The sequence below is a fragment of the Centruroides vittatus genome, unplaced genomic scaffold, assembly GCF_030686945.1.
Source record: "Centruroides vittatus isolate TY-2023 unplaced genomic scaffold, ASM3068694v2 contig_1683, whole genome shotgun sequence".
Taxonomy (NCBI): domain Eukaryota; kingdom Metazoa; phylum Arthropoda; class Arachnida; order Scorpiones; family Buthidae; genus Centruroides; species Centruroides vittatus.
In genome coordinates, this window is record NW_027121024.1 from 310,063 (window position 1) to 598,420 (window position 288,358).

Genomic DNA, 288,358 nt, shown 5'->3' on the forward strand with positions numbered 1-288,358 from the left:
TTTAAAATTCAAAAAAATAATTTAACTTTAAAATAAATTGAAAGAAGTGTGTATATTAAATAAATAAATAAACAAATAAAACATAGAAAACAAAGCTAAGTAGAAAGAAATGATTTAAGGGTTTTTAAATGCCATTCTTTTTTCTATTATATATTTCCACGCTGTTGGAAGCGCATTAGCATCCATAGCATTTAGGCAACGGTTTTTCATTTTACTTTTATAAATTTCCACCTTTTCCATCTCCAACGCAATGGATGGAGAGTGCACCGTTTAAATGACTTTAGCCTCTTCCCATTTTACAATCGTTCCTTCAGTCTGTGCTATAATTGATAATATTGTGTTGTTGTGTCGTTTGTCAACGTTGTATCAAATGCTCTTTTTCTTATAAAAATCGAGAATGATCTATAAAAGAGCACCTAATATCTGTAGCTTGCTACGGAACGATAAAGACAGCGTAAAAAAGGAAGGTAAAGCTGGGGTATATAAAATTCCATTTGAAAATCAACAGTTAGGAATCGAAAAAGATTATGTGGGTGTGACTAGAAGAAACCTGGCGGTACGTCTGCGAGAACATACATACAATTTTGACAAAGGACACAACACTATTAGCAATTATGGCACAGACTGAAGGAGCGATTGTAAAATGGGAAGAGGCTAAAGTCATTTAAACGGTGCACTCTCCATCCATTGCGTTGGAGATGGAAAAGGTGGAAATTTATAAAAGTAAAATGAAAAACCGTTGCCTAAATGCTATGGATGCTAATGCGCTTCCAACAGCGTGGAAATATATAATAGAAAAAAGAATGGCACTTAAAAACCCTTAAATCATTTCTTTCTACTTAGCTTTGTTTTCTATGTTTTATTTGTTTATTTATTTATTTAATATACACACTTCTTTCAATTTATTTTAAAGTTAAATTATTTTTTTGAATTTTAAATATGTAAAATATTCGAAAACGGTACGTTCCATTTTGGAACATTTATAATATTAAACCTGACGATGGCCTATATTAGATAGAGTGAAAACATTTGTATAAAAGAATTTTAAGCTCAGCAAAATTAGCTGTGGTGAAACTGAAGTGAATTGTTTGCTGAGAAAGAGCTGGATAGATGTGAAGTTATCAGTTTTAGTATTTCCTCTCCTTCTGTAAGACATCTTTTTCGATCAGCCACATATTCTAAAATGTCACAAAGTGTAATCATCGTGACTTAAACAACTACGAAATCAACTAGGATTAATGTCGGATACAAATGCGAATAAAACGTTTTGACTACAGAGAGAAAAGTTATTAAAAAGACAACACACAAGTAACTCTCGTACGTTGTCAAGCACGCTATACCCTTTGTGGCAGCCATTTTGGTCGACTCATACGCCACCTATATTTACTGGCACAAGCGAATTGAAGTACAGTACAATACGTTCGTAAAATTATTGTAAAAATTTTTAAACAAAATGTTTCAAAATTGTTTTTTGAATTTTGTTTTTAAACATTTTAAATAATATTTTCAGTTTTAATTAATTTATAGTAATATTTTAATAATTAATAAAGCAGATTTTATTGACAGTAATTAACTTTTTTTTATAACTGCACAAACTTCATTTTAATTGAAAGTTCGTCTAGAGTCAAACTTTGCCACCATGCAGCACTGCCAGCAAGTCAGGCCTAGAGCCCTATATAAACAGAGTATGGCCACTCTAACGTATGGACGCCATTTTGAGGCCAAAGTTGCAGTGTCACAGTACTGCTTAGCATTTAAATGAGCAATGTTAGTTAAAAACAGAAATTAGATTCAGAAAGAAGTTATATTAAGTTAAACATTTTTAGAAATAATTTTTAATTATGTTCGAAATAATTGTAGTTTATAAGTGATGGACAAAATATATAACAATAACAGGGCAAGAAGCAAAAAAGTGAAAATATTAGAAAATTATATTTAGTGGATCACATTTATTCACAGCACTATTGCAATATAAATAATCTGATAAATATGTATTTAAATTTAAAAATATAATAACTAAAGACAAAAATTATTTTAAAAAATCAATAAAGTTTATTTTTCAACAAGAAAAACTCAAGTAACATAGTGTAACATAGTAACAAATAGTGATTCTCTGCATTTTTTCGCAAGGAATGCAGATAATTACTAAATATCAATCGTTTATTAATAAAAAGGGTAATTTCCCTGTTACAGGGGGTGTTCTGTAGTCGTCTTTACAATGTCCGTAAAGAGGGAAGAGGCAAGCCTTGTTCAATTAACATTTCATAGCCTGATCTTCCACAAGCAAATTTTAACTGCAGAGCCTTTCTTATTGTATTATTTTGCCATTTTATTTTCCGTGTTGACTCGTTTCCAAGGGCTGTTATTTGATCAGGATTGAAAATGAATTTTATGTTTGTACTCTGTGTGTTGACTCTAGACTTTAATTTTCTTATCTCTTCATAGAGATCCTTATTCTTTTCTGCACTCTTTTAACTCTGTGTAATGCATTATGCAATTGAGATTACAATTTATTAATTTGTTTTGATTTTGGTGACAGTTGCTGGCTAACAAGATTACCGGAGTCTTGAAATACTGGACCAGATGTCTCATTGTCTTCATCTTCATTCGTGCTTTTACATTCTTCAGCATTTTCTTCAAAAAGAATCAAAGTATGCAATAAAAAAATAGAATATTTAATAAGAATATTTTAAATTTATATTATAAATATACCTGTACTAGGCTGCATAGATGTCATAGGAGATAATTTGTATCATAACTGAGGTCCAAGGTTGGATCTATACGCTCACAATTGTTTCTATGCTCTGTTTTTGATTCAGAGCATCTCTTAGGTGCAGGTCTGTGAGAAAAAAGTGTAGGACGGCATCAAGCTTCAGCAATCTTCTTCCATCCTTCCGTGATTCTCACACTGATCTTTCTCAAAATGAACCTATGAGAGTTAATTGTAAACATTCACATCACTAAACCAATATACTTATAAAGGTTAAAATGTATTAACAGACTTAATACTCTTTAGCTTTAGTTTATTAATGTGCAATGTACAATTAAATAGGTAGGCAAAGCAGAAGTCCTTTCTCATAAAAATTCTGACAACGTATGCATGTTTTCCAGGAATCCATAATTTCTTATTTTCATCCAGCCTGTTTACTTTAATCGCCAATGCTTTTTTTCCTAGCTTTATCACTTGGAAATCGATGCAGTTTGAATTTAGGAGCTCTATTTTGAGTAATTAATGGCTGATCAACCCGGCATGATCTATTTTTATGTGGTAGCTTTAAGAGTGATATAGATGTATCGATAGATCTAAAGGCTAAAATAATAATTTCTAACGTCAGTATAGCAAAGTAAGAACTAACTTGATGTTTAGAATCTATTTTAGATTGGAACTACCTGGTATATAAAGTTTCGAATCCTGTTATTTATCGTAATAAATAGCTGATTGAAACTCACTTGTCATAAGCGGATCTGAAGCTGGCCTCATAATGGCGTCCACAAACCACGTGATTGGCAGTGGCCAATCATATTTTGACCTCCCAGTTGACCATACTCTGTTTATAGAGGGCTCTAGTCAGGCCTAGAGAGCCTATAATGAGAGAGTGGTCATACAGATAAGCGCCGCCATGTTTTTTCCAAACCGTTTATTTAACCTCAGTCACATATTTAATTAAGAAAATAGAAAATGCAACTTTAAACTTTTTGCCAGAATATTTACACAACTCATTACTGATTTTATTATTTTCTATTGTGCACATTATAAATTAACTGTCTAGAAATACATGAAATACATTTCCTGCATAAATGCTTTATTGATATTTTTGTAGTGTTTCAATTCATATTAAATTTTAAAAGTTATATAAATCGATAAGTAATATTTTGTATCCTAAACTAAACTATGTTAATTTTTTTTTAATTTGTGAATTTATTTAAATCTCCATTTCAAAGATACTAATGAATAACAATAAACTAGAGAAAACATTGTGCAAATTAATTTTTTTCACATCGCAATGAAGTGTATCCAATGTTTTGATTTGGTAGAATAGGGCATGCAACAAAATGACGATTTGCAAAAGCGCGGGGAATTCCGGGAGGACATTCTCTGGAAAATTGTTTTTTATTTATGTATTAGACACGTTTGCAGTTTGCAACATTACTGCTTCTTAGCATTTCCTGGTATGTGGCAACAACAGTGGGTAGTTTATTAATTAAATTTAAGCTAAAATATTTAAGCCACTTTCTATTCGATCAAATTCTCTGTGGAAATTAGACTGTTATGTTTCAATTAAATCAAAAATGAGTTCTCTGTAGAGATATTTTGGCGTCTTTAAAATATGCCAACGGAGGTTTCTTGTACTACAATTATTGCTTGATTACCGAGCGAGCGATAGAAGAGAACATGGCATTTGATCGGGTACGGATGCATATTATAATACAGTTCTAACTTTATACAGAAAATTTCTCTTTGCATCTACAAGATGCACATTATATAAAAGATAACAGATGAAAATTTCTAATTGACTAATTAATTGATATTCACAGTTCAATCGCTAGTAATAGCAGAAAATATGGTTTTAGTTCGAGATCTTATACTGAGGTTTTGTAAGGATTGGTTTCATTGAAAGCTGAAAAACACTCGTCTGTTGATAGAATCTTAGGTGCAACCACCGCTCTGAGAACGAAACAAAGTTTGTGTATTACATTGGAAAAAATGTAAATCAGAAAACACAAATTTTATCAAATCACTTTGAAAAACCGCCTGACAACGTTTCTAATTTTGTTCAGGCTGTCTGTACATATTGTAACCATTAATTGTAACTGCCACAAGTTTTTCTTCTGTTGCAGAAACTATAAATATAGTTATTAAAATTTACAATAATTATTCATGATAAAAGGATACTTTCAAAGAGACTTTGATTTAACAAAGCGTCTACTAGTATATACATATATTTAATTTCAGTTTAGCATCTATGTATTTCGCCTTCTTTGTATTTTGATTATTCGGTGTTAGTATGTAGCACGGCTGTACAGAGTCTCAGATACAGAACTACAGGGATAGAACATAGGAACAGAACAAGAAACAAGAAAACGTACCAAATATATATATTTATCAAATTACAATATATTTTTAATTTTTTTATTATGTGTTTTTGAAAAGCAGACTGTCGCAACTGCTAATGAAAAAAGTTCTGTGCACTTGACATAAATATGCTTTAATAAGAACATAAACAATCATTTAATTAACACATATGTATCTATTGAGGCGTGGTGACTAATATCTGCGAAAATAAAATATGTATATTATTTGAATAAGTAGTAAAATATATTTGCATATCTTAATAATTCTTGTATAAATGATAATATTTAGGCATTCATTTGAAATATAACTTCACTAAATTTCACAACGTTCATTACTTGTTATATTCCAATGTTTTTAACAAACCCTTTGCATGCATCGATTCCGTTCTTGATGCTCGTTAGGGTGGAAAAATACGAATACATTGATTGAAGAATCTGAAAAATAAGTAACAACTCCATTCGGAATTTAATAAAGATATTGCAATAATATTTTTAAAAATTCTTCAACTATTTAATTAACTAACGAAAGAATCTAAAAACATAACCTCGGGTATGCTTCTTGATACAACAACTATCCTCGCAACACTTACGACAGAATTTCTTTATTTATGTTATGAATTTCGTCTTTTTTATGTTAAAGAAATTCTGTCGTCGACAGAATTTCTTTAACATAAAAAACAACTCCCAGTTCCGAAGAATTTTTTTTCTGTTTAGATAGATTTCCGCTTTCTTCGGGTGCCGTTGTTGACACGTTTTACTGTATATCACATTTTTACTTTATTGTTAGTTTTACACTGAACGATCATTCCATTAGGAACATCTGCTTAATAACGGGTTGGTCCATCTTTCTGGAAGATGACAGCTTGCATGGACTCTACCAGTTTTGAACACATCTCGAGTAGTTTTGTGAGTTGGTTGACTGGAAGGTATGGTGTGTGACCACCTCACCATACCTTCCAGTATATCCCAAACATGTTTAATAGGGTTTCATTCTGGTGAGTTTAGGAATCAAGGCTGTTTGTGGAATGCATTGTTATGTTTTTCCAACTTCCAGAGTGAGCTTCGTCCGGTGACATAGTGTGTTATCGTGTTGAAATATGGCATCATTCTCAGATAACATAACCCTGGAGATAAGGGTAAGAATGATCACGTGAAAGGTTTTGTATCTTTTACCATTCAAGGATTGTTGGATAACCAATGACCCTAGGCCTTGCCAAGAGAATGCTCCATAGATTGTCACCGCCACCACCAGCTTGTGTATTTCCCAACTGTGTAACCAGGGAATGCGGTTTCATGCTGTTTATATCATATTCGAACCTTGCCATCAGGGTGATTCAGCATGAAATGGGATTAGTCACTTTAAATACAACATTCTTCCACATGTTCAAGGTCCAATGATGCCTTTCTGTCGCCCATGCGAAGCGTTGTTTGCAATGACGCGTAGTCAACAAGAACACTCGTAGAGGTCGACTGTATTGAACCCCAGTCGATGTAAGGCACATCATATGGTCATTGTCAAAACACGTCTGTTTTGTGCATTGTTGTACTGCAGGTAAGCGGTTCCACTCTGGTACGTCTTTCTTCGGATATCAGTCCTAATATACGATGTTACCCCTGGGATCAATTACACGTGGCCAGTTGCTGTGTAATCTGGTGGATGTTTTGTACATACCCAACTATTCATGATACATCCTAAATACGGTGTTACCAGAACAACAAACGAATGCAGCTGTTACGGAAAGAGTGACACCCCCTGTGGACCCCAATGATCTCTCCACACTCAAAGTCGTCAAGTCACCCGTTTGCCTATGACTGGCAAGTTTGTCTTCTACTATAAAAATGACGGATCATAGAACACAATTGCAGAGAATCATGACAGTAATTACAGGACATCCCTCTATGGTGCTGACATGGATGCAAGTTCACCAAATTGAAACCACAGAATATGTGTGAAAATACTATCTTTCTGTTTAGTTTTCATTTAGTTTCTACAACTGTTAAACTCACTTAATACGTGTATAAAGTATAAAGAAATTTGATTACTTTGCAAATGGAATATTTTCGAAACTCTAATCTTGCTTGAAATATTTTGGGCATGTATAAAATTCGATACATTTAATAGTAGTTTGAATGGAAATAGATAAGAACAAAAAATTGAATATACTTTGTTGAATTACTGTCTTGGGCAACGTCGTTGTTACAATGGTTGAAAAAAAAAGAACATTACAATATATACCAAGAAGTATTATTGCATATTTCATGAACATCACTTCTTCTTCGAATAGTCCAACATAGAAACTTATAGTGAAAACATTAATTGTGATATAAGCTAATCCAGTTAATATGGCAATTGATTATATTGTCCACATCCAGAACGATGTCGCAGATTTAAGCATGTTTTCTTATTACACTATCAATGCTTACATGTTGATCATCTTCGATGACTTCAGCTACACGTTTCCATAAAAGTAATAACTCACTTTGCACAGCATAGCCAATGTCTATGTATAATAACAAAAAGAAACAGAGCGTAATAATGATATTGAAAACAATTGTTAAAAGCAGGTAACCATATAGAGCAATTTTACTTAACTTGTCATGCAAATATACAAGTCTCTCATTGCAGGTATCTATGTAATTCACGCATTGTTCAACAACACGATTAAAATAATAAGTAAAATTTTCGCTTTAAATTACATGTTGTAAAAATGCAAAAATAGAAAATGACAGAATCATTAGACACTAAGGAATGGAATCTTTGCCAAATAGTTTGTTGATTCCTCCTGTATATCGATTTACTTCTTCTTCTGGTAGAACTATGAATAATAAAATACTAACAACATTAAGTAATAGGTATGCGCTTACAAAAAAAAAAAAAAAAAAAAAACTGTAGAAAGTGAACCAGCAAGTTTTTCTTTTCGGAATTATTAAAAGAATGATGAACACCAAATAGCAAAAGAATGAGTCTGTTCTGTTTGATTCTGCATAAAAGGCAACATATTCGAGAATGATTTTCGGGAATATGCTTTCGGGCTTATCATTTCTGTATTTAATTTACAAATATCTGAAATTGGTTCAAAGATAAATTGTTAGAATAAAGATATTTTTTTCCTATATTTAAAAGTTAACTTAAAATGCAATAAGACATATTAAATAAACTTACTTTCAAAAAGTATTAATTTATTTGAAACGTTTTACCGTTAAAAGAACACGAAATTTTGATTATTTTAATACGACTTATTTAATAAACAACACGACGTCTAATGATTCAGTAACAATTACAGATTCAATATATCGAATGCAATAGAATGCATTGTGGTAGACACAAAATACTTAAAATGTATTAGAACAAATTATATATTTTAAGATCTTACATTCCAGAATGTGATTCAAGGAAAGTTTAGCTTAAAATTTCATTAAAAAATTTCAATTATCATATTTCAAGTACCGGTAGTTCTATTTCTGTTGTAATTATATTGACATTTGTGTTATATATTTGTTGGTAGTTAAATATTGCATATTAAATCTTTACAAGTATTCGTTTCGGTATTCTTTATTGTCTCGATTGTAAATGAATACTTGAAAAATCTCTCTATAAATGTTCGCGTAACATTCATTGTTCAGATGTTTCTGTTATTGGTAAATTGTAGAAATTGAATGAGTCGATACACAAAGTATAAAATGATAACTAATAAATAAATATATACGCAAATAATTTGGAAAATGTAGAGATTAAAGGCTATTTATTCCTATAGAACATAGTTGGGCATTCCCAATAATGTATGGCACGCCTAGCAAGCGTGGCATGCCAAGCAATTTTTAATGGCATGCAGAATACCGGCGGGAGAGGAAAACGACAAAATGAACGAAGCAAAATCAAAATTAATTATTGTGTTTACTTAATGTGAATTACACTTAATATGCATATACTTATGTGTATAATTGCGTATTACTTTTAATGCAATTTTTTATTCATTAAAAAGTAATATATTAAGTTTTAACGAAGATTAAAATGTCGTAATATGTTATTACATAATTTTTCAGCGTGAAAAGAATACTTTTCTTGGCACTACAGTATGTGTAAACATATATACATCACAAATTAACATGATATCTATTGTTCCGTTTGTTCAAGATTAATAATTAATATTATATGTGAAGGAGTTGCTTCCGTTCTTAATAACTGTATAGCAGCAATCGTTAGGAAAGAACATAACTTTGCATTGGTTGCAAGAACAAAGTGAAAACAATAGTTTACATTGTTTCCACTTTGTTCTTGCAACCAATGCAAAGTTATGTTCTTTCCTAACGATTGCTGCTATACAGTTATTAAGAACGGAAGCAACTCCTTCACATATAATATTAATTATTAATCTTGAACAAACGGAACAATAGATATCATGTTAATTTGTGATGTATATATGTTTACACATACTGTAGTGCCAAGAAAAGTATTCTTTTCACGCTGAAAAATTATGTAATAACATATTACGACATTTTAATCTTCGTTAAAACTTAATATATTACTTTTTAATGAATAAAAAATTGCATTAAAAGTAATACGCAATTATACACATAAGTATATGCATATATCGAGTAGTTCGAGCTTTTACATTGTAGTTTTGTAAGGGTTTGAATTCATTGAAAGCTGAAAATCACTCGAACTGCTAGCAGATGATTAGGTGCAACCACTGTTCGGTAAAGTAAGATGAGTTTGTAATTTATACTGGAAAACATTTTATTCCAGAAAACTCACATTTTTCCACATTATTAAAAAAAAAAAAAAACATAGCAAACCTCTACTAACGTTGCTAATTAAGTTGAAGATGTATGCTACATATCGTATACCCATTGACGGTGTTTCTTGGTCTCAGAAACTCTGGATAAAGTTTCTAAGATCTATATTAATTGCTCAAGAGGTCATAATATTTTCAGCGAAAATTCTCTTAAGCAACGCATGGATTAGTATATACACATTTAATTTCAGAAAACATTTATTTAATTTTCCTTTTTTTATATTAATTTATTTAGTGTTAGTATGTAGAATGGCTGCTGCAGAGTTTCAGTACAATAAACCTATGACAATTAAATAACCTTTCACTTCGCCGCCAGAAATGGACGGAACCATTGGAGGATTCTTGTGTCGACTTGACTTTACATAAATATGGTAAAAAAGTTGTAAATGCTTTCACTGTCTGTTTATTAAACAGTGAGCATACAGTGAAAGCATTTACACCTTGTTTTTTAACCAGTTTTTATTGGTTATAAGTTATGTTTTTAAAAATAATAAACCCTAATTGAATATTATAAAAATTCTTGCATACAAGCTAATATTTATATTTTCATTTAAAGTTTAATTTCACAAATTTTAATACCTATTACATTGTCATCTGTTTAAACAATCCTTTGCAAGCATCTATTCCCTTCTTGATACTCATTAAACTTGAAAAATACGAATACATCGATTGAAGAATCTAGAAAAGATTAACAAATTACTTTGAAATATAATACAAATATTGAAATAACGTTTAGAAATTCTTAAACCAATAAGTGACAGAAAATAGAAAAGTAACCTTGGGTATGCTTTTTCTCGATACAACAAATACTCCAGCGATACTTATGCCTATTTGTAATTTTCTTAGTCTCTTTCTGTATGAAATAATCTGAAAAATATATCTAAATTGTTGTAAATTAAGAATGTTATATCGACCAAAGTTTCAGAAAAGTTGACATATTTACAAATATTTAAAACTAAATGACACGAACAACAACGACCATAGGATCATATCTTAGAGATGTAAAATTTACAGGATTTTTATAACTACCAACCGTCTAATTTACTAACATAATGTTCATTTAACAGGCTTCTTTGTAGTCTTACCTATTTCCTAGAAAGTTAATAACAATCCCCTCTAGAAAGCAAATGGAAAGGTGGACTTTCGAAATTTCAGCATTGCTTGTGAGTACAATGCTGGAGTATAAAATCTGCTATATAAAAGTAAAATAAATTATTTCATTACACTTTAATGAGTTGACTATTAAATAAATTTCCTTTTACAAACCGCCTTTACGGCGTAAAAGTGTTATAAGAAAATGTTCAGAAAAGAAAAAATAAAGTAAATTTCAGTAGAGACAGTTATCTTTTTGGTTTCTTCCTATGGACGTCGTTGTACACGTGTCTAAGAAAATTTCAAGATACATTGGCAAAGGTACAATAAACCTACTTTAAATTGTTGTTTTATATTTGTTTCCTCGAAAGAAAGTCTTTCCAGGAGTGGGCCGAACTGACAAATCTAAAATAAATTAATTTTGATTATTACAGTTTAATTAAACTCTTGTAATAAATTACATTTCTCGTTTTTAAAATTACTTTAGTTGCATGCATGTATGCGTGTTAAATATGCCGTATGAAATGTATAAATAACAGTAATTGTAACATAAGTTTATTCTTATAATTTAATCTATTTAAACGAAAAAGTATCTGATATTAGAAAATATGGTAACTTTAATAAGATATACTAGCATATCATTGTACTGCAATTTTTCAAAATCCGGATGGATGAACGTATGCAAAATAAATCGGCAATGAGTTGTTTAACTTTTCCGGCGACATTTAAAATTTTGGTGGCGCCATCTGTTATCATATTTTATTAAAAACATTTTATATTTTATATTTATATTACTACTATAGTATGCCAAAAAAAAAGTTTAATTTCGAGGGTAGGGATGGGTCTTATATAAAAAAAATTGTTAATGCTAATAATGAGAAAAATCGTCGTTAAGTCAGACCCTACTCGAGATACACACGACCCCTTTTATCCCCACCCCTCGACCTTTAAGTACCAAAATTTAATAGCATAATCCTTCTAATACACAAACCTCCCAGCAAATTTTCAGAAAATTTCGACAAAAAGTACAGGAGTAGAGGAGAATTCAATTATAAAGTACGATCAAATTTTTCGTATATAACTTCCATAAGTCTGTTTTTTCTTGTTTATGAAGAAGACGTGGGCATTATTGGGCGGTAATTTGAAAAAATTCTAGATCTATAAATTCCCATTGTCTTCTGTTTGTCTGTCTGTGTGTCTGTTCTCAATCTCGAGAACGGAGTTAGATAGATGAACGCCGAGACATCATATGGAAATATTACAAACACGAGGACCGAATTAACTATAAACAAACTTCCGATGCAAACAGGAAGTCACGTAAATTCAATTCAAATATTCCCCCCGAAAAAAGTTAGATAGATGACCGGCACGACTCTATTGCTAACAGGAAAAATATGATGTATAGGAGAAGGACACTACTAATTTGAGATGGAGAGCATATATTTTAAATTAAATAAATTAAAAATATAATTAATAAAAATCTCAGCCCGGCATTGTGACGATGTCACAATAAATATTTGTTCGTTCTTTAAAACAATTTATTATAGTGATTTATTAGAAGACAATTAATTTAATAAAATTACTTTGAAATTATCATCATACTGAATATTTTCTAATTTATTGATATATTATATGATATTGTCTTTAAAACTATTAAATGAAAATAATAAATTGCATATACTTACTGTCTTGGGCAACTTCGTAGTTAAAATGGTTGCAAAAAAGAATAGGATATTACCATACATACCAACAAGCATCATTCCATATTTAACAATAAAAAATTTTTTTTCGAATATTCCTACGTATAAAGTTATTGTAGTAACTACTAATTGTAACATATAATAACATCCCACATGAGACTTGATCATATTATCTAGATCCAGTATTATGTCACATATTTCGGCATGCTTTCTTATTGCAGAATTGATGTTTACACGTCTCCTATTTTCCGTGGCTTCTGCTACGTCTTCCAATAAAAGTGATAACTCAGTTTGCACAGCATAACCAATGTCTATGTACAATAATAAAATTGTCACAAAACATCCAACGCCTAATGTGAGGTCCCACTGAGATAGAAACATCTGAAAACTTATAATTGACACATTATTTTCATTTATAATGAAGGATAACCATGACGAGAGAGCGACATTGTAAAGAAATGCTACAAGCAAGTAACTACATAAAACATATTTACTTATCTTGTTTTGCAAATGTGCGGGTCGTTCATTGAAGATATCGATGCGGTTGTGGCAATGTTTAACAACACGACTGAAAAAATAAGTAAAACCTTCGTTTTGAATTACAAGAAATTGGAAAAATGCAAACACAGTAAAAGACAGGATCATTAAACAGTAAAGTACGAAATTTTTGCCGAAAAGATTGTTGATTCCTCCAGTATATCGATTTGCTTTTTCATCTGGTAGAACCACGTATAAAACAATATTAACAGCACTGAGAAATAAATGGTTTCCTACAAAGAGACGGTACAGAATGAACCAGAAAGGTTCCTTTTCGGAATTACTAAAAGAATGATGAACACCAAATAGCAAGAGCATGGTTCTGTTCTGTTCGATTCTGCATAAGAGGCAGAAACACGATGAAGAATGATTTTCTGGATGACGTATCATTTCTGAATCTGAATCAGTGAATATGTGACAAAAAAGACATTTTTCTTCTTCGAAAGCATTGGGGAAAAATTGAATTCAGACAAAATATTTCAAATTCTTCCAAACTCCAGACCGGAAACCACGTGAATTCAATTCAAATATTTTCCCATGAGTGGAGTTACATAGATGACCCGCATAACTCTGTTGTCGTCAGGAAAGTATAATATACAGGTGCACGACATTAATTAAATAAATTTAAAATATGTTTAAAAATTGCACCGGCGTCGCAATAAATTATTGCTGGTTGTTTTTCCATTCCTGAAATTGATACAAGAAAGGAATAAAGATGTGCATAATGATTAATACTAAGAAATTAAAATTCGTTATTATAAGCCAAGACTTGTTTATATCATTATATGGGTTTTAATATTTTTATATAATTTACATATTTTTGAAATTCTTTGTATTGACTAAATCACTGACTACACACTAATTCTTCACTCAATTGTTCCGTTCTATTAAGCTACATTTAATAGACCTTTTAATGTTAAAGTTCATAAAGTTTTATAAAATACTGTAATTTTATGGAGCAAAGATATATTTGATATTTTAGGAACCTTTGTGATAACGATGATAACTTTATGTAAATGTTTCTTGTTACATCTCGGTGATATCAAGTGGCATCTGATAAAATTCGATTGTTCAGTTAAATATAATTTGTGGTATCACTTCCGAAACATTTCTATTAAAACAGAATTAATTAAACCAATCCATTGTAAATTCAACGCACACCTCACACTTTAGTCAGTCTGTTTATTCTTGTTCTGTAATATAGAAATGTCGGCGCGTCATTTTATTTTCATAATGATTAAGATAATACAGTTGGAATTTGTTCATTTCTTCCACTTGGCAGATCTCCCGTGTCTTCCGTTGTCATATTCTATCAAACCAAACCAAAGGAAACCTCCGAGTTGAAGGTAGTTGCTTTTATTACTTCGGCCATTTGAGCATTGAAAACCTGTAAGCAATGGCGGATTGGTCTATCGGGAGTCAGAAAATTACTAAAGGTTCCGGTAGAACTGATTGACTCCTTACCTTCATGATTATAGGCTGGTCTATATATTTTTCATACTGTTTACAAGCCCCATTCACCTATGCCAGTGAGTCCAACGATAGACTTTTGATAATCATTATAAGTTTGACCAAATTTACAATGGAAACTGTCAAGTTACGCATAAGGCTCGACAAATTCTAGTAAAGCTACTCATGAAAATTTTTGTGCCAGTCTGAGTTTTCAGACTAGTCCATTCACTGACTATCTCCTAATGTTATATCAATCTTCTACGTATTAGAATTTATGTAAAATCCCGTAAAATTCTATAAAAGTTACTCTTTACCAACTCCGTACGTGTTCTTTATGTATTTTACTTGCATTTGAATGCATATGTTTATGTATTATGTTATTATTATCTCTGTTTGTTTTAAAGTATGTGGTTCTTATTATTGTGGATATTGGAGCTATCATCCCTTGTGTTCTTTGGAATTACCATGTAATAATAAGAAATAAACAAATTTACCCATAACTTGGTAAAATTTCGTTATGTAACAGAGATTAAAAACTTTCAGAATAATTATAATTACTTACAAACAAATAATAATTTAAAAATATATAGAATTTCTTATTATATAACCGTAAAATAAGGAATCAAAAAAACTTTTAATGTAAAAATTACTCAATTAAGACTAAATATTCATCTTCATCATTGTTATAATATAATGATGAAGATGAAGATAATATATTATTATTGTTTGTATCGTTATATGTAAGTTTTGAATGAAAAGTAAGTTCATTTGGAGAAAAAAACGTTTATTAGACCATATTGAAAAAAAACCAGCAACGAGTTAATCAATTTTCCCGGCAACGTTTGATGACATCATCTGTTATTGTATTTTATTTTTAAAATGTTTATATTTTTAACTATTATAAAATGACAAAGAGCTTAATTTTGAGGGTAGGAATAAATTTTATTTTAAAAAAATGCAAATGCAAATAACGAGTAAAATTGTTATTAAGTCCGACCCTACTGAACGTACACACGACCCCCTTTATCTTTCTACCCCTCGACCTTTAATCACCAAAACTTAACAGCTTTAATTCCCCTAATGAACAAAAATTACCTAATAAACAGAAATTTTCGACAAAAAGCATAGGAGTTGTTGAGCTTCAAAGAGAGTGAACAAAATCGTGCTACCCACACACACTAATATCCATTATACAAAGTATACAGAAAAAAAACCCAATGTTTTACATTTCTCGATGTTACAAGGTGTTCTGAGTCCAAAAATGCAAAAAATCCGATTGCCATGCTGTCCTTCTGTTATATATAACAGCTGGGAAAGTAATGTAAATTAAAGAAGAAAACGAGTAAAAGAAGGAAACACCTCAAATCACCTTATATTGCTATTATAGAAGTTTTCTGTTTTCTTTCTTTATTTTGAAGTTAAAATACAATAATAAATATTAAAATAAATTTACCTTTAAGAAGATTAAATTCGTGTAACAAGGTTGACCAACAGAAGAACACAACATTTCGATTATTTTAATATCACTTATTTAATACTCAACATAACGCTTCTAAAGCGATTGAGTGATCAATATATCGACGGAAATAGAATGTATTGTGGTAGACACACAAAATACTTGAAATACATTAGAACAATATTATATATTTAAAGATCTTACATTCCAAAATCTGATTCAACAAACCTTGACGTAAAATTTAGAATTTTTAAGACAAATTCTAAGTATTCTCTTATAAGTATTTTTATTCCAGTTGTAATTCGCTTCATGCTATTTATATTATTTGAAAATTTTCTATCTTTATATTGCCGCCTACAAGTAGATTAGGCACGAACCGCTTAGTTATTTACGGATTCGCGCTGGTCACGTGTAGTTTTCCGAGATTTATTCACTGTCCGTTACCTAAGTAGTGGCCACTTTCTCATAGAAAGTCCTCCCAGAAGGCACTCATCTTAGGGACATGACCATGTAATACATTGTCTCAGTCCATCAACTACTCTTCATATTCATAACTGTATTATATTTTAGGCAAATAATAATTAATATCGAATAGAACTAATAAGAATGTCAATTTTCGTTGAGTAGCATTACAAAAATTTGAAAAAAAATACCTTTTAATCTCTAATAATTTAGAAAATGTGGATTAAACGTTATTTATTCTTATAGAAAAGGAATAGAAATCTACGGCACGCGTACCAATCGTGGCATTCCAACCAATTTTTAATAGCACGCAGCAGGCCTACTCCGTAGGAGAACGAAACTGAACAAAGCAAAATAACATTTCAGAATTATGTTTATTTAATGACAATTACGTTTAATTATTCTACATTAGAATATTTGATTAAATGTGAAGATTAACGAAGATTTTGTTCAATTATTTTTGTTGTAACTTAAAACAGACTTTAAAGCTTTCATCCTTGCGGTAGAAAATTGAGTAAATTAGATAGAGTTAAATAACCTAAATAAATAGGATTTAACAATTTGGAGGGCTTATCACACCAAGGCCGACAGAAAGAAGGACCAGATCTTTTACAAAAAAGTTAGTCTTTAATAATCACATTCGAATTTAGGTAAGGATGAATTTCGGGTATAAGGACACCTCATCAGCTTACAAACACATGGCACCAACATAATAATTATAACACTAATAGTTAGCCAATACAAAAGGATATCTAATATATACAGTGCACTGTATTTACAATTTTTAATGTAGCCCATATACTACAGAACTAAACTATCGAGCATAAACTTTTAATACAATGACAATGTGATATATCATATTATTTGGGACCAGTAAATGTCTTATTTTCTCCCACATTTTCTTAATTCTGGTAGACGGTTTCACTATTAATAATAAATATTGTTAAGTATATTAAAAACCAAAAGGGAGGGAAACTAACAATGTACTTACTATTATTAAAATAATTGGTTTCCAGACATTAAACAAGTACAAATACACAGTCTTATGGATCAGGTGATCAGTCTTGTGGATCAGGGATACAGAAACAAAACACATGGGCGATAAGATACAAAAATATGCCACACTGGGGAACTTAAACGAAAAAGTAGATCCTATTTAAACATTAGAAATGTAAAGAAAACTGCATATAGCCAGCTTGTCATACAATCACTAACAACTAGTGATCAGTGGGTTGAATTACTCGACCGCTGGTGAGCTACTTCTATATGAAATTTCAATTCATTTCGTTTTACAGTTGTCAATAATTTTTATCTATTTAAATAAATTTGACTCTAGTTCGATTCTTGAATTTCATTAATGAGGAAAAACACGATTACATCGATTGAAGAATCTAAAAGAAGTAATAATTTAAAACTTACCTTAAAACGTGGTGTGATCATATGCCTAAATATACAGTAGCTTCTGCCTACAACGTTAAAAAGTAGTAGGAGATTGTTGCGCACAAGTTGTTGATACTTAAGTCTAATTATTAATAAAACAAACTTCTTCTCAGAAAATTTTTCTCTTAATGCAATTGCAGATAAATACTAAAACAGGCAAAGAGGAAAAATTTTCAGCAGAAACAGTGAACCTTCTGGCTTCTCTCTATGCGCTTCCTGAAACACAAATGTAAGAAAATTTCAAAATTCACTTGTAATGACAGAATAAACTTACTTTCAATTGTTGATTTCTATTTCTTTGGTCGAAAGTAAATATATATTTCCAGAAGAAAACCGAATTGGCAGATCTAAAGTTAATAAATGTCGTTTATCACTGCTTGATTAAAGTTTTATAAAAACATTTAATTCATTTAATATCTTAACCTCTCAATCGTTTAGCAAAGTTTATTTCACTTGCATTCACACGCATATTAATTATTCCATATCCCATTAGGATTTTTTAGAAACTTTCTTTATAATTATCATAACAGATAAGTGAGACCGTACAAGAATTACAAGTACAGTCTTTGAGCCACTATTGACTAGTCCTTCGTTGTATACAATGATGTATTTTTGGCAATTTCTTTTGTGTTTACATACATCTACAGTAGTTCATAGACCTCTGACATTGAAGAAATCACTTTAAAAAGTTCAACAAATATTTTTAAATAGTAGTTTATTGACGTTACTTGCGAGCAGACTAAGAAAAACTTCTCATACCATTAAAAGAAATGAAAAATGTCCACATTGACAATTACTCGACCCTCCCCGTCGTGTCACTGAGAATGTTCCTCCTGTCCTGCACAAATATATACTTTTTACAATTGTTCTCTGTCTCTTAAACTGTAAACCTAACTAATGGGCTGCCCATACGTACATGAGAACTTTCATTAATATCTGTGTAACATATAATGAATTTCAAATCATTCACCAATAAAAATTTCTCTACAACAGTCTTAAAACTTTAATATGTTTTTATGAATACTGTATATTTACTCGAATGTATTGTTGTTAGTTTCAATACTATTACGTCATAATAATAAATATCAAATATACTTACCAGCATAGGCAATGTCGTTGTGAAAATGGTTGCAAAAAACAGATTACAATATATGAGAATATGCATAATTCCATATTTCACAAACCTCACTTAGAATATTCCAACACAAAAGTTATTGTAGTTAGTGTCAATGGTAATACATAAAATATTTGATTATGCTGTCTAGATCCGGAACAATACAGCAGATTTCGGGATGCTTTCTTATTGCATCATCAATGTCTACACGTATATTATCTCGATGGCTTCTGCTATGTCTTCCCATAAAAGTGATTTCTCGCTCTGCATGATGCAGCATAAACAGTGTATTAATATCGCATGCTTATGCGATATAAAAACACTGCTTTAGCATCTACTGTACTGTTTTAGATGCGGTTTTTGGGGAAAATGGAACATATTTTTAGACCAATCTAAAAATTCCTTAATTAGCCTCAGCAGGTATAAAAACACTGCTTATGCTGTATTATGCATGCTTATGTTTGTAGATTGTATTTGCTAAGGATTGACGAGCTGTCAATCCTTAGCAAATACAATCTACAAACATACGATGTTAATTATGCCGTATAATGAAAAAATTTCAAAATGTTCATCAAAAGTTTCTATTATATTATATTATATATATATATATACCATAGATATATAAAGGCCAATAATTGATTTGCATTTTATGTCATAAATTTAATTTGTTGCCAGTTCCACATTAAACATACCGGTAAACAGTGAATGCGGGATTGCAAATAAAACTAAAATAAGTGCCATATATTTTTGTTTTCCCCATCTATTTTATATTTCTAAAATAGTACTTCGCTATTTTTTTTCTTATTTTTTATTCAGATAATTCTCCTTGCACCTTTTAAACACTCGAAATATTCGTTCCGTGAAATGCCTGAATTAGAATATTGCCTGTATTATAGGGCTTATTACAAATAATAAAATGCAAATAGAAAACTTTAAATAAATGCTGTAGTTAATAGAAATATGTAAAATTTGATTTCATTTAACTTCGTATAGCCCTATATTTTTTATATTGACATTTGTTTAAATAATCCTTCGCATGCCTCAATTCCAGTCTTTATACTTATTACACTGGAGAAATACGACTCCATCGATTGTAGAATCTAGAAAAGAATAAATCGAAATTTAATTAAAACATCGTGGAAGCATTTACAACATCTTGATGTATTTAGTAAGTGAAAAATTTATAAATAACCTTGGGTATGCTCTTCCTCGATACAACAAATATCCCTCCAACACTTATACCCATTTGTAATTTCCCTAGTCTCTTTTTGTATGAAATAATCTGAAAAAATATATCGAAGCATTAATAAATTAAGTATTGTATTCAGATCAACGTTTTAGTAAAGTTGGAATATTAACAAATAGATTAATGAACAAATATGTCTAACCCCAGGATGTCGTTGTGTCAATAACGTAACATGCACAAAATTTAAATGAATGACCAAACAAACTAATTTACTCAGCTCATAATTTTTAAACTGGTCGAGATTTACTTACACTATCTTTTCCTAACTTTAGAACAGTAATCTTATAATAGCGAGGTTGCGGCCGACGTTTTCATCGCGAAAACGTGAACGTCAGACGTTCAGCGCCGCCATCCTGTAAGCCTGGGAGTTTGACAATAGGGTTTGAACGTCAGTGGAAACATGCTCGACGATTCCATCCCCATTTTCAAACTTCTAGGTTTGCAGGATGGCGGCGCTGAACGTCCGACGTTCACGTTTTTGCGATGAAAATGTCGGCCGCAACCTCGCTATTATAATCGAAATGGGTTCATAATAATAATAATCGTGGAATCCAAATGGTTAGGAGTTGATAGTTGAAATTTGGTACACAGAGTACGCTATGAAAATGCAAACTAAAAATGGATTTTTCGAAATTCCCCCCACGGGGGAGAGGGAGAGAATTAAAGATTACCATGAAAAACTCGGCTTCTACTGTACTATTTTAGATGCGGTTTTTGTGGAAAATGGAACATTCTTTAATTAGCCTCGGCAGAGGAGACCTAATTCTTTCACCCGGTAAAAGCGGTTAAGGTCGGGTATATAACTATAAAGAATACCTTACGTAAGGGTTTGTCATACCGAATGACCAATCTAGCATATTTTAAAAATGCTTTATTGGTCTATTGTATGCAATTTAAAGAATTTTTAAAATGTATTGGATTGGGCACTTGTTGTGATAAACTCTTGCGTAAGCTAATCTTTGTAATTATAAATTAAATACTATAATACACTATAATAGTAGGGTGAGATGTAGGCCCTACTGTACAAAATAATCTAATACCCCGTTCGCACACAATCCACGACTCACTTCGATCTCGATTTACCTACAATCTGGATTGTGATTGTCGCCAGTCGAACGTCGTGCCGTTCGCACAGGTAACTCGCTTGAGAATAACCCGGCTATTGTAAGCGATGATAAAACTGGCATAACTACTCGGTAAGTCACAAACACCAACACACAAAATGGAAGTTTTGATTACAAATAAATACTTTTTCTTGCCATATATCTAATAATAGACAGATGTCATCGTCTCTCCAAACATCTTTTTTATTTCTTTGCCGATAGCCCCACACGTGTTCTGTAGTCATCTCGTATTTTCTCACGCGCGTGGGATTGTGGGATCTCTCTTATGACTAGATCTAGTTTCAAGAACTCTCTCGAGTCAATCGCGATTGAACCTCGTTTCAGTCGAGATTGAAACGGTCGAGGGTGTTCGCACCAAGGCATAGTCGCCGACCTTGGTCACAATCTAGATTGAAATGCTCGGTGCGAACGGAGTATAATAGTCTTAATTTTTGCTGTTATTTTTTGCCCAAGCAACGCCGGGCGTATCTGCTTGTTTTCAAATAACTTAGCATAGCTTCTACAAACAGCATGAAAGTAATTAAGTTTAATGCTCTTTGCAGTTAGACTTGAGGCGTTTTACGGGCGTCTTCCAAGATGGATTTAAGCAAATATCATATAAAAAGGCACTCTTAAGAACTTCATAAACTTACTTTCAATTGTTGAAATATTTTTTTCTCGTAGAAAGACAGTTTCTCCAGTAAAGGACCGAATCGGAAAATCTACAATCAATTAATTTCATTTATCATTGTTTAATTAAACTTTATAAATTATTATTAAATTCATTTATTGTTAATAACAATCAATTGTTTAGTAATAAATAGTTCAATAAAACACATATTCGAATTAACTACTCTCTAATTTATTTTTTATTTTCTTTATTGTTCTTCTTTTCTGTTTTTTAGTTTAATTTTTCCTAGATTTTCTTTAAATTATGTCAATAAGAAACATGCACGTATACCTTCATTTACACATGCAAAACATTAGCTATGAAAATTTCTTGAAATGTATAATCTTACTTAAAAACTTTTAAAAATACAGGAAATCCTTGTTAATTCGAACTTGAATAATTCAAAGCCTGTTAGATCGTAACTGTACTTTTATTCCGGTTGGAGATAAGAGATTTACACGTTAACTCATTCGTTTGGATAGAAGCGTTTCCATACTGTAATACTGATAGAACAATAGACCAACAACAACTATAATCTGGTCAACATGGCTTTGCTTTAATAGTAAAACATTTTCGTGGTGTCATCTTACATACGGACTACTCTTTCTTTCTCTTATCTCGTAAAATTCGGCTGAGTTTGGGATTGCAAGAGTGGGCTACATGTAGCAGATTGGCAGATTCGTAGGCAGATTCGTAGGGTATATTATGGCCACTTTAAAAATAATTTGGGCTACATTTCGAGAGACTATGCTTTACTTTTTATAAAACATATCTGTCAACTCGTAATGCTTTCATCGCACACGTGTTGTTTATCCGCAGTTTATTTATATCATTATTAATTATCAACTAACGAATATATGATAATCTCGGTTAATTCGAAACTCGATAATTCCAAGTCGCGATTATTTCGTTCGTTGAATTTCGAACTAATGAGCTAACTTTCCTGTATATTCATTACGAGGTATTCTTTTTTATACTACTTTCAATTATAATAGGAATGAAAATTTCAATATACTTACTGTCTTTGGCAACGTCGTTGTTAAAACAGTTGCAAAAAAGAAAAGAACATTACTATATATACCAAGAACCGTCATTCCGCATTTTACAAACTTTACGTCTTTTTCGAATATTCCAACATAAAAAGTCGATATAGTTAGCATTATTTGTGATACGTAATAAAATCCAATATGAGAATTGATCTTGTCGTCTAGATCTAGAACAATGTTGCAGATTCGAGCATGCTTTGTAATTACAGTATTAATGCCTACACGAATTTTATCTTCTATGGCTTCTGCCACGTCTTCCCATAAACTTAATAATTTACTCTGCACCGTATAACCTAAGTCTAGGTACAGTACATATAAATTATGAAAACCCTCTTTTAGTCACGTGGCTTCTGTGAGGCATTTTTTTCAAAATCGATATTTCATTAAATTTTCAAATGTCTGAAAAAATTTAAAGTTTTCCTAACTTCTTCAGATGAGGAAAATGAGGTACTTATAGTTTGCAATGCACGAATGGTTATAAACGAAAAGAAATATGCTAGCATTGTACAGATGCCTTGTAACTAACAGAGTAGAAAATATCTGAGGAAAGCAAAAGAGTGGCATCACACATAATAAACATTTCGACAAAATATCAATTTAAAAGAAATGTATGTTAATTACTTTTTTTACCTCTATGTCCTTATTCTTATAAATTTCTGGTATATACAGTACTGTCTACTTGGGCCTTGCTTATTAATTGGAGTTATTATACTGGTGTAGTTTCGGATTAGCAAATAGAGGAGAACATTCAAATGTCAGAACAAAATATCAGATGAAAATAAAGATATTTTGTTTTGACTTTCGACTAAGTTTTCCTCTATTTGCTAATCCGAAAATACACCATTATAATAAGTCCTATTAATAAGCAAGGTCCAAGTAGACAGTATATACCAGAAATTTATAAGAATAAGAACATAGAGGTAGAAAGAATTAATATTTAATTTTAAATAATCTACAGCCGAAATTCTGGTGAAGTGGAAGATGCAAACAGCAGGAAAAACATTAGAAGAAATTGAAATATTGAAGGCTTAAATATAGTATTTAAGAACGTGTAAAAACGAAGGCATAAGATTACTACCAACGCTGAGTTTGCCTGTGAGTATAAGCAAAACTTTACAGAAACACGATATCATTTAAATAAATAACTTTATTATAAAGTCTTCAAAATTTAGCAAATGTAGAAATTTAAAATAATTTTTTTTCTATATAAAAGGGTGGTAATGAACAGCACGCGTAGCATGTCAAGCAATTTTAATGATTCCGACCTGCAATTCGGGAAATCCCCTTTCTCAGCTTGAGTGTCAGTCAATGGCGTATGGTGACATGCGCACTAAGCGTACTATAATAGTCTTTTTATGAATAAATTTGAAGTTTGTTCCATAATCTGTATAATTTTACAATGATCCTATATTCCCGGCGCAAGCTCCTCGCTTATCGACAAATTCGCTTAACAACGTAGTCGTCGGAACGGAACTCGGTCGTAAAGTGAGGAGTACCTGTATTTTTACGGATATTATTAAATAATGTTCTATATTTACTAATTTATTTTTTCAAATATAAGTAAAATCTCGGAAAACAGCCGTAATTCGAATACTTTAATAATCTTTATTTTCTTTTTAGAGGTAGACATAAACATGAACATTCGTTTAAACTAAACATACTTGTAAACATCACGCAACAATTTATTACACTTCGTTATAAACAACTCCACCTGTTTAATTTAATAAATTTAATGAAAAAATATTTTTAATGTCAACTTTACGTTGTCGAATAGAAAAGTTGTTGAATTTACATGTTTACATTGATAGTTCCAATCAAAGCTCTTTTATTTCAAATATATTTAATAATTACTACACTGAACACATTGGATTTTTGTATAAATAACAGTAAATTTCTTTAAGAATATATTTACTACCGATACACTCGATCATTAATTCGATTCATTCTCACAGTGGTTATGGTGCTTTGCGTGATGGAAAGTGGCATCAACAATAATTGTACCAGAATTAGGAATGTACTAGATTCGTTTTTAAAAATTATTATTTACGAATTTCTTCAAATAAATACGAAAATCGTTGATTCTATAGCAACATGTTCGTTTGTCTGTTCCTAGATTTCTGGCATTTGGAACAAGAATGCGACCTGAATTGTTCTGAACTGTGAAGATGAACACCTGCATTATAAATGGTTTCCTGTTGATAATTGTTACATTGACCTTAGCAAAACAAAGTAAGTTTGTGAATATATTAAATAATATAAAAGTATTTATAAGAAATTGTTTATAGGTTAGCCCCTAATGTGTTTACATGCATTTAATTGAAACAAAGATTTTTAGAGATATTTTCGGATAAAAAATGACTCAAAATACGGACTACAAGTGGCATACTGAAAAATGCACTGAATAATGGTAGTAAGTTAGTAACGGGCTCGCGCCTGAATAACCATCTGATCACGTGAAGTTTTCTGGTTTTATTCATGTTTGACACTTAAATAGCAATTATTTTTTATACATGTCTTTTCTGGAAGCACTCTTTATCCTTAAGCTTTTGTCTTGCATTGTCTTATCTGATACAGCATGCAAACCTAGTAATAATGTTTTATATTAAGCTATTTTCCATATACCGACATTTGATTATTTGGCATACCGTATTTTACGGACTATAAGACGCACCTTAATTTTTAAGCAATTTAAAAAAAAAAAAATACCTATAAGACGCTACGGACTATAAGACGCACCTGAATTTTGGAAGTAATTTTTCGAAGAAAAAAGTGCGTCTTATAGTCCGTAAAATACGGTATGTAATAACTTTGTACATTCTTTTAAAAATGTTAGTCAAATGAAGCACATTTAATTGAATTGAAACTATGACAAATTTTTATACTTTCGAATACACGTTAATGTCAGTAATAGTGTTTCTCATTTCCCGGACTTTTGCTTGTCCCGGGATTCCGGGATAAAAGTGAACTGTTTCCCGGTATCCCGGAATAGAATTAATTACTTTTAAGCTGTACAAAATTTCTTGAAATCAAATGATACAATTATTTTTTATTTTTTAAAGTAATTTAATACGTTCTGCAATCTACAAAATCATATTAATAATGCTGTGAAAGATATACATTAAAAATTACCTTTGAATTAAGTAGAAATTTTCACAAATAGAAAAAGTTTATTAAAGTTTGCTGAAAACTGCATACAACAACAACAAAAATGCCTTTCAATTGAGTTGAAAATTTAAAGAATAAAATGAACTTAGATCAAACTTCTAAGTTAGAAGGTAATTTTCAATATTTAAATAAAACATAATACAAAATATTATTGTAAATTTTTATAAAATTTTAAAAAGCAAAGATAGTCAATACTCCGATCACTCGATACGGTTCTTATTTAACTAATGAAAAGCCTGCTATCAAGAATGCCCTTTCCAATTCAATTCATATGGGTGGAATCGTCTTTAATGCATTTAAGAGATGTGTTTTTTCACCTGTAGCCTGGAAGATTTCTAGTTCGTTTTCGAGATTGTAGTACTTCTTTTGCTCTCTAGTATTATTGATTTGTCTACCTCGGCTGCTTTAATAGAAACAGCAAGCTTGTAGCCCAGTAATTCGGCAGTTCGTTCGTCTTTAATAATCAGGTTTATGAAGAAAAACTTCATACTTGCAGACTTCGTACTCGTTTGTACCCTTGCCCAATTTGCACAACCTGGCGTTACGCAGTTATCGAAGCTACTGGACATGGTTAAAAATTAAGACACATAAGCACAATTATTCCGGATAGGTTCTGACAAGTAAAGAATTTTCAGAGTCCTGCCACAAATAAGCTACGCATTGATTATTGATCATTTGTGACATGCCATAACGAGCAAAAATTTAAAAAACTAATAAGTAGATCTGAAATTAATAAATATAAATTTATTCTGACAGTTTATGAGTTAATTAAACTTTCTATTTGCAAAATTTCCTCAACTTTAACACAAAATACAAATGAAAAAAAAAAAAAAAAAGTGAATTTTTAAGAAATTTGTGGGATTTCACGAAATAAGAAAAATTTCCTGGGTTAAAAAAGCAACCGGGATTCCGTTTGAGAAACCCTAATCAGTAACGTTCGTTTATTATTAAGTTCCTGATTTATTAACCATGTTTAATAAAAATAATAATGTTAATTGACTAACTTTAATATTATGAATGCTGTAAGTTATAAATTCCATGAATTATGGATTTTAATTGTCTACGCAAATTAAACAATATTGATTTGAAACATGTGCACCAGTGTTTAATTATAACTAAAAGTTTTTCCTGAATTATAATTATGTTTTTGCCAAAATTAATACTGTTTACAATACTGGGTTAAAGTTTACCTAGGGAACCCAAACAGCCGCACTTCCAGAATCTCGATAGCATTTGCGATTACAATGCGAATTTTTAATTTTCATGGGCTCCAGGACGCATGTTCTAATCTAACCTAACCTAACCTATTCTAATAAATTACCAAATTATTGGTAATTTATTATGGAATAGATTTGGTTAGGTTAGGTTAGAAGATGTTCCCTGATTCCAGCAAACAGAAGAAACGAATAATTTGGTAATTTATTAGAATAGGTTAGGTTAGGTTAGAACGTGCGTCCTCGGGTCCACAAAAATTAAAAAATTCGCATTTCTAATTGCAAATGCTATCGAGATTCCAGAAGTGCGGCCGTTGGGGTTCCCTAGGTAAACTTTAACCCAATACTGTAAGTTCTTGTAATGTCAGAAACAAAGAAAACTTTTCGAGTTAACGAAATTTCTATCACGGAAACTTTTGTTTTATGTAGATCCTAAATATCACAATGTAAAGAGTACAATTAAGTGCCAAGATTTAAACACTAAGTGCCCAGTGTAAACTTTTGCTAAGAAGGAAGCCATGAATCGATGACACACTTATGTAAATGTCGAAACTTTCTTATACTGCATGCAAATAAATGATATAGTCTCATAAAGCTCCATAAAGATCTGAGAGTTTTCTGGTATCTCTATATGTAAATTGCACAGAATATCTCAGTTTACATATAGAAATATGTTTTCTAGAGAATTTCTTTTTTATTCATGTTCCTCGCTTGATGCTTGCCATTGGCAATGCTCAAGCCATTTATTGTTTCATTACTTTGCCAATGACGTCTTCAGAAAAGTGTTTGTAAACACTTGTCATTTTAAAAACGACTGGGAGCTCATGGCAACTACGCCATCGAATAGCTTACTATTGATTACCTGTAATCTCACCAAGCTGTATAAAGTTAGTAGCAGAATCAAGGTAAAGCCTACTGCAATGTATTCTTCTATAATCCGTGTGTTGGAATAGAAAGTGATGTGATCGGGACACAGCAGAGAGAATGCATTGCATCTTCAAACTGACTAATAAACGTGAGTAAACAAATGAGAAGCATACAGCAGCGTGTGCTTCCGATTTGTTACCGGTTTTGAACTTCTACTGTATAAATAAATACGAAATTTTATATAGTTTTTTTTCAAATCAAATTTTATACTCGTTTCTCAATAATTTTTCAGATACGACGCGTGAGAATAATGTGTGGAGAATTCCTTTCAATGTTGCATCGGTAATTATTTTTTATGTCTTAATCTTTCTATTTTTATTATAAATTGACGTTTTGTAATATTTCAAATTTGTGTTTCGAGACGATGAAAGGTATAGAACACAATTTAATTTTAAATAATGTTACTAAATAATTAATTACAGGAAACCTTCGTTAATTCGAAATTCAGAAGCCGGCGAAATATTCACGACTTCGAATTATCGAATTTCGAATTATCCGAGATTTACACGTTTCTGTCTAATATGCAAAATGCCACGTACCTGATTTATTTATTAAGCAAATGTTAATTTCGCTAGTTAATAATTAAAAATAATAATATAAATCAACTGCAGGTAAACAGCGCGTGTCCGGTGAGAACCTCACAGGTCGACAGATAGGTTTTATAGTAAGTAAGCAGAATTCCTCTAAATGTAGCCAAAATTATTTTTAAAGTGGCCCAAAAAGTAATAAGTTGACCAAAAATAGTAGCCTAGAACAGGGATGGCGAACCTATGGCACGCGTGCCCAAAGTGGCACGTAACAGAAATCATCTGGCGCGTAACGTATCATATGATTTCTATCTTTTTCAATCATCCTTTCTGTTTATTACCTGATCATCTTTTTTTCAATCAGATTTTTTACATTTATTCGAACTAAAGCGTATTCGTTTAATTTCTTTAAATGTCATTATTCGAAGTCTAAGATATTGGCACGCATTAACATCTTAAAAGCTAAGTACGCTTACAATATGGCACGCGGACTCAAAAAGGTTCGCCATCCCTGGCCTAGAACCCCTACAAATATCTCAATCTCCTACTTGTAGCCTAATCTTGCAATCCCGAAAACCAGCCGTATTTTATGAAATAAGAAAAATCCAGCAACGAGTCGCTTAACTTTCCCGGCAGTATTTGGTAGCGCCATCTGTTATCATATTTTATTTAAAAAGTTTTTATATTTTAAACTATTATAAAATGTCAAAAAGCCGAATTTCAGGGTAGGGATGGGTTTTACAAAAAAAAAAAAAAAAAAAAAAAAAATTGTAAATGCTAATAACGAATAGCATTGTTATTAAGTCAGACCCTGCCTACCTGTGACTAAATTTCTTGTTACAGACATTAAAATTTAAAAATTTTTGATATAATATTTCATAAAGAACTTTAGTGCTTTGTGATTTCTACTTTCAGAAGTTGAAAGAACCTTTTCCGTGCCATAAAGGATATACTGAATATCTTCAAAATATTAAACTTATAGAGCTGATTGAGAATGCGATGAAAATTAGGTAAAATTTATTCATATAATTTAATTTAATTTATATTTTATGATAAACTAAATTTTAAATTCAAAACTTTCCTCTCTTTCAATTCATTATAAATTAATCTTTATTCTTATGTAAGTAATACCTGTGGAACAATTATTTCCTTTTTTATAAATGAAACATTAATTCATTTTAAAATAAATAAAATAACTTAAAATAATTTAATTTAAGATTATTATTTTAAAACGAGTAAAGTCCAGTTACTCTTCATTTTTGATAAGGCATAAGAAAACAAAAATTCAAAGTAGAAATACTTGTTGAACAGCTTTATGAACTAAGTACAGCTGCACTTATTAATTTGTTCATACAAGAATTTAATAATTTCAAACTACATGTGTACTAAGTACTCCAACAAAGTTAAAATGCAAAGTTGCACCAATAACAACTAATTTATTATCATAGCTATATGGTACAGTGTATTATTTGATGACAGCAAATAAGAGGAGGAGGTGCATTTTAAAATGTAACCTCCTTTTATTTGCAGTAATTGATGTCAGAATGGTTACAATTCATTATTTATTTTTATATCAATTTTTACTTTTACTCGTTTTATTTATTTTAATTGTCAGGTTGTCACTTACAACATATATATTTCTCTTGATAAATTATTATTTTACACATATAGTTTAATATTAAACTGTCTTAATCCGTAGTGTAATTTATAATTCATTTTGCTAGATCTGTAAAAGACAAGACTGATCAAGAGCAAATATGCCCAAAATGCATATAAGGAGGTCTTAAACTTAGAAGAATTTGATGCAAGTCATTAAAAGTTTTTTTTTTATTTATTCATTAATGTGCATCTAACACAATTTTAGGGACAGAAGTCTATTATTATTCATATGTGAATGTGCAGACACAGTTCTTAGTAATTATGTCATGAAATCTTTCCGAGATTTTTTCAACTGTCTTCGTTCGCTTAAATTTAAATGTAAAACATAAACGATAAGAAATAATGAAGAATTGTTTACAACTATTACTGGAAAACGTTGATATTAATTGGGAAGTAATTTTAAAATTGCAGACTTATACGTTTCCACTGGTTCAAAAAGATAATAATAAGCTTGATTTTATGCCGTTTAAAAGGGGTATTTATTATCAGTGGCTATCACCAAAAACTTCCGTTTGACATAGGTACTGTAACAGTTCTTATGATGCAAACAAGCTACTACTTATATGTATAAAATACAAGATGTGATTATAATCCTAATTTAATGACGCTTAATTTTTTTACATAAAAATGTATTTAAAACATGCATCTTATATAGGCGAATTGATGAGGGCTACAAGGACTTAACCCTCCCCTTTAACACAAAACAGATAATTAAAAATCAGTTGTTCGAATTTGAAAACTATGATTTTAAAAATATTTATGATAGCAATTATGATTTATCGCACCGTCTTGCTCTGTTAATAAAAGATAGTTAATAGGTACAGTATATATAGTTAGTCAAATATTTTGAATTTGTTATTTAGCCCTCTTGAGGTTTGCTGCGCTTGTCACTGTACACTTAAAAATCCAACAGTAAAAAACTCTGTCATATTCTATAATAAACAGCTGGGCCTTTTTTTGTGTAAGCTAAAGGTTAGCATTTTCTCAAATTCCAATAACATTTCAAATTCTAGAATTATGAAATACAGCTGTTTAAAATTATTTATCTTGAATAATGTTTTCAAACTGGATTTTATCAAGATATTATGGTTCATTCGGAGACTTCTCAATGAGCGCATAATTCGTTTGCTTGTCTTTAGGTAATTAAGTTTGGCCTGATAATTATACTCTTTATAAGTGTTCTACATTTTACGTTACGTAAAGCTGTACGCCGATAAAGCAGCCAATCACACGACAGTTGAAGATCATTATTATTTGACAAAATCGCTGTACACGTATTATGCTCTCGCAAGAAGTATGCAGAAAACATTATTGCTTTCAATAATAAACCGTTTATGGAAGAAATAACAAAATAATTGCTGTATTTTTAAAAGCACAAAGGTACTATATTGAAGAAGAATAGATAAGTGAGAATACGAGCTGAATTTGGATTAAATGGTTTTCGTTCTTTTTTTTTTGTGAAACATTTGATATTTCACTATTTACTAATATATTTCAATTTTTATTAGGAATACAATCATAAGTAAGTAAAGTTAACGCGATAAGTTCCAAATACTAGGAATGAATTTAAAAAAACTATATAAATAATAAGTATATAGGAGAAGGTTATATTATGGAGCCCCATTTACATTATAGTGGATTGTAAACAGGGTATCATAACAACGCCTACATTTTTGTGCGAAAAGTACTGATAACTATTAAATTGCTTTAATAATAAAAAAAAATATGACTTCCATCAACAATATATATTCACCAGCTCTTTTTCGATATTCTCAGGAAGAATTGGCTTTCTAACTAGTGTCCTTTTTACAAATTGCTCCGGACGAATGTCTTCTTGCAAAAGGAGAGTTCGCAAAGTAGTTTTTTGGCACCTCATAAAATTTTGCAGTTTTCTTCAGCTCCATTTTCTTGTCCCTTATCATACTCACTGCCTCTGCCATTTTCTCCTGTCTCCATGTTTGTCTCTTTGGATTTTTCTTTGGCTTGTTCAGATAGGCTCTAAGCGTCTGAAAATTTAAAAAAAAAATTAATTCGAAAAAATACATGATTTATATTTTAGAAGCAATTAAATTCACTTACCATTCAAAAGTTTGGAATTGCGAAAAACACAAACGTCTTGTTTCATTGAGCGCAACTGCATAACTGAAGTGGGAGGCGTCCTCCCTTGCTATGGATGTCTGCCTAGTGCAGTTCAGCCACAATTTGCTAGGCTTCGCATCTATTATCAGTCTGAAATGGAGGGGTTTCATAATACCACCTTCTCCTCTACTGTTTTAAATGCTCAAATATCATTCATTCGAATAGGAGGAATCAATGAAATCAACATATGATTAAAACTTATTTTATTGACTTATTGCTATTTCATAGCGTAATGGCCTCGTAGGCCATGCTGCGCTAAAAAATTAATTTGATCATGGTATGGATACATGTGTCACATCCACACTTTTTAATAGAAACTTCCTTTGTATTTAAGTTTAAAACTGCAATAATTCAAAATGATACAACTTCACTTATTCATACTGAAATTCCGTCAGAACCGACTGGCAGTCAAACCTACAGTTTTGTCTTTTATGCATAACTTTTCTCTTTGTCTGTGAATAGTACGCTGAACAGATGAAACTCTGCGTGTTCCTGTTTTAAAAGGTATCACATCAATGCGTGGGTTTGAATGGAAGGAACAAAACCATTCGAAAAGTTAACAAGTAAATCTCTATTCATAAAAAGTCACCATAAAAAATTTAGGATGATTTTCTAACTTCATTCCATCAGGTCGAACTGTTAAAGGACCCTCATACTCTCTTCTTCTACCACACGTAAACACTCCCCTATCTATTTCTTCATACCCTTGAATATCAAAAATTTTGACCATCGTCAGTCCAATCATCTTGACGACCGTGTTCATCCAATCACCTGAATAATTTTGGGTTATTCAGGTGATGCGTTTTCTCACTGGAGTGTCTCCTCTGTCGGGTCATCGTTGTTGATGGCAAAGTAACTACGTCCAGCGCGACACCTTTCTCACTGACTAACTCATTGACAAGTGCAGCCTTACGTGTGCAAGAATTGTCATCCATAAAAATAAAATCTTTACTACACTATACACATGGTGCTTCAGATATCACTTGGGATTGCAAAATCTTCTTGTAATAAATGGCACTCCTTACAAACATGGAGTTCAGTACGGCCTATAAACATAATTTTGCTCCAGACTATGAAAACTTGACTTTTTTCCATGATGTTTAAGATGCTGTATCAGGTTCCTTCTCTCTCCAGTTTCTGATTCAACAAGAGAGATTTTGTACAGTATATCTGGATTCCTATCTATAGATTAGACAATTATGCTTGGTTTTTTTTGTACATGGGTATAATATTCTTCTATTAATTATTTTATGTGATATCAACTGTATCTTACTACATATTAATCTTTTGTTATACTGTACTACCTTTCTACATTTTATCAATTGCCCTTTAGGTGTAAATTCCCAAGACGAATGAAAAAGCTAGTGGTCACTAATTCTAAAGGACTCTTCGCGATTGAAAATGTACAACTTCATCATCAGGTATTCTCATTTTTATGAAAGTGATTTTGCATGTATGATCATTTCTAAACGAATATGTATAGAAAACTTTAAATTAAATTGTATATATTTTATAATAAACCTTTTCCACCCATTTCATGGATATAAGAAATGTCTAAAGAATAAAATTAAAATTCAGAAAATACTCTGAAAATAGGCTGAAGAAGGTTTCACTGTTCTGGCTAAAACAAGGCTGCTAAAGTGAAATTGGCTATTCTATACATATACAGGCTCTATTTAACATATTAATGTTACTTTAGCAGTTTTTACTGCAATTTTTTGTGGTTAATGAGTGAATTTTGTTCTGTTTTATTGGGCTATTTTTGAAACTAGCCATATCTTCAACCAGAATAAAACCGTAGCAATGGAGGGATTCGAAAAGCTTTCGCTTTCATCACATAAAAATAGGGTACTATTACTTATTTTTACAAAATCTATCTAATACTAATTACGACTTTTTCAGCTTGCTCAGATATTTATTTTTGGTTAGAAGACTGGTGAAAAATATGAATAAATTAATTTACTATAGATATTTTTTATAAAAATGGTTGGTTCTAATATAAGAGATGGTATTCTAATGTGGCATCAACAAGGTATTCCTTGTTGATGCCACATTAGAATACCATGACTACATGCCACATGTCTAAAAGTTGGTAACAAAGTGTGACATGCGGTTGATAGGTAGTTTAAAAATCTAGTAACAAGAGCTGCATAACTTTCCTGGCTTTTATGAGTTTTTATTTAAAAATACTATTATATTAAATCTTCCGAACAGCTATATGTAATTTGCTATAAATTTCAAGGACTTATCACATCACGGTTTTCAATTGGAGAGCTCACTGAGAGATTAAACCAATATGAGATTAAACCAATATGAGATTAAACCAATCTTGGAGAGATTAAACCAATATGTACACTTAAAATTTATAGCAAATTACATATAGATGTTCAGAAAATTTAATATGATATTAAACAAATAGCAAATAGTTATAAACTTTCATATTTTTAAGTAAAAGATAGAATTGTGTGTGGCGCCATCTGTTATCAGATTTTGTTATAAAATATTTTTATATTTTTAATTACTATAAAATAGCAAAAAGCTTAATTTTGAGGGTAGGGGCAAGTTTCATAAAAGAGTGTAAATGTTAATAACGAATAAAATCTCTATTAAGTCTTACCTCTCTTGAGATACATGATTCTCTCTATCTCCCCACTCTCTGGATCTTTCACTATCAAAATTTAATAGCATCAATGCCCTTCATATACAAGCCACCATGCTAAATTTCGTTTATCATTATATTATTACCATTATTTTACTATTTAAAAAAAAATTCGCACGCTAACTTAAATGTATCTTAAAAATTCGGCGAAAATTATCCATCTGGTGGAGGGATGATAGAAGATAGATTATTGTAGGAAGAAAACAAATAGGTCTGCACAAAAATATGTCAAGATATGTTGATTGAAACACGGAGAGTTACTGATCGACAGGAGGAAGAAAGATAAACATATGTAACAACAATATTTTCTCTTTTATAAAGATAAATACAAGGTGTTTCAAAAGTTTCCATGCATACAAAGGTGAAATGTAACTGCATTCACAAAACATTAAAATGTCGGAATTAAGATTTGTGTCAGTGAATTGACGGAGTAAGGCAACGGAACACATGGGTGATCTGCCAATGGGGTAACTTCTAGTAGACTTCTATGTAGAAACTAGATTCTGTTTAGACACATGAAGAAAACCTAGAACACTGAATGGTGGCCAGCCCATTGGTCAGGCACGAACCAACGACCAGTGTTTAATTCTTTCATTTATTCCACCACTGGTGAGCTTGATTTGTATGAAGACTTTTGGGATATCTTGTATTACTTTTCATTTACCCTAAATGACGTGATATTTTATATGTAATGTAATTCTGTGCAATTTTGCAGAAAAAAACTAATACCAGTAAATTTTACATTCTACTAAATAACAGATGGCGGATATTAGTTTCTCAAGTACAGCGATTTCGTACCAAAGTTTTCAGTATTCGGACGTTTCTCCTATTTATACGTTTGACACGATAATTTTTGTAATACATCCAACATATAAACTATCATGGTTCTCAATACTCACTCCATTTTCTATACAGGTACGTAATAATTATTTTATTGTGATTATACGTATTTTATGTTTCCTGATAAATTTAATGATCTGTAATACAAATTTAATAAAGATCTGGTTGGCAATGTTGATTACCACCATTGTGTTTGGATTCATCTTGACTAAATTATTAAAAGATACTCATGGAAATTCATGGAATCTGAAGAAATCTTATTGGTTTCTTTTCACTACACTAACTGCTCAAGGTAAATTTGAATTATTTTCATCGGTGATTCTTAACTGCTGTGTCGCAGCTCCATGGTGTGCCACAAACTTGCCGTAGGAGTAACAAAATTTCGGAAAATTAGTTAAATTTACCTCAGTTTTATGCCACTTTTTCCTATTATTTGTGTATTTTTTGTATAGAAACTTGTATTGTTACGTTTCGTTTATAGATATCAGGGTATTATTGACGCATTGCAGTGCCATCAAAACTTGCACACACACAGGTTGAAAATCACTGATGCGGATAAATTTGATTTAGTTTGATTACATTTTTGAACTTTTATCATTACAGGTGTTAATATGAAGTATGTAAATCGTTCGGCATCTAGATTAGCATTTGGAATTTGGTTATTGTGCACTGTTATTTTATTATGGGGATATGGTGGAATTTTGAAATCTTTTATGACTTCAAAAGCAAGAGAATCGGTTCCAACCACTTTCGGAGAATTGTTATCAGCCGTTGAAAACGAAGAATATCGTTGTCTTTCAATACTGGATATCTCAGCCGTTGATAATTTGATGGTTAGTAGAAAATTCATATTAATACGTGAAACGAATTTTACAATTTTATGCGATATTTATACTGTAATAGTTAATTCAGAACTTACAAATTCTTTTTATAATTTTAAGGCACAATAAATAAGTGTTAATTTAACATAAACATTGTGTGCGGTAATGTACATTTCATTACATATACGGATTAAAACTTTCTCCATGTAGAAAATAAATTGTAGCAATAATTAATAGACTAAGGCAATATAAGACAATGGGCGATCTGCTAAGTGAAAGTGCCTTTCAGAAGGACTTTCCCAGGAGTGAACTTGCAGCTATTTAGGTATTAGAGATCTGAAAAAAATCAGAAAAACGCCACATGGTCTGACCGATTATGACGCACGAATTCAGTGTTTAGTAGTTTTATGCACTTGGCCTTTGGTAGGCCTGTAGTCTGTAAACTAAATAGGACAGCAAATGAAGGAATATATTACCACTTACTTCTGTTTTCAATAATATTTCCATTTCTGAAAATAGGTAATGTGTGTAATATTTATAGTAATATTTATGCGGCAAGATAAATTGTGTGGTTACTAATAATCTCATTATACACTTATGTATGAAACAAGTATGTAAATGTTGCTTGGGTATATTTATGAGGTATGATAGACATGAGTAATCTGCAGAAGGAAATGTTTCTGGAAGGTCATTATATGAGAAACTAGCTCCTATATAATTCTTAGACATACATGCGCAAAACACCCAAAAAACTCGATACAGTCAAAATGTTTGTGAAGTGCAAATCCATTGTTTTAAGTGGTTTGTTTTATGTTTATAAGCTATTTATAAAGTACTTAAACCTTCCGAGACACAAAAACATAGGCACACTTACTTTAAATGTTTTATTTCGGATCCTTCTTGGCCCGAGCGATCTCTGCTCTTACACATGCGTCATGGACATCTGCTCTCGCGCGTCCCTGTCCATGTGCTGTTGCCAGATCCCTCTGCAACATCTATGACCAATTACTAACTGTTCACCAATTTTAAGATAAGTAAATGGTTGCAGTTGTGGTCTGGTTGTACGTCTGGACCACCAATCTGTCTTAAATCATTATCCCAGTATCTTATGAAAAGACTAGCAGAGATTCACTGTGTTGAGAATTTTCACTGTATCTACTGTTTAAAAATCATCAGTCTTCAGGAATGTCTGTGCTGCAGTTGTACAGTACAGTACATTACACAGCTAGCAAAGTAAAACGATTGTATTATCAAGCTATGAAAAGCGGAAGTTCTTTTGCGAATTTCCTGCCATATAGGCCTTTGTAACCTGGTTTTCAGAGGACGTTGGGAACAGTAGGTAATGATGACAAACATGCACAGGTTCTAGACGCGCCATAAAATGATCAGGATAATACAGACTCGTCTGGTCATGTAATTAGCACAAATAACTACAATGACGTTTTTCACTACCATTCAGTGCAGAAGTAATTATTGCTACAGAACACTGTTTCCTCCCGTTCCTGCTGTCAGATAACTAGCAGAGACAAATTTGCTTGCGCGGAAACTCATACGCGCTACGTCATGAGCACTACAACATTGCCAACACTCGGCAGTATGGCATTGCAGCAGTCTCGTGTCAGAAAAGCATGGATCGTTAACGACTGATTGCTTATCACATGATAAGTTGGTACCCCCTTACAGAAATACATTTGGGAAATTTTGTGGCATTATGGGCAATCTTTTGTAGTAGGGCTCCAATCAGCCATTTTGCAGCAGGATATTGCTAAATAAATTCATCGTCACGTTGCCACATTTACTTGGTCTATATGGTTTTATATTTGATGCCCATCGAGCATTTGGAAAATCAGATGAGATAATAAAATCGGCTATTTACAAGTTTGGAAGATTGATATAGCAACTGCAATGTCAAGAGACAAATGTGACTAGGATCGATAAAATGCATCCATGAGGAACGGTATTGTAGCATGTATGCAGATAAAAAATTCACAAAATATTAAATGTTCCTTTAAATTGTATAGTTGTCTGACAAGAAATTTTGGTTTGCATGATAATGTGACTACTTACAGCCGTTATAATTACGATATCAGTGATAAAGTTTCACTCGATTCCAACGCTTCTTTGGGGTCAAATTTTTTGGTCAACCAATTGATATTTTCAATCAAAAACTTATAACTTCAATTAATTCATATAGTCAAACATTGGTCATTAATAATGACCAATGATTCACTATATTGCATTCATTATAAGGTATTTAAAGATTTTCATACAGTAACCACCGTTTATTAAAATATTTATTGTATTACAGTTATGATTAATAATTGCCCCTGCCAACAGTTAACTAAATTAATAATGCCAATCCATATTGGCAAATAGCCCATGTATTACGTTGCCTCTCGGGAAAACTTTTTAACGGAAACTGGCCTCTGTTTATGTCTTAGACCAGTGTTTTTCAACCGGGGTGTCGCAAAGTTTAGGACCTTAAATAAATTTCCAAGAAAATGCCTAAAGTGTAGTTCAAGATAATTTGCCAGTATTTTGACAAAATTCAATGGACTTAAATTTTGATTTTGAACACGTAGAAACATTATTTTTGCATTAAAATGCTACTTCAAACTGTCAATTTTTAAAATTTTTTTATCCCGGAGAGGGAGTCCCCTCCCCTCCCCAGCGTTGCGCATAATATTCGTTTTCACAAAAAATTCATTTGCCCCCACCACCGTTAGCCCCCCTTACTCAGATTCTAGATCCGCCGGCCGCCGGTCAAGGGTGCCACGATTTTTATTTTTCAATCAGGGGTGTCACTCAATGAAAAAGGTTGAAAAATAGTCTTAGACATTCGATTAAAGCCTGATAAACTCCCTGTGATAAGCCCATTTGTGAGGGACGAATCCAGAATCAACTACCAGTGTTCAGTGGTTTTATCCACTCGGCCACTGTGGGGCCATTTTCCTTCAGTGCCAAAGATATATAATTTTCATAGGATGTTTGTTATATTTTAAAATATTCAACATTACTCAACATTTTACAATTGATATAATTTAAAACTATTTTTACAGTTTTCTGACTTAGAATACGTTAAACGTTTGTACTCTGGTAAGTACAAAGCGTACTGGGAAACGAATATAAATGTTCTTACACCATTGTTTGGAAATTACAAGAAGAAGTTAGCAGTGATTACTTATTCATTTAATGAAAAATACTTTAAGAAGTACTTTCCTTCTAAGTATCTGATTTCCAAAGAAAGTGTACACCCAAATTACTACGCTTTTTTCATGAGAAGAGGTTTCACACATAAAAGAAAACTGAACAGAGTGTATGTAAATGTTTCAAAATCAATTTCTCAATATTTGATTTTATTTTATGAAATATATGAATCCATAACATTAAGATTTCATTATTATATTATTATAGTAATTAAATATTTACAGATTACGGGCATTATACGAAAGTGGTATCATTGGAAAAGTGCTTGGAAGAGAATTGGTGGAAGAAGGTCTTGCTCCTGTGGAAAACGTACAACCGTTGTCTTTGGAGGACTTTTTTGGGGCATTTCTTTTGCTTGTTATCGGATATGTTTTATCATTTTCTTGTTTTATTATTGAATATTTCTTGAAATTATTTTCCAAATTGGTAAATAGTTTCAAATTTCGTAATTACTAAACTCTGATCTGATTTTTATTTACTATAACATTCGTTCTAAATTGTTTTCTGTTCACGTTTGTACAGGAATATATAACTGGATATTTACTCAGTGCAACAATGATGGTACTGGGTAAATATCCAGTTATATATTATTTCGCGCAGTGGCACCATTGTGACAAACAGATCCAAAAATTTTAGTGCCATCATTGTTAATAACAGTGGTGGCATTAAAGTTTTTATATCTATTCATGGCCAACTCTATGCAAACCCCTTTCTGTTAGTACAATTTCCATTACAATTTTGTTAAAATTCAAATTTTTCTTTAAAATCTGTTAATGGAACCTAGATTATTTACTAGTAAGGATGAAGAGTGATGAATTAGCACGTGAATGCTTATTGGTTCTCTTATAACACCAACACTTGATCCTTGATTATTTATGAATATGAGCGTATATGAGACTGACTTCAATTGGATTGTTTGAAAGATTATTAACTATTACCGCTGAAGTTTTACCTCTGAACTTACAGATCAGTGATTGTAATCGCCTTTGTTTTCATAAAATGTTAATTACGTCACACATCCTATTTTCCTGTTCTTTTTAACTCTTTCAACCTTTTAGGCATTAAAGTCTTTTACGAATTCAATGGAATAGCAAAATGGTGAGGAATGGACTAGTATATCTAGACTAACCACCCTCAAAATTCCTGGGGTTTTTGAACCCATCTGTTTCACCCATTTGAATTTAGGATATTATTAGATGAGGTTTTTTTTTAACTCTTTCCGCCCTGTGGGCACCTACAGGGCCTCTTTTAGTAGGCCCATTATGGGTTCGGCCATGCCCACAATGGGGCGACCGGGTGGGGAGGGACGGGGCCCGACATATCCAAACGGACCACCCCCCGAAAAATTCCTAGGGATTATTCGACCCGTTCGGATTCGATCCCGGGCCCCCAGAGCGGTAGGATGCCACCTTCACCGCTCGACCATCCGGCCTATTAGACGAGGGTTGTCGCTGCTTCTCATCCTATCAATACCATTTTGTAACTTTTTAAAATTTAATTGCATATATTAATTATATAGTTCAATATTTTATATTTTAATCTTCTGTTTATCAAATAATATACAGGTATACCTCACCTTACGTCGGAAATTGGTTCCAGGAGAGGCGACTTAAGTCGAATTTACTTGTCTCCGAATTCACTTGTCTAGTCTAAACTACAAATAACCATTTCCAGTTCTGTATTTTATTTATAAATGCATTTTTAATAATACAATAAGACCCGCTTAACGCTGCCCCGCTTAACGCTGTTTGTGTATTACGCGGTAGTATGGGAATTCCCCGAGATCGCACGCAGCGTTGGATTCCCCGAACGCATGTTTGCTGCGTCACAGTTGATTTATGATCGGTCATCAACTTTATTGTGTTTAAAGATATAAACATATTATTTTATTTTATTGTGATAAATACGGCATTTTTTAGTTTTTACAATGGGTAACTGCAAAGAAAAAGAAAGTAAAGCGACAAGAAAAAACATTTCGCTGGAAACTGAAATGCGGGTGCTCAGACGATTAGATAAGGTGAACGGCAATCTGATATCGGAACTGCATTAAATTTGTCAACTTCAACAATACGGACAATTTTAAAAAATAAAGAAAAAACGGGGGGGTCGTATCATCAGCAACTACAACCACAACGACTTCGGCAACAAAAATTACCCGTATCAGAAGCAATGTGTTTGAAGAAATGGAAAAACGACTTTCCATCTGAATTGACGATGAAGTTGAACGCAATATGCCATTAAGTCAAGCAATTATAATAGAAAAAGCGAGAAAAATTTTTAACCATATTCAGAATGAAAAAGGCGACACGAGTAAAAATTTCGTAGCTAGTTGTGGGTGGTTTAATCGATTTAAAAACAGAAACAATCTTCATAACATACAGGTTACTGGAGAAGCGGCAAGTGGAGATACAAAAGCAGCTGCAGCATTTCCAGCAACATTAAGAGCAATCATTGAACTAGGGAAATGTCCTCTTGAACTTGTTTTCAATGTTGATGAAACGGGCTTTTTCTAGAAGAGAATGCCAAAACGTACATTTTTACCCGTGAAGAAAAGCGAGCATCAGGATTTAAAGCTACAAAAGATCGTTTAACACTTCTACTGGGTAGTAACGCTAATGAAGACTTTAAATTAAAACCATTGCTTGTTTATCATTCCAAAACCCCAAGAGTAATGAGGAGAATTTCAAAATCATCTTTACCAGTAATTTGGGAGTCCAGTAAAAGATCTTGGATCACTATGAAAATTTTCCAGAATTGGTTTACCGAACATTTTTGCCCGTCTGTTAAACGCTACTGCGAATTTAAAAAACTAGAACCGAAATCTCTACTTTTGATCGATAATGCTCCAAGCCATCCAACGCATTTGTCTGACTTGACAACCTGCATTCCAGTAGAAGTGGTTTTCCTGCGGCCACATACAACTTCGTTAATTCAACCAATGGATCAAGGCGTAATATCAAATTTTGGTCAACCAAATTTTAAAGCTTATTATCTGCAGCGGACATTCCTACAACTGATTAATAAAACAGATGGAGCAGATAAACAATCCATTAGAGATTTTTGGAAAAACTATAATATCATGGATGCTGTAGACAACATCAATCTTTCCTGGAATGAGGTGACCGAGAAATGTTTAAAAAGAGTATGGAGGATGGCCGGAGCTAAGCAAGGATGTTGACACAAGAAAATCCATTGTTGATGTCGACGAAATTCTTAAGCTAGCTAATGTAACAGGGTTGGATAATATAAATGCGCAGGATATTGAAGAATTATTGCAAGTTACAACTGGAGAAAGTTTTTCCAACGACGATCTTAAAGGATTAGTAGAACAACAGGTGCATGAAGATGACGAAATTAGCGTTTCTGAAGATGAGGAACAAAAGGAACTTTCACCGGATTTTCTAAAAAAAAGTTTAGCCACTATAACGGAAATTATGGATCAGTTTATACAAAATGATTTTAATTTTGATAGAAGTTCAAAGGCGAGACGAAGTGTCATAGATGCGATATCCTGCTATTGACAACTGCTTGCTGAACGCAACAGGAAAATGCAAACGACGTTAGATGACTTCTTCACAAAGAAACAAAAGATGTCAAATGAGGAAGAACCTTCCTCATCACAAACATAACTTCTTTATTCGAACTTCTTTTTATTTTCATGAATGTTTTATAAATAAATATCGATATTAGCAGTAAATAAGTCTATAATTAGTGTAATAAAAAAAGTATTTAACAATAAATGTTACAAAATAAAACAAAAAAAAAAAAACTGATAAATTTTCCTATTCTCTGTTCTGTTTCACGTATCCCCCTTATTTACATATTAAGATGACCCCGTTTAACTCTGTTTCGTTTAGCGCTCTGTCATCTAGGAACGCATTCCCCGCGTTAAGCGGGGTCTTACTGTATATGGTTAATAAGAATCTATTTTAAGCTTACCAACAAATAAATTTTAGTTTTTAATACAGTACAGGAAAAAAGTAATCTAAATTTACGAATACATGTACAGTACATGCTTACAATTTGGCGATGTTTACAGTAAATACCGGACTCTATTTGTGAATGTGGTTTGCTCTAAGACATTATAAAATAAAATAATTTTGTGAGGTTAAATAACAAATACAGTTATTAAAATTATTTTGTGATAGTGGAAAAAAAACTAATTTATGTTAAATTTACCAATATTTACATTAAATTTGTTTTTTTACATCGCGGACGTAGATGGCTGTGGATCGTCAGCATCAACAGCTGATTCTGATATTTCGATTCTGATTCTGAGTATTTTAATATGATTTTATATACTTTTATTCTTATTTATTGTACAGTAACATGATTTTTTGTGCTTTTAACGCTTTTCTACTGATGTTACGACTTCATTATTTGTGACGGACAGACGTAAAGTCGAATAAAATGACTTAAACTTGATTTTTATTTTTCCATATACTTTTTTGACAAACGAGGTATAATCGAGAACGACTTAACTCGAAACGACGTAACCCGAGGTATACCTGTATTTTTATGAGTTTGTCGTGATAAACTTTAATAAATAAAGCTTAAAGTTATAAAAGCTTAATATAGAATTTTATACATTGCACGGCACTTAGTTGAAGTATTTTAATAGATTTTTGAAGCATTACAATTGCTAAATAATGTAATAAATTAAAGACTGTCTAGAATTGAATGTTAATTCCTGGAATGTGAATGAGTGTATCATTATCGATAATCGAAATATTGATTTTTTACTTGAGTTTTCATGTAGGCTATAATGAACAATGCACAATGAGAAAGTTTTGAAAAATTAAGAAACAATCAATATTTTAGAAAATTTTTTCCTTTTTTCACAGTAAGTTCGCTATGAAATTAACACAGAATAGAATTTTTTCTCTGCTTCTTTACTACACTTCTACATTCATTATGCTGAATAAACAATTATTATCTCTTTCTTACGTGTCAGAATCTTCTATTTTTTCTAATTTCTCAAAGAACAGAACACTACCTAAAAATTTATACGTGACAAACACAATCAGTTCATTAATGCTTTATTACTGTAGACTAAGATGATAAATATACACATGTACATGCTAATATGATGTTATATGTAATAAATAAAATTTGCATTGATTGTTCGAAGGGAAAATGAGTTAGTTTCTAAGTAGATGAAAGTTGTTACCTCTTGAAAATGTTAATCGTTTATCATCAAAGATTTTCACACCAGGCAAAACACTAGTTCAAATCGAGTAGGTCTGTTCAGATTCAAATTTTCTATTGACAAATTCAGGAATATTAAAAACGGTCTGCTTGCCTGTTATAAAAAATGGCAAAAATCACGTACATTACAATCATTCCAATAAAAAGCAATTTTTATGAAAGGAGAACTATGAATGTAGATAGCCTTCTACGATCCTCCAAAGGCCTTCTGTTGTGCATATTTTTATTATATATGTGTAGCGTAAAATACAAAACGTAACTCGTAGTCACCATTTTATTGTACAGTGTTCGAAAAGACTGAAACGTACGCTAAGTTTTCTTTGTTACTTGTACTCTTATTTACAAAATGATTCCAAGTGTTCATTCTGATGCCTCTATATAATGTCATATATTACAATCTTTCGACCAATGGTACAAATATATATGGTGTTATAAATTCTAATATCCAAAAAAAAAAAAAAAAAAAATGATACAGCTGCATAGAAAATGAGCAGAGTTTCATGATGTTCACGTGGATATTGTAAAAGAAAGTAGAATAAAATAAACAAAACAAGTAGAGTGTGAATTCCATTGGGTCCAGGTGTTTATATGTCTCAGTCATTATGAAAAATATTTTTATTACAATCTTAAGGATTTGGACTGCAGTTGAATGAATTCATACAATAATAATGGTGTATGGTCCTCATAATATACCTAAAATTTTTAGAAATAAAGCATTGTAAGAACTTTTAATAATTATTATCAGAAAAAACAATATGTCAAATTAATTACATTTCAATTTAAAATTTGGAGAATTACGACTTAGTTATACTTTTCAGTTTCGTCAGGGTCGAAAAAACTGAATGCAAAGTACTTGCCATCTAGAATAAGGAAAACATTCTTTTAAACAAAAATAAAATTTAAAAATAGTTAATACTATATACAGTGTAGGGCCATTAAGCCGCAGTGATTGGGGTCCAAACTGCTTAACCGCGGCTTAGGTAGTGCGCGGCCTAAAAATTTTTAAAGCAAATATGATGTGCACGCTATAGATTCAGAAACTGATGTGATTTACGTTGAGTTTGTGACTCATATTTATACAATTTCAAGTTTTATCAAATTATCGAATTAAAAATAATACAATGTACTTTAAATACGAGTCGATTTTTTGTGGATTTACCGTGGATTAACTTTATAGCGTTGTAAGGTGTGAATCGGTTACAATGGCAGCCTCCATAACGCTGCAACTCAGCGTGGATCAAACAGATTAATACTGTATTTGAATTTCATTGTAAGTTATTTTATTGTTTATTGATAAATAAAAGGCTAATCTTCTATAAATACCTCTTTCAAGTTATAAGCCAGCATTTAAATATTTAATCTGCGATAATGCATACCACGACAATCACGGACATTAGAAATGCCAAAATGACAGCTGTCAACACCTGTCTCGAGTGTTTGAGAGGCTCATGTCCAGGTCCGTACGATCCATAGTGTCAAAAAATTGGGATTTAAGCTTTTTGCGCGGCTTAAGCAAATTCGCGGATCACTGGCCCGCGGCATAATGGCCCTACACTGTGTATAGTATAATAAACAAGAAAGAAAAAAATATATACGTGTTGACAACTTCATAAATAAGGGATTGATGGATTTATAGAATGAGGCACCGAAAAACATGGACAATCTACCAAGGAGGTGTGCCATCTGGAAGACTTTCTACGGAAAATTGGCTTCTATTTACGTGTTTAAAATGTAAATAAAATACCGCAAAGCCTACGTACGCCCTGACAAGCCCGTTGATGAAGCACGAATCTGCTCTAACTGCCAGTGTTCAGTGGTATTACTAATTAGGCCACTCATAAGATAAAGGAAACTATTATCAAGAAAAACTATGAAATTCTCAATACCTGTTTTAGACACGGGCAAACACAGTTTATTTCTATGGCCCTGTAATTTAATGGGCATGTTTGTCTTGTGATTTTTTCTTTAAGTAACATTTTTAAAGAATGTAAATTGTGCTCTGCTACGGCAATTACTTTCTAATATATTGCATTTTGTGGAAAAAAATGCAGTCTGAAATTACTACTTAATATTGAACTTATAGTATTGGGTTCCGATTGAGTTAAGGTGTCAATGTACCACTCGAGATATGAACCTTACCAAGAAATTTCCCCAAGAGTAACAGGTTTCACATATCCTGAAATTATTCAGGATATATCAGTCCCCACCCTTCATCTCTTGGTTCCGTCCCCCATTGCGGACCTATTCGAACACATGGTGAATAAAGGAAAGCCCTCGTAGCACTCCCAGAACAGAAAGTGTCAAAAATACAATAAACACTGAAACCCAGCCCGTAGTTTTTTAAGATAGTTTCTGAAAATTTTTCTTAGCTTCATTTTGATATTTTTAATGCTAAAATGTTTATTAATTATCTTCAAAAGGCATAAAACTTAACAGATATTTTAATTAAAAATAAATATAACGTAAATCATTTACTGTACTGTTATGTATCAATAAATAAACATTTCTCATTTTGTTTTGAAAAAGTCAATACCTTTAATAGAATTTTTTTGTTGACTGGAAAAACTCCGAAAATTACAAGAGCCAACGATTGTTTTCCAAATCTTTTCATAAAATTTAGAATCTGCAAGAAATTTAAATTCATTAACACATTTTAAGATTTGGTTACTAAGACTTCAGTTCTTACCTTCAGCTTTTCTTCAAACTCTAAATTACGTAGAGCAAATTGTCGGATGTCTTGAAATGTATTTTCCATCTGTAAAATAATTACAATTAAAGAAACTGAATAAGTTTATTGGATTAATTTCCAATGCCCATGACAAAAAGGCAATAATTGCCATTTCCGAAATTAACAATAAAGTAAAAAACCCTATTAAAAGCAGACAACATATTAAAAAGAATATCTACACTGCATAAGACTGTATTACATAAAATAAGTACGCTGTATTAGGAGATTCTTACCGTAAATGCAAATGTGCATAGCAAACATCCTGCAAATATGAAGAAGAAAGTCACGAGGATAACCAATCCATATAACGCAATTTTGATGAATTCCTGAACGGTAACGAAGAGCAACAAGTAATATGCAAGACTCGTGCCAGAAATGATTCCGAAATACATAATCGAAAATGGATAATTGAAATTGAAGTTTATGTCATAGATACAAAGCCAAAGTTCTTCATAATTCATCATAAATTCATTTAATTTCGTCTTCAAGTTGGCGTCATTTCTTCTTACTGAAGAAAGTTCTTGTTGAATGTATTCGAATTCTTTTTTAAATACGAATAACAACAATCCTAATGCTGAGAAACCGAATAAAATACCTCCAAAGAACAAATGGAGCAGGAACCCGATTTCAACACTACAAAAGAGAGCTTCTCCCCGAAACTTTTGTGTTTTCTGTAGTTCGGGATACAAGAAAATCAAGTTAATGATTTCAAAAACGATTGAACAAATAGAAACCATAACAGAAATGAAAATGGAGGTATTTTGGATCAATCGATTTCGTTCAAATTCGAATTTCTGTCGAAAATATTCGCTTCTGACATTTCTGACAAGATTGAACTTTGACATTTTCATGTAACTGAAGACAGAAGCATAAGCCAAGAACATGGTTGCAGCTGCAATTTTATATGGTCTTGCATTTACCTTTAATATATTATACCATCCGTGACAAATTGCAAAATGATCTATGTTTGGAATTGCTTGCCATACCTTCATAAGGGTATGAGCCCAAATAAAGAATTCTACAAAATTTATGTATTTCTCTGTGAATTTAGCATATTTTAAAATAAAACCATTACTGTTTCTGCAATTACAAATTATATATGGCTGAAAACCGTAAATAAGAGTGATTGTCCATATTGGTCTCATGAAGCAACTCAAGCAAGTTTGGCTGTTTTGGTACTGCATGTTTAATCCATTTACAAAAGATGTAATAGCAGAGTTGTAATTTAATGTGGCTATAGTTATAAAACGTCTTGTTATAGTAGTCGCGTGAATAATTTCAAGCTCGCAAATAAGAGATTCTTACGAGTTACGCGTGTTTGAGTTAATTGCTATTGATGGTTGAAAATATTCTAAAACTTTCAATTAATGCATATTTTACGGAATTTAATTATAAATTCCTACTTAGTATTATATAGTAAACACTATCATTTGTGTTTGAACTTGCTATTTCTTCTAAACTATTTTAAAATGACTTATTATCATTTTTTGCCATTAATGTTTCAGAGAACACTATTTGTATACATATAAAATACGTACGGGAGATTCTTGAATATTTCATTAACATTCTCGTGTTAATAAATGCTTATGCTTATGCTTTTTCTTATAGAAAAGATTCTGTAATCAATAACATCTTTTCATAATTATTTCCTGTATTGGGAAGCAGAAGGTAGTTGGATTTTTCTGTTACTGGGTCAAAGACCCCATTAAAATTAAACTGGTATTCAACTCTGTGTATATACTGTCTAGTTGGACCTAGTTTAATCAGAATCTATACCAGTATAATAAGCCCTATTAATAAACAAGATCCAAGTACACAATATATACACAGAACAGAGGCGGATCTAGGTTTCTCGGGGCCTAGGGCTTATTGAACTCTAATGGGGCTCCATTTTTACCGAACCTAACCTGTCCTAACCTATTAACTATTTTTTACTATACGATAAGTGTTCATTGTTAAAGAAAAAGTATTAAAAATTTCTGATAATAATTCAACTTTTGTGGGCCCTTGACACTGGGGAGCCCAGGGCTTAAGCTCTATTAGTCCCAATGTAGATTCGCTCCAGACACAGAAATGTAAAACAGTAAAGACATAGAAGTCAAACGAATTGGTACTAAACTATTGACAAGCCAGTACCCGAAGAGTAGCGGCCGGATGGCCGAGCGGTCAAGGTTAGCAGCCTACCGCCCTGGGGGACCCGGGATCGAATCCGAACGGGTCGAGAAATCCCCAGGAATTTTTCGGGGGGTGGTCCGTCCGGATATGTCGGTCCCCGTCCCTCACCACCCGGCCGCCCCATTGTGGGCCTGGCCGAACCCATAATGGGCTTGCTATAAGAGGCCCTCTTAGTGCCCACTGGGCGGAAAGAGTTACAAAAAAAAAAAAAAAGTACCCGAAGAGTGGGCCCAATCAAAACCACTCATTTTCTCAATGAGGAACTCTTTGAGAAGTTGCTAAAGAGAAAATAGTAGAAAGGAAACCAAAGTTTGGAGTGTTCAAAATCATAGTCTCAGTCCGATTATCAGTGAACTAATAGCCTTCTGTGAACCTTCTATATTTCGGATGAAGTTACGCATTTTCACTTGAAGTTCCCGTGACTGATAGATATATCAATGGCGCCCAAACTTTTTGCTTGGTGGACCAAATTGAACATAAGTCGTATGCAGGCGTGCTACAAATATATTTTGCTTATTCCATATAATTGAAAACTAAGCTTATTTCTGGCATCGAATATGTTTGTGGGCCTGATATGTTCCGAGGACCGTTATTTGGGCACCAGTGGACTACATCATTAGTTATTCATTGTTTCATAAGTGGCATTGTGCATTCACTGTTATTAACTTATAATTACGTGATTATTGTTCATCTGGCAAAACGGATAATTTGCCAAATACCTTTGGTATTTGATAAGTTTGGCTGTAAGACCAAAGGTAAAGAAAAATCGATGATGTACCTGTATGCATCATTCCAGGGTTAACATAATTGCAGTGACCTCAGTTAACGCTTTCTATTAGATATTTTAGCAGTCCGAATGCAATCAAATTTAGTATAGTGAAATTTCGGGACATGCAGAAGACATTTTCGCAAAAACAATTAGTATCAAATCACAACACTGGCAATTTTGGTGCTGCGAGCAACAAACATTTTATTTCTATCAGCCATTCCATGTTATACAGACACCTTAGAGATGAAGTAAACGCTGCTTAATATGGTTCTCGCTTTGAAAGCAAAATACCCGAACACGATGAACAGTGCATCCAACCATCAACCATATTTTATCTCCTGTGATGCTTCTCACATACAGTTTAATCAGGGACAGATATACATAGGAACTAATAGGTCTTAAGCCCTGAGCCCCCAAGTGTCAAGGGTCCACAAAAATTGAATTATCATAAATTTTTTATACTATTTCATTATAATATATTTGTGTAGATATAATGGGCTTTATAATAGTCGATACTTTTTATTCACACCAAATAAAGTTTCTGCTTATTGTTTAGTGCTCGAGATAGGCCTAATATTCTTATTATAACTTTCAGCATGCCCAAAAATTTTGGTCAGAATTTGTCCCTGGGGCCAGGAGAGGTTGCCACACCAATGGCACTAGTGCAAACAGCTGAAGAGAGACTATATTGAGAAGATGGACCTACCTATCGAGTTATAAATGATTTGTTTGTGTCGAAAAAATAAACTGTAAATCAACACGATACGCCCCTCTATCAAGTAAATTACTGAGCACAGGATTTTATAAGAACGTAATTCACCGATTGAGAATATAGTTATAATACAGAAATAAAATTGTGAAAACTGAATTTTTATTTTAAAAATTTTAATTAAAATATCAAAATATAAAAGCATTATTTCATTACATTGATTTTTGGCATGTTTAAGTTTAATTTGTAGACTTCATTATGCACATTCAACCTGTAAAAATGAAACAATTCTACATTAATAAAGAAGAATGGTATTATATTAAAACTATTTTCAATTTTTACTAATGAAATGTTTCAATACAGAACAAAGTTCAAAAATTAATAAAACTTAAATAAGATGGGTGGCTATGCAGTAAGGTTTCCATTTATCGCCACGAGGGGTGAAATTTCAAACTGGTCCCGATCCTTCAAAATTTATCATGCTGTGATATAATTCTCCATCTCTCACCCATGGTTGGCCCCATTGCGAGTCAAACTGCACATAATACTTTTAGACTCCCAAATAGCTTACAGATACCCAGTGCCTCGGAGTGATTCATAGAGCTAAATTGTACAAACTGTTCACTTTTCCATCCTAAAAAATGTTCAGACAAAATCTGTATTTTAAAACAAGGAGTCATACGATGGCTCTATCAATTTCAAACAGATGGCGCTATTATGGACTGAAATGGGTCAAACTTTATTTTCTTAAGTGGGAACGTCCATTTCTAATCAAATATTACAATTCTACATCAAAAACAAACTTTTATCTAAACCACTTTTTCCGAAAGATGCACTTATGGAATCGTTTATTTTCTTCAAATAATGAACTGATAACGTACTGTGTCAGGGCGATCATACGTAAGCTTGTGATAAAGAGAAGAGATTGATCTTGATTCCGCCGAATTATAATAGTTTCCTAGTGATTTTCTAAAGAGGTTTTGTTCCTTTATTCAATGAACTTCGCAGCTATCCATAAATTCACGTACGTGCAGTGTGGCATCCATTTATAATTTTGAGCGCCCATAACTTCTGATAAATGCATCTCTTGAAATAATGTTCAGACAAATTTTGTCTGAACCCTAATATCTTTTTTTTCATAGAATGCAAATTTCTCGAAACATTCCGAGTACTAATTAAAATGGGTCCCTGTATAATCCAAAATTTAAAGAATACAGTCTTCAATTAATTGAGTCATGACTTTGTGTTACAGATTAGAAATAAATTGGAATGTAACTAATTTTAATCATGAGCTAGTTATGCAGTCTCAATAAAATCTACATTAGAATCACTATTTACCTTTAGTGATGTAATAGGGAGAGACTTCTAAGCCCACGATAGGACCAACAATACTTAACCATGATACCAAGTAATTGAAACTGAAAAACAAAAAAAAATTCATTGTTTATAGTAAATATACAGAGCAATTCAAACGCCTCTACAACTTTCAAAGCGTATAGAATTTTTAACAGAAAACGTGGAATCGATAGCAAAACAGATTAAGTTTGTCTCACTATAGTACCAAAAGTATCAGGTGTGTATTTCAAAATGGCTTCTGTTGTCGGTGTGAAGTGTGCATGTTGCATATTTTGGTTCAAGGAAACAAAATCCGCAACAACGGTTTAACGGATTTTTCTCAACCAAAATCGTAGAAATCACCCATGAAGACCCACAATTTACTCTTATCACTGAAATTTTGTTGTGAGTTGGTGTTCTGTGAGCCATGACAAATTCATTAGTCGCTTGCGTGTTTATGGTTTTGTCGTGGAGCAAGCGAGGGCAAGCTTCGTTCGTAGTCCTAAGTTCTAAGTTTCCAGTCCAGAAACCAGAAGTCCGTAGGCCTTCTGGTTTTAAAACTGGATCCTCTATACCAAGGGTGGCCAACAAGTCGATCGCGCTCGACCGGTCGATCGCCAAGCCAATTTTGGTCGATCGCTAGCGATGTCTTGACTTAATGTATTATATTTGTAACCGAACGCAACTGTATGCATGCAGTTATGACTCGACTCATAAGCAGTGAGTGCACTTCGTACTGAAACAGTGTATAAACATAGTATGTATTTCACACTTTCCCCTCCCCACTTAGACTATGCCTATGACAACATGTCGATCGCGACACATTTTTACGATAAAAAGTAGATCTTATGTGCACAAAAGTTGGCCACCCCTGCTCTATACTCTAGACCAAACAGCTAATACTTTCATCACTTTATCCTTATAAATTACTCTACAAATACACAAGCAACCGTATAATACATAAAATTAATACTCACCTTTCTTGTTTCTCAGCAACCGACAAAACATTTTTCATTAATTCTGATGTATGACAAGGATGTATAGTGAAAAAGGGCCTTCCTAAAATGGGATGTTCCTACAAAAATGTGACAACATATTTCATCCATAGTTAGTGTTTTAATAAGAGGAAGCAGAAACAAAATATGGCTACTTGCTGAGTTAACATGGCCCAGCGCTGGTTTTTCAATTGATCCTGATAATATTTCGGTACGCCAGACCAAATTTCTTCCAATAACAGCGTTGAACCATCTGAAAAATTTAATATGACTCTTATAAATTGTAAACCTATAGTTTCTGATTATAAGGGTCATTATATAGTTACCTTCTTTCCATGCTGTAAAATACATAACAGGTACTGCATAGCTAAGACTGTATACAATATGATATTCGTAAGTGATAATACTTCCGTTTAGTTCAAATAAATCAGTCTAAAATGTACAAAATGTATAAAAGATTTTAAAATTTATTATTATAGTGTCTTTTGGAGTCTATTTTTGTAATATTTTTGCTTATAAAAATAATCTTAATCCTACTGGATAACAGATGGCGACAGAAGTAAGTTCCTTACCGCCATCTGTTATTATAAAGAAGAACGAAATATACTAACTTGATTATCGTCACTATTTAAATTTCCTTTATGTAAATTCTCCATTTTTCTAATAGTTTTAACAAGATATGAGTATCCGTCTTCTTCCTGTAATTTAAAAATTTATATATTAAAAGAAAAATAAATAGTGAAATCAGAATTTTAGTCGATAATGTAGCGCCATCTGCTAGTCCAAAAAGAAAATCAGTTTAAAAGAATAATCAATCAATTAAAAACTAGAAAAATAAATGGAATAAAATACAATTTATTCCGATAAATTTAATAATGAAATATTTCGGCTATATTAAATGTAAAATAATTTAGATAGATTTTATTTACTAATTCATTCAACAGACGGCAGCACCTACATTCGTACGTTTAATTGATTTTCCTTATTAAATTTTATTAATGTAATTGTAACGTAAAAGTGTTTAAAAATTTAATTAAATATACATCAATTTTTTATCTATATTAAATTTTCCAAATATTAAATAAAAAGTAAATTAATTTTTATAAATTAAATTTCTTAAATATTGATTAAAAATGGGGGTACGAAAATAAAAAATTGTATTACTTTGAATTAAAAGATGAAATTAAAAATATTCCTTATAAAATATAAGAAAAATTCGATATGGCTTCCTGAATAGAAATTTTTAAAAATTTTCATTTCCGCTTGACAAATATTTTCTGCATTTCCTGTTTAAATTCCACTACAAAAACGGGGCAAATACATTTTTAACGCAAAAAAAAAGTTATTTTTCTTCTTAAAATTTTCCTTTTTCTTCCATTCTTATTTAATTTCAAATTAATTAATAAATAAAATATATTTTTTTTTAATTTATACCAAAACTTTCAATTCATTATGCACATCTTTTTTAAAATAATAATTATTAAAAAATTTATTTAAAATTTTAAATAAACAATAATTTTTGAAATAATTTTATTAATTATTCCTTTAAATCTCCTAAATTATTCTTTAAAATTAAGAAAACACATCATGACCTCAATCATCGGGTACGTGCGAATGTTTAATATTTTCACCGCGCGATGGCACCAGCGTAGGAAATTATATAATGGTCACGAGGCTAAGCTTTTTTTTAATTAATAAGTAAAATTATTATTCTTTTAAAAAAGATCGAAGAATTGGCAACAATTACGTAACCTCGAATAATAATTTTTTTTGCTCTCAAAACGAGAAATTTATTTATGATTTAAAATGTTAAAATTTTTTTATAAATGTGTATAATATTAATTTCATTTTTTAATATTGGAATATTTTATTATTATTAATATTTTTAAAAAAGTTAAAATTTAGAATTCGTAGAACAGATCAAAAACTGCTTTCCCATTCGGAGTGACAAGTCGGCGCTGGTTGAAACCATTATTTCAGTCTACATTACTTATACATGACTTCCCGCCTCTCCTTCTTCTTGTGGATTGGAGACTGGAGAGGTCAAGGTCTTTCGACGAAAATTGTTCTCTCCCAGTCTTGTCCTCAGCACTAATTGATGGTGTCAATGCTAAAGATGAATGCAAAGGTCAAGCCATTCGAGTGCTCTGCACTAAGACAGCATAACACCGACTCCAAAGGAAAAAATAAAAAATAAAATAAAATAAGAATATAAGAAAGGGAAAAAAATTGGAGAACAAACACCAAGCGAAACCGTAAACCATTTCGGATAAGAAAACGTCACTGGAATAGAAATTTTTCTGCGATAATTTTTATTTACTTATTTATTTTTATATCTAGATATGGAGCCGCTATTACTCGATTATTGCATACTCTCATCGAACCTAATACGGTTTATTAAAAGATTAATTTCTAACTTGTGACAATCTGCGGCTTTCGCCAATTAATTTCCGTGCTAGGAAATTCCATTGAGTACATATATTTCGCTTTGTACACGCGTCGAACATAAACGTATACATACATTTTTCTGTATTTAAAAAAAGAAACAAAAAAGAAGCGGAGAGGAGAAGAAGGGTGGGAATATTTTTATTTTTGAAAAATCTTTATCGTTTTATTGCCAAAGGTCAAAATGTCAAATCGTATTTTTGTTAGCTCGCTTTTGTGTTATGCCATTATTTTTGTTTGTCAGGTGGCTTTCTGCTCTTGACACATCATCTCCCGAAATTCATTGATGAATACTCTTAATGGAGCTCATTCACTATTTACAAAACTTTTAACTCGAAATTAATTAGCATCATGTGTATCTAAATAAACGTCGTACGAAATAACAACGAGAAAAAGTTTACCAAACTTTTTATATTTACCGAATTTTATTATAAAACCGAAAACATTAAGCACAAATTTCCAGTTAACACACATTTTAAACGATTATCCGAAAATATAATCTATAAAACGCCAACAACCAATAGCGATAACGGAAAGAATTCAAATATAACGATTTGACCAATCAGAATAATTAAATCGTTTCTTTAAATTTCAAATATTTAAAAATTCAAAAACAAAATTTCTCGACTCCGAATGGCTCTTTAAAACCTATTGCGTAACAATAATATCGATAACGACAACCAATAGTTGAAACTAAATCATTTAAAAATTTAAACTGACCAATAAAGTATTTTTATTTTTTTATTACGAAACAAATTCCTCGATGTTAATTGGTTTAATTATTAATACCACGAAAAATTAACGAATTGTTTTTCGAGGGGAGAGGAATTTTTAAAATTCGTATAAACGAACTAATAAAACGAACGGAAATTTGATTTTTAATGTGGAAAAAATTATTTAAATATAATAAATAATAAAAAAAAATAACTTTAAACGAAATCGTGGGAAATTTTTAAAATGTCGTGGACGTGGAATATACCTTTAAATAAATTTACATCAACTATTACGTCACACATGGCATATCACAAAGAAACAATTAATGTATTTTTAAAAAAATTGTTTAATATTAATTCGTGATATTCACCTATCGTATATTTTCTTTTTTTTCTTTTTTTTTTACTTTTGTTCTCCAAAACGAGACGGATCGACAGAAATCGGAATTAGAAAAGAAGGAACTAATCGATAAAAAGGTGAACGCTGGAGACCTTTACAGAACTCTCTTCAAAGAGCGAACCCACCACCCCTACAACGCCGCAATAGACTAGTCCAGGCAAGCTAAGAATCAGTTTCGATACTTCTGATTGGTGAAAGTGCTATATTCTGGCTACCTTCCAACCGAACCTAACGCGAGGCTTTTTAAAAGATAAATATTTGATCGATGTTTAGGAAATTTTAAAAACATTATCTAATTTAAAAATACCACTTTTAATTAAAATACCAATTTCATTAATTAACTGCCCTGAAAAATTTAATTTGTTTTACTAAAATAATATATATATATATTTTTTTTTTCTGTATTATATTACGTTGTTATTTTAATATTTTATTAAAAATAAATTTAAAAAAAATAAAAATAATAAAATTTCCATATTTTTAAATATAAATATATCCTTTTGATGGACATTTAAATACGTTTTACATGTTTAACAAACGAATATTAAATATCCTAAATCCATTATCGCCGTGATTATGAAACCAAGTTAGGGTCGAGTGGAGTGACGTGAACAATTTAAAAGGTAAACTCGAAGTAAAAATTATGAATATTTTAGGCGACGGAGGAATATTTTAAAGCGTTAATTATTAAAATATAATTAAAAATTACGTTTTCCTTAACGAATATATTCCCATTTTAAACATTATTTTATTTATACACAATATCCTTCGCCCCTCCCCCGCTTCATGCAGGAGTGATAAAGAGAATCGAACCTAACCTGAAGAATGTGTTGAAAAGAATAATAGAAATGTCGAAATAATAGAACCCAGTATATGTAATTATAAGAAATTAAAAATTTGCTCGAATTTATTTCTTATGCAAATTAGCTCGCTTGACATTCAGATTTACGTTTTACAATATTCGATATAACATAACAGCAATACCTTATGCAAAGCGATGTAAAATTGGTGACTTTTATAGCTCCGCGGCAAACTTTGATGCACGATTACCATTTAAATCCCCAAGAAACTTTTCGATTTATTAGAATATATTAAGTCATTAGGGAATTTCCTTCGGGTTTACAAATTAGGTTCGAATGGAGTGGCACCCCCTATGATAATACGAAATAATCTAAACAGTGTAAATATTTAAAGTTGCAGAAAATATTCGGAGTATTTATTTCGTAAGATAACATCGAATTGTTATCGAATATTTTGGGGGGAGTTGGGAAAAATTGCTTAAAATTTTAATGAAAATTCGATAGGAATGCTAGTAAAATTGGTAATTAATGAGAGCGCGCCGTTCACCCGATTCTAATCTTTAATAAACCAATGTTTAGAATACCAAATAAAACACCTTGCATAAACAATAACAAAGGTTCCTGGCCGCGAATTTTAATAAAAATATATTCACGAAAATCCACCAATAAAAATTCGCCTTTTATACTTCCAATAATAAGAAATACTCTTCATATAATTTGATTGATCTATTGATTCTTACGTTTTTCACAATCGATCAATAATAGACAGCAGTGTCAGTATGAAAGAGGAGAAGAATTATGAAAATTTTCTATTTATAAAAAAATGTTGGGGATATTTTAATGAAAAAGTATCGTAGAGAAAGAGTAGAGAGAGAGAGAGACTTTTACTTTCTCCTTCCGACAATAATTTTTCTCTATTCAGACCAACAATTTTTTTCTAATTAAAAAGAAAAAATAATGTGTAACATAAAAACTATTCTTGCAAATAATTATCAGAAAAAATTCTGAATCCAAAAAAAAACAAAAGTTATACACAAGAATTCGCTCAATATTTAATGTAATTGGTCCGTGACTTATTACGTTTTTTGAAACTGCCCAATGGAGTTGTTTTTAGCGATTTTCGAATTCTGAAACTGAAAAAACAAATGAAAATTGTCTTCGGCTCTTTCATTGGTTTAATGTCTTCTTTTTTAAAAATTATTTTTCTTTAAAATTCAACCAACAGAAAATCGTTTTTCTTGTGTATTAAAAATTCTAGAGTACGTAAAAGTCGAAATTTAAATTCGAGAATTACATTGGTCCATTTCGAAAAACGCAAGTCATCCATGACCAATTATGTTTTTCCAAAATCCATCAAGTTTTTTTTAATTATTTTCAAAATTCAAATTGAAAACAAAAAATCCAACATGGAGCTATGATTGATTTAATTTTTTTTTTTAAATATTTGAATTTCGAAAAAAAAAATCAATTTACTTCGTCCAATTTCTGACGTAATTAGGCACGGATCGTTTTTAAATTGTGAGAATCGACCAATAAAATAATTTGTAAGAATTTTGTTGTAGCTACCTTTACCAATGAAACGGACCAATAACAGAAGTTAGAAACCCTATGACGTAGCGGTGGACAGTAGCGGGTTATCCTATGAGCAAAAATGGGCAATTTCCTAGGCCTCCACCAGCAAAGGGGCCCCAAAGCAATCTTTTATAAAAAAATATTTCCCCAAAAAATTTCATCGAAAGAAACACAATGTACTATATGGGGTCCCCTAATTCAAATTAGCCCTGGATCCATGAAGCTATAACGCTCCATTGGAAGCCGAGTTCAAAGTTCAACCTTTCAAACTGATTTTTAGTCCCCTGGCTTCTAAGATTGAAAGCACAAAGAAGTTCGGTAATTTGTCGATCCGAAAAATAAAGTTATTTTTATAATCAATTTTTTAAAAACGAAAACTTTCATTGGTTCGGAAAGAAATGTCACGTTTTGAATTCCACCAATAGAATTTTATTAATATTTGGAATTTAAAAAACGTCATTGAATTCGTTTAACCGTTAACCGAAACGTCACACGACCTCATTACGTTTTACTGAACTTGCCAATAGTTCTGTTCTAATAATCATTTACAAATTTAAATTTGAAAACGAAACATTTCGTCACGCGCTTATTGGTTCGATTACGTTTTATACGTTTTTTTTCGATTTCAAATCGTCCAATAAGAAATTTTGTCTACTTTAAACGTTAAAAAAACACGGAAAATTCTTTAAAAATTCATATTTCTTCTTCTTTAGTTAGAAAAATATTATAAATATATTTAAAATGAAAGGAAGAAATGCTATTTTTTAAAATGTGGATTTAAAAAAAAGAAGAAAAAGAAGAAACGTCTACTCTCTTGTTTAATTTAACCTCTGCTGGGACCAATTCTAAATTTCTAAAGCGGGTCACTGAGTTACTTGACTTATCATAATTAGACACAGCTCATATAATGAATTGTCTAAAATAAAACTAGAAAGAAGGAAAAGAAGCTAAACTAGAAAGTACAAATTCTGATTCGTTCTACGAGAAATTAATGATGCATTTTATATGTCACTGTACTGATAAATAACTTTGTTTCTTCTGCTTTTGTTGAAATTGTTTTGACCGATTCTCCTTTAAAATCTTTTTTTTTTCTCTCTCTCCGATTTATATATATATATATATATATATTTCCCTCCAAAAATAGTGTTAATTGAATGCGGAATTACCGCGTAAAAGGAACTATATAGGGGGGATATCCACGTGTAAGAGATCGTCTGGTCGTCTGTACGCTTCATATATTTAGTAACCACCCAATATTTGTGCTAAATTTGGTGAATAATTTGGATCTTTTACCTTTGTTCCCTCTTATGGTAATTTGACGTTTCCCTTCCTCTACGTTCATTATTAAGGGGGGTATCGGATTTTATAGCGTCTAAATTTTTGCATATATTATTAACAGGGCTCGAGCGCGTGCCCTTTTTTTTATGATTCGTTACGGCTCCTTGTTTACGCTTACCTTTTAAAATAATTTAAATGCGGGGTAATGAAAACAGGACAGAACTGGTTGTTTGGAGGAAGTTTTCGGTTAGGAAATGATGAATAAGTACGAGTTGTACGTTTACGTAACAGTCAACAGATACACATAGATTTGGTATTTTAGTATATGAGTAATGTAACTTATTATTGTTCATTAATTCTTTTTTTTTCTTTTAATGTTAATGATTATATATCAGACAGTGTCGCCATCTATCGATGTTTTATAAAAGACGTTCGTAGGGGGTTTATGTAGTGTCGTGACAGCTTACTACCCATCGAATTAAGTTATTGGAAGAGGGCATAACGGGTTAATGCCTGCCAACAATTTAAAGGGAAAGGTAAAAGTATCCCACATACATCCTTTACTAGCGACTCGCGAAGGAAACTATGTACAGTACATTCATAATAATACAAACTTCAAGGTCAAAGTGGTAGGTGGTTCCTGTCATCGAGTTTCTACTCGTCCATTTTATGGTTTCACAAAGAGAGAAGGAACCCTTATAAATGGGTCAAAGCCATTCCTAAACCGAACTCGGGTTAATGTACAAGGATAATAGATTTTTTAAATATATATTGTTATTATTACATCGAGCCTTTGTCGGTGACGTCGAATGTGAAAAGTGTTTAAATTTTTTTTTTTAATTACAATGGTCTTCAGCACATTAACATTAGAAAAATTATCGAGTTAGATAGTTCCCGGAAGGATCGTCTCAGATTTTAATGGTGTAAACTTTTTAATACACTTAAAAAGGAGATAAAAATGTCCCCCCTATGCTAGATAGATAAATTCTTGTTTTTTTTTTAATGGAATTTTCTGTGTAAAAATATTCATTAATATATATTTTAAAGTAGGGAAATTCGTTAAAACGAAGTTTCAAAATTGGGGAAACTCGTTAAAATAAGGTTTAGAAGTCGAGAGTGTGCGTTAAAATAGGATAAAAACCAGGAAATGTTCGTAAAAATAGGGTTTCAAAATAGGGAATTTTATTCCTTAAAACAGGATTCCAGAGTACGGAATATTCGCTAAAATAAGGTTTAGAAGTAGAGGAAGTAGAATATGCATTCAAATAAGAAATAAAATAGGGAATAAAAATATGACTCCAAAGTAATAAATACATTTAAATTTCCAACTTTATAACAGGGAAAAGCGTGTAAAAAAGGGAAGAAACAACTTATTCTTCTATTCTTTACACGCAGTTTCTGTTTTGTTTTCTACTTTTATTTAGCTGAATAATATTTTCGCCATTCTCAAAGCAGAGAGTAGCAAAAATATGATTAATTTTCATACTTATAATAAATGAGTTATTGGCAAGGTTACACGTCGCTACACGTAGGACTTGTATCAAGTAGCATAAAAATGAGGGAAAGTTTAGGCCTTGTGACGTTAAAAATATATATAAAATTTCTGTTAGAATATTCCTAAATTCTTACGAGAATACGAATTTATAATTCCGAAAATATATATATTAAAAAAAAATTAGGAATACGAGTTTTGAATTTAAACACGGATTTACCAATCGATATTTAAAAAAAAAAAAAAAAAATATTCGTTAACAAATATGGTTTCGAAGTAAGGAATATTCGTTAAATATGGTTTTAAAGTACTGATTATTCATTAAATATTGGTACGGAATAAAGAATATTCGTTAAATACGGTTAAAAACAAGGAATATATCCAAATTGCCAAGTAAAAGTAGGAATATTCGGGCACTATACTGGTATCGAGCCGTGTAATTTATGTAAGTTGACGATCAAAATCGTTATCTGGCAGGCCTCCTACATCTTGGTATGTAGGCCTCGATCGGTATTGGGCCCTCTCTTTGGACCTCACGCTTCCGATATTGAGCCCGGGGCGAGAAAAAAACCTACTCCTCTTCTGCTACACACGACCTTGATGACAACAATCTGGGCAAAGAGACGAACCCCAATCGAGATCCGAATTATACTTCCAAATTAACTCGTATGAATTACAATTAAAATTATATGTATTATATATAATAATAATCAAATCGGTAATGCGATACCCCCCCTTAAATATGTGCATTCGAGTTTGCACCATTAGATATTTTCTAAGAGCACAAAAAGGGGGAGGAGAATAGAGAGACAGAGAAAGAAAAATAAAATACTTTCACGTCGTCGTAAAATTATTAATTTTACATTTAGAGGAAATATAGAACACAAACAGGAGAATATAAGAATTATAATTATTGGCGGAATTTTTCCTCAATCCAAGTATATGTTTATCCCTCGGGCATTTCTGCATGGTTTCCCCTCTGGCCTTCTCTGGTTAGTCAGCCTCGAGCCATATACATATTCTTAAAATCGATGTTTCTGAAGGATAGAGGAGGATCTTGCCACGGTTTATAATTTTTTCCCCCTATCGATACAATAAAAATATTCCCAGAACACTACGAACACGTGTCTAAGTAGGGCGATCTATGGGCAGGAGGCCTTGAAAATTTATGGATTCTTCGAGGCCCGCTTCGTGTTTGGGGCCCTTCTGGTGTCGTATAGGGCAGCGAAACTTTTGTGCATTGGTTAATTTTCGCGGGGGTGTTCAGGGATTACATAAGAGGTTAAGAGCGTCGGATACGGGAGATTCCAATCCCTGATGGCTACCCAACTGCAAGATAAGCTAGAAAGTTGTCGCATCGATCTTTACCGGGTTTCGGGATTAAAATTTAACTCTATCCTCTTTGTAAAATAAATAAAGATTTAAATACAGTAAAGTATAACCTGTTTACGACGGAAACCAGCCTAAACGGTCAAAATTCTACGGAACGGAGCGACTTTCTACGTTTAAATAAACAAATAAATAAATAAACCTGTTCCGAACGGAAAAAATATTCCGCTTTAAGCAGGTTTCGCCGCGTATTGTTTTAACTGAAAGGTCAAATCACGTTTCCGAGTAGCTAAAGATCACACAAAAATATAATGGGAAGATTAATGAAGTAGCTCGGAGGTTAACAGAGTTAAACGGGGGGTTAAAAGGGAGCCATTAGAGATTTTAAGAAGTAATTCAAAGGTTAAAAAAAATATATAAACTCATAATGGACGATTAAAAAGTTTAACGGGGGTGGAAGGAATGCAAAAAATATATACACCAGAGGGCGGGTTTTAATTCGAAAATTTTTCCATCGAAACGAGAGGGGGCAGAAGCCGAAGGGGATGTAAAGAATTAAAAAATATTCGTGAAAGTTTCAACTGTGCAGACGTTGGCGTAAAGGTAAACGTAGAGGGAAGGATATTGTTATATCAATACCTCCTTCGAATATACAGTTACAGCATGGAATCTGATATAGAGTAAAAATCGGTAACGTAAGACATTTTAAAACTAAGGCCGCAGCAAACCGCGTACGAAGGGGGGGAGGGAAAAAATGGCGCTATTATTAGATCGGGACACGACCGATACTCATTTAATCACCATTAATAATAATAAAAATAAAGCGTTGGAGAAAACATACAAGTTAATATCTGCGAAATCGATCAACAGGAAGAGATTCCCGAGTACAGCATACGTATACATACATACATACATACATGCATACAATATGAATTAATCAGAGATCTAACTAAAACCAACCCTTTATAAAAATCGATAAGGAGGAAAAAAATACAGGGGGTGGGACGAGATAACTAAAACAAAATAAATAAAATATTATTCATATCTCAAAAGTTGGGGATTATATTTTGAGAAATTGCATCTGTGATGCTGGAGAAAGGGGAGAGAAGTAGTAGCAGCACACACAAACATACATACAGAGAGAGAGAGAGAGAGAGAAAGAGAGGAGAGAGATGCAGTGGAGACTTGTTGACAGTTAGCCATGTTCGGGTTATTTATGTTAATAATTAATGTTTTCCAGACTTTTATTATTACTCGCGTAGTTTAAAATATTTATAAACGTAAAGCGAATTATATATTTTAAAATAGAAGTTTTCTTCACAACCGGTTGCGTATCGAGTCGAGTCGATTCGGTTTGGAATTATTCCAAAGGCACACGCACACACAAACACACAGCAAAGAGAAAATGTCTAAAGTTCAGTCATACAGACGGATAAAATCTTATTGCAAACGTCAATGCTAAATATTATTCGCTAAACACCGCTGCAAGATAGAATTGGAGAGGTTTTTAGAGGTGACCTTGAAGGCAATACATATATATACATATATATTCAATTTTTCCTTTTTTTTTATTCCTTTACAACAAAAATCGTCCACTAGAGGGAGTGACCGTCTGCCACAGTTTCCTCTTCCATTTTGCAATTTTCCCGACGGAAGTTAAATATTTAGTACAAAAAATTCGGCGAAGTTGGTCGGGAAAAAAGAAAAGAGATTCGAAATTAATGCCCTTCTTGTTTATTTTTTTATTTTTATTTATTTTTTTATTATTTTGCCACGGTTGGGTAAAGATCACACGACGTTAAGGGCAAGAATCAAGGCGTTGATAAATTGTGAATATGCGATCGAGGAAGTTTTTCTTTATTCCTGCAACCGATCGAATATTATTCCTTGCACACCACAAAACTCGTGGGCGCATGCGCCGCGCGAATAAACTAAAGCACAGCTGATGACGTCACGAGGCGAGCAGGTCACTTCAAACGATTTAGAATAGAATTTACTTGAATACTTTACATGGCTAAGCGCGTGCGCATTGCCACGCGAAACACCGAGAACGTGAAGAAAAAAAATTTATATATATACACAAGTATATATATATATATATATATATATTATTCTCTCCTTTGCTTCTATCACCCTCCCTTGCCGTTTCTGAAGGTGGGGACGCGTGTTTTAATCCGATAATTTGGAAGGAAAACGGGAGTACGAGTACGTATATACGTGTGTAGGCGTGTGTTTGTATGTATGTATGTATATTTACATGTGTGTACGTTTCTATCGATGGGGTCGAAGGGGTGCTTAATGGGAAATGTTGGAAGATGTGCCGCGGGTCACGTGCACGGAGAAAACATCCCCGCTGGCTGACGTCACGGCGTAGTTGGAAGGGATTCGCCGGCGTAAAGACAACAATGCAACGATGACCTTTTCCAATAGCAGCTACCACCACCATCGCGGCAACGGCAGCAGCATCTTCAGCCGTCGATTCGACCCCCGACTCCGACCCTCCTCGAGCCAACAGGAGACCCGACGTAGCAGCACTCGTGGTCCTAACCAAACGCCAATCAATAAATTTACATATACACTACTCAGGTTATGATAGAGAGGGAAAGAAACTTTAAAACTTCCACCAAGCGCGTGAGGGATGAATTAACCGAACCCACGACCCGATGCGAAGGGGGGAAAAATCGAAGAAAAATGCCAAAACACCATTTTAAAATCGTCATCGCGCGGGGGTGTGTCCTCGTTTCCGCTTAGAGGGAGTTTTTTCTTCTTTGTTTCGGGAGTGGCGCGTAGTTGTGACGTAAGCGCGCGTATCTCTCTCTCTCTCTTTTTTAAATAATAAATATCGGAGCGATTGTGTTGTGTTGATTAGCCGTTGGCTGTCGCCTGCGCCGTGTAGCCCCAACCGACCACGTGTGTATGGCATTACTTCCGCCTGGATATACTCCGGCCTGACTGATCGATCGAATGTCTCGGCTGTGGAGAGTACTGGAGTTGGCCACGTGCGCTGACGCACAACTGCGCACCCATCACCAGGACAAAAATAGTCCTAAGCTTTGATAAAGTCCTGTCGCATTAAATGCAGACCGAGGGGGAGGGAAAAAATTAAGAAGGGGCAGTCGGACGTGACCATTTATCATTTCCGAGGGGGTGTTCGCTGTTTATGTTTCTCTCGTCTCCTGTTTGTGGTGTTATTTCGTTCCTCTTTTTTTCCCCCGAAAGATTCGGGCGAACTGTATTTATGGTGACTTTTTTCGTGTTTTGGTCCGATTTGAAATTCCCTCCCACGACGTCCTCACCTCCCCGCCTATCGATTTGGTAAGGTCCAACCGGTCTCATACTACATTCCCGCCAGAGGAGGGAAGGTAGTAGTTAGAATACTATTTAATTTACGATTCATTTTTGATTCCAACCTTGATCGCCTTCCTCGACCATCCATCACCCAAATCAGCTGACTTCTCCAGAAATTCGTTGACAACTTTCTTATAATCTTCCAACTCCAACGTACTCGACATCTCCCCCGCTTTAAATCCGAATGGACGATTACTAGGACACCGGAAATGACGACAAGGAGTGACTCATTCTCCGGCTCGGGGATGAATGTTTATCGCTGATATCACTCGACCTAAACTTCTCCTTAGAAATATATTATTTAAAAAAATAAATAATAATAATAAGGAAAAAATATCCAAAAATTATTATTTTTCGAAAAAAACGAAATAAATTAAGTTATTATTATAAATATTTTTTTACAAAAATTAAGTTCGGGAGGTGGCAACATGTAAAAATTCCGATTTTTTTTTTTTTTTTGAAAAATTTATTAGCCGACGGAGGCGACTTCACGTGACCGATAGGGTAATTAATGTGGTATTTTTACGTGAATTTTCGATAAATAAATCCACTCGATTGGCATGGCCGATGGATTATTAATAGATATTACAAAGTTTCGATTTTAATATAAATTTTAAAAGCAACGAATTTACCGAGTTTAAACAACACGGTCTCTCATGCCCCAGCTGGTCGTTTTCCAACCCTTCCGTTTTCTACGTCGTTCTATTCAACGCTCACTCCGCCCCCTGGACGGAAAACTTAACGAAGAGACAACAGCGCCGAAACGGCGATTAATTATTATTTTTCCATGTCGACAAATTAAATCTAACGAAACCACCGTCCACCATATTACTTTTTTACCTTTACCTTAGTTGAGTAAAAGTTTAGCTAGTTTTGGATTGTTAAGCGGGGGGTGACGACGGTCGACGTAAGATCCCGGACGATTGGACCAATGGCAGTCGAGCGATTTGCATAGAAGCGTGACTGCTGGGAGAGGAACTGCTGCATCGAAGAGGCCGAGTCCAATCACATCGCGGCCCGTGACAGATCAATTAATGTTTCTATGGTAACAGGGTCGGTGTCGTCCTGAATGTCTTGACAGGTGCGTGACAGTTTAACTTGACAGCATGTACGCTAAAGGGAAAGGCTCAACGGTGCCGTCGGATGCTCAAGCCAGAGAAAAGTAAGTAACCACGTCTACCATTGTCCGTAACGTTGGCGTCCGGCCACGGTCCGGCTGTTAAGCACGGGGGGGTAGTGGCACCTCGTCAACATGGCGTGAATCGCCTTACTACTTCGGCGCCCGTTCCATTTACGTAACGCTGGCTGGCGCGCGCGCTCGCTCCCGCGTAAGTAACATGTCCGCGCCACGCTCGAGATTCGTGTTGTTTAATTAATCTATTTCATTTTTTTCGCGGCATGCGGGGGGGTTTTTAACGTATCCGGACGTGCACGCTGGCCTTATGCATATGGCCGTGTGTGTGGTGTGTGGTGTGTGTGTGTGAGTGAGAGGATCGTTCCACGCCGGCGGTGTGGGGGTGTCGCGGTGGCGGATGTGTTGTTTTGACGTTGTTTTCTTTTGTCTTCCAGGTTAGCGTTGTACGTTTACGAATACCTGTTACACGTAGGAGCCCAGAAAGCGGCGCAGACGTTCCTATCGGAGGTAAAATTTACTGTGTTTTCTGCTGTTCGACGGGTCGGAAACGGTGTTTGGATGGAAGATCGTGTCTCCAGCTTATCGGTTACACAGGCCTGGCGACGGAATGGAGAACCTTCCCTGTCGCTCTCTCTCTCTCTCTCTCTCTCTCTCTCTCTGTTGATTCCAGGCGAACCCGGTAGTTGGGGGAGGATCGCAGAACGTGGCTATTGCCCATGGAAAACTCCCGCTCCTAACCCATCTTTGGTCAAAGACCACTGTGGATTTCCAGAAAAAAAATATCCAAAATATACACGTGGGGGCGTATCATTACCTTCTACCGCCTTTCCTATACAACACCCCATCAGATAGTATGGCATTTAATGGTAAATAGTGAGGTTGTGTGCAAACTCTCACCAATTTTTAATTCTTTCCATCCAATCACCGGTGTTATTACATGATCAGGGGGTGACAGATATTATTGGTTTTTATTACCATTATTGAATAATAGTTTAAATAATTCTTAAGGAACCTGATGTGTTAGATTATCACATATTTTTTTTAATTGTTTCCCCTGTTTTTTATTGTTTATAACTAGTTTATAAGGTTAATTTGCAGAGCTCGCCCTCCTTTCCAAAGTTTTCAAGAATGATTTAAAATTCATTAACTCTTGTTTTATTTATTTCTTTTAATTAATGAATTAATAAATTTATTTCTTTTTTTTCTGTACCTATTTATAACTTCTGTACAAGTGTTTAGTTCCATTTTTCTGTTTTTTCCCCCCATTTTGCTTATTACATAAATGCTTTGTTGCATCAGAATACAAGGACATGTTTTGAAAAATATATAAATTTTGAAATCTGATCTGCTACTTTGGTTTCGAGTTGAAAGAAAAAGGAAAAAAACATCTCCATTTTATTTCGTTATTAACCAGATTTATTAATTAATTATAATTAGTTTTTAATTACGATTACGCACGGAATTACGGATGCTTTACTGACTGACCTTCTGTCTTGCAGATCCGATGGGAGAAGAACATAACGTTAGGTGAACCTCCGGGATTTTTACACTCGTGGTGGTGGTGAGTATACTTTTTTTGACGTTCGGCCGGATGCACATGCTTCCGGAGGTGCCTCGCCGCGACGTTCCGAGGAGGTCTTCCTTTGCTCAGGCCCAGTGTGATCTCACGGGCATACAGGGTGTTCGAACGCCTTAACACAAACAATAATTTGGAAAAAAGAGTGAGGTTGTAAATTAGGTCGTCGTATAATTTGCCATCTTGGCATGTGTTTTTGTTACATCAGGGAAGTTTGGGGAGAAAATAGGATATTTGAAGAGTTTATTTTGAACAGAATTAAATTTAATCAAAATTAGTTTTCATTCTTAATATTATGTGACATGTGTATGGTGGGTAAAGTCTCGTTTTCGGCTGGTTACGGCACGACAGTGCAGTTGTTGAAAATCTGTGATAATATTCCGTATCAACATGTGCATTAGTATTCCAGCTGTTATACCAACTGCAAGGTATATCTTTCTAGACGCATACGTATATGTGTGTATCAGAAAGCAGGTGAAATGTGTTACCTATATTTTATTTATAAAAAAAAAAAGCTGCAATTTATTCTAAAATTTCCTTGTGACGGATACAGTATAATGATTTTTATTCTATTAATAATTTCTATACTACTGGAGTTAGTAGTAGTATTGTTTGGCTGATTTCTTTTGTGTTCCGGTTGTTCAAGGGATCTTTAAAATTCTTACTAAAATTGGAAGGGGGGGAAAAACACACTGAAAGGTAATTTGCTTTTTGGCAGAATTTGAATCTCTGACAGAAAGTTCATATAAAAATTTGAATAATTTATTTAAACATTTTGGCGCATTGATTAGGCTCAGATTTCTTGCATGTTAGTGTTTAGGGGTCGAATTTTTCGGTCTAAAATCTGCCCAAAACGCTTAACGTTTTAAGAAATTAAGTATTTTTCCTATTTGCTTATACGGGATTACGGTTAATACAAGAAACACTTGCATTTTATTTCCAGATGGCAGTTTTTTTATTTTTTAATCCATCGTTTAATTTTTGTATGTGGCTTGGGCTTGTGCCACAACAAGTGATAACGTAACCATTTCCTAACAATTATTTTCAATTTTAAATTTAATTTTAAATAATACGAAACGCTTGAGCGCAGAAACGTTTCGTTTCTGTTTTTAAACTCGTCACAAACCTTATCTATTTAATGTCGATTACTGTAAGAGTTCAATGTTTAAACAGCTGCAGCTAAATTGATGAAGGAAAGGGAAGAGGTTGCACTCATTCTGTGGTTTTGTTATTTGTTCCAATAAAATATAGTTTTTTAATGGAAATTTTTGTTTTTATTTGGTAAGTTTTTAAGGATTTCTGTCCCAAACTTGCCTTTGTTACCTCTATGCAGGTCCTCTCTGTGAAAATAGTAATGGTATATGACAGGATTTTCAATCATTATAATAAAAAATATATTAAGTAGATTTAAATTTTCAAGCCTATAGTTTGTCTGACTTAGTTGTGTCGCAGTCACTTGTAGCACATTGATAAACTGGGTTGTTACCCAGTTATGCTTATTTACTAATTTAATTGATTATATGCAACAAATGCACTTTTTGGAATACTCACACAGGAAACTTAGTGAATATTTTGATTTTCGTAGCAAAAAACCATATCTTCGAGATCTGTTGATGTTAACTGCATTGTTTCATTACATGGGTGACCGGTTTGTTTGGGATATTTACAAATAATGTGTTGCCTTTTAACTGCTTGCTTTGTTAGTATGTGATTAGAACCTCATATGCTTTCTTAGCAAGTGTACGTGAAAGTCCGATGCCTCGTACTGTCTATCGACATGGTACAATGTAGCCTTAGAAAATGTATGTGAGAGTCTGATGCTTCGTACTGTCTATTGAAACAGTAAAATGTATTTTTTACTAAGTTTGTGGGTTTTTTGGAAGAAATTCATTGCACAAATTTAAACATAGTCTTGCTTCTCACATTTCCTTTACAATGAGTATCTTACCATTATTCTATGTATTTGCATACCTACCTTATTTTGTTTTTACTCATATTTACAGAATGCAAAAATTTACTCTAGCTGGTAAAGAAGAATTTACTCTAGCTGGTAAATGAGCTAAATACAAACAGATTGCAGCCTGTGTCTTGAATTGTGTAACTTTGATTGATTGCCAAGCGTTCCCAAAATATCTACAAACTGGTACATATTAATCATTTTTAATCGGGTTGGCAAATTAAGCAAGGGACATCTTTCGGAATGGTCTGCTGCCAGTTTTCGGATCTTTCGGAGTAAAGTTCAGGAGGGAGAGTTCGAGGACCGGTCCGTTGCCTCGGATCTTTGGTTTTGCTTGGCATCTAATGGAATATGAGCATTCCGTGGCGGGTGGCACTCTTATAAACCTTTCGGAGAGTGCAGAATTATTGATCTTGCCACTCCGTAGTTATCTTCTGCACCAAACCAGAACAAAAAAGCATAAATCACAAGAAAACAGTCCATACAAAGAAATGATAGAACGTCTTGCAAAGTTGCGGCACCAGAAAGCATCTTCTGTTGGAGCAGTGCTGAACCCTGCCCAGCTTATCCAGGAATGCAGAGAGTGGTCCTCCACTCCAGAGCATCCGGCGAGAAACTTTGGGAGTATTTTTTAAATTTGCTTTGTTTGAGGGACTGATGACAATTCTGAGGACGATTTGGGCATTTGTAATTAGTGTCGACGTTTCATCGATCGGGCGGGCAGGGAAATACTTTCGAAGGAGTGTAAAAGAATCGTTTACCACTCGGACGGTAAATTAAATTTTCTCGAAGAGTGCCACTCCACGCCGAGGAGGTGTTACAGGTTCGTCAAACGGGCTAACAATGAGGCACGGGCGTCAAGCAGTCGGTTTGCCAATCCTACCTTCAGGCGAATAAATATTGACTAAAAAATAAAAGGAGACCAGTCGAGTGCCGCTCGGATTTAGGTTAGGATGTACGACGTGGAAACGCTCCTTCCCCCCAGGCCTAGATTCCCGGGTACCGGTTGGGCCATTCGACTCGGCTCTATGCAAACGACGTGGCGCTTCCCACTCGGTTTTTGGGTCGAGCCGGGTCCCGAAAATGCCGTTTCGGATATTCGGCCGCTCCTCCTCCCCGGCACCTGTTCGTCTCGTTTCATTCACGGTGCACCTTCCAAACCGCCGCTCTGTTGCCGACCTTGAGTGTGACGTGTCGCGGATGTTTTGCGTGCACGCGGCTTTCGGGGGGGAGGGAGATTTTCGACGCCCGCGCTCCGCCGGTTGGCTCCTTCTTGTTTCCATCCCCGCGCACGATAAACATTTTTCTCTATTTTAAATATCGATCCGAGTCGGCGGTTTATCGTTTTGCCACGCGCCCCCGCATTTAAAGATTTTTTTCCTTCGCCCTCCCTTTGCTGGGGGATTTCGGAATGCTTCGAGAATCTCGGATGCCTTCTTTCTCCCTCCGAAATTGCTAAAGGGGTCTCTTTACCGCGCGCTCGTGAGGGAAAGCAAAGATGATGCGAATAGGAAAAGGGATAGGGTAGAAAATGCTTTTCTGGATATCCTGGAAGCCCCTCGGGGAGAGACGCATCGATACCACCCCAGAAAACTGCGTTCGAAGAGTTCGATCGTCGCGTACGCCAGGGGTGAAAGGAAGGATCTCGCCGCGCTCACTCGACTTTACCTTTCACCCGCGACTCGAATTCCGCATCCCCCTGCGTAATTAACTGCCCGAAATTCCCGTTTATTGCCACCCGGAGGCGAGCTTGCGTTACACTTTTTTGCCTATTGTCTTAGCATAGAAGGAGGGGTGCGTAAATTTTGCCTCAAACACGGAGGTGTCTGGAAATCGGAGGGTAAGAAGGGATCCGGCCTGTGAGAGTACAGGTTTGGTGAGTGTTGAATGTTAAGTAGATGGGTCGGCTGGTACGCGGCATTTAATGAATTGACACGTCAGAAGTCAAAGGGTGCTCGCTCCACTTGTTTGTATTTCAAACATGTCTGCGTGGTAGAGAGTGACAAGCCACTGCCTACCGTTTAGTAGGAAGCTCTGGGCATCGTCCCGAATGAAACGCCACGAGGTATTCCGCGGAAGGCGGAAAAACCCTCGCGCCCCTTCCCCTTCCTTTCCGGGCAGTCGAGCCAAGAAAAAGAAAATTTCGCCCAGTAGGAGATGGAAAAATGGCTGCCGGAACGCTTCGCCCCCGCTGGCAAGTTTGGCAAAAGTTTGTAATGTTTTTTACGACACCTATAAATAGCGGCGTGCGTATTAAATTTTAACACTTGTCAACACCTTTAATATTTATCAGAACGGCTCGCTTAACGTAATGAACCTTTTCCAGCCTGTTTACGTTACCTACAGGTGGAAATTCCGTAATACGCACGTGCAGGCGCCAGAGCCAGCCGGCGGATACAACGTTTCATAATCGCAGGAAAGTCACCTGAGTGTTTCGTTAGTCGGGTGTTGGGTAACGGCGGCTCGACGCTTAGATAAACTTGACCCCCCCTGAAAGTCCCTACCCGAAAGGTCATTTCTACCGGCATGAAATTCCGCTGCGTCATCCTCCAGCGTGTATTGCACACATTCGCGTACGCGTGTAGGTGCCCATTTTTTTATTCGGTGGGCCAGTCGAGTCGATGATCTGCCAGCGCCGCAACGCCACCCCTTTCGATACGTCGGGGTCGAATTTGTGTATTTGCTGAAATTCCTCCTCTCGCCGTTGTCATCCAAGCGTGCAGAAAAAATAAACCTTGAGTATGCAGGCTGCAACTAGTCTGACGGGTATATGCAGAGGGGGTGAGGTTATGGCAGAAAAATACTACGCGTGGGGCCGAGAGTTTCGTTTCGTTTCGTTCTAGTTCGATCCTCTTCCAAAAATAATGCCAGCGCCGCAAACCCGCGTAACCAGTGTCGTCACCCGGCCGCAATTAATTACCCATTAATAAAATATAAAATAATAATACATTAACTTTATACGTCCAGTTTCTGGAGCTTAATTGACGCGTTTCTTTTCGTTTTTTCAGTGTTTTTTGGGACCTGTACTGCGCCGCACCGGAGAGGAGGGACACGTGCGAGCATTCGAGTGAAGCTAAGGCATTTCACGACTACGTAAGTATAAGTAATCAAGGTTTGGCCAACGCGTACGGACGGATCGACGAACGTACGTCAGAAAAAAAAGGTGGAAGGGCTTATCGGCGCGGTCCCTTCCTCCTCCCCCTCAGATCCGCGCGGATGGTGGCAAGATGGCAGCCGGTTTCCCGTCAGAAAAACCGTTGGCAGAATTTTTAGATATTTATGTTAATGTAGGCATAAATCGGTGGATTTCCATGTCAGGGTCAAAATCTAACGCTCGGGGGGATTTCTCCATAGCGGTTCGTAACCCACTTTAAAACGTGGTATTTCCGGAATTGCGCAAAAGTTAGCGAAACAAGGTCGAGAAGAAGAAAGGAAAATAAAAAATAAAGGCAACACACGGCACCGGCGCACGCGAGCAGTCGACGTTTGTTTCGTCACTTTCGCCGTCGGAACGCCTCCCCCGCGCAGTGGGAGCCAGCGCTTATCGAACGACGGGAGGAAGATGGCGCCGAAAGGGGTAGAGCGAGAATTTTCGACGACGCGGAAGCCAGGAACCGTCCCCCCCCCGAAACTGCGAGATGTGGAAAATCCGGGCGGGCCTCTTTTTTTTTCCTGTTTTCTGCGGCCGTTTCGGAGGAGTATCGGCGCATAGGGTTTAAAACCGACCGAGCGTTCCTCCAGGCTTCCACGCCTCCCTTCTCTCCTCCAGAGCGGAAGTGACGCAATCGGGGCCGTTGCCAAGTTATCTCGGAGCGTCCGGTGTTTTGGCACCGGGAGGAAAACGGCCGCCGGCGTAACGTCCCGGGCCGCCCGCCACGTAACCGTCAAGTAATAAATACGGCTCTAATTTCGGAAAGTTTGGAGACATTATTATTATTATTTTCTCTTCTCCCTTCCGATTCTCTCCGAAGACGGGTGGCTCGCGGGGAGGAAGTGGGTTCTTTCCCCCGCCAAAAATTCGAATTTCATTTTTTCGTTTTCTGGCGCGCGACGTAACTCGTTTCCCGAACTTTGGCGGCCACCCGGCAGCCATCGATCGCTCTTCCTTCTCCTCCTCTCCGCTGTCCCACCCGATTTCGTCGGTCTCCTCTCCCGTCCGTCCCGCGGGGAGGCCGGGTTACCCCGTCAGAGGGGGCCCGAGGTCTTTGGGCCCGCTTTTCCCGGCGGGGCGGGGGCAGAGCGCCGTTCCCCGGCGGAGGCAGTCGGGAAGGGGCCTCGGCCATCGGGAATTTCTTTTGGTCGTTGGGCGGATAAGCGCACCGGAAGTGGGGTCCCTCCGGGACGCTAAATCCTCGGCGGACGACGGCGCGGCTAGCGGCACCTGCGATCGATACCGGCGGAGCGGCAACAGGTTGCCGGCCACCGCGGCCCGGGTCTCCTGCTCCGGCGTAAAGGAAATAAATAGGGAGGGCTCCCGTCCGGCCGCCACCGGCCCCTTCGGGCCCCCGCCTGAGCCGGAGGGGAAGGCGTCCGGCGGGAAGAGGGCGTGCGCCGCGCGGAGCGTCGTGACGGGCAAAGTGGAACGCGGCGGGGTTGGTGACCCTGGAAGGTCCGCCCGCGGTCGTTGATACGGTGCCGGCTTCTCCAGCCAGATACCCCGCCGGTACGGCAAGGGGGAGGAGAGTCGAACGACGGGCCGGAGACGTCCCGGTTCCTCGAACTCGGCGTTTCGAGACGGAAGGGGTCGAGCGATTATCTCGGCTCGCCGACCGTGAGACAAATAGCGCGCGCGCCGGCTCGCGCTACCTCGGGTTAAACGACCCGAGTCGAAAACGCGGCGCCCGCCTTCCGTCTTCCACCCGCTGGGGGAGCCCTGGGACGGCCGAAAGGAGGGTCCGGCGGAAGTCCGTCCTCGGCCTCTTTATCCCCCTTTTCCCCCGGAGCCTTTTTTCGTCCGCGGGAGAGAGGCGGAAACCGGCCACTCTCGCTCTACTTCTTTCGTCCGTTGACGTTTACGGTCGCGTTCCGCTTTTTCAGCCACCGACCCGACTTCCTCGTCCGCCACGCGTGGCCTGGCGGCGCGCGTGACCGGACGTCCTCGAAAACGGGGCGACGGTCCCGGTCCGAAAGAGGGGAGCGCCGCCCCTTTCCTTCTTTGGGGCCGGTCGGGGGCGCTACCCGAATACGTAAGGGGAGAAGAACGGACGGCCCCGGGTGGAAAAATTTCTGGGAAACGGCGAGTTGCGTCGGCCGTCCGTGCGTCTCGGGTGGCGCGGCATCCGTTTACCGCTCGGCTCCCGTTTACGAGATGGCGTGCCGCCGGACTCGGACGGCGCACGGAACGCCGTCGACCCCTCTACCCCTTTAATTCCGCCGACTTCTCCCCCGCCTCCTCCTTCCTCGAAGGTTACCGCGGGAGGGTAGAATTTCACTCCCCTCCCGTTTTTCCGGAGCGGAAAGTGGACGCGGTATCGATTATCGGCCGCGTCGATCTTCCGCTTGTTGGCCGCGCGGGTCCCACGGGGAGCGGACCCCGGAGAGCTCCGGACACCTTCTGATCTGTGGCATTTTCTTTTCCAGGGTTTCGTCAATTCCGGTTACGCAGTCAACGGCATTGCCCACGTAAGTACTCTTCCCAGTCATTACCGTAGGGATATTCGCGCGTGCGGCGCCTTCTACCTGCCCGACTTGTCGAGTTTGAGAACCGCCACTCCACGGGAAGAAAACAATTTAAACTATCGATCGGTTTCGGCCGGAGCCTCTATCCCTTTCTCCGTCCGTGGATCCGTCCGCCGACATCGGCGGGATGGGAGGAGCGTCACGCGGCCTGCCGCGCGCGGTGGCCTTTTCTCCTTTCCTCCCCGTTTCCGGCGGAAGGAGGCCGCGCCGAAAGGATCGGCCGACTTTTCCTTTCCGGCGGGGAGAGGGCGGGCCGTTTCTGCCTTCTGCTTAACCCGGGCCACCCGCCTCCCTCCCGGCGCGGTGACGAATTTTCCGGACGGCGGGGGAGAGCGCGCGCGCGCGCGCGACACAAAATCGATACGTTTTGAGTGAACGCCTGGTCGGTTCCATTGGTGCGGCTCCCCCTCCTTACGGCATCCGATGGGACGTTCCGCCACCCGTCGGAGTCGACCGGACTGCGGAGGGAGGGGGGCCCGAGGAGCGGGGAGGCCACCCCGGCGCGCGGCGTTTTCGGACGAGAGGTGGCCGACGGGGTCGAAGACCGCTCGTCCCGCCTGGCTGGTCACCAAGCAGAAATACGTGGAAAAAAGTGCCGGGAGGTTGGGATGACGTCACGCGGTCGTCCGGGCGTGAAGGTCTTTTCGCGGGTAGATCGGCGTCGGGCCCACTACGGCCCCGTGGCGCCATCTGTGAACGGCCGGCGGAAGCCGTCGCTGACGGGGGTTGACGGGCGCGGGTAAAAGAAACCCCGCCCCCGGGAAGGGACGATCCGCGCCGGCAGCGAGAGGAGTCTCCCCGGACGCGAAGTTCCGCCGGTGACGTCGTCCCGCGTGCAGTAGGTGCGGTCTCCTCGGAGACCGTAGCCATGGATATGGCACCGTTCTCTTTGACGTCAACGCGCATCGCGCAAACAGTGGAGACCTTGAAACTTCTTCCCCGGCGTTTTATTTCTCGCAACTTTCGATCCTGGTCGGAGGCGGAAAGAGGAGCGTCGGCGCGGCGGTAGAGCGACGACCCGTCGGACCGGGCGCGTTCCGCTCGGCCGCCTCGGATCGACCTTGACCTTTGGCCCCGCGGACAGAAAAATCGGTGGAACGTTCCCGTCAGTCTAGCGGCTTCTTTCGCCGAATTCCTTTCTCTGCCGGGGTCGACCGGGTCGATGCCCCGCCGTCGCCCGGCCGGAAGAGGGCCGGGCCGACGCGCCCCGCTTCCCCTCCGGCGCTGGCTCGCTAGCGCGCGCGCGCGTCGGCGGTGGCCAGCGGCCCCTTCGGCCGACCGAAAGGCGGAAGTCGGTGCGGGCCGCGCATATTCCCCTTGGCGAGTTGCCAGAGCGTCCTTGAAAGTCGGCCGTTCGCTCTTCCGTCCGAGGGGGCGGACGGCCGGGCCCTCTCCCCAGGTCCCGACGCTTCCTGTGCCCCCGGCCGGCCGGGAAGAACCGATCGATGGACAGCAGGTGAGAGGCAGGGAAAACTCCGGCTCTTTCCTTTCTCGCCGACCGCCGCGGAAATTGCCATGAAAAATCAATGAGGCGCGATGCCTCGACGCACGTGCTGCGCCGGCGTTCCCCGCCGGCCGCGGTCGACCGTACCCGGCTCTTCCTCTACTCCCTTCCCTTCTCTCCACCGCATTGGGATCGTCCTCCCCCTTTCCCTCCCTCTGCTCCACTTCGCGGCGCGCCTGGAACGACCAACCGATCTGGCGCGGCCGGACGCGGCGCGAGTTGCGCGCTATCCTTTTAATTATTTATTTCGTATTTTCTTTTTCTTCCTCGTTTCCCGCAGAACCCGACAGCGCCGAGCCCGTTGGGCCAGATCCCACCAAACGAGGGGATGCCAGGAGGACCCATTCCACCCGCGGGGTTCTTTCCCGTAAGTATGCTGGGCTTTTCTTCTCTAAACGGCGCGCGCGGCCGACGTTACGGCGTCGGCGGCGGCGCCACCTCTCTGATTCTCTTTTCGCCGCCCTCTATCGCCATCTAGCGGAGGAGAATCGAACCAGTCCCCCTTGAATTTTTAATGGATGGAACGGATCGATATAATGAGAGATCCTACATTTATCACTTTTATGGTTTTTCGGGGGAACTCTGCTTCCTGTTGTTTACGGATTTGAGAGAACTTATTTACGATTGGAAAAGTTTGCAGAAAATTCTTTAATGCCTACCTTTCTGGTGTCCCTCTCACTCTGCAAATTCCGAAATCTAGAGAGGAAAAACGAAGAAGAGAATTAAAAATTTCCTGGGGGACAATTACGTTACTCAACCTTATTTTGTTATTTGTTTACATGGTCGAGCGTATGTATTTCGGAGAGGTTGACTTGGGCGGTTTGTCTGGCTCCGTCTCTCTTCCCTTGTCCAGTGCGGGTTTCGGCTTCCCGCCGCAGAGATTTTGTCTCATCTCCAAAATGCATCTTTTGGCAATTCTCTGCTTTTGCTGTGTAAAATTAAATGGACGAACGCTCGGGCCGGGAAGATCTGTCACCCGTCTTTAGATGCTGCCAGAGGTGGTGATGTAAAATCGTGTCTTTGCTTCAGGAAGAAAAAAATAAACTCAAAATTTCGATATAGTAAACGTATACATACCGTTACAAATATGTAAATTTGTATGTTGGTATTACAATGTCGGCAAAAAGGACGGGGAAAAGTTAGTTACAATTAACTTTCCCTGTTTTTTTGCCAACTGTTAGAAGCCAGGATGTGGAAGAGCCAGAGCGCCGTGCAAAGACCGATTCTTAAATACATACGCTTGAAAAATATGTTTCTTAACAGAAATTTGTGTATAAAATAGTTCTTCTAGTGTGTATTGAATTTATTTATTTTTTTATCTTTAAGGAAATTTTTGTTTATTAACATATAATTTTAATTAAGAATTGTTTCATTTCGTAAAAAACTATATAAGAACTTTTCTCTAGAAGTAAGTGTGAAATTGAAAATGCAGTTTTGTTGCACAGAGGAATATAACATTTCACTTCATGACAAAATGCTAATTATGCTACTCTGTTTTTGGATACGTAATTAAAAATGGTTGTGTATGGGAACAAAAGAAAATTCTTAAATTTTATCTAATTGTGATCAAACGTGTAAATTCTCTGTTTGGTGCAATTATTAGTCTGGTGGTGTCCAGTATTCGAATGTTGAATTTTCTTGTTTCTAACAGATTGGGAGGGAAATAATGAGCCCTTCGTTTGATAGTTGCTAAGTAGTTTCGGTATCTTGAGGAGTTTTATGATAGACGAATGGAATTTTATCCAGGATCTATCATGTGACACCTCTTTCTTTGCCTACAAATTTGTTTTGTGTCCTCGTGATTTCTTGTTTCTTATTTTTGCTAGCCAATCACTTCCGACGATGATAATTTAGACTTTTGTAATAGTGTAAAGGATGCAGATAACTTCTTTCCAAACTTTGTTGCTTTATTTTATTACTGTTAGTCTATTGTGACTATAATCTATTAATAGGACTTATTATAGTGATTTAACTTGCAGATGAAATTAGAGAGACTGATTCAATCCCCAAGTTGAATCATCATAATAGTCCTATTAATAGATTATAGTCACAATAGACTAATATTAATAAAATAATATTTAAAGGACTAGAAGCATTAATTAATTTGTTGCTTTATTTTTAGTTTCTAATATAAATTTCTTTTATTTTTTTGTTAACCACGAAAAAAACACTGTGTTTAACAACAGCATCCAAAACCAAAATCCAGCATACAAGATAATGGAGCCAACATTTTCATTGTGTTAAATGGACATCATTAGGTTAAAATATTGTTTTTACTCTGTTACAAGAAAATTTGTATGTAAATATAATTTACTAAATTCAAGAGAAAAATATTTAAAAACTCGCAGGAATTAATTCAAAATTGCCCTTTAAATTGAGATTGTTTAGGATGTTTTGTGAAGAATTTATAATACAGTCTGTTCATTTGCATACTATAATACATCATCTAATACTAGACTTGTAATTTGAAAATAATAATTACGAGCTAATGTAACTCAAAAATGGACAATTTGGTAGTGTTATGTACAGGAATTATATCTAAATATCGATGAACTTTGTTGGAACTGCTAATAAACAAATGTGCACTTTTCAAGCTTTACAACTTGTGTTTGGGGATAAAAAATTAGATTAAATCAAATTGGTACGGACGACAATTTCAAAATATATTTTAAAAAAATTCAAAAGGAGCATTTTTAAATGAAGTTCTGAAGCAAATGAATATACGTGTTATTTACTCTGCGAGGAAATGATATGTACCTTCAGTGACGAGCAAAAAAGTTCCAGGTGCCACCACGGGGCGAACTTTGTTGTAATCGTGCAGGTTCTACAAAAATTTCGAAATGTTCAATTGGTAGAATTGGCCTTACTGCTGCATGCATTAAGCTTGTATATAACCAAGCCGTCTATACAACCAAAGAAACCTCGTAAATGATTATCTTTTTCCTGTTGTCAAGTTCAATTGGTAGTAGAGTAATAGTGGTTTCATAAAATTTGATTTTTGGCACTTTGGGGTTTTTGTGCGTCAATGACATATAGTTGTCCTTGTTGAAAACTTCATTTAAAGACGTATTTTGAAGTTTGTATTGTCCATACTAGAACTTTTCTATTTCCAAAGGTGTCTTAAAAGTCAAAAGCACTGGGGTGGCAAAAACTTCTGTGCTTTCATAAAAGTCCTAATAAAATGCAATTTGCTTATTCGTAAGAATAACTTAGAGTTGATGTTTCTGAATTTTGACAACCGACCTTAGAACTTGTAAATTGAGCCTCTTATTTTGAAAGGAATTTATGTGCCCTCATCTCTGTCTCGTAGGGTACAGCCATAAACTAATGGATATGCCATTACCATGTCTAAAAAAAAAAAAAAAAAGGTGCAAGAAAGTTTAAAATGATATTTTACACAAAAAACTACAATATAGATCAGAATTTAAGGCACACCAAATAGTAAAAATAAATACCGGAATACTGGAACCAATATCTTTTCACAATATTCAGGTAACTTTTCAATCTTGTAATAACATAATCATATATAATGTTGACGTTGGCAACGTATCTCAAAAATCTGAATTTTTTAATGTTATTACTACAATGTAGAGTCAAAATTTAATAAATTTGTAACGAAAGAGAGAGAGAAGGAAATTTTTGTCGTCGATAACCGAAGTACTGAAAGTAAAAGTAAGTTAATTATATTTAAATTTTGTTTGATTTTGGTGTATTATCTACTTTGTTGTATCATATCAATTAGAAGATAATCTGATTAACAAGATACATAAGATTCAAACAGGTGATATAAATTTATTATGGAATATTAATGATTATGTATAGAAAACATTCTTTTATATTACTATGTACTGTGCCAAATATTTTTATTTTAAATGTTGAATTTACAAAATTACAATAAAATACCAAAACCTGTGTTCAAGGTGTGTAAACAAACGTATTCGTAGTGTGTGACGGTGTTTATTTGTACGTAGACACAAATTGCTTAACATTAATTATGTGATTTTGTTCCGTAAATGCGTATCCTCACGAATTATTGTGGAAAGTTTTTACTTGTATAACTGTATTTTGCATCCAGAACCATTTTCATGCTCAACAGAGAAACATTGACCTACCTACCTTTATTATAAATATACAAAAACAATTAAAAACCTAAAATTCTGGTGCGGATGGCTAAACTTTCCAAATAAAATTGTTTTCCACCAAATTTGTGAGTTTGACAATTGTCAGGGAACAGTCTAAAAAATAAGAAAAAATATTTCTGAAATTTTATTTAAATTATAAGTCAATTAAGAATTCTTAAATTTATTAAGTTTGGCCTAATTATTATAATTTGAAAATTTGTATGTAAATATAATTTACTAAATTCAAGAGAAAAATATTTAAAAACTCGCAGGAATTAATTCAAAATTGCCCTTTAAATTGAGATTGTTTAGGATGTTTTGTGAAGAATTTATAATTTATGAACAGACACAATAATCAGAAATTTAACAAGATGCCTTAATTAACCAGCATTGGATATTACTTTTCTGGGTTTTTCCTCTTCCTGCTCTTCGTCTTCTCGAGAGCAACGGAAAGGACACGTTTCCTTGCTTTCCTCCTTGACTCTGCAATTGTCTTCCTCCAGTAATTGGGGCACTATTCTAGTAATTTTGTAAATTAATACATCCTATGTAAGTTATTCCTTAGATTTCCTATGTAAGTTACTAGTGTACTTCTTTCAAAGATTATTCAATCTTCGATGATCCTTGTAGTATTTACAATATTCGAATGAATTTTAAAGTCTCAATTTTATTCTGTAAATGTGTTTTATAAAAATGTATCTGTCCATTAAGATTTTCTTATGCCCAAAGTTCATCTTTGGAGGGGTTTTTTGATCACAAAAACACAACACTTATGAAATATTGAGTAGAAAGTCTTCCATTTCAAACTATTCGGTTTTAAAATTGAAGATTGTCTAAATATTTTGATTTTGGAAACTTCTTTAGCCACATAACATCAAGAAATGTTCAAAAATAAGTTTTTTTAAACTTTAAAACAGCTGTGAAAACTTTGAGAAACAAACAAGACCTTCATCAAGATTACATAAATATTTTTGGAAAATTTGTATGTGTGCACATACACAAAACATTTAAACGAGTCCTTGATAATTATGCAAATTTCGTAATTAAAGGATTTGACTAGATTTAGTTATTCATTGTGTGGTTTAAAGAACACTTTTATATATTTTCTTGTTAAGTGTTTTTGTAATAATAGTTTTAATTTTATTCCATTGTTGTGTGAAAAATAATTTTATTTTTCATATATTTTTTTTTGAATGTTTCATGTTTTTAGGCTAACTAATTCTCCAAGTATTCGATACAAGAATTTGGAAATTAGGAAGAAGAGTGCGTGGCAAATAGAATATTTTAAAATTCTATTTGCCACGCATGGACTTACTTTTGGATTATTAAACTATTTCTAAAATATTACCATCAAAGGTAGAAAATTACTGGTGATTATAAAAATAAAGAAGCATTTTGTAAAAGCCTATTCTAGATATAAGAGAGGAAAGCAACTTAACATTAAATGAAAGGTCGTAATTGTTTATTCCATTATAATAACGGTGTTATCCACAAACAGAAATTGGTTTTCCAGGTGTGAGACAACGTGCTTTGCCTTCTACTTTGAAAGCCATTCCAAAAAAGATGTTCCGAAGTGTCTAAAATGAAAAATATGCAAGTTTCTACCATAAATTTTGCATTTTTATCCATCCATCTTACACCCAGAAAACTGATTTCTGTTTACTGATAACATTATATTAATGTGGTATAAGCTAGTTTACAAATTTTATAAGTGCCCTTTGTGCATCAAATAAACTTTGATCTTACTAGTATTTCTGTAATTTTTCAATTTTTTGTTTTATAGAAAATAGAGTATACTTTATGCAGACGTTTTTATACTAATAATAATTGCATGCTTGATAATGAAGGAAAAATAATCAACATCTAAATGAAGGAAATTGCAGAATCATATTAAAAGTAGCAGTGATATCGAGATTCTGTCCCTTGTATGGATAAACAGAATCTTATTCCTTATTGATAAGAGGACAGCATTAATCTGTTCAAATAACCGAAAGTGTGAACGTTAATATAATATGAGAGAACTAAAATAGATCAGATAATTTAGAATTTTATGTGATGTGATATCTTTAAGTAACCTGAGCAATGTTTATTTTTGTGTAGATCATAGATCATCTATTACACTTTACATTTCAGATATTACTGTACTACTTTTTGTCAGGGCATGCATAAATAACTAAAGGATCTTTTTTTGGAATGTTGTTTAGTTCCCTCTGTACAACCTTTCGGATTTATGAAATTCTCTTCTTTAGAAAGCAAATTTTAATTTTGGGAATAGAAAACGATTAGTCTAGACTCACCAGACCTAGGCCCAGTCAATTACTTCTTGTTTCCCAAATTAAAATTTGCTTTGAAAGGAAGACAATTTTGGAAAACCAAGAGGTTGTGGAGAGGGAACTGAATGCCATTCTGAAAAGATCCTTTCTGAGGGTATGTGTAAATAACTATAAGCGTGCAAGAACTTAGTAGATGTACCTTGTGTCATTTAAGTAATATTAAGTGAGATAAAATAATTTTTTTATTAATAAAGGCATAGTGTATATTGTTCAAATGTTGCATTGCTCTCTTAGCTTAACAACAATTAAATGTAATGTTTTATAAATTATACAAGTTGCCAGTACACAATGCCTACAACTGCCTACAAGAGTAATAAGGAGCATAGTTCTTTCTAAATTGCACTCTAAATTTTGGAGTGTCCCTCAACATTTTTAAGTGCACTCTAGTTTAGATAATCAGTAAATTTATAATTATATACAATTACTTTATTTAATATGTAATATATGCAATATAAATAGTTTATTTAATTTTGTTGGCATGCCACACAATCATGATAGTTAAGTGTGCAAAATATAAATAAATTACTGTATTTTATGTTTAATAGATATGCCATGGTTTAAAAATTGCGGAACAAAAGTGATCAACAATGAATTTATTTTTTGGGCAGCAATAACCATCTATTTTCAAATAGTCTGATACTAGAAATAAGTTAATCGTGTCATAACGTGTCTGTGTTTTCAATAGATGTGCAGTGTTAGAATGTCCTGGGAAAAGCCTTTCAGCTATTGCACTAGATTTTTGTGCGTACAAGACAAATTCTGTTTTAAATTTCTAAAAATAATGACAACTTCTAACAATTTGCATTAACTTTTGTTTTTGATAATGTATAAAAACAGAATTTACATTAATTGATAAGAGCTTACTGGTGTTTAATATATGCAAATGTTTACATTTTCTTTTCTCGAAGCTTCGATGATAAATAAAATGAATTATATTGCATTGGATAAAATGAGTAAATAGAAAAACAATTAATGTAGAATATAGTTGTTAAAATTCTTTACTTTTTAAAATGTTTAAATTTGTTTTATTAATAATATTATTACTATTATTATATTTTTTGTTTATTTTTTCTTACAGTACTAAGAAAATTTATACAGGATAATTCAGGACCTCTGCAACACAATAGATTTTGTAGAGAGTAGCAATCCATTTCCCAATGCATGATTTAGGAACTGTGCATTTATGCAGACAGGTAATATGATAACAAAAGAGAAATAATGATACGAGATATGCATTTATCATTACAAGTACACTTACAGACAGTTCATGAAAGGCATTCAAAGTATCTACGCAGAACCTCAATACATTCATGATACCTGAACTGTCGAGCAAAACTTGCATGCATGAAAACCACCATCTGTAGAGCTTCTAGTCAGTTTCCCTAACCTTCCCTTAAAGTATTATTGTGTCGGCGAGCTCTGCCTAATTGTCAGATTACTCTGCTGAGCAAACTGTATGAGATAATGCAAAAAACAAAAACAAAAACAAAATACTTTTAGCACCTCACTTGCCACACAAGATATGCTTCAGATGGGGGTTCACGTAGGTTCTAAGCAATGTGTTTGTTCAGAAATGTGGGTTGCCATGGGTAAAATGTTCCTTTCTATAAGAGAGCTGCAGAGGTCCTGAATCATCCTTTATATACTACTTGAAAACATTTACTCAAACAATATTAATTCCTAAGGTAAACGTGACATATTTTTTGTATTTATTCGTTGTTTCATCCTTAATCAATATAGTCATCAACTATCAAATTATTCCCAGTTTTACATTTATAATTATGTTATTTTAACGTGATTAGTTGCAAATATATTTAAAAATAATCAAAGATAAATTAAAATTAAGAGATATTAAAAAGTCAATTGATTAATTGAAAATATCAGAAAACATTAAGCATGTATATATGTTTTTTGATAACCAACATTTGAAGGTCTGCAGTTCTGCAAGTCTGAATCAGTCATCTTTTTGCAGCAAGCAAACATAATTCACAGACAATTTCAAAGTAATCTTCTGTGTAAGGTAAATGTTCTTGTTGCACAGTTACAACCGATTCTGGGTCTGCAAACTGCAAAACACAAAATGCCTTTTCTGTTGTGGCATTGCCATTTTTGTTTACAAACACCTTCTAGAGTTAGTAGGAAAAAGATGTTTAATTGCAGATGCTAGAGAAAATTTGAACATTTAGTCTATTGATTGGTGTACAATGCATATTTCTCAGGTAATAATTAACATAAGTACTGTACAGTAAACTTATTATACCATGAATAAAAAGGAGGACAAGCTTTAGAAAAACTTTTTATTTCTTTGACTATGCATACTGAAATGCATACTGTATTCTAAAGCTTGTCCTCCTTTTTATTGATGGTATAATAAGTCTAGTGAAAAAGAAAAACCGCCTTAATGCTTGTATAATTGAACACAAGACTAGACAAGAAGCGTATCGCATAAGTACGGTAATTTAAAATGGTAGAGTTCTTTTTGGACAACCCAGTACTAAGAGTGATTATGAAGCAAGGCTGAATTATCAATGTTTAATTATATGCAGTTTTATTTTTCTGTAAATTAACACTGAAAATGCTATGCTCTGGTCAATAACTCTCATTACTGGGATAGAATACACATAGACAGATGAAAACGTTAGTAAATATTTCTTAATTTCAAGTGTACTGGTATTGGTATGTTGTGTATTCTATCCCAGTAATGGAGAGTTATTAACCAGAGCATAGGTATGTATTGGTATGTTGTGTATGCTATGCTCTGATATATACCAAATGACATAAAGTGTCTTCATTTAGGGAGATATTTAGCATTCCAAATGCAACCAAATTTGGTATAGTGGCATTTCAAGGTATGTGGAAGACTTTTCCATAAAAAGAATTAGCTGCAAGATGCACCATTATGGCACTTTTGGTGTGTCTTGATCTTAGTTTTCATGATTTTTTGATTGTGGGAACTCCTGAAGTGTGGTTGATCGAAGACACACTACAAATTCTGTAGCTTTGAAAGAAAAAGTATCAAATCGTGTGTGAAAAGCACCACAGAAAATCAATTACAGTTGGTTGTTGAAAAAACTGTTGCCTTTGTGGCCAATTCTGAAACTGCAAAACCCATTGAGAAGTATCACTAAAGTCTCCATATAACACAAACAAAATATTTGTTGCTGGCAGTGCCAAAATTGCAATAGTAGCAAGTTTTGGTTCAAATACTTTACAGAAATGTCTTCTATATGTCCAAAAATGTCGTAATTTGTTGCATTTGGACTGTTAAATATCTCTCTGGATGACATCGAATAGGTACAATTACAAAGTATTTTAAACTACGTAACATGCCACTATGTTACATAGTGCCACTATTGTCTGGTATCACATAATTACATTTGATGTAGCCTGTATTTATTTTTATTTGATACAATTTGTAAGGTTTTGCAGTTGGTTACCTCATTGATATTAATTTACATAATCAATATATAAACTGCTATCTTGAAAATAAACTTCAACCGATGAAAAAAGATCACTAAAACTTTTTCATTATACACTAGTCATCAGAACCTTGATTATCCAAGGTAATGTGGATTGATGCTATCTTGGATGAATGAAAACATTAAATGGAAAGCCACAGCCATTTTGGATTAAAAATTATGAATATAGACGACTTGCATAACATATAAAAAAGAAATTATATTTTAATACAAATGAATTATTTTGCATTGAAGTTAAATGATAAAAAGTAACAAAAATAAATCATTCTGTAATGTGTTACCATTTTGAACTTTCTTTTATGAAACACACTATAAAAAGTAGTGTGTTCAATTACATATAATCTAGGTCCTACCATATTTTATTTGAATTTATTTATATTTCTTTTTTATTAAAAAGCTCTGGATAATATCCAATATACAAAAGAAATAGTGTCTTAAACTTTTTGTATTTCAAACACATGCATATTATTATAGGTACATACATGCAGACCTTTCCTGATTTTCAGATGTAAGCATTCCCATATATTTGAACATTTATACAATACTAAAAATATGTATGAATATTAACAAGTGGTAGTGTTGCATGTTATAAAAGAATTCAATTCCTAGAGAGCTAGAAAGAAAAGTTATAAAACCTGTTAAGAAGATAGGAAAGTTTTTAGTTTTTTACAATGAATATGTAATAAAACATTATTTAAAACATAAAATTAGAGATTTAACAGAAAACAGGCAATAAAAGTTAATTTTCACAAATGATTTTGGTGTTACCAAAAGTAGCAGTTCTGCACAAAGGCTCAAAAATGCACGAAAGAATGAATTATCTGAAAGTTGCACGATCATATTTGTAGTGGTCCTCGTCAATTAACATCCATGATATGTTCCTCAAAATAGGATGTTACTATTTGAATGTTGTGCAAATGCAACATTATGTACAGATACTTAGCAAAACTATATCGGGTGCTACAGTGACTTGTTTTGACTAAATAGAAAAGATATTGTACACATATAGTAATAATTAAAATTTTTATTATGTAATTATTCCTGTATGATGTAAGTGTTTTATTTGTTATGTAATATTTTAAATATGGAGAAATTTGAAAATGTAAATTTTAGAACTTGGCAATGATAGTTATACAGTAAACTTTACATCTGGCAGTGTGGTTGCTTTATACAGAATAGACACAAGATCTATTTTATCAAGCTTTCCATCTACACAAAATATCAAAATTTCCTGATTTTCAATATTATATAACCTTATTGGTCTGTGGTCCCACGAGGTTAGGTCAACATTGCCCAAATGGACATTATATAGCTTTATATATACACTCGTTCATCGGGGGTGAGTATCTACGTAAGGGCCACATTTAAAACTTTTGAACTGATGCGGGCTGCACACAAGAAAAAAGAAAAAAAAAACACAGGTAAATCAATTATGTTAATTTATATTCATATTAATAAATAAGTGTGCTTAATTTGATTTCTGTCACTGATGTGAACATTAGTATTCAACCAGATATTTTGAATATATTGTCTATGCTAGTTTTAGTTTTCATGAGTCTGTTAGTCAATTTCTTGTTTTACTTTTTACTAAGTTATAGAAAATAACAACAGAATTTTTGCTGCATACTGCCTTAAATTGAGAAATTGGTATATTTATTAATATTTTGAGTGACACGGGCCATGGGTCCATCCACTGATATACACACTCATGCATTGCATATTGTCTGGTCTCACATTATAAATATTGCAATGGTTTTATTCGTATGTGGCAATGTGACACATGGGCAATCTGCCAAGGGAAAATTTCTCTCAGAAGTCTTTCTGTTAGAAACTGGCTCCTTTTTAGATGTTACAAACATGAAGGTAACACAGAAAACTCCACTTGGCCATCTTGTTGATGAGGCCCAAACCCATAACCAACTACCAGTATATAATTGTTTTATCCACTCTGCTATTAGTGGGTCAAAAAAAATATTAAGCAAACAGGATATTTTGATCGCCATGAAAATCAGAGAAAATGACCTAATCTGGTGGGGAAAATGTGGTAAATATAGGTGGAATGTTTGATAAAACCAATATCATGTCTATTCGGTACAAAGCGACTGCACTACCAGGTATAAAGTTTACTGCATAACCATCATTGCTGGGTCCTAAAATTCACATTTTCAAATTTTACCACATTTAAAATAACTATTATATAACAAACACAAAATTATATGCATACATATATACAAATGCATATATTCACATAATATATATTTGTAATAAATGCATAAAGAGAGGAAATGAAAATACAATAATAAACATGTAGAAATAAAGCAGATTATCTTGTGTTAGCAAAAATTTAGACATTTGATGACAACACTTCTTTAAAACGTGCATAAAAAGAAAAAACCCTAAAGTTTGTTTTTTCAAGTTGTAAATAAATGTATAAATTTTCACCAATGCAATAGTGTAGTGAGTTAATAAATACACTATATAAATATATTTGAATCCTAAGATATATTTAAAAGGATATCTAGGATAGATTGCAATACTTAAATGCATCCTACACAAAATAGATGTACAAGGAGCAACCATTTAATTTGTGAATGGAAGCTCTTACCTTCAACATTGTCTATGGAATCTTCTGGTCATTTGTCTTTCTGGAAATACTCTTCCTTGAACCTCAAGTGTTTTTGCCAGAGCTGTACTCATGCATTAAAAACATCATGTAAGCCATTTTTCAATGATGTGTGTGAAGCTTCATTGTCGGATGCAAAACGTTTTTTTTAACTCTCCTCTTTTCATGTTCAGATGTGAAAAAGAGGAAAAAATTGCAATGTTGCCAAGTCCAGAGAGTGTGGTAGATTGGCCAAACCTCGGCAGTGATTGTCGGCAATACAATGTTAGTTGTGAAGACGATGCTTTGCATGCCCATCTAATACATAGATGCATGGCAAAAATGTATTACATTCAAGAAGATTTGTCCAATAAAGACATAGGGCTGGAGGATTTGACACTTGAGGGAAGTTTTTGCTCCGATTCACAAATTAAATGATTACTCCGCATATGAGGGACAGATCAAAATTTATAAAATTTTCTAAAATTCACAAACATTACTGCCAAGAAGGAAAAAAAACCTTGATTTTCTTTGATTTTAAAAGCAGTGTTTACATTATAAGGAACAGGAATAATGGGTTCTTAAAACTGATTCTGAGGAACAGCAAATTGTATAGCATAAATCTTAAATAAGATATAGTAAAATTACAGTACAATTTAGGTTGGAATTTATTGGAAAATTGAAAGTGATTCTATACAAACCATTATATAACTGTCATAGTTTGTAACGAGAACAGAAATTAAAATTTAAAGTTAATGAATTCTGTTCGAATACTCGTTTTCATTCACATAAAGAAACTGTTACAGTAAAAATAACTTTAAAAAGTGTATAAAAGAATGATTGACCTGTCTAAAGTTCCATTTAAATGGCTTAATATTAGAATGATACTGTCTAGTTTATAAACATTTTGGATATAATAGATTATTTTATATGTAAAATATAAAAATTGCTCTGTTTAATCTGTTAATTTAAGATTGGATGAAACAGGTAATCATTCCCTAATAGATAAGCCCAAATTACCTTTCAGAAAAACTAACCTCTAAACAAATTTGCAGAAAAATCTTTAAATTTTTGAGGTAGTGGTCAGAATCTCAAACTGGATATAAATAGGAAACATTTAGAATTTGAATAGTCAACTTTGAAAATTTCATTGCCTTTATATTGTTTAATGTACTGTACATTTTTTCTTGTCAATGTTTAGCTAACTTATGAAATTTGTATGAGGAATTTCAAACTTGGATCAAAATATTGCATAAAAAAACAATTGATCTTTCAGTCTTTAAACAAAAAGTGTATTTTTGAAATTTATTTATTAATTGCTTTTGCAAACTTCAAGTAAAAATACATGATATTGCTATACGTCATGCAATATGTAAACAAGAATGAAATTTTTGGTTAGCTTTAGACAGATTGAGAAATATTTACATGCTTTCAAATATTCATTTGTACAAATTTTAATGTTTATTATTTCTTCTTGTCTAGATAAAAGTAAGAAAATGGATGTATTTTTGGAATTAATATCTGAAAATGTGGGAGAAATTATATAGTGTACAGGATTATTTAGAAAGTACAGTAGATGAAATATCTTCTGTCATTTGACTTAAATTATTTTAAAATCTAAAAATATCATCATGTTTATAATTATAAAAGTCTATACAAACTGCTTGTATTTTATGAGACAGAATATAAAATGACTGTATATTTATGAAATAAATTGGAAACATTAAAGCAGAAAGTGCATTTTAGATGCATTATTCTTTATTGTTATTTTCTTTGTTTATAAGTGAATGTGTGTGCACATATGCAATTTGTATGTAGTGTGAAAATAGCAAACCTACTATAATTTAAAAGCTATTTTATGCATCAGAATTTATTGTATTTTTCACATAGTCACACATTAACTTGCGGATAAATGGCTGCAGGTTAAAATATTACATCTGTAGCTAAAATAAATTATTTAATATTTAACTCTTATGACATATGCTAAGAAAATAAATAAAACTATAAATCTTATGCTAGCGACAGAAAGAAAATTAATTTTTTTTTATGGCATATTTTATGATTCTTATAAAAATAAACTAACCTTCTTCTATGAAGATAGTACTGGGGATTATTGTGACATTAAAAAAGCTAATAACTATTTGAGTTTTTTGGATTATGGTAATACTTACGTGCAACGTTCATGGACAATAGGTTTAAATTTGGAATATCCGATATATATTTAAATATAAATATAGAAAGAGAATTTAGAACTTTTAATATTCTATTAGTTTTTTAATAGTCTGAATTAGTTTGTCATTAAGGAAATTGCTATTGATCATTTGCTTCAGATATAATATATATAATTATATATCTGAAGCAACTTTATCTCGTGTGTGTGTGTGTGTGTGATAAAGTTTTGATTACCCTACAAAAGCTAATTATCATTATCATCATCTCTGTAAGCTTATTTCTAATTTTCTAATATACAAAAAGACATGAACCATAAATGAAGCTGTATAAGAATTATTAAATCTTTGACTATTCATTATTTGATAAGTTATATGCATATCTTTCCATTAACCTTATAGTTATTAAAGGATAAACGATTATAATAAATACTTTTATACTTCCTAATTTTTGTGTTTAAAAACTTTGATTCTGATTCTTCAGAGGAAATTTATGTTGGATAAAGAATTTTTTTTGATGTTATAATCAAATCTCTTATTAGAAAATTCACTTGCAGTAGTATTTGAGTTGTTAAAATGTTGATCTATATAGAATTTAATAGCAATAGATAATAGAAATCCGAAAGTGAAAATGGAATTATGGTAAATCCCCACCAACTCAGACTCTACATAATGCAAAGAAATTCTTTCAAAAAGTTGTAAGGTAATTTAAGGTAACTTCTCGACAATAGAAAAATTATAATTAACAAGTATTTTTGATATCCAAAAGTCATTTTGATTGCTGTTCGTTATATTGCTGTAGTCGGTAAGTTACTAAAAAATATACATTGTATTTTATACTGTACCATCATGAAATCTTTAGAGCTCATTTCCTGTAATAATAAATTCATGATATAACCTACTAAAGCTTGGTAAAACTTCTTTAAGGAGCCAATAACATATTCACTTTCTCAATTTCCATGTCATCAGAGATACATCCTGCCAACTCTGTCCAAGTTAGTGGGGATTTACTGTAATTTTGATTCAAAATTTATCTTTACAGGTGTTATGAGTACAAAAGTTACTATTTAGTTCTTGTTTTCAGGTTGCAAATTATTAAAAGTTAAGTTAATAATAATAATAAATTTATTTGACATATAAATGAATACAACATCAAAGGGGGAAGATAAAACAAAAATTCTTTTAGTTCAAAACATCTAATTTCTTTAACAACTTGTTAAATTTTAACATATCCAAAAAGTTTGAATAAGAATTACCAGACAACATTCTTATGTACTCACTGTACATGTTATTTCTACATTTTACAGAACATGTGATAACACCAGTCACTATAGCTACATAATTGATTACAAATTATACACACCAAAGAACCACTTCTTAAAAGTTAAGTTAAAAATTCAAGTCATCAAAATATACAATTATTTTTACATTTCTGTTTTATAAAATAAGATTTTAGATATTTTGTTGGAAATTTAATCCTGTTTTGCTAACATCTTTTAAGAATATAAAATTTTGTTTACGTTTCTTTTTATTTGGCAGTTTTGTTTTTAATGTCTTTGAGATTAATATACAGTTAAACCTGCCTATCTCAAATGTGTTTATCTCGAAAACCTTTTTATTCAAAATTTATTTTTTCCCTTGCATTTTCAGCATAAATTAAATATATTTTCCATGTTTATCTCAAATAAACTTTTTCGAAAACCTCAATATTTCAAATTATGGACTGAAGTGTTAGTTACAATTTCAAAGCTCAATGACTTTTTTGATAGTATAAATTGTAGTTGAGAAACATCTCTTGAAAAAAAGTACATAGTTGCAATTAATACTGTTTTTCTCTGATTGGCTATGAGTTTTGTTTTGGTTTATTTGTGTACAGCAGTGCAACACATGGGCAATCTGCCAAGGGGGATGCCTCATGGAAAGACTTGCACTTCAGTCCATAATTTGGTACCAGTTTACCATCTAGTATGGTAAACTGGTACCAAATTATTTTTTATTTAATGAATCTTTTATCATGCAGTGTGTTTTCATAATTATTGTAGTTATTGACTTGGTTGGTTATTTTCAATTTATGATGATTCATATAAAACTGTTTAGTTATAATTATAAATTAAAGAGAAGATATATGTATATTCACAGTTACGAAAGCACTAAGAGAATACATATAAAATGTTTATTAATGATGAGATTTTTAGTTCAATAGAGTCCTTCGTTCTTAGCATTTAATCAAATTGTCTTAAGTATTCAGACAGAAGAAATTTTATGTTCCTTGCAACAAAACTGCATGGCATATATTTATTACATAATATTTTTTTTTCTAGATTATTGATTAAAATATATGTTTCTTTTGTATACATAAATTGAATAATAATAATAATAATAATATTTTACTAACGTTTAACAAACTTAAAACCTTAACTTCTACTTAACAAACAAAAAAAAAGGCATACGGTAACATTAATCAGAATGGCTGGTCTTCACTTTTTATTTTTAACTCTTGTAATGCTAAATGTATGTAATGTATCTGGAAGTGTTTGCAAATTGATCTTTTCTTCTCTGAGCTCTAATGCTTTCTACGTGACTTAACCATTCACTTTCACGTAACGATTAACCCACTTTTATGTAACAACTAAAAGAATGTTAACTCAAATATCTGTGGGGATAAGATCGTGCGAAGGACGCATGTTGTTATTTTTTTTTAACCATCTTGTAATTTAGGTGCGTGTGTGTGTATTTAGAATCTGGTGTTTGCTTTGTAGTGCTGTGCTTGTCAGCAATGTAGTTGTTCTCCCCTGACCCAAAGCCTGCTTTCTCTACCCTGCAGAATTCCCATATGAGGCCCTCACCGCCACAGCAGCCAGTCTCGCAACCGTCCCCCATTCCCAGCCCCCTCCCCCAAACAGTCAGATGATGCAGACTCAGGTGAGCTTGGAATGCTTTTGTGCTGTCCCTTAGTGTTTTTTTTTCTTTTTGTTTTTATTTATTTTTTTCTTATTATGTTGCTAATGTGTTCAGTTTGTGCATTTTCTTCTATGCTGCATGGTTTTATTAGATAGATGTGTTTATAGTTGGTGATTATATTTTTTAAATATATGTACTATATATTATTGAATAATACAGGTAAGAAAAGTGTTTTTAAAAGTGTAAATGGGAGAAAGATTATTATATTTATGTTTATTTGAGCAGATAATTGTTACATTAATTTATATTTTTTTTTTTATTATTATTATTATTATTTCCTCGATTTAATATCATAGCACATGCCTTAATTTTATATTCAATGCATGATGATAAATATAATTTATTATTTAAAATATAAATATCACTTGTATCAATTATCTGTGGAAGTAAGGTTCTTTTAAATTCTTGTATTTATAAAGTAAAAATTGAAAACACTTACCTAATGTTAAATGTATGCCTTCGATTATTTATTTTTTTTTTAATTTTGGGAAAATTCGGGATGCATTTTTTTCTCCTTTATGAAAATATAAAACAATATAATTAATTATTTAATTTTAATATTAAATTTTTATGCAGTTAACTGGTTAAATTAAAAATATTTATTATTTGACAGTAAAAAATATGAAAATTTTTATAAGCATCATTTATTCAAACAAAGGATTTTAAAATCTGTAAATCATTATTTAAATCTATGATGATTAGTTTTTATTCAAATTGCCCTTTATATTCAGTGGTGAATTAAAGGTGTAGAAGTTTTAAGCAGAAAGACAATCAGAAGTCCCGTGCATGTCTAATTGGTTATTAGTTAAGATAAACAAATATATACTTTTATTTCAAAATTATTACTCGCTATTTATGACTAGTTAGTTTCAAAAATTTTCATACCGAAAGGAATAGTCATAAATTTGTGCCACGACTTCGGTCTCCGACTACACGTAATCTGTTGTTTAGTTTGCAAGTGGTTAAATCTGCATCTGTTTCTGTTCGACAAATTACACAATATGTATACCAATGGGTGAAATGACGGGATGGGGTAATGTGATGTGTGGACAATCTGCCAAGCTCCCGGGAGGACTTTTCTATGGAAAGCCGACTCTTTAGATGTTAGACGTGTGGGGAAAAAAACAACAAAATATCTTACAGCTGGCCCAATGGCAAGGTGCAAACTTGCAACTGACTTACCAGCATTTGGTGGTCTTATCCACTTGGCCACTAAATTGTAAATTAAATATTTTAGCAATGATATATAAAGCATGGAATTATTTAATAAATTATATGCTATTAATTATTTTAAGACATGATAATTAAGATGACAACAGTACAGTTTTCTTCATTACTAATCTTATTTGCTTCAACTTTGTTCAAATATTAATGGGGAAGCAAAATTTTATTTAAAACAATATAAAAAGCATTAAGAAAATTTAAAATTAGAAAGAAAGTTGTATGATTTCTAAGAATGCGTAACCTCTTTTCCCTTCTCGAGTCAGTTTTGGAATCCACTTTCCCCTTCTGGGAAACCGACCGCCTAAATACGGTCTAATCTCCTCTCCTGTCACAGTGATTTCTGGATTAGCATCTCCTGTTAAATAAAGTAGAAAGTAGGTTGCTTTTTAGGAAATAGCAGAAGGAAGAAAGTCTTGTTTATTTTATTTTTTTTATTTTTTTTTTTTTTTTATCACTTACAAATTTTACAGTGCTCCTTTCCATATCTCTACTCCTCATCCTGCAACATTTGTTTTAATACTTTGTTGAGCGTAATAATCAGCTATTACAGAAATTATTGCTCGTACTTATGTGGTAATATCGTAAATAAATGGAATACAAAATAGAAAAGTGCAGCAATGAGAATCCGATATCGCAAAATAATAGGATTTTCTTTCGGTACCTTCTTTCCTCTAGCTCTTTTATTGCAAAAAAACCAAATTTACTTATTTTGTATTTATCTTTCATTGTTTAGCTTGCTTGTAATGCTACTTTTAACACATTAAAGTAGTATCTTCAGATTAATTTCATGTAGGGAAGTCAATGGAGGAATTACAATTGAGGACTTACCATGCAATAAAATACATAAAATAAAGCAAAACTTGTTAAATTGTAGGTAATTTTACCTTCATCGTAAAGCTTTCTCGAGTAATATTCCAGAACAAAAATGAAATTTAGAATATAAATTTTTGAAGAAACTTAATTACAAGTCTTTAACTGTTTAATTTCAATTAAGATAGGACAATACCATTAAACCATATCAAAATTGACAGTTAAGACTTTTATGCATAAGCACGAATGGTCAATTAAGATCTGTGTAGGTTTATTTGGCACAAGAACTCCATAAATGTTTACATTGCTCTCAATCAAAAGGAACAAAACAATAAAATGGAAAACAACATTTAATTTTTGGAGTTTATTACATAAAAAAGCATCAGAAATAAATAGGTGCCTGTAAATTAATGAATGTCAATGAGATAATATTCCCCCCATTTTGTGGTATTTTTCAGCAAAATTTTTCAATATAATATATCAGACTCTACTTAATTTTATATTGTTGATAGATATTTATGATTTTATATTAGTCAGAAATCTTAATATTGCTATGAGATTCTAATTTTACATAATTCACAGGAGAATTAATTATACTCTGTTTTAATCTTAAAATCTTCGTTATAAGCAAAATTTAAAACTCGAGAATTACCGAGCTGGAAGGTATTTTCAATTAATTTACAGAAATGAAAATTTGATACGGGCCATTCGTATTACGGAATTTGATTATATTTTTAAGTCCCGAGAGTGAATAATTAACTTTAACAAAATTAATAACTGCATTTGGAAAGTTTTACACGTAGACATTGATTTATGTTTACTTTTGAGACATTTTAAATTACACATTTGAAATTTGAAATGAGTTGCATGTGCAGAATTAAGAACAAAGAACGATGGGGAGAGAGAACTTCGACACCTAAATAAGCAGACCCATCTGGTCGCCGATATTTCTCCTCACACTCTGCAAGAGGCTTTGCTTTTTTTATGCGGGAAGGGGATCGGCATTTCATCGGTAGCTCCGTCAGAGAGACTGAATGCATAAAGGGTGCACGACAACGGCCTTTTGTTATCTGTTCTGGTGCCTGTACATTGGCATGCTTGTATAGGAAATGCTTAATTTATGCAAAGTTCTAAGTAGAACATGCCTAACCATTTATTCACATTTACAGCTATGCTCTTTGCATAAAAGCATTAAAAACTGGATAACAATAGCATCATTTCTCTTGCATCGTTGTAAAATTTAATTCTGCATGCATACAACATTAATTTTACTCTACTTCACATTAGAAATGTGTAGAATTAACATGAATTTCTCAATTCTCATTTTACAAGAAAGCATCATAAGAAACTTTCCACAATTAATACATGAACTAGCCTTGTTAGGAAAATTTTCTGAAGAAAAAAAAAACAATTTGTATATTTGTCAGAAAGTTAAATTTTTAATGCTGGAATTTGAGTATTCAGTAAGAAGTTTAATCTTGTTTTTTTAGGTACAGTTCCATGTATTTAATTCTAAGTGTTGAATAGCACAAAAAAGAATAGAAACGATGTTTTGTTGTCTACAAAATAAAAATCACTATCCCTGCCGACTTTTTATAAATGGACATCACACAAAATGCATCACTCTCAAACTGCCAGTCAAATTTAATAATGCAGTGAGTTATTTGCTTCCTATCATAGGGCTGCATTGGAATAGTCAATAAATTATCTGTGCCGTTTTCATTTTCCAATTTGTTTGGGTAAAATTACCTGTTTCAATCTTTCTCCTTCTTTGATAAAATAAATATTAAGTTAACATCCTAAAGAATATTTATTAGGGAACCGGATATCGTATACTTTGCTCTTGTTAGGAAAAATGACATGAATTTATTCTGTCAGTCCCATATCCGCCTTTCACATTTACTGTTTCTTTTATATGCAGCATAAGTATTATTTAAACACCAGTGATGTTTAAAAAATCAAATTCCAAACACTGGCACAAACGGTGAGAAAAGACTTGGGTGCGACTGCCATCGCCATGTCGGAGTCTTTTCTCTTCTCTGGCATTGCTGTTTGAAAATTGTATCCTTCTTTGGCATTGCTTCTTTGCATCGCAGCATTTGCACACTTGGTAAGAGAGCTTGCCCTAATCCTTGGATCTCCCCAGCTTCAGTGGCCTCTGGCGTCCAGGATCGAGAAGTTCAGTCAACCCCAGACCATCTCAATTGTTAATTTTCAAGCATTTCGAAGAGCACAGCACCGGCGGAACCAAAGACACTCCAATTTGATTTTGGCAGAGGGTGCAGATGATGGCCCAATTCCACTAGCAAGAGACACACTCACTTTCCACCAGAGTGGTTTGTGGATATTACGTTTCGGAATTCGTCGGCGATACTCCATTCCGTCCGCAGAACAGAATGGTAATCTCGGCACGTCCGCTCACATTCACTCGGGGCAGACGCCATATCGCGTTACTTCACATGCACAACAGATGGGTTTTGCCAGCATTTCCTACCGCACGTGACACACTTGTAGCAATTTAAATTTAGCACTTATATATCTGCGTTTATCTACCTGTGTACGCAGACTAAACACTTACGTCTCCTCGTACCATAAAGGGAAATAAATGCAACCGCACCACTCGGGGGTTCGAACTCAAAATCGATTTCTCTCTATTTATAAGTATTCTAATTGTTAAGTTATTTTCTTAAAATATATGTAAGAAACGGATGCATTTGGGGCGGAGATCGAGCGGGATGGGACTTTAACGTAGCCTTAATCTTCCGAGAAAAGTTGTGGCACAGTTTATCGGTGCGCTTTAGTTACGGCGATGGCCGCCAGATGGCGGCGCCGGCGACTCCCGACTCCGGACGGAAAGAGCGAAATTCGAGGTGTCGGGCCGAAAGGCGCGAGAAGGAAGGGAAGGGAAATGAAAAAAACGAGACGAGAAGAGTCCGGGAATTTCAACTCTGTCGGGCCGTTTTTCCGCGCCGGAAGCGGGCTGTCGCCGGCCGGTCGCGGCGCGCGGCACCTCCCCCGGGCCCGGGGGGAAAGCGGAGGAGGGGTGGCGGGCCCGAAGACCGGAACGCCTAGGTAACGGGTACTCACCTCGGCCGGTGTCCGCCGACACGTCTCGTTCGGCCGACGTCGCGACTTGGTCTGTCCCAGCCAAGCTCTCGGAGTGGCTTCGGACGTTTTCGGAAGAGTTTCGGCAGCGTTCGGCGGGGCCCGGGGTCAATTTTGGACGGCGTCTCTCTCTCCCCCCGGCTCCTAATCCGTCTTCCGTCCCGCAGGTAATATCGTCCCGCGTCTCGATTGACGTTTAATCCCGGAGCACGACGGGAACCGGCACGTAATTGGCCCGCTATCGATTGCGCCTGTCCGCGCGCGCCGGATTCCGTCACCGGTGACGCGCTCCCGCCGAGGAGGGGCCCGCCCCTCTTCTTCCTCCTACTCCTCCTCCCGCCCGACCGGACGGCAGATGAGTGGACCCTTTCTTCTCGCCCCGCCCGAAGAGGAGGGGGACCTCCCTTTATCCCCGTCTTGCCGGTCGCAACCCTTAATCCTCCGTCCGCCGGGAGAGCGGGGGGAGTGACCCTTTTGTGTTTGGCTACCCTCCGTTCCCGCTCCTTTCGGGTCCGGAAATCGGCCTCTCGAATCGGGGAGGAGCACGTGACCCGTCTGGACAAACAAAACGGGAAGTGCGGGAGAAGAAGCCCGTGGGTAACTTAAAGCCGCCGGCGGGGGGGTAGGCACGAGAAAAGAAGCGGAGGAGAGAACAACAGATGGCGTCTATCCGTTGCAGCTGTCGTTCCGCCGTATCCGGTGACTCGAGCTGGGAAATTGCTGCTCCGGTAAGCTGTGCCACAGTTTTTAAGTGGACCATTACGCTTCTCCCTTAACGGCCGGTCCCGCTCCGCCGCTCTACCCTACTATTTGTGTGTGTGTGTGCTTTTATCCCTCTCTCTCTCTCCCCTCCCCTTTCTCCTAATAGATGCGCTGGCAAAAATTTTCCTTCTGGAGGCTCAAATTGTAAATTGTGGCGTGTCTCGTCTTTTTCTTTTTTTCAGCCGTTCATGTCGCCCAGGTATCCCGGAGGGCCCAGGCCAGGAGGTGTTCGGATGTCGCAACAAGTAGACTTCAACGTAAGTTGCCCGCCCTTTTCTCTACGCCGCGGGGAACGGGGGAGGTGCGAGTCGATGGGAAGTCCCGGTTGCATGCGTTTTGCGCGCGCGCCCGTCGACTCGGCGCTTCCTTTTTTCCCCCTTTCCGCTCGCGCCTTACTTCATTGATTTTTGTTTCTCCCCCTCCTCCCGTCCTTTCTGTCGGGATTGCGTGAGGGATGGAAACGTCAAAAAAGAAATGAAAAGAGAGATTCTTACGCTCCTCGCGCTCGTACCGTTAACACGCACGGGTGAAGCGCGTTTTATTTATTTCTGGTGTTGTATACGCTGTTTTTCGCGTCGTGTATTTACGTGTTGCGCGCCTTTCTCCAGAGTCGTTCGTCTTGGTGACGTTTTCTTTTAATCTCTCCCCCACTTTAGCCCCCGGGTAGCGTGCCAGGGCAGCCCATGATGCCGAACAGCATGGACCCCACCAGGCAAGGTGAGTACGTCTTTATACGATTCTGCCTCCTCTTCTTAAGTATATACATTTTTATAATTGATTTTTTGGTTTTTAATTATAATTCTGCACGAGTATTATTATTTTTATTATTTATTTCCTTATCGTCGTTATATTTATAATTTTTTTTTATTATTATTTTATTCTCTACGGGGAAAGCGTGTTGTAAAGGGGGTATACTTTTTTTAAGTTAAAAGGGGTATACAGGGATGTCTATGTACTGTACGTAGAAAAAAAAATTCGAATCAAGTTAAAGAAGGGGTGTATTTACTCGTGGCGTGCCCTCCCGTACTTTCTCCCCCTACTAGATATATTAACATGTTTCTAACGTTATTCTCGCCGTATTAACCAAATCTTCCGTTTCTCTCCCCATCTTGCGCCCTCCTAACCTCTCGCTGCCCAGGTGAAAGCGCTGAATTTGTAGGCTGGCAAGGTAGGCAAACGATCTTCAGCTTTATTTTTTAATTTTGTGTTTATTATTATTATTATTATTATTACTATTATTTTTTTAAAGAAAAATTCTTTTTTTTTCTTCCTCTGTCCGTCTGACTTATTTTTACGTCCCGTACGTATACGTGCGTGTGTGTGCGTATATCTGTTGTTTGTGTGCGTGTCGAAAGGGGAGTGGTGCGCGAGAGGGCGCGTCGACTCGACGCGCGGCGGCCGCGGGTGGGTTGGTGGTGTTGGGGCGCACATTTTGCGCTCGTCGACACGTTGCTTGCGGAATTCTCTTCCATTTGATTATTTTTTTCTGCCTACAAACGCATCTTATTTTAATGAAGTATCTGTCAGATGATTGGCTGCTTTCGGACAAACGAATAAAAAAACAAAAATAAATAAATAAATAATAAGAACGAACGTGAGGAGTTTTGGATGGGAGAAGCTTGTTAAACGAGAAGAGTCTCGCACTTTTAAACGTTTTCTTGAAAGCTCTTTTAACGAATGTGCGATCGATCGTCACTTATTATTTTTTTCATCGCGATCACGAGGCATTCAACATTTCTTCCTGTAAATTTAATGGACCGACTGCCACGTGTGTGTATGTGTGTGTGGTTTTGTTTTGTTTTTAATCTTTAATCCAGTTGTTACGTCGTGCATGATTTCTGTGTTTTGGTCGGGTTGGCATCATGCCCGAGATTTATTTTTTCCGACTGCCCCCTTTTTTATTAACCGTGTATGTAAATAAGAATGGAAAGTCTTTTATGATGCCTGCCTCCACTTGTACTCTTGAAAGGATAGTTAATACATGTTTAGCCTTCCTTTTCATTTTTGTATGTTTTGAGTGCAGGTTGTCTTTTGTGCGTGTTTTTAAAATATTTTTCGTTTACTTATTTATTCTGCTCTTGGTTAAATACTTTAAAAAATCTGAATAAAGTTACCTCGCCTAGGACCGCCCGGAATGAGCCCGATGAACCCTCGGATGAATCCCCCCAGGGGACAGCCGCTCGGACCCATGAATCCCGCGGTAAGTCTGAATTCAAACCTTGTGCCGTCCCGCGCTCTGTCCGAGGTCTTGCTAACTTTGCCGACGTTTCGGTTGCAGAGTTATGGAGGAATGAGGCCTCCACCCAACAATGCCATGGGACCCGGTGGACCCGGTATGCCTCCTATGTAAGTGGATAAGTATATTTTTCTTTGTTTCTGTTTTTAGATTAATGATAAATCTATCCTTAATGATTTAATTTCACAAAGGTAAATATTAAAATACAAAATGAGATATGTTTTGTTGTTGCCTACAGAAAGAAATAGGTGTTTTTATGTTGTTGAAATTTTTCTGCATCATTATGTAGCTAAAAATATAACTTTTGTAACTTTTTCTATCCTATGGGCACTGAGGAAGCCCTTGTTTCGCCTGTCTCCGAGTTCGGGTAATGGAGTGATTGGGTGTGAGGGATGGGGCTGGACTTTCTACAGAAATCTGAGAATTCAACCCGGATTTGAAGTTGAATTCCTCAGAGTGGTAGTTGTGTGCTCAAGTGTTTTGGCCATTTGACCGTCAAATATAATGTTTAAAAATTGCTGAAAGTATTTTGAACTTTTTAAATATATATCAGAAATTATTTATATATATAATATAAGAATATAATATGATATAATGTAGGAATTTAGAAATAAAATTTATTTCTAAATTTTCCCCTCATAGGCCAGGTCCCGGTGGTCGGCCGTGGCAGCCCAACACGTCAACAGTAAGTGATATGGTCTGTTTCTGGGTAGCCCTACCCATTTTTTTCTCTTGAGTTATTTTTTTTAAATTTTAATTTTTTCAAAATTCATGTAACGATAAATTTATATGATTTTATTTTTCTTTATACTCTTCATCGTGAAATACCTAAACGACTAGTGTTCTATTCTTATCCGATTGTTCTTTTCAGATGAATTATTCTTCGGCATCTCCCGGTAGTCATTATGGGGTAAGTTGGCCATCAAACAAATTTATTGAGGATTAATCAAATGAAAATTGTGAATTTGATATCCAAACGATTTTTTTTTTATTAGGGTCCTCCAGTTTCTAGTACGGGTCCACCAGGTCCGGGAACGCCAATAATGCCAAGCCCACAAGGTAGAGATTAAACACGTCTTAAATATTATGTTGTTCTAAAATAATTTCCTAAAGGAAAATATGTTGTCGTTCTTATAGATTCGACAAGTTCGGGTGGTGATGGAATGTACGCTATGATGAAGCCGGTACCTGGGGGTAGTATGTCTGCGGTAAATATTTTGACATATTAATCAAGTTGTTATAAACAATCGTTTCTTATTTTCCTTGTATTCTAATGAAGAATAGTTGTTTAATTTAGAGATTTATCCTTCTTGGCATCTCTGTTTAATTTTAGAAAATCTCAACTGGATTTTAAATTTAAAATTTGTGTACATGTCATATTATTTAACCTGACAGTTTCCAATGGGTCCGGGACCAGATGGACCAATGGGTCCCATGGGTCCTGACATGGGACCGGCAGTAATGAACGGAATGTCGTCGGCAGGTAAGTACGGCAAAGGTGTGACATATTTCCTAAATTTTTCAAAAATATACTGTAATACTTCAACATAATTTTACCTTTGTACTTGAGTCAGATAATTTACTATTACTGTATTTTCCAGTGTATAAGACGACTTTTTAACCCAGGAAAATCTTCTCAAAAGTCGGGTCGTCTTATACGTTGGAAAATACAGTAATTACAATAAATATGAGGGTGGTTTTTTAAGCACTGATGGACCATAAAACAAAGATAAGTGTAAATAACAAAATGAATTCATTACCAAAAGTTAGATACAAACATGCTTATTTTTTGACATAATCATCACGAAGATTGAGGAATTTGTCGTATCTGTGGATGAGCTTTTCCATCCCCTTGTCATAGAATGTTTCTCCCAATGACTTGAGATGGGCCCTAACATTGTTTTGAAGATTGTCATTAGTTTGCAACTTGAACACAAACTATATGGTGTATTTTCTCGGACACATGGCAAATTTCATCACTAAGTTTTCCTCAGTTGACTTAGTGATGAAATTTGCCATGTGTCCGAGAAAATACACCATATAGTTTGTGTTCAAGTTGCAGAATAAGCACCGGCACGGTTTCATAAACACTACAATTGTCATTAGTCTTGAACCTCTGCCCTCCTAGCCACTTTTCTATTCAAGAAAGAGATGGAAGTTGCCCAGTGCTAAATTGGTGCTATACATTGGGTAAAGATAAAGACTTCCACCAGCTTTGAACATTTTAATATGTAAAGACTTCCATCTCTTTCCTGAACAGAAAAACTGGCTAGGAGGGCAGAGGTTCGAGACTAATGACAATCTTCAACACAACGTTAGGGCCCATCTCAAGTCATTGGCGGCAACATTTTATGACAAGGGAATGGAAATGCTCTTCCACAGATACGACAAATTCCTCAATCTTCGTGGTGATTGTCAAAAAATAAGCATGTTTGTATCTAACTTTTGGTAATAAATTCATTTTGTTATTTACACTTGTATGTTTTATAGTGCATCGAAGCTTGAAAAAAACAGCCTGCATATTTTAAAATGTGAAAAAACTTTATTACATATTTCTGTATGGGAAGTATTAAGATAATGTGATATTCTTTATAATTGAAATTTAAATTTGCTTGAATAATTATAAAAATTCTTGATTTCTTTTCAGCCATATTATAAGTGTTCCTATACAGGGTTTTTCATAAGTCATACCATAGGAGATTGTGCATTGAAGATCAGGTGATTGCAGGCAAAGCATCAGGGGCAAGTGTATAGTATATGTATAGTATACAGTGGAATCCCAGTTAACAAACTTAATTCTTTCCATGACTCCATTCGTTAACCAAAGCAATTTTCCCCATAGAAATTAATGCAAATGCAATTTATCCTTTCTAGCCTCCAAAATTTTTGTGATTTTATTTGTAAAATACTGTAGGTTTTCTTTGATGAAATGTAGAAAAACTTAGTATCTGTCATTATGGCAACAAACATGTAAACTTTATTTAATAAAATAGCAGTTTGTTGTAGTTGGTGGCAGAGGAGTGGAGATATATGGAGCTTAATGCTTAGAAGGGGAATTCCCCTCCAAAAAAATAACTGGTAGCACTCGGGAGATTCTTCTAGTCGAGGTCTCTTTCGGTAAGGAACAAGAAATTGATCTAAAGTTGATTGTCTTACTCTTTTAAATCAAAATTTTTCTCAAATGCGATAGCACATTGTCGTTTTCTGTTGCCACTATCACTTCTCTTTCTTGGATGCCATATTGATTAAATATATAAATCAATATCTAAATCAATAAATATATAAATCAATATCAAATATATAAATCAAGTGTTTGTGCTAAACTTCTTTTTTCAGTTTTACTGAAAAAAGAAGTTTAGCACAAACACTTGGAAAAGCAATGCAATGCTCGCGCATGCCTAACAGCAACTAAAATTTGACTCAAAAAACAGTTATGTTTGTTATCCGAATTTCGTCCATTATCCGAGACAAAATTTTTGCAAAATAAAAGTTTGTTAACCGGTTTGGTTGTTAACCAGGGTTCCATTGTCCTGGTTATATGATACATAATTCTTGGTGTGCAATACTGTCAAATAGAAAATTTAATGCACAAAATTCATATTCATGGTCAAATCACTCTACTAATGTATGCCGAGCTGCATAATTCTGTGAACCACAACTAAGTAGGTTGTGAGAAATGAACCTATTTTATTTAATATACTGTTTTTTTATTATTGTTGTTTAATCTCATTAAGTCATTCATGCCGTGTTTTTAAGATTAAAAATCAGTAATGTGTCATGTTCTTGCTACCTCTGCATATCTAGTATTAAAAAAAACAAGTTCAATGCCCATAACATACCTAGTTGTGAGTTACAGAACTATGCAGCTGGGCCTACATTAATTGAAAATAATTTGATCATGCATATGAATTTTGTGCAGTTAATTTTCCCTTTGACAGTAATGCAGACCTGGAATGATGCATCATATAACTAATAAACTATACACTTGCCCCTGATGCTTTGCCTACAATCACCTGATACTTCTCTGCACAATCTCAAGCAATGTGACTTACAAAAAGCCTTGAATTATACTGATATACAAATAATTTATATTAACAATCAGCAATATTGTATAAATCAAATGAATTTGCTACATATAAAGGTTTCTGTAACAAATCATTCTAACTACATTGATTTATTGACAAGACTGTCTTATTTATAAAATTGTGTTGCCATCAACAGCTCCATACTTTAGAGCAGCAATTCTCAACCTTCTTAGCTCTGCAAACCCCCAAATAGTAAATATATATAAAATTAATATTTTGTGACCCCCACCCAAAGGAATAATAACAGTAAGCCTTACTATTACTAATTGACATTTGACTATAATTATAAATGTAAATGTTTTAAATATTATATAATTACATTGCACTAATTTTATACATTAAGAAAATACTGACAGTATAAAAAATGTAATACAACTATTCCTATTATTTTATGTCACTGCGTTTATAGCGACGGGTATGAACATGCATGTATGACATGTATATACATGAGCAATTTACAAGTTCCAACTTAACGTGTACATGCTGGCAGTCGTGAGCCCTAGGTTGAGAAATGCTGCTTTAGAGGTATGAAGGAGTACATGTCAGGAGTTGCAATTTAACACAGAGTATTAGGTGCCCAAATCATGTGCACTTTAAAAAGAATCAGACTTGTGGGTATTCGGGACCAAGAACCGAGTCAAAATAAAATACAAAATGGCAACACTCTTTCTACAAACAGACACTAGTGCAAGATTTGTGCATGCATTGCTCATTGGGAAGTTTGAAATGCGAATGTTGCAAAATTGAATTTCGACAAACAAATCTTTAAAAAAAACCCATTTATCTGTCCTGTGTTATTCCCGACATATCTTTGGTCACGATGTGCTGACCTTGACCGGTTGATCCAAGATATCTCATTTCAGCATCAGAACGTTTTTGAAACTACATGGTGCTAGTTGTTATAATTTTTTTATATTAAAACGAACTTCCAAAATCTAATGTTGTTTGTGCAAAATAAAAAAATAATTTTAAACAATACAATAGCCACAAATTTTTTTTTTTTTTTTCTTAAAATGGGAAATTTTTATTAGGCATTGACAAAAATTCAACCCAAGGCAATGCACAATGGAGAGAAATTTCAACATCAGATAGGTTAATTTCACTGAAAATGTCTTGTGGACAATGTTGTGGCCGTGGCCGAGGCTGATGAAGTTTGAACGATTGCGCTCAAAACCAGCAATACCAAAGAAGATTGGAGAATGAGAATGAGATCCACCATGAGCGTCCGAGTGATCCCACTTACTGTAGCCAAGAACAGGCCCATGACAACACAATTCGTGATAACCACGGCACAATGAAACTCGCCGTAATCTACCCTAGGACTCAAGTACCAAAGTCAACTTTTCCTCATTGGAGAATGCTCATTTTTCTAATTTCCTTAGTAAATGGTATGCAGTCAAGTTCTGAGTCTCCAAGACATAGTCTTGTCCCAAAAATAGCTTTGGTATTTTACTTGTTTAATCAATAATAAAACTTTTACTTTTCAAGAATGTAAAATTTTACAATTTTAAGCTTATGTTTCAGTGATGTATCTATCTAAAATCTGACAAATTTGAGTTCTAGAATAATTTGCACATCCGTACTTACAGCATTAACATTATCAATTATACTCTTGATGACATCAAGATTACAATTGATAATGCTAATATTTTTGTTAACAAAAATATTTTAACTTGGAACCATATCCAAAAATATGAGAAAAACTGCTTAATTCTGGAAACCAAATTGAATTTTATTTGGTAATAAGAACACTATTAGCTGTGAAAATTAGGTTTGCAGAATTAAGCATTTTTTCTCATCTTTTTATATAGTTTAATCTGGGTGGCCGAAAAATTTTGAGAGATGTTTCTAGTCATAAGTTTTAAGTAGCAGAAAATAATGTACTCCAGCAGTTTACTAGAATTTAGATTCATTCCACTATTTGTCTATTTTGTTACATGTGATGAATTAAACAAAGTGAATTAAATAAAAGTAAGAAAAAAAGAATCTTATGATTCCATGTGTTATCAGTTTACATATTAATAAATTGTATTGTTCATTAACAAGTAATGATTTAAGGATTTAACTTAATATTTTTTATATATTTTGTAATAAATAAGAATTTTGTGTAGATAAAATAATTAAACTCTAAATAATTGTAAATTGCATATCTTTCAGGTGATGGTTTAGACGGAATGAAAAACTCTCCGGCAAACGGTCCTGGCACACCTCGGGAAGACGGTCCTCCGATTGGAGACTACGGCATCCCAAGTTATGGACAGGATAGTGTGAGTGGCCAACTGTTTATCTTTCATCTCTAATCGATTAGATTCCTTACAGTATGACAAGACATTTGCTAAATTAAAACGACGCATTTCTATAAGTTACTTCAGATGGGTATAATTTTATACAATGCAAAAAGTGCTTATATAAGCATTTAGTAAGGAATCTAATTGGTTTTTCTGGCCATGTTGGTGTACAGTGTGGTAAACATAATCAAAAAGGAAATTGACATGCAGATGCCATTACAGGCTTGTACCAGTCACCAGTCCACACCTTTGTGAAATTTAAGTGCAGGAACAATTGATGCCAGGTACGTTGGCTATCGGTCTTTAACCTCCCAGTCCTACTACTACTACTACTACCGTTACTACTACTACTGTTACTACTACTACTACTACTACTACTACTTGATTACTATCTCTCTCATTACTATCTCTCTCATCTTTTTTATGCACTTGGCTCCATCTAATTTATAAAAGCAATCTTTCTCTTAGGTCTTTGATCTGTGACTGTGAAGGCTGAAACTGTAGCTGAGTTTTTCACTTTTATCTTGCTGTTTTTCATTGTTTTTGTTTCCTTCCTTTTCTGCTGTTACGTTACTTTTTCTTTTTGTATCATTTTCTGCTTTAAGGCTTTTTTTGTCTGCTGTGGAGTGTCAGGATATTTCATTTCTTGTTATTTTTCTGTTTTTTTTTTTTTTTTTCTTTTTTTGCCAATGGGTGGACGGAGGTTCCAATAAATTTACATGTTAGAATTATCCTTTTCGGGAAGTTTTTCATATTTGCAACAAGACCAGTTTTGCAAATGCATTTATATTTCACTGCACTTAAATTTCATTTCCATTATGTGGGTTTGGAGGCTTTGTTGCTGATATTTTTGGGAGTTTAGTAAGCATAAGGTTTGTGTTGCCTGTTTGGTGGATAGCAGGCAACTTTTTTCCCTTTCATCAATATTCAGATTATCTGGGAAAGCTCAGTTTCAGGCTTCAGGTCTGTTATGCATCTTAATTATTTACTGCTAATGTTTAAAATAATGTTTTAAAATAATACTTTTTCTTGTGTCATTTAATATAGTTTACTTAAAAGGTAATACTCATAACATACTGATTTCGGAAAGAATCTCATTATAGCATGGTTTTTGTGTTAAGATAGATGTGTAATGTGTATACCCTAACTTTATCTGTAAAATTTTTCATATTTGTGCCATTTTAAAATGTGCTTATTCAGATAACTTCTATAATGAGATTTTTTTTATTATTGTTTGATGTATTTTTATTATGTACAAGCAGACTCAAATAATTGCTTTTTTTCTGAAAAATAAGGTTACACACAAAATTACATTACTAATAGCTAGTTATTAAAAACATACAAAAATAAATTTTTGAATTAATAATTGATTGAAATGATTAAAATTAGATTGTTAAATCAAATTAAAATACAGGTTTTTCCAAAATGAATGCTGCCTTTTTAAAATACTGTAGTTATGTCAACTATTATCTGAGAAGTATGCGACATGTACCAATTGTTAGAGTCACCATCCAAGTTGTCTCTCCCAACTGTATTTGAATGTATTGTCAACCACCACCTCTAGGAAGCACACAAATGAAAATGGCAACTCCTCAATAGAGAAGCCATTTTGTGTTCTGCAGTTTGCAAAGCTGGAGTTACTTGCCATTGCTTGAGTAATCTGCAGCAGTCATAGGATCATGGCTGCCATGAGAAGAGTAACTAGAAATATACCCCAGTGAGTATAGGAAGAATCTGAGTGTCAGTTGGATATGTGCCATTTAACACAACATGCATGCAGTGATAAATTGTAATGGGCAAATGTGGAACTTGGACAGTTTTCCAATGATTTAATGTATGTTACAATGTTCTCAGGTAATAATTAACATAATTACAATAATTTAAAATAGTGGCATACTTATTGGAAGACTCTGTATATCTATCATACAACAGAATGAAATGTCAAGTCTTACTTTTGTCAGTCTGAAAAATTAAATATGAAAACATTCCCTACTGTTAATAAAAGACAAGTCTAAATTGCCAAATTATATTTAAATCTAATTTTAATTAATCAAGTAATGTAATTTTGCCTTAAGATTATCACACCATTATTTGATTAATTAAAATTAGCTTAAACACAACCAAAAATGTGATTTAGATTTGATTAATTTGGAATTTGCTTATTTTGTTAAATAAAAAATTGAACGAGACAAATGTTTTTGGCAGTTCTGCCAAAAATCAGTTGCCGCCTTTACATTCAAAATGAACTCATCAAAAACATTTACTGTATTTAATTACTAAAGTGCATTTTATATTTATATATATTATAATGTAAATAAGGTACTGTACTTATTATAGGTATAAGCAAACACTTTCGATAATTACTTTTACCTATTTAATATATAAGTATTAGAAATTAAGTATCAAAAATAACATGCTCTTATTAGTTATTTCATAAGAAAATAATACTGTAATTCTAACATTGTCTGTTCAGAAATGTATTGTATAAAAATAATTATAATTTTTCATAACAGTATAAAAATATAAATTGCATATTCTATAATAAATAAATTAGGTTAGTTACTAATTAGGAAATGATATTATTCTTCTATTTATTTACATTCACATTATTATTCTATTTATTTACTATGTGTGAATGTAAATAAATAGAAGAGTAATATCATTTCCTAATATATATGGTGTTATAAGAAATAATTCCAAATTTTTGAAAGCTATGTATGAAATTATAATGAAACTGTACAAATATATTTCATTTTTATCTTTTGTTTAATATGAAAAGATAGTGTCTCTATATTATTTTCCGAGTTTATTTTTATAGGATTTCTACTCTTTTTCCTTGCCAAAATTTTCATTTTCCATTTAGAAAAATCACTTGCTACTCTAACATCTTTGCAGTATGATAAAGTTTACAGATTGATAGACGTGGTGATGAGCAGTTTTTTAAATATTTTAATATTTGCCTTTTGCATATTAATATTATTGAGGCCCTTAATATGTAAGTTAATAAAGATAAAATACTGTTTTATAAAAAAAGTGTAAATATTAATAACAAATAAAATCTTCATTAAGACCTACCTCTCTAGAGATGCATGACCCCTTTATCTCCCCACCCTCTCGACCTTTCACCACCAAACTTTGATAGCATCAATGCGCCTTATATACAAACTGCCATGCTAAATTTCATTTTTTAATCTTCACTGCATCCTGATATATTAAGTGAAATACATACCAACACATATGTACACACATCCACAGAATTTTTTTTTTTACGTTTTTGATCCAGGAAGTCTCAAAATATGGAGATTTGCAAAAAGTTCAGAGGGTCAAATTTGACATGATTCCAATACTTTCCCTTGTTTTGTATACATAATAGCCTGAAAATAAAAGTGAAAGAAAACTTCAAAATGTGCTTGGAGATAATGCTAAACTTGAAAACGAAAACCTACTCTAAAACAGGATAGACTTGTGAAGAGTGTCTTCTATTGTGAATTGAAGTCAGTGAAGACAGCATGAGAAATGCAGTCTTTACTGATCTCAAATTACAATAGAAACATCTGGCAGGGACCAAATAAACATGCAAACTGCTTGTTTCTAGTCAATTTGCATGGATTATCTATGTCTGAGTCTGTAAAGAAACTGATTGTACTAAAATGAAAATAAGCAAATTCTTACAAAGCAGGCAAAAGAGCATTGTAGACTATTACAATTATCATAAAGTTTTTTCAAGATGAATTGAAATTTAATCTTTGCAGCCTGGATAAATCTGTGTACAGTCAAACCTGTTTTTGTGCGGTCTTTTTCTGTGCGATTTTTTTTGTGCGGTATATGAAAATTTCAAATTGGAACATAATTGACTCCTGTAAAATTTTTAAAAAACTCTATTGGTTGTTTTCTATGACGTCAGCAGGTTTTTTTCATTTTTTATTCAGAAAAATTTTTTTCTTATACGTTTATTTCGGTCCCCTCTTATTTTAATAGCATAAAAACCATAAATATTATGTTAAATTTGAACAGATGCGGTAAGTTAGCTCCCCTCCAGCTTTAGACTGCAGGTGTGAAATTTCACGCCTTGTTAAATGAAATAACACTTCCTGCAGCTATATTTATCAAATAAAATCATTATTTAACGATTATTTTTTAACTTTTTAATGTTAGATTCGTATTTAAGTGGAAATAATTAATTAATATAAAAATTAAAATTCTTAGAGGATTTTTTTCCCCATTAGGTGTTGCAGAAAAAGGCCCAAGGAGTTAAAAAAGCAATTCCTAGTTATTTTGTACGGTTTCGAGTTATTTTCTACGTGAGACTTTTTTTATGCGGTCTCCTATTCACCGCATAAAAAAATATTTTTTTAATTGTGTTGCGAAAACTATTTTTGTATAGCCACTCGTGAAGTTTCGCGCAGATTTTTTTTTATGCATTTTCTTTTATGCGGTCCCTATCCCCCGCACAAAAACAGGTTTGACTGTATTTGAATTTCTCACATTTACAATGCCATTCTCACTGCTTAAAAAGCATTGGAAAACATCTTTGTTAGACAAATGGCATGATGATGAATTTCCATTTCCATTAGTCAATTACATTTTATAAACAATATTTAAAGTAGCCTTGTAGTTTGTTAAAAGAAATATAAATGCTGAATTTTTTTGGATTCAGGGTGGACAACCTAACCTGAAATTTAAATATGTAAATTCTGAAACTTAACTGTCTTGAAAACTTATTTGACTACAGAAGTTTCATTTTAATTAAATATTTTCAAATTTAACAAATTTATTTAAAATTAAAACAATTTTTTATATATGAAATATTAGGACTACAAATTTAGTCTACAATCTTATAAGTTTGTCACTTCAGTTTTAACTTAGCTTAATGTCAATGTAATTTAATAAATATTAACCTAAGTAAACAAACAAAGTATAGCCTCTCATCATTATCATATTATTACCTTATTACTTATACATTTATAAATAATACACATACACAGATATATACATAAAATACATATATATTCACTTAAGATAACAGTATAAACAAATTATTCTACTCAAATATTGAAATACAAAAACTGCAGTTTTATTCAAAGATATTTTCTTTATTTACATGTGCACATTCAGAGCAGCATCCTCTTGAAGCCCTGCACCATCTTCAGGTGTCATTACATTCTAAAAAAACAGTTCTTTAATGTTTGGTTTCTTGCAACATTCTTGTTATTATTTATCTCCGAGAAAAAACAAAATCAAATACCCTTGGAAGATAGGAACAACTTTTTAAAATGGAAAAAAGAAACTGTCGTGTTAAAAATGTTTGATCTTCAAGTTTTTCAAGCAACAATGTTTAAAAGCATCTTTAGAAAATAACAGACCCCGAGAATGTAGTGTGGTTCTGAAAGCACTCTGTTCTGAATGTGCAAGTGTAAAGAGAAATTCTCTGAATAAAGCAGTCTGTTTTCAGGTAATAGTACTTTAAAAGAATTTTGCTTTTTTTTTTTTTTGTTTTTTTTTTTTTGTAAAATTTTTATTATGTACACTTTAACATTTTATTGCTTTGAAATTTTCACCATCTTAATCACATGCCTGTGATACTTAATGGATGGGTTGGCCAAATATTTTACTTCATTAACAGAAAATAAATTGAAAGTAATTTTCAGTTATAATTCTAAATTTTTTAAAAACAAATTCATTAATAAAATGACCAAAGTTATATTAACTGTTTTTTCATCAATTTATTTATGTACAATTTTAAAACTAAAAACAATTTACAATTGTTTTTAGTTTTAAAATTTGTATAGAAATTGAAGATGAGTGATAAAATATTTCAGCTTTTGTTGTAATGTAATGTTCCTCGAGAAGAGTCTTCTATTGTGAATTGAAGTCAGTGAAGACTGCATGAGAAATGCAGTCTTTACTGATCTCAAATTACAATAGAAACATCTGGCAGGGACCAAATAAACATGCAAACTGCTTGTTTCTAGTCAATTTGCATGGATTATCTATGTCTGAGTCTGTAAAGAAACTGATTATAGTTTCCTTGTTAGAATAGGTTTGTTTTGATAGGCCATTGTGGTATCTAGGTTTGAATTTAATTCAGACTATAATCTATTGTATGTATTAATAGTATAAATTGAAGATATTATTTCTTATTCTTCACCATGCTAGCTCTTACTGCAGAACAGATGCACTCAGGCGTTAAACTGTGTACGAATATCGCTATAATTACTAGCGCTTTCGACGAAACTATTTTCGTCTTCGTCAGGTAGATAATAACGGTTAATATCCTTTTTCGAACCAAAAAATTTTTGAAATGAAAAAACCGCTTTAGAACTTTAGAACAAAACCAACGATGGAACTGAGCGAGAAGAAATTTAAACATGCGCGCGTGGTGACGTAGCGCATGCGCTATAAATTATTGAGATGTGGAGCTAGAGGTGTTGCCTTAATCTGTTATATAAGTTGACCCACATAATAGGCAAATCAAGCGTGGGAGTGTTGCACGGATTTAGTGCAGCGGTAAGAAAGGCCTCCCAAATAAATACGATGCTCCTGTTATTACAATGCCTGAGCATCATCACCTGGTCCCATAGCGGGGTGTATAGGTGCTGTAACACCATTCTTGCTAGTTCGGTATCTCCTTTGCCTGCCCTGATGGAAAGTTGGTGTTCGGAAATACGACAAGCCAACATTCTAGTTGTCGCACCAACCATTGGAAAATACTGCAATCCGGTATCACACCCACTACGGGTGTGAATACCGGATGCAGTATTTTCCAATGGGATAGAGTAAACTCCAGAACTCTCAAGTACGGAGGTAGCATCCCTGTCATTGCACAGTAGCCTCCTAAGATTTGGCCGTGGGGAGACTGGTAGAAAGAGCGCGTGTTGCCTAAAAACACGGCAAATACCTATGGTGACTCGGCCACAGAATGGTAATGCGGGAAGAACTACCGTGCATTCGTTTGGAACATGTAACGCCGCTGCACTAAATCCGTGCAACACTCCCACGCTTGATTTGCCTATTATGTGGGTCAACTTATATAACAGATTAAGGCAACACCTCTAGCTCCACATCTCAATAATTTATAGCGCATGCGCTACGTCACCACGCGCGCATGTTTAAATTTCTTCTCGCTCAGTTCCATCGTTGGTTTTGTTCTAAAGTTCTAAAGCGGTTTTTTCATTTCAAAAATTTTTTGGTTCGAAAAAGGATTTTAACCGTTATTATCTACCTGACGAAGACGAAAATAGTTTCGTCGAAAGCGCTAAGTAATTATAGCGATATTCGTACACAGTTTAACGCCTGGATGTTAATTTTTTCGTCTCTTGCTTATTTAGAGATCGGCGTGAAGTCCACCATCGTTACAATTTACAGATGCACTCATAATGCATGTGACAAGTCAATGTCAGGTGCCAGCATTGGGCTATAACCTTATGTAGCCTGATGTGCTGGTGCCTTACATTAACCAGTCAGTCTTAAGTTTACTTTAGTTCAAAGATATAATTTGTCTTCTGTAACAGTTAATTCAGTTTTGATTATATATTTGATTTACCCCATAATATATTGGCTGGCTATACCTTATTATATTTTAAGATTGTTATTATTTATCTCCCTGTTGTATACTGTATGTCTGCACAAATATGAAACAGATAATTTTATATCATTCAGAATTACTCCATATCCATTAACTAGTTACACTGTTTAAATATATTTTATAGTTTTAAAAAAATCATTATTACTTCTGCTATGTAATAATTTAACTCATGCTTTTGATATTTGCAAATATAATGATAAAAATAACAAAATAGTTAATGTGCTTATTCAGCTACTACAAAGTTAAATTTGTTTTGTTTTGCTTAATTATAAGGATTGAATCTTATCAGATTTATCGCTAAAATAAATGCCATGCTTGTCTTACCAGTTGTCTTACTTGAGAAAGATGACATCAGTGTTAGAATAATGAATTCTTCATTTCATAGATGGAAGTGAACAGTAAAACTTAAGTTAATAATAAAATTGAGAGATATCTTTAAGGTAGGAAAGCCCAGTATGACCATAATGAGCCCCCTGCCTTATAATGGCCATAATGGACTCTTCTACCTTATACATAATTTTTAAGGCTCACTAAATAATTTGTTAAGACAAAAGTTTGTTAATAGTTATCCTTCTATTTAGAATTAGATTAATTAGATTGTTTTGAATATGTAATAAATTTAATGAAATAATTTAACAAAATCTTTTAAGTAATCAAGTAATTAGATTTTTGATGAGGGTTTGTGTTGGTCTAAACTAATCTTCGTTTCTTTCTAGGATCAGAATGAATCAGCTGCCATCCTGAAGATTAAAGAAAGCATGCAGGAGGAAGCCAAAAGGTTTGAGAAGGACACCCCAACAGAACATCCAGACTACTTCATGCAATAAAAGTATTCATCCATCAAAAGAGAGCCCGACAGACTTTGGCAGCATGTTATTTGGACATAGATCTTTTAACCCACCAGAATCATGCTGTAATCTAGGAACGATTATTTTAGCAGGCATTTTGTTTTTGTCACTGTCGCTGTGTAATATCGCTTCTATGTCCCACGGCAGAACAACGGTAGAGATCCCCCCCTTCCCATAGTTTCCTCTTAGCAGAATGTGACGAAATGTAGACCACATTGTTTCTGCCAGATTGTATTACTTTATTCCGCCAACAATTAGGCATAAGCATTGTATTATTCAGTATTGTGATTATGATCTCCAAATGCTTGCTTCCGTGTTTTGCTAGTTGGCGGAATACATTAAGTGTTGCTTCCATTATAAGAGTTCTTTCCAATTACATCAATAGAAGAAACGAAAATGATCTTTGTAATACAAAAAAAAATGTTGATAAGCATTTCACTTTCATTAGTTTTGTAGATTTTCTTATTTAAACATGAGAATTTGAAGAAAACAAAAGAAAAATTCTACCTTTTACAATTTGCAATTTTAACCATGAAAATTAAGAGAACATCTGTTGTGGTGAAGAGTAGTGGAGAGGATCTATTCAACCACTTCAGTATTCTGCTATATCATATCATATATATACATATATATATATATATATATCTGGCACATCGAGGAAACCAAAAAACTAACATATATATATATATATATATTGCCAATATTGGCAAGGCATGGGGGAAGTTGCATATGCAGAATATCTCAGAAAAAAAAAATTGTTATTTATAGACATTTTAAGAAATGTAATATCGTGGAAACAAGTTTTGTTTTTCTAATTTATATACATCTCTCTTCCCGGGTCTTATCTTCAATCCCTCCTTCCAAGTCCCATCAACTTTTTTGAAGCATATATATATGTATATTCAATTCTGCTCTTCCGCAGAGAATATCACATCTTGCCGTTTACTAGATGTAGAGGAAAAAAAAATTTGCACGGGCCAACCGGATTCATTGTTGATTACTTTAGGGCAGGTACCATCGGTAGAATTTCTATATTTAACTAGTTGTAGCATATCAGGGACTAAAAGTGGGGAGAGCTTGCAGTGGGCCACCCCGCTATCTGCCCTTATTTCATTTATTTCTTTCTTTTTATCTGTTGGTGTCCAGAGTGGCCCCATTTTGGAGGGCGGCTCTAGACATTGCAACACACACCCGATAAACACTGCAAGTTATTATGGGATCAAGTTCCATTGGTTGGCATGTCTTTTATATACAACAGACATGAAAATACAATTTAAGAAACGAGGAAAAAAATCTTTTTTGAACTGTTGTTGCATCCCCTTCACATTACTTGGAAGTACATTTGAGGTACTTCAGTGTTGTTAATTACTATTTGTCCAGACAGCGAAGAGCGATGGTTTTAACCAGTTCAGTCGGCACCAAATGGTAGCTGCTTGTACATAAGCCGAGTTGGATCTACCTGTAGTCAATGGAGTACTTTTCCCAACTTGCCACACGGTTGTTTTGTAAAGAGCAAACTTAGGGGATAATGGATGCTGTCCAATTTGTACGAAAAATTTCCAATGATAGAACAATGATGCATTTTGCAAAAAAAAAAAAAAAAAATTCCCTTTTTGCCCTCAACTTGTGTGGTAGTTGTTATAATTACATGCATTGTAGAAGATGTAAGCTACATTTTCAGTATTTATTGTGTGAAGATTTACATAAAGCTCATCAAGCGGAACAGTATGTAAGAAAGGAGGAATATTCTCAAGAAAGAGATGGCAGAATCCTTATTTCTTCAAAGGGCAATTTTCCAGGAGCTAGTGTATATGTATTACAGTATTTTTTCTGATGGAAGAGGTATATTCTGCCACAGATCGAAGTGAAGAGAAAGAAAGAACGGGTCTTGCCCGCACCCGCCGCACTCCAGGATGTACGGAGCCTACCGATGTACAGTCTATCAGTCAATGTACTGGCTGTCAGTATTTGTTGACCTTTCGACTTCATAGCCACATTGCAATTGAGTGTTCCATTTGCTTGCTTTACGTGATTTTAACATTGGTATCTTCCCCGGATTTTCTTCTACCCGTTGAAATTCCGATCCTCTTAAAAAAACGAAAAAAAACCAAAAAAATTGTGTTGAAAACAATCACCCCTCCATCGAGACATACTGGCAGCCTACAACATTACTGCTTCTTTCTTTGTTCTGTACTGGGTGTCTGTGTGTCTATCTTTGATTCAACAGGACTGTCCTATGTTCTGTGTACTGTACAAGATGCGCGTAGGTCAACAAGTTTATTAAAATCATCAGAATAAATTGGTGTCTGTGTTTTATTTTTCTTAATACTTTATGATAGCGAATACGTCGAAATTTTTTCAAAATATAAATTTGGAACAAAACTAAATAATAATGTGATAAGTATTACAACTGAAAATTCTTTTTCCGTTTCTGCATAAATGACTGTATTTTAAAAAAAGTAAATTTGCTGCTGGTACGTTCTATGATGAAAACATTTCAAACAAAACTTTTGCACCCATAATTTTTGTAAATTGAGAAAATTTCGTGTTAAATTTTCAAAATGTGTTACGTAAACAAATAATTTTTTAAATTAGTAATATCGAGAAATTCACTAGTAATATTTGTTTATAATTTCTTACAAAATAATTTAAATAACATGATTTTTCAATTATAAATGCGGCAAAACAATATATTACGATGATAGACTTCCTCGGGATCCAGGATCGAATCTGGACAGGTCGAAAAACTCCAGGGCTGCATATACTTTTCGTTTTGTATGGATCGATCTGTAAAATCGGATCAGCCCTTGTCACGTGATATAGATAGCTTCTGTCATGGCGGAAAGTATACAAGTAGGATTGAAGATGGCGGCAAACATTTGTTAGTTAATAATAGTCTCTCCTTGTTAACATATGCTGAGTTTTAAAAATACGTATAATATCTTTGAAACTCTGTACATGTTAACTAACAAGGATCAATTAATTAAATTAAAATAATCCATTTTATCTCTCGATATTAAAACTGTAGTTAGTTCTAAACGACATACGCTGTTACGAATTATCGTGTATTTGACAAAATTGTTTGTGCTCATTCGTACGAATTTTTAAATCGTATTACTCTGTGAATAAAATTGTTTTTCACAAAATAAAATTTAAATAAAAATTTCACAAAATTAAAAAATAAAACTTGCAGAAAAGATGAAAGTGCACGCCATATATTCTTGAGGTACCACTTCGCAAAACTGTCTCTTAATACTTATTTTTTCATCCCAGTTTATCGGATATTTCAATAATGATGTTTTTACTTGCCATTTATAAGCTTTAAATAAGTTTCCTTGTCAACAATTAAACGTGTTTCTTCGTTTTTTACTGTAAGCTTAACTTCAACCACGGAAGCCGCCATCTTTAATCTATTTTATCCGATCCAAACGATCTTACCCTCCGCTCGGATTAGTTTGATCGCGATCCAGTTGATCCTAGATGGCGTTTGTATACGCAAACAGAGATTGATCGGATCGCAGTAGTTCCTTTGTATACACGATTTGAACGATCGAAGTGATCTCGGATCAGTTTGATTCCAAAAGTATATGCACCCCAGGAATTCAGATATTGGTCAGTCCGGGTATATCGATTCTCGGCTGTCTCATCGTGGGCCTAGCCGAACCCATAATGAACTCGCTAAAACGACCGTCATAGTGCCCACAGGACGAAGAGTTAAGTTTGCCGTGAAGAGAGTATCTTGCTGTGCTAATCTGACTGGGTTTTTTCTATCAATCAATGAAACTCATCGACAGCTAATTGGTTAAGATATAGGATACGTTCGTAAAGTCAAACGTGTTAGTAACGAACCGTTCGAAAAGTAGTAGTCTCGCTCAGTGCGCATGCTCTGCAGTGATGACGTTTCGAATGAAGCTCACGAAGGAAAGTGTTAGTTCACTTCGTTAAGAAAACGGCGCCCAACGATATAGATGTTTCTAACTCTACTCGAGCGTTTAAATTGTGAATTAAAAGATGAAATGATTGAAATAACTGTCCACCCAAAGCAATCTAAGAAAAATATTTCGGATAAGGCTGCACTAACAACATTCATATCTTCGATTTTAGAAACAGCTATTTAGTTATAAACGAATCGTTCAAAAAGTCTAACGAAATAAGAATAACGATGATGTCATTCTCGTTTAACTCGTTCGACTTTACGAACATACCCATAGTAAAGTCACCCGCTGCGTTCGTTAGAAAAACATTAAGTTCAATGAGATACATGTGGACTAATCGCCTACCCAGGAACACCTTTAGAGGAACATTTTTTTTTGTAACTCTTTCCGTCCTGTGGGCACTAAGAGGGCCTCTTATAGCAAGCCCATTATGGGTTCGGCCAGGCCCACAATGGGGCGGCCGGGTGGTGAGGGACGGGGACCGACATATCCGGACGGACCACCCCCCGAAAAATTCCTGGGGATTTTTCGACCCGTCCGGATTCGATCCCGGGTCCCCAAGAGCAATAGGCTGCCACCTTGACCGCTCGGCCATCCGGCCGCTCCTTTAGAGGAACTATGATGGGGATACTATAAATTGCTCCTTATGGAATTTCGGGACAGACGAGTTCAACGATACCCTACTTTTAGACCGGAGACGAAAAATAAAGTTATCATATTTTACGATTTCTTGCCTTTTACAATGCATTCTACGCCCTTTTAGAGTTTGTTTTCCACTAGGTGGCGCTGTTTGTAGTTCAGTATACGTTTTCTTTTGTTCAAGAACTACCGTGAATCAACAACTAGTGATGTTAAACACTGGGCGGCTCCCCTCCGGGAGGAAACGGTCGGGAGCACGAATAGTAGAACGCCATCTAGTGGAAAATTCTAAAATGGTGTAGAATGCATTGTGAAAGGCAAGAAATCGTAAAATATGATAACTTTTTTATTTTTTGTCTCCGGTCCAAAAGTAGGGTATCGTTGAACTCGGCTCGGTCCCCTGAGTTCAAATATATACTCAAAGTCCCGAAATTCCATAGAGAGCAATGTATAGTACAACCACTACGACTTTTAAGGAAACTCGGTATGTCGTACAGTACATTGATGATTTGCATGCTGTGGTGGAGAGGATCTATTCGACCACTTCAGTATTCTGCTATATCATATATGTATATATATATATATCTGGCACATCGAGGAAACAAAAAAAATTATGTATATATATATATATATATATATATGTTGCAAGCAAGCAACAGTATGGCACATTGTAAGCTTTTCATGGTGCACGGGTTTATGCAAATTAGGTGTCCGGGATCGTCTTTTTCGGATGTCCGCGATCTTTGACCTTCGCTACCCTAAGGTGGGCGTTGTCGGGAAGCTTGCACATCGCGTCATTATGCAAATTAGGTCCTCCCGAAAACGGCCCCTTTTTCCCTAGTTTCCGATTTCCGAACCCTCCCTTCTGTCGCCGAGCGTGGCTCAGTCATTCGCCCTGACAGGTTCACGCTTGTTCTTAAGGGGAGGTATCGCCGGACGGGCCCCTCAAGTCTCATTAATCGGCTGGGGACTGCTTTTCGGCTCTCCCCGGCCCCCTTACGCTACCTGTCGCTACCGATTTCGATAGGAGCCTCTTAGCTCCCATTGAGCTAAGAGCTCCTTGGCTGTTACAATTTATGAGTATTCCGTCATTTATAGGTTTATCATTTAACATTATGCTTTGCTTTACATGGTATTAAAGACGAGGCCGCCTTCACCTAATGACAATGTGGTTTTGATAAAGAGGAGGGCAAGATGTGTGCCGAAAGACGTCTCTTGGAGAGCGATGTCAACTCGACGGCTTTGAGGATGGATGTAATTTACTAAGCCCATAAAGGACGAAATACTCGTAAATTTTAACACCCAAGAAGGCCAGCGGCCGGATGGCCGAGCGGTCAAGGTGGCAGCCTACCGCTCTGGGGGACCCGGGATCGAATCCGAACGGGTCGAGAAATCCCCAGGAATTTTTCGGGGGTGGTCCGTTCGGATATGTCGGGCCCCGTCCCTCACCACCCGGTCGCCCCATTGTGGGCCTGGCCGAACCCATAATGGGCCTACTAAAAGAGGCCCTCTTAGTGCCCACAGGGCGGAAAGAGTTAAAAAAACACCCAAGAAGGAGCTAAGAGGCTCCCATCGAGATCGGTAGCGTAAGGGAGCCGGGGAAAGCCGAAAAGTCGTCCCCAGCCGATTAACGGGACTTTGGGGGCCCGGTCGGCAATACCTCCCCTTAAGAACAAGCGTGAACCTGTGACGGTGAACGACTGAGCCACGCCCGGCGACAGAGGGAAGGGTTCGGAAATCGGAAACTAGGGAAAAAGGGGCCGTTTTCGGGAGGACCTAATTTGCATAATTTCGCGAAAGGCAGACTTTCTTACGATATGCCCCATTCTCGAGAAGACCTAATTTATATAATCCTGCGCGGGGTGACTTCCCTTACAATATGCCCATGTTGATGGTAGCACCTAATTTACATAATTTCACGGGGGCCCGACTGCCCGAAAACAACCAAAAACAGGCCGAAACTAGCTATCCGGGACGCCTAATTTGCATAAACTTATGCCACGAAAAAGCTACAATATGCCATAGTCGTTGCTTGCTTCAGGGGGCATCTCGTACTCGTAAGAAATAACTTTTTTGGCTTAACTTGTCTCTTCCAATATCTGTTTAGAAAATTCTAAACAATTTTTGTTTATAAATATGAGTACAATATTAAATTAGTTGGATTCAATTCAATTAAATGTATTACTATAGTATGAAATAATGCAAATGAAGCTGTAGTGCGGACGCATTGAGAGAGCAGTCGAGATTTAGCTCAAGAACTTAAAATAACTGAAACGACATTGAAAATAAATAAAGTAAGTAAATAAATATAAATCAAAAATTCACTTTTGCTACTTCACAATATGATTATCCTTTCTAACTCTACCTAGAACAATGGTTCCCAAACTTTTTCGATCCACCGCCCCCTTTGTTCCATAATGTTATACCCAATGCCCCCTAATCCAGTTTCTTTTGTGTGAGAAAGGATTGGAAATATTCTTAGGAAACTTTTCTATGAATCTCACACTTTGTGTCCTTACCGTACATTGTTCTCAACATCTGGAAACCATTATTTTTATTTTTTTTTTTTTAACTCTTTCCGCCCTGTGGGCACTAAGAGGGCCTCTTTTAGTAGGCCCATTATGGGTTCGGCCAGGCCCACAATGGGGCGACCGGGTGGTGAGGGACGGGGCCCAACATATCCGAACGGACCACCCCCCGAAAAATTCCTGGGGATTATTCGACCCGTTCGGATTCGATCCCGGGTTCCCCAGAGCGGTAGGCTGCCACCTTTACCGCTCGGCCATCCGGCCGTCTCTGGAAACCATTAAGCACAATGTTTCCTCTTATCCGTTTAACAGAGGAAAGGGAACGGCTGTCAGTGACCCCAACTTTTGCTTTCGTTCATCGTTCAGTACCTTGCCTCCAGAGCACCCTAGATTTACTCACCGCCCACAAGGGGGCGTTATCGCCCACTTTGAGAAACGCTGACCTAGAGGGTTGTTTTCATGCCTGTCGTGGGCGAATTTTGCTATAACTTTTATTACCGAATATGATAAAACAAATTATTATAAAGATATTCTTATTCAGTAGTATTCTATTTCAATATTATAACTAGAACCGACATTAGAGCTATGGATAGACCCGTATCGCTATGGATGAAGAATCAACTATTTAGATATTGTATACGTGTATGTGAGTTTGTCATATTCATTCTCCTGTGCTTATTTTATTGTTAATTTAAATTTATTTATAAAGGTATTAGGGTTCGGGACCCCTAGTCTCCTGCTTGGTCACGGTAGTGTTCTTATTCTTTGTACAGTCTTTATTTTAAAAATTCTTTTTATTAAATTTATTATTCTTTTCTTGTAATATTACGAACTCAGAACAATAGAAAATAAAAGTTTTCATCGTGTGAAAACGTTTTTACATTATAAAGCCCTCGGCCAGATGGCCGAGCGGTCAAGGTGGCAGCCTACCGCTCTGGGGGACCCGGGATCGAATCCGAACGGGTCGAGAAATCCCCAGGAATTTTTCGAGGGGTGGTCCGTTCGGATATGTCGGGCCCTGTCCCTCACCACCCGGTCGCCCCATTGTGGGCCTGGCCGAACCCATAATGGGCCTACTAAAAGAGGCCTTCTTAGTGCCCACAGGGCGGAAAGAGTTAAAAAAAAAATTATAAAGCCCTCGATTAGCAATTGGCAGAGGTTGCCCCAGGCGTCGCCTTTTTTTCCTGTATATAGAGGCACTTTTGTTAATCCGAACAGTAGCCAACGATACACAGGATGAACCAAAAGCGTAAACCGCCTCAAACCGCAAGATTACGTGGAAGAGGGAAACCTATTGGAATATAGTGGCAAATCTGTGATCATCTTGAAAGTCGCCATGTTTGATGCAATCAAAAAATATCGACAAATCATTTTGCACGATATTCACGAATTTAATGGTGCAATCAGTTTTCATGTAAAATGTTCGTGCTTTCAATGACAGACTTGTAACTACATCTGTATGATAATACAGCATCCACTGCAAATATTTCTGTTGCAACCACATGAATAAGATTACATATCATTGAATTTGTGAATGTTTTCTCATATAAAATGGTGTGTCGCATTTCCATTTACACTTTTTGAATGACATCCAAGCGAGCCTTCAAGATACACCAACAACCAAATGTTAAACGCGATTGTTGTCGCGGAACATCGGTTACACTTTTTACGGTGGTGGGTCCTGACTTTTGTTTACCCTATATATTTGAACAGATGACTGGATAACATTCCATTGTTTATACGTTTAAAAAACACACAAAAAAACTTTGCTAACGAACCGGTAAGTTTTGTTTCAAAGGTCAGTATTATGCAATCGCAAACCTAGTCATAAATTCACCACTCCTTCAGCTCAGTATCCTGTCATTTTGAACTCTCTAACCCATATGGGAGTTGCGTTTCCTGGCAATTGGTGTTATGTCATATTGGTTTAGAATTTGTACATCCGATCCAGTCTTCGAACAGCTCGCTGATGGCTAAAACATATATATCCGTAGTAAAAAAAAAATGTTCTCGGATCGGACAGTATTGGTTGATCATCGAGAATTGCTATTATGTTGTCATCAAGTCTTACAATAATGTGATTTCGATTTTGACCATTGCATGTGTCGCTAAATACACACAGTTCTTTTATTTCTCCCAAAAATCAATTAATGAAGCCAAGAACAGCACTGTATGCGGTATACCTCATTAGGACCTCTGAATATATGTAGAAAACTGATGTGTTCAGACCTTTTTGTCCTTTTTTCCCAATTGTACTTCTTAAATTTGTTAACTTGACAAATCTAAGAAATAGACCACAACAACTAGAAAACTGATGCCTCATTTCCAATCTCCTTAACATTGGAGACTGCATTGTAAACTGTGGTTCCACATTTCCTGAACTGGTATGAAAAGCAATAACACTTTTTATTTATGTGAAGCTTCGGAAGTGGGCCTACTATTTGTGCAAATAAGAAAATTTTTTTTTGTTTTGTAATTTTTGTATAGAAGCAAATTATAATAATTGTTGTTATTATAAATTAACGTTGTAAAAAGAAACCGTCAGACAAGAAAAAAAATAGTTAAACGAAAAGTGAATATTACATGTCCATAAAAGGACACGTCTGTAGAAATTTCTGAGAAAGTCATTCTTCTCAGGTTGAAACAATCGATGAATTTGAGTACTTAGATCGAACATCTTCGGTAGGAATCGAATTGTCAGTCGATGTTGACTCATCCGACGACCGGAGTTCCGATCTCGTTACAATGCGTAACGAGGGGGGGGGACCAATTAGAGAGCGGAGGCAAATCGACATCGACCTATCGGAATGTTCGATCTGGGACTCAAAAGAAAGTTATAAAAACCCTGAGAAAAAGGAATGTGACGTTCTCGGTTATTAGTCCTCTCGGTTCTTGGCTCTTAGAGCTTTGTCTCGCGATTGTACGACGGGATTTTTTTCCCGTGATCTTCGGCAGTTGGATTACATCTCTTTTGGAAGGTCACCCACTCCCTTGGATTTGTCACCAGTAATTTGAATCGTCCCTGCTTCCGGAACTCTCCCTCGAGAAACTGAACAGTGCGCCCCGAGACCATCATACTCCTGCGAAACATCGGAGGACTTTTCTTGTGGACTTTCGATTCCGAGAGGAGGCCCAGAAGACTCGAACGCCGCCGCTGATAAAAGTGTATCGTAGTTGTAAGCACCTTTTGTTATATAAACGGGTTACGAATGAAAACCTGTCTCTTGAGAGTTTCTTTCACTCCCACACGTGGATCGTGACCGCGCGACATTCTGACTAACGCAGTCGTTCGGCAAACCTCACACTGGTGTCAGAAAGCGGGATCTTTCTGATTATTTTTGCAACAATTGCAAACAATTTCAGTCCCACAATAATTGTTGAGGCAGCCGAGAGAAAAGTGGGAAAGAACCATGGAAACAGAGACAGGTTTTCCAGCGCCGACTCGCGACCTAGGAGGCGGCTCAATTAGCGCCCTTTCAGCCTTTAGTGGGATGATACCTACCTACTCGGGAGACGCGGGGCGCGTAACAGATTTTTTCGATACGTTAGGGGAAGTCGCAGGATTAGCAGGTTGGACCCCTAGACAATGTTTAAGCATTGCTAAGTGTAAACTAACAGGGATAGCGAGAGATTTTGCGTGGCGCGACCTCCAAATGAAGGAAGTAACGGAGTACGCAAGCTTTAAACGCTTAATGATAAGTAGATTTGACCGAGAACCATATTCTATTAGGGTACAGAAATTCCACGCGTGTACGCAACGCAAAGATGAAAGAGTTCAAGAATTCGCCGTTAGGTTACAAACGTTAGTTAGCGCGATAATTGTAGATCGAACCGGGTCAAACGAGCAAGAAAATGCCATTATCAAGCGGTGTCAGCAACAGGAATTGGACGAGAAGCTCCGCATTCAATTCTTGCACGGCTTAAATGAAAAAATGAAACGTAACGTAATGACCCATGACCCAGCTACATTTTCGGAAGCGTTAAAAATAGCGATAAGAGAGGAAACAATAGAGCAATTGACTAACAAACAGCGGAATTATATAGGAAACGTAGAGGAGTCTGCAGAGAATTCCCCACCGAAAGCCGACGAGACAAAACCCCATAAGGAAGATGCATTAGAAACGAAAATAAGTCAAATCGCTAAACAGATAGAAACGTTAGGGAAGAGATTAGACAATCGGTCCTCGATAGCGCAAACAACTAGCGCGCGAGGAGGAGAATCCAATCAAAATAGACGAATGCCTTCACCCGCGTTACGAGGGAGACAGGAAGTAGGTAATCCCAATACCTATTCGAGCTCTCAATGCCGATTCGCGCAGCCGCAGCGCTTACAACAACCGCGTTTTCCTACAAATAACCGATCGTCATTAAATTATTCTGCCCAGATTCCTTCTAGACGATACTCCGGATATAATTCATTTCCTTGTAGGCCGAATTTCGAATGGAGACCAACAAATTATCGGCGATCTACTTCAAATTGGTTAGACAGTAGAATTTATGCGTCGCCCCCACTACCCGATTGGTATGGAGAAGATACCTTCCCTCCGCCCAATCGAGGGGAGTGGAGAGGAAACCCTAACACTCCAGAATGGCAGGTTCCTGTTATAAATAATCCGTTTTCGCCGCGATATCGGGAACAAATGCCAGTCTATCGAGAACAGTATAGACAGATAGGACCTAGGGATGATCAGAACTCTGAATATTTGCCTTTTAACCCGACGCGTTACGCGCAAGGCTGGTTCGTAAACGACCCTAATGCCGAGCGGGCCTTAGATAACGCGACCTTTCCTAAATACTTAGCGTTGCCCAGTCCGGAGGAAAGCCTTCGGCAAACAAATAATGTATCACAGGAGTTAAATAAAGATAGTGTAAGGTTTAATCGAGACGGAAGTAGAATAACTTCGGTGAAAGCAAAAGAACAGCGTCGAGATTTAGAGCAAATAGTAGATTATCCGCGCGAAGCTACTCGTTTATCGGGTGTCGGAGAATCTAAATTTATAAATGAAGATTTACCCCCTTGCACTTTAGTTTGTGAAATCGAAAATAAAAGAGCGAAATTAACAATAGACACAGGCGCGGCAGTTTCTTTGATATCAAAAGATTTCTTTTCGAACTTACGCGAGTTAAAGAAAGCTGAAACCAGAGAGGTAGAGTTACTTAGTGTCACAGGACACACAATAGAGACGCTCGGAAAATTCGATTTAGCATTTAGAATCGGGCAATTGAATTTTAGACACGATTGTTATGTAGTGGACTCCAAAATAACAGAACCTAATGACGGGATCCTAGGTAGAGACGTGATTGAGAAATACGACCTTACGATTTCGATAAAAAACGCGAAGCTTATTTTCCCTAGCGGTAACGAAGTTACATTCTGGGGATTAGCGAACCTTCATAATAATGTTAATAACCCACGTAACATGAGTAAGAATGACAGCGAGTTTGCAATGGTAGAAAGACAAAAGAACGGGAAGGATAGTCTATGTCAAGGAGATTTGAGGGATTTAACCCGAACAAACGATTTTAGAGAGGGTAGCAAAGTGAGTAAAAGAAAAAAACGAAAAGAAAACAAAAAAAATTTAGAGCGAAGAGTTGTAGAAAAGAGCAGTCAAAAGGAAAATGACCAGAGAGTGGTGGTAGCAAAGAACGATTCCACCATTCCCCCTCGGTCAGAAGTCGTTATAGAAGGGAGAGTATGTGGCAAGCACGTTAATAGACAGATAGGTGTAGTTGAACCATGTCCACTTGAAAGGGAGGATCTGATAGTCGCTAACGTGTTAGTGAAGGTCCCCAAAAACGGAACTGTTCCCATAAGGATAATGAATGTAAGCACGCAGCCCCTAAAGCTAAAACGAGGAAGTAAAGTAGGCGCATACTTTCAAGCGGAAGAAGAATCAAAGGAGGAGGCGAAACAAGATAGGATATCTCGGGTGGAAGAAAATCCCATGACCAGAGCCCAATTTGCTAGTTTATTTGATTTGAAGGAAGTAGGTAAGGACAAATTAACCCCTTTAATCGATTTATTATACAAATATCAGCAAGTATTTGCAAAGCACGACTTTGACTTAGGGTATTGCGATTTAATTCAACATACAATAGAAACAGGAAATAGTGCACCAATATATCGTGCTCCTTATCGCATTCCGTATGCTCAGCGGGAATTAATGGATAATCTAGTAAGCGAAATGGTGAACAGCGGGGTAGTCGAACCGTCCAGCTCCCCGTGGTCGGCACCAGCTCTTTTGGTAAAGAAACGTGATGGAAATTGGAGATTTGTGGTGGACTTTAGGCAATTAAATAAAGTAACAAAAATAGATCCTTACCCTTTGCCCCTCATCCAGGAGTCATTAAGCTTACTTGGGAAGGCAAAGTATTTTTCCACAATGGACACTTTAAGTGGGTATTGGCAGCTACCCCTGAATCCCGACACGAAGGAAAAGACCGGATTCAGTACCACATCAGGACATTACCAATTTAACCGGATGGCTATGGGACTTTGTAATGCAGCTGCAACCTTTCAACGGCTTGCAGATCTGATATTAACGGGTCTAAAACACAAAATTTGCTTAGTCTATATGGACGATATCATGGTGTTTAGTTCTGACGTTGACTCGCATCTAGAACGCTTAGAACTCGTCTTTCAACGTCTAGCAAGTGCTGGAATAAAACTAAAGCCAAAAAAGTGCAGTTTTATGAAGCGACAGATAAAATTTTTAGGGCACGAAATCTCGGAAGAAGGGATTCGACCCGACCCCTCGAAGATCGAATGCGTGAAAAACTTCCCTCGACCAAGCAATGAGCGTGAGGTGAGGGCCTTTTTAGGATTAACGGGATACTATAGGAGGCACATTTTTCAGTATGCAAGAATATCTAAGCCTTTGTCAGACCTGCTAAAGGCAGATAACAAATTTCACTGGACCAAAGAACACGAAGAGGTGTTTGAAAGGCTTAAGGAAATTTTGGTGTCTGCTCCCCTTTTGCGATCACCAGATTTTGGTAGTCCTTTTATTTTGGCAACCGACGCATCGAACACTGCAATTGGAGCCGTATTATCGCAGGAAGACGAGCGGGGTGAACTCCCTGTAGCCTATGCTAGTCGGTTACTCAAGGAAGCCGAAAGAAACTATAGTACAACAGAAAAAGAGTGTCTAGCAGTTATATGGGCAATAAAATATTTTAGACCTTATCTCTATGGTAGAAAATTTAAAATCATAACTGACCACAGACCGCTTAGATGGCTAATCAACGTCAAAGACGAAAGTTCAAGGCTGAGTCGTTGGAATTTAGCATTACAAGAGTACCAGTTTGAGATCATACACCGTCCAGGAAAAGCACACGCTAATGCGGACGCATTAAGTCGAGTACCTATAGCTCCAATAATTGAGATGCACCCAATATATAGTAAGGCTCAGATTCGGGAACAACAATCGGAGGACCCTTTTTGTAAGGAAATCAGACGACGCCTAACAGAAAACCTATCCCCGTCGGAACAGGGTCTGAACACAGATGGTAGCGAGTTTTATTTAGACGCAGATCAAACCTTATATCATAGAAAGACAAACCCGGAAAGAAACGAAACTTGGGACAGATTAGTCATCCCTAAAACTTTGGTCGAATACGTTTTGAAGTTGTTTCACGATATTCCAAGTTCGGGACACTTAGGCGCGAAGAAGCTGAGAAAAAAATTACAGACGCAGTTTTATTGGCCCGAAATGAACAAAGACATCATACATTATTGCCAGACGTGTCAGGAATGTAGTTTGCGACGACGTCCTCTACACGGACATCAAGCTCCCTTACAAACATTCCCTAAAATCACAAAGGTATTTGAGAGAACAGCTTTAGACATACAAGGTCCTTTTCCTACCTCTAATAATGGCAACAAGTATCTCTTAGTTTTTGTAGATCACTTTTCTAGATGGGCAGAAGCAGTGCCATTACCAGACGTTACTGCTAAAACCGTCGCCAAAGCGTTCGTTACACAAGTGATCTTACGACATTCAGTCCCCAAACAATTATTGACTGATAGAGGTGCAAATTTTACTTCGAAAATGATGCGAGAAGTTTGTGATCTCTTGCACATAGAAAGACTTCTCACCACTGCATACCACCCACAATGCAACGGCATGGTGGAACGCTTAAACAAAACCTTAATAGATATACTAACGCATTATGTAGATAAAGACCAGCGCAATTGGGATGAAATGGTTCCTTACGCCCTATTCGCGTACAACACCACCGTTCATTCCAGTACCAACGAGACGCCATATTATTTAGTGTACGGAAGAGACCCAATTTATCCATTTGATGTCGTAACTGAACCCAACCGACCGAGTTACGATATTAGCGAAAATTATGCAAGCGAACTGAGGGCGAGACTAGCGATAGCACACAAGCTGGCCCAAGAACATGCAGAAAAAGCCGCACTGGATAGAAATGCGTATCAACAGCGAAGGAATAAGCCCTACAAATTTTCTATAGGCGACAGAGTTTTCGTAACGGAAGTAACGGTTCCATCGGGATTAAAGCGAAAACTAGCTCCAAGATGGCAAGGACCCTATAGGATAGTAGCGGAGACAAGTCCGGTCGACTTTATCGTCCAGCATGTGCATAACGGGAAAAGGATGCACACTCACGCTAACCGGATGAAGCCCGCTTTGGCGCGTATGGAATTCGGATCTTTTGCGACGGACGAAACTAAGTCCGAAGCAAAGGCTACCGAGTCATCCGCCTCAGAACATCAGTTGCCTATATCTAGAGACCCTTGGGATGAATTTATTTTAGAATCAATTCAGCCGGGCCAACTAGACACAACAGAAACGCTAGTACGCAACCAACAGACATCCACTGCACAACCTTCACATAATTATGCCCTTAGAAGTCGGGGATCTGTGCAAGAATATCCATGGGTTCTTCCGACCTCGTCAAAAATCACACTACCGATTGACGCGATGGGAACAGACGCGGAAAAAAGTAGGACTTTACCACAAAGCCAGGGTCATGAGCGCTTGCCGCCACCTACACCTATCGGACTCTTCAAAGATTGTAAATGGTAGTCTCTATCACCCAGCAAAAGAGACTATCATAAGAAAAAGAGGAGGAGTCATTGACGATTAAAATATAAATGAAAGTTTTGATTAGAGGCAAAAAAACGGGATTTTTATTTTTATGTCGCGAACCCAGAACTATTAGTTATGTCAACTTTGTAAACCTTGAACGTGAAATTTTCTGTGTACACCAGCGTTTTACGAGTTTAAAATTGTCGCGAGAGAAACACGAGCGCAAATATCTGTCATAGATTGAGTAATTTATATAATCGGAATATGAGGAAAATTTTTCCCTCCCATTTTTAAACGCGTGCAAAACAACTGTCTGTCACAACCAAAGCAACCGTCAAAAGAACCGATTCGGAAGAAAATGACGATATTCGAAAAGAGAAAGTTGAAATCATCATCAGAAAAGGTCCAAGAAACGTCGAACTTTCAACAGAATGAGTCAAAATTGAAGAAATTGTCATCTTCGAACTACATGACCTCGATTAGTGGTAATCTGCATCAACTCTGATGACAGATAACTGTCTCTTGTTCAGAAGACTGACATCTAGAAAACTGGTATGTCTGAGGAGAAAATGGGGAACACACAAACTTTCACTGTCTGTGCAGACACCCCATCATACTCATACGATTCAGAACGGAAATGGAGTAGTCCACTCCAAATGTCCAAAAAAGGAAGAAAAACCTTTTTGTTGGAAAACTTCGAGAGAAAGGAAGAAAAGCACACCTACAGATGACACGTGATCTTCGGACTCTACATGTCCACGTGCGTCGGAAGTAGCTTCTACATTTTGCATGTGACAGACCGATTGAACTAAATATCGAATCCCTGTTTGTGTTCCCAAGAACCTGAAAAGAAACGTGGACATATTCAATTTTAAAACCCCTTTTTCGGCTTTTTCAGAAATGGAAATGGAATATGGTGATTGTTATGAATTGCTCAGTCTACAAACATAAAATGTTTGCGTACCGACAAATGTAATTTAAATGTTCAAATCGAATTGAATACAACACCAAATGTTCGTAAACGTTGCACAAAAAAAAGGAAAGAAATGTAGCATAGAACTTAAATGTAAAAGTTAAAATTGTCGGAAAAATTTATAATTTGTTAAAAATTTGTTATTCGATGTAACCGTGATTGTTATTTGATCATTTGTAGAAACCTTCGGATATAGTCATGTGATGTCACGCGAAACCAAACGGGCGCGAGAAAAGCAAGCGGAGAATGAACTGACAGCGTACGACGCTTTCAGGTAAAATGTCGCTACTCCACAGCGACATTTTAAAAATGGCGGAGAGCCCTGTGAAGCTTCGGAAGTGGGCCTACTATTTGTGCAAATAAGAAAATTTTTTTTTGTTTTGTAATTTTTGTATAGAAGCAAATTATAATAATTGTTGTTATTATAAATTAACGTTGTAAAAAGAAACCGTCAGACAAGAAAAAAAATAGTTAAACGAAAAGTGAATATTACATGTCCATAAAAGGACACGTCTGTAGAAATTTCTGAGAAAGTCATTCTTCTCAGGTTGAAACAATCGATGAATTTGAGTACTTAGATCGAACATCTTCGGTAGGAATCGAATTGTCAGTCGATGTTGACTCATCCGACGACCGGAGTTCCGATCTCGTTACAATGCGTAACGAGGGGGGGGGACCAATTAGAGAGCGGAGGCAAATCGACATCGACCTATCGGAATGTTCGATCTGGGACTCAAAAGAAAGTTATAAAAACCCTGAGAAAAAGGGATGTGACGTTCTCGGTTATTAGTTCTCTCGGTTCTTGGCTCTTAGAGCTTTGTCTCGCGATTGTACGACGGGATTTTTTTCCCGTGATCTTCAACAGTTGGATTACATCTCTTTTGGAAGGTCACCCACTCCCTTGGATTTGTCACCAGTAATTTGAATCGCCCCTGCTTCCGGAACTCTCCCTCGAGAAACTGAACAGTGCGCCCCGAGACCATCATACTCCTGCGAAACATCGGAGGACTTTTCTTGTGGACTTTCGATTCCGAGAGGAGGCCCAGAAGACTCGAACGCCGCCGCTGATAAAAGTGTATCGTAGTTGTAAGCACCTTTTGTTATATAAACGGGTTACGAATGAAAACCTGTCTCTTGAGAGTTTCTTTCACTTCCACACGTGGATCGTGACCGCGCGACATTCTGACTAACGCAGTCGTTCGGCAAACCTCACATTTAGACTTCTCTGATAACGGACATTGTCTAGCAACATCCTTCTTTGTATGGAATCTCGGATATAGTGTGTTCCTTTTGCCATTGTTTTTGAACATATTAAATACTAGAATGCTTCTTTATTAATAAAAAGCAATTTTGAAGATGTTATTCTTTGTTACGTGTTCCTATCCCTATAAATTAAAGTCTCACTAAGTTTTCTCCAGGTCCAGGAAAAAAAATGTCAGTTTCCTCTCTCAACGGTCCTGATCATAACATAAATTTGATAGGAAAACAATAATTATTTTTAACAGTAAAAGCCATTGCCGTCTCAAAGTCGTTCAGAGTTAATAGTGAGATTGAGGCCGAAGTTTTAAACACGAAAATGTGTACGTCGGACGTTCAGTGCCGCTTTCCTGTAAGCTTAGAAGTTTGACAATGGCGTTTGGAAAGTCAGTGGAATCGTGCTCGATATTCCAAACGCCATTGTCAAACTTCTAGGCTTACAGGAAAGCGGCACTGAACGTCCGACGTACACATTTTCGTGTTTAAAACTTCGGCCTCAACCTCGCTAATCATAATCATTTTGTATTCATAAAAATGTATTGATTTCTGATAATGATATTCAAAGTGATCAAGCAAAATTATATAATAAATAAGTCGAAGTAAGTTCCTGAATTTTTAAAATATATTCTGACAGAAAGAATCTGCTAAATCATGAAATCTGTTGTTTAATTTAAAATTATTATAAAAGTTACTATTTGACCATTTTGCATTAAACATTGAAAATTAATCAGTCGAATGTTATTTTATGAAGTTTAATAAAGAAATTAATAATATATCGAAAATCAGTTTATGAAGCATATCATCCCACTAACCCCACTATCAACACCTAAATGCGGGCCAGTTGCTCTGGAACATCTCTCCCAACACGTGGATAACCCATCACATTGTCATTTATCCATGTGTTGCGTTTTCTTATACTACGAAACAAAATAAACCAAACCTTAACATTCTAGAGTGAACGTATTGCTGTACCCTTCTGTATGGAACGTTAAACTTTGTACACTGTACTGTACATCTTTGCTAGGGAAAGTAAGAGACACTAAAGCTGTACGTAACCAGATCCAACGCAAAGGGTCCTAAGTTAAAATTTAATATAAATTACTACACATTTTACTATATAACTATTAAGCCAGTAGTTAACGTCACAACTAAATTATTTTTCCTATTTTATTTGCTATCATTGGGCCTCGGTTTGAAAAAATTGTAAACCTATAAATTCCCACTGTCGTCCGTCAGTCTCTTTCCTTAATCTCGAGAACGGAGTTGATAGACGAAAGACGAGACCGAATATAGAAACCTTAGGGATAGGAGGCTCCAATTAACTATACACAAACTTTTGATGCAAACCGAAAGTCACGTTATTTCAATTCAAAACTTTTTCCCTGAAGGCAGATAAATGACCGACATGACTATTCTACCAGGAAAAGTATAATATATAGGGGCAAGTTTTGCTTTTATTGTAATTTCTAACATGCAAAGCATGTTAATATAGTAAATTCTTCATTACCTTTCTTCAAAAATGAACATAGAATAAGTGATATATATATACAGTGAAACCTGTTTTTATGCGGTCTTTATTTGTGCGATTTTTTATGCGATTTTTTTTGTGCGGTATAGTTGGCGACTAGTCTTGTGCGATTTGTCATGTCTCACGTTGACTTATTATAGCTAAATAAACTTATTATAGCATAAATGAACTTATTATAGTAATATTATTGCATGAATATGCGAAAAATGAAAGAATTTATTTTTTAAGTCAACAAAACACCACCTGGACAAAAATATGTAAAACAGACGATAGACGAGACGATGCAGTCAAGTGCTGACATCTGTTGTCAATAAATTCTATTTTGTACGGTTTTGAGTTATTTTCTGTGAGACTTTTTTATGCGGTCCCTATTGACCGCATAAAAAATATTTTTTTTAATTATGTTGCGAAAACTATTTTTTATAGCCACTCGTGAAGTTTCGTGCGATTTTTTTATGCGGTCCCTATCCACCGCATAAAAACAGGTTTGACTGCATATACAGTATACATGAGTGCCTTGAAATTAGAGTTTTCACTCTATTACTCTATAATACTAGTCTCTATAATATAACAATTGTTTTCACATTTACAACTTAACAGTATAAATTAAGTATAAACATCACAAAAGAACAATATTACTTTATGCAATTAATCTTTGATTATTGAAACACAATGTTTACTTATACTTTACAACTGAATTTTAGCATATGACTAATATTCCATTATATGTTTAACGTAAGAATAGATAAAGCAATATTTCTAACCGGATGCGAACATTTGTTAAACAAAGTTATATTTATCACCGTAAATTATCAGAGTAACAACATTTCGGTTTAGCTATAAAGAAATGTTCAAGTGTCCTTCGTGTTTTTTACTTAAAGAACAATACAGTTTAGCCGTACAAAAGATGACATTCGTCCACTAAGCACAACCCTTGAAATTGGCTGAAATTTTAGTACGTTACTTGGTTCTTGACTAATTGATGAATTGTCACAATAGCATGAAGTTTGAAAATGGCTAGTTTATTTGCTAGAGCCGTTTCATATTGACATGGGAGGTGTATATACAGAGTTACAAAGTCTGCTACACCTGTATGTTGTGTAGTGAAATGTTTACTCGTTTTACTTATTTGAAGGCCTGTTTCAGGGTCCTAGTTGATATCTGGGAATGGATTAAAAGATAATAGTGCATATTTTTCACAACAGTGATTCCCCTATTACTATTTCAATTAATTGTTCCGGGAGAGACTATATGGGAATTGTAGGTTATTACACTTCCTAATATAATCAAACAGATCTAGCAATACAAACTGACCATTTTCAAGTTTCGTACAGGTTGAGATTCTTTACCCGGTAATCAAGAATTATAACATTAATAAAATTTTAGCTAATTTCACCATACAGATTGCTCAAGGGTCCTTCACAAAATTATCATCAAAAGTAGCTCAAATAATATACAATAAGATCCCGCTTAACACTGCCTCGCTTAACACTGATTCGATATAAAGGAGAATGCACACATGCGGCGCGGCAAGGAAAAGCGGTGTCGCAAACGCGTCTTCGCCACGCAGCAGCACAATTACACAAGCGGCAATCCGTTTACATTTCGGCGCATACGTTCAGTATTCAAGATGGCGAACGATATCGACACTGCCGCTATCGATGTGTTTACAAATTTTGTTTTTTACGGCTTGTTTTATTTAGCTAGAAGATTTCGTCGGAGAATCGAATGAAGATTTTGGATTAGAGATATCATATTGGCAAGAATCTTGCCGAGATATTTTGTTGGATCGATAAAGAACTGATGTACAAAATAAGCTTATTCTTCGATTAAGATCTCTCGATAAAGTATACTATTTCGAGTAAGATTTGGTTGTTTTGTTCTTTGAATTAAATAATATATGATTACTATATTTGTGTAGAATTTGTGTTAAATTTATATTTTTCTTTCCTTTTTTTTCTGATATTAGTTATCTCGGTTAACCACGTCGAACTTTCCGCCATTAAAACACCACATGATTGTATTTTCTCACGTGACTGCCAGACGAATTGTTATTGGCTGAAAGAAACGCGTCTTGGCGGCGGCGGCCGCGAAAGATAGAATTCGACCAACTTTCGCGGCACGAAATAGACCTCTGCGGCGAGAAAAAGTGACGCCATTCTGTCACTTTTCCTTGCCGAGCCGCACGTGTGCATCCAGCTTAACGCGGTCTGCGCGAAGCTTAAAAAAGCTAAAAATTTACGCTGATTTAAATTATCGCGGCATTTCACTGATTCGTATATAATACGATTATTTACGAACACTAACCAACCAGAAAAAGGTGGCAAAAAGGTGTACTTTCTTTAAATCTGTTTGTTTGATGCAATTTTGGAAAAATATAACAACATGGATGTCATAAGCAATATTGACTTCACTTGGAAAAAACTAACTGATAAATGCACGAACGGAGTGTGGAAGAAGTTATGGTTGAAGGTATCCAAGAATTCTCAACGAGAAGAGCCTATCGCTGTATCGTTAGGTTGACCAAACTCAATCTAATTTATACAGCAGGACTAGATGTAAAGGAGCAGGATACATTTTTTATCACAAAAAATGAACTTTACATTTCTGTGTGCATGTTTATGTATTATTTAACATATATTATGGGTGTACTATAGATTACCACCTATGAAATTTCAAGACTTTGATTATATATTTGAACTCAGGGGACCGAGACGAGTTCAACGGTACCCTATTTTTGGACCGAAGACGAAAAATAACTTAAAATTAAAGTAAAATTTGTTTATTTTTGGTCGCGTGTTTCCCTATCCCCATTTACTCTATGTTAAAATGACCTCGTTTAACGTTGTTTCGTTTAGCGCTTTGTCGTCTAGGAACGCATCCCCCGCGTCAGCGGGGTCTTACCGTAATTTATTGATTTACCAGTATATATTACTTTCATCTTATCGTCATACCAACTCCCGAAAGGATAGCATTGAATGTAACAATATGTTATTAATAAACAAATGATAAAGTCGGATTCATTGTCAGACTATACTAACAATGAATTGTGTGTGTGTAATATTTTATACGTTATACATAATTTATATTACAATAGTCATATAAAATAATATCGAAATTATTAAAATATTACATTATTAAAACGACATTTCATTTACAATTATGTTGCAAGTTCCCGCTGGCTACTTTTCGTTGGCTCACCCTGTATTTTATGTAATAGGTATACAATGCAATTTACACACAATTATATGTGATTAAATGATATATACTAATAATTTTCACTTACATGAGTGGAATTGCAGCGAGAACATTCAAGTTTAGACTTTAATATTATACAACTTTTAATTCATAACGTGTTTTTTCAAATATTAAGCAAAGAGAGTATAAAAGTAACTAATATATAAATATATAATCACCGTTTAACACAAATCTCATCAGAAATGTCATTGTATTGATTAATAATTCAGAACTTCTTGCAAATTGCGTAGTTAAAGCGGCGCCATTTTGATAATCTTAAAGCAGACGAACTTTCGTGTTGTCATAGCAACGAGTATCTCAGCGTTTGGTTGCATTGAAATAAATCTTTTATTATTAATTTGGGTATACAGTTATTTACTCAATATAAATATTTATTCTTTGTATTTTAAGGCTTATTTTAAAGATAATAAGTGTTTTATTTACTGGTAAATAAATTTTACGGAAATTGGGCGTTTTCATTATTCGCATTCTTAGCAAGTTACTTAGCCTTACAGCGAAATGTGCTGCCATCTATGATTATAATAAATAATAAAAATATTTTTTACAAATTAAACTTTTAAATATTTCTGTAATATTATAACTATAATTACACTAAAAATACTGCATTGCTAAATATACTGTTTATTTAAACGTAATAACTCGATTCAAATCGCCATTTCATTAATTACGCGCCGACACTGTATTCGCGCATGTTACAAAATAGTTATGTTCGCCGCCACTTTTACCGCTAAAATAATTTATATACACAAGAACACATATTTATACACGGTTGTACGTAACAAATAACCAGAGAAGTACTGCACGCGTGACTATTTATACAACCAAAAAAAATGTCGTTTTCATATTTATTTCATTCAACAATGCAAGAGAACACTTAAACCTACAACACCCATAATTCTTTTTCTAATAAACATGAAAATATTCACGCATCGCTCGTATTTAGGACACAGATCCGACGTCACACTAGCGAAGAGAACGATTCAAAGATGGCAGCGCGGTATTTGCCAGGCTCACCGATTACCACGTGACTGCACACTGTGTGAGTCATCGCGTGCAACAGTTGTTTGTAGTGTCGGATGGTCGATCGTTGTTCGTGAAGTATGTCGTAGGACGTCAAACGTTCTGTTGAGGCTGCAGCATGAAACACTGCGATAGATTATACTGTTCTTGATTTACGTTAAATGTCTTTAAATCGGACAAAATGGAGGTAAGTTTTAAAAATTACAATACTAAACTACACTTTATTTAGTGTCATTCTTGTGTGGTCGGTTGAGTGATAGTTTATCTGTGAAAAGCGCATATCTGTGTCATAAATTGTACGTAACACGCGCTCTAACACTGGGTTAAACACCAGAATTTGACAGATGAACATGTTCAGCCTTGTGTTTTACGTTATCAGCTGTGTTAGAGGGAATACTACTCGTTATTTTACAAGAGATTAACACATTACGACTGTACAGTTACTGTTGTATTGTAACGTTTGATTGTACAGCGTGACAGCTGCGGTTAACAAGTATAAACAAAGCTAACCCGCTGTTATCTGTAATTAAAAACTTAAAATTTAGTTACTTTTCGAGAAAAACAAAGCCGTAAACGTTCCGATTTTACGAGTAACGGGGGAAGTATTTTAAAATTCGAATTATAGCATAACAAAGCTTGGTAATTATTCTATTGTCTGCGCGTTATTCTACAGTTATTACGTCATAATGGCACTTAGGTATTGAGGAAAGTCGGCATTCCGACGTGACAACTTAATATAGAAGCTCGGAACGCACTTTGCGAGGGTCGGTAATTATCTCTCTACCTATGACTTGTCCCACACGTAAAGGGAGGTTAGTCACAAAGTGTCGACCTTGATTTCCCTTTATGCAATTTCCACTTACAAAAAGGACGAAGTTCGATTGAAAGGAAAAAAAAAATTTTAAAAATTCCACGGTTAGTCATCCGTTAAGTGAAAGCGATTGACTCACATACGGATGATGATGATGTTAATTCAATAATTAGAAGTTTCGGCTGTTTAAGGAGGAGCGACTTAGGGATTCGTTTTGCCCCTCTTCGCCAGGAATTTCAGTTATTCCCATTAGATTAGTAACAAAAGACTCCATTTAAAAAGAATAGATGATACTGTTGATTTGATGATTAGAATTTTCGCGTGTTGTAGGGGACAATTTCTGCTCGTTTTTGGCCCTCCCTCGTGTCACAAGTGCCGAAAACTGTATGTTATTCCCGTTAGCCGAGTATCAAAAATCATTTATGATGCCATTTAAAAGAAGAAGCAATATGCCATATGCTAGTGTAAAACGATCCGATTGTGCGAAAATTGCGTTTTTGTCACTCCGTCTTTCAGCGTGAGAACAGTGTGAATCACCTTTAAGTTTGCTCAATACTGTGGCGATTTTTTTTTTCTTTTTTATCTTCTAACTCGAAGAAAGGATACGGAGCTAACCTCTACACGGGAAGGAAGAAAAAAAAAAATACGATGTTGAAAATGAGGAAATGAATATGGTTAACAAAATTACTGAAGAGTATTTTCAACTCGGTTTTTCAGAAGGGGGGTTGCAAGCATTTCAACAATTTGCAGCGAAACATAAAGGGGGGAGGAATCGGTTAAATAATATATCGAAACAAAAAGAAATCTGCTATTGAAAGGTTGAATTTCACGCGCTGTTGCTCGCACTTTTTTAATTTTGATTTTGTTTTTTTTTCCTTTCGATTTTTCTAGTAACTTTCTCTCCCCCTTTACGCCTCTCCGTCTTTATTTATTCTGTTTGCGTTATGCCACCTGCACTCTACCTAGTGTTTAGTTTGGTTTATAATGCATACTACACTATTGTTAACGAATAAAAAGGCTGCAAGAATTGCCGTCTTGATGGGGAATTTCTACTCTGTTATGCGTCAAGTTCTTCGTAAGGAAAATACACGCTTTACGCGAAAATTAACGGTCGAGATACGTCATTTCCTGTGCCACATTCCTAATTTTCAATAGAACTTAATGGAGAGAAGAGGGGGAAGCCGATGAGATTATGCCGCACTGGCAATGACAACAATTATCTATTACAGTTTCTAGAATAAATATCGTTCAGATCGTTGACCTCGTTATGTGTGGGCCAGTAGCCACGCCTGAACTTCCAAGAAGTCTCTTTTTTTTTCTTACTTTATCCTCCTTGGGTTCTTTATGACTTTCACTGCTGTTGATCTTGGTGGGGGTCATTTAGCAAATGTTGCTCACTTCTACACCTTGTTAAACTTTAAAGAGAAAGTTGTTTATGACTTTATTTAGTAGGAAGGGTTGATAAGTCCAGCACCGTTTTTATTTATCGAAATTGTTAAAATTTGACTCTGTGCTCTTCGTGCTCTCCGTCTTCCGAGACCTCGAGAGTGATCTGTGCCGGCCTAGAAAAAGTAGTGGTACCGGATTTTCTATCCTTAATATGTTTAAATTGCCGTCATCTTTGTATTCTTCTTCCTTGTCTTGTCGCAAACTGCAAAAATAAAATGTATAAATATTCTGTCTTGTTATTTCGGTCTGGCTCCTGCCGAGCAATTTCCTTCCTGTCTATCCTGTCCGTTATCATTAGGTAATTTATCATCTTATTCTGATCTTAATTAACTTTAAGTAATTATATACAATTAGCAACTTCCAGTTGTGAGAAACTCTCATCTGTGTTGACTTATATTACGCTGTTCCTCAAAAATAAGGTAAATTTATTTGCGTTCTTCTATTTTTCTACCATTTGCTCCTATGTAAACTGCTATTTATTAAAAATTTAATGCTTTTTAAACCATATTCGTCTACAATTTAGGGCTTTAATGTACTGTTTTATCAAAAAGTGCAGAATTGTCTAAACAATATATGATGTTTTTGATGCAGAGATGTGTTTAATTTCGTTATTTTAAAATTTTTCTGATATAAATGAAGAATTCAGAACTGTTGTTTGAATTTGTGCTCCCAAACTGCTTATAATTTTGCTTCAATGTGTTAAAATATCTGTAATTTCTTTTGTTGGGTATTAGAACTGTTGCCAGGTCCTTGATATTGTTTAAATTATATAACAATTCTTCAATTAAATTAAACAATTTTAAATTTATACCAATTATAGAACTTAGCTTTACATTTTTAAATACTATTACATTTAACTTTTTATGCTGGTGCTTCGTCATTTATTTATCATCTCTGTCGGTGAGAACCAAAATTGTTTTGTTGGAGTTTAAATATGTGAAAATAAACAAACGAGTGCTTTCAAGCATCACTGCTTCATTTTCAGGAGAAAAAAACAAGATGTATAGCATGAGAGAACAAGAGAACTTGAACTTGTTTTTGTGTATTTCATCTCTAATAATGCAGTTTCAGTTGTTTACAGTTGATAGCTTTATCCCCTTCTCAACCTGTGAGTATTGAGAGGACTTATTTTTCATATCCACAGCTTTGGGGAGGCCCACACTGGAGCAACCAGATGAAGAAGGATTAGTCTCAACATATCTGGGTCAAACCATCTAGAAAAATCTCTCTTTCTTCAGAACAACAAGCTGATTTTTTACTCTCATCTAGTTGTTTGACAGGATTGAAACAAATTGATGCCCTTTCAATAACAACTTGCTTGAATATTTAAATCTGAAATCACCTGATTACTGAACAAAATACTGATTAAAATCGGAAAGGCAGTTTCATATCCTGTTCCTTAATTTTATCAGGAATTAAAGTAAAAGCTTAAGCAGTTAATTTAGTTAAATAAAATGAACAGGGAACTGTGTTTTCATTTATCTTATTAGCCTCTTCCTGTTAAATAATTTCACTTTGTTTCGTTCCTTAATTGTATGTTTTTATGAAATGTTTCGTAGATACTACTTTTATTTCATTGTGCGGAATTAATTAATATCTTTTGCATGTTAAAAAATAAATAAGTTGTTTCGGACTTGTTTGCCGGTCATGCTCTACGTGCTAGTAATATAAAGTGTGACCTTATTCATTAATAATTGATCTAAAAGTAGATTATATAATTATAAGAGAATAATTTTTGAATATGTATTAATGAATAATAATAGAGGCTTTCAGAGAATAAATTATGTTTAAATATTCTTGATGATAGCAGATAATAGACATCAAATGATGCCAGACTAGTTAAAAGATTAAAATGATCTGCAGTTAAAGGAACCTTAAATAATCCAAGAATCCTTTATACAAATCCACATTTATAGATTTTAGAATCAAAATTTATCATGAGGAATTTTAGAGATGCTCAAGAATAGAAATTAATTAGAACTCTCAAAAGTAGCTCTTCCAATTTGAATAAGTTGAAATTACACATCTTGTAAATGCCCTAGTTTTTACGTATGATAAGGATTATGACTATGATGCTGCCATATTAAATTTCCGACCCTGTAGATCTGTGTGCCGCCAGATATTTGTCTAATGTCACGTTCATAGTTTTTTATCTCATTCCTTTTAATTTAGTAATAACCGCATAACTACTATCCGAGTTACGCTAATAGATTTTATGTCGAGGATTAAGTATGTTGGTAAGAGAGGGAAAAAATGTCTTTGATGAAAGACTGGGTCTTATCATTGCATATAATCATAGTAGATGCAGTAAAAAAATCTCTTTTTATATTAATATGTATATAAAAAGATTTCAAATTATCATTTGACGTTACAGAATATCTACAAGTAAATAGTGATTTCCGAATAAATCTTACTAAAAATATGTGTTAAATCTAATTCTTGTATGCAATAAATATTTTGATCTTTGAATTATTAAATATTTTTACAATTTACTTTATTTTCTTAATAAGGAATATTTATAGAACTAAGAAGTAAATGCATGTAGAAGTAAATATGCTCAGTTTTATGCAAATGAGTTCAGAATTTTAAAAAATGAGTAAAATTTAGATATATTATGTGCTGACGCTTATATGCAAGAAATAAAAACATAAGTTAAGAGTTAACTTTATAACTTTGCTTAACTTGTTTAGCATTCCATAGTAAATCACAAAAATAATACACCACTTTTGGGATCAGAATGGTTAAATGCATTATATAGGCTAGCTATCATATTTGAATTATAATACTCTATTTTAAATATAATATTGATAAATGATAAGATAAATATATATAAACAGATAAAACAGATAAAAATTATATGTATATATTTTTGATCTGTTATTTATAAAATTGCTTTATATAAAAAGTAATGCAATGTTTACAAAACATTTGAAAACGTTGATTAACTCCTAAATTTTTGATCGAATGATTGTCATTTTTAACAATATTCAAAACTACTTTTACATACCAGTTCCATTGTTAGGAGTCATAAATTGTATCATAGAAAATATATGCACACTAAAAGATAATCAACAACATAGCCAAATGGCTAATGTAGTAAAAATTAATCTGATATTTTAAAGGGGGATTCAAGTCAAGATTGCATCCTCAAGAAACTTTAATGAGTGGTTTGACCCGGATACATTGAATTTCTTCTCTTTTCACTCGGCTTTATTTTGGTCTTGCCAAATCTGTGACGACACAAATGGACACCATCTTAATGTCCACGGGTCAGAAAGAACTTGAATAATATTCTATCTTTGTACAAGTATGTGAATATATCTAGGATACAGTTAGAATTCTTAATTTAAGAACAATACATTAGAACAATGAATAATAGTTTAAAATAAGATCAAATAAAAACTGATATTATCTAACTTTAGAGTAAGCTATAGGCCTAATTTTATGTACTTAAAACTTCTCAATTTATCAACTTAATGCATCCCAATTTTGTAGTGTGTGTAAATAATATACAAACTTTCATAAAGTGTAAACATGTAAGAAATTACACAAAATAAATAATGGAAGGGATATTATCATGTAACATGTCTAAAAAACATGTTAAAAGTATCTTTCTGTGTGCTAGACAACTCTCAATCATGTCACAACGAGTCCCAAATGACATCTTGGAATCTACTCTGGATCCATGCCAAGCTATCAGATTCTGATTTAATTACGTTGCTCCATATTTTAAGTTTACAAATTGTTAAATAATAATAAAAAATATTTTGTGCTAAATAAGTTGATAAAGATATAGCATTTGGATAATATTTATTTTATTATCTTATTTACAATGAGGATGATACTATAAATATATATAAAAATTGAGTAAAATTTGTTTATTGATATTAAATATTAACTTTAAAGTTTATAAACTTTATCAATTCTAAGTTAACAGCTGTAAGTAACTCTCGTAATAATACATTTTTTATGATTGTGAGAACCACTTGATTCTGTATTGTTTGTATTATATGGCATTTAACAAAGTATCAGTTGTTCTATATGCATAATGCACTGTTCCACATTCTTTCCAATTATTTTTAAATGAATGTGAGGAATGCTGCAATTCCTGGCATAACTTGTTTAGAGTTTCACAGTGAATTCATTGAATTGAATAGACAAAAAAGTTATTTTATTTGCTTACTAATTTATTCAATTGCATAATTAACCATTATCTTATCTTGGGGAGAAAAACCTGTCATGCTTTGTTTTATATTAAAATATCACTAGATAAAATATTATTTTTTAAAATCTTCTCTTGTACTAATGATGTTATTCCATTCTTCAAAGTTGGATTTATTAATAATTTGATCCAAGTTATAAAATATTTTAGCATAAAGGTAATTTTTTGTACTTCTTATTATAATTGTAATTATTAATGGTTTAATGGAATTGGATCAACATTTGAGCTTTTAAGCCATCTCTCGACAGTGATGAAGCTCTACAACAGATTTGCTGATGCTCAAAAGGGAATTTTCAGATTGTTACTACATTTGATTCTCCTGAAACATTTTGATTGCGTACCTTTTCAATTGTGAACTAAATCTACAGTGAACAGGCAAAAATGTTCTCTTGTTGTCTACGAAATGGAAAAGTTTTTGCTCAGTGCTTAGTATTTTTTTATTTTAAATTAAATATTTTTACATATTGTTGTTTTCAAATCCTTAGACATGAAAGTCACCTACAATAATAAATGTTTCAATTGAGAGTTGTGAAACAGAAGACATTCATAGAGACCGGATCTCTCGTTCTGTGTAAAATCTCTAAATGTAACAATTCCATGAAAGTGGAAATTCATATGCTGTATCCTCATTTCTACATAATGTAAGTGTAAAACATTAGCATTTCCTCAGCTGACTAATCAGTGTTCGACATATTTTAGTATTTAAAAATATGATTGGTTATTTTAGACAAAACTAATGTTTTGTGCATGCATAATGCAAAAGTGGGACTACGACCTTATAAGGATGTTGCAAGGTAGTTGACTCGCCATATCTTTACAGACAGATTTCTCGTTCTATAAATAATAGCAGTTAAATTAAGATAATTAACTGAGGAATGCAGACCCTTAAACATTTATGTAGAAAATAAATAAGTTTTTAAGTAAAAAGCCACTAAAGAATATATTTAAATAAATTAAAGATTCTGAATTGCTCCAATGAAAATTGAGTTATGTTTTAGATATAATATTTTTAAGTTTATCAACTATCATTTACGTAAAAATTTTAACACAGTGAAGTGTCCAATTTGGATTCAGCTGTCGAAAAAAGGAAAGTAACCCTTTCAATGGTAGTGTTTCTACATTCTTTGTGAAATACTGGCTTGAACTTAGAACATCTAAATTTGATTTACAGTGTATTTGGATTTTGCAGCACTTAAAAAATGTTAATTTATATGTGTATTTGAAAATTGAACTGGGTCTGGTCCCAATTAGTTCAGATTTCTGATGCTTCATGTACTTCCTATTATCTTGTTTAATCAATATTTTGAGGAATAAAGTTAAGTTTACAATGACATACAAACTATTAGTTCCTGTCCTTTAGGAACTGTTTGAACAGTTCATTTGATTTGTTAGGAGTCGAAAGTATCTCAACTTTTACTGAACTTCAATTCATTCGACCAATTAACTTTTTCCTTAAAACTGACAATTGTAAGTGAAATCTTTTCAACCAATTACATTCTAATTCAGTACAATGCAAACAGCATTTCTCTTTCTTCGTGTTTGTTTGTAGTGGTTCATATGACAGTATAAACCTAGCTTAAGTTATAAAATGCTTCATGAATTTTTATTTTTCCTCATTGAATTTTAATAAATTATCTATTTGTTTAAATGTTTTGATTAGTTTCAATGCTTGAATTATTGGTGGAATCATTGGAACAAATCAGTTTAAATTGAAACAGTTTATATACATTCATTTTTATTTATTTATATAAGTCATTGTACTTTATTTCTTTATCTGTAGAATTCTCTTTTTATATTACTTACAAATTGATACAAATACGTCATGAGTAGTGGTAAATAATGTAAATTTTAAATCTGTTGATCTATCTATTGTATTTTTGTACGTATAACTGCACGTTATCTGTGTTTAAAAGACAGTTTGAAAGCAAGTGGGTATGTGAAGAGGAGCATCAACTTTAAATTTCAATTATGAATGTGCATCTATGTCTGCTCCCATAGATGCAAGTTCTGTACATAGTGGGGCAGGTTATGCAAAGATTTTAGTTTTGTTGTAGTGGGTTTAGATGTATGAAAGAAAATATGCTACATAAATCTACAAAATATAAACAAAACTAATATGCGTATTCATCTTATTGTATATAAAAATATATAATATCAAATGTAACTTAAGACAGAATGGGGACTTTAGGTATTTGTTGTGTATTATTGATTTTAAGATAAGTGAAATAGAAAATTAGCTAGAAAATTTGATTAAAAATCAATTGAATAAATAGGCAACTTTTAGGCAAATAAGCAATTATCAAGAAACTTTTATTAAAGTACCAAGCTTTTACATAACTTTAAAAAGTTGAAATAAATTCTTGCCTAAAGAAGTCTTCAATTAAGTAGTAGACAAATGTTTTCAGATTTCTCTCAATCATCAAGAAATGTATTGAACAACCTTAAAGGACAAAATGACCAAACTTATGCTGTTAGTGAGCTTCATCATCTATCAGATTATAGTGATTAAATTTAAGAAACTTCCTAGTTTGATAGAAATCTTTCAATCTATATTTGCTGAAGCATAAGGATTATGAACTCTTTCCAGATGACACACATGCTTATTCTTATGGTAACATTCCATTGCATCTGAAGATGGCTCATCACATTGGGTTGAAAACATTAATGTCTGTTAAATAAACAGTTCTCAGCATTAGGTGTTTGATGATTCATTAAGTTATGGTAACAACTAGGGCTGGCAAAAGAAGTGGGGATTTTTCCCCAAGCCTGTAAAAAGTTAGAGATCCTTAGTGCAGTAGAGTTGTTTATTCGAATCAGTTGGGGAATGGGGTTGTTTGGATAACCGATTATGTACGAAAAAATATTTTAACCTATCCGATGTTGAAATTTTTCTCCGTTACGTGTCACTTTGTGTTGAATTTTCGTCGATTTTAAGCCTAACGAAAATTTTTATAATAATAATTGAGGCTATTGTATTGTTAAAAATTATTTCTTTATTTTGTACAAACAAAATAAATGTATTGAAAAATGTAAAAATTATACTTTAGAAGTAAATCTAGTATCAAAAAAGTTTGATTCAGCACGACACAGTCAGACTGGAAAGCATTCGGATAACCGACTCTCTACTGTAGTTTCTACCCTTATAAAATTAACATTACTTTAAGTAACAGAAAATAAAATATTTAGGACTGTTTGTTGTTAATAAACAAGCATTCTACATATTTCATTTGTTGAAAGAAATGATGAAAGGGATCCACTGTAGTCTTGGGCTCCATATAATCTCTCGACAGCTCTGATAACAACAGGTAGCAATGGGATTATTGGTTCATGCACTTTGAAAGCGAGAAGGGTCTCACAACTCTGGACCTTCAAAGACACTGACAAAAATTTCTTATAATTTCAAGGAAAACATTCATACATTAAAAAGGAAGCTGACTTCAATGAAATCAGCTTTGTTTTTATTAATTTAAAAAATTTATTATGGCCCCATCTATTGTTTTCTTTTTTTACAGAAGGGCCTCACTATTAGGCAGCGAGAAAGGCCCCAATGCTCTAAATTTACCACTGACAGGTAATCTTGTATTTTCCATAATTAAGCTTGGGGCTTATTTACAGAAATATCCAGTAACTGTTCAAAAATTACTTCAGTGTTTTTAATTATATGAATTATTAAACAGTTAATTTAATTACTAAAATAGTTTCACTATTATTGTTATATTGATGTTTATCTAACTATTATTTGAAATTGTTTGTGTTATTAGTTAAAGTGGGATAATTAATTTTAATTCTTTTAAATCTAATGAAAGTATATTAATAGTTTCAACTATTGCTTATTATTCAATTAATTTTGTTTTATTTTGTACAGCAAGAAAAGGAAAACGAAAGTGAAACAATGGTCGATTCTTCGTCACAAGCCAATGTGCAAGCTCTTCTTGCCATTTTTAGACAGAAAGATCAGCCATTAATGGGAATGCTGCAACCAGGTGCTAAGATAAATGGCAATAAAACAGTGAACAAACTCTCATCAAATACTATCATCTGTGATAAAAATGGCAACGACACCGTCTCTTCAGTTGCAAATAATACCGAAATTCTCAACAAAATCACTCGGTCTGGTATTGTTTCCGAGCGCAAGGGATCTTTACCAGAGTTAAGCATTGTTAATGCTCTGTCAAGATCTGTGGAAAGAATTTCTCCGAACGGTTCACCAATTCACAGCGCTCAAAACACCATGAAACCACTCATAAAACCAAAGCCAAATATAGCTCAAAAACCAGTAAAATCAGCTTCATCAACTATGATCAAATTGCCAAAGAATGATCCTGTCAGCTCTGGAATGGAAGAAAAATTGACTCCAGAGGGAACTGAACAAATTAAAGAACTGAAGCAACACATTAGTGAATTGGCAAATGAAGTAACACAAGCATTGGAAAAAAATGCTAGTCAGGAGTCACTTACAAATTTAAAATTAGCATTGAACAAATTAGAAAAGAACTCCAATTCATTAAGCAAAGATAGTTTTACATTAAATGATAATGCAATCATACAGTCATTGTCTCTCTCTAAATTCAAATTTGATGACTCATCCCTCATACTAAATAATTATATATGCTATAGTAATAAAAAGTTTAGAAGAAAAGAACTTCCTCCTAAGGAAAAACTGGGACCAGCTCCACTCAAACCTCTACGACCACTCACAATAAGACCTTTCACGGTAACAAATGTCTGTACTTATGACCCTCCGCCATTGCCCGAACGAAGTCTGAAGCAGTTTCAACGATCAAATACTACATCAGGTATTGTAATTTTTATTCTAATTTAATTGTATATAAATAGTAAAATTGGTCTAGTCTCAAAAGTTTTTCTTAAATCTATTCATTCATCTTTTAGAGTTAACTCTTACATGTTTTGTACATTAAAAATTTAATTCTCAGATACAGAAGGATGCATCCTTGAGATACAACTTTAATTTACATCTTTGTTCATGCAGGTCTATCAGTTTCAAGTTCACTTGCAATGAACGAAATTGAAACTGGGCAATACGGATATATAGGGTGCATAGTAAAGTCCTGATATATGTGAGCAATGCATAACATACAACACACAATAAAAAACATTTTGTAAATAAACACAAGAAAGAAATGAGAACACACAAACGAATACAAGAAATACACAATTTACCATCTGTGCTCAATGTGCAGATGGTTCTTTTTACATCATTTACACTATTTACATACACAGTGTGTCCTTATATAGTAAATTTGTCAGCTCTACAACTTTGTAATTACTTTTGCCAAATCATGCATTGTTTTCAAGACAGGAGTGCTAACTTTTGAATTTTATTGCTAGGGGCATTACAAGCAGTCTCTTATTGTAGGGCACAGAAGCTTTATTGTAATTATTTGTCATGTTCATAACTGTAGCTATCTGTGTTTGTCATTATGTGGGAGAATAAGGACTTTACTATGCACCCTGTATATGCATCTGCAACATACTAAACCTCATTTCTAGAAATTATAAGCAAATTTTAACATAATCACAGTTTTATCTCATTTATTTGTTAACATATCATTTGATCTATAGTTTAACATCAACTTCTGTAGTCTTTTAATCTTTGAGTAAAATTTAATGACTATGGAACAAGACAATTTCCAACGACCTTCACATGTTTCATATTTTTCATCTTTTGTTAATAATCCAGTTTCTATTGAGAAACATGATAAATTGTTAGTGCATAATTTAGAAATTTGAAAGGCTAAGAAGTCATAACTTAGAATTGTTAAAATGTCCTTGAAATTTATCACAATTAAAAAAATAGCAGTAAAATTATTAATTTTTTGTTTTAGTTTTTAATTCAGACAGAATTAATAAATTATAGAAAACTAAGTTTATCTTGCCATAATTTAAGTAGTTCTATGTGCATTTTATATACCTCAAGGTCTGCAGTAAACTAACACTACTAAATTCTGTAGTAATGGGTAGGTTCCAGTATGCATCAGTCCTGGCCACAACCAATGCTTTAATAACCTTTAACTGGAACATCTGACATCCTAATAAACAGCACTATATTACAGCCAGATAGCCAAGCAGCTAAAGTGGCAGCCTACTACTATAGAGGACCAGGATTGAATCCAGATGGTCAAAAAACCACAGAAATTTTTTGAACATTGGTCCATTGGGCTCTGTACTTCACTGTTCTGTTGCCCCATTATGGGCCTAGCCAAACCCTTAAGGGATTGCTAAAAAGAGGCTCTCTTAGTATCCACAGGGCAGAAAGAGTTAGAAAGAAAAAGTATTTATATTAATTCTACTTAAACTTTATTGTATGAATGGGCTGTTAGACATTCTGTAGTAAACTAACACTACTAGAGATGTAGGAATGCATAAGTGATAGAAGATGCAAATTCTCTTTGTCAAAATGTCTCCAAAATAAATGAACAAGTAAGAAAGAGGAAGAGTTGTTAATTAGTAAACTGAATAATAATGTTAATCAAATTTTAGCAATTGTACTTTCTAAGCTGATTCACCACTTCTTGATCATATTTAATAAGTTTCATATTGATGACTCACTACTCTAGGAGTTTTTTCATTAAGTTTCCAAACGTTTTAATAATTTGGTTTGACTCTTCTTAATTTCAAACTTCTTAACTAAACCAATTGATGATAATTTCCTTTTTTCAGCACAAATTCACATTTAATTTACTTTTTTCATTTTACTTCTTAATGTACTAAATTTTATTGTTGTTCTGAAATAATAAATAAATATTAATAAAAACAGTTTATATTCTTAGAGTATTATCTAAAGCCAGAATGGAGTCAAATCATGACTTTATGCATTTGCTCTAGACAGCATAAATGTAATGTGATTCTTTATTGTTTCAAAGAAATGATCCAATTAATTTATAGAAAATTGCAAAAATAGTTTGAAAATACAGTGAAATTCTGACACAGTGAACAGGTAAGGGACTACTAGTTTTAGTTTGTTATTTCCAAAGTTCATTATAACCATATATCAAAAGAACAATTAAAATACATTGAAAGATGCAATAATTTACTCAATATTCAGTAGAACTGCATTTATGAAGCACTTTTATTGTCTTTTATGAGTATCTAATGTTGTGCAACTTTGAAAAAATTTCTAATCGACTTTTGTTTGTAATTCTTAATGAGATTTTCATTTAGCACTTTTTTCAATTGAGAAATGTTGTTTGAGAATATATTTATCCACCACAAAGCCGAATATAATTGGGCGAGAAATGGCTATAATATTAATAATTAATAGACAATTTGGCATTAGAGGTAGACGTTAGGTGCCATCTCTTAATAAATTTAATAATTACAATTAATTAAATAATTTAAATAATAATTTAGAATTACTGGAAGAAAAGAATTGGCCCGAAGCAGGACTCGAACCCACAACTTCTGCTATCCGTGCAGAGACGTTACCAGTTATGCTACCCGAACCCTCAGCTCGATCTCTGGGTAGTATAACTGGTAACGTCTCTGCACGGATAGCAGAAGTTGCGGGTTCGAGTCCCGCTTTGGGCCGATTCTTTTCTTCCAGTAATTCTAAATTATTATTTAAATTCTTTAATTAATTGTAATTATTAAATTTATTAAGAGATGGTGCCTAACGTCTACCTCTAATGCCAAATTGTCTATTAATTATTAATATTATAGCCATTTCTCGCCAGATTATATTCGGCTTTGGTTGGTGGATAGCTTTACATGTATCGGCTGTAGTAAAGTTGTTTGATTATGAGAATATATTTGTATCTGATTCTTCTTGAAGTTTGGTAAGTCCCCGTATTTGTATTATTTCCAGTGCCTTCTTGGCCTCTTCAGTACTTGGAATAGGAACAATTGCTTCACACTCATCACTTTCTTTTTCTTCCTCTTTTTCATTTTCTTCCATTTTTTCCTTCTGAGACAATCAGAGATTACAAAATTTCCTCATCTGTAAGGAATCCTTCTGTAGCATGATCATTGTCAAAACTGCAAATGAGACTGAATATGAAAGGGTAAAGAATTCTATGTTAATGAGGAATGTGAGTCATTATGTTAATGTCAGTAACTAATACAGTACTGTACTTTCTAGTAAACAACAAATGTTTTATAGGAAAAGAAGCGGCACATGGTTTACCAGGTGTTTTGGAGTTCACTGTAATAGAGGTCTCTCAAATAGAGATTCAGGATAATTTGATTCAATTTAACCAAGTTTCCATTATAGCCATGTTTACTATATCCAATGAAAAATGCATTAAAGACAGCAGATTTGCCGAGACTAGACTCTTCAGTTCAATAAAACTGAGGTTACATTATATCTGACTTCATTGTATGAGAGTTCCATTGTACTAAATGCCATTCAGAAAAAGTTCTCTAGAGACAGCATTAATCATTTTGTTTTCAATGAAAGGAGTATTATCACTGTTATAAACAGTACACCAATTTAAAATAACATAACATTTGTAAAGGCAACTGTTATTTAATGGAAGTTTTAGACTACAAATTTCTAGGTGAGTGTGACAAGACATTTTCATATAAGTTTATTTAATTTAAAGCTTGTCTTACATAATAGTTGATATCATACAAGGATTATGATTCCAGTTAAGTGTCAATTCCAGCAAGACCGAGCATTGATGAGCATACTGAAACTCATAAAACTGAAAGATCCTGGACAAAGGTGTAGGTTGCCTACATTTAAGATCTTTACTGTTATTTTCTATAGATTGTTTTGCATATGTGATATAAAAATTTATATAATGTACACTGTTATATATATATATTAAACATTTTTTTTGCTCCATTGCTAACAATTGTTCAGTTGGACATGAAACACTAGTTTGATCCACTTGAATAAATAATCATGTAAATATAATGCCAGAGTTTGTTCTTGTGTAACAATAAAATTTGCTTGCTGATTATAAAAATAATTTAAATAATAATTATATAAATTGATAGATTTAAAATTAAATTTTTGTATAAATTAATTTGTACAATTTGTACACAATTATGCTTGATAAAGCAAAATAATAACTCAAATACTATTTACAACATATCAGTAAAATCATCAGCCAAGGCCTCTTTTAATGCACATAATTATTCTCATCAACAGAAATAAACAAAAGTGACAAGTGATGTGTAATACAGACAAAATAAATTTTAGGTCATCATCCATTTCGACATAACGGTCATCCGTATCGAACGTTCTTCAATTTGTCATGCCCTAAGTGCGGGAAGCATAATTTGTCGACCTCATTTTGCAGTTACAACTTCTCCTCTTCAACGGCACCGTGTAATTTACCTCTTAGGTTACAAAATATCCCAGTTACGTAGAACTGCCGCACGACTCAAATTACCAGTCGAAAGATAAGGTCCCGTAACTGTTTAATTTGCTTCTTTGACGGTCTACAACAAGGCATTTATCCAATTTAACTCATTCTTTAAAGTCGTATTTCAGATCTATTTTAAGCAAGTAGAAAATTGAAGGAAAAGAATGGTTGAGAATATCAGTAGTTGCTACTAAAGACATTAAGCATTTAAAATAATTGTAAAATTATACTTTAGTCCGGATTAAGCTACTTTTCTTACTTAAGTAAAATATTAAGTTGGGTTAGCATTGCACACAAATAAAAAAAAACACTTGGAAAAATTGTTTAAAACAGTGTTTTTCCTGTTTTTAACATTAAAATTTACAAAGACAGATAAGCATTTGAAAACTATTATCATTTTCTTGACCTAAATACGAAAGTTGGATAATTATGTACAAGTGTATTATGTGTAATAAGTTAATTAAATTTAGTAAAAACAATCTTTAGACAAGGAAATTCCATTCTGAGAAAAGTTCTCTGCTTTTAAAATTTTACGAGTAAAAATAATTCCTGTCCAATTGATAAATAATGCACCGAGCCAATCCATTACATTTATAAATCTCATCACTCCTGAATTTCAGGTATCTTGATCTCTTTTTTACCACCAATACACATTTTTAATTACGGCCTATTCACCTCAATACAGAAAACTGGTAGGAAGTTTTTAAAATGCATTAGAAGAATGGAGAATTTAGAAATATTGTAAAAATTAAAAAAGTAATAAAAATGAAATTAATGTGGGTACATGTACATGTAGAAATGTGTGATTTCTTGTCATTTCCCTTGTGGGTTTGGCAGCGACCCAAAAAGTATAAAGGCATTACTTATCTAATCTTTGAATCTATATGACATCCGTCTTCCTAGACACAAAAATGAAAGTAATAAATTTATTGTTGTAAATTCTTTTAACAGATAATTTTTTTATAATTAAGTTATGTTTAAAAATTTAAATCTTGCTTATGCTGTTTATTAATATATATTTTAAAAATTTCTATAATTAATTGTCACAAATTTACTTGAATTTAAAATAATTATTACATCTTTGCGTGAATATTTCTCCATTTATTTTCAAATTTTATGTTTGTAGGGATTAAAGTGACTGTAAAATTTCTATGTATTCTCTTGAAAGTATCTGTATGTTCTCCTTTATTCTCAGCATACATTTTTAATATTTCTTTGTGCTGTTCTAGATATCCCATTACATTGTTGATAGAAAGCCAATAACTGTTTTTTTAAGTTTTTTCGCTAACTCTTTCCACCCTGTGAGCACTAAGAGGGCCTTTTCGACAAGCCCATTTTGGGTTCGGCCAGGCCCACAGCTGGATGGCAAGGGATGAGGCCCTATAGATCTAGAGTGAGAAGTTTTCACTTTAACATTTGGCCATCGTTCTTCATTTGTTGTAAAGTGAAGATAAGAAATAGGATAACAATTTGCATTGGGGTAATGTAAATTGTTTTGAGTCTGAACTTTGAAGAGACCATATTGCTTTAATATGATGGACATAAGTGAGTAAAAGTCCTACCAAAAGAAATAAAACAAATAATTAAGGACAAGTCTCATGTTTTGAGCAAATTTGCGTTTACTTTTAGAAGTCTAACCTCGTTCAACATTGTTTTCGAAGCTCTTAGCTCAAATTTAAACTCAATATTATAAAAGCAAAAGTGAAATGTAGAATTTGTCCACTTTCGACTGTCCGTGCCCAAAGATACCTCGTTAAGTATGTATATCTCTCATCAGAAAAATGTTAATGCTAGAATAATTAGACTTAAGCAACTATGATATCTCTCTAAATTGTGTAATTTATTTAATTTGATGCATTTTACACTTGTTTTTCCACATAAATGCCTACTTTCTTTTGTTTATTGCTTGTAAATTATGAATAATTTATATGAATTGAATTATGGAAGATGTTGGAATGTAAAATAGTCTTATTAAAATACAAAATAATATAACATATATTTGATCAAGAGATGGTTCAAGTATTGTGTAAACGTCCCACGATGAATTACAAATAAATAGAATATAAATTATTTTTTTAAATTTATATTATTGTTAATAATTAACTGTTCTCTGCATGCAGTTTACTAGAGAATAACTCCTCTCTGCTTGTATTAACAAAGTCTTTTTATTGTCTTACTGAGGCAAAACTGCTATTCTGTGCATTAATCATAATTAAGTAAAAATAAAACTCCATTCATATTGCTAGATTAATGAAATGAAGAAGCACTTCAATGTTGATTATTTTTTACAATTTAATTAATTACTAGAAATTTCTCTTTTCATTAACTTTCTAAATTCATTTTAAACACTTTTTCATTGCTATTTTATTATTATTACAGCTTCATTTCAAATTTTACTCGACATTTTTCAAGTTTATAATGTTTACTTTCCTGGCTGTTATATAGAGGGAAAGTATGGTAATCAGGCAAGAAATGGCCCCTCAGATTTTTACATTTTTGGACTTAGGACAACTTTAAATGTCAAGAAATGCAAAAAACTTGGAGGATTTTTTTGTACGTCTGGTTGTATGTATGTGCAGGCTTGGCACGACTTCATTCACTCTGTTTGAAGCTTACTAACCTCTGTCAAAAATTTCTGAAATTTTACAGAAAGATTTTTTTTTTATTAGGGAGATTAAACACCAAAATTGAATAGCATCAAAGGTTGATGGGTGGGAGATAATGGGGATCGTGTGTACCTCCAGTAGGTTCGAACTTAATGACAATTTTACTCATTATTAGCATTTACAAATTTTTATAAAACTCATCCCTACCCTCAAAATTAAGCTTTTTGCTATTTTATAATAGTTAAAAATATAACGAGTTCTTTAATAAAATATGATAACAGATGGTGCCACCAAAACTTTAAATGTTACCAAGAAAGTCGAGCAGCTCATTGCTGGTTTATTTTTATATTGTCAACAGTAGCATTAACATCAGAATCTTCAAAATTTCACTCAAGATTCAGATTATGAGAAAATTATGTTTTATTAGAGTAAATTATTTATTTTTGGTGTTTAAAATTCAAGTATTTTTGAGCCTGTTGGATCATCTTTGGGGACATTATTCCAAAAAAAAAAAAAAAAAAAAAAAGAATATATCATTTGTGTCCTCAGAGATGAGTTGGCAAGACTTGAAGGTATTTAAACTTTAAATATTTAATGAATTTGCTCTAAGAAAATATAATTTTCTCAACATTTGAATAACCATAACATGTTCTTTAAAACAGGAAACACCTAAAATTTGAAACTAATGTTGTTACATTGTCCATTATTCCTCACCAGCTGGTTATTCTTATTGTGATGAAGTCCGTCTGTAATACATGAAATTGAAGCTGGTTGTAGGTGTAACACGCTATGCTTTATGTAAACAAAACAATAAATCCTAATGTATAAATCATGTGCGCATCCAAAGAGAGAAACAGATGTTTTGATCCTGGATCAAACCCAATCTTTAATACCATATCCAATTGTCTAGGATACTTAAAAACTCTTATCCTGTCTTCTAATGAGATTCTAACTTAACCTAACCAAATGCAATGAAATTTTATAGGGACAATTTTCTCACCTAGGAAGAGGTCAGTGACTACTTCTGGTCAAATTAACTTCAACTCCCATCCACAACAGGCCTCTCTTTCTACCTGACAGGTAGAATGAAGCATTCAAATAGGAAAATTACTAAATACAAAATTACAGTAAGCACAAAATATGTTTTAAGGGGTTTTTGAGGGTGCTAAGTTTAAATATTTGGTCTATTTTTACCATTTCATTTTTGGCCATAAATGGTACATTAGTGTTAACATTAGAAAAAATTTGCAGACAAATTATTTTTTCATGCAGGTGGAAATCAACAACCGTTTTCTGTTTAGAAATATCAATTCCTGTCTATCCGACCAATGAAACTGCACTGTTCTTTACTATCTGAGTATTATGATAAACATGAAAATGGTAGGCTAAAAATAACCAAACTCTTAATACAATTTCCATTTTAACGTTTGTTCTTTCTTTTTGCCCAGACATTGGGTATATCGAATAGTGTTTATATAAATATATAAAGAAGAATATTTGTTTATATTATTGTTATATTATATAAATATATAAGTTTCATGGTTTATATATTTGACATTTTCAAGGTAGTGATAACTATAAAGCTCATTCAAATTAATCTTATTTAAAAATCACAGTATTATCAGTGAATTTAAATAAGCTAACAATGAATATTGTTAGCTTGAATTATTCCATTTTAAGTTCCTTAATTTATTTTAGAAATGAAATATTTCGGGATTTTTAACCTTTAAGAATATAATAAAACAAAATTTAGTTGAAATGGTTATTAAATTCAAAGCAAATCCTGCTTAGATGGGTACAAATGAAGCTCTGAATGAGGCAGTTGAGACCTTATTGGAACTGTAGATCATGCCTATAGGAATAAAAAAGTCAAAGGAATTGACAATCTACATGTAACTCTTTGTGAGATGTATTCCCAAAAGACTATGTAGAATTTTGAAGACTCAAAAATGACATAAAATTTAAAAGTGAAAAATCCAGAATGCTTTCTCATAACAATGCTAACATCGACTGTTTTCTGCTTTACTACAGTCAGCTAAAAGCTCTTAAAACATCAAAAACTTCTGGGTTGCAATCGGAATCGTGCTGCATGCTCTGTTAAGCTTGCCACGTATTTATTGACCAGTTTTGGAAGGCTGTATTGTGACAGTCGCCTGCCATGTATTGTATGTAAATATATTTAGTTATAGTTATTATTTGTATATATTTCTAGAACTTTCTATCTTGCTCACTGGTTTATTGCCTAGAGGGACAATAAACCCCAATGGGAGTGGCAGCGGAAGTGTATACAGCTGGTGGATGAAAGAAAATGTACACATTTTTGTCTGTATAGAAGGATGATTGAGGAGGTTACTTTCAACGAACGAAAGGATAGGCAGATTGCCAGATCGTAGCAACCCCAAAGATCTTACAAAGCTTTGCCAGCAAAAAGGATTGTCATATCATATATATATATATATATATATATATATATATTCTTGTTTTATGATATCAAAGAACACAACATTACCACAATCTACAACTTTGGGCTTTGAGGTACCTCTGCCAAATAACCCTTGTCATTTTTCCTCTTTTCCTCTTATTCCACTCTCCTGTAGTTCGACTTAAGTCACCTCTCCTGGAACAAATTACTGACGTAAAGTGAGGTATACCTGTATAGTCATATGAAGTCAAAAGCTCTCTCTTCTAACAAAAAGAATAAAAAACAATAAAACCTTTGCATTACTTACATGCAGGTGTTTCTGAAAACATAGAAAATTACATCTACATGGCTGTCAAACACATTGCTGCCTCTATAGGCAAAAAGTGCCAAATAACAGCACCAATTCACCAATAATTCTTTCAGTGTGCAGATTTAGTTGTAATATTTACTACTAAGTTACAGCACTTAATAAGTAAAATACATACTATACCCTATCTTTCCTCACTTGCCTCATCTCAAATAAAACATTATCATACTATCACTACATTAAGCGCTGAAGAGGTTGGATCTTTCTTCATTAACATTGATCCCTATTGTAGCAAGTACTAGTGCTACAATAGGGATACAATAGCAAGTACTAATACTAGCTAACTACTTATTCTAATTTACATATTTCACAAGATTTAATAATACATGAATTAAACTAACTAATGACGATTACCTTAATGCAATCTCTGTAGTACTCTCCACAAAGCCATCGAGATCAGTTCCTCCTCCACCCAAACCAGCGAGCAAGCCAGAAGCCAGTCTGCCCGAGGAAGAACTCTATACGGATACTGCGGCTCCAAGTGAAGAAAGGACGAGACCTGTGTCGATGATGTATGTTGTAGTATAATCTGTATATCTGTATATAAATTCATTGTTTATATATATTTGCTTTCATTTGTTATATTGAGAGCTATTTCTACAGTCAGTTATGTAGCTACATTTAGAAAATTGTATTAGTTTACTTTTTTTTTTTTTTTTTTTTGATAATGGAATCTGGGACAGGAACAGCACCAAAGTCTTTCAGGCTCAGGGTAGCTAGAACCCTAAATCTGGGACTTCTGGCTATCAGAAAATCATCTAAGATATTTGCGGCTATATTTAAGTAATATAATACTAAAGTTAATATTTTATTAATTGCTACATATTTTAATTACAATTATAGACCCGAATACACAGAAGAAGAGGAGCTCGGAAGTGGAAGAGAGAGTTTTGATCTAGACGAATTGTATGCCGACGGAGAGGCAGAAACTCCTCTACTACCACCTTATCCGCCACCCGTAAAACCAAGTAAGCCACCACCTGCCATTCCAGATACATCTCCAGGTAACCAGACTTTGAAATATAAATTCTTTATAAAATTATAGCAAAAAATTTTAAAATTAAAGTTAGAATTTTGATTTTTCAGATGAAGAACTCTATCAAGATGCAATAGAAGTGAGTAAAATAAATCAATTTTTTTAAATTTAACGTAATCGAGGATACTTCTGAAATGTTAAAATTAGTTTAATTGGATAGCTTGTCATAAATTATGCTTAAATATAAAAAATCAGGTGCTACAAAAATGTTTCATTTTCAAGTTATAACAGTTAAAAATTTCCATTAAACAGTGTGATAACAAATGAGAATGCTTGTGTACATGCATGAGTAATGAGTACAACATTTGCTCTCCACCTAATTTTTATAGTATTTTTCATTTCCAAACACTTTTCATTGAATGGGCAAATCATTAAATTATGACCATTCACTGTTGTGCTTCAGTTGATAGTTTTTGGAGTGTAAAAGTATTGACTGAAGTGTAAGGTTAGCAAACAGTAATTACATATTCATCAGTTTTGTGTGAATTAACATAAAATTATGTATCCATTTGTGATTTAATGCAGGATTATAACTCAAACCCAACAAATTATTGATAGAAGCGTTGAAACATATTTTGCACTAAATCTACACGTGTATATTAAGTTAGTGTTTGTAGTTATTGATATAATTGAGAAGAATGTTTATTATGGTATGTTCTGTATTTAGAATAGAGCTGACATACTGTAGTTCTGTTGTAACTAATTTACTAAGCTCATCCAGAAAGTAAGTACCATTTGGATATTAAAATAGATTTGCAATTTGTTTTCATTTGTATTTTATTACAGAAAAATCTACATACCTTAAACTATTTTTTGACATATTCACCATGCGAATTGAGGCATGTGTCATATCTTGGTACTAATTGCAACATACCCACTTTGTAGAATTCAGCCGCCTGCGACCTGAACAAGTTCTGGATGTTTACCTTGATCTCACCATCTCTTGAGATGAGAGAACAAATGGAAGTCGGATGGAGCTAGGTCTGGACTATATGGAGGGTGACAGAATTGTTCCCAGCAAAATGAATCAAGCAGCGTTGTCGTTACGCATGCGGTATGAGGTTACACATTGTCATGCACGAACACAATGCTAGAAGTCAGTAGTCCACGCCTTTTGTTCTGTATCACGTGCCGTAACTTCTTCAATGTTTCACAGTAAGCTGTAGATCTCATCACTACTTTACAAGTGATGATGAGATCAAGGTAAACATCCAGAACTGGTTCAGGTCACAGGCGGCCAAATTCTACAAAGCGGGTATGTTGCAATCAGTGACAAGATATGACACATGCCTTAATTCGCATGGTGAATATGTCGAAAAGTAGTTTAAGGTATGTAGATTTTTCTGTAATAAAATACAAATGAAAACAAATTGCAAATCTATTTTAATACCCAGACGGTACTTACTTTCTGGATGAGCTTAGTATTTTTGACTCTTTCTGCCTCTTTCTGCCCTGTGGGCACTAAAAGGACTTTTTTCCTGCCCATTGTGGATTTAGTGAGGCCCCTTGCCCCAGTTGTCTTGCCCTATTGCAAAGGAACCAGGTGGTAAGGGATGAGATTTAACACATCTGGGGGCAGTCCACCCATGAAAAATTTCTAGGGTTTGCCATCCAGTTTGATTCAGAGTTTCCAGAGTGATCATAGGCTGTCATCTTAATTACCTTATGTACTTGGCTGGCAAAGATTAGAATGATTGCTTAACTGTGGCAGCAGAGTATATACTAATAGTACAGTATACAATATATTCCATTAAAAACTATGGAAGCTTTAACCTTTAAAAAACAGAAAATGTTTTCTTTTTTGGACAGACTTTACTGACATATCTAATGAGTTACACATAAATTAAGAATTCATCATTTATACTTTATAAATGTCAAAAGTGCAACCAATTCTGCTACAGCTTGCACATCCCAATATCACTATTGTCACATGGGGCTTCAGCTACTGATGCTAACATTGGCATCGTTGATCTGCAATCTCTGTAGTAGGTCTGAAATTTCTTAGTCCCATTTAGCAGAGCTTTCAGAGGTTTGATATAATGATTGCTGAGGTGGCAAGGCATTGCCAAATTTTTGTGAAAGACAATCCAGATATGTTAGCCTATTTTCACTGTCTAATCACTTCTGCTGCAAATTAAATCATTCCAGTGAACAGAATTAGAAATATAATTTTTTTATATCCTTTATATGCCTTTCTAATCTACTCACACTTATAGTTTTAAACCTTCTAAACAATTCTCCAGTAGCTTATTACCTTGATAACAGCTAACATTTTCCAATTATTCAACTGGATCTTTTTCAGGTCAAACATAAACATTGCGTTTTTAAAAATATTCCATTAATCGAATTTGTCTATAGGTTAAATTCACTGTCTGCTGTCATTGCTGAATGATTGAAAACAGTAGTCATTATCAAGGTAATAAGCTACTGGAGAATTGTTTAGAAGGTGCTACAAAGAAGGTTTGGAGTTATCTTTCTAATCTTAGCCATAGACTGATCAAAAGTTTGACAAATCTTCCATCTTGTACCTTTTTGTTTTTTATTTTGTTTTATTTATTATTATTATTTATTTATACCATATGTTGTGGCGCAGCTTGGCCTGTGTGGCCCTTGTGCCAAAAAACCTGTACCAACCCCCCTCAACCTTCTTAGCTCCGCGACCCCTCCAAATAGTAAATATAAATAAAATTAATATTTCCTGACCCCCACCCAAAGGAATAACAGTAAGCCTTACTATTACTAATTGAATTTTGACTGTAATTATATAATATTTAAAAGAATTTACATTTATGATCACATTGCACTAATTTTATACATTAAGAAAATACAGACAGTATAAAAAATGTAATACAACTATTCCTATTATTTTATGTCACTGCATTTATGGCGATGGGTACGAATATGTATGTATGATGTGTACATACATGAGCAATTTACAAGTTCCAACTTGATGTGCTCTTTGTAATTTTATCCATGTATGGAGAAAATTTTAAATGAAAAACAAATGCAACCATCACATTAATTTCTTTTCTTTACATTTGTACTTATTGTAAATAAAACATTTATAAGTTTATAATAAATGATTTTTCTCATAAAATGATTTCATTATTGTCTCGCGACCCCCAGGTTGAGAAACGCTACTCTAGACTAATACTTGATTTGTTAACATATCATTCATTTACAATAGGTTGATCTTAATGAATCAATTATTCTGCCCTTAATTGAGGCTTGTTTTATTAACAAGTCTCAACTAAGTATTTTATTTTATACTTTAAAATATTTTATGATAAAATGTGTGCATGTGCACACTAGATAAAGTGTCTTTCATATTGTTTAATTTACTTATTTTTTTAATTTTAAGTATACTTAAACAGCCATATCATTGAAGACATTGACAGTAGACAAGAAAAATACTTGACAATAAGATAATGAGAAAAGAGTTAAATTACAATACTTGAAAACAGGTTATATAACAAGTACAATAAGTTTACAAGGAAATGATTTGCATATAACAATTCTTTAGATTGAAAGATATGACAATGAGGTTTACATTATTTCATTTGTAACAAATTATATTAACACAAAAATTAGCATTAGTATGTGAAGCAAAACACAATAAAGAATAAACACTTTTTTTTTTTTTTTTTTTTTTTAATATTATCCTTATAAATACAGAATTAATACAGAGAAATATTTGATTAAACCAGAAATATTAATTGTTGCTGTAGTTCAGGAAAGTGTAGCATGCAAGCCTCATAGAGGATATGTGCCTATTTTTATTCTTTTCCAAAGAAAACAGAGCAAATTTTGGCAAGGAACATTTAATATTTTAATCTTTTGAAGGAAACACTAATGTTTGAAAGACAAACATCCTAACTATGAAAGTACTCAGATGTTTCACTGAATTTTGTCTCTGTTAAAGCATTTTTAGTATTTGTAAAAATTAAACAAATATACCAATTCCATTGTTTTAAAGTAAAAACGTATATTTAAAAAAGTAAAAGTTAAAAAACTTGTAAAACTTCTCGAAGAAACCAACCATGAAAAATTATCTTAATCTTTTACCAATTTCCGGGAAGACTTAATTAGAAACTATAGACTAAAAGAAACCTGTTAAAAGAAACTTGTAGTCTATAGTTTTTAATTAAATCTTCCCGGAAATTGGTAAAAGATTGAGAAAGATAATTTTTCGTGATTGGTTTATTCAAGAAGTTTTAAAGTTTTTTAACTTTTCCTTTGTACATATATACAAACATTTTATTTTTAAAAAATGTTTAGTATTATTTTTTTATTAATGAAGATTCCTTTTTGTTTCAAATATTCTGTTCAAATTACTGTGTTCATATATGTAGAGAAACCTTATAACATGATAATTTTGGCAATTGTTAGCTTGTATTTGATTAAACATTATTAAAGAATTAGCTTTTAATTTTATATAATTTAATAAATCAACACTGCTTAATTATATGTTAATTCTATTATTTCATGCTTATGTTCTTAGGAAACATTTATATTCCAAGATGAGATAAATACCCTGATAAAACTAAAAATGTATACAAAGTTTGTCCAGAAAGCATTCAGCCATTTAATGTAAAAAAGTAACTTGTCTAGGACAATTGTGCCTTAATTCGCTTCAAAGTACTTGTCTGGAACTGCTCTCACTTATTCCAACATTCCTTACACTTCTCAAAACAATCTTGAAGGTCATCTTTTTTATTGTCATTGGCTGCCTCATCACATTCTTCTTAGTCACGTACACCTTTTGATGGCAATTTTACCTTTGGGAAAAGCTAAAATTATTGCAAGAGCCAAACCTAAACTGTATGGGGGCTGACAGATTTGAGCAATGTGATGTTTGCCTTAAAAAGCCTGTACCAGGGCTGAAGAATGGGCCAGGCACCACTTGCCCATAACTGTGGCTGTTTTCTTCTTACTATATCTCTTTGCTAGTGAAGGACTTTGATATAGTATTCTTTAATTGTTGTCTGGCCTGGAGGAACTTATTTGTGGTGGACACTGTTTTCTAGATAAAACCAAAAATGTCAATATTGCCTTGATGATGCTCTGATTTTGTCACATCTGCTTTGAACATGGAGACCCAGGCTTTTGTTTCAAAGCTATAGCCATAGACTTGTCACTTATCTCCAGTTATCTTGAGGAAATCTGGGTCATTGTTAGCAGTTTCAAGCAAGTCCTGTGCAATTCCTGCACAAAATTCCTTCTGATCTTTTGATGGAAACTGTGCAGCAAATTTTGTTGACACATCTTTTGTCAAAATCTCTGAAACTAAGTCCTTAGAATTCTCAGATCTTGTTCTAATACTTTCACACCATCAATAATTGATTTTTGTTAACTAGTTTGTACACATTCAATACTTTAAAGCAGGGATGGGCAACCTTTATCTACATAAGGGCCTCATTTCAAAACTTGAACTGACGCGGGCCGCATACAAGATAAAAGAGGGGAAAAAATGCCAGTAAATCACAATTCATATATAATTATAAATTAGAATAGGTATACTTAATTTAGCTTCTTACTGATGTAAATGTAATATGTCGGAAATATTTGGTTAAATATTAGTCACTGCTAGCTTTAAACTAGTTTCAATGTGAATCTGTTAGCCAGTTTCTTGTTTTAATTTATATTAAATTCATTGCAAGGAAAAACTATTCACATATGTAAGTTGTAGAAATTAGCATTTGAATTTTTGTTGCATACTTCCTTAAGCTGGGAAATTGTTATATTTAAACATATTTTATGCAATGTGGGCTGCAAAAAATATTAATGCAGGCCACAGGTTGCCCATTCCTGCTTTAGAGTGTTCTACTTGATAAAGGTCTTTCAGTTTCATGGATTGTCTCCAACAAATTTCTGACCCACTTTGATCTAGGCTTCACTTACTGAATCATTTCCAAAGGTCTTCTTTATCATTTGAATAGTTTTCATACATGAATTTCCAAGTTTTAGAAAACTTGATACAGATTGGCTGATCTAATCACTTTCATTATGAATGCATAGTATACAAGTTCATTCAGTATACAAGTTCATTCAGTGGCATCTACTGCCAGCAGTAGATGCCACTGAAAGACTCACAAAATAATGATTGTCTGTGCAGTACAGTATGGTCTCTTTTGTCAGACTGACAGCATATATCAAGGTCACAGGAATGGTTACATGTCATCTATGCACGAAGAACAGATTATTATATTACACATACACATATAATATGACTACATATACTGTCTATGCATAGTTTATTACTGATGTGTAGACACATGTATTCATATAATTGTTCACAAAATGTTAATATCTGTTCTTTCTCAGAATATCATTTATTTAAATATTTATATATTTATTTTTCAGCCTGATCAAGAGGAATTTTATGAAGTGATGCCTGCAGATCTGAACCAAGAGTAAGTGTTGTCATGTTAATGTGCATTCTAGATATTTTAAATGCATTCAGTATTTTAGTATTATACTAACAGCTAAATTTGCTTTTGTAGTGAACAAGAAACTCCGCTGTACACAAACAGAAAAGATCAAGACAAATTACGAAGGAACGAAGAAAAGAGGCGAAGAAGAGAGCAGAAAGAACAAGAGAAAAGGGAAAAAGAACTAGCCAAATTAAAAAAGAAATTCGGGGTATTTATTATTATTTTGTTTTGTAAATTATTAGATACAAAGATTATTCTGAACATTCCCATCATTTTTCAATATCTGACAATCCAATTTTAGATCAGATCTACCTAGAATGGATACAAGTAATATACACATGGTACATGGACAAAACGATGCAATGAATGTAAACCATCAGTGTTCAATGTATCTTAAACTACCCATGTAGGCTGTAGTGTGTGGTGCTTTGTATTCAAAATATCTTGAACTTGATAGTTTAGTATGTAGCAATGATTGAAAGTGTGGCTTTCAAATGTCTGTGGTAGCATCTGTGGAGTGCATTTTACATTCAGAGATCCTGAGAGAGTCTTAGATTTATAACATTATTTTGTATTTATTGTAATATGTCCTGATATGCTAAACTATATATGCATAGTTTATATATATGCACAAAAGTACGAAATATGTACATATGTATGCATACATACAAAGATTCTGAACTATTGATCAACTTTTTATTGTTGTCCAAGTTTCAGAATATTGCACATTGTCGTTGCTAAGGTGAAAATAAGAAAAACTCAGTGATTACCATAATTATTTCTCACGAATCTACTAATCCTTACAGGAGGTGCCATATGATGTCATTGTCAATAATGATAGCAGTAGTTTATTTAATAGTTTATACAAATAGTTTGATTGTGCATATAAATCCAACACTTACTCATAAGTAGATAGTAGACACCCAGAAAGGCTCATACTAATAATATTGCATTCAGCACAGATTCTGCTCTCTCCCCTGTCCAGAATACTTAGTGTATATATGGAAAGGGGCCTAAATTCCAAGATTTGGAAGATTTCTCAATTAAATACCTCAATCCTCTATTCTGGTAGCTTCTCGACATTTTTAATTTTCATTGCCATTTATATTTTAAAATTATATTATGAAATCTAAAATTTATGCGTTTTTATGACTACTTACTTCAGCTAACGGGAGAAGAAATTCCGATCGATTCGGGCCTGGTGAAAGCAGATAGCCATGGAGGACTATTTCAACTTTCGGTGAGAAAGGGCGAAATCGTGCTGATTTTGAGGATGGAAAACAATCCTTCAGGAAAGTGGCTGGTCAAAAATGAAAGGGGGAAAAGTAAGCATAAATCTAATTAAATACCTCATGCAAAATAATAATTTTTGTAGCAATTAATTCATACCGTTTTCTCTCATTTCAGTTGGTTACGTGGAACTTACCAATATTGAGGTAGATGCTGATTCAATCAGATCTGTAAGCCAATATGCTTTGCTTCCAGCTAACTTCTTTATATTTTCATGTGTGCAACTAACAATTTATGATATAATTTAAATTATATATAATATTAAAAAAGTATTTATGTACAGTAGAATCTCTATTATTCCATTTTAAATATGATTCTGTATTTTAATGTATGCAGTATTATGGTAAGTAATGTTTGTGCATTTGTTACGGTTTTCTCAAATGTAGTTTTCAATGATATTTTTGAAAAAATTTGTTTTTATCTCAACTAAGAGTTTCACTTGCATGTTTCAACTGCAGTTCATGTTATCAATGTATTTTTATCATTGTAGGAACAATTTTTATCAGTTTCTGATAGTGCCAGTGGGTGTGAAATTTAGTAGTGTGACAAATTCACAAAAATGTATTGTTGCTGCCGCTTTGAGAATTTACTGTTAGTGATTGCATAAAATTGTGCTTTTGAGCGAAAATTTCTGCCTTACAGATTTCGTAAGATTGAGCAGTGATCTCCTGTTGCATGGCAAGTGCTTGTAATGAGTTTAGAAGTTTTTACTGCTTGATGGTTGTTGCATCTTTTGTTATGTAGTTGAAGTATGCAAATGAAATATTACTATAAATTTAGTACCTTATGTGTAATGTGAAATTTAATATGTTATGGTGATTTAATTGTCTAACTTTAGTCCAAATTAAGTAGCAATTATATGTTTAATGAGAAACTGGAGCATATTTTTGATGTAATTAAACATTCTCAATTATTTTCATTGTAGAAACTTTTCTTCACTTCAAAGACAATGCAATTACAAAATCATTTATATAACAATAGTAGTAGATGGCAGAAATTGCAACACCATTTTTATAAGACCCACAGACTATCACAAAAAGTAGTGGTGTAACTTCCATTGTTTGATAAGTAGTTTGTTGCATTGCCTGTTGAAGTGTGGAATGAGTGTTTTTACACTCCATTAAAGCAATCATCATCATCATTATACTGTATTATGTTTTGTATTGCCAAATGTTGTAAGAATAGAGAGTTAACTACATTATAAAAGGCCCATAAAAAACAATGGATATTAAATGTTTGAGCAAAATAGTGAGTTTAGATATTCCCTTTTTGGAATTTCAGTTAAGTTCATTTCCCTTTTGGGATTTTTTTTCTAGCAATATCAGTTTTCATTCTGTATCGAAGATCAAGAGAAGACTGTGTCGGGTTTGAGTAGTCTTCTACTCGAACTCAACACTATTTTATCTCAATTGCCTTTCTCAATACAGACTGACTGTGTAAAATCCATGTGTTAACCACACAAAGTGCAAGAAATGTTACAAGGTGGATGATATAACATTGTTTTAAGTATGAAAGACAGAGATTAATGTGAGCAAAGTACTGAATAATGGAGATTCTTCTGTACAATTGTTTTAAATTTATTTACCATGTTTTCTTTGAAGTTTTGTATACTTTGACAAAGACTTTGGAAGAATTTTGCAGTGGGTAGATGTGTTATTTAAGTGCATTTGTGTTAAAGCAAAACTTCTGAGAATACATGCTAAATACTTGTTAATTATTAACATAAATTAGCATTTAAGTAACGTAGTTAATAGTGTCCAAACAAATGTAGAAAAATGGAAACCTAATTATAAGTTTGAATTTTTTGGTAAAATACCATTAAATTTTTTATAAAACAACAATTATTCTAAATGCTTGGACATTTTTAGCTATTATTTTATTATTTTCTACATATGTGTGTTTTCAGTGTTTGGGTATTAACCATAACACTGGTGTTGGTATCTTACTAACCTCTACCTTCCCTGATTGTCATTGCCCCAGGCTCGTCCTCCGTCACCTCCCGTCCCGGCTCTGCTAGTGGCAACGGAAAAGGCCCAGACGTGGCTGGCCAAGTTTACCGCCTGCGTAAGGCAAGTCACAGGCCGTTGCTGAATTTGTTGTCTGATTTTTTTATTTAAAAAAATCTCAGAATTCCGTCATCCTCCCCTTGCCTGCCTTTTAGAGTTTGGCGGCAGTTCTTTCCATTAATTAGCATGTTCTGCATATGCATGAAAGCGTAACTTGGTACAAAAAAAATATGCAAACATATTACGTATGTAAATATATTTGTGAATTTAATTTTCTGTATTAATTTTTCATAAAAAGTGCAGCATTTTAAGTACAGTTTTATAAGTAAATCATTTCTCGTAATTTGTAGAATGGGAATTGGGTATAATTATTTTGCAAATTGAATATGCCCGGCATAAAATTTGTTTACAGTTTTGGCCTACTTATACAGTAAGACTCCGCTTAACGTGGAGGATGCATTCCTAGATGACAAAGTTCTAAATGAAACAGCGTTAAACGAGGTTAGTTTAACACAGAGTAAATAGGGAAGGGGAACACGCAACCAAAAGTAAATAGATTTTACCTTAATTTTAGATTATTTTTATATTCTCTGCACTCAAAGCTAGAACTACTTAAAATCAGTAACAAAGTTTGAAAGGTTTTTTGTGTTACTTATTTTTATATTAATTTGCATCATACTATATGTTAAATAACACACAAACATATGCACACAGAAATGTAAAGTTTATTTTTGTGATAAAGGTCGTGGATTTTCTGAAATTCTTGTTTTTTGTGATAAAGTCATATAGTTTCGTTTGTCAATTTTTTTTTCCTTAAGCAAATGTCAGTAGCAGAAGATCACATCCAAAACGCCTCATTTTGCTTTTGCACTCCTTTCAAAATCTGAATCATTTGCTACAATTTGATCAATGATTTCGGTTATCGTTACCAAATTTTTACTAAGGAAATCTGTAGAGAAATTCTTTGGGTTCTTCATTTTCAGAATTGGTGTTTTCCAGTTCTGCATGAATTCCTTGTTCTACCAGTTCTTGAAGGTTGTCATTGGTAAGGCTCTCACCAGAAACCTGCAGTAACTCCTCAATATCCTGCTCGTCTATATCTCCTATACCGATTGCTATATCGATTAGGTAGTCCTGCTATATCGATTTGGTAGCGATAGGCTCTTCTCATTGAGAATTCTTGGATACCTTCAGCCATAACTTCTTCCACACTCCATTCGTGCATTTATCAGTTAATTCTTGCCAAGTGAAGTTGGTATTTTCTATGGCATCCATGATGTTATAATTTTTCCAAAATTGCACTAAACAAACACAGATTTAAGGAAAGTACAGCACTATGACAAATTGTCAGCTTTTGCTGATTGGTTTGTGTTCATAAATAATCATATTATATACGAATCAATGAAATGCTGCGATAATTTAAATCAGTGTAAATTTTTAGCTTTTTTAAGGTTTCAAGCAGACTGCATTATATCGAATCAGCGTTAATCGAGGCAGAGTTAAGCAGGGTCTTACTGTACTTACTGTGTTGATTTGCACACCATTTCTTTGTATACCAAATGAAATATCTGTAGAGTTCCCTATAAATATTCTAAATCTGTTGCAGATTGTAACTTGAATATTCTGATTAACATATATAATTTATATGGGGTGCTTGGGTGAGAATGAACTGTCCACTGGATCATTATAACACATCATTGTTACCAATGTAAGACATCTGTCATTATGAAGCTACCTTAACAAATAATACAGGTCAGAAACATCAAGGTAAATTGTCTGTTTTGTATATGGCAAATATGCTTTTTCAGGCATGTGGAAAATGAAATATCTGGTCTTTCATGGTCTTCCCCATCCTTCACGTAGTCTAGACTTTACCTGCAATACGGCTAAGATTTTGGCAGTTTATAAACAGGCATATTCTACTTTCATTTGAACTTACAACACAATTATGATTAAACAAATGATAAAACTTTATATGGATTGATTAACATTGCTTTAATATGCAATATTTAATTGCAAAAATCAGAATTTTATGAACAAAGTAAATAGAATCTACATGTTTATGTATACAGATCCTAGTCATTCAAATAACTTTTGAATGAAGCTATCTAGAGCTATGGAAGTGAGGTATTGGTATGGTAGTGATCATTCATTGTTAGATGTGACCAATGGCAGTACCTCTAACAAAATTTGAAAGTTAACATTCCCATCTTGGAAACTAGGAGTGACATAGAAGAGAAACAAATCACAATATTGCAGATCATCATCAAAGTAGTAGGAAATGACATTTCACAAAAACAGATGATGCAAACAGAAGGCAGGAAATCGTGCACAATGACTTCATTTTCATACAAGCAGTACATGCTCTGATATGCAACAGATGGCTGTGATATTAAATGCTCCTGCAGATAAAAACTTAGGTCAACAATGTGCAAATGATTTAAATGGAAGATCCAATTATCAACAAAAGATTGTGGCAAGCTACACAGATGAAGACTATTGCTGTATGACAAATGCAGACAGAATTATAAGGAATCTGCATGGCAATATGCATTAAAATTTCTGATTGCCCCTACGTCCAACTACATGGACCAGTTGTTTAAGCGTTTCACAGCTAAGGGAGGCTTGCAGCTCATCCTTGAAGGAGGCCAACCCCACAGCATATGTATGCATGTGCAGCCTACTATTTGTGCCATTTTTATTTACTTTTATTCCCATATCTATCATAATTTCTGAGATAGAAATGCTAATTCTTTTGGCAAATAGTGTGCATCACTTTATGACAATAATACCTCATTTTCACTGCTCTAGGTAAAACGTTACAATTGCCAGAATAAAATGGCAGACAATATCATGTTAAAATGTTTCTAAATTATCTTCTTGACATTATCAAAATTACAAGCAAAGTGTAGGAATGCAAAGATTTTGCGTAATTTTATCGCTTGCTTTGTCATCTGTTGCAGCTGTTTTGCTAGAAAATTAACATCATTGCCACATGCTTTGAATTTACCTTTGCCAAGAACATTGGCATGAATGTCAAACACTAATGTTACACACCACATGATTAATTTACTAATTTGCATGTTGGGATTAACTGAGATTTAAATGAAATGTAAATCTTAATTGTACATTGCCAATGGTAATTTACTTTATTCTTCTCTTTGCTATCTTACTATTTGTGCTCGTTTGCTTTGCATGATGCTTGCACCGTTATTGTAAACCACAGTTGTGTTTTATATTAAAGTTTAATCTTCTTTCAACAGCAGTTATCGTTCGTAGAACTTAATTTTTTTTGTTTCCATAGGTGATGTCTGTCCAAAGATCATCCTTGCAGAGTAACAGGTGAGTGTGTCACATAGTAATGTCATTTCTTTTAAGTTTATGGTGAGAATAAAGCACTCGATATAGCTTTTAAAATTAAACTCAATTACTTTTTTAGCGAAGAGCTTTATTGTGATACCGGAATGGACGAAGGTAAGTTCAAACTTCCACCACTTAATTACTTTTGTCTCAAACAATAAGACCATGCATTTTAAACATTTTAGCCATATACGAAGAAACTTTCTAACTTCATGAAAACTTCGAGTTCCTTTCTATAAAGTGCCTTATTGTCAGATGCCCTTTATGCATTGTCCCAGCTCTCTCTGTGTATATACCGAATTCTGAATGAATTATTATTTTATCTTTATATAATTATTACCAGAAGATTATATTATATATATACCTGTAAGCATAATAACCTTTTTATATTTCTACATAAATAGTTCTGTTGGTTACACCAATATTTTGTGTATTAAAACCAAATTTTATAATATAAATATATGTACATGTTGTACAGTTTACATTGTTGTAAATATCTTTTTAAAAGGAAAAAAAAAATCAATTGTTTATCTCTAGTCTCTTTATAAAATTAACTTGTTATAATTAAATGGATTTGTAAATATATAAAGTTGTATACAAGTATCTATTAAAAAATATATTTTAAAGTATGAATATTGTACTCTTTTTGTGAAATTTTCAAAAATTAATACTTAACTTACCGATAGAATATCTGCTTTTTAACAGTTGGCCAAGACAATGATGGCAATGGTTTACTATCCTAAAGGACTGTGGTAAGATGATACTGTTCAGGTTGACATTGGTTAGATCTTCAACATTTTCAGAATGGTCTGATCAAAACTGTGGATTGTAAATGGTTTCTATTCAATCCCAGCACAATACGAGACACAAAACAACCAATTCGTCCAGTACCCTGCCTGGCTGAAGATTTGCAGGGCAGTGGCATTTTCAGCCAGTCTGGTAGCCCACTATCGAATACAGAATTCTGAGAGGACTGTCACCTCGTCTTCGATGAAAGTCCAGAGACTGCTGGCATTTGTGAAAATTCTGCCCAGATTTGATCCCAGATCTCCAGGAGTGGCAACCAAAGGTAAGCCACTGGGTATGTCAGACTTTGCATCACCACAAACTACTTCATTACAGAATGTTTGAATTATGGCAAACATTAAAAAAGCACCATCATAGGCCCACATGGCCAAAAAGGTTTAAAAAATAGTACACCCAAAACATCATGGAAACAATTAGAATATTTATGATGCCAATATAAGAGAAGAGGCAAGGCACCTTTTTTTTTTAAACTGGAAGGCCATGTTCTGTTTTAGAGGGTCTCATAAGGCCACATTGTATTGCAAGTTGCATAAATCTATCCAAAAATTATATGTATATTTTATTTGGACAGTCTTTAAAAAATCTCTTGTTCTTATGCTCGTCAGATAAATTTTCGGGCATTTATTTTTTTAAATGCAAAATAGATTTTTTTATTACAAAAAATAAATTATTTCTACATTACACTATCATTAGAAACCATTAAAACTGCAAGCATGATGAATGTCTGATTCCTCATCTCTGTTCTAGTGTGTTTGAAAAGCAATGACTAAACAATAGTCAGAATATAAACAAAATTTGATTTATTAACATGTTTTCCAAGTTAAATTCAGTGTTTAGCACTTAATTCACATAAATGATCTTTGTTTTTACGAAGTATCTTATAAGTAAAATTGTATGTGTGAGAAAGCAATAGATGCATAATTCTATTTACAATTGTTCATACAGATAAGTAATGGTACTTTTTCACATTGGTAGTACCATTGTCTTACATTAAAACACAATTGTGTATTCATATAAGTAACAATATCTGAAGGACTCAAATTATTACAGCTGTAATTATTAACTGTCTTCTGTTTATCTAGCTCAAATTGGGATCAACTTTAGGGGTTCTCTGGCAGTGTATGGTTGAACTTTAACCCCTCCACCAACAAATGTCATATTTGGAATAATAATAGTTTGTATTTTGAAGATGGTGTAGAATTGGAATTTCTATACTGTACTATCATCTTTCCATGACCTTGAAATAAATAAATTTTTTTGATCGACTAAACTGTAGTTCAGAACTGCGTACTATGGACAAAACAGTACGTCACACTCATTCTAGTGCATTTTTATGAATGATTTCTTACAGGGTTCACAAGATTTCACAGTTGAGGATTATTTATGACAGAGTGACAGGTGTTATCACAATGCCGTATTTCATGTTGTTATAATTGTCCTTGTATCTTAGCATATCAGATAGGAAATATTTATAAACCACAAAATATTACCTTGTCTCCATTCATTCCATGCCAATATTTATTATGTTCACATTAATGTGTAGATGTAATTTTCATATCAGAATGATGTAAATGAGTGATAATAGTATGTAGAGTGAACATTTAAAAATTAATTAAACTTGCTGTATACGTTGAGGGAACATTTACAAACCACATAAGCCCAATATTTTGACATCCCGGTGTCTTTGTGGGTCCTATCCCTAAAACCATGTAGCCTGAGGAAGCCAAACATTATTTTAAACACCAGGTACGAGAATAACAAAAGCTTTTCTGTAACTCCTCCTGAACAAACTTAAAAACACACAACAAAACAAAGACAATCATTACTTATAACTGATCTGACAGGTATTTTTCTCCTAAATGGTTTTCCTATAAATGCTATATAACTTAGGCTAATTTTCATTGTTAAGTCTGGGTTTGAATTTGATTCAGGAATACATAATTTTCCTTGTGTAGGAGTGATTGTGGTGTTTTCCTAATCCTTTTACTTGTGCCGGCCAACCTAGTGATGCAGTCCACAACTAGTGATGCAGTGGCACAACTACGTACATATGGGTTCCTGTGCAACATTTTCAAAACAGTCTTGTGGGATTTCCAGAATTTTTTTGTGACAGTCTATATACATATAATTATAAAGTGATCAGCATGTTACTATATTTCTGCACTTACTAGAAGAGTTCTTTAGAAATCACTCTAAAAGATGCTAAGAATTCCCCAAGATTACCTTAAACCAGTGTTTATCAACTGGTGGGATGCAGTAGTGAAGCATTAAAAATGAAACATTTATAATATTCACTTGTAGATAGTGACATTGCAAAAGTACAAATCCAGAGAATAGAAGATATGGGTAAGATCAGTGAGAGAACTTGAAGGTCAGTAGCGTAGCAAGGGGGTGTATCATGCCCTGAGCGTCGCACGCAAATGGTCTCCAAGACAAACAATATTTTCCGGAAAATTTCAATTATTATTTTGATCGATTTCTGGGTAATATATTTTAAATTAATAATCATTGTAACATAATTAATTATTTCGTTTCTTGATTTGTCTGATAAAATATGTTATAAATAATATTTGCAGTAAATCAATCAAATGTCTCCGTATACAAAACGTTCTTTCTTTCTGAACACTATTTTTCTAAATAGTGATATATTTTTATTTTTTTAAAACGAAATGCACGTACAGCTCACGCTTGTTATTTTAAAACGATAACAAACAATACACACTTATAATATAATACGAGTCTTATAAGCTCTTTCGATTTTGAACTATTATTAAAACTACTGTATATAGATGTGGATAAAAATAATCGGGTTTTCAGTCAAAAAATCCTTTATTATTTACAAAGCCGACGTTTCGACACCACTTGTGTCTTCCTCAGGCCTAGCAAATAACATTTTTACGTTAAACTGTAAGGTGATTCTTACGGTGAAAACAATTTCATATGTGAATGTCATAATGGAGAGGACGTGTTTCTCCCTACGCAAAATTGATATAACTATAGATATTTTTGAGATGCATTTTACTAATATATATTGCAGTTTTTTAACATCAACTCAGACGATTTTATTATTCAGTGAATAGCGTACGAGTGTATGATATGATAATTGTTATAACAGTGCTCAATAAAATAATTGAAAAGATAGACAATATTCAGATTTTATTACTATATTGTTTGCAATTTGCAATAAAGTAAGTTCTCCTTTTTATATTTTATTTATTGTTGTTGTGTAATATCTTAATACAGATATAGCTCGAGTTACGTCCCTCTCGAGTTATAATCGGGAACGACGTACGTCGTTTGTCAAGAAAGTATATGGAAAAATAAGAATCAAGTTTAAATCAGTTTATTCGACTTTAAATCCGTCCGCCACAAACATTAAAATCGTAATATCACTAGAAAAGCATTAAAAGCACATAAAATCATATTAAAATATGTACATTTATAGTAAATGTTAGTATAATCATCATAAATATTAGAGAACGAAACATGAAAACATCTGTGTTTATGTGTTGTCGTCTTGTTTAGTGGTTTTTAAGTGCTCATTATTGGCGTTTAGTTACGACGTAAGTCGAAACTACGACGTAAGTCGTAACTACACAAGTAAATTCGACTTACGTCGCCTCTCCTGGAACCAATTACCGACGTAAGACGAGGTATACCTGTATAATAAAAATTTATTTTTTATTTAGACCATGTCAATGCCTGGAAAAAACTTAGCGGTTCCCAGAATCGAAAAAGAAAACTAAAGCAAGAAAAAGAAGCTCAGAAATCCAGAACAACAATGGAATCATATTCAGTAAAAAAAAAATCGCAAAAAGAAAATCCAGAAGATAAGAAGAATGAAGAAATAGAATCAGCTTCAGGTTGTACTCCTACTGCTGCTAAACTTTTGCGCGATAACACATTACAACAAATACAAGACTTTGAAGATGATGAATATGGGGGCCCAAGTACATCTGAAGTTCCAAATCCATGTCCATATCTCAATAAAAAGTACAGAAAATGCAACAGAAACACTCACTGTAATTCCAGACGTTCTAGAGTTCAAAGATGTTGCTTATTTAAAGTTCAGTAATAATCTTCCAATAATATCGAACCAACTTCGCGCAGAAATGATTATTCGTGAATCCCGCATATTTCAGAACGAATGCAGTCTAAATGCAGTAGCAACATCAGCTAATCGTCTAATGTCAAAATCTTTGTTCTCTCGACGGGTCTGTAATGAAAAAGAAGGAACTGAAATTAACCGATCTTGGTTATTATATTCACCAAAAAATAATTGCTTTTGTTGCTTACTGTTTATTACATCAAATTCCGCTACGCAATCATCTTTCGTAACTACATCTGGTTTTAATCAGGGATGCCACTCACGACATATGCAAAAACTTGGGTCTGGATGGAAAAAACCCAGATGGGGGAGTTTAAAAACCCAGATTATTTACCCAGAAAAATTCGTGATTAAAATATAATTATAAATACTCTATCATAGTACATTCATGCTGCTACAATTACAGACACTATAATACAAATTTAAAAAACCATTTATTACCTAATTTACACAGTAGTTAATGTTATTTCACAGTTACTCTGTTTCTTCTTCCATTAACAGTTCTGCATAATCTATGCTCTTCTTGTCGCTTTTTATACCTTTGGTCGCAAACTCCTTGTACTGCATCTCTAATTAGTTCAGGTTCGGGTTCATGCAGCGAACAGCTAAGATTTTTCCTACTGATTACTTGTTTAGCAAGCAACCTGTTCTTTGATGATTCAATAGTTAAGTTCGTTTTCTGCAATGTTGGGAAATAAACTGCCAAACTTGCAAGAGATCTTGGTGTTCGGCTTAGGTCATGTACTACTAATGGGTCTAGCACTTGGAGTTTGGTAATAACGTCATTTGGATCAAACGAAAATCTCATCTTAATTTACTTGCAAAGTTCAACAAGAAATTTTAAGCAGTCCTCTTTAACTCACATGGCACTAATGGTTGACAGAGGCTCAGTTTCTAAGAGGGACAATGTTTTTCCACCAAGAAATATTTTTTTCACATCTCGGTGATTTCTTACAATGCCAATTTCAGACAAATTTCTAGTTAGCGAAGTTTCTTCCTTAATAAACATCAGTGGCGTGCCGTCATTGGAAGCGGTGGAAGCGCCGCTTCCCTTGTATTTTCTAAAAAATAAATACATATTGTGCGATTATGTTAATATAATTAAAATTAATATTTTATTATAATTGCATTATGTATCTTATTACAGATTTCTATACTACATGTGAAAAAAACGATAAGATTGCTATTGTATATTCGAATATCAGAGGCAGAATGGAAGCGCTGTATTGTCAAAACCAAAGCAGCTAGATTATACGCATTCTCGCATGCGCTTTACAGAGCACCAACCTCGCACGGTTTAGCTGGTGGAAGCTACACACATATAACGCTTCCAATTCTATCCAGGACCGGTCCTAGGCTGTTAGCCGCCCTCGCCCAATTATGTGAATTATGAGTAGATTTATAACTTAGCCCAACCGATAAAAATTTACTGGTATGATGTTTTTATGATAGTTCTGTATAGTTGACAGGAGTTTTAAAAAATCCATTAAAATATTTGATATTTTTATTCCGCTCTCCCATCTTATATTACTTACGGATTTCGATGTTAAACCAGTAATATTACGATTTCGTATGTCCCATCTATAAGGAAATGTAGAAAAAACGTGTACAAATCTTGTACAATGTTAAAAAATTAACTGTTACTTTGGCAGCATCATTTACAACTAAATTTAATGAAAGATGCATAAGGTACAAAAAAGCTCCAGAATTTATTTTCCTTAAATTTACGATTTATGCATCCGTTTCATAAAAACTTGTCTTTCCACTTTTTCCCAAGACTACAAATATTCAAGTACAAAGTAACCGGTTTCGACTTATTTCTACTTAAGAAGTAGTTAAATAATTAAAAGATTAGGGAATTGGGGACATAAATAAAACCCTGCTGAAAGAGCCAGAATTTTACTTAAACAAAAGCTTAACCGGAGTACAGCTTAACCACTGTACTCTAGCCGAGTACAGTGGGGACTGATTTCTTCGTAATATTAGATAATAAAGACAGAAATTTTTCCAGTTCAATGAGAGTGACCGAAAAGTTGTAAATTTTGGAAATTTCCGTGGACCCTGGTCCTAAAACGAATTAGTTAGAAAACAAATGACGGACAATCTATTAAGTTTAACAATTTAGATTTTTATAGCTATGGCCAGAAACGTTTAAAATGTACAACAACCCTGTCGCCTCCTTTGAGGTATACGAGTGATGCGACAAAAGAGGCATTTGACATTGACCGGTATCGGCACCCTCGGGATTTGGCAGCCCGCGTGCATGCACCTACCGGGATCGTCTCTGATTCCATCCATTAGTCACTCGTAGGGAGCTATTTGACTAAGTGGATTGTTTTAAGATTTAAAAAGTGAAGAAGATTTTATGTACTGTACGTTTCTTTACAAAGCTATATTTAATTATAATTTTCTTTAGAAGTATATTAATACAATTGAACAATATATTGTACCAAGTATGTATATCCACCGCACATTTTATTTCACCAAGTAAGTTTTTATTATTTTATATATAATTTTAGCCGTTATATCGTGGCTAGCGATTCAGAATGTAATTGTGGTATTAAAAATACATTTAGAGAAGTCTACGCTTTTTACTGGCTTATCGAACAAACAATACGAATGGAACCAAGATCATCACTGACGCGCAATTAACTGATTGCCCCTGGAAGTCGGCTTCTCACAGAAACACAGCTTCCCTATCATCAAATGTCACGGCACGCCACTGATACATAGTACTTATTTGTATTAATGTATTATAATATTATATTATATTATTAAATATATCTACTTATGAATTTACTAGCTGTTACCCGCGACTTCGCCCGCGCGGATTTTTCAAGCAAACACCATTTAGGCTATATTCAGTATTTCAACAACTATAGTAATTGTTATATAACACCTACCGCTGAGAATGATGAGAATTGCTGAAAATCAAACGAACTGTTTCCTGTAATCGAACCAATACGCAATATCAAATTCGAATTTAAAACGGTTCGAACATTTGCTTAAAAAATCGATATATATATAAATATTTATAACAATGTCTGAAATGTTATCAATTTAATACACCTAAGACTAAACGTGCAATAACACATGCAAATTTTCATTTATTTAATTGTTTTGGTATACACAATGGGAAACAAAAGTTTTAATAGATTAATATTTCGCTTAGCGGGCCACACAATTTAACGTGACGGGCCGCGGGTTGGCCAGACCTGTTCTAGATGATAGTATGTCCGATTTTTTCACTGACACAGACACCTTTCCGAATCAAATCCTATTTTTGATTATTTAACTAGATTTTTTGTCTCAAATTTAAAGCCTAACCTGAGTCTGTGCGCCTATTTATCCCGAAAAACAGTACAGTATTTTGTAAAAGCGTAGTTAGGTAGTGACTGTTCGTAATATATTATAGATATTTTAACAGTGGCGTGCCGTGACATTTGATGATAGGGAAGCTGTGTTTCTGTAAGAAACCGGCTTCCAGGGGCAATCAGTTAATTGCGCGTCAGTGATGGCCTAGGGTCCATTCGTACGTGCGTGGTGGCGAAAGAGACGTATCTGACAAAAACCGACAAAGAAGAAACATAAAATAAACATATATTATGTACAAGATCGTTTGCTTTAAAACAATCAGCCGTTCGGACATCCCGGGCGTCAATGTGGTTCTTCGATGGTCGATCGAAGGTGGCCCCGGGACAGTGGCGTTGACAAATCTGTAGGGCACGGGGAGACTTCCTCTGTTGGCGTCGGGGACACGGTCTAAGTCCGAAGTGGCACGGGTTACAGGTTGGCACTATAGACGAGAAATTGTTTTTTTTTTTTTTTTTTTTTTTGCGCGTGTTGACACACGGCGTTTTGGTTATTCGGAACGTTAACCGAGTGCCAGGTGTCCTCGATTGTCGGGGATTATATCGATCTCCGTTCTTTCTTTCGTCCATTTGATTAGTCGTTCTCCCTCAATCACGTTTCCCGAGTGGTTGGTCCCTGGTTACTAAACGTAACGAGACTCTTACCTGGAGCGCGAGAAAAGTCAAAATCGAAGATGAATTCGATCTTCCACCGATGACAGAACGACTTCCGTCCGCGATTTATGGTTTCTGCCTGGCAGTTTGATATAAACAATGGGTGTCCGACTACAAACGACTTTTACTTATGTTTTTTTAAACTAATCAATTTTTCTCTAAATTAACCGTTTTTCGCGTCTTTTGTGACGGGTCAGACCTGTCCGGTACATGACATTTCCATAAAAGTTTTAAACAAATACTGGAAATGACAAAAATAAACAATTTACGTATTTTAGTTCTAAAATACAAATAATACATACATAATGCAAATTGACATGATACAAACAATAATAGAAAAACTTGTTTTTTTTTTATAAACTAACTCTATTCGGCGATTTTTTCGGCAAAGTCGTTAATTACTTTATCATAAAAGTCGCTGGTCGTCGACTCCGTCAACGTATTTAAAAGCACTTTTTCTATCGAAAGGAACGCTAGCGACGACAATCTTCCTCCGATTGAGTGTTCCCGGCCAATGTATGAATTTGCTTCGTGGTCGAAAAACTGCGCTCAGCAGACCCACTGGTAGATGGTTTCGTAAAAATTAACGATATTAAATCATATAATTCTTTTAGTACGTCTTTGTTCGGATCGACATTAATTATAATACTTTTTATGTCTAAGAGTTATTTGTCAATATAGTCCGGACACGAATATAAATATTGCGATTCGCTACGTAATTTAGATAAGTAAATTTTATGGGAAATTTTTTGATTTAATTTAAAGAATTAAAACACGCTTGGAAAAATTGTTTTTCATATTAAAATTATTAACATTTAAAAGTGATAAAAATTCTAAAGATTTTCTGACAATATAATTACAGTATAATTAAAAGAAAATTATAATTAAGTATAACTTTGCGAAGAAACGTACATAAAAATAACATTGAATACTCTTCACTTTTTAAATCTTAAACAATTCACTTAGTCAGATAGCTCCCTACCAATGGCTAAGGGATAGAATCGTTGAAAGCGTTATGGTGTGTAGCATCCACCGGCTAAACCGGCTGAGGTTGGTGCTCTGTAAAGCGCATGCGCCAATGCCCTTGGCTGCTTTACACCATTCAGTTATTCTCGCCGTGAAAGCTGTCTCGTAAGCGCTTCCATTCCGCCACTGATTATTCGAATATACAATAGCAATCTTATCGTTTCTTTTCATATGTAGTATAGAAATTTGTAATAAGATACATAATGCGGATATAATAAAATATTAATTTTAATTTATTAAAAGTACGTGAAAATTTATATTATATTCTTATTACGAGTAAATTCTATATATTTTACTCTTTATGTGTTTCTGGAGGGGGAAGGGGTCTCCAATAAACAGTCGTGCCTTGGGTGCCAGTTATGTTCGCTACGCCACTGTTGAAGGTATAAACTTTTCACTGAAAATAGCTTGTTGTTGCCACGTTAAGTGTGAAAGAATGAAGAAAGTAGTGCGGTATGATTAATTAGTGACATTAATTGTCACTAATTGTCAAAGACTAAGCAGAATAGATTACTTGAACCGTGGAATATCAGATTATCTCTACAAACTATTGCAAGGAATGTGGGATGGAACGTAAGCACCGTCCAATACAGTACCGTAATACAGTTGAATAACCTACAATCATTAAAAATAAATCATTCTAATTATTATTATGTCCACTTTTAATATTTATCCGACCGGTTTTCCTATTTATTCAAAGTATCCATATTAAACCAAAATGGTTACTGTACTATATTACACCCAATTGACACCTATACGGTAATTACAATCTTTACTTTTAAGTCGATAATCCGACTTATAATCAGGTTATTAGTTATTACCGTAATCAGATATAAATATAACAATAAAAATTTACTATATTAAAGTTCTAATTACCTGACCAATTTTCAACTTTTCACTACATCCAACTGAGATGGTATCGGTACAGTCACACTTAATGTAATTAACACTTTCACAATGATCAGACATTAATATTTACGTACTGATGCCACCTATTATTAATAAGTGGCATCAGTATATGAATATTAATGTATAAATAAGGATAAATATTAATTTATACTTAAATTAACTACATGGCATTTATACTTATACCGTCATTATATTAATTAATGTTTCTCCTTTTCTTTTATTATTGTTAAATGTTCATATAATTTTCTTTTAACTACATTTTTCTCATTTTTAACTATATTTATTGTATTTTTATTAATCTCACACCCATGTCTATTATAATATTTGCTAACAGCCGAATTCGTTCTATTGTATTGTATTGCTTTAATGTGTTCCTGTAAGCGAATCTTTAATTACTGTCTGTTTCTCCTACATATATATAGGGATCTTTGCAATTACACTGGAATTTACCACATTCTCTTGTTCTTAATTACTATTGAGTTATTATTCACCTTTCTATTGATCAACGCTATATACTATTCGTATGTTCTGGAACCGCTTGTGCCCTGTAATTTTCTATTTTTTTAAAAAATTTTTCATATAATCCTTTTATATAAGTTATTTTGAGATCTTGACAACTCATTTATTTTTAATAAATGATTCTAAATTATATAAAGTATACAGAGGGTGATTTGCTAATCATTTTTTCGCTTAGTTTCTTTCACATAGCACCTGTCCATGAATTGTTTTGTCTGCTCGATGTGTTCTCCATCTCGTTGGCTCACAGCACATCATCGTTTCCACGATTCGAAGACCTTTTTGTATGTTTCGAGACTTTCGACTGATACAGATGACCACTCCTGTTGAATTACTTTCCAAAGCCCTACGATGAAAGATGTTGCTTCAGGAAGCCAAATCCAAAGAAATCCATGGCACTGATGTGTGATGCTTTGATGGGTATGTCCACTGCAGGAATGTGATTCGGTCCACCTTCAGCCTTCAACTTCTAGAGATAAGCGGCTGTATATCTATCTGTGTGACTAGATTTGTCATGCTAAAGAGTCACTTTGGCTTCTTCTGCAGGGTACAGCTTTGGAATCTTACATTCCAAATATAGTTCCAAAATGTTCTCCACATAGTAATTAGCGTTACTTTCATAATTTTTGGCACTCTGATAAGAGGAAGTGTTTTCGGTCTGTCATTCCTTCAACAATCATAAATCGTTTAGGCCATCTTTCGTGACATTTGGCAAACCATTCTTCTGGCACTTCCTGTCTGGGCTGCACGTACAGAATTTTTCGAGTTCCATTGCAGTAATCAAGATATATATATATATATATATACACACATACACACACTTCATCTAGGGTGGCCATGTACTCGCTTTTTCCTCCAGCCAGATGCCTCTCGTAAATCTGTTCTGTGATAGTCTTTCGGTTCTGTTTGTGTACAGATGTGAACAGGGCCGGATTTACCAATCCAGGGGCCTTGGGCACAAATTCGGTGGGGCCCCCTTTAAGAGTAGGCAAATTTGATGATTTAGAAAATTTACACAAAATACTGTACTTTTAACTAGATTTCATCTAGGAAGTTGTAAATTTCATTTAAAAATAAGGTTATTGTAAACATACATATATTTTATTGCGTAAAACTAATTATTTTAATTTAATTGAAAAATACCCTTGTAAAATTTTTCCCGAAATTTTCCGATGTTTCATAGGTTTTTTCCCGGGTTTGGTTTTCTTTGCCTGTGGCCCTCATGATTAGGCCACACTAGGCTGTCGCAGTACACTCAAACCTCTTTTTGTGCGGTCTATTTTTGTGCGATTTTTTATTTGTGTGATTTGTTTTGTGTGATTTTTTGTGTGCGGTATATGAATTTCAATCAAATTGGTATACTGCACAAAAATAATTGCACAAAACACATTGTACGTATAAAAAATCACACAAAAAAAGACCGCACAAAAACAGGTTTGAGTGTAATAGGAAAAAAAATTATGTTTAAACATAGTTTTGTGCGGGCCCCGGGCACAGGCCCCAAATGTCCTTATGTAAATCCGGCCCTGGATGTGAAGCAATGTGCAGATGCTTTTTTCTTGATAGCTTCTTGCAGATCATGTATAACGTGTTATGAACTGATATATCCAGACGTTTTGTTATAGTCCCCTGGTTTTTTTTTTTTAACTCTTTCCGCCCTGTGGGCACTAAGAGGGCCTCTTTTAGTAGGCCCATTATGGGTTCGGCCAGGCCCACAATGGGGCGACCGGGTGGTGAGGGACGGGGCCCGACATATCCGAACGGACCACCCCCCGAAAAATTCCTGGGGATTATTCGACCCGTTCGGATTCGATCCCGGGTCCCCCAGAGCGGTAGGCTGCCACCTTTACCGATCGGCCATCTGGCCGTCATAGTCCCCTGGTTACGTGGATTTCTTTTCTAATCATTTCCTTGACTTTCCTTATCTTCTCCTTACTTTGAGATTTGTGAGCTCTTGGAAATATTGGGTGTAACTCACCAGAAGCACTCGCTTATCACTTTTTCATTTAGTTACAAAGTGTGAAAGTTTGCCGACCGGCTGCGTTAGTCGGGATTGTCGCGCGGTTACGACTAACGTGTGGGAGTGAAAAGAAAAACTCTCAGAGACAGACTATTCATCTTTAACCCGTTTATATAACAAAAGGTTCTTACAACAACAATACACTTTTATCGGGCTACGTAGGTCAAATCTTTAGGATCCCTTTTCCGGATGACGAAGGTCCAAAAGGAAAGTTCTCCGATGTTTTCGCAGGAGTCGACGACCCTAGGGCGCACTGTTCAGTTTCTAAGGGAAGGTTCCGGTAGAAGGGATGATTCTGGTAGGGGGTGACAATTCCAGGGGAGCAGTGACACTCCAAAGGAGATGAAATCCAACTGCAGAAGTTCACGGAAACACAGAGTCGTAAGATCGAGAGACAAAGATCCAAGAACCGAGATCCGAGAGAGCGTCTCGTCCTTGGCTCGCGCGGTTTTTATAAGTTCCTTTTGGGTCCCAGATCGAACATTCCGACAGGTCGATGCCGACTTACCCCCGCTTTCCGATTGGTTTTCACTCGTTACGAAACGTAACAAGATCAGAACCCAGACCGACTGACAATTCGATCCCTATCGAAGATGTTCGATTTTAAGACTTACATCCATTACATCCATCCATACACTTACATCCATTACAACTTGTGAAGTTCATCTTTCTTGGAAATTTCTACAGACATGTCCTTTTATGGACATAAAATATTTATTTTTCGTTTACCCTTTTTTTCTGGTTTGACGGTTTCTTTTTACAACATTACATTATTATTTTCTTTAATTTTTTTTTAAATTTTGTATAATTTTTGCACATATTCTAGACCCATTTCCGGAGCTTCACACAAGAACTCTAATAACTGTAGACTGGGAATCTTCAATTTCATTTTTCTTGAGGGTTTATACGACAGCGCGGGATGAAAGACCTTCAACTTCGCTCGCAACTGCTGCCTCCATTTTTAGAATAATTGAACTCAAACATTCTTAGAATTCAAAGGAAAGCAACATCTACCAGTTCTCAAAATTTGATTTATATTCGACAAGTAGAACAAAAGATATCCTATCGTGAATTTGAGTCATAATTAGCAAATCACCCTCTGTATTCTCGAATATCAACCGGTGGTCTATAACTCAAGTAATTTATGGGTTTTAACCGTAATTCCAACAGTAGGGTTAGGTTTCTTTTTTAGGTGTTTTTATATCCTACCATCATATTTTAAAAATTTAAGGAACAAAATAAATGTAATGGAACCAACTCTCTGGTATTTTCATCGGGCCATCATAAATAGTCAAAATACATTTTGGGATATGTTAATAAATAAAATGGTCTAAATTGTATATACTATGGTAACAGCATAATAGTCTCGTATGTGTGATAAGCCCGTAAATTTAAATACAATAGTGTAATATATAAACTATGGCAGTTCTCATAGCCTTAATGTTTTCTATTATCTAACCAAGCAATATTATTTACCCATTAAAACTTATATTAATATTATTCTGACGATTTTCCCTTTCGTTTTTATATATATAGATAAGAATACAATGAATGTTTGTCTGTGTGTTTGTCCTTCATGCATTACCACACCATTTATCCGATTGCCATGAAACTTCGGGAAGTTGTTTAATACATTCCCGCGAAGGTTTCTGGCATATGTAAAGATCACCATTTCCCCCCTTTCAAAAATATATTTATATATGGATTAAGGCTTTTATGTCCAACAGATGGCCCTAACTTCCGACGACCTAAGTTTGCTTTTCTGTGAGAATGGACTAAAGCAGATCATTTTCTATCTATATAAATAAAATATAACGTTCGTTTGTTCCTACCGATTCCTTTGAAATTTTGACACCAATTTGCATTCGAATACACACCTGTTTTTATATAATATACATGTCGAAATTCCCCCCACTGGGGGAGAGGGACAGGATTAAGGCTTACTGTGAAGAACTCGGCTTCTATTTATACTATTTTACATGCGGTTTTTTGCGTTTTTAATTGCGTTTTAATAGGTTACGTCAAGAGAATGTACACTAAGAAGGGATTTTTTGAAATTCCCCCCACGGGGGAAGTGTAACACATTTATAATAGATACATTTTGAGCCACAACAACGCGTGGCCTGGTCAGCTAGTAGTTTATAAAATAACTAGCAGGTACGCCCGGCGTTGCTCGGGCAAAAGTAACGACCGCGAAGATTAAGATTATTACGTTATAGTCAGAAAAGAAAAAGGAGTAATTTCATCAACGAACTAAGTATTTCTAAAGAAAGGTCGAATTTGAAAATCGAATGTTCTAATATTGTTCGATTTTCACGACGTGTTCTGATTATATCGTTCGATTTTCATCGAATGTTCTAAAGAAGAAAAGGTCGAGAAAAACCGAACTAATCTGTTTAAATTTGAAAACCGAATATGTTCTAACATATTGCTCTTTTTTTTTTTCCTCCAGCGCCCGTAAATCTTGCACGCCGCTTTCTCTTGTTCTCTATTGTTACTTAACAGTTTGGTACTTAAATTTGGTACCCTAAGTGTGTACCAAATTTCAACTTTCAATTCCTAACCGTTTTAGCGAAAATTAAGATTATTACGTTACAGTTAACCTTACCCGTTTTCACAGAATGCAAGAATTGGGACCCCAGTTTCCAGACTAATTAGAGAACTTTTAGATGGGTCTAAAAATATGTTCGATTTCCCGCAAAATCGAAAAAAACTGCATCTGCGTCTTGCACGTCGCTTTCTCTTGACAATTCCATTGTTACGTAACACTTCCATTGTTGACATTTTCATTGTTAATGGAAGTGTTAAGCCTTAATCCTATCCCTTTCCCCCGTGGAGAGGAATTTCGAAAAATCCCTTCTTACTTGTTAGTGTGCGTTCTCGTGACGTACCCTAACTGTGTACCAAATTTCAATCAACTCCTAATGTAAAGTACTATTTTTAGTATCTTAGGAAATCGACACAAAATGCGGTCGGTAAAACTTCAGTTAACCTAACGGGTACTTTACGCGGATTCGAGATTAGTTTGCCAGGCCTGGGCTTTTAAGCGTGCACCGAAAAATTAGTAATAATAACGATAAATATCAAGTCAGATCAAAAGTTCAAATATATTTAATTAGTGACTAGAATGTACTACGTACAAATGTCAATAATCCAAACAAAATTTATTAACGAAAATCAACAAGTCAACCCGACAATAACTTAGCTACTTAGCTTAACTTAATAGTAATTCCCCTTTGAAAATTCGACAAATCAAATACTTAGAAACTATGAACAAAATCTCTTACTAATTAAACGTCTATCCGTCACCTCACTATACGAAGAAACTATTTCCTCAATCCTTTCGATATCGTCAACTCGTCAATCGAACTCCTCTTTAACACCTTGGATCGTCCAATTATCAATCTGGACTTCTATCAGAAAATACTAGGGGAAAAAAGTGAAATCTACTCCGTACGCGGCGCTAGTATCGACGAGGTTGTAAACAGACTAAGCGATACGTTGTCGGTTCTAAAGTACGATTTGTTAATTCTTTAAACGAAAATCCAATAATTATTTTAAGACTGGGTAATGGCTGATAGAGGTTTTAACATTCAGGAATAACTAATTACTAAAGAAGTTGTGGTAAATATACCCACTTTTATGAGAGGAAAAGCACAGCTGAGCAGCAGTTTGTCATCTCGAGACAGAAAAACATCTAGTAAAAGAATACATATTGAACGTATTATAGGAATGGCTCGTACTCACGTACTGTACATATAAAATTTTGATAACATGCATCCGGCAGTAACGAAACTTGGCAGTGAAATTATATTTATATGTTTTATGTTATGCAATTTTAGACCATGCATTGTTGGCAGAGATTCTTAATTTGTTTCACTGTTAGTCTAGCTCTCTATTAATACCGTATATAATTTTTTTTTCCATTCTAGACCCTAGCCTAATTTAAGTTTTCCATCTATAGTATTTTTAAATTTTTGTCTGTTTATAAATTCTAAGATTAAGAATGTATACTATCATACACAGTAAGGTCTTCATTGTGGAACTTCAATTCAAAGTAATATAGTGGTTTTAAAATTTGTACTATAGTTGAATAAATACTTGTAAGCTAATAAAAGAATTTTAATCTTTAAAACAAAATCTCTTTTTATTATTTAAAAAAATTCACACTATACACCATCTAGAAAAATTTTACATAAACTCAAATTGTAAAATAACAATTAGCTCAATTATTTTATAAACTTAATGTTTATAAAACATTTTTTTTTAAAAAAGAACTGGCTTAATATGCTCATGGAAAAACATAATTAGTGTTTCAATCATGTCTGCAATGAATTTATTATCTCTTGGAATGATACAAACTTTGAAGTCACTTTTTGTGTAAATAAACAGATGAGCAACTTGTCTATTTGTCACTGCTAATTGTCCTTGGATTTGATGAAAATAATCGTGATTCCGTTTTAAAGTAATTTTGTCATCAGTACATTCCAAATATGGTATCTTTAGCACATTCACAGGAAGTTTAAAATTGGAGTAAGGACATTTAACTTCTAATATTTTATCATCATCCACTAGCCCATCTGGACTTGCAGCTAAGAATGGGTATTTTGAATGAAGAAACATGCCACATTCTTTCACAGGAGTATTTACAAAAGAATATGTTTCAATTGCTTCTTTTTCATACCTTAAGCCGTGAGAAATTGCCTTACTTTTTATTGGCCTACTTGACAGTAATGAGCCACACAATTTTACTCTGTCTGTTGATTTTAATTTACAAACTTTTCCAAAGTTTGAAGATGTCAAATGCAACAAATGTTCCTTCTTCCAAACTGCACTTTTTCATTGTAATCTGGTCTCTTTTTCCAAATGTTTTATGTACTCCCTACTTGCTTCAGTTACATGTAAAGCACTTAAAAAACATTTCAGACATTGTGCTTTTGCAATAATCATGATCTGATTCTAAAGCCCTCATGTTTGCTGGTTGCCTTAATTGCAATATCGGTATTGCACAACCACTTTGCATGTTCATTGTCAAATTAATAACAAAGTTTGTATAATCAGGGATTGTACTGCCAGATGGTCTGGGGTCAAATTTTATGTCTTCCAATAATTTTCTTTTCATTCCTCTCTTCTTAAATAAATGAAATGGAAGCTCACTAGCCTTAACTGGGGAACCTTTATGTTGGCGGGTAGGCTGATGGAATGTTTGCAGAACCTGTGCGCATGTTTTGTGACACTTCTATGTGCCTGTTCTTCCATATTCTTCTATTGCCAATAGTGTTACACATACATGTTTGCAATATGCTTTAGGCCCTTTACCTGCTGTACATTCACATATTACATTTTCTATAACCCCATCATCTGTAATTACTAAATCTGTGTAAATCTGTTCCCCTTGATTAATTCAGATTTTACATTACCTTTAAAATATAAAAAAATGTTTCTCTTTTGTTCCTCTTATTATTAATAAGAATTCATTAAAATACATCTGCACAGCAGACAGTGGCATTCTTTGATCTGACATCTCCATGTAGGCATCAATTGTCTCTATAGTCAAAACTGGTATTTGTAAACTTGGAGAGAGATCCTTATATTCAGATGAATCAGGAAGTTTGAGTTCAGGAGAGCTATCACAGGATATAGAAAAATTATGAGTTTCCTGATTCCTCTCATATGCCAGTAACCTGAAAATTATTGTAAACAAGTTTAATAACTAGTTAAGATATGATCACCAATATTTTATTTAGTTTTTTCTGTCTCATTGACAGGAAAGGCAAGAATTATTATTATATATTATATTCTTACCTTAATATATTACATATAATATAAAAATAAACAGTATAAGGTAACTGAACAGTATTAACAAGCACCTAAATATGGCATATATATAGTGTATGCCAGATTTAGTAAAAGAAAATGGGCAAAAATTCCCTTGTACAAAAAGTTTATTGGTGAAGAAATTAGTCTTATTGCATTAAATTATTGAAACAAGATGACTTGTGACCAATAAAAAAGACATTTTGATTATATTTATTTTAAATACTCCAAATATTGTTTTCTCTTGGTAAAAGATTAAGATATATATCTCTTATATTGTCTTAGAACTTCATAGAAAGTAGTTTTGTTTGTATTGATTGTTGTTCTAAATTACAGTGATAACCTATTGGTACAGTTAACATTTCAGATACTGATATAAATTGGTTATAATATATCAGGCTCAGTACATGACCATATTCCAAAGGAAAAAAAATTTATTTTAATTAAAGTTTTGACCTTATGTATTGGTTAGACAAATGTGAAAGGAATCAATGAGAACTTTACTGATCTTTAAATGTTTTTATAGACGAAAAATGTGCATTTTGTGAAATCTTATTCTTAAAACTTTCATCTACTGGTAAGTTACCTTATCATGTAATAGTTATAATGACTTGAAATTATAAATGTAATAATTAACGATAAAAATATAGATGTAGATTATTTTAACTTACCTTTCTATTAAATCGGCTTTTCTACCAGCTAACTTGGCATTGTACTTTTTTAATTCTTCCTTTAATTGTACCGTTGTTAACCTTCCTAAAAAATATTTTCGTTCTTCCTTTATTATAAAGTAAGCTATCCTTCGAACGGAACAGCTTGTTTACAACCGTATCGATATGCGCGACACCTATGTCACGTGATCACTTTTTTCCCTCTTCGCTTTCGAATTCGCCTCGCTCTCAAAGTCGCTTCGATTTGGAATTCACCTCTCCTTCTTCGGTTAACGTACGGGTTTTATACTGTGAGGTGACGTCACACTTGAGCTGGGTTACTCCCCTTATTTACATACTTAGTTGCTAACATTAATTTTCTTTTCTGGCAGCTTTAAGTTTCCGACAAAGCTTATAAACCGTTTACAAAATATTTATCATAATTTTCTGGGATGTTAAGACGGTTTATCAAGTATTTCTTTACTAGTGATGGAGGGGGGAGATCCCACAATTTTTTTTTCTGCGGACTGTTACTTCCGCCGGGCAGCGCAAGTGCGCGAGATTTTTCCTATGGCGCTTATTTCTCCGTGAGTTGTTTTATCTTCATTTTTTTTATTACTAACAAGAGAGTGATGGAGAACCTTCGTCCGTAAATAAACATAAGCCCCAAACAAAGATAATAAAACGGAAATAATAATAAAATAAAAATAACGCTCGGACTCAGTTCCTAACACTAACCGTTTGGGCTCTGCACTGATTATTATTATTATTATTATTATTATCAACTCGTTTCGATTATATATATAGATAGTATATGCACCAAATTATTTCATTACGTATTAAATAATCGAGATGATTTTTTAAAACAAAAGCACGAGATTGTGTTACGGTTCTCTCATTTCAGAAAATGTGCGGGCAAAAAACCACAGTAAACGATGGATCAGGTGGATTGGTACTCTAGACATCCCGAATGTCAAGGCTTAACACATGGATCAGTAGTAAATTAATGGAATTAGAGTTGCCTCCCGGGAGGATCTTCTGTGGAAAACTAACCTTATCTAGGTGTTAAACGCCTAAATATGGGCTAGTTTCTCATAGAAAACGCAAAACTCCAAGCGGCCAGTTCATTGGTAAGGCATGAACCCGCCATCGACTATCAATATTCAGTGATGTAATCTGGTGGACCTTAACAACCCATAACAATGTACTTTGAAACGTGATGTTCCGGATGTCTTTCTCTTCGCTAAAACTTCCATGGAGACTAGAGGGCGCATATAATTAGCGTGTGTACTGACTTGGTGACGAACAGAAAAAAAAAATCACAAGAGTTTCCGACACACATTTATTTGTAAGTGATGAACATGCTTCTAAAAACACAAATACTAAAAATAAATCATCGAAAGAAAATGTTCACAATACATTCAAAAATAACAATAAAATTTAATTTTATCATTAATTTATAGACGAATAAAATGACGTCAAATATAATTATCATCATCCACAGGAAAAAAATGGAAGAAAATTTTACGCAGCATTTATAATATAATTATAATATTAATTGTTGTAATTATTTTGTGTGTAAATAAATACAGAGTGTCCCAAAAGTCGGTTAACCAGTGTAGGTACTAAATTGCCCTCTTATTCACTTTTCTACTTACACAATTTCGGTTTACCATTCGCAACGCAAGTGCACCTGCACACACAGAATGAATGGTTGACTGACTTCAGGCCACTCTTTCTGTTCAAAATATCACAACGTTAAAATTCTAAACAGTGACGTTGGTCACAAATATACATATATATATATCAATATACACGTATATACAGGGTTATAATATATATAGATAACATAAAATATACAATAGACTGTACGGCCAAGTTGTAACACAGAAGACTGGGCGCAACCATGGCGCTGAAATCTGTTTTATTCTTGTGTACTAGCAGTATGGTGGACTTTTCTGTGGCACAAAATGCCACAGAGAAGTCCACTTCGTGCTATCTATAGTAGACACCACTGTGCAACAATCTACTATAGATACCACGCAACCGACCGTCTGTACGGGGAATTTTGTATTAAGTGGCACATAATCTTTACGTCGATCCGTTTCGTGGTGTTTGGTACCTGGAAAAGGCAACGGAGGTATTTACATAGATGTGACTTGGGGAGCTGCCGCGGTGTTTGGTGACGTCGAAGGTACTGACGTTTCCGGCCCTTCTGTCAAATCGTTTCTGCTCAGGTGGGCTACGATGCCGGCTCCGAAAGAATCGCCCAGAACGTTAATGGCGGTTCGAAATCTGTCTCTAAAAAACCGGTAAATTATTTAAAAGATCTGCATTCGAACCCAAACTGTAGTGTCAAAACTCGTCTTTTACTTACAGAAACCAGTCCACTACGTAAATGAACGCCACGTCATCGGCTGGCAAGCCCACAGCGTTCAACACCATTACCATTGTCACCAGGCCAGCTTGTGGTATACCGGCTGCCCCAATACTCGCAGCGGTCGCAGTTATGCTAAAAAAAGAACACAATAATTCGTTAGTTATTCCTCTCCGCGCATGTGCCAGGTGTCCTCGACGTACGTTTTCATCACCTGATTGCCACAATCTTCCCCGCATCGAGGGACACGTTTCGAATCTGAGCGATAAAGATCGCCGCCACGGCTTCGTACAGTGCCGTGCCATCCATATTGATGGTGGCTCCTATGGGCAGACAGAATCTGGAAACCTTGGGATCTACCTGGTTCTTGTCTTCTAGACAGGCGATGGTGACTGGAAGTGTAGCCGAACTGTTAAACAAAGGGCAAATTAAGCACGAGCACTCTCCGAAGATTAATGGTAATTCTGTATTTCGTACCTGGAAGAGGTGCCAAATGCTGTAGTGATGGCTTGCAGCATACGATACATGAAGGTAAACGGTCGTTTCCGCACGATCACGAAGTATATCAATGGTAAAGTGATTAGTCCGTGTATGAATAACCCTACCAGAACGGTTGCTGTGTAAAGTCCTAACTGACCTGCCACCACGGACAAGTCATCCATTTCGACGATTTTCCCGGTGACGAGGAATAAAACGCCAACAGGAGATAGCCTGAAAAGTTAAATTTACGTCTTGAAATCAATATAACGGCGTTAACCTGTATAAAACAAAAGAAATTCGGCAGTAAAACATGCCGACTACGTCCACTCATCTCTTTGTGTCCTGCATTTGAAACAATTTATAAAACAGGAAACTGTGAAACAATTTATAAAAAAGGAAAATGTTTCGAAACAATTCATCTCGTGTGCCATCTATTGTTTCTCGAGTACGTATCAAAATACAACAATTGTGTCTACACTTCAATTGTGGGATCTTGTTTATCTTTCATGAAATCCTAAAATCAATAATCACGTTATCTGTTATTTAATCTTTAAAAATAAACCTGTGACCTATTAATGAAAGGATTATTGCTTCCAGTGTTTCAATCGAAAGTTAAATTTCGAAACTGGCCGCACGAATTGCAATGCCCTACAAATTAGCCCAAAATTCGCTGTTTGAGACAATACATGTATATGGTTGGGTTATTAACACGTGAAAAAGTGCTTTTCTTTCGTGCTTCGCGACTAAGCAATGAAACAAGACACGAATGTATTGGGAGTGTGGGAATGTGCCATGGTACACATGTATCATGGCACATTCCCACACATTCGTAACATTGACATATGGCACTCCCAACATATTCGTGTTTCTGCTGATGAAACTCGAGACTAAGTACCCTGAAAGGAGGATCATATTCCACTAGGATCTTCCTTTCATACTAGGAAGCCTTATGAAAGAGAATTAATGATGAAGAAACCTAGGATTTGTTTTTGTTAACGGAATGCCTCCAAGATAGATATAATTTTTTCAGATAATTCTGGAAGAAATGGTCAAGAGCTACCCGCAATTCCTGTAAACTGATTGGCACGTTACCAATTACTCTACCTGGACCACTTTCCAATTGTCTTGACGTGGAAATCGAAGTTTCCATAAGCATAACTTACAACGTGTTTATTCACTTAAGGCTCGAACTCATTACTAGCTCGAACTCAATCTATGTTAAGCTTTCATAAGGGTGCTTTGGAATAATTTATAATCGATAAAGAGACTTGCAATATCTGAAATAAAGTCTCTTGCAAGAGTTCTAAGCCACAACTCGTGACTTCTGTTTTTATAATTCTATTATTCGCTCACAAACAGAAAACTACTTTCAGATTTCAAAGTACGGAGCATTCTACACTGAATACTAACATCGAAGAGCAGAAAATCGCTTGTGTAATCCTTAAAGAAGCTCAAATTTCACGCGTTTGTCCAGATCAAACGTTAATTTTATAACAGGTAAATTACAATCAAACATGTCAATGTGTGTAATCGAACATCTGTTCTAGAGAATCGGCAGTTGTTTAGGAACTGTTTTCTTTTGTTTATGATAGTTGTAGGGTGAATTTGTTCTCGTTTAGTCATTGCTTATCACCTCAGCTCTAGACTCTACAAAACCGGAAACTTTAATTAAACTTTTAGCCCCATAAATGTGAAGTCCCGGTATGGGGTCATCAAGATTCTCGAAGACGCTCAAGTCTAGAAAGTTAAACAAGTAAATATTTACCAAATCACCCATTTGGTAATCATCATCATCGCATCACCCAACGAAGAGAAGAACATCAAAACGGGTTTGCCACGTTCTTTCATCTGGCCCAGTGTTATTCCTAACACAATAGAAAACACCACGATACCCAATATGTTCGTTCCAGGCGTACCTTTTTGGTCGATCGCCCACGAATAATAGTCTGAAAATGGAAATTACGATGAGTGACGAATGGAAAAGACAATAGAAAACAATCCCCCACTTACCTGTATCATTAACTGAAGCGTTCTCTGGTCTGGTGAGGCTCGTCGAAGTCTGAAAATGGAAGACATTTTTAACATCAGAATGTAAGAGAAGTTTAAAATTAAAAAATAATAATACTAATAAATTGAAAGGCAATTTACTTGGGAAATACAAGCTTCCATCAGATTAGGGGGGAACATGTTCCTGAAAAATAAGAAATAAACAGCATCATTAGAACACTTGGAATTTTGCAAGTCGTCATATTTGATTGGAGGATTGCAAAACGGGAATTTTTAGAAATGTTTCGATAACAATATGACTAAACAAATTTATTGTAGTGTTGTTTATTTAAAATGCAATTATTTAATTGCAATTTCTAGCTGAAGCAAAATCCATTCAATCCTTCTGTAGTTCTAAGCAATTTGGAAATTACTGTACTTAGAATTAGAAAAGAGGGATTTGTTTACAGGAAAACAATATAGAATATTCTAATTTTCAATTAAAATGCAAATTTTTAGACTTTTCTTCCATCTAAAAAAAATTTAACTTTTTATTTTATTGTTCTTCCAACTTTTGGTTTCGAAGAGTACGATGATTTTCAGACGTTGGTTTATGCAAACGAAATAGAATTTTGTGGCAAATTGAAATGGAAGAGCAGGAGGACGATACACTTTCAATCCAGAGCATAAAGAGTAGTAAAAATACAGTGTCCAGGAGAAAGTGCGATCTCTATCCGAAGCAGAAACAGGAAGAGGAAGATGGTGTCCATCTTCCTCTTCCTGTTTCTGCTTCCATCCAAAATTCTTGAAATTGGCTACTTTAATCGCAATTTTAAAAGCAAGAAAATAGCCAACAAAACATGCACCTTTCCACTTTCTAAACACAGAAAATGCAACCCTCTTGCATTTTTTTGGTGCATAAAATGCTATTTTTCCTCTATTCCAGCGAGATTCTATCATAAATCCTACTTAAACTCACCTGACAAGATCCATTAGTGTATCCGCCGTGGTAGTAGGTCTAGTCTCCACTTCTTTGATTCCTGCACCATTGACGGTTCCTCCTTTTCCCGGCCGTATAATAACGACCAGGACTATCCCCAAAATTATGGCCAGTACTGTGGTGGCCAGGTAGTAAACCACTGCTCTGGCACCTATCCTCCCAGACAGTTTGGTATCCAGAGAGCCTATGGCGGATATGAGGCTGGACACTATCAGGGGGAGGATCAGGCATTTCAGCATCCGGAGGAACAGCTCTCCAGGGAAACTGATGTACATGACGTTCCTCTCGTTCCATACCCGAAATTCCCTAAGACCTATACCTAATCCTATCCCTACCACAACGGACAGGAACATCAGTAGGGTCAGAAGATTCTGACGGAGGAAGGTCTTCCACTTCTGGTTCCTGGGGGTATTATCCCCCATTGCAGTGTCCTTCTCCGTGATGGGAAACTTCCCGTTCAGTTTGTTCGTCATCTCTAAAAATAGTAACAGTTTTAATTAAACTGCCAGAAAACAAAGCCCCCCGTATTTTGTAACTTTAAACGAAGCTTTAGCTATTTAAAATAATGGAAGTTGTATGATTTCATGTAGTGGTTTCTGAGAGGCACGTGGCACGGCAGCTGCGTAAACACCAGCCAAACGACAGTAAAATACGTAGCGAAGCAGTATTCTGATCGTTAATTTGGAGGTAGGGAGACTATTCGTCACCCTCCGGCACACCTGTCTGACCTAGAAAGTTCTGTGACTCCACGTAACCGCCACCAACAGGCTACAAGGTTATTATGTTTACTTCCTTAGCAGTTAAAAATGGTGCAGTTCAAAAAATTCGACTCCCAAAACGTCACAGATTACGTCATTGTTTACATTACTAAACCCATTTTACCTGTCTAAACTGCAAGACCCTATCATAACCCCCTTCATACACAGTACACTAAATTTTACACTTTTAACTCGAAATTTGACTCCTGCCTAACCTGCCATACCGAGGAACGTTGGGCATGCAGATTAGGCATGAGCCAAATTTCGAGTTAAAAGTGTAAAATTTAGCGTGATCTGTGACGTTTCATTGTCTATCAATCCTTCGTCATTATTAGCAATACTAAACCCATTTCTACCTGTCTAAACTGCAAGGTTCTTGTATCTTACCACAACTTTCCTCACACAGTATTATGCATAGCTTACGTTCCTCTGTATGACAGGTTAAGGTGTGAAGGAAATAGAGCTAAATTTCGCGTTAAAAATGCAAAAATTTGACTCCCGATTACATTTTATCATCCCTTTCGTCACTGTCTGAAATATAAAACTGAAAAAATGCTTTATCTATAGGCGCAGCATGACTTATCACCCACCTGTTACTGCTGTTTCGCTACTGAATTATCAGTGTTCTAGGAAAACAAATGAAAGACAAACCCTTATAATTTGATAATTGCAGCAATCATTTCTATATCTTTCTTTCCACCTATTAAAAATCGAGTTTTATTACTAAATTCCTTTGTTAAAAGCAGCAATTTGATCCTGTAAAATGATACAGACAACGTTAAAAGTACAGAAAAGTCTACTTCCAATTACTTTGATGAGTAAGTCCGCGAGTCCGTCCACTCAAAAAACGCTAAACAGAGTTAATTTACGAGAAAGAAATCGCTTATAAAAAAAGGTAAACACTGCCATTTATCGTTTTAAAAAACACAAAAAATTAGCTCTTTTTTAATGATTTTTCACACTTATCACATGTTGCGGCGTATCCGCTTCGTATCTCTACTGAAAAAACACTTTTAATAATGAGAGTTGTAATTTACTGTATTGTGAAATATCCGTTTCGGTATCATAAACACAACCTTGTACTATTGTACAGAATGGTGGGGTGGGATGTAAAATTGTAGAAACGTCACACAACTTCCATTCAACCCCATTTATAGCGTTAAACCGTACACAAAACGAACCCCGTCTGGCGTTCAAAGGACCCAAACAGATAAATTTGGTGTTTGTAAACACCCGAGGGGTCCCCGAACGAATTCGGGAGTTTTAAGTATCTGACTAAACTGAAAATGTGAAAAAACCGCAATTAAAATGACACCGCACTCACCTGTTTAGTCTCTTGGATAACACTTGACAAAAATCCTCTTCCCGGCCGAATTGAAGTTATTACCATCCACGTGATGCCGGACAACCAATCGGGAATGGTTACGTACTTTATCTGCAGATTGGTCGGTACAGATTGTGGAAGGAAACGGAAGTGCGAGCGTGACGTCGAACGGAAGCGGGAATTCGACGTGGTCTTTCTTGGATTCAGGAGTGAGATTGCACGGGGAGGGCGTTTTTTTGACGCAATCTGTTAGTAAATTTCGGTGTTTTTTTTAGTGTGTCGACACTAGCTGGCACAGTTTTCATACCCTCAAGTTGCCACACTAAAGACCTGGTTTGTATTGGTACGTTGACACCATTTCCGTGTTGTTTTTTTTAGAATTGTATCCGTAACAAAGAAATTTTCAATAAATTACACTAAGAACTGCCTTTTTTGAAAAACATTACGTCACCGAAACGGTTTTTAGTATGAGCCAATCAACTTCTTCCTTTTAAATTCAAAAAATGAACAGTTCAGTCGAGATAACGTCAAACACGGGAATAAGCAAACTTCGATTGTTACGTCATCGTTTCTTTCAAAGCGCCATCTGATTAAACACGAAGATTCGTGTCTTTTTTGACGCAAAGTTAAAATTTAATTTCTTGCACGTTCAAGTGTAAGATTCTGACGTCACAATATTAACTTTCCCGAATTGATAATGTAAATGTAGTTGCTTCTACACCTAATAAATTATCTAAAATCGGAATTTTGGCTGCACGAACATCTAAAAAAACAGGCATAAAAAACCAGAATGACTTTTTTTTACCTGTCTGTAATCTAAAAAAATAAACTAAAACCATCTAAAAAACCGGTTGTAAGCATCTAAAAATCACTCTTTTGGCTGCTTAAATGTCTAAAAAACCATCTAAAAATCGGCTTTTTAGTTGCTTAAATGTGTAAAAATTCATTAACAGCCGCAATTTTACTGCTTAAATGTGTAAGAAGCGTCTAAACAAGCAGTATTTTTACTGCTTAAACGTCTAAAAAATCACCCGAAAGCCTGTAAAAATCTCTTTTGGATGTTTAAATATCTAAAAATGATTTTTAGATGCTCAAGGTGTTTTTACATGATTAAGCGGTCAAAAATACTGCTTTACACACGCTTCTTACACATTAAGCAGTAAAATTCTGTTAATGTTTAAGCAACTAAAATAAAAACTCTTTTCTGATGATTTTTGAGGCAATTATTAAATTTTTTAAAGCTTTCAGATGATTTTTCAGACGATTGAGACCTTTTTAATAGTGCTTAAATGGTTTTAGAAGATATTTCAGATGTTTAAGCCGTCAAAATAGTGGTTTTTTAAGGCGCTTAAGCATTTTAAGCGGTAAAATAACGGTTTTCGATGAGATTTTAGACGTTTAAGCAACTAAAAAAAAAAACTATTTTTTAGACAATTAAGCAGCCAAAAAGATCTTTAAATGCTTTCAGATGATTCTTTAGATGAAGAAACGCTTTAAAAAATAGCTATTTTATATGTTTAAGCAGCCAAAAATCATCTAAAACTGTTATTTTACCCGCTTAAACGTCTAAAAACACAATTTATAATGCTTAAAGCATTAATTTATTCCTAAGCACCTCGTCATTGTCATAATGTTAAAAAATTCGGCTTTGACGCGTAGATTTTCTTTGAACGGTTTTGTTTATTCGACTTCAAATGAAATTCCCGTTGCAGCAATTTCAGAGAATTAAGAAAAATTTCTGCTTAATAAGCAATTTTGGAGATTCCCGTCTACAGAATTAATCTCTTGCGTCACTAATTCCTCCGCCGCCAGAATTCTCCACCTCCTCCTCCTCTACAGTAGATAATCCCCTGAATGTTCCCCCTTCCCGACGACCCTTTACATCGAGGTCGTTCGACTTTCCTCCCTGTAAAAAAAAATTGCACTTGGCATTCCCCGCAGTGGAAAAATTACACGTTGTACAATTGCTCGTGGCGTCTCGTTTAAACAGGTTTGTAGTCTTCCCCTTCTTGCAAACCTGTTTAAGAGTGCACCCCCATTTAAAGAAATTGTTCTGTCTACTTAAATGCCTAAGACGTCACACGTAAACAAAATTTTACTTGCTTAAACGCCTGAAAAAAACCGCTTTAACGCTTTAATCACTATTTTGAGTGCCAAATGACTAAAAAATTCATGCGACAATATTCGAGAGCCAATTTTTGGCTGCTTAAAAGTGTAAAAATCGTGCAGAACGTATTTTTTACTGCTCAAATGTCCAAAAAATCGAGTTAAAACCATTGTTTTGCCTGTTTGCCTGTTTAAAAGCAACATCTAAAAAGAACATCTAAAAGCATCCAAAATGGTTACTGTGAATGCTCAAATATCTAAAAAATATCATGTAAAACAATCTCGATTTTTCAAGATCATGAAACAAGACAGGTCTTTTAGGCATAATTTATTGTGATAAACAGTTTAGGCACAAAGTGATATATATATGTACATTTGTTTCTCTTATCAAAACATTGTTTTATTTCTTACAAAAAAACTGACAAGTTCTCTGTTATAATGCTATTTTCCCACAAATAAGGCATACTAATTTTGTACTTGACCCACTAGACTAGCTAAGCTGCCACTGAGACACCTTTGTTCGAAATTCTGTGATGTGTTTTTAACAAAAGAAAACAATGTTTTATCACAATGGGTTCTCTCTCTTCTCCACCAAGCGCAACCGAATGAGAGGACCAGCCGGCAGAGTTGAGTGATGACATGTACCTGAGTGATAGAGATTCGGATGGTTCCGGTGGACCGGTGCCGGTTTCCACGGTCGCTCTGTGGAGTATGAAACATGGTAAACACTCTCCCTGTACCAAAAATAGAGGGCATTTGGTCATTTGTAATTAGGAATGCTTCGACGGCGGCCCACTCAAAATATCACAGATGGGGCCGCGAAACGTAATAAAATAAACAATGATGGGACTCCGAACCTGCTGTGGCACTCCCAGAACCGTCCTCTGACACTTAAAATATACTTTGAAATGTCTCTTACAGACTAGAATCTGCCACCGACACATGAGCCAGTGTGAAAATTACTCCCGTATGTTGCATTAATTAAAATATAATTATTATTTACAGTATTTACAAAAAGACCTTCGTTACAGTGTGTTTCAGTGATGGTGCAGTGACGACTCAACTGGAAGACGAGGCCGCAAAATTAAATACTTGTCTTCTTCCACGGCATAACGAGAACAACTGTAAACATCTTGAGAAGGAAAAAAACACAACAAATTATTAAATTAAGCTCTTCCAGAATTTCCTATCTACAATATTTACAGTTCTGCAGTCTCCTGCAAGTATGTCATGTAATCGTTGAAATTTAGGCACTTTCCACGCTGCTGGATTGTTGGCGTATGTCCAAGAAACGAGTTCTTTTTCTATAAACAGTTGGCAACACTACTGCATTAGGTATTACCTAAATTGCAGTGCAGGTACCCTAATGAATAACTATGCCAATGAGTTGAGGTTGCTTGATAAAAACCAGAGAAACAATAAAGAGAGGGGCAAAGATACTAAATTCTTAACAGAAAAACTGAAGACCGATGTGTTATTTTCGATTCAATTCCGAGTCGTCGGATCTGGGTCTAATGGGTGGTAATTTATGAAGCTCCCTAAACTCATTGGAGGTCTCCAATTGTCAGATCGGCCACTCCATACTGCCAGTGTTTGGCTTCGATTTCTTTCGGATCTTCTTGATAAACTCATTGGCGACAGGTAGGGATTCCAGGCGGGGTGGTTTGCGGAAAGTCGGGTCGTGGTGGGATGCATTGCTGCCGGCATTGTATCCCAAATTGGCAGGAAGGGAGTTACTGAGCGTGCCATTGAAGGATGACTGAAAGAAGTTGTTGTCCAGCGGTTCACGGCGAGTTCCATTCGTCATGGAATCTAATGGGTACAACATTATTGCAATTTTTTTTTGTGTGGTTTGTGTTAGAGTCACTGAAATTTTTACTTACGAAAGGGTTGGTTGGCTTCTTGATGTACCTTATTTAATAGCTGTTCTTGTCGTTTGGGTTTGAAGTACGTTCCCGCTATATCTTCCTGTTCACTTTTTTCCAACTTCTGTAGTAATTTGACACAAAATTAATGTTTTCAGAAGAATTTGGACAGACCAAAAAAAATATGTTACCTGTAAAAATTTATCTTCCGAGGTTTCGTCAAAGTATCCCGTAAAGTTGTGGTTTGACTGGTTGGCTGAAGGAGGAATTCGCCCTCCAGGCTGTATACCTGCTTAAAATATGATGCAGAATTTCAAGCCATGTTTAACAGATTTTAAATTTTGTACAAGTAATCAATTTTATTTTAATACCAGTAGGAGGCAGTTTGGTTCGAATGATTAGTAAATCTGGCATGTGCCACTTTTGAGAATCTTCGTCCCACCAACTGTCGGCCTTGATCCTGTCCAAGTTCGAATAGTTGCAATCCCTCCGAAGACATGGTTGAATTTTATCTAATATCTGCTGTAACAGTTTGATCTGCTGGTCCTGCCGACGGATCGTCTCCAGATAATCTGTCCTGTCTGCTTCGAATTCACTCTGGAGATCTGCAATTTCGGTTTCCAGGGCAACAATCTGCAAAAATTATTGAATTATTTGCGCCACAGAACATTATTGAAAAATATAATGTTCCATTTTGTCTTTGTTTACTTTTTTTTTCGCTTTTTTTACAAGAGAAGTTTTGGCTTTTAGTTCATCGTGGATGTCGTCATACACTTGCAACATGATGTTATCGTCGTCGTCTAATTTGGATAATGCTTCTGCAGAAATTAATTGTCATTATAAGTATTTCAAATTAACTAATCAAAATAGAAACATTCGAAATGTTAATACGTACCTTTGAGTAGGGCTATCCTTTTTTCTGCAATGGTTTTCCTTTTGGCCCTTTTTTCCTTCAATTCTTTGTCGTGTGCTTTCTCTCCTCCTACTATCTGATCCTGAAGTTCTTGTAACCTGAAGTAATTGCATGCATAAATTTATGCATAATACATGTAGAAAACAAAACATGCAACACACAGAGTAATACTTTTAAGTTGCACAAAACCTGAGACAAACATGGACTTTCAAGCCTCTATAAAGGCTACCCCCATGCAATACAAAGTTCCTGCTACACTGAACCAAGACCATGCATTGACAAGCTTATATCTGTGCATGTTCAAAGAATGAGATCTCTGACCCTGAAAATGTATCAACAGTGATCTAGTAGTAACGACATTTACTATTAATAAGTGACACACTCGGACATTTAAGTCGACTAAATCTAGTTTCTTGCCATTTTCTTTCTGTAAAAATAAGCATTTCCAGTATTAGAGATTCAGAAATGAGGATGAGGATATTTCTTAACTGTGGAATGAAGAATTTGGAAGGAAGAAGCTGTTCAATGATGTAACAAGTCATAGTTAATAACAAGTGAGACTTGAATGGTTAAAAGGTTAATGGTTAAGCGAGACTTGAATGGTAATTTCAACAACACTGTCATTCAGAGGCACATTTTAATGATAGATTACAACTGTTAAAAGATATGACTGCATCAACAGCACTAAGAGCACATCATGAGTTCAGTCAAACCACAATATAGAAAACCAGCTCAAGAAAAACAAGAGCCTAACATATTTTGATCAGTTTCAAGGTATTCACTCTTAAATCAGAGTTACCAGAATCATAATCACCTTGGTTGCTCACTATCATACGTTTCAGATTAGCAAATGACATTTTACAAAAGACTAGTTACATTTTGTGGATAATGTCCATTTCGACAATATATACCAAGAAATATATTATCTAAAAACATAACAATTGAAACAATCTATTATAACAAATCAGAAAAACCTCCAGTTTTACTTCTACAAAACTAAGTATTGTTTTCTAGTAATTGCAGTCTTCTGTCAAAGACCACAATCATCTCGAGAAAGGAGGGGTTACAATATTACTCTTACAATGCTTCACACACAATTAGGATTATGGCAAAACCTTTCATAGGCTCAGCCAAAAGCTAGTGTAAATGTATGTGTAAAACAGTGAGAAACTTTGCATGAAAGGAATGATAAATAATAGTCACTTGATCATTATCCACTGCTTGGATTAAAGCCAAGTTGGCAGACGAAAATCTTAGATTTTGTAGACATACAAGCATTAAATTTATGTCTGACGATGCTATAAAGTTTGACGAACCTACTGCTTAGTAACAAATCATCAGAATCTCCATTCTGCACTAATCTATGTAAACAACTAATACAGAGCTTTAATGTAGTATTTAATATAAACTTACCTCTCTAAAGCTTGTGCCTGAACATCCACAACTTTCTCCCTGAAATATAAAAATGTTAAACATTATTTTAAATAAAGAAATTAAAATATGAATTTAAAATTCCAATTTGTTTTTCAGAAGAATGTCAAGTCATTCTTACAAAAATGTTACATTACTTTTTTATAATTCTGCATATCATGTAGAAATTTAATATTAATCTGGAGTATTCGATAATACAGGCGATATTCAAATCATAAGTGGTGATGATAAAAATTTATTCTGTATAGTCACGTAAATATTGCTAATGAGATTCCGTATTTAAATACAAACAGAAAATCAAAAATAACAAAGAATCTTGTGTGCAGATATTGAGATTTTGAAGTGGCATTAGAATACAGAAATGTCAGAAATCTGTAGTCTGACAGAAAAGACGTGGAACTCACAAAATTTGTTTATTACTGGCAACTATGAGGCTGAAGATAATGCCACCATTATTAAAACACTTCGGACACTATGAATAGTTAGATCCAATCCTATAAATAAACTCATTCTTTATTTTATACATAAAATATGTTAAGATTAATTAATTCTGATTGGAAAGATTGCAGCACTTAATAACTCATTTGTATCCAAATACGGATGGAGCTGTGCCATAGTGCCATATTTGGATATAAGGGGTGTAGAAATTCATTTACAACAGATAACCTGCGAGTTATTTGCAGGAAATATAGATAATTTGGGTATTAAAAGCCACAGAAAGACTGTCTTCAGTTGCTTTACCCAAATTTTTAGATGCAAATGAATCAATTGGATTTTACAATAGAAGGCCATTATTTCCTGTAAATAACCCATTCATTATCTATATTTAAATGTCATTTTGAGAACAGATGTGAATCGTGTGATGATGCAGGTTATATGCTAACTTTAACTAGTAATTACAAATTTGTCCAATGGATTTCCTTTCCATAAATATACCAATAGTGTTCCTAAATGCTAAAAAACTTCTTCAGATGTACTGTACTTGTCAGCCATCATAAATTTTCCTAAAACTGTGTAAACACACAAATGCCTTTAATCTAGCCTCTTCTTTCCTGTACATCAATTCACACTTAAATTGACATTCCATTTTGAACTATTATTGTTGAAGTTAATAAATTTCCCTGCTCTCTATAAAATGAATCTTAGAGAACTTAATGCACTCTAATGCATATACTTAAATGGAGTACAATAGTAAGAATTTGATAATGTAAATATGTTCAACTAACTACAAATTAGCATATAACAAAGAAGAAAAAACAATCTTGGACGTCTGTTTGTGGTGCGTGTGCAAGTCTCTACACTTGTTCTCCAAAGAATATCCTCCAAACTGCAATTGTATCAAACACCTCAATTCAAATCTTCTTTGAACATTTCTGTCCTAGGATTTCAGTTGTAGGATTGTTTTCAAACCAACTTTCATTTCTTGCAATATGTTAAAAGAAGAAGTAATTGCTGTTTTTAAATTTCAAAAAAAAGATTCTATTAAATCATCACACTTTGCTTATAGTTTTACACAATTTTATACAAACTAGAACATAGTATAATACATTTATACATTCTCTAATTCACAACAGTGTACAAATCTATTAAACATATAAAAAAAATGTACTCTACTTCTAGTTTGTATTTCCATACTTTCCAGATAAGAAATTAAATAAATCTAATGTTATCAAATTAAAACTCACTCCAAATATTCTAAAGAATAAACATTCAGAAAATGTAAGCATTTTCAATGTCCTTCTTTCCGCATTTCTAGGAAATTCTCTAACCGACACTTGCGTAAACACCATTGTTTCCGTACGCACTATGTCGACACTGCACATTTCAGTGTACACAGTTGAACTTACATAAATATTATGTTAAATTATATTATTATTTAAAAGGGTAATTTAATAATTTAATACTTTAGTGTTAGTTAATTATTAATTAAATAGTTATAAGTGATACAACTGTATGTTTCAAAATGTAACAAGTAATATTTCTACAATTTCTAACCAATTTATTGTAATCAATTTCTTTGTAAACAGATATATTGTCTTTACTTGCAAACCATAAGTTTTATGTCATAACAAATATATTATCATATTTTAAATTACATACTGCTTTAATTTAAAGTTTGTATTTATTAAAAAATAAACAAAACCTATGCATTTGGATTAATTGACTGTTTCCATTCTGTACACTTTTTAAATAGAGAATAAAAGTAATTGTTGTAGAAATACTAAGCAGTAAGAGAGTCTAATTCCGTGCCTGTTGTGAGATTTAGTTGGGTCTGGATGGTGAGGGATAAGGCCTCGCAAAATCCCCAACCTGGTTTTTGAGAGTGGTGGCAGACTCCTCGATCACATCAGTAATCCCTCCATTCCATCGGCACACAGTGTAATGCTTTGTTCACAGACTTCCATGCAATACTACTACTACTACATTGAAATTTCCACTACTGTACGACACATCCAGATGATTACAAACAAACAGTATAACGTTAAGAGCAATTACAAAATAAAATGAGGTAAGATAAAAAGATGAATAATTTTGATCATGTATATGGTTATTTATATTGACTGTGAATATGATATTGTAATAAATAATATACAGGATGTCCTATAATTCTAGACACATAGGAGTTTCTCATATTACTGTTTTTTCATTATAGGGAAACCTCATCGCTGACTTTGGTTCAGTTTATTTCTATAGTGCAACACAATATGTGGATGATCTGCAGAAGAAGGACATCTCCCAGAAGGACTTTCTAAGGTAAACTGGTCCTTAGAAAATTTAGGTGTTACTAATATGCAGAAACCCCAGAAAATTCCACCTGGCCAGCCTGTTGGCCAAGCACAAACCCATGAACAACTACTGGTGTTTGGTGGTTTTAACCATTTGGCCAGTGGGCATCACTGACTACAAAGGAATGAATTTGAGTGTTTTGATGGCAGGAACTTGCAGTTGCCACCATCAAAATCAGTCAAATTCATTCTTCTAGAGTCAGTGACACAGAACACTTTGAACATAATATATTTATTATATACAGTATTATATTATATGTGATATTTGCAATCTCACAATTTCATATCAATTTTGGTTGTTTTCTGATACATTCACAATATAATATATATATAACGCTATTCACAAAATAATATATATAATGAATCTACAGTCTATAACATTACAAGACCAAGTTGCAGAATGTTAGGATAATCAAATTCTGATTATTATTATGTTCTTTTGAAAAATACAATTGGCCATATAAAATTAGAGAGTGAGATTTGATATCACGGATATATTAAGTATTGCATTCCAAGCCTTTCACATTTTATTTACAAAAAATTTTTTAATTTATAATATTTAATTCAGTAAAATTATTTAAGTAGTGAGGTATTTCTTGTTTCAACACATTTAAAAATAAATTAACATTTTCCCTGTATACACTGTTATAGTTTTCAGATATACAAATCCTGATAGAAATCATCATACATCATGAGTTACAAGTAAATCTTTTGTGATTATGTTATAGATATGGCAAATGCTGTATTAATGTTGTTTACAATATGCAATTTTTAACTCTAATATTTTCCTTGAATATAAAATTTTATGTATTAACCTCTAAAAACAACTTAATTCTTTTATTACAGTTATTTCTGTGCAACTGAAGTGTATGTAGAGTATTAATTGTTCAAAACAAACAACTTTTAGTAGTAGCATAAATTATTAAATTTTATCTTGAAATTTGCTTAAAAATACAGGGTGATTGAAAACGTCTTAGACAAACTTTAAAGGTAGGTCAAGAATACAAAAACAAACCATTTTTACCTAAGAATGTATAATTGCAAACATTGACTGGAGTTGCTGTTTGTGACATATTTTTTAGAATACTTGGGTGGTGTGTTTGTTTATGTATTCACAACCTAGCTTTAAAGTTTGTCTAAAGCTTTTGAATAACCCTGTACATACAGTCAAACTTCCAATGATGAAATGGTGGCTATTTAAAGGTAGTCATTTTTTAACAATAACAAGCACAAAATCTCCAAACAACAGCTACCTTTCAATGATGGCCTTTTTTATGTTTCCATCAATTGCCATTTTTCAAACATTTAACTGTATAACTTCTTTTCATTTTCTATGATTATAAAATATTTACGTGCTTGTATAATTGTCCACATTCTATAACATCACATGAAATGATCATTCATTTTGTTACAGCTTATCATTTAATTTTAATGGAAATGAAGATTAGCTATCTTCATTTCCATTAAAATGATGAAGATTATCTTTAATGGGAAACTTTAGAGCAAATTGTAAAGTCATAAATTATTAGTTAATATTTTAGATGCATAATTTTAGCATACCATTACTAATTAAATTGGACATCACAAGAGAGGCTAGAAAGTGCCATTTACAGATTTTGCAAATAAAACTGTCTGTCTTGAATCCTTCTACTATCCTACAGAAAGCTAGCTTTCTTTTCCATTACGGTCTACTGTAAGGGAAAGCTTCCTGTCCTCTCTAGCTATACTACTGCATTTATTAATTGTGTTAATGTGGTTACATATGAAGTCATGACTCAGATAAGACCTTTTGCCTAGCTCAAAAGTCATTTTCAAAGTCACATCAAATGTATATCATAAAAAGTTTGTTGGGTGTAGTTATATCCTAATTTTTAGCATGTTTATCAGAAAACATTCAAAATTTAAACAAAAGGCATTCTAACAGATCAATTAACACATCTATGTGAATTTCTTCTAAAATTATTTTCACATCTACAGTCTACAGTTTAATGTATCATTAAAACATTTTGTTTTATTAAAAATTAATAATAAACGTTAATAATAAAAATAATAATAAATCTCTAATAAGCCATATAAACAAAAGAAATGAAATTAAACTAATATACATGGTGAATAAAAAGTAACTAGGAATTTAGGAATTGCTAAAATTTCTATATTTCTAATACAAAGGTAATGACATTTATTTGACATATACCTTATTAAATAGAAATATGAATGTATATCTTAAAATTCAATGTAGGCACCAGCACCATCCACCAACACTTCTTCCTCAGATAGTGATGTGGATGGATTTCACTTCTCTGTGCGCATCTGTAGCCAAACCTGTGGTCATTTTTGCTTTGAATGACAATTCTTGATTACTTCCATACAAATTGTGGCACAACATCCCTTCATTATACACCACCATCTTTGCACAGCAGCCACCAATTTCCACACTTCATAACGTGCAGCCATCTGTGCTCAATCCTGAATGGACAAGTGGTTGGCCAACCTTTTTGCCATTGTGGCTACTCTCAGTCACTGCCCATGCCACCAATGTAAGAATTATAAATTCCATTGATTGATATACATGGCGATGTAAATTTTATGATTGCATTATTACTAAAAGAAATTATAGCAATTTTTCAATGTCCAGTTACTTTCCACCTACCCTGTAGATTGAATCAAATTGGATAAAAACAAACATTCTAAAACTCAAAACACTTCTGTTCCCAAGCAATTCGGTTAAAGGTTTCTCAATCCATATTAATAAATCACTATATGATAACACAACAGTTCTTTAATATATTATTCCCATACATTCACCTCCCAAAGTATTTACCTTTCCTTCTGGTATACTCTGTAAGCATTACTTTTATTTATATCATTTGTATTTTATTATTATTTCTTCAAGAGTTCTTGTAAATCTCACTGACAAATTAGTACAAGGTTTCTTTTTGTATAAGTAATTAGATCTAAGCAATTCATTAAATATATAAAATTTACTCACTCTTCGATATCTTCTACAACTTCAGATGTTTTTGTACACTGTGTCTGAATTTCACCATTCACACTAATTTTTGCAACCGGAGAAGACACAACACGTTCTTTTGTCATAGACGTTTCCTATTAGAAAACAATTCAACTGTTAGTTTTTAAAACCTTGAATTTTATGATGCTAAGTTAGTATTCACCTCTGCACTGGCACTTCGTTTTTTAGTAACTTTTGTCAGTTCGTCCTGATAGAATGCTTTCAGATGAGTGACGTCGTTCTGTAGTTTTGCGTTACTCTCTTGTTCTTTTTGATATTTGGACATTAACTCTCTCATTTTTTCATCATATTCCTGTTGAAAAGAACAGATTTTGCATTTTAAAGATAGAATCATACTGAAGCTTTTCACATAATAAAATTACAAAGTGAATTTCTCTATCATTACTAAATTACACGTTAAAGATTTCAGAAACCCATAGCATTACTTAAGTTGCTAACTGAATTAAGGATTTCAAGCAATAGTGAGTTTGCACAAGATTAAAAAGCGTTATTGTTGCATTGAAGAGTTCTGTACTAACTTATCATTGAAAGTAAGGTATTTTTAGTAAAACTATCCATTAGTTTACTACAAGATGATACAGTATGAAAATCTTCAACCTTCATGACAATATTGTTTTTATTAAGAACATTCTAAATCTACCTTGAACTTTTCAAGTTAGTTATTTGTAAGAATGAAGAGAAATTTAAGCCACTTCCCATTGAAAATATAGGATAAGAGGGGGTCAAATTCATGCATTTTCATATCATAAACTGAATAAAATTATATAAACTTCACTCATACCTTGAAATAAACTCACTACTGCATTAAAATTAAATATTAATTTTACAATTTTACTTCTTTCCATCAAAATAAAAAACGTTTTTCTCATTTTCTGTAGGAAAATATAAAATTTATATAATTAGTTTCACAAAATAAATGTTTTTACCGTTATAAATACTTTAAAAAAATAATAAAAAAATCTTGTAATTAGAGGTATATCTTTTGAATTTAAAATAAAAATCAGGTTTTGTTTTGTAACATACTGTGGAACTACAAGATTCATTCGAGATCATCTTGTACTGTGGATTCTAGAATAGAAGCATTGAAGATCAGAATCATAGCTTTTTAAGAGTTCTCGTAAAGAATGAATGTGGACTTCCTCCCCGAAAATTTTTTATTTGTGACTCATTAATCATATCATATACTGTCAATAGCTGCTTTTTTATTGTGTTTATACAAATTATTGTGTAAATTTGTTAAAGAATCCATTCTTCAGAATCAGAAGACAAAGAAAAAGAAAAGAACATCAGAACTTAACTATACTGTAATGAAGAAAGTGATGTATGTCACTGTTACACAACTAACAACCACACTAGAATAGCTGCTATTACATCAGAACCACCTCAGATATTTATTAAACAGAGCCAATTACAAGTGCACTCATGCTGAAAGAACAGTAATATCCAGAAAGGTGCAAATTGGTATTGTCTCACGTAGCAACTAAGTTATATCAAGTTACCTGACTTCTTTTATATATGACATATAAAGTTAAATTTAATATAATTACAGTCCTAACCAGAAAATCAAGTTTTGACATCAATGTCTGGCAATATTTAAATGAATGTGTACAACATTGACAAATTCCTTGTATTTAAAAGAACTATTCTCAAGCAGATTACATGTTCTGACCAGATCAAATTTCCACTATGCCAAAACTGTACCTAACTATCTGTAATGAAAAAATATCTTCATCAAAAAAAGGAAGATGACTAACAAACGTGCCAGAAATTAGGCTGATCAAGGAGTTTTGGGTAATTCTTAAAGTGACCATTCACGAAAACAATCAACCAATCAATTGCATTAAGTACCATCTGAAAAATATGAACCAAGTCTTAAACAGAAACTTGTCTGCGCTTTCTTTAAAATCACACTTATGATAGTGTGATTTTAATATATTCTGGTAAATAAATTTTGCAGTTGGAGGTATGTTTACATAGGAAATGTTAGGTTTTAATATTTTTTCATTTCTTTTTCTCGACAACAATTTTATGGCTTATTGGCTGCTTGTTGTGTCAATATAATAAAAGAATTTGATGTGAAATTTAACACTATGGATACATACAAATAAATCACAACACATGTCAGACTTGTGACAATATTTATTGCCTGAGGTTAGAAGACAGGAACGTCAGGTTTCACAGAAATGGTCAGTTGATTGATTGGTTGACATTCTTGTTGCCCTGCGTACGAGGGTAATAGTTCAAAGTTTGTGATGGGTCAAGACTGTCCGTTTGTTCTGGTGAACTGGATGGTCCATTGGACGATGTTACAATATTGGATCTATGAATATAAACTGTTCCGGATGCTAGAGACATCGCAGGTAAGTTGATTACACTTTGTTGTGGGTGGCAGGGTTTTGCCTTTTTGTTCCGAGGTGGCGAGTTGAGTTCACAGGCGAAAAAAATCAGTTGACCAGTGAAGAGTTGCACTGAGTCAGAGGTCTTCAGGTTAGGCTGACAAAGTTGCACTGTTCTTATTTTTAAAAATGACATTAATAATGGGTTATCTTGGTTAAAGTGTATCACTTAGTTCAAGTAGAGGTATTTGGATTGGTACATAAATTGTTGACGTACTCTCTCTCGGAAATCTACTTCTAACTATTAAGATAATAAAATATAAAAATTCCTCCAAAAGACAACATTCAAAATCCTAAAGATAATATTTTATATATTTTAGCATTTGAATATATTCCACTATAATTCTACAAATATACGAAATTCTAATATATCTCATTAGAAAAATATAAAATAAGGAATATGAAAAAGGTTTTAAAATATATGTGGTTATTTGTTTGTTGCCAAGGGACCTTCAATAGGATTGAACAATTGGCTTTGGTTTCAGCTGGTCTGGGTCGCCTCGGGGCTTCACTTTGGAAAGTGTTTTCTGAGGTTGACTTTCTTCTCCAATTCATTGAGGAAGATTTCTTCCGGTTTGTCCTTTTGTGGTTGTCATCAGGTCTTTGTACGAGCTTTCTTGCATTGTAAATAATAATGAAAGATACAAATGAGGCAAAATTCAAATATGGTAATACCACGACAACTAATAAGTATCACCATTAGAGAAGGAGGATGTTGGAGATGATCCGGTTGTCATCTGTAGCAGGTGATTGAGGTCATAGTGGACGTCGGATAAAGATCGATCTGCTAGTTTGATATCGTAATCTGAGGCCATTTTTAGCATTTCTTGCATTTGTGGCTCTATGAGACATTTCTGAAGCAGTTGAATCTCGGTTTGATTCAAGATTTGTTCGATTTGTGGAACTACTAACTGTTGTGCAATCTCAAGCTGTATGGTTGATTGCATCTGGAAGTGCGAGTTGAGGATGATCCCAGGCAAATAGCCTGTACACGCATTTGGGAGTTTAATCATCCCTGTGTTGTTCAATTTATGCATTGTAGATATAAGGAGATAAAAGTAGATTGTAGATAAAAGATAGCATTGTAGATAAAAGGAGATTTCTGATGTCTAGTGGGACATCTAATAGTTAATGTGAGAGGATTTGGAGTGGAATAAATCCATGTCCCTTGTTGATCTATTCTTTTAAAGATCGGTGTATATTTTAGGATGATTTGTCAAGTGCAGAGGTCTTTGACATTGTTTTCATTTCCACTAAATAGCAAGTATTCACAACTCTGTTGAGGGGCCCGTCGTATGAGAACATCCAACAAACAAATGGAAAAGTGGGCTGTTTTACAAGTAGTCAGTTCATGACATTGTAATAACATGTAGGATTGTCTATCCAAAAATAGAGAGATTATAGGATATTTAGTTTGGAACAGGATAGAAGTCTTTAAAGTAGGAATGTACATTAGGAATTTTACAATTTCATACATATCAAAGTATCCACTAGGAGTGATTAACGAGATCTTGGCAAAGATTCTCAATTTGTCAGGTAAAGCTACTGCAATGGTAGTAATCCATTAGTAGTATTTAAACAATTTATTTGGTTTGATGGGTTTGATCATTGTGTAATCTTCTGGAAGTTGAAGTTGAATATCTCAGAGAGTTCATAACATAATTTCTTGAGAGACAAAGTTGGTGCTTAATCAGCCTTGTTCTAAAATATCAATTGCTTCTCGTAGTTCTACCAGTTGGAGATGTACTTCTTGGACAGAAAATTCGACTGTTCGAAGAATTATTTCGAAAGTGAGGTTATAACAGTATAAGTTCATTACCTCTCCAAAAGATTCCTGTCGTTTAAATAACACACAGATTTGCTGTCGATTATTCTGACTTATGTTTAAGGTATTGTTTAGCAGAGTGGTTTGTGAGTGTAGTAAATGAATAATTCCCTCATTATGATGTTTAATTTTTGAGATCTCAGTATTTAAGGCCTCAATATCTTCTGAGGTAGCAGTTCCAAAGAGGAATTTAAGAGCTTTTTCTCCTATGTCTATCAAGCCTCTCCTTTTTTGAGATCTGTGTAGGGTGACTAGAGCAGTGAGCTCTCGATATTCTCTGTGATAATTAAGAAATGAAGTTTTTATTAGCTGGAAGCCTCTAGTAGGGAGATTCCATTGAGTTTGAGTGTCTCTGTCTTTTGGGGGTGTGTTTTCATTGCTTAATCATGGTATCCAAATAGGAAAGCGATTGTAAGACAAGTTGAATTTATCATTCCAAGTGTTCGAAAGTGAGATCGTTAACTAAAGTCCAGTGACTTGCGGTCATCAGAAATTCCCTTGGTGGATGAAAATTACTCCTTTCATGAACTCCATTAGTTCTGGGAATGGAGAGAAATGAAAACATCATCATAAGACTGAAGCTTAGGAGCATAATGCTAATTTGGAAATAAATCATCTGAGTCTGGTTGACAAAGTGTCTGTTTTTTTCGGATAATGTCGTCTGGATTCAGGGTCCACCATCTGGGTTAGATTTTCCTTCCACTGAAACAGGGAAATACTCTTATTAATATCGAAGCCCCCTAACATTGTTGTAAAATTTTTCCCATAGAACAATGGATTTGGAATAGATTAGCTTCTATATAATCTCTCCTGTACTACTTCTATTCTTGGAATGAAATTATTTTGTTATCAACAACTTTGCAAATCATTTAAAGGTTTAAGGGGAGGATGACTGACTAGTGGCAGGAGAAATAAATCGAAGTATGCGACTATGACTGGGTCAAGGCATAATCCAGGATTAGCCTGGAACTGGCCCTTGACTCCGAAGGGCATAAGGTGGTGTGGTCTCCTGTTCTCCTTCTGTTTCCATTTTGGAAACTTCACTTTCTGGCTCGGGTTCATCACTCTCATTTTTGCTTTCCGGTTCCGGCTGTTCTTCCCCACAGTGCAGGTATGGAGGCCAAAATGAATTCATCCCAAAGGATTTTTTCTAGACACCTATTAATTTTAGAACAATGCTGGTGAAACATTAATGGGACATGAGAAAAAACAAATGTACAATGCCACAAACCTGCTTTGCAACACGACAATACTCAAATAAGATGAGAGAGAAGGCCGATAATATTAAACAATTTAATTTCCCACGAAAACTGATGTACACAAAGGACTTAAAGTTTTCAAACAAAGAATCAGAAGGGGAATGCATTACAGAAATGCAGAAACTTTGGAAAATGCATTTTCAAGCATTTTCCAAAGTTTTTGCATCTCTGTAATGCATTTCCCTTCCCTAACTACTTTTAATTAATTGAATTTTTTAAGTTTTGTAGTTTTAACTTTATAAGAACTTTAAAATTTGAAATTAACATTCTCAACAGCAACCTTGTGCTAATTCCAAAGGAAACACAACAGTGAGAAAACAGTAAGAAATCAAGTTCTAATATATAGGATTCTTATTGAAATTTTTGTTTTAATTTCCATGACTTTCTCTAACCAACTTTGTACAAATTCCCTGATCCACATGTACCTTATAGTACAGCATATTGACAAAATAAAACAGCATTTGACTTACTATACACATATGTTTTTGCTTATCCAACATTTTAATTAATTATTTTTCTAATTAACAGTTATATATTTTTTATAATGGCTGAATTATTAAAATTAAAAATAAAATGTATTATTAAAATTCTGTTATTAATCCACAACCATAAATCTGCATGGCTTTGAAAAAAGAAAAAAATAAATTATTTTTTATTATTCATTTACAAATTCTACATAATCCATGTACAAAAGTATATATTTATAAAATTTCTCTCTTAATAAATTTCCTAAACTTTATAAAATATTAATAAACTAAAAAAAAAGAAAAAAATTTGTTACACAATCAAAATTATTAAAATGAAAAATGTTAAATAATACCATTTAAACTATTTATCATTTCGTGTACTTTGTACATTTTTGGAAAAATTTTGTATAAGCTTGGGAGAAATTTGGGTCCTGAAAATATTCTGCACTTTTTATAAATTGTATTGCATCACATTACTTCTTGCTGCCTGCAGATGGCTACACTTAATCAAGTGTACTATCAGCAAAAAATCAACAAGGCAGCCAAGGAAACAAATTTCCTGACTTTTTGACAATTTTTAACAAATCACCTGACATTCTATAACTTTTACTGAATAATATTAATGAAAATCCCTAACTTTGTGGGTGTGTAGGAACCCTGAATACATTCTTTTCTAGAAATTTAAACGTGTATGTTCTATTTGTCAAACATTACTTCCATTGGTTTATATTCAGACATTCAGTCGAAGCCTAATGATGGACAGAAAAGGCAAACCAAAAAAAATTTGCATATTAAGAAATTTCCACTGAGTTAAGGTGTATTTGCTAATAATTAAAAATATACATCTTTATACTATTTTGAATAATATTTTATTTTAATTATACTATTTTAAATTTTCTGTACTTTACATTAAATATTATACAAAAAGTCCTTTAAGCAAAATATGTTTCACAAAAATGATTTTACCATAAGCTAACTGATGTAAACAATAGTTTCTAAAGATATTTCTGGTTACAAAAGCATTGAAGCCATTTAAACCATATCCAAAAGGTACAAAAGCTTCTAAATAGACTCCTCTAATATTAAAAATTGATTTTTAACCCATTTATTTAAACTCAGGGTTATACACAACATACTTATTGTTTTGTGTTTAGTCACATTTCAAAATGACAACTGGAATTGTTTTCCAGCAATCTAAACTTGCTGTAAAATAGTTCTCATGGACACCAACAAGTCCATGAGAATGTCTCAAAGCATGTACACCCTGTAAGATACTATCCAAAATCCAAAGGATTATAGTGTATTATTTCCTAATAACATGTACAAAAACCCTGATAATTAATTTGATTCTTCCAACAAACAGATGGATTATCAGACTACATTAAGACTAATAAATAATTAATTTGCTCTAACAGAGATCCCTAAAAATACAAGTATCTCATAGGAAACTAATTCAAAAGCAGAAGTTTTTGGCTGTGTCATGCAAACTAACATTCTGTGAAGAGACATCACACTAGGATGAATCAGTGACTCTTGAAGATGATGACAACAAGCCCTTTGGCTGGATACCATGAAAGCCAATAAAGGCATGACCATGAATAAGATGAAAGAAGCTGTATTTGACAGCCAAATGTAAGACCATGAAATCTCTGGGAGTTGGTCAACCTAAACGATTAAACCCTAACTCACATGTTATAAATATTATATGAGCCTGAAAATTAAATAATAGAACAGAACTGTTTGCAAATGATGTAAATTTTATTTTATAATTTTGTATTTTAGATTTTATACTCATGCTTCTTTAAGCATTAAAATATGCTTATAGCATTAATAAGCAAAATAATTTTTCTTCCTGTTTAAATATATTATGAGAAGTGTTACAAACAATAAAACATTGTACAGAATTTACCTTTCTTAATTTTTCAACCTTATTTTCTTCTTCGGCCTGTTTCTTCTCTGTTTTAGTGACATAAATATAAAAATATTCAATTATATTTATCAAATGTAACAGACAATAATCTACATTTAATACTAACTCAGAATTTCTTCTTGTTCAACAGTTTCCTGCCCACTCAACAACGATTTCAGTCTTTCTATTTCTTCCTGATATTCTCTCAGAAGAGCATCTTTCGGATCTTCATTTATTTTTGGCTTGTTTTGTATATTCTTTGCTCTATTTGCATACCGTAGTGTGCTTAACGTTTCGTCGTAGTTATTATCGGCTGGAGAAATGCAAGCCACCATCAGCGTTTTAGTATTTCCACCCAAAGAATCTTGAAGTAATCTTGTAAGTTTAGAATCTCTGTAGGGAATATGTTTGGATTTTCCATCTACCAAAGCCGAGATCACATTGCCCAATGCAGACAGTGATAGGTTTATTTTTGTGGCTTCTTTCAGACGATCTCCCGTGGCACCTGAAATATAAGTGATATATCAAAATATATAACTTAAACCAGCAAGGCGTGAGAGTTCATTATAATAAATAATCAAATGAATCTGTACCTGTCTTAGCCTGACGCTCACTTCCGGCCAAATCAACAAGGTTAAGTTTACCCTTTCTTATGTGTTGATCAACATCAGTATCCATATTAAACGTTTCCAGATGGATGGTGAATATCGAATGACTGCGAGAAGAGTCAGCATTCATCAATGTGGCACCGACGGAACGATTTTTCCAGCCTTTATCCATTATCTCTTCACACTGTTGAACATTGTGAACAGGATGTAAGGATAAACCTAAACATTACAAAACTATATTGAAAGATCTTATAAAATAAAAAATAAAACAAAAAATAGTAAAAAATTACCTGCTACATAAACTCCCTTGTCAGGATGTTCCTTTAAATCTAGCTTTTTTTTACAGTCTTTACCCAAAAGATCACGAATCTCTTCGTTGTATATCTCCAGATAGCAAGCGTGAACTAAATACTTTTTGTTCTCAGATGTTGCTATCGCTTCAAAAACATGTTCAAATGCCCTAGGAATAATACCTCTCTGTGTCACCGGATCAGGTATACCCTGCATCGTAAACGATTTCCCACAACCGGTCTGTCCGTAGGCGAATACTGTTCCATTGTAACCTTCTGTAACTCCCTGAAATAAAGAAATAAGTAATAATCTCATACATACATATGTATACATACATACTTAAAGAGTTGACTTACCTCTACTATAGGATAAACTATCTCATTATAAATTTGTTCAGTAGTGGCATTAGTAAAATAAGCACCATCAAATGTAAAATTTTTAGGAGGAGCTGCTTTTTCATTAGGATTTGTTATTGAGCATTGGCCTAACGGCGTATCTACATTAATGATAACCTGCAAAAGAATTATGTTTAAATAATAATTAGAGAAATTAAAAATTAATAATATATGATAGTAAGATGTTGCCAACAAAAACAAGAACTTCAAATATTCATAAAAATAATAATTAAATAAAATGTTGAGACACAGACATGGTAGTGGAACTAGAATGATATCCAGGATCTAAATTAGAGCATGCAAACTTACATTCACCCTCATACCACTATGGATATACCTAGTAGTTCTGTAAATGAAGAATATACTTAGATATAAGGGCATTTGTCACATTTGAATGTGACAAATGCTCCATTATTTATGTACTTATCCAATATTTTTCTTTGTTTGTTTATTGACAAGACTATGTCTTGTTACTAAAATTGTACTATCTGCTGTCTTATCAGCTTAGAGGTATGAAGGAGAACATGTCAAGAGTTGAAATTTGGCACAGAGTATTAGGTGCCCAAATCATGTGTGCATAGAAAAAACAGACTTGTAGGTAGTCAGGGGACCGAGAACTGAAACACAATCAAATACAAAATGGCAACATTCTCTACAAACAGGCAGTAGTGTGAGATTTGCGCATGCGTTGCTCGTTGGTAAGTTGGAAATACAAATATTGTGAAATCGAATTTTGACAAACATGTGCGTTGGGAAGTTTGAAAAGTAAATGTTGCTAAATCGAATTTTGACAAATGAATCTTTTGAAAAAACCCCTTTACCTGTCTCGTGTTATTCCCCATATATTTCTGGTCGCCATATGCTAACCTTGATCAATTGACCAGAGATATCCGGTTTCATCATCAGAACTTTTTGAAACTAGATGGCACATCGTTATAATTTTTTATTAAAACTAACTTCCGAAACAGAATTATCTTTTCCTTTTACATTTATTAATATATATATATATTTCGTTTGTGCAAAATAAAAAAATAATTGTGAATGATACAATAGCCACAATTATTTTTTTCAAAAACAGGAAATTTTCCCATTGACAAAAATTCAACCTGGGGCATCATGCAACGGAGAGAAATTTCAACATTCAATAGGTTAATTTCAATGAAAATGTATTGTGGAAGACCTTGTGGTCGTGGCTGTAGCCGGTGAAGTTTGAATGATCACGCTCAAAACCAGCAATACCAAAGATGATTGGAGAATGAGAATGAGACCTGCCGTGAGCATCGAAGTGATCCTGCTTAGTAGTGAGTATCCCAGACATAGTCTTGTCCCAAATACAGCCTTGCCGTTTTACTTGTTTACAATGGTAAGAGAACCACAAGAGGGTACCAGAGAGCATAACCAGGAGCCAGGAAGCATAACTAGAGCCCAGAAAAGGTAATCAAGGACCTAGGGAGAAGACCAGGGAGCATAACCAGGAAAGTTCTCCTCCTAGTTACACTCCTTGTCAGTTTTTTACTTAAATTATCAAGTAATATTATCAAGTAGAATTTTCATATAAGAATTCAAAATCTCTCGCAGATAATACAAAGCTAAAAAAAATTTAAATGCTATTTGTTTCTTTCCAAAAGCTTTCCAATGCAATAAAAAAACAGAAATAGACTTACATCAATACACAAAACAGCAATTCAACAACAACAGAAATAATAACTTATGTTGACAGAAATGAATGAGCTCTATGGTAACTGTTTCAGAGAAAAAGAAAACAATCTAAATAATGAATTAATAAAAATGTATCATAATTCTGTATTAGTCACAAAGTAAATAAAATAACATTAAAATGTTCGATTAAAGGAAGTAGTCGTTGATGTTCGTCTCTTTAATGCTCCTGACACACTCCATTTTTGCATCATTATAGCACTTAGTTACGAAAAAAACGCATTGGCCTTCGTGCACTGCATATTTTTTCCAAAACAAAATTATGAACGGACTTTTACTCCTTCAAGATATTAAATAAACTAGAATACAAGTGATAAAAATGGTATTTATAGTGGAAATAAAAATGTTTAAATTTCATTGGAGATGTCAACGAGAATATCTCAAATGGGAGCCATCTTTCATACTAAATAGGAACTGTTAAATTAATATTGCAATAAATGAAGAACAATTACAAATTACTTCTTATGTGGTTAATTTTATTCTATGGCTGATAATAATGGTAAAATTTTAAAGAAAATATGACATAGAGTAGGAAAATGCTGGCAAATCAATAATGATATGGCATACAAAACATGTACTTAGCCATAAGAGTGAATGTTACTTGTTACTATTGCTAACCGAATTAATTTTTCACATACTTGTTAAAGATTTTACTAAAGTTCTTTATAAACAAAATTATTTTTTAGTTTTGTTGACCTTTAATAAAACAACTTCTTGCACAATCCCTGGGAAGGATAAATCAACAATTAACAAAGTAAAATCTTTTTATATTCCAGTACATTGGAAAATAATTTTTGGTGTACGTGCTACTAAAGTGATAAAAATATCCTTACATCACCACAAATAAATAGTATGTAATCACTGGTATAGAACACTAGCAGGTAGCTAATGTTTTTACACCAGTGATTAAATCTTATTATTTAATTGTGGTGATGTAAGGATATTTTTATCAATTTAATAGCATATACACTGAAAATTATTTTCCAATGTTTAAATATTTTGGAATTTAAAATAATTTTAAACATGTTGTTCAAATTCCAGTTTCAAATTTATACTGGTCAATAGCCTGACAAAAACCATGATAATGGTTGACAACGTTAGTTTTGTCTAAATCTGTTCATACTGGAATATAAAAAAGGTTTTACTTTGTTGGTTGACCTTTAATGTAATAGACTAACAGAGAGAAAGATAATTTGATAATGCTGATTGTCTGTTGTAGGTGAAATGACATCAACTATAACAAACTTTATATTTTTCATAATATATACTGTTCTGTTGGTGCCTCTTATTATGGAAAATATGAGAAAATAAATGCCTCACTTTCAAGTATGGATACAAACAATAACTATTGATGTACTGCCTGGCAGAGACTATACAAAAAGTGGACAAACCTTGTTATAACAAAAGCCATCCACTGCCTATTGGATATACACAAAAGCCACATTGATGTGGCATAAGCATTCCAACAGAAGATGCAGATCTTATATTGGAATGTCTATTGGAGAGCCACACAATCCATTTTAGCTAATATAAGACAGTTATCACTGTTCCATAGTAAGTATCACTGTTACTTTTCTTTACTGGTACTTTATGACTCTCTTAGTAAACATTCATTTAACTCCTTCGACTTTATGAATGTATCCTAAGTTTTCAGTTGCCTGATCAAGGTTAAGTGGCGAGTTACACTTACAATCCTTGTATATATTACACTCTATAACAGTCAAAAAACTTACAAAAATATTACAGTAGAATCTCGCTTAATGAGCATAATTCGTTCCAGAGTTTTACTCATAATGTGAAACACTCATTAAGCGAAACAATTTTTCCCATAGAAATTAATGTAAAATACGATAATGTGTTCCACACCAAAAAAATGCTCAAATGTTTTATGTTTAACGTTTATTAAAAAAATATTGTACAATATACACTGTTAAGGAGTGTGAATCATCATCATCATTTCTTCTAGTGCAGAATGAACCATCCTGTAATGAGAATTCAATTTGCAGTAATGAAAAAAAAAAATCACAGCTAATATGCTTAATAAACACTCCAAATGATATGCCAAATTATTGGGTTATGTAAATGATATAATTAAATATTAGAAATTAATTAATTTGACTAGAGGTAGGCAGTTATGCTGCCATCTCATATTAAATTTAATAATTATAAATAGTTAATTTTTAATTTAGACATTTCTAAAATTTAATTTGGAATCGGTGATTAAATTTAATGACCCAAGAATTTGGAATATCATTTGTCGTGTTTATTATATAACAGGCTATGGTTGTTGATGTTTATAAGTAATATGTGTAAACTCAAGTTTGGAAAAATATGTGATCACAAGCGACACTAAGATGCTAGTGGAATGAGTGCTAAACACAGACTGATGGAGCATGCCGCATGCACACAATTCGGGACTTCCCCTCTCTTTATCACTCGTTATGCGAAATATCGCTCGTTAAGCGAGGCAAATTTTTACTATTTGTATTTGCTCGTTATGTGAAATACTCATTGTGCAAGGTGCTCGTTAAGCAAGGTTCCACTGTATATACTTATAACTAGTACACACCAAGTTTATAAAAAGAAAATGTATAAGTATGTGGGAGCAGCAATAAGGGTCTAAGAAGTCCGCAAACAACTCACGAGCCAAGTTTGGCCGTAGTGACTCTATATACTAACATCCAGTCTGATATTCTGGATCTATTTCCATTCCAACAAATGTTCGGAACAAACAAATTTCATTGTTCTGAAATCTGTTTTGTAGAGCTCCATAAAATTGAGAGTAAACAGCATTCATTTTTTACATTATTAGCCACTTTAATGTATCAATTATACTTTTATATTTGATCGGCACATGTAAACTGTGCATAAATTAAAATTTGCACAGTCTAATAATGAATAGTTTATATTCTGAACTCTAATTTGACTCGTTAATTGCAGAAGTAATCTATAACATCAATATCAATTAACTACAAATCTCTACAGAAAGATGTATGTATTGTTTCCCCAAAGAGAAATCTAACAATATTTTATCTGAATTAATCATTCGTTGTATATTATTCAGTTAATCCTAAAAAAATTACCTCACTTTCTTCTGATATATAAGATAAGAAGAGATTAATTAAACATCAGTATTTGAAGTCTAAAAGTTTGGCATGCATAAACATCTTTACAGCTAAGTATGCTTACAATATGGCATGCAATATAAGCTCAAAAACATTCACCATCCCTGTTATAGGTGTTCAAATTGATTCCCCTCAGCTGTTATAAGACTATATTCTGGTGCGATAGGATGATTTGACATGTCTAAGTATCTTGGAAATAATATTACAACATTCTCTGGTTATCACATCCTTCAATTCAGCAAGAATATGTGGCCAATTCTGGTACATCACAGATTTCAAATGGCCCCCGCAGGAAAAAATTAAGAGGGGTAAGATCTAGGGAGTTGGGTAGCTATTCCACAAAACCTCTTCAGCCAATCCATCTATTGAGAAACTTCTGGTCAAGCTACTCATGCAAAATGTGCCAAATTCGATATTTTAATCAAACTAACAAGTATGCTATGATTGTTTTGTAATCAACAAGTTATATATAAAATAAAAATTTATAGATACAATACAATCATAAAATCTCTTGCAATGGCCAGGGAAATTAGAGGAGCTTCTGGGAAATCAACGTACTGATTCAATGCATGATCTGTCAGTGACAAGAGTTAAAGTTAAGACATCTCCACTCAGTGGAGCTATGCGGATGAGGCCCTATGTGGCGTGACTTTACAATTCCACTATATAATCCATTTACATGCTTAAAATAGTGACAATGCATAAGCAAAATTGTTTTCTATTAATATATAAGTTTGTTAAAAAAATTATCCAGCAAACTAATCTTTCCTATCTTTTCAAATAAACTCACAACTCTATTTATTAAAAAGCAAACACAAAATATTTCTAACATATCTAGAGTCCAACATATTAAATAAATACATTAGTGGATAAAGTATCTCATATTTTGTACCAAATCACTGACACATTAACTCGTTTATTTTGCCGAATTTTGAATCTAAACAATTTGGAGACTATCATCACCCAAAAATAACTGGCATGTCAAATTTATCTGTTATGCTCTACTTACCGTATAAACTCAAAGAGAAAGAGTAATAATAGAATAGAAACTTCCAAAAAAATTTGCATTAAATTTCCAGTATGTATATTTAAGACTTTTATCATATAGAAAATCAAAATATGTTCATTTATTAAAACATTTTAGAAAAATAATTATGCCGTAAACATGACAGACACCAGGTAACCAAGTCCGAGAGTGTGATCCCCACTAAACAGTCCTGTGTTATTCCATACAGAATTTATATATTTTGCCATAACAGATAAGAAAGCATGTTATAATGTTATACTAAAAACTATGATTTCTATCAAAAATTTTAAAAAAATGCAATTTTAAGAGCCAAACTTTGACCCTGCAACAAGAAATTCTGCAGCCAGCTGGATAGCCAAAGCAATTAATACATTAATACTCCAATCAAGTTCCACACATTAACCATACTTAAACAAATTTTAATTAAAATATAGTTATTATTCAGGGATTGAGTGGCTAAAGACATCAGCGGAAACAAATTTAACATTTTACGATTTTGCAAAAAAGTTTATCGAATAATCTTGCTCCGAACAGAAAGAGAATTCTTTGGAGAGATTTCTTGTAATGTAACATTATTAATCAGAATTGCAGTTTTCAGCAAGCGGTATTAAGAAATGACATGTATATAGTAAAGGAAAGATCATTAATTTTGTATGAAGTCAAAGTACACTGAAAAATTGGACAGAAAAATCAATACGCTGCTATATTTAATAATTTATTCATTATTTAATACACTTAACGCTACTTAAAAATTTATCCATTTAGAGCAACTGATTAAAACCTTCAAACATTTTTCTTTTTATTAAATTCAGTGTTATAAATCTTTTCTTTAAATTAATTAAGCTTTGGCTTTGCATTACATATAAATCAAATGGTCAGGATTATATCCCCAACTGTTAAATCTATTAATATTCCTAACAGTATGATGATAGGATGCGTTAAAATTATAAATATTATGTGATAATCATTGTATTTATACATTATGAATATTATATAAAGCAAATAACTATCATCCAAAGAAGCATTAAACGTCTTACCTTACAAGAGAGCTCTTTCTCTCTCTTGTTTATTGGACGGCATCGGACGATAACTTTAACTGATTCCGATGCCATTGTTTTAAGTATCCCCAAAGTTTTACCTGAAAGAGAAATTTATAATAATAAATAAATTGTATAAATATAAAATATTAAAATAAAAACTAATATATAGTAGAACATTATACATTATAGATTACATTTGTTGACCATACAATCCTTGGCACCAATTTCTACTCGCAAGACACTATAATTTATCATTATCTCTAAGTAGGTCAATGCCCTGCATACGTAGAATGGAAATAAAAATGCTGAACAGATAATGATATTTGCACGAGAACGAGTTAGCGTTTGTCGAATTCATTGATAAAAGTACAGTAATTTTATGGTATGGTTTTTTGAAATTTAATCATTTTACAATACAGCATTTTTCACATTAGAGAGAATTTGCAGCAAGGAAGCTCAAAGCCATGTAGATTGGTGGTTCTTAACTTTTCCGCTGTCTGTATTCAAATTTTTACACCCCAAAAAAATCCATTAAGGTTTTTTTAAGGGGATAGGGTCATCTCATTTTCTCGTGTCAGTTTTGGCCTAGTTTTAGATACAGCTCAAGCAATTAAGAAAATTCATCCATGCCTATTCATCAATAATAAAAAAGATATTTGGATCTGGGTTAGGGATTTACTACAGAAATACATTACATAATTAAATATTTAAATTTGACTTTGGTATATTTTTTAAGTTGTACATTTTAAATGTTTTGGTTCTTGCTGAAAAAGATGAGGAAATAAAATTTAAAAAATTTAATCCTTAGAAATGGCATCTTACACCTCATATTACTGCAAAGTGCCTTGCACCCCTGAAAATGCCGCATATCAGTGGTTTCTAACCATTTTGAACACACAACACAATTGAACAATCATGCAAAAGTTGTGTCATAATTTATTACTAAATAATATGAGACTGGACAATGAGTCAATCACAAATCTCTCTCTTATACTTTCTTCTCTGTGGTATTAGAGAGAGATTTGTGGTGTGACTGCTTGAAATTTCAAAAATGTTAGTTATATTTTGTTCCTTTATAATTCGTCTTGCGGCACGTTTAATATGACTTCTCACACATTGGTTATGAACCACTGATGATAGCCTAAATAAAACGATAAACTGGATAAAAATCTAGTAAACTGTTACCGGTCTCCAAATATCCTGATATATAAAATCAAAAAATTAATCTGCTGAATCTTTTTAAATTTAAGGCAATGTAGAAAAATTTGGTATTATAATCTGAAAGCTGTCATTTCATTTGATGTTGGAAATTTAATTTAAATTTTTAATAACAAATAAAATGACAGCTTTCAAAAGTTAACTTTGTTTACACTTAATTACTATACAGCTGTACTATAAATATTAACATATTTTTTTAAATAATTAATTTTGATTTTTACTTTATCGGGATCAATAAACACAGCAAAAGTCATTTAATTTTTTTTATAAATTACATAATTCTATTTTGATTAAATCAATTACAGTTCCAGTAATTTAAAATCAAACTCTGTATAAACTCACCCGACTTGCTTTAAGAATGTTTAATGTGGACTAGTGGTTCCAAAAGTCTACAACAGCAAATTATATAGATGAATATATTTACACAGATCATCACTTTATATAATATAATGCCATATAAAAAAGTAAAAAATTTATGTATTTAATTATGCACAATTATTTTTGAAGTTTATATTTGAACATAATTCATATTACATTAACATTTCGTGCAGACTGTTTACGTATTTTCAAAGTTGTGCAATTCCGCTCATACAAATGCGTCTATCTAAAATCAATACAAAACTAAATCAATAATACATACTGAGGTTTTAGATACTGGCATTCTAACATGGGATGGATGATAATTCTAGAAATTTGAGTGTCCTTCAAAAAATTAAACTTGATTTATCTGTAAGTGATGAAATGTAAAGATCCAAATTATGTAATTCAGTAATATGATTGTACATATATATATTTTTTAAATATTTTTGAAGCGAATAGATATAAGTACTCTGCTGATACACTTTATGCACACATTCATCATCAGACTTAGTAAATATAAACACTAAATATAAAAGCTATGGTATATAATAGGGTGTACAATAACAAATTTGTAGAATTAAACATAAATTATGTAGCAAAAATGTTCAAAATATACAATAAGGAAGCAATAAATTTTTAAAAAATAACCAAAGTTCGATCAGTTTTAGACCCCATTTTCACTGATCCTGAAATGAAACGGTGAAAATGGAGTCTAAAACAAGCAAAAATTATTGTGGCATTGATTGTCACAATGCAGGACTGTGATTTTTAATTATATTCTTAATATATTTAGTTTAAAATATATGTTCTCAATCTCAAATTAGTAATATCTTGCCCCCTGTACATCATATTTCTCCTGATAACAACAGAGTCATGCTGGTTATCGTTTTTGTTGCCATGGGAGTACACACTGGTAATACGCTTGAAGGTATTGTTAATTTACTGCACTTTGGTGTTGAGTTGGTGACGTTTTATGTAACTCTGTTTAGGGGAAAATTTTGTATGTAGTTAATTGTGGCCTCCTGCTCATAAGCTTTCTATATCTGGTCTTGACTTTCATCTATCTAACATCATTCTCCATATTAAGGAAGGACAGACAAACAAACGGACAACAGTGGAAATTTACTTGTCTACAGATTTTTCAAATTGCAGTTAAACAAGAAATGAATCATGTAAATTTTAGTTTCTTTATAAATAAAAATATAAACACCAAATTCATAATTAGGGAGAGGAATCCAAGAGAGAATGATTGAATCAGTCTCAAGACCATATATAGAAAGCTTAGGAGAAGGAGGCCACAATTAACTATATACAAAATTTTCCCCAAAACAAAGTTACATAAAACGTCACCAACTCAACACCAAAGTGCAGTAAATTAACAATACCTTCAAAGCCTGTTACTGGTGTGTACTCCCACAACAATGAAAACAATAACCAGCATGACTTCGTTGTTATCAGGAGAAGTATGATGTAAAGGGGATAAGACACTACAGATTGATAACATATATTTTAAACTAAATAAATTAAGAATATAATTAAAAATCACAGTCCTGCATTGTGACAATCAATGCCACAATAATTTTTGCTTGTTTTAGATTCCATTTTCATCATTTCATTACAGAATCAGTGAAAATGGGGTCTAAAACTGATCAAACTTTGGTTATTTTTTAAAAATTTATTCATTGATTTATAAATTGGTGATACTATATTGATGTATTAATAAAGCTGATTGATTTTACAATCAAATATAAAAAACAGATAAAACCAGGATGTCTGGTCACCCTAAAAAAACAACTTAACACCTAAATGTGAATTCCAGCATATAATGAACAAATAAACTTTAATGTTCAAACATTTTTGGCCGTCTTTCAGAGACCCTCGTCAGGAAAGAATGCACAAAACATAAAAAACAGTTCTATCCTTTGAAAAGTTTTAGCTTTCAAACATAGCTGTGTTCTAAAAATGAACATTAAAGTTTATTTGTTCATTATATGCTGGAATTTGCATTTAGGTGTTTGTTTAGTGTCAGTTTTTTATGTATGGTCTGGTAACTCTAATTAAGTACTGCCCATCCTGTATTTTATCCTTCTCAACACTTTGCTAAATGTTGAACTGTTCGTAGAAGATAAAAATGGATTTTCTGAGTTATACATTTTCTGTTTTTTAGACTTCTACGACAATTTAAAATATTTTGTATATACGGTTTAACATAATATCTAAATGTTAAAACTTAAATAGTAGCCTAGTATTTTAAAATATTTCTATATATTTTTATTATTCTTAATTTGAGATACTTCGGTCTTAGATACTTAAAGATGTTATCACCTAATCTATTTGAAAGTTTAGTGTTTTCCAACCATTTTTAATTGATAATCCCTTTATAACATACTTGAAAACTATAAAACTATTCCAGAATATAGCTTGCAAGCTAGCATTTGTTATATCATTTCTTCCTGAATCTAAAATACAAAAGCAAAGGCATTAAATTCATTTAAATTAATTAAAAAAAATCAGTCGAATCTAGGATAAATGTCACATTTAACAAGACTAATCAATAAATACAATTGTGCTATTGATAAAATAACAAGCAATCACTATAAATGTAATAATACCTGTACACAATGACAACATATTATGTTTATAAACTTTGTTATTATTTTTCTATTGAGATACTTATTTAACATTTATTTCTGTTATGCAAACTAAATCTTCAATTTTCAATATGTTGTATAATTATGCTACATTCTTTTTAATCTGTAATTTAAACTTAGAGCGGGACTTATTGTTTTAAAAAATCATATTTATATTGGAGTAATAAGTCAAAAGAAATAATATTTACTATATTATTTCTTTTGACTTATTACTCCAATATAAATATGGTGTGACTGAAGTCTATTCCTACTTCCAAGACTGTATAATCGGGTTGTACTGGAAGCAGATTTTAGTACATCTGTATGTATATTGAAATAATAAAGCTGTTCTAGTATCCTGTGTCTATGTGAGCATAATATATATAGTACTCAATACAAAAGATAGTCAATTTGGCTATATTTAAAGCTAGAAAGACTTTAAAATATAGCCAACTTGACACTTAATCTGTATTTCAGATCAGCCAGAATTATCGAACTCCATATAGTGTCTATGCTGCTAACTGATATAATTATCCAAACTGTACACTGCTCAAGTTCAGTGATATAGTAAGATCTAGTCATTTATTACTTAAAGATATAGAATATCTTGAAGGTCTACTTCAGAAGTATGTTAGTTAGTTTGGTTTGATGGGGTACGACAATGTGCCAAAGAGGAATGCCTTTCGGAAAGACTTTCTACATAGAACTGACTCCCATTTACTTGTTAGACAAACAATTATTTATTGTGACATTGTCACAATGCTCTCAGTTCTAGTCTTGCTCCTGTACATCATACTTTTCCTATTAACAATAGAATCATGCCGGTCATCTATCTAATCCCATTTAGGAAAAAATTTTTGCACTTTGAAATAATGGGACTTCTGATCCAAACCAAAAGTTCATATATAGTTAATTGGAGCTTTCGGTCTTGAAGCTTTCTATATATGTTCTTCACTTTCATTTATTTAACTTTGTTCTCGGGATTAAGAAAGGCAAGAGAGACAAACATACAGATAGATAGATGGACACCAGTGAAAATTTATAGGTCTGCAATTTTTGAAAACTGTAGCCCAAAAACTCACATGGCCAGGCCATTGACAAGACAGCTTAAGTTAAAATCTGACATGCATAAACTGGCATTATTTAAATGGATTTTTCTAGGCTACTAAAACTTTTCTTTTAGTATCCATCATTTCTAGCATAAATATATAGGTTATATAAATAAATAATACTCATCACAGCCAAGACATTTTAATATATTTAGATAGAATGCATTTAGAATAAATATCAGAAGATGCTGTCATAGATATCCATTTACATATTTAAAACCAAAATATTATAATTCTTGTGATATATTTTGCTCTTTTTTATAAATATAAAACCATAATCTTTAATCATTAAAATTATTTTTATTTGATATCAAAGTAAAAATTCTTTTTTATGTTAGAAGTTAGTGTTTTTTAATCTTGTTCTTAGCTGACAATTTAATTCTATAAATGATAAATCTATAAAACATTGTTCTGAATATAGTTTATAGTTCTTATAGGCAAGAATAGTAATTTTTTCAAACTCAAAACTTCTAAATTTAGATCTCAATCACATAGTACTCTTTCAAGTTCAATTCTTTAATTAGAAACTCCTCAAACTTCTGCAACCCTGGGTTGCATGTATCTGCTCTCAAGGACATGACCCTACTATCCAGAAACATCAGATACTGTGATTTTTTTTACTCTTTCCATCCTGTAGGCACTAAGAGGGACTTTTATCAAGTTCATATTGGGTTCAGCCAGATGGAGGGATGGGCCTCCAAAACACTCCTGGAAGTTTTTGACCCATCCATAAAGCTACTCTGCCATCTGCCACTCTGACGCCTTAACTGATCAGCCATCTGGCCATCGAATTGTGACCTAAAAACATCCGATCAAAGCTATAATTCTATCTTTAACCAGTTCTTTTGATATAAGCAGATTTTATTCCTTCTCTATATCTTAATATTTTAAAAATTTAATAAAAAATTTCTTACTTTCCTCAACTATATTTGACTTTAAAAACATTAAATGTATAACAATAACATAAAGTTAAATATAACTTTATTTTTATGCTTTCTAAGAGTACAGCTATATCAGAAGTATTTAACCGTATCTACAATATATAATTTAGAGCAAGGAAAACTACTTTAAAAGATATCATTTCTACATAAGTAATATTAATTTTTGATTATATGTATTTATTAATAAATAAATAATTTTTAAACATTTTAATACTATTTACATAGCATTAATAATTCAGTTTTGATCTATTATTACTTATTTATATACAATATTTCTCCAAAATTTTATAATAATATATTATTGAAGTTCAATTTCTATTCTACAATCCTCTTAAACTATGATATAAAATATTAAATTTCACTCAAAAAATCTTACAAACATTGAAAGAAATCGAATAGGAAAACCAAGCTTGTCAACATTTATCTATCTTCCTTCTCCAAATGTTAATGCTTTATAATTCTGGAAATTCGATAAATTTATTTTTCAATAATACAAATGCTACATGCTTTATATACTCTAAGGCAAGATTCTAGCTCTGTATGAGGAAATTGGGACTATATCGGAGCTGTAGACCATGCCCTTAGGAGTAAAAAGATGTCAAAGAAACCAGGGGTGTACATGTGCTCTCTAAAATTGGCCTGTAAACGTGACAAGCCTAACAGATTGTGCACCTTGACTCCGATTGCATTTCAGAGGTACAGTACATGGCGCAACATCATTTTTCGTAATTTATGAATTTTTAGCCATCTCTAGTAAGGTAGAAAACAGGATTTTTAGCATTGTTTTGACAAGTAGGTGTGGTTTTTACACATTTAAATTTTATTCCATTTTTGAGGGTCTTTAAATTCCAGATGCTAATTTTGGAGGCTACATCTCAGGAAGAGTCACATTTTTACTCCTAGCAACTGATCTCAGCTCTGATATGGTTCTAGCATGTCATTCAGAGATAGAATCTTACCTAATTTAAGTCTGGAATAATAATACTTGTGTTCACTTTTAATTCTAATTATAAATGCTTCTGATGGATATGGAAAATATTAAGTAAAATATTTGTATATTTAAATTTGGCTTTATTAGGCTACAGTTTGAAAAATTGTAGACCTATAAATTCCCACTGCCATCTGTTTGTCAGTCTTTCCTTAATCTCTAGAATGGAGTTAGATAGATGAAAGACGAGACCTGATATGGAAAGCTTAGGGGCAGGCAGCCTTGATTAACTAACTATATATGAACTTCTGATGCAAACCGGAAGTCACATTATTTCAATTCAAAAAGTTCTCCCAAAAGGTATTAAATGACCAGCATGATTATTATTAAAGGAAAAGTATGATGTACAGGAGGGTCTAATGATGTGTTCACTTGTTTATAATCGATCAGCGCAAATTGCAACCGTCAATCTCGTAACGGTCAAATCGTAACGGTCAACTCTTTGATAACAGGTGCGTGTCTGGGAATTGTAACGGATAAGTTACGGTGGCGCTGATCGATTATAAACAAGTGAACACATCATTAGACCCTCCTGTACATTTCATATCAGTGCACACTGCTGTATGCTTCTGATCTGTTTAGCATATATTTTAAGTTAAATTTATTAAAAATATGATTAAAAATTGCAGCCTGGCATTGTGATGATGTCACAATAAGTAATTGCTTGTATATATTATGTATGTAACATTCATGACAATGTTTCAATATTTACTTATGACAGCTTATACATATTCTTTTACACAGCATCAATTTTTTCCTTGAGAAACATAGGAATTGTTTTATGTTTGCATGATTGTTGTATGTCATTTTTATATTTAATTCAAGCTATATCTGTTGAATGAGGTAATAATTTCTTGCCTTATTGGCATTACTCATAATGAGTATAATAAATAAATAAATAAGTGTACGATATATTTATAATTAATTCTTGAATGCATAATAAAAGATATTTTAGCATAAACATATTTATATATTATATAACTTGAAAACACTAAGATGTAGAAAATAATATCAAATGACATATGTAGATAAGCCCTGTAAGAAAAGATGGGCTCAGATGGGATGAATAGAGCCATTTGGTCCAAAATCTGAACACAGAAGACCATCAAATTTAATGTTTTACATATAACCTTAAAAACATAATATTAATTCAAGTTCTTGAACATAAAGCTTATTAAAATCAATAATTATGACTTAAAGTATTAATTAATTCAATTCACTTTTGTAACATTGTCAGAGAAGATGTGATTTTAATACATTTATAATTAATTCTTGAATATGTAATGAACGACTTGACAGGAACACGTTGATATATGTAAAAGTTTAATAATATTTTTTTAAAAATACATAATTTGCTCAGCTTTACATAATTTGTGTATAAAACTTATTAAAATTAATAATTGTCATTAAAAATTATAGATGAATTAATACACTTTTTCTAATACTCCCAGGAAAGATGTGACTTTGATGTATTTACAATTAATTCTTGAATGTATAATGTAGAAATTCTAACAGAAACGTGTCAATATGTAGGAGCAAAGCTACTGAGACAGTTTGAAGAAGCGTCTCGCTTCCCAATGTTGGCAAAGTCTACCAACAAAATAAAATATATTTTTTCGGGATTAAGAGAACTACAACAGTATAAAGAAGTGCACAATGGACAGATAAGAAGCAGCCTTCTCGACCAACATTTCGTACGAACTATCCGTATCGGATAAAGGTATCAATCGGCAAAATCAGCCTCCGTGCCTCATACAATTAAAGTGTAAATACAAAAACCCTGTTGATATATACAAAAACTTATTTTTCATTATGTCCAAGAAATGTATTATGTAAAACTGATTAAAATCAATAATAAACAGTACAAAATGTATATTTACTAAATTCAGCAAATACAAAAGTTATAACATTGATATAACAGTAATTAATTCTTAAATGTGCCAGTATGCAGAGGCGAAGCTACCAAGAGGGTTTGAGGAGGCCATCAGATGGCAAATTCGGCCTCCGTGCCGCAATAACAAAAGCGTACGTACAATACCGTCAACACACAAAAATTTAACACATCACTCGACTACCACAAAAGATATTTAATAAGTAAACACAAATATAAGCTCAGTCTTATATAAAACTGATTAAAATGAATAATAACCAGTATAAAATGTATATTAACTAATTCACCAAGCACGAAAGACATAATAACTTTGATTTGATGGTAATTCTTGAATGTGTAATGAATGAGTTTCAGTATCAAGTTATTGATATATATATATATTAAAATTTAGACATTGACCCTTATGAATTGCATATATTTTACAATGAAAAATTGAACTTACCTCATTTCAGTCATTCTGTCAATAGAAATGAGTCCCAATAGATGTAGCATGTCTTCTATAGGAAAGGACATAACGTCGTGGAGTCAATTCTTCATCTGAATCCATAATTCATTCGAAGAACGAAAGAAAAAAAAAAGTCATTTCCATCCATCAAGAATGAGATTTGAAGAATCACGACATCGTCTCCCGCCAGTAACCACCGCTTATTACGGCTTATCTAGCATTAATTCCGTTATTTTAAAAGCCTTCGGCGTTATTTAACGTATCCTGATTAGTTATAGAGCGACTCGGTCATACTACGATTTAATAAAACGGCTAGAAATCAATTATAAACAGCAAACATTCGACATGTTCTAAGCCTTCTTGGATACGACCAAACAACACAGCGGTTGTCAAGGTGGAGTGTAGCGACCTCTTCTGGGAGAAATAGGAAGCTCGGGGATGAGAAAGAGACCTTGACCAATTTTTATTTTGTTTTTCTTCTTCTTCTTCTACCTCTTTAATCTGTAAAAAAAGTTTAATTAATTAATTTAATTAATTAATTAAAATTACAATATTTTAATTTTTAGTAAATTTTAGATTTATTTTTCCCCCTTGCTGGTGTAATTAATTATGATTAATTGTTTCGCTTAGCGGTGTGCGTTTTGATCCTTTCTACAACTCGTAATTATGATGTTTATAATAAAAAGGAAGAATTTAAATTCGTTTCCCGTCCATAAATTGTTTAATTAGAAGCGGAAATATTTAGCAATTTTTTGGTATATGAGCCGATTTCCTTTTTTCGGTGCCACACCCTTTAATAATATGCACCTTGATCTATATCTGTTTTTGTATGAATGGTCTGCTTTGGCATTTATAATGAATTCCAAAAAAATAAAAAAAAATTGTTATGTATATATTATATCCTGTACAGACCGTTGGCATTGCAGTTTAATGCTACAAAATATCACGAAGTCTCCTTGCATAACCTATGGATTATATCAATACTTAAGAATTCTTGAATTAATCTAAGAAATTTAGTGTGTTTAACGTTCTAGCTTATGTTACATCTTAGGCCAAAGTTTTTTCTTAATATTTATGCAAAATTATTCTCTTATCTTATAAAAATGCGTACATAAATATAGAAAATGGCTACTTGAAAACTCTGACGTACTGTTAAAATTTTATACCTTTTTTTATATTAATAAAAAGTATAAACTTACTTCAAAGTAACTAAGTCATTTTTCAGATATTTCAGCACATTTTAAAAAGCATAAAAAACTTTATTTTCATCACAAAATTCAGCTTAAACATCAATAAAAAAAAGGAACTGAAAATGAAATTTAAGCCAGTAGTCACTAAGTAATTCAGTGTTTAAGTACATTCACAATAACATAGTCAGGGATATAAATTTTTATTCATGAGTATATTTATTTTATAATGCAAATTCCAATAAATTATACAAAAAAGTCAAATTCTCGAAAGGAATGTTTATGTAGATATTAATATGAATAAAGAGTTAAAAGTGTTCATTCAACGAATACAGAATTTTCAAAGTTTGTATGAATAAAATATTCAAATCTTTTACCTCGAGTGAAAAATATATTTTTCTAATATTAAAAGACGATAGAATATGAAAAGATGAGATTCTGTTTATATTATTTATTTATTTATAAATAAATAATGATATGCCAGGATGAATAAAACTTCACACTCTAATCAGTTGAAGAATAACGTTAAAACTCTACTAAGATAAAATTTATTAAGCTGTAATTACTATTATTATTATATAAAATAATAAAGAAAAATAATAAATAATCGAGTATTTTCCTTGCTTTCATTTCTTAAAAAAAAATAAGGTAAAGAAAAAAATTCCAATTTGCTCCAAGCATTTATTTAAAATTTCAATAATTATCTGTTTAAACTAACATCACCGACGACGAATTAAATATTAAAATCCGATTAAATAAATAATCTACATATAATTACGATAGGGAGAAAAATGCATTATTCAAAGAAAAGCAAATAGAATAATCAAAGAGAAAGCAAAAGATAATGAACTATCCATTTACCAGGAATGAGTTGCAAAATAGAATAAAATACATTTTACTCGACATTAGAAAAGAATCAATAGGACAAAACGGAATTGTATTGATTGTAATTTTTAAACTACTGTATTCTAGATAGGAATCAATCGGTTATAGATTTATTAAAAATTTATATCCCCAAAACAGATGATATACCCCCCTACGATAATCCCCCTTCTTCATATTTTAAGTGTCAAAACACGCAGATGATCCACTCGCTATACACCTCAGTAGAATACTGATTAATTTAGACACGGTAATTTCTTGTTTAAATTTAGAATTATAATTTTACTTTTTGTATAAAATTCACTTATTAAAATTAATATTAAATAATATTTTAAGCGAGAAGTAATACAAATTAGCCAATATTTTCTTTAATCCAAATTCTGTTAAGATTTTTAAGAAAATTTCTCTCGTGTTTTAATTAAAACTGATATTTGAATTTAAAAAATAAAAATAATTAATTAATTAATTTCTAGTTGCTCAGTTTAAAAATTTTTTAAAAATAAATTTAAAAATAATCATCTTTTAGTTGATTAATTTTAAAAATAAATTGTCACCGTGATTGGATTAATTTAAATTGAACTTTAACGGTTTCATCTCTAATTGATCATTTTAAAATCATCTCAAAGGTCATTGGTTTATTTAAACTTTTTGTTTTTAATTTATGACTCGATTAATTTAAAATCGTACCAGATTATTTTTAATCATTTGTAACAATTCGGCGATGGATTATTAAATATTCTTACATTTAATTATGATCAAATTATTTAATATCCAGATAATATATATAAGTATGGTGTTAATTTAATAATTTTAAGAGAAATTATTCATCTGCTAGCTTAAATTAAATTGTAACAGGAATAGTAATTATTATAGAGGAAATTTTAAGTAAAATATCCAAATCGATAGTTCTAAAAGTTTTACTAATTACAAAAGGAATTTAGTATTGGAATCAATATTAATTGTCTCGGATGCTCATTTAGTGCAAGAGATCACTAATAATATCCTTTAGTTAAGTTACTTAGAAAAGAATTTTTGGAAAGAAAATTATAGTTTATCACCTTTCTTTATCTATTATCTAGTAGATAAAAGTGTAAAATGCTAAAAGTTAGTGATTTATCGATTGCAAACAACTAAAGGATGGATGGAGATACCGAGAGAAAAGAAATATTGTTTTCGCTTAGATTCTACTTGGCTGAACATTTCTTGTGATATGTGTAGAATTAGAAATGTCTTTTTTGGCACAAAGAATCAGATATTACTTTGATAAAAACTATGGTTTAATTTCAAAAAGATAAAAAAAAATAACAATAACATTTTTTTTAGTTTATATATATAATTTTTTTTTTCTAAAGAATCACCCAACCGTTCTAAAATCGACTTTTCACAACATGGTAGACAAATCGAATAAAAGTTCTCATCTGAAAGTCTCTATCTTCAATTTTTACTTATTTATTTATTTCTTCTCTCCCCTCTATTCTTGCATTCATTCTTTCTTATTTAATTCCAAATAAAATGAAAAATTGTAAATAAATTCACTGGGAATAATATTTTTTTGTGTGTGTAAAGATATTGATGATCTGACCGAGAAAAAATTTTATTTTTATTTTTTTTTTATTATTTTTATTCAAATGATACTAATAAAAATGAGAATGTTTCCAACTACTACATCTCTAGTATCAAATAAAATTAAAAAAAGGAGGGGGGAATATATATATATATATATATATATATAGATATATCAAAAGATAATCAAATATGAAACTCGTTGCATAAATATTAAAACATTCATTTTAAATTTAAATTTTTGAACTAGAAAAATTGCTGAGATTATCGATTCAATGAATCTAATTTCACACGTGTCTACAAGTAATAAATTTCTTACATTCGAATTTAAAATTAACCAATTACGTGGAATCAATAAAAATTCTTGTATTTAATAATCAATTACCTCACACACAACTAATGAAATGACGATATTTAAAATTTACCAATTACCGTTTTTAAAAATATTGTTTTTTAAATTGAATTTTCCCCTCTTCCCCCCTTTAAAATTTCCAATAAATTTGAAATGATTTAAATGAAAAATAATCAATTACCAGACGTTTCAAAACCAACCAATAAACTTTAATAAATTTAAATTTAATTCAACCAATTACAGGCAAAAATTGATTCGAATTAGCCAATATTAGAAGGTAATTTTTTCCTTTAATTGAAACATTAAGATTATTGCTAATTTTTAAGTGAATTTTGTAGTAAAATTATTTAAAATTTTTAAATTAATCAAATTTAGATAATTCTACTTAAATCCTGAAACGAATTATTCAAAAATTATTGTCTATAGCGTAGAATATACATTGACAAGAAATTGATAAGTTTAGAGAATTTAAATTTGAACTAACCAATCAAGAGTAGGAACTAATTCAAATTATCCAATAATACAGCAAAATTTCTCTATTAACTAAGGAATAAGATAAATGCTAATTTTAAGATCATTTTTATAATAAAATTAATTAAAATTTTATTAAATTTTATGAAATTTAGTTGGCACGATTGTATTTTAAAATTGTTAATATAGTATATTAATATATATATATATATATATATATATATATATATATATATATATATTTAATTATATATTATATATAATTAAATATATATTATATATAATTAAATATATATTATAAATAATATATTAAGAAGTAATTAACGACTTTTAACAAATTTAAATTTAAATTGACCAATCAAATGGCAGAAATAATTCAAATTAGCCAATGAGAGAGTAAAATTCAAAATGTTGTTCATATAGCAAAAAATTAGTTTATTTTTAAAAAATAAACTTTGAAAAGTAATTACAGATTAATAAATAATCATCTAATTCACTTTTAAAGCTATATATAAGTATATTTTATACAGATTATTACTTTTTAATCTTTTTTAATGCTTTTGAAATCTTGTGATATGGTACCCATTAGAAGATGAGTAGTTTACTTTCCATTTCGGAATATTTCTCTCTCCTTTTTTTCTTTCAAAAAACTTTTCTTTTACGAAAACACGACAGAGGAAAAACTTTCTATTCAATCTGAAGGAGGAACTAGACACAGGTATATATATATATATATACGCACTCTGGCTTATCGTACAAGTGTACTTGTAATGGCCAACTTCTTGAACTCATTGACTTTTTGTAACCACGTAGAATTAGACTTGTTGAGGACCTAAGCTTTAATATATAACAGAACCTACCCCTTCATAAAGTAATAATAAATTTAAGAACGAGGGGCCTTAATTCTTAGCCTCATAACGTGAGATTCAAGCCGTTGTGTAAGTTCTACCTGTAGCCTCACAGTGTTAGATTAGCTGTGTAAAACTGATAAGCCCCTCAGCTATACTCTATAGTGAGGTCCAAAGTTGCAGCCTCATAGCTTGAGGTACTAAGTTGTAGCCTGGTAGCGTACACCCTTCAGATATGCTCTCATAGAGTGAGGTTCTAAGTCGTAATTAGTATTATGTTATGACAAAGCTTGTCTAGCATACACGTAAACCTGCACAAGATTGGATTTACACATACAGCCTCAAAACGTGAGATTAAGCTGTCATAGTGCGAAGTAACCTGTAGTAAAGGCTAACGTAAGCCTCTCAGATGTATTTTCTTAGCGTGAGGTCCTAAGCTGTAGCCTCATAGCTCGAGGTTCTAATCTGTAATCTCGTATTGTTAGGCACTAAGCCATAACTTACCTGGCATATATGTAAACCGGCACGAGGTCGAATTTACACATAATTTTTAGCTAATTTTATTACAATCACTTTTTCTTCCCGCCTCTTCCCCAGCAAAACTACAAAAGGATCAAATGAATTCTAGTAAATATTTATAAATACTTAAACATTATTTAACTGTACCATGAAGCTAACAGGGCCTCTTTCGTCACACGCAAACTTTCGTCATCATTTATTGAATAGGTTTTATATTTAATAAACACGCGACCTAAAAATTTCTTCGCCTAGACTATATTTTTCAGTGAAATTTAATTGAAGTTACTTTTAATGAGTTTTCATTCATTGATCGTCTCAACTTTCTTATTTATTTTATTTTATTTTTTTTTTTTTGTTTTTGTTTTTTATCTCTTCCAGATTCTAAATGTGTTCGAGTATCGCAAATAAAATTTCGTTCTGGGAATTGAAGCACACTACTAGACACATTGGGTCCATTAAATTTGGTGAATTTAGGAAACAGAACACACTCAAAAAACAAAATTTTTCCCAGCTCCTGTGTTTGCTAAATTATTCTAAACGCCCTTTACACTAATTTGCATATAGCGTGAAGAGTTTATTTATAATATTTCTCTACCTTTTATAATTGGGTGTCGTTATCTAAAATCCAAATTTACACTACAATTACGTAAAAATTACAACTTCCTTCCTTACAAAAAGTCGTTGCACTTGCGGGTACGAGTGGGAATTGCTTGAAAAATAACGGCTCAAATTGGAAAATTATTGAAGAAAAATCACATTCTGGCACGTTTCTTTCCAAGCAATTCATTTGATGATTCTTTAAAATCATAAAAATGAATAAATTATGTCCGGAATAGAAACACGTTTTCAACTTTAAAGATGGTTGCGGGTCTCTCGTATATTTAAAAACAGGCCAGAGGCAATTTTAACAGTGCATAATTTAATATTCACAAGCGAAACACAGCTACTCGGATCAGACTTTTGTATGGATTGATAACGTCGAGTTTAGATTCGTGACTCGTTCGATCGAAGTTAACTAGTCATCAGGCATTTTAAACCCTGCAACTAATCGATACGCAAAGACATAATTTATTCACCAAAGTAGGAATATCGAATAAGAAGGGGGGAAGAGAGAAGAATAAGAAAATATTACGGCGAAAGATATTTAAATCAGCCTTTCTGTTAAACACGCCAAAGCTTACACTCATTGAAATTCGTTACGCGTTGAAAAGCTGAAGGTCCTATCGCGGTACTTCAGGAAGCGAATCAGATATTATTAATGTACAAACGTCTAGACTAGAATTTAATTTAACAGTTAATTCGGTCTTAGAAAATTAACATAAATCTAGTGAAGATGTAGTAGAACGTTGTAAAAATTACCCATAAAAAAAAAGAAAAAAAATGGCTGTCATCTGCTCCAGTTGAGATCTCTAGTAATTTAAGTACAGTGATTAAAACTGTTGAGAAAATCTTGTAAATTTAAATAAAATTGTTGTAAAATTAAGTCGATATATTACAAAAGTAGTAACATTTCTCAACTGAAAATAAAATTTAAAAAGAAAAAAATTATCCTTATCTAGAGTTGTCAGAGGGTATGTTTTTATAACCTAACCCCACTTGGCTGGTTAAATATCCATGCCAAGTGTATCCGAGCGTAACTAAAATCCATCAATGAGAAGGGCATGGCATTGATCCCCTTTAACTCTCTTCAATTATTTATTTTTAGAGCTTAGAAAAATAATTATAGATCCGTTGTCTTACCAGGCGTATCTATCGAAAGGTGGCTTTACCTGTACCCACTTTGACGTCAGTTTTCCAAGAAAACAACTTGAATTCTGCCCAAACACAGTAACTGGACTGTTCTTTCTAATGGATATAACACACGCATGTTATCCGATAAATAGAATAATGTTAACTGAAGTGGTGAAGTGTGTTTGTTGTGTGTTTTTGTGTTGAGTATTTTTTCCTTCCTTCCCTACTTCTTTCCTTCTCGATAACGGCAATTCTGTTCGTAATTTAAGATATTTTTTCCATCAATTCCATCACTTTTTTAAGCTCGTAAAAATGTTAAATCGACTATCTATTAAACGTTATTAACTGGCAATCAATGCTAATTAATTGAGCCTTAAATTATTTATCGAGGTTAATCGATTATTTAATTTGTTTCTCTCCAATCTCATGCGTTATTTTCTCGAATTAAAGGATAGCAATGATGAAAAATAAGCATCATATGCGTGAAGATTTCCTTCAATTTATCATCTTCGATACTCTTAAATCTATAATTCTACATTAGGTATGCACTAAGATGAAGTACTTCTTAAAATTGCGTGAGATCAATCACGTTTGTGGAATATTGCTTTGAAATTTTGAGCTGTAAACAGCTAAAACACCAACTAGAATAATTTTTTATACAGTTATACAGTGATATCCTGTATTTAGCGATCGTTAATTGAGCATAAAATGTTTTAAAATCGTTAAATATAAGTATAACGTATACTCAGATGTGTACACAAGGGTCTAATGTATACTCACTCGAGTATAGATTATACCCCTATATAACGATTTATTATCAATTAATGATCCTAACCTGTACTAAAACGAATACATGTAAGATACTTTGATACGTATGTATTACCTATATTTAACGTATACTCAAATTAGCATGTAAAATACATATAAAATCTCTACATACAGATTTTAAAACGTGTTTTATAAAGGAAAATATATATGATTTATTCATCTGCAGGAAAAAATAATATATTTATGCGTGCTTAAATGAGAATTATTGATGCTTTAGGGATGCCTTTAAAAGAATTTTCTACTTTCTTTTCAAGTCGTAAACTTGTTACACGGGATATGTAATTAATTTATGGATAAGGAGAAGAAAATACTAATTTAATCAAAAAGTATCGAAAGAATCCTTTACGAATTCCCCAGGAATTGACTTTCGTGAATACTTTCTGGAGTTAAAGGAGAAGAAGAATACTTTCTTTCTTCCTCTTTAACTACATCTTAACACACTCGAGAATAAAAAGAATCAAAACTTCAACCAGAAACATCAACAAAGTTCGCCATCATTTGTCTTCTTTTCCAGATACAATCCCTAGAGGAAGAGAGCGAGATGCTTGTTTTCTCTGACGTAATCCTCAAATCGCTTTTCTATTGGTTAGAAGGTTGAGAACCAGCAAGAGGAGTAAGAAACTAAAGAGAGATTAGCCTCTGGAGAGAGAAAGAGTAAAGGTTTCTCTTAAGTTTTTGACTAATTTCAATTACAAATTTTAATTATCACAGCAATTTAAAAAATGTATATATTAATCTTTCAAAGCTATAATTGAAATTCGCTAAATAATTTATGTTTAAAATCTTTACTCTGCTAAATCTATTTATTTTAATCTTTGTCAAATTTTTATTTTTATTTTCTTTCAATCTTCATTAGTTTATCATTGTGGCTTTTCATTTTCATCTCTTCTATATCTTTCTTTTCTATTCATTTTCCATTCCTTTTTCATCACATTTTCTCTCCATCTTCAATTTTGTCTTAATTAGATTCCCTATTTGTATTCCTTCTTTTTCCATTCCATCTTCCTTCATTCTCCATTTCTTCCTCATCTTCCTTCTCACTCCGCTCATTCACCATTTCCTCCTCACCTACCTTTCTTCTTCATCAGATTTACTTCTTATCTACATTCATTTCCGAAATCTTTCCCGCCAGCTTTCCACTTCATCCTCTATCATTTTTAATTTCTCTTTCATCCGATTTCTCTTTACTCATTCATTCGTATACATTAAATCTTCGATTCTTCATTGTCTAATTTAATTACATTTGGAGAAACATTGTTAAAATTTTCCAATATTTATTATCATTCTTACTTTTCATCATTCTTCATCATTAAATAATGATTAAACGCTTAAAATATTCATGCGTGATATTAATTTTGGCATATTTAGTAGTTAACTAAGTAACAGCATAACTAAGATTGAAATTTATTAATACTTTGCCAATGTGCACATTATATATGTATAACGACAATAATGTTACCGTTAGATAATAAGTAATTTTTACTGTCGTTATATATTTTAATTTATCGAAGAGGAATAAATTTCTCCTCATCTTTATTGTTTCATGTTTCAAATTATTTTTTCCCTTATTAAATTATCATTTAATAAAGATTTTATTTTAGTTTAGAAATTTTTTGTCAAAATTTTAATATTTGAATTTTTTATTTTCTATAATTTATATTTAATTACTCTTCCTGTTAGTATAAAACTAGTCTCATACTTTTTTATGTTAAATTAAATTGGCATTTTCTACATTTTTAATCAACATTTCAATATTATTTATTTAGTTTGTTATGTAATAATTTCTTTACTTTCTTAGCTTATTTTAATTTCCAAAAATTTATTTCGTTTCTGCATTTTTATAAATGTGATCAGTTACTAAATTTTACTTTCTCGGCCGTTACATATAACAGAGTTAAAGAAAGTATGGCAATCGGTCGAAGTATGACCCTCAAGAGTTTTATATTTTTGCACTCGGGACCTTGAAATGTCGAAAATGCAAAAAATGTTGAGCGTTTTTTCTGCATGTTAGTTTGTGTATGAGATGTGATACGATTTGTTCACCCACTTTAAAGCTTAATGACTCCTTTGCGTTTTATTGAAATTTTCTGGAATTTTGCAGGGAGGTTTGTGTATTAACAGAATAGATACTATTAAATTTTGGTGGTTAAAGGTCTAGGGATGGGAAGATTGAGAGGGACCTTCTATCATATCTCGAGTGAGGGTCGGACTTAACATGGAGGTCGAACATTTTATTCGTTATTACATATACAATTTTTTATAAAACTCGTCTCTGCCCCGAAAATTAAGCCTCTTACCATTTTATAATAACTAATAAAATATAATTAAATAAAAATTTGTAGCAGATGGCGCCATGCACATTTTTAACTTTTTTGCCGGAAAAGTTACGCAAATCATGCTGAATTTTTTTTAGAAAATGTAATCAGATTCTACATTTTTATAATTTTAATCAGTTTCTGCGTTTTCTAACGAATTTCTACATTTTTTAAAAATTGAATTAATTTTTACATTTTAAAATTCATTTTTTGAATTTGATCCAAATTTAATTGAAAATTGAAATGTTTGATCGGTGTCTCAATAAATATTGAATTTTAAATTTATATTTATCTTCACGCTCATTTTTTTCAGTTTATTTCATTCACTTTTGCGTTTTATTTATTAAATATTAATATATATTTCTCATATTTATTTTTAAAGCATTATTTATTCATTTTCTCTAAATGTGATTTCAGTTTTTTTTTTTTTTATGAGGAATAAAAATTTGATAATCGCTAATATCCCTGGCAGAGAACATTGATCATTTCTCAATCTGGCTGTTTAAATATTTCATCTGGTCGAGGGTCATTAGTTAAACCTATACTAACTTTTCTATATTCATTAATCGCTATTACTTGAATAATTATACGACTAAATTAGCTCTTTATGTCGAATAATCCGCATAAACTTCTAGAATAAGCAGCCAAGAGAGTGCACTTTTCTTAAATGGATAGTTTACTGCAATTATCGAAGGAGGGTGATTTAAAAAATAACAATTTGTTACAGTTGAATATGTCATTATAACGTAAATTATACGTCCCAAATGGGAGAAGTTTAGACCGATTTGCGGTTTTATCACTTAAACGGTCATTAACTGGATCTGGAGTTGTTCCAAAACTTTTTCCACTAATACTTTCAAATTTTATCTTTTTTTATAGGGGTGGAAGGGAGAAAAAAGTCGGCAGAAACTCTACCTATAACGTATGAAATCTGTTTGGCTGCATTTGCTATAGATCCTCCTGTTTTCTCAACCAATCTCAAAGATGGGAAACACACACATCTTCTTCCGAACTGTTAATAAAAAAACTTTCTTGCACTTAGAAGATTCTTGCTAGAAGGGAAAAAAATGCGTTTTATTTCTAGTTCACACTTTTTCCCTCCTCTACCCCAAAGGTATGTTTTGAACTGAAAAATCCTTACGTAAGGAAGTAATGCTTTCTAGTCTATTTGGTAAAATTATAAGTTTATAACACTTAAAACTATAATGTAAATTATATAAATAATTATAATAAATAGCAAAATTTAAGCGAATTTAAACGAAAAAAAAAACTTATTTACACCCATCTATCTTGATTTCGCATGTAAAAAATTTATTTTAAATTCAAATTTTTCTGAGCCAATTAGCGTTAAGCTAACTAACCACCATAAAAGACTTTAACACTGATTGGTTAATGATATGTTTGTCTTAACGCTGATTGGTTAAGACATTTACAAGTAAAATATTATGCGCTTATTATTATTACTATATTCAAACATTATTACGCTTACATTCTAAACTTTTTGTAACATTTCTTATTCCTAATATGTTATATATATCACGAAGAACCTCCTATACAATCTTTCAACGTTATTCTACTTACTTACAATTCACGATGTATATGAACTAGTACAGAAAATAAATAAAATAAGAAGAAGATTGGAATAAGATATTTTACATGCTATACAATCGCGTACCAGAGGAGATTACTAGGTATATAAGTTTATTATACTGCATACATAAAAGGTTTCAAAGAGGAAAATATATATAAAAAAAATCAATGATATATTCTGTAGCAAGAATTCTGAAAACGATAATATAGGGATTCTATACAGGAAGATAGAAGGATACCATTGAAGAAGATATAGTGATTTCATAAAGGGAGGTTTACAGATTCTGTAGGCGAAGTTTCGGTGAGATATAAGGATTCTACCAAGGCATTTCCCTAGAGTAAGTTGTACAATAGTGAAAGAAAGTGATATTACATACATATATATAAACTTTTTCCCCATATTCAATATAATATGATATATATATATATCGATACGTCAAGAATCTTAACAACAGTATAAACTTAGTCGTAGGAGGGGTGGCTTAAATTTTAAAAATTATCACATGATAGAAAGTGAATTCTTTTTATTTTCATGTCTAAGTAGAGATCATCTATCATTGTAAATACTTGTAATATTTGAAAATACGGCAAAGAAGAGAAAACAGTAATGTTAAGGTCTTCGCTCGTGCCGAATGCAAACCTGAAATTGGGAAAAGTGGCCTTTCAAGTCAAAGTAGCCCCTTGTTGAAGATAAAGAGAAAAGTTATACCTCTTACTAGAAGCAACGGCCATACACGTCTGTCTTGATACTTGACTTATCTACCAAGATTGAAGATTGCTGCCCAGATGTGTAGGAAATCAATAAGGTAAATAAATATCTTAAAAATTATGTTACAGTTTTTTAAAGCTCACTTTTATTTTCCTTTTTTTATTTCAAGCTTACAGGAATCTATTTTCTTTATACCATATATTTTTTCCTGCTGTATAAACCGATATTTTTATACTATATATAGTGCAGAGTACAGGAAAATTCGATAAACTGTAAACAAAATATTGACCAGAAGTTAGGATGAAGTGTCGAGATAAAAAATACGATTGTTATCGTTAATAATTGTGTTTAAAGTGGTTAGTAATTATTCAACTGCTTATTAATCACTTCTCTGCATGGAGTGATAGTTTATTATTCATGATTTACGATGGATATCTTTGTAAATTTTGATGTTCTTACGTTTATTTTTGAGTCTAGACAAGGTTATTTTTCGATTTTTATGAAAGAAAACGTGAAAATATTTTAGAAAATAACTTTTCTTATTGATATACAACAAACTGGATACAATTATAAGCAGTCAGTGATAAGCAAAAGATGAAACAACCTTATCGACCTGATAGAAGAAGCGTAGATATATCATTCTGTCCTTTAAAAAAGTTTTTGCTGAATAGTTATGATTAATAACATATTCAACTTAGAAAATTTATCTACTCTTATGTAACGTTAATAGGATTTTTGTTTGTTTAAAAAAGGTAAAAAGATCTGGAATTTTTTTCTATCTTCCATATTTTATACATAAAATTAAAACTCTGCTGGAGGATTAAGTATAAAGATTAAAGATAAAAATGGCATCTTCTCCTCGTATTTACATAAAAAGAAAATAACTAAATTCATTTTATTCTATTCAACGAAATCGAATCATGAAGTATTCTATCACAAAGAGAATTTAAAATTAAATTAGAAAATAATTTATTTTCCTGTAATTGTATTTCTAATGAATATTTTAAATTTAATTTAAATAAAAGTAAATTATAATTAATAAAATTGAGGTAAGGAAAGGACTTATATGTGTTTTTTATACAATTTTCAACGTCGTGCACTGTATTAACATACGAAAACATTAATTTAATACATATACCATTGTAATCTATAGAATTAAGCTATCTTATATATATTGTATAAGGCATAAATCGATGTTCAGACGTGCCTGATACATATACCTATGAATAATTTTACACAGATGCACATTTCATATGAATACTCATCTCTGATTGAACCCTCCTGACGATTGCAATGCGTGTCACTCGTATTATTTTGATTGTTTAAAGTATTCTGGAGACTTCTACATCTCCGGATTTCTAGTTTTGCATATCCTTTTTTCATTTATTTATGGAGGAAACTGTAAAGAAAAGTTTGAAGAGATATCCTTGCCACTGTAAATTTTCTTGAATTTATAATACTGAATTATTAATAGTAAGATAAGATATGATGCGGAGGTGAAAAGTTACTTCAAAGTTCAATTCGTTGAATATCGAACAATAACAGATACCTGAGACGTCGTATGGCCTTTTAGCCTTTGATGATTGACGCCGATCGAAGTTCTTTCATCTTTTCAACAGTTAAATAAAATCAATATCGCATCTCTCATCGGAAAATAAGATAAGAAATGACAGAATTCAAAGAAAACCAGAAGTTAATGTGACAAAACGTCTTTATCTATCCTCGTTATACATGGAAGTTGGAAGTTAATCCTATAAAGTTAATATACTAATCGATCGATTTTTTTCTATATTATCTCTACGCAGATATTGGATAACTTTATCGATTATTTTTTACTAAAAAATTAAAATTATTATAGAATATATTTAAACATTCGCTTGAAAATGCAGTAAAAACTAACGCTTCTCTGCCCCTGTAGAAGCTGCTTCACTGCGTTAATTCTTGTCGTGCGGGAAAGGTGACGCAAAGGGAGCGCCAGGTTTTTTCTTTCTGTGAAAAATTTTAAATATAATAATTAAATTAATTTAATTTATAATTGAAACTTAATTAATTTTGAATTATTATAGAGTATATTTTTATTATTAAATTAAAATTTGGGTTAATTATCATAATTTTTTATTATCAAAGCTTATATCGTAAATATGCTTCAGATTCTATAAAATTGTAAATTTTTATAGAATTTGAAGCAAATTTACCACAAAAACTTAGTTAAAGTGTATAAAATATAATTTATTAAATGATAATTTTAAAAATAATTTAATTCCTGGGAAAAAAAAGTGTTTTTAATTACATAATCCCATCATTTGGAATGCGAAGAAATTAAAAAACTACTCATAAAAACTTTGAATTATTTATAAATTCCAAATTGTTTTGCCTTTATAAAGTACTTTTAATAGAATCAAGCGTGTTAAGTGACACGAGTAACGCATTACTAACGATGCGATGCGTCACGTTTACGCGACATTTGCGATATTAATAATAACTTGCCTCTTGTTTACGCAGGAAAACATGAAAATTTAGATAAAAATTTTGTACTTTTATCAAAAAGTCAGAAGAAACATTGCTAGAAACTCTTCATAAAATTTTTTGTATATTATAATTGCATATTTTTCCTGCCATCAAAGTGTGACTATTTGGAATTTTAGGTTGAAAATAGTACATCTAAATGCTGAAAAAATCATAAATTCATGTTTTATTAATGATAATTATTTTTGTAGGAATGTTCTATAGCTTAATTCTCAATAAATGCATGCTTTTCCATATTTAGCTAGTAGAAGTAAAAGAGATTTAGCATTAAAAACATAGAATTAGTAAATTTGACGCATATATTTTAATTTTACAAGTTAGTTTTTTTAATAAATTAAGCTTTTAAACTTTCTCTTGCTTTAATCACGTTTAAAATAATAAATCATATGGAAATAAAGCTTAATTATCAGCTCAAAATTAATTTTATTTCCAGGAAAATGGCCATGTATAAAAATTATACAGCTCAATTCTTAGTTTATCATCTGAAGATGCATAAAATCCAGAAAAATTTGAAAATGATGATGTTTTACGCAATAATTTTTAGTGAGTAAATACCATAGATAAACACTTTCTTCGTTAAAATTGAACGTAATTTTAAAGAAAAACTAATTTTTTTTTTTTTTAGTTCTTACTATAGTAAAACGGCATTAAAGATGAAGATATCCATAATTTAAGATGCTGAGAAAGGAAAGATGACGATAATTTGTGGTTAAAAAATCAATTTTCAGTACATTTTAACAAAATAAATACTTAATTAATTATATATTTAGTAAAAGAAAAAAAACTCGCAGAAGATACGAGAATATTCGTGTACAGATTAATTTTACGTCTTCAGATTGCCGGAAAAAACACAAAGAGGATCCATCTAGAAACATGTGATCATTTATTATATCGATTTTTCAATAGGTTACGTAAAGAAAGAAGCTAAAAATCTGTCGTAAAATTATTTAAAACATCATAAGAAAGCAGGGGTAAAAAATCTATACGCCCAGATAATAAATCAAGAATATTTAAACTAAAAATTCTGTAGGAGTAGTTTTAAACGTCTCGTTCTATACAAATAACCCCTTCGGGATTAAATTTAATTTATTCATCTTTCCTTCTTTTTTTTTAAAGTTTAACCACAAAATTTTAAAAGTTATAATTATCTTTGAAGAAAATTGCGTTTGAAGTGACGTTTAAGAATTTAAAAAGATACATAAATCATTCTCAAGTAAGAAAGCAAGCAATATAATCAATGTTATTCACTACGAGTCGACGTCATATTAAATTGCTCTTAAATTTCCAAATAAAATTTAAAACATGGGGGAAAAACCAGGAATGAAAGAGCAGAAAACACATTTTTGTAAGAAATTTATTTCAAAAAATGTAAATTATAAGCAGTTTACTCGATGATTTTCTCCGTTAAGTAGTTGATGAAGTTTTGAGAGGATGCGGAAGGATGCTGGAGAGTGCAGAAAGTATGAAGTTATATTTATAATATATTAAGAAAAATGTATTAAATTATTTAATTTTTAAAGCTGAATGAGGATTTAATGAGGATGAGGATGTCTTATCAGCTTCATCTTCATTCTCATCCTTTAGGAAAATGTTGAGGAATCCATACCTTCGAACATCTTGAAGAAGATTAAAATACCCACACTCTTCCTCAAAATAAAGATTTTCTTAGGAAGAGGATGGGGATTTATATCATTAAGTAGCTAATAAGATTTTGAAAGGATGCTGAGGAGAGTCGAAAGTGAATAAAACTATTTTATGAAAATTCTTCAATTTTAAATGTTTCTCTTTCCCATCCTCTCTGTATCCTTTGGAGAAATGATAACGAAGGATCAATCTTTTTGTTTTAATCATCGAGTACTTTTCATCTTTGGTCCTCTTTTTCTCATCTCTCGAGAAAAGGAGGAAGAAAGATAACCTATAAATTGAATAATTGAAGATCCTCATTCTCAAAATTCCTTAAAGACTATTGGAAATCTTCCTTTAGTCTTAATAATCAAAAATTTACGTTCTGAAAATCCTTAAGGTTCATTGGAATCTTTATTTAATGTTAAAATAAGAATCCTCATCTTGGAATATTCTTAAAGACCATTGGAAATCATGTGATCTTTATCATTGAAAATCTTCATAAAAGGAAAAATTCTTTAAGGATGAAAATGGGTAAAGATAAAAGGATAAGGTAAAGAAAAAAATGGCTAAAATTATGGAAAAAAATTATAATTTACGAATAATTTATGCTAATTTATAGGCATAGCTGTCATGAATTCCTCCCCAAATTTCATATTTGAGTACTAGAGGAGGAGTTTGAGAAAACCACGCCCCATTCTTGCCTGCATAAATAATAATCTGGGTTGGTAACAATTAATAATTTATCATACATTAACATAAATGTTTAATTAATTCGTGTTACGCATAAATAATCATAAATTAGAATTATTAATAATTACATTAATGAATTAAATAATTATCATCAATTTAGATAATTAATGATTAACTTGGTAAATAGTTATAAATTATCATAATTTGTGGATAGATTTCGTGAAATTTGCTGTTGTAATTTAGTAAAATATTCTTTGTTTAATTAATTGAAAATTGGTAAAAATTAATCCATAAAATTTATAAAAATTCACTATGTGAATAAATTTTGAAAAGTCGTAAATATTCGCGAAATTCGTAAAATAAATTGGCGAAAAACTCGTAAAAAGTTCATAAAAGTTTTAAAATGAATTTGTAAAATATCGAAAATAATTTATGAAATTTCTTTATATCCTTTCTTCTTCTTCCTGCTTATCCTTTCTTCTTCTTCCTGCTTATCCTTTCTCTCTCTCTCGTTCCTACTTTTTTCTATTTTTGCTCTGTCTTCTCATCTTCCTCTTCTTTTTTCTTTTCTTACTCTTTTTTCCTTTTTTTTTTATTTTTCTTTCTCCTCCCTCTTTTTTCCTTTTTTTTTTATTTTTCTTTCTCCTCCCTCTTTTTTCCTTCTTTATCTTCCCATCTCTTTTTCCTCTCTCCCCTCTGTTCTTCTTCCATTTTCCCTCTCTTTTCTTCCTTCGCGTTCCTTTTTTATTATATTTCTTCTCTTTTATCCCCTTCTTCTTTCTCTTCTTTTACCATTTTCTCTTCCTCCTATTCTTCCACTCCATTATTTTTTCTCTCTCTCTTATTCTTCATCTCGTTCTTCTTCATCAGATTAATGAAAAAATCAAAAAGATTCTTGAAATTCATAAAATAAACTCGTGAAAAGTTTGTAGAACTTATGGAAGTAATGCAAAAAATTATTGTTATTATTATTATTATTATTATTATTATTATTAATTTGAATTAACATAGAGTTGTTTTCCTAAGAAAGCATCTTCAATTTCGATTAGATAAAAGTAGTTTATTGCTTAACTTGAAAGGAGGAGGGAAAAGGAAAGAAGAGGAGAAAGGACAAGAAAAAAGAAAGAAAAAGAAAGAGAAGAGGAAGGAGAAAGAGAATAAAGATGACTAAGAAGAGGTAAAAAGAAAAAAAAGGGAGGAAGAGGAAAAAGAAGAAAAAAGAGAGAAAGATGAGAATAAGATGAGGAGGAGTAGGAGAGGAAGAATGCCACGATTTCTTTTATGATCGAAAAAACGTCTGGATGCAGCTACACGAACATTAATATAATAATATAAAATAAATCCTTCTCGTGTATAAATTTACATAAAACTGAAAGAAAGTAACTCCTTTACAAACCTGCAAATTCGCCAATTAAACAGCGAACTTGACTTATGTATGCAAATTTCTGGACAAAGAATTAAATCTAAATCAATATTTTGAATAAATATCCAACTTCTAAACGTAAAAAATTGATAATTTCCAGAAAAATTCTAATTTTTCCAACACATTTATATAGGAAAAAAGGCCATTTCTTAACTAGTTATTAAAGTAATTTATAAAGTACTTATTAAATACTTTTTATAGGTTCGAACCATGAATAAATTACCATTTTTATTGGCATTTTTTTCTTCTTTTTTCTGATACTTTTGAGGATAGCCATTCACGTGACTTCATTACCAAAAAAGCTTTTACCTCTTATCATTCCTTATACGTTAGAGAGGAGCAATCTTTGTAACAGGAATGCTATCTTTTCTTGATGTTTACTTCCCCGTAAAGAGATTTCTTTCCCCTTTTTTAATACAAAATTCCATAATATTAAAAAGTTTTTCCCTCTTGTAATTTCATATTTATGAAATGGAATTATATATATAGATATATTATTATAGATTCGATGGATTTCACGTTATAGATAGATAATAGATGGCGCCAGTTTTGATAGATATGGGGTGAGTCTCGCGAGGATAACGTGATGATGATGGTGAGGATGATAAGAAATATTATCGATGATTTATTATTAAATCGATCTTCCTGTTATTTTAGGTGATTTTATTGAATTAAATTTCTCTTACATTTTTTCTTCGTTCTTGCTCTTGGTGCTCTTTTTTCTTATATTTTTCTTCATGGCAGCGGCCATTTGAATATTTTTCTTTTAATAAATTCACTTTATCTTCACCTTTTCTTTACGTACTCTTTCTCAATTTTCTGTGAGTCCTTCTCTAAAACCTGATTAAATCCTTTGTTTTTGATATCATTACGGGGATGCTCGAGTATACCAAGTAGAAATGTCAGCATCACAGTAGGATTCGATAGCAGAAACAGGCATTTGATTCAAATAGCACAATTAGGAGACATATTAGAATGCAATGAAGATGATTTTGTATGTAATTATGTAATTAATAATTAAATATATTAATAATTATTATATTTAATTATTAATTACAGTTTTAACAGGATAAAACTCAAAATGATGCATACAATATTCTTTTCAATTATAATGGATACAATTGGAAATAAATGGAAAATAAATAGCTATATGTATGCCTCTGCCTTAATTTGTGAATCATAAATCCTGATGATGCTATTGAATCCCGGAGTGATCCTGACAATTCCTTAATAAACAATTTATTTTACAGTATTTTTAAAGAAAAAATAAAGAATTAAACAAGAAAATTCTTTATTTTTCGCATATATTTACTCATATTTTCTAATTCTTTAATCTATTTTATTAAGCATCGTATTATTCCATCAGCATCTTCTATCATTGCTGCATCACTTCACCTGCAATTTACTCCACAAAACACACAAAATTTATCCAAAACCATTAACATTTTTGCATAAACCTCTATCTAAGAGTATATTAGCACATTAACGCATTTATTTTATTTATTTTATAACATAAAATAATTATCAATTAACGGACGAATAACTAATTAAATAATAATTAAAACACTATTATATCAAATAATAGAGATGAATAAGCGAATAGAATATCCATATATTTATCAAAATTTAATAAATATTGAAGTTGGACAAATTACATTATCTAGATTAAGTGCTAAATTACGCATAAATAATAATAAACATTGTGTATATGTATATATTTAATTATTAATTACAGTTTTAACAGGATAAAACTTAAAATGATGCATACAACGGAGAATATTAATACATGCTGTAGAGATAAAAGGGTAACAGAGATGAAGAAGATAACAAGGAAAAACGATAATTTACCCTGTTTTTACAAAATAAAACCATTACAATGATGCTTAAAAGTCATAGGTACATAAAAATTTACAGTAGTTAGCATATAAACACGTTCCAGCATCATAAGAGATGCTAAGGATGCGATAGATGACGAGGAGAAATGTATATTTATCCTATACTTTATTAAATAATTATTAATTATTGTAGTTTTAACAGGACTCTCAAAATGATGCTCACAAAGCTGAACAAAAATAAAGAGATGAAGCATACGAGATGATGGGGATGCAGATGATAACGAGGAGAGCTGATAATTTATTCTACATTAATTATTAAATAATTATAATTTTTAACAGTATAAAACAGTATAAAATAATGCTTACAAAGTCTCATATACAGAGAAATATACTGTAGGTATACTATAGTTATATATATACATATATATATATAAACATATATTCTAGAATCGTATAAGATGCTAGAGATGCAGGAAACACTAGGTGATGCTAGGGATGCAGAAGATAAGAAGACTTGAGTATTTATTCCGCATTAAGAATTAATTAATTATTTTAGTTTTAACGCTTTAAAACTGTTAAAACGATGCTCACAAAGCTGTATATACAAACACAAACAAAGAGATAAAGCATACGAGATGATAGGGATGCAGATGATGACAAGGAGAAATGATAATTAATTATGTAAAGAATTTGGAAATGTAAATTCGGATAATGCTATCAATTGAATATATTAAGATAAGGAATAATAAATTTGATTGGTTCAATAAGGCGATACGTATGAAAGAGGCCATTATTAAATATTTAAAGCAGAAAGAATAATCAATATCTAGTAAGATAATTAAATAGAGATGTCTTGAAGTATGTAAAAATGTTTTTTAAGTTCTCAAGTTGAAAAATTCAATTTATAAATTGTGATAAACAACTTGTGTTAGAAGGAATAATAATTATAAAAAAAAATAATTTATCAAACCCTTTTGAATTTTTTATTATTCATATTTTTTATATTAAATAATACCATAAATACCATAAAACAGAGTTATTTCGCTTCAATTTTTAATGATTTTCACATTAAAAATTAAATTATATTTTCTTCTAAAGTTAATTAAAGATACACAAATGCAATTTATCTAATTGTATTTAATTTATATTATTTATTTCCAAGGATATTGTCTGTTATTGATTTTTAAAAAAATAAGATTTAAGAGAAAATATATTTAAAGAAATGAAATTAATTAATTTTTTCAAATTCAAATTTTTATGTTCTTCCAATAAAATAACTTAAATCGATTTAATAAAGTGACGCAACAATTGGAATTGATTATTAAATGAAATTGAACGAAAATAATTGAAACGTAAATTAATTCGTCGGCTTCGCCCTCTTATTTGCATAACCCCTCCCAATTTTATGTTAATTTTCTTAATTAAAAAAATTTGAAATTGTTTATATATTTTGGTTATTATTTTAAATATTTTATTTTACAAATAATTACAATAAATTTGGACAGAGGTATGCAGAAAACAAAACAGATGCCAGAAATTAAAACATCTTCAATTATTCTTAAATTATTTCACGTTCCTGACCTAAATTTCACTAATATCCTCCATAATTTATGCTAATTTCTTCCTTAAAACCCAAGAAATTAATCTTGATTAATTAATAAGAGGTGCCAGCACATTGTAGGCTATAATCGTGGGTTGGCATCTCTCCAACGTGGAGTTTCCCGGGTCTTCCTCACGTGTATAACACCTAAACTGGGGTAGTTCCCCTAAGAAAGTTCTCATTGGAGGCATACCCCCTCGACAGATCGTCCATTGTAGTAAACAAATAAACGAACCCACTCACAATGTGCAGTTCCTCATATCACTTGAAGCATGATGGACAGCCCCATTAAGAATCAGAATATGGAAGCGCCTCAAAGGATTAATCTGCACCCATAGTAAACAATCCTTAACTACAATTCTTACTACAGCTAGTTAATGAGATTAACGTGTCCTCCTACCTTTCAGGAATCCGTAATCGAATCCTGCGCGCGACTCCTGAAATTTTCTAAGTGGTTTGTCCAGGATATATCAGTCTTCTCTTCTCACGATCCGTCTGCTTCTATCGTGGGCCTTGACGAATCCTTGACAGATATTATAAAAAGGGCCCTCTTAGCGCCCATTATATTATTTATAAATTAAAAAGTGTAGTCCGGATTCGAAACCGGAGTCCTCATAGTCATATGATACAATACTTTCTTACCACAGTTTTTTTAATTTAGTCAAAAATCTAATTTAAGTTTTAAATTATAATTTAAATTTTTGGCCATGTTTAACTAACTATTACTTAACAATACTCCTTAACTGATACTAGTGCCATGTAAACAATTATCGGGTCAATTTAAGAGATTGGCTAATTACAATTTAACCATATTTAACATCAGTTTATCCCCTTCATCAAATTGCCAGCTTCTCTTCATCATTTAGCATATAGGAATGGAAAATCATACTCAGTCGAACCTGTAATAACGGCCACTCTCAACACTGGCCACCTCTAAAAACGGCGGCGGCTATCTTTTTTAGGAATATTTCCTTTTGAAACAAGCACAAAATAACCTCCGAACAACGGCCATTTCTTAATGTTCAGAGCCATTGTTCACAGATTTGATTATATAAAAGCAATGCTATTTCACATGTTTATTGAGCCCTTAAATATATAGAAAGGCATAAATTCGTTTAAAATAATTAAGAAAATTTAAAAATTATTCTTCAAGACAGAATTCCAATTAAAAAATATAATATTGTCTATACGAAAAAGATATAAAAGATAAAGAAATATGTATATATAAAATCCAGCAACGAGTTGCCTAACTTTCCCGGCACAAAAAATTTAAAATTGTGGTGGCGCCATCTGTTAAGATATTTTATTAAAAATTTCCATATTTTTAATTATTATAAAATGGAAAAAAGCTTAATTTTGAGACAGGGATGGATTTTATTTAAAAAAAAAAAAAAAAAAATGTAAATGCTTACAACAAGTCCGACCCTACTCGAGACATGACACACGACCTCCTCTATCTTTTCACCCTTTCGACCTTTCACCTCCATAATTTAACAGCATCAACCCCCCCCCCCAATGCACAAACCTCCCTGCAAAATTTCAGAAATTTTCGACGAAAGACAAGAGTTTTTAAGCTTTAAAGTGGGTAAACAATATCGTGCCCCTCACACACACTAACATCCATACATACAAAAAGAATTCAAGATTTTTACATTTTTGGACCTTGAAACGTCATATTTTCCTTTTGTAATATATAACAGCCGGGAAAGTCATTTATGTGTATGTGTATGCGTGCGCGCGCACGCGCGTGTGTGTGTCTGTGTGTGTGCGTGCGTGCGTGCGTGTGTATTTCATGTGTGAGAAATGATAGAAAGCATTTTACAATCTCAACCTTTTTTTATAACCAATTTCCTGAAACTTTAAAACATGCCAAAGCACCCAAGTGGAAAGCTTACGATTTCAATGTTTCAAATGTAGAAACCTTTAAAAGGTTTCTACGAGACGTATATTTTGATTGTGTGCCACATTTTTCTGAAGATGGAGAGATGAAATGAGAAATACAGAGCAAAAAGCTAAAACAATATATTATTTTCATACGGATTAATATAAACCTTGCATTAAAAAAAGTTTGAAAAAATAAAACTTACCCCGTGTCATTCAGATTATTTGAAAAAAATTAAAAGTTTTTCGTAATTATTTTTAAAAAAAAAACAACACGAAAATACGGTAAGCCGATCAGAGTTAGCAGTTTAAATTCAAATTATCCAATAAATGATTGGTGCAATGAAATAATAACGGTTATTGTAATCTTAACCAATGAGCGTGCTGGATTTTTAAAAATTAAAAAAAAAATTAACAAGTGAGAGTTGTGATTTTTTAACTTCAGAATTAAAAGGGAAAAATAAATATATAAAAATAAAATAAATAAAAATAGATTATTTTATTACGTAAATTAGAGAAAATGTAATTTGTATTACTTTCTTACAATGTTTTTTATACAAACTTATGGTCCCCTTTATATAGTATCCAGCTTAATACTCCTACTCCTAATGGTACCTCTCCACGTAGGTCTGTTCATTCCTTTACATTTTATAAAATTTCAAAATAAATAAATCAATGGATCTTCAGTTGTTTTAAATTTTAAAATCAACTAATAAGCGTGATTTTTTAAATTCAAATAAATTAAATCAACTAATTATTGATCTTGAATTTTAAATTTGAGTATAAACAACCAATGATCATTCTACATTCTATTTTTTTTAATAAAATAACATCAATGAATGCTGTAATTTTTTATTAGTTTTTAAACTTCGATGGATAAGTTAATTACTAATAATTAATAATCTTTAACAATAATTAAACACACACACGAGCTCATTAAATTAATATTTTCAAATTAGTAAAACTAATTAAGCATTTGTTTATGTGTTCAATTTTAAATAAAAATTGATTGTTAATTTTTAAAAAATAAATAATTAAAATTAATGAAATTTTAAAAATTCATCGTGGGGAAAGAGAAAAATAAGATTTTTAAATAATAAATATTCATGACTTGTTTACCATAACCAAACACTAAAATAAAGATAAATAGTAAAAATAATTATCCACAATGAACAAAGGATGAAATACGTTTTTTTCTTCCTCCGGTCGAAAAAAACGAGGGGAGAAAATATAGGGAAAAAATCATTAATATTAAAAGTTAAAAGAAAAATATATTTTAGATGATTTTTAACAAAAGATCAATTAATCAAAGAAAAGACATTTGACTTCTTCAAGCTGGGTGTTCTTCCCTTCTTTCTATTGTATGGATTTTGATTCATCTATTGTTATTTGTCAATTTGTCATGTGCAGTTGATGTGGGAAGACATTCATTGTAATCATCGATGCACACCGGTGACATCAACAGAAGACACTAGTTTTTTACTCCCTTCAAAACTACTTTTGTATATGTTCTGCACATGTATAGATAAGCGAGAAACCTTCATATTCAATAAATAAATAAATATAAAAAGTAATAATCTATTACCATTGTTTTTGTCCACAAAAAAGTAATCGCTTTAAACGCGCACGCAGAAAAAATATCCCTTCGTCCCCTACTTTAGCACCGTGTTAAATTTGTCCCTGGTTTTATATTCAATTTATAAAATTAAAATATTAAAGCGAATGTCGTGTTTTTTCCTTTTTTTAAATATTTTTTGGTGGTGGGAGAGATCGAAGTGAGGAATGGCCTGGCTTTTATAAATCCAATCACGCAACAAAAACTGTCAAAGAATGAAGATTTTTTGATGTAATGAGCCGAAACCACACACAAAAAAATGTAGTATCTTCTTTCTTACAAGTACAGATTGCATCCATAGTATCGTCACGTTTTGTGGGGAAAGCTGTCATTCGTGACTTTATGACAGAAAAATCCTAATTGGCAATATAACCAATAATGAGAAACACTTATGTGTTGCAGTAAAGTATGACACGACTTTTTGCTGTTTTATGATTAAAAAGGGGAAGGAAAAATAACCCTGCAGTAGGGTTTTTTATAAGTATTTTTATTCACAAATTAACGAGTTTAAAATTTTGAAATAAAAAGGTTTCATTGGTTGGATTAGTTTTTCAATTTTTGAAATATAATGCGTTAATTGGTTAAAACGTTGAAATGAAGGGCATTGATTGGTAATTATTTAAAATTTTTGAAATAGAATACTGAAACTAGAAATTATCAGTTAACGCAATGTGTTAATAAAGTGCCAACTATTGAGCAATACGAGCAATAATAAACAGCAAAAATATGCTGTTTTAAACGTAAATTTTTCTTAAAAATCCATAAAAATAGCTCAAATATTTCAGGGAAAGCGTTTATAATTGCATTTTTTCCTGTTTTGTAATTTTATTTTTTTTTAAATATTTTATATTAATTGGATAACATGCTTACATCTTTAAAAACGAACGAAGATAATTGGATAATCTCTTTGAATTTTTAAAATAATGAGAGTTTTAATTGACTAGCTCCTAAATTTTTAAACAGAAAACGTTAATTGGTTAAAATTTACATTTTTTTAAATCGATAGGGGAAAAAAGTAATAACAGTTTATATTTACAAGTAACGAGCGCTAATTAGTTAACGATTTTAAAATTTTGAAATAAAGATGTTTGATTGGTTGGATTAGTTTTAAATTTTTGAATTAGAACGTGTTAATTAGTTAAAATATTAAAAATAAAAACGTTAACCGATTAAATATTTATTATTGCTGTTATTTTTAGTAAAAGGACACATTCCATACTATTTAATTTATATTTTAATTTTTATAATTATAGAAGTTAAACTTGTAATTTCTTTGCTATTTAAGGAAGTTCTGTTTATTCAATAAACTTTTTGACCTCTAAAGTAATTTAATATAAGAGAGTTTATAGTGAACCATTATGTATAATTCACAACAATACTTTGAATTTTTTCCCCTCCTTTTAACTAGCGAGGAATGTATAAATGCAGAAACTTAATTTACTAGCTGTACGTCAGTTATCTAGCATCATAATGTCTTAGATCAGACAGAAATTACTTGGCTGATACAGTAATTACTAGTCTATACAGGTTATTACCTTATCAAGCAAATAGTAAGTTTACAAAAGAGAATATAACAACAGATGTTGTAGACATAATTCATCTTTTTGGTCATAAAATTAATAAAAATTATTATTATTATTATCACTATATTTATCATCAATCATAAAAATTGATGACCCTCTTCCCTCTTCTTTTTTGACTTTCTAAACTTTCAGACAAAAGTTTAGAAAATTGTTCTTATTTTGTTACGTTCAATTATTTAAGAAAAATTTAAAATTTTAAATATTTAATAAAATAAAAAAATAATAAAATTATAAACACATTTACATGTAATTTACTTAATTACAGTAATTTTTCTGTGTAATTTGAGTAAAAATCATCCCAAGTACATGTAGCGCCATCTAATGACAAGTAATTAAAGCTTAGGGTAATAAATTGTTACATCCCTTATTTAATTAATTTTTTTAGGTTCGTAAGAAGCGTAATTTAGAAGGGAAGGAGGAAAAATGAGTAAAAGATGGTCGTATTTTATTTATGATATTTATGGCCTGTTAAATGTAAACATCCCGAGCTGGTGAACTTTTGTATTCAAAGATAAAAAAGAACATTTTAAGAAATACAGATAAGTAAACAATTGCAACTTGATTAAAACACGTATCAATATTGACACAATATAAGTCAGATTATATTCTGAATGACAATATTTTGCAACCCATTCACATGGGACAGCCTTTAATACGACGTCACAAACCATTTTAAAAAAAAACTAAAATAAAATAATAAGGGTATTTTATTGGATTCTGTGACGTCGTGTTTACTCAATACATATTAATTTTTTAATAATCGTCAATGCTTACAAGCCAAAACGTAATTTAAGTTCATAAGAAATATTTCGCTACGATTGCACAGTTCAAATTTGAAATCCGTCTACGCGCCGATTGATTGGTTAGTATATCATCGAATGAGACGTTGATTGGTTGGTTAAAATTTTTAAAATTTAACAGCTAGATCTGCAGTTCATTAATATATTCTAAATTTTTGAAGCGGTTTTTTTTGGCAAATAAACAAAAAATTGTATTACTTTCTTAAACGAATTTTCTTTTAATTTAAATCGTTTTTACGTGTTACAAATCACTAATTTTTAATCAATCGTGACGTCAGCGCGACAGGCGGATAGATTTATTGATAATAGAAGTGTTGCCAACTCTTACAACTCTTATTAAATTACGTAATATAATAGTATGAATATTTGGTTATAAATTTAGAAAGTTAAATGATACTCTTAAATAATAAAAATAATAAAATTTGAAATTTTGAATAAAAATCTTTCAAAACATCTCGTGTTTTACATTCAAATAAATTCTATTAAATTTAAAGAAGGGCGATCGGTGCAATAAATTAATTGAAATAGGAGAAGGGAAGACATTACCTAACCTTATTCCTGTCAAACGAATCCTAACAAATCTTGAAATGCACTAATGGAAGCAGCTTTTAAAAATTTCTTCTGTGGTTTTTTTTTTACGTTTTCTTCTTTGTAGTGTGAAATTTCATGATTAAAGTTCGTCCTTATTATTTTATTTCAAGTAAACAATAGGAATATTCTTGTTCTCTTACATAAAAATTCGTGCGTAAATAGTAAAAAATATCCAGCAACGAGTTACGCAACTTTCCCGGCAAAAAAAAAAAAAAAGTTAAATTTGCGTGTAGTGCCATCTGTTATGTGATTTTATTTTTAAATAAGTTTTTTGTATTATTAATTATTATAAAATGCAAAAAGCTTAATTTTGCGATCAGAGATGGATTTTATAAGTAGTAAATGTTAATAACCAGTAAAATCTTCGTTAAGTCCGATCCCTTTTGAGATATGACACGTGATCAGCTCTGTCTCCCGCTCCTTTAATCTCTAAAATTTCACCTTTAACCACCAAAATTTAATAGTGTCAATGCCCCTTATATACAAACTTATTAAACCCTTATTACACCATCCTGAGATATTAAACAAAACACCCACATATATTGATGGAATTTTTACCTATTTTCCCCTATTATTTTTGGGTTCAGGAGATCCCAAAACGTCGAAATTTGAAAAAAAAAAAAAAAAAAAAAAAAAACTTGGCGGCGGGTCAGTAGCAATAATTGCTGAACTTTGAAAAACAGACAGACAAGCTAAACAAACCTGATCACAATTAGTAATACTGCTTATATTATTCGATTGCAGTTTGAGCTGCCTTTCATATTTTTCGGATTACAGACTGACGGGTTAATGCATTACAATAACTCTTTTAATTAATATTAATTGAGTAACAAAATCTTTAATTTCTTTTCATAAAATAGAACAAATTAAAGCTAAATATATAAACGTTTATGAATTACTTATGATTTCCATTACAGTATAAAAATTGTTTGACCTCGTTATAGCGATAACATAAAAAGAAATTTGATGTTATTAAAGGGAATTTGACCTGAATAATCTTGCAGAAATTAAGAATATAAAAGCATAAATGATTAATTTTTGTATGTAGTTGATGCCAGCGTAATAACTGAATAGTCGATGCCAGCGTAAGAAATAAATAGATGATGCCAGCGTAACAATTGCATTATTGAAACTGGGAATACTTAGAAATCATAAGTCAGAGACGTTTAGTTGTGTTACGCAGTGTTATGTTTGAGTGTAAACTTTATTTTATTGATGTAAATAACGAGAGAATTTTTGTGCTTACCACGTTCAAATTTAGACTGAAACAATATCTTAACTGTAGCTGTTTCTTTACAATACTCTATATAACCATGACTAAATTTACATAAGTAAACAAGTTATATTAACATTGCTTCAAATATGTTCTAAACACGTGTTTATTTCGTGTTATATCTTAAGAAATAACCATAACTCAATGCTACTTACAGAATTTATCACATAGTATCAGTAGCTTAAAAAACGATATTAAGTGGGGCCTAATTAAAATGTGCAAACCTACATTCTCTCTTGTACCATTGTGGATACAGCCACTTGCGCTGTGATGAAAACCAAACTCTAAGATATCGCAAATACATGTAAGGGTTGCTACGTTAAAATCTTCCCCTGTACTGTACTTAGTTGATTTTTCTTCATTTATTTATGTACAGGGTCCCCTACTTCCCTGATTAACTTATTATGGTAATACTTTCACTGTACTTGTAGCACTACTGATTATAATGCTTAGTGTTGTGATAACATTCAAGATTACATAAAGCTTACGAAATGGGTTCTTTAAAACGGATGAAATACGTGAATAAGTCATAAATATTTTAGTGTTTGTTAAAAATATTAATTTATATAGGTAGAAACCACTAGAGTCAGGGGTAAAATTATCCCCTCGGTGACCCTGCTTACATTATATTAATGGTTTATCATATTAACACAAGTCACATATTATCGAGAATAATCAAAAATAACATTATAACGAATTACGTCAATTTACATTAATAAAGCAATGCTTTAGCCTCGATATAACGCGAAACTGCAAATATAAGCATATTTGCAGTTGTCGTTTTTTTATAGATTAATAAAAATTTACACAGTTTCGTTATAACGAATTATATTGTTTGGGTCCGAACACAATAAAAAAAACCACCCTTAAATCATAATTTTTAAATAAAAACACTTCATAAAAACTGCAAAACAATATTCGAAAAATTCTCAAATTCGATATAACGATCGATACGGAGTATTTTTCACAATTAAAACTCACGTAAGAAGCCACATTATCAATCACCCCGCTAATACGCAACAATAAACAAACAAGAAAGGTCACAGATTTGTTTACACGTCATTTCAAAAATAAAAAAATAAAAAATTAATGCACTTTCAACACCCGCACCGACAAAAACTTATTAAACAATACTTCACCCACTCGTTAAACAACGAAAGAACCGTAATTAATTAATGAACCCTTTATCCGTTTCCTATATTTTAAAACATGATCGATGTGAAAAAATTCAAGAATAAATCTAATAAATTTTCTAGTTAAAATATCGGGGATACAAACACACACAAAAAAACCACAATGATTTATCTGTTACGTCACAACATGTGGTCATCGTCATTCGGCATGCCAACGCAAATACGAACCTAATACTGCTTTGATCCGGACCAGAAAGGATTGTCCGCATTTCTATCATACAAGCTCATTAATGTCCCCCCTACTAAACACGAGAGGGAAGGATATCTGCAGAACGTAATACCTGACATGATACACATTCCAGATATCCTTCATATTTCATGAGGAAAACAAATCATTTTAGTATATCTATTGTTTCTTACCTCTATCGTAAATAGTGGATTTGCTGTGTTATATATCATTTTAGGTATTGACCCGCTATTAAATTCTAGAAAAAAAACGGTGCTATAATGTATCTGCTGTAAGTAGGATCATTTTTTTTACTGTTTTTAAAGTCTCGTCTGTGTGTTAAAATCTATAAATTGATTTTGATATTTTATTTAGAGCTGCAGCTGGTTGTGAGTACAAGTGTGAGAAACAGTATAAATACTGTACTGTACGTAATCAAATTTTCAAATTTTTATACGTTACGAATAAATAAATCGGTATTTATACTGTTTATTAAGAGGGATCGTTCGTAAATTACGCTGCCCTTTTCTACTTTCAACTACCATCTACTCCTGTAACGCATCGCAATGCTGTCATACGTATCCATCTCCAGAATTATGTAACGCATCCTCCATCGATTGTAATAAAGAATAATACAACACATGGTACTGAACGTTACGTTATTTTATAAATTACATGTATAATGTACGAAGCAGTGGCGTAAACGGTATTGTTCCCTATGCAAAATGAATCATTCTGTTACCCAAGGGTCGAGCAAGTGACGCGTTCGTAAACATCCCACTCTCCCTTGTAACGGCATCGTAACGATTAGCTTCATACTCACCCCGCCTTTTATGGACAGCCCCTAATTTCGTTACGCTCCTTATAATGAAGCAGTTACGGAACTGTAACGCAAATGTAGTCACAGCATTATTCTAGTAATACAATGTAAATACTGTTTACAGCTTAAGTTTCGTTATAACGAGGCAGTACTATCTTTCACTATAACAGACTACATTACAGTCGAGTGTACGTACTGTACTTGTACGTACAAATAAATTTATTGTAGTTTTATATATGCAGAGGCGTATCATATCTTCGTGGGTCCTAGGCAAATTTGAATTAGGGGCCCTACAGCGTTGACTTCAAACATTTTTCTTCGTGAGAATTTTTTCGGGAAAAGATGTTCTTTTAAAAGATTGGTTTGGAGCCCCTCTTGGTGTAGGCAATTTCCTTTATTGTCTATAGGATAACGCGCCACTATATATATATATATATATACATATACTATACGTAGTCTACTTACTGTACTGCCTTGTATGTTAAAATACTGTATAGACCCTACAATTAAGAAATATATACAGACATATCTACCCGTATATAACGTATATCACACAAGTCGGAATATGCATCCAATAATCACATTTTTAATACTATCTAAAATAAATTTTATATTATTTCCGGTTATAAATTCTGAAAACCAAATAAAATTGTTGATATATAAACTACGACACTAAATCAAACCGTTAGAAGTATGTCTTCCAGTATATGGAACTAGTACATAACTCTACGTAAGCTCGAAGAGATGAATGTAATACTACATAAATCATAATTTAGAAATTTTTATTGTTTCAGCAGTAAATTTATCAAGTGTACCATCAAGACGAGTGGAATGAAGAAAGATGGAGGATTTTTAAGGATGTTAATTAATCTGGTGTAATGTAGTAAAATTGTTAACTAACAGATTTCACAACTCGGACTGAGTCTCCATAATAAACGGACCATAGCCATAAACCGATAAGATTAAAAAAATGGAGAGAGAGTGAGGTGTTAGTAGCGAAAGTATACGTTTATCAGATGAAAGTCAGAATGTATTAAATGTAAAGAAGATTGAGCGACGCCATTTACACGCTTCGTTAATTTCCAGTTTCTGACAATGACCAGTAAATGTCACACCATATGTTTTGGTGATTTATGGCACCTTATTCGTACTATGCCACGTGATCTGGCAGACGGTCTGTAAAGGAACGATTTCGGATGCATTCCTATTTACGAAAACTTATTTTCCATCTCCAGGGAACATCTGCTGCCTCAATTATACAGATTTATTCATAATTTATTAAAAATTCGTCTTAAAACTTAAGAGAAACGATGATAATTAAGGGCGTTATAAGAGAAAAAACGAACAGAGCGAGGGAAGATAAGTTAAAATGTCAAGTTTAAACTTTAAAGACGTCGATAATGTTAAAATTTATGCCCGGCAGTGTAGATTCTGAGTGAAGAGTTCTTTCCGGATAGTCCTCGGGCACATAAAGATAAATGTCGCTTAAATGGTCCTCTTAAAAACCATACCATGCTCATGGGAGACGAGATCACCTGTAATGGAGAAACTGTCAAAATGCTTTTGTCACCGAATCCCCAGGCACCAACTGCAAAAATTCTTCATATATTTTTATAGGAATGAAGCCGAAAATAAAATATAGCTAAGGTTCATCATGAATCTTATAATGTTATTAAGCTATATTTGAAAGCACTTTATGTAAATCGATATCGCACTTCATAATGAATTATGTTTTACATTCAACAAAATATCCTTCACGTCTTTCTTAAGTAATCGGCTAATAAAATTTATTTCTTGTTTTTTTATCTATCCTCGAAGACGATTTAAAATATTGAAACTAATATAAGTCTAACGCTTTCACCGTCTGAAAAAATAATCTTGAATAGTTAAAATGACTTCGGGCGGTTCTCCACGCATCAATTTTTTTCCTACGGTACTAGGAGGTGCTTTTGTATTTTTTTTTCTTATCTCGTAGTGGCGCTGTAGTAAAATAATCCATATCAAACCGCGCCACCGCGCGGAATTTGTCAGTTTTTCATAATCAACAGTTTCAATCGTAAATTCTAATTTAGAGTTTATGGTTACTTAAGAACAATTACTGATAATTAAATTTATTCAACTTGTGAAAAATCAGTTTATTGCAACAGTGGCGTAGTGAACATAACTGACGCCCGGGGCATAACTGGCGCCCGACACTTCATTGGCGCCCCCTCCCCCTCCAGAAACACATATTGTTTGTCTTGGAGACCATTTGGGCGCCCATCTGCGAGTGGCGCCCGGTGCATGATACACCCCCTTGCACCCCCCTTGCTACGCCACTGTATTGCAACGCCATAAGGTAACGTTTTGCGCTGAATGTAAAAAGCAGCGCCACCTTCAGAAGAAATAATAAAATGTATTTTTCATTGGGACATTTCAAAGTGGCGCTGGTGTACATTAATTAACAACAAAGGTAACAAATAATAGCGCCATCTTGCGAAATTTGCCGGTTTTTCATAATCGTGATCTCGAATGAAATGAACCAAATTTAATTTTTTTACTACTTAAAATCGATTCAGAATAATTAAATTTACTCAATTTTCGATGTATTAATTCCTTTCCACACCGCAAGGTAACGGTTTGGCGCCGTGTTACATAGCATGCAAAATAAAATGCCTGCGTTACCTTCGAATAAAATGATACAATGGATATTGTATTGGAACACGTCGCGAGGTGGCGCTGCTGTAGAATAATTAGTCAAAGCGACAAATACAGCGCCACCTTTGCGAGACTTGTCAATTTTGTATAATGAACATTTTAAATCGCCAAATGTGATTATAACAATGCACTTTAAGAAAATGCTCTATTTTCGCTTTGATGAAATCGAAACAGTGTTAATTCTATTATGCTTTTGAACTGTGTACAGCCGCTTGGGGGCGCCTTGACATTCATTTTTCTATTAAAATCCTCTTAAGAGTTCGTCAATGGTAATTTACGTATCGCGCCAGATTAAAATTAACAATACAAGATTTATCGTGATTTGTTCGTCGTAGCCGTAAATTATATAAATGTTATAATCGTTGATACATAATTTAACAAGATTATCTATTATAATTATCATCTAAACTTAATTTATTAACTGTAGCCGGCAATATTGAGTTAATTATAAGATTGCCATGTAAGTTATCCACGGAATGGACATTTTACGGTAATAGCATCTTCAGAATTTTCCCGTATACAGCATATGAATAAAATTTTGATTCGTTACCTCGTAAAATGTGTTAAATGCGTTACAATGAATGGATGTCCGTTTATAGCTGTAGACCCTATAGGCGGCTTAGTTTAAACATGTTCCTAATTATATTTAAAGCTGTAACACGCTAGTTGAAAGGAAAATGTCGAATGTTTAAGCGCATTCTACTTGATTTATAATTATTATACTGAATTACAGCTTTTAAAATATCATTCCTTAAGTAATCAATGAAGGAATTATCCTTCTTAGAAGTTTCAAAACACAAATGCTCGTTTATTCTCCCTCCATTTAATGGCCAAAAATTTATTATTATTGTTATTATTATGATCGTTATCGTAAACACTGCTTCATATTTAATTAACAAAAATTAGATAATTAGGTATTAATTATCGGATTATTTTTCTCAATCGGAAGCACATTTTTAATACGGTTTTATTTGATAGGATTAACTTAATCCTCATTCATTTTATTCATGAGTATTATTATTAGAAGGGAGAGTATTTAAAATATAACAACAGGCAAAGGGGGGTTACTTCTGTAAATGGTGTAAATGACTCGTTTGTGGTGTGTAGCGTTATAACGAGGTTATAAAAGATTAATTTTACGAGTTTTATTATAAAATTCGCTAACCTCAAAGCGGTTGGCTATAGTTAATAGCTAGATTTTAATGTTAATAAATTCGGGTTAATAAAAAACACGTGGATCTAGTTAACGAGATGAAACGTTTTTGGGGGAGAAAGTGTGTAAAATTTATAAAATATCATGCAGATGTCTGCTGTTGTTTGTAGAATATTTAATTTTTTAAATAATATTGTAAGATGTGGTAATGTTAAGATGCACACTCAATTATCTTTTCTCATTATAGCAATTTTAATAAGGGGTTAGATAATCTATTTATGTAAAAGTTTAACGTTTAAACTTAGTATTTTTCGCTCTTCTTAATGGAGTTTAAATTTCATTATAACTCGAAACTTTAAATTGCGTTTTCCAAATTATTTTATGAGATTTATTCGAGATTTTTAACGTAAACTGGTCTCTATATCCAGCGAAGTATTCGAGACAACCGAATTCAACAACGTGCAAATTAAGTAATAAATAAAATTTACATAAATATGATTCATCTATTTAATTAAATATATAAAACTAAGTAATTAAATCTTCACTAAACATGTAAATGTTAAAAATGTTTAATTTATATTTACATTTTTATGGGGTCTAAGAGACAAAATTACTGAAGTTTATTGAAGCTATGCTTGTATTTAACGTGTTTATATACATTGCAATTGTTAAAACGTAAACAAAGGTTGAAAAATTAAAGCTCGAACATATATATTTTCATTTGGAAATATTCGTTTTTCAAGATAAATTCACCTGAAGGTAGGAGAGACTAATCTTCCACTTCCTAAATTGCTGCATAGAGACTGGGATATTGATAGACATAAATTAACGCCTACACAACAGCGTTATACCGATCTTTTCCAATAAAATACATAGCAGTAAGGTAGCCAGACCGGATATCACTATCACATTATACAATGAAAGTCAAACTCAGCAATGGAAGATATTATCGCCACATAAAAATGGGATACGAGTTCTTTTCGACATAAATAAGACATAAACAAATAGAAACATTGGGATGTATCTACAGAAAACATTTCTCTTCTCATAAAATCATGCATTGCACACAAGCAACAACGCATTAAACCCTCAGAACACAGAAACATTAAAATAAAATCCACATAAAGAAAGGAAATGGTCATGACATCATCACCAATTCAGTCACATGACTATGAATGGGGGAGGGAAGTTTGGATGAGTTGGGAAGATTAAACTATTGATGTAGGTTGGCTGAATCCTTCCGTCTACTAAATTTATTTATTGGGATTTCAGTTTTGTTGGAAGATACTGATGATTTTGTACTGTGTGTAATATAGTACAATATACACACGCTATTATATAGCATAATATGACGTAAATAAATATGTTATATGAGATATTCTTCACATCTATATAGGACAATGATATTTTGAAAGAATTCTAAGCCTAATCATGATCTTGTTATAATATTAATAATCCTTTTCATATTAAAGATTTTAGCCTCATATCTAGCATATCATATTTATTTTATATAATATTAATATATTTTCCTTATAAAAAATACAACAGTTGTCAGAATTCTCATTTTATACAGTAGTAAATGATAATCATCACGTTCAATATAATCAGCAAGTATATGTATATACTTGCTTATTATATATTTATCCAAATGTAGACTAGTATATAATCCTAAATCATGTAGTATAAGCTGCATTATATTTTATTATATAATTTATGTATAACTGTAAGTCCTTATCGACATAAATTACCTTCTTACATATTGTAATAAGAATGAGATAGGCCTATATCTACATAATCATTTGTTCAAAGGTATGCCTATGTTCATGTATATATGAAGCTACAAATATATATTATGCTTAAGTTTTCATATTATTACATGCTATACGTAATAAGTTATAATTATATACTGTATTAATCGTACTTACAATACAGAGAGATACAGTTAATTAGCATATAACTAGTAAATTGTGACACTAATCCTGTTATAACTACTTATATAACTCCTTTATACATTTAACCCTTTATGTAAAGTAATATGAGACATTCTTTACATTAATTAGCATTGTCCATGTGATAAATAAGCACACAATTCAGCTTAAAACCCATATAATTGTTTCAGCAATAATTAAAAACACGTGTGCAATATAACAGAGGTCAGAGTGGATGTATTCACCAAACAGAATATTGAACATTTAAATTTAATTCTGCTCCAATTTCGCCATACATATATCCCTGGATAGCCTTAAGGTACATTATTTCGATCTTGTATTTACCTAGAGCCAATATTTACAATAAACATACTCTATATTTTAATATAATCCCTTATTAAAGTCAAAATAGAACTATCTAAACATTACAAGTAGCTATTATAAAACGAATTTAATAATAATAAGTGTAATTAATGTAAGGAATAGAGGGGGAAAAATATGAAAAAAGTAAAATTGCAAAGTGGTGGGTGGACTTAGTTGAAAAGCATTCTTGTAAATGGATTTCAATTTCTCTTTTTTGACATTATAAATATTTCATTATCTCTTATTTTCAATATTAAATTTAATATTATCCAATAAGTCAATAGGATTACTTTCTTTATCATCTTATCGGACAAAGATTCTTCTTGGAAACTTTTGAATCTACTCAGAAACATATAATCTGACGTTTTCAAAATGGCGAATGATGACTCTCGAAATTTCTCCTTAACTTTGTTAAATTGTTTCTAAGAGTTTTAGAGTTATAAACTTGTCAAATTTAAACCTGAAAGATTAGTTTGCTACGTCATATTTTTTTGAATTTTTATTGAATTTGGAGCTTGGTATATTTGAAGTTGAGTTTCTTAGCTGTTGAAGAACGAGGAATTGCATTCATCAAATTCGTACTGGTGCCAGTAAATTTACAGATTTGATAGCGGTTTGTATGTATAAAAGTTTTATCAAATTCTGGATATTTTAGAATTTGAAAAAGAAGTACACATCATATTCCTCATTTTTACGTGTTAAAAACAAGAGATACAAATAGCATTGACTCACAATCGGTTATTTGGTCCTTACATATTAAATAACACCTATAATAATAAAATAACATATTTAACATATATAGTGTATATATGTTAAATATGTTATTTGTTATATGTTAAATATGTTAAAACGTTTTCTAACAATACAGATGGTATTGTGAAGAACAAAAAAAAAAAAAATAAGTAAAATAAAATTAAATTGTCTGCATTGTGTTTCTTCCTCCATATTGAATGCTGAAGCGACCGACATTCCTAATTCAAACACCTGCCTGAAATCATTTTGGAATTAGTCATATCGCATTTAACAAATCTTCAAATATGTATTTCAACTGTAAATCGATAATCGATATTTTCTCACATAGCATATTGTTTATCCAAAATTAAAATTAATTAATTAAAATTTTACATTTATAGATAGGCAATTTATAACTGTAAAGCAATACAATAACTTATATACTTGCAATTGTTTTATAGCAATATTTAAAGCATGAAGATAATGAAGACACTTATATGAATACCCTCAATAGATTAATATTGAGAACCTTTATGGGTGAGGATTTATATTTATTATGGCCCCCTTCATCCTCCACTAAACAGTAATAAATTTCAAAACATGAGGCCAGATAATGCTTAAGGCCTTATAGAATGAGTCCGCTGAGCAGTAGCTTGGAGTTTAATTGTTCCTGGATATTCACAGAGGGATTATGTAGATACTCATAGGATGTTTATATGAGTGCCCCGGATACTCACAGGGTGTTTACATGGATACACATAGGGTATTTATGTGGATACTCATAGAGTGTTTATGTGGATGTTTATGTGGATACTCGTAGGATGTTTATATGGGTGCCTTGGATACACGAGAGTGTTTATGTGGGTAACCAGGCCCTGATACCCACACGGACATCCTCGAAATACATAATTTTTTTTTCCTGATATCCGCATAAACACACTCAAAATATATAATTGAGAGCTAAAAGAACAATCAAGCTGATGTTTTATAAATGTTTTCGTAAATAAAAACAAGAGGAATTTGGGGAAAAAAGATATAATAAATAATTTTATAAAGCTGGAAGTGAATGTTTCAGGAATCTCTTTAGCTCACGTTAAATCGATTTTTTCAATCCGCTAAACTACATAAATTTTTTTAAGGATCCTCTTTAATTAAATGACAATTATATTGCAATTTTAACCAATTTAATTTTATTTTTAATTTAAAACCTTCACTTCAAAAAAGCAAAATAAATAATTCCAAATGTTCATAATTGTTATACAAAAAATATTTACAGATTTATAATATTAAAGATGTAAACTTTACTTATTATTAGAAATTTGCTTCAAGTTTTACAGATGTTGATGGCAATTTTTTTTTTTTTTTTTTTATCTGTTTCCTTTTCATCATACAGAGATAGAAGAAAGGGAGAGGGGAAAAAACGGTGGTAACACATCGCAGCTGATATTTTTCTTAAAGGCAGCACTCCATTGTTTTAAACATAATTTGAAATAATCCATATGTTTAGGAACACTTCACTTATAAATATTTATCACCAGTTTAATACTATCTTTATATATCTTTTTCTGTATCTTCAACACTTTTTTCCCCAATAGCGGATATAATATCTTCCATGTTTTTGTAACGAAATTCTTGTAAAGAAGAAATTTTATTGCTGTTTTTTAAGGATAATCTACTTAAGAAACTGGTGTTCAAGCAGTTTTCTTAAAAGCGTTAAATATGTTTTTAACTTATATTAAGAATTCTCCCCCTTCTTTTTATTCATAAAGGGGTTTTAAATTAGTTATATCAAAGCACGTTTTTAAAAAATTCGTAGATATTATACATTAGTATATTTTTTTACGCGTAATTAATCGTATTGATTATTTTATTTATTACATTTTAAGAATTTGATAATGTAATTTCTATTTTAAATGCATTAGTTTCCTCTGGAGGAATGAGATAATTTTCTTAAATATTTTATTCTATCACCGGTAAAAAGTTATATTTTAAAAGAGCCAATTTTATATTATTAATTTAATTTTATACTCATTTTTTTTTTAATTTTTAAACAAGAAGCAATACTTCTTTTTGTTTTCTGTAGCCAATCAATATTCTTTTGTATATGTAAAGAATTGAAACAAGAAAGAAAAAAAAACCACCGTTGTACACATTCTTTCCATATTGCGTAGAAGCAAATCTATCGATTTTATATTTTTCTATTTATGCCTCTTAATTATAAGAAGAGATCCTCTCGTAAATGGAGAATAAATAGAATTTTCAAATTTTATTTTAAACTTATATTAATATTTTAATATCTTATTATAAATCTTGTATAATGTACTCGGCTGCAATGATTTACTCAAGAAAAATCGATAATTTGAAAACTAACATGAAAGAAATTACAGTTTAATATTTAAACATCACTAATAAACGAAGCAGTTGAAAGCAGCATATAAATACAACGTGTTTATTACAATTAACAGGACGGGAAAGGATTTATATTGTTATTTCTTTAAACAATGAATGAAAAAGTAAAGTTGTGAATTACAAATTGACAATTAAAAATCAATTATAATTGAAAATAACAATTAAATCTATTTCAGTGGTCAAACCTCTAAAAAACGGCAATTGATTGTAACATAAAAAGCATTTAAAAATGGCTGTTATACGGAAATGCTCGATGTTCGAAGGTGGCCGTTATTTGGAAATAAAATTAAAAGAAAAAACAATTAAATTTATTATAGTCAAACCTCCGAACAACGGAAATTGACGGGAAAGTAAAACGAATGGCAGTTGTTCGAAGGTAAAACTAAAAATTGATGTAATTGAAATGTAATAATTAAATCTATTACAGTCAAAACTTCTAAATAACGGCAATTAACGAGTATGGCCATTGTTTAGAGATTATTTTGTACTCATTTTTGTTTTTTAAAAATGTTCCTGAAAAAACTGAGGCAGTTTAGAGGTGTCCGTTGTTGGAAGGTTGCCGTTATTACAGGTTCGATCGTATACGAATTTAATTCGTCAGAATTCGTCAGTAAAATACAGATGCTACAAACCCGAATATTGTTATTAATTATAAAATTAATTAAAACTAAATAACTAAAAATATAATTATAACATAAATAAATATTTGAATTATTTTAATTCTATGTATTCATTTATAATACGTAGGATAAATATTATTTATTTCAGTTTATTATTTACTTTTTTAAACAACACGATAAAGCTCATCGTCAATAAATAATACATTTAATATTATTCTTTGTATTATTACTTCAAGTTGAAGATGCACTTTGTATTATGGACACGTTCAGCTTCCTTTAATGATTAAATATTTATAATTTCATTCGTCTTTATGGAATGCACTTAACATTATTCCTGAGACCTTTTTTTTCTTTTTCTTTGTATGTGGGCTGCTGCATTCAATGTTGTATTCCTCTCAGGTTTTTCCTGCATTTAATATTACAACAGATCACCTGTACCTGTTACAGTTTAAAGTAAAAGGGCATAAATCAAAATAGCGAAAGGAAGAGTACTCCTTCACTTTTATTTTTCCAGCTGTTATATATAACAGAGGGAAAGTGTGACGATCGGTCAGAAAATAGTCCCAAGATTTTTACATTTTTGGACAGGGGACTTTGAAACGTCAAGGAATGCAAAATAATTCGCGGATTTTT

The 288,358-nt window shown here is 33.1% G+C and overlaps 7 protein-coding genes and 2 long non-coding RNA genes across 17 annotated transcripts; 5 read left to right on the forward strand and 4 right to left on the reverse strand.

The window, feature by feature from the left end:
• The first annotated feature begins 28,390 nt into the window (after nt 1–28,390).
• LOC136968998 (glutamate receptor ionotropic, kainate 5-like) lies at nt 28,391–40,801 on the forward strand. Its single transcript, XM_067263065.1, has 8 exons — nt 28,391–28,471; nt 29,936–30,030; nt 34,152–34,239; nt 36,237–36,392; nt 36,477–36,609; nt 36,921–37,150; nt 40,198–40,454; nt 40,570–40,801. Exons 1-8 carry the CDS (start codon nt 28,391–28,393, stop codon nt 40,799–40,801), a joined length of 1,272 nt encoding a protein of 423 aa, XP_067119166.1.
• Nucleotides 40,802–43,016: 2,215 nt separating this feature from the next.
• On the forward strand, nt 43,017–43,866 carry LOC136968999 (tigger transposable element-derived protein 1-like). Its single transcript, XM_067263066.1, has 2 exons — nt 43,017–43,487; nt 43,564–43,866. Exons 1-2 carry the CDS (start codon nt 43,017–43,019, stop codon nt 43,864–43,866), a joined length of 774 nt encoding a protein of 257 aa, XP_067119167.1.
• Nucleotides 43,867–46,245: 2,379 nt separating this feature from the next.
• LOC136969022 (uncharacterized) lies at nt 46,246–48,292 on the reverse strand. The gene is made up of 3 exons (XR_010879751.1): nt 48,240–48,292; nt 48,087–48,176; nt 46,246–46,413 (listed from the first exon to the last, which is right to left on the reverse strand). It is a non-coding gene; the product is annotated as an uncharacterized lncRNA (long non-coding RNA).
• Nucleotides 48,293–52,093: 3,801 nt separating this feature from the next.
• Atg10 (Autophagy-related 10) lies at nt 52,094–67,926 on the reverse strand. The gene is made up of 7 exons (XM_067263081.1): nt 67,704–67,926; nt 54,876–54,962; nt 54,591–54,696; nt 54,420–54,517; nt 54,247–54,344; nt 53,273–53,352; nt 52,094–52,205 (listed from the first exon to the last, which is right to left on the reverse strand). The coding sequence occupies exons 1-7, from the start codon at nt 67,803–67,805 to the stop codon at nt 52,201–52,203; spliced, it is 576 nt and encodes a 191-aa protein (XP_067119182.1). The 5' UTR covers nt 67,806–67,926; the 3' UTR covers nt 52,094–52,200.
• Nucleotides 67,927–68,581: 655 nt separating this feature from the next.
• On the forward strand, nt 68,582–122,398 carry LOC136969008 (single-stranded DNA-binding protein 3-like). Its single transcript, XM_067263080.1, is given in 20 exon segments — nt 68,582–68,803; nt 69,211–69,283; nt 70,276–70,337; nt 75,318–75,402; nt 77,890–77,931; nt 79,773–79,859; nt 97,020–97,071; nt 97,074–97,117; nt 103,240–103,314; nt 103,714–103,774; nt 104,196–104,225; nt 105,181–105,257; nt 105,336–105,403; nt 105,936–105,978; nt 106,165–106,203; nt 106,289–106,352; nt 106,431–106,501; nt 106,689–106,776; nt 111,536–111,645; nt 119,968–122,398. Coding segments are annotated over 20 exon segments (1,338 nt in total). The 5' UTR covers nt 68,582–68,747; the 3' UTR covers nt 120,079–122,398.
• A 21,915-nt stretch (nt 122,399–144,313) lies between these two features.
• LOC136969011 (FYN-binding protein 1-like) lies at nt 144,314–180,264 on the forward strand. 5 transcript variants are annotated; one of them, XR_010879745.1, is made up of 13 exons: nt 144,315–144,483; nt 154,644–155,574; nt 165,879–166,017; nt 166,349–166,509; nt 166,592–166,620; nt 172,905–172,954; nt 173,045–173,183; nt 174,141–174,300; nt 174,383–174,435; nt 176,246–176,334; nt 179,576–179,613; nt 179,711–179,745; nt 179,817–180,264. XR_010879745.1 is itself a non-coding variant. In XM_067263083.1 (12 exons), exons 1-12 carry the CDS (start codon nt 144,478–144,480, stop codon nt 179,837–179,839), a joined length of 1,764 nt encoding a protein of 587 aa, XP_067119184.1. In that variant the 5' UTR covers nt 144,315–144,477; the 3' UTR covers nt 179,840–180,264. The 5 variants fall into 5 exon arrangements, 4 of the variants coding, with proteins under 4 accessions (XP_067119183.1, XP_067119184.1, XP_067119186.1 ...); XM_067263083.1 differs by lacking the exon at nt 176,246–176,334; XM_067263085.1 differs by lacking the exon at nt 176,246–176,334 and having other exon boundaries at nt 174,383–174,411.
• A 20,573-nt stretch (nt 180,265–200,837) lies between these two features.
• Nucleotides 200,838–207,647, reverse strand: Eaat1 (Excitatory amino acid transporter 1). 2 transcript variants are annotated; one of them, XM_067263086.1, is made up of 9 exons: nt 207,435–207,647; nt 205,332–205,827; nt 204,515–204,557; nt 204,377–204,425; nt 204,132–204,312; nt 202,364–202,597; nt 202,101–202,295; nt 201,887–202,021; nt 200,838–201,810 (listed from the first exon to the last, which is right to left on the reverse strand). In XM_067263086.1, the coding sequence occupies exons 2-9, from the start codon at nt 205,823–205,825 to the stop codon at nt 201,654–201,656; spliced, it is 1,488 nt and encodes a 495-aa protein (XP_067119187.1). In that variant the 5' UTR covers nt 205,826–205,827; nt 207,435–207,647; the 3' UTR covers nt 200,838–201,653. The 2 variants fall into 2 exon arrangements, with proteins under 2 accessions (XP_067119187.1, XP_067119188.1); XM_067263087.1 differs by lacking the exon at nt 207,435–207,647 and adding an exon at nt 206,701–206,772.
• A 2,206-nt stretch (nt 207,648–209,853) lies between these two features.
• Nucleotides 209,854–245,632, reverse strand: LOC136969014 (osmotic avoidance abnormal protein 3-like). Of its 2 annotated transcripts, none has more exons than XM_067263089.1 (16): nt 245,200–245,632; nt 235,622–235,722; nt 228,678–228,833; nt 228,321–228,606; nt 228,016–228,249; nt 227,550–227,927; nt 227,423–227,469; nt 219,709–219,858; nt 219,525–219,640; nt 213,732–213,770; nt 212,301–212,416; nt 212,114–212,223; nt 211,777–212,038; nt 211,597–211,694; nt 211,424–211,529; nt 209,854–211,352 (listed from the first exon to the last, which is right to left on the reverse strand). In XM_067263089.1, the coding sequence occupies exons 2-16, from the start codon at nt 235,694–235,696 to the stop codon at nt 211,105–211,107; spliced, it is 2,421 nt and encodes an 806-aa protein (XP_067119190.1). In that variant the 5' UTR covers nt 235,697–235,722; nt 245,200–245,632; the 3' UTR covers nt 209,854–211,104. The 2 variants fall into 2 exon arrangements, with proteins under 2 accessions (XP_067119190.1, XP_067119189.1); XM_067263088.1 differs by having other exon boundaries at nt 211,597–211,697.
• A 3,802-nt stretch (nt 245,633–249,434) lies between these two features.
• On the forward strand, nt 249,435–257,825 carry LOC136969015 (uncharacterized). 3 transcript variants are annotated; one of them, XR_010879747.1, is made up of 3 exons: nt 249,435–249,467; nt 256,782–257,016; nt 257,677–257,825. It is a non-coding gene; the product is annotated as an uncharacterized lncRNA (long non-coding RNA). The 3 variants fall into 3 exon arrangements; XR_010879746.1 differs by lacking the exon at nt 249,435–249,467 and adding an exon at nt 254,107–254,247; XR_010879748.1 differs by lacking the exon at nt 249,435–249,467 and adding an exon at nt 254,107–254,241.
• Nucleotides 257,826–288,358: the final 30,533 nt, after the last annotated feature.

Bases quoted from the DNA above. Each gene is read 5' to 3' on its own strand.
- LOC136968998 (XM_067263065.1), top strand. From the start codon at position 28,391: ATGGCAACTACGCCATCGAATAGCTTACTATTGATTACCTGTAATCTC. The intron at 36,393-36,476 runs GTACGTAATAAT...AATTTAATAAAG, and splicing joins TCACTCCATTTTCTATACAG to ATCTGGTTGGCAATGTTGAT. The intron at 36,610-36,920 runs GTAAATTTGAAT...TTATCATTACAG, and splicing joins CACTACACTAACTGCTCAAG to GTGTTAATATGAAGTATGTA.
- LOC136968999 (XM_067263066.1), top strand. From the start codon at position 43,017: ATGAGGAGAATTTCAAAATCATCTTTACCAGTAATTTGGGAGTCCAGT. The intron at 43,488-43,563 runs GTATGGAGGATG...GAAATTCTTAAG, and splicing joins CCGAGAAATGTTTAAAAAGA to CTAGCTAATGTAACAGGGTT.
- Atg10 (XM_067263081.1), bottom strand. From the start codon at position 67,805: ATGTCGAGTACGTTGGAGTTGGAAGATTATAAGAAAGTTGTCAACGAA. The intron at 54,963-67,703 runs GTTGGAATCAAA...TTTAAATTACAG, and splicing joins GGTCGAGGAAGGCGATCAAG to GAAGAAGACGGATACTCATA. The intron at 53,353-54,246 runs GTGAGTATTAAT...TTTGTTTTTCAG, and splicing joins GTTGCTGAGAAACAAGAAAG to TTTCAATTACTTGGTATCAT.
- LOC136969011 (XM_067263082.1), top strand. The intron at 155,575-165,878 runs GTATTGTAATTT...CAATCTCTGTAG, and splicing joins ACGATCAAATACTACATCAG to TACTCTCCACAAAGCCATCG. The intron at 166,018-166,348 runs GTATGTTGTAGT...TTACAATTATAG, and splicing joins ACGAGACCTGTGTCGATGAT to ACCCGAATACACAGAAGAAG.
- Eaat1 (XM_067263086.1), bottom strand. From the start codon at position 205,825: ATGACGAACAAACTGAACGGGAAGTTTCCCATCACGGAGAAGGACACT. The intron at 202,296-202,363 runs GTACGAAATACA...TTTGTTTAACAG, and splicing joins GCATTTGGCACCTCTTCCAG to TTCGGCTACACTTCCAGTCA. The intron at 202,022-202,100 runs GTGATGAAAACG...TTCTTTTTTTAG, and splicing joins GGGAAGATTGTGGCAATCAG to CATAACTGCGACCGCTGCGA.
- LOC136969014 (XM_067263088.1), bottom strand. From the start codon at position 235,696: ATGGCATCGGAATCAGTTAAAGTTATCGTCCGATGCCGTCCAATAAAC. The intron at 213,771-219,524 runs GTGAGTAAATTT...TTTATATTTCAG, and splicing joins GTTGTAGAAGATATCGAAGA to GGAGAAAGTTGTGGATGTTC. The intron at 212,039-212,113 runs GTAAACAAAGAC...TAATTTTTGCAG, and splicing joins TAAAAAAAGCGAAAAAAAAA to ATTGTTGCCCTGGAAACCGA.